Source organism: Periplaneta americana, chromosome 11 (genome assembly GCF_040183065.1).
Source record: "Periplaneta americana isolate PAMFEO1 chromosome 11, P.americana_PAMFEO1_priV1, whole genome shotgun sequence".
Taxonomy (NCBI): domain Eukaryota; kingdom Metazoa; phylum Arthropoda; class Insecta; order Blattodea; family Blattidae; genus Periplaneta; species Periplaneta americana.
The window spans coordinates 117,631,424-117,919,781 of record NC_091127.1 but is presented as its reverse complement, the minus strand read 5'-3'; the positions used below and the strand labels follow the sequence as shown (position 1 = coordinate 117,919,781).

Below are 288,358 nucleotides of genomic sequence, written 5' to 3'. Positions count from 1 at the left end.
TTATGGTCTGCTTTGCACGTCCATAAGATTTTTGCAATAGGATCAGCATGGAAGTTACAGGAAGTGTTGATAGACTTTTTTGCAGTAGCTAAATTCGAATTTCGCCACTTCCCAACAATAATATAGGCACTATGATGCAATTTTCTGTTTTCTACTTGCCAATGTGGCAAATCAGATTATTTCATTTTATTATGGTGACAAATAAAAGAAACTGCGACAGTGTGTAGAGTGCATTGTATTTTAGAACAGTTTAGTTGCAAGAAAATTATTAATTTTGAATTAGTTTTTTTAATGATGCCTAATGAAAAATGTGCCAGAATTTTACTGCTTCAGCAGTGGGTTCAAGAACACGCAGCTTTAAAGGTAGATTAACTATCCTATACCGCTAATGTTAAATTTTCTTATTTAATGATCCATTATCTTAGGAATTACTCGCGATATCATATTGAAATTTTTACAGGATAAAGATGTAATGTTTCTAAGAAAACTGACGCTGATTTATCAAGAGATACAAGTTGTAAAAAAAAAAAACTAAATCTTTAAAATAATGTTGATTTTATTTTGGTTTTTTATGCAAATGCCCCATTTTCTCATGAAGCATAAATGATAAAGGATGACAACTTTAAAAATATATCGATAACAATACATTAATGAATCTGACGCACATTAAATGGTGTATGTCTATTAGTTTGATCAGAAAAAAATAAGTAACAAAATGAAATCAACATTACCTAAAAATAAATCAAATCTATTTTTACAACATGTATTTCTTTATCAATCTACGTCAGCTTCCTTAGAAACCTTGTATCTTTATCCTGTACAATCCCAAATCTTACAAAGTTGCTATATTTTTAAATAATTATTGTTGTATGTTTATGTTCTAGAGAACTTCTCGCTTCAATTTCGTTCCATTTAATCAGTGATAGTCTATGCCGTTCTAATACAAATGTATTGCATTCCAATTATTCCATATTAACGGAATCGTTTTAGGTAATTTCCTTCAAATATCTGCTCTTATATGTATGATTTAAATTTACATGAAAATGTTGTCAATTTAGTCCAGTTTATTCATGTAAAACAACTTTGTCTTTCAAATGTCACAATGAAATGACCCATATAATTCAGTTAGAAAAGGTGTCATGAAAGTTAAATAAACTTTTCTTTAGATGTTACATGTATTGTGATTGTGTGGAAACATATCCTGCATACTAATTATAATATTATTCGTTTAGTCTCTACATTAAACATTAAGGGTGCTATGCATAGACATTTCGCTAGCCTGGGCCACGAGCGTGCTAAACTAGCCCAGGCTATCGAGTGATTACTTGTACAGGATTCATATCATATCATATTATATCGCTAACACTGGTTTATGAATATGAAAAATGTTAGCTGATCATCCACCAGAAGCCTGTGCTAAGAATGTCTATGAATACAGCCCCTAGTTACACTCTTTTAGTGCCAGCCATAATATGCAGTATACATGTTATGCTAGAAATGTCATGTAACAGATGTTACAGTAAAAAATCGTACTCACCACATTTCTGATGATACAGATGTGAATTTTTTCCCTTATTGATGGAAATGTCCTTATAATAGCAACAAATACATCTATATAGTTTATCTGTCGCCATTGACTCTGTTAGTTCTCTATTCTCATCATTTGGTGTGTTCTAGACCTCCAAGGTGTTTGTGGTCTTTCTTCTCTTTTGGTTTATGAATGGGATCATTTAGTTTATCTATTAATTAACTTTTGGTTATCTTCCTCCAGCATTCTTTGGAAATTTCGATACTATCTGGTCTTCTAATCTATCTCTAATCATTTTCTTAAATTTCATTTCTTTTCAGCACTTAAGATATTTAGATTATGCATATACATCTAATACAGTACCGGCATCCATACATGTATTACAGTAGAGCATCTATTATCTGAATACCGATCAACCGAAACATCGGTTAACCAAAAGCATTCCAGTCAGCAAATTTTACTTTAATGGCCATTTTGAACTTGTCAATCTAGGCTAATCAGTTCTCTGTGTTATTTGTAAGATGTGTGATACAATATATATATATATATATATATATATATGTACAGTTTTGTGTTTAATATCAGCGTTTCTTTGATTCATACTGCTCCTATTACACCAGTACAATTTGTTTTCGTAAATGATTGGTTGTCCGAAAAATCAGTTATCTGAACACCCCCCGTTCCCAATTGTTTCGGATAATTGATGCTCTATTGTATTAATATGCATTCAATTATACTTTATAAACATTTGAGAATTTATTGTTAGCATGTGTTCAAACTCAAACCCATTAACCCCTCCTTGCATACGCCCCTCCCTGGCTCATACTGGGCCAATTTAAGCACTGCTTATTTGTTCATTTAGGCCTAGAATTTTATAGACCTATAGTATGCATATTAGTCTGTTCATTTCTACAAATTAGTCTCTAATATCTGTATTTGTTTTTGTATTAGTTCGTGATTTAAGTTCCACTAACATGTTCTTGGGCATCTAATGATTACTACAGGCGGCAAGTGGGGTGGGACAGCATTTTGCTATCACAACTCCGAAATGTGAACAGCTCCGGAAAATCACTAATAGATAATAGTGATTTTGTCACAGTGTGTTCGGATGATTCTTGGCGATTGTGGGGCTCTGTTTCCAGTCTGTAGATTTCCAAGTCGTCGTAGAACTCAATTTCACTGCCATCTACTTACCTCTGAACAAGCCATGAGGAATACCAATGTTTCTCATCACGAGCTGACAGTTGTTTATCGCTCTTCTGTGAATTGAGTTGATATACCTGTGCCATATCTTAGATCAACAATAGTGGTCAGTACATTTAGAGTGGGACAAAAATTAATTAAATCTCAGTTATGTTGTCATTCAACTAATAAAGACTAGAAATTGTCTGCACTCTGGACCTATTACAAATATGTACAAAGGGTCGTACTGAAAGTCATGAGCAACACATTGCTATAATTTCAATTTCAACAATGTAACAAAAATTATTATATGATCATAATCTACAGACTTTACACTATGTATTGACATATTGTGACGTCATTAACTTCTATCATGTGACCACAGTCAATGTTTGCATGCTGTCATTAAATTCCTTATTAAAGAAAAAAAATCTGCTGCTGAAATTCACCTCAGACTTCAGCATGCATACAGATGTGTGCATGGGCGCCAGCTGTGTTAGGAGATGGGTGAAACATTTTGAAGATGGGAACATGAGCATCCAAGATGAGCCTCGTAGCGGTCGCCCTCGAACTGCCTCCACAGAACACAACAAGGAAAGAGTTGATGAGATCTGGGATGCATTTTGGTTGAATTTCTTGAACCTGGACAGATCATAAATGCTGTCCACCATATTCAGACAGTTTTGAAGCTTCGTTGTGAATTGCGCAATAAACACCCTGGAAAGATCATCCTGCAACACGATAACGCGTGGTCTCACACTGATTGTGTCACTGTGGAAAAAATCAGAACATCTGGGTGGGAAACTCTTCCGCATCCTCCCTACAGTCCCGACTACCATCTTTTCAGTTCTATAAAGGAGCAGCTGCAGATGCTTAAGGACATCCAGAAAGCAGTGCGCCAGTGTATTTGGAAAGATGAAACGGACTTCTACAGCAAGGGAATTTTCAACCTTAAAGAACAGGGGAAAAAATGTATGCAAAGAAATGGAGACTATGTTGAAAAGTGACAGAAAAGTCCGTAGATTAAGATGTACCTGGTTTGTCTAAAAAATAAAAATTAAGATTTATAACAATGGGTTGCTCATGATTTTCAGCATGACACTCGTACATCAGTCATCTTAGCTGTGAGTCACATATTGGGAGAGATGTTCATTTTCTCAGAGCTGTGATTTTGAAACTGTAGTCACAGTCTGAACCAGTGACAAACCTATCACAGCGACAAAATCACACCCCACCACTGGTGATTACCATGCCAGACATGGGATGCAAGGTCAGTGAGTTCAGTTCAGGGCAATGGATTTTAAAATAGCGATGAAATCTTTAGTAGGCCGATGGCCTCTTCCAGGATGAATATAGCTGTATGTCCTGTGTCTTAGATTTAGGACTGTAAAATCCAGTTTCAAAAGTTGCTATAACAGCTAGGGGAATTGTAATGACCACATGATAACTTCTGTTCTGGTCTAATGATCCTTTACTTCTGCTGAGACATGTGGACATGAGACTAGCAGCTGACTGGTCAACCTTGGCCCTTCATTTGTCAAGTCATGGATTGATTGGATAGAAAACAATATTGTCCTATTGAATTCCAAGAAAAATTTCTCTACCATTTTTTGCCATCCATGTTGAATTTTGACACTGTAGAACCTTTGCAGTTGAAAGTGAGGTTAATGGCTACTGTCACTGCCATTACTAGGACTGTCCATTAACATACATGTTAATTTAAATTTGATCTGTCCACAGTTCAAGATAGCTTCCAATTATGCTGGTGAAGTGTTATAGTGACATGAGCTCATGGATGGAGATGCCAACGGATGCAGGGGGTAGGGGGGGGGGAGGCCAACAGTAAGCAGCCAACTTGCGGACTGTTAGTTTTAAAAGATTTTCACTGAACAGTAGCAACACCCTGTGCACATTCACTCTCATAATATTGTAGCTGTGATAACTTCCGGGTCTAATGAAAGTCAGATTGTAAAATTATAGTGGGAGGGAAAATTACAAGATGCTAAGCCAAGTCAGGGGAGTATGAAGGATGTGACTATACTGTGGACCAATTACAAGTTACTGTCTTGCTGAACTTCAAACAAAGTTTCTGGTCTTCACGCTCTTAACGTTTAACATGATAGGCTTAGCAACTACTATTGTAATAGACTAACTTAACACTGATAAGGATAGGTTAAGTACACACAAAATGTTCCTCGAATGTTTGGCTAAACTTAGTTTGCATGCATTCTGATTATGAAATAAATCCACATGAACATAGGTCCAAACACTTTTTCTTCTAGTTACAGCCCTTCAAACCTCATATGTAGCCTACACATCATAGGAAATGTTCAAAATGTGGTCCTCTTCAGCAGTTACATATGTATAAAATCATATTCTATGGTAGTTTCCTGAATGTGATGACCCTTTACTAACAGTACAGTTGCAGAGAACATTTATATCAAAACAGAAAGGGCAAACACAAGCTGTTTGGGACATTTACAAAGGAAAAAAATTGAGAGTTAAGCCATGCAATCACTCCTCCTGTACCAAACCAAGGACTGGTATACAGTTGGTCATAGTAGTCCTTGGCAGTTCGACTAAAATGCTTACAAATCCTATTAAGTTATACATGTTTTTGTTTGGGGAGATAATTCATGCAATTTTTTATGTCACAGTGGTTCCTAATATAGAAGCTCTGTTGAAAAAGGCCACTGTGGACACTTTATATGATACGAAAATATGAGGATTGAAGGGCTATAGCCCGATCAAGTAGCATCATAAGTATTTGAACTTATTCCATTCTCACTGTCAGTTGCACATGTTCCCAAAGTGTAATCAAATATTTCAAAAACAGGATGCGTATTTTCCGGGCTAGAGGGCCGTGGTCTGTTGGTGTTACAACCAAACGTTTCGTCCACTACTCCGGTGGACATCTTCAGTGGCGTGGTACACGTGTGCGGAGAGATCTGCTGTGTGTATCAGGAACTGGCATTGAGACTGGTAGCACGTCGATATTTATGGTGTGGGACTGTTGTTGCTTGTCGTTGTCGCCGCGGTCCGCACCAGTGGTTTCGGTATTCTGATTGTTTGTCATAGTGTCTAATTGTCGGAGAAAGGGTTTGATGTGTGTGTGCTTCTGAGGGCCTGATACCAATCTTTGTTGACCTTGAGTCCTTCCTCCTTACGATTAAAGTTGTTTTTGTGTTTATGAATTTCAATAGCTTCCCAATGTAACCTGGCATAGAAGTGTGGCATACTGCTTTCTCCGACAATTAGACACTATGACAAACAATCAGAATACCGAAGCCACTGGTGCGGACTGCGGCAACAACGACAGTCCCACATTGTAAATATCGACGTGCTACCAGTCTCAATGCCAGTTCCTGATACACACAGCAGATCTCTCCGCATACGTGTACCACGCCAATGAAGATGTCCACCAGAGTAGTGGACGAAACGTTTGGTTGTAACACCGACAGACCACGGCCCTCTAGCCCGGAAAATATCCATTCTATCAACCCCGGCCATGAAAGCCTACATTCCAAGATTTCAAAAACACTTTGTATAATGAAAAACAATGTATAATTTAATAACTCCCTTTTTGTACAAAGCAAATGAGCTAATAATTAAAGTTAAGAATAATAATAATAATTATCACAAAGGTAAGATATAAAAATGTATATACATGATACATTTCTGAATGTACTATACAATTATGAGCAGAAAAAAAATCATACCGAAATGTTATCCATAAATGAGGCAGAATTTGGCACAAATACAGGAGAAACTGGTTCCCCATAGATCAGTTCATGTAAAAGACTTATAACTGAAACCTTGAATAAATTTTTCTTTCTCGAATCTAGTTTAGAAACTTCTGGAAGTAAACTTTTCAGAAAACTAAAATCTGCATCTTCCTGGTCACTCAGAGAACTTCTTTTCTCTTTTTTGCTTTTAATATATTGGATTACAGTATTTTCAAAATCTTCTCTGATCTTCTTCTTTGAAGGTTTCTTGATTTCTTCCACTACTAATGCAGGTTTCTCAATTGGCGGCAGTATGGGTTCTGGTTCATGTTCTTGATGTTCCTCATTTATGTAGCTAGTATCTATATCAGTCATTGTGTCGTAATGCTGCTCTTTGATTTCTTCAGTTGAATCCTTCTCACCTGACTGTGATTGAGTGCTTGATGACTGAGCAATCCCTGTAACTGACTTTGATTTCATAAATGGTAGAAGGAAACTCATGTTCTGGGAGAGGTAGTATTCTTTCTTTATCTTTGGTCCATTTCCTATAGTGACTGGTTTTAGGGCTCTGCTGTAATTTCCTCGTAAATTTCCCCATCTTTCTCGACACGCAGCACCTGTGAAGATTTATTTAGAAATTAGATAAATATAATTTTTTTTGGCTATACCCGAATTTCTCAGGTATCTGTGTCAACTGTAAGAATTTTTATGGTTACTGTTTTTTTTTTTTTTCAAAACATACATAGGCAAAATAAAAGTATACGAGGTCAGACAATTTAAAAATGAGACTGATTTTAAAATTTCCAGAAACTTAAAATTTAACTCTTCTCCCCTTCAATGTACTCCCCTTCCCTGTCTAAACACTGCTACATGCGTGTCTTCCATTGTTCCATTGTTCATAACAATGCTGCAGCTCATCAATCCCCAACGCTTTCAGTAGTTGTGCTGTTTTAGCCTTTGCCTCTTCAACGGATGAAAAATGAGTTCCCTTCAGGACACTTTTCATTTTGGGGAAGAGGAGGAAGTCACAGAGGACCAAATCTGGCGAATATGGAGAATGTTTAAGCACTAGAATGCGTTTATCGGCTAGAAACTTCTTCACCAAAAGAGCATTGTGTGTGGATACACTGTCCTGATACGGCATCCATGTGTTGTTTCAAAGATCCGGCTGCTTCTTCTTCTTTACTCAGCCATGTCAAAACCTCAATATAATAATGCTGGTTTACATGGTTTACAGTCTGACCTTCAGGCACCTGTTCAACCATGACAAGACCCCTGATGTCGAAGAAAACGATTAGAATTTTGATCCAGATGTTCACCCATCTTTCACTTCCTCCTGACCCTCACTAAAGCTTTTGTGTCACTTGTGAATGTGACATTAAATTAACCCCATACATCTACTTTAATAATTGAATGCATTCCATTGGGGATTTTCCCAGTTTCACAAGAAATTTGAGTTTAACATGTTGTTCAATCCCTTTGCTAGGCATTATTCTGGCAAGGTAACAATGCAGCATCCACTTCAAACCACTCTCAATGACAAACTAAGTTCAATAGTGAGAACCTTCATTGCATTGCAGAACCTTCAAGGTTCACAATTTTCACTAACAATCCGCATCCCTCCTTTAATCTTCGATGGGAGTGAAGCAGTCCCGTTTTTAAATTATCTGGCCTCGTATATAAGTCAAACAAGACCTTTCTAAAATCTTGTAAATCAGAAAGAGTTGTATTTCATTTAAAATATAGGACACTAGCAAGGCTATGATTCATTACTCACAAAAAGATGATAAACGAAAGACTTAAGTCTTAATGTCTGTTAATTAAAGGACAAATAAAAAAACTTCACAAAATATAATGAACAGTACATTTACAATGAGAAGCGGAAATAAAGCTGTTACAGATCAGTAATCTGATCTTCTAGAATTCCTCCCCCCTACCTACTCCAGTAATTTCTTCTTCTTCTTATAACTTTCCTCCTTTCATTATTACAACCGGAACCATCATCTCCTCTATCACCACCATTATTACTATTTCCCCCTCAGTAATAAAATTCAGCCACCATCACTAACATAAGCAGCATTATAATAACTGTGTTCATAAGTACATAATCATTTTCATTAGAAGCAACAAAATTCTCACATCACACCGCCAGCAACAGATCCATCTACATTACCATCACTACCACTGCAATCACCATTACAACCACTATCATCACCTTCTTTATCATCACTAGAGTCCGGATTTTTATGTAATTACATATGTAATGTATTAGGATGTATCTCATCAACCCCCAATTAGCATTGGCAAATTAGGCTGCTAAGATCATTAAATTTAATTTTAATACTACAAATTTTTACATATTTCATAAAATACTACATAATTTTAAGATAATTACATATTTTTAAATAAAATTAACATCCATGCCAATGTTGTTCAATTAAATAAAGACAATGAATCTATATTTCAGCATAAACTAAAACAAAATTATAAAAATATTTAACAATTTTAAACTCAATGGTGTTAGTACATAACAGGATACATACTGTATTTCAGCATTCAAGACAAGACAACCACTTGGGTAGTTGTGAAAAAATTCGAAGCAGTCCTTGAAAGAAATCAGGGTTATGTAATTTATTTACTGTTATCCAGATCTTTATCGGAAAAATGCGGAACCCTTCAGAAGACATTGCTGTCAGGCACATCCATTTGTTTAAATTAATATGCACCAGCAACCCCGTGCAATATGGAGAAATCATTTTCGGTATATAAGAACATACTATCTAATCACGAAGGAACTTCAGCTGCTGAAAATATGGAGGGATATCTTGTGGTATATGCCTTCTTCATGCCTTGATTAACTTTATAATCGAATCAAAACCTATATGGTGACATATATAAATATGTAATTTGTATGAATTAATCTTATTTAGTTAAACTAAAACTAGTTTTTTAATAAATAATTTATTTTTAATTTCCTGTGCAAATGTAATATTACATATTTAGTAAATTACATTTAGGGTCAATATTACATAAAAATTCGGACTCTAGTACCACCAGTAGCATAATCATAGCCATCATCATTACATCATCGTCATTATCAACACTAGCAATATAATAACCACTCCACTACCATTACTCCATCCTCCATCACATCACAACTACTACTGCATCCACTTCTACCCTCACCATCACCAGCACTACCACTTATAAGCTAAAAAGAAAACTGTAATAAACAGGTACGACAGGAATAAATCAAGATACTTAATACTAGCAATTTATGGTGCAAGAGAGTAAAGTAGGGCTTTATTCATGAGTGGAAAGTTTAGAGATCGAGCTGTAGCCAAGGGAAGTCCCGATATAGTGCAGTCTGATACACCATAGATTAAGATATAACATGGTGAAGAGTATGTCCCCTAAAGGTCTGCTCTCACTTAGCGGAATCGAATCAAATAAAAACAAAAAGTCTGCTGCCACTCACATCTAGTGGAATAGAACTGAACAATACTTTTGTGTTTTGTCATACAAAAGAAGATAATTCTACACAAGATTTATTAATTTTTCTTCGTTCATATTAAATTGTGATTTTGTATACGTACTGTTTCAGCAATAACTTTAAATAGTATACGAATCAAGCCGCCAAGAGTGGATATGGTTCATTTGTTTTTTCACGAAGGCTTCACGAGAACTTAAGATCATACCCGAAACAAGAAATTCTGTACTGGCAGTGGAACAAATATTCTAGCTCCTGAATTTTGTTCTGTTTGATTTGCTTCAATTCGATTTGACATGCCGCTTTCTGCTATCTTCCATTTAAATACATTGTGAAGAGAAACTCTGTTTGATTTGATTCCGCTAAGTGGGAGCGGGCATTTAGAAGGAAAAAAATGACACCATTTTAGTGGACTTCTTAATTGTGGACATTCAGTAAATTAGTCTTACTTACTTACTGGCTTTTAAGGAACCTGGAGGTTCATTGCCGCCCTCACATAAGCCTGCCATTGGTCCCTATCCTGAGCAAGATTAATAAAGTCTCTATCATCATATCCCACCTCCCTCAAATCCATTTTAATATTATCTTCCCATTTACGTCTCGGCCTCCCCAAAGGTCTTTTTCCCTCGGTCTCCCAATTAACACTCTACATGCATTTCTGGATTCGCCCATACATGCTGGATGGATTCCTACCTACGGGACCACCAACAGTGTGTTTCACTTGATAATCAATTCTCCCAATGGAGATGCACAAAGGCGGGAGTGCCGCAGGGCTCCGTATTAGGACCACTACTTTTCTCTATCTACATTAATGACGTATCAAAGAACTTACAGTATTGCTGATATCACCTCTATGCCGACGACCTACAACTTTACATACATTCCAGACCCAATACGATCAATGAATCGATTGACAAGTTAAATTGTGACCTAGCCACTGTCTCCACTTGGGCGGCCAATTTCGGACTCGCACATAATCCAAGTAAGACTCAAGCCATAATTATTGGACATAAGCGTTTAGTTAACTCCCTTAATAACAGTAATCTTTCAGTCGTTATCCTTAACAACACGCTAATCCCTCATTCATCTGTCGTAAAAAACCTTGGCTTCTTTTTTGATAATAATCTAAGTTGGAATTTTCAAGTTAAAGAAACGATAAAAAAAATCTGTTCCTCCATTCACTGTTTGAGTCACTTGAGAAACTTCTTGCCCCAGCAACTAAAACTTACCCTAGTACAAACCCTAGTAATGCCGCACTTCGATTATTGTGACGTTTTGTTAAGTGACCTAAGTTCTGAACTGTCAGTCAAGTTACAGCGAGCTCAGAATATGTGCGTCAGATACGTGTGCAACATCCGACGATATGATCACATATCACCGTCCTTCGCAAGTCTCTCGTGGCTCCGACTTAAAGAACGTAGAACTTTACACACTTTGTCTTTACTCTTTCGAATTCTGTACACTTCAACACCAAATTACCTTTCTTCTCGTTTCTCTTATCTATACTCTAACCACGACGTAAATACCAGATCACTTATCTGTGGCACGCTAAGTATACCTCTTCATAGAACATCTTGTTATTCATCATCTTTTACAATATCTACCTCGCGTCAATGGAATTCCTTGTCACAAAGTATTAGGGGCTGCAAGACAACAAACACTTTAGGAACAGCTTAAAAGATAACCTTATTAGCATTTCACTCCAACCATACTGATTTAAAATATCGCTGACTACATTGTTACTTTTTTTCTTTAGACATCATCCTGATTGTGCTGTATTTTAATTGTCTCATAATAATCTCTTTCTATAATCTAATATTATTTGAAATATATTAACATTCTATGTATTTTAGTTTAATTCTGCTACACAGTTTATTTCAGTGTTTAATTAATAGTTCATAGTATTTTGTTGTTTAATTCGTAAATAACTCTTGTATACATGTAACTCTCATCTAAATCAAATTGTTGATTCTTTGTAAGTTCATGCATTTTTATATACACTTTTTGCTGGTTGAGTGGCCTTAACTCTGCCAGCTAAAATAAATCATTATTATTATTATTATTATTATTATTATTATTATTATTATTACATGCTACATGCCCTGCCCATCTCAGACATCTGGATTTATTGTTCCTAATTATGTCAGGTGAAGAATACAATGCGTGCAGGTCTGTGTTGTGTAACTTTCTTGTGTAAATTAGTCTACATTACAATTATCACTAATTCTGTCTGGAGTTAACAAGGAGTCCCGTGCCATTTCTAGTCCCCTATTACTGTACCCAGGTAATTTTGCATAACTGGATGTTCTCATTCTGAATAGTTTTGTGAAGTCCATTGAATTCATAACAGTTTTACAATCATTTCAAGGAAAAAATTGTTCCGGCGCCGGGTATCGATCCCGAGACACTTCGCTTAGTGCACGAATGCTCTACCGACTGAGCTACCCCAGAAACTATACACGACATCATCACAATTCTTCCTTTATATCCACACAACTTAAATGGGCTGACAAGACGCCAGAACCCAACTTAGAGTGCACACAAATTCTGTGTGACTTCAATTGAGCATCTGTGCATTAAGCGAAGGGTCTCAGAATCGATACCCGGCCCCGGAACAATTTTTCCTTGAAATTATTCAACCTGCTTTACAGGGAGCTACTACCTGAAAGCCAGATTTGCATAGTTTTACAATCAGTTAAGTATACAGTAAAGGGTTGACTCTTGAGCAACGAATTTTAGTTATTTTCTCAGAAAATCCCCTTGATATAGGATTCTACTTTTAGGATCACATCTCTGATACTAGAAAACAACCGAAGGCAACAATCCTCACCCCTTGTCCACTGGTATATAGTACAAATCATACAGCACGTTCACGTAGTACTGACTCCAGAGCTCAGCACACGTGTCATGATGTATAAGAAAACAAAAATCTTATTTAGTGAGTGATAAAATTTAAATAACTGATCGTGTGAAGAACTGCAGTCAAAGACTAGGTCATCCTAGGAGAAGCAATTAAAGAGTAAATGAAAGAACAAAAACTTACAAGTATTGTCACTCTACAGACCCCTTTCAATACACCACTGCTTAGCTATAATATGGGAGCAAAATATGTCCCCAATCACATTATACCAAGACTTCTACTGCAATTTCCATAAGAGAATAAAATCCATTTACTCTCGTGTTCCATACAATGTTTCCAGCATTACTGGTATCTAAACCAGAGTACATATGATTTTTTTTTTTTAACTGTGGGCCCATTCTTGATAATGTGTGGGTATGATAGGCTGACCAGATTTTTTATGATCCAGCAGGGGACATCACCAATTTCAAGAAAAACCACAAACGCTTATCTAGTCACTCTCCGTTTAAATGTTGCAGAAAATACATGTAACACTAGATACAATTATAGAATTTTGCACACTAAATGTGTAGATTATCTTAACTTTTTGAAATAAAGGCATAAACACACGTAACTCCTATACATAATTACAGCCACTAAGAATTACATTTCAATCCTGACGCATACATGGAAGTCTTTCACATAATATTGTACACACTGAACTCTAACACACACATTTTACAAGTACTTGTCTGAAAAATATATCTTTCTAAGGATAATGTTTATTCCCATACAGCTTCACACTAAGTACTTCACATGAGAAATGAAATTTTATTTTTACTTGTGATAAAGCTTTAACTGTTTCAATTTTCATTCTTGAATTTTCTTTAGTCCAGATTGAATTCATTGTGGAGAAAAGTCTTTCAACTGATGAATTACTGACTGAAAGACACATGAATAATGACACTATTTTGAGAAGATTTTCAAATGGAATGGAATTTTTTTTTTTTTTAATGTTCAAAAACATCACACCACTTTTCACCTGTTGGTTTGTCACAAAACTCCTCATTTTTTTAACTACGGTACTTAAAAATGGAAGCAGTTCTAATGCTTCTATGCAACGCAAATGAAGACTAAGATGCTATGTTCTTCTCAAAGAGTGCAGAATATCTCATACTGTGCTCACTGGTTCTTCTGTCTCATAATGAGAACCATTCAGAAATGTGCATGAATCACAGCAGTTTCATCACGATACTTAAATATTTACGTGTAAAATGTTATTGGAACAAAATCAAAACTTCTGGGGACAAAATTAATTTCCAGGGACAAAAATGGGTACATTTGCTCCCCGGGAACAGCAACTCAAAACCGGGGACTGTCACCAGAAATCGGGGATGTCTGATCAGCCTAGATGAAGGAGTGATAAATAAATTAATACGTATGAAATTTATTTGTAATGTGTTTGTTATCAAGAAGCAACTACGTCCAGTACCATTTCTACTACGTTTTCATTTATACTAACATATTATGAAAACTTTAATATAGTAGCCTACACAACTGATCTCTACGAAGCTTTAGAATTGATCTAATTTTCTGCATCCTTCTACATTATTCTGTAGTATCTATTTCGTCCTTTTTTTTTTTTTTATTACTTTTCTATGAACATGTTATCTTTCTTTATAAGTTGTTAATGCTACTTATACATTACTGGTGTACAAACTGCTATTTATTTCGTCGTCCTTGGCAACGCAACAATGACTTCATTCTTAGCAGTGACTTAAGTTCTAATTACCATTAAAAAAAAAAAAAGTCATCTCATTGGAAACCAACAGATTACCAACAAATTTCAGAAATTCATTCATTCATCACTTCACAGTCAATGCACAACCTACAATAGACCCATAATTTAATATTAAACTCTGGTTTAGATACTAGTACTGCATAAAACGCTGTATGCAATGCGAGAGTAAATCGATTTTATTCTCTAATGGAAATTATCACCTTCAACTACGTCCAAAGTGCTAAACTTTCCACTCATGAATAAAATCCTACTTTATTCTCTTGTATCATAAAATACTAATATTACTTATTGATTTATTCAATCTTTCAAGTGGCTTCAAAAATTTTTAATCTGTTACTTCTTTTTTTTCACTCATTAGGCAGGTATAATATGATCAGTTAAGATAAAAATTACAAAATTATTGGCAATATGTAAGTTTTGAATTTATAGTTATCCAGTAATTTTAGTATTTGTGTAGGAGAGATCCACAATACATACCTATTTCAATTACCAAGGAGGAGAGAGAACTGTTTCCTTGGGGGGGGGGGAGAAATACCATAGAATCCCCATATAACAGGGTTATGGGTGACATCATTTATCTCCTCCCCCTGTTATAGCTTGACCATGGTACAATATATCGAAATATGATCGTTTATTAAAGGTATTTTCGGGGGCATGTTTCTTACAGTCTTACATCCATATCCACGATGTTTCGGACCGAGTTGTCCAAGGTTTGAACTATAGGTCTACTACAAATTATAATAGGGCATAGCTTAAAACAATCTCCCTCTTCTTCTCTCTCGTACAGAAATACATGCATACATAAATAAAACTAAGTAACAGTGCTAACAGAAACTCTTTTATAAGAAGTTTACCGGTACCTTCCTGAAGATATCATATGAAATGTAAACTCTAATTATTTTATTTAATCTCGTCTTTAAGTTTACACATTATACGGGGATCACTTTTCTTTTTTCTGCATTGTCGTGCAGTATGTTATTCATATTTCTCCAAGTGGCGGCCTGAACATCTGCAGACTTCTAACACATGAATACAGGCTGTTACAACAGATACATTACAGTGCTTTCATTCCTCAAATGAAGTATAGAAATTCTTATACATTCAGAAATTTAAAATAAATATTATAGTCCAGACACATAATCTGAAGACACTAATTCATCAATTTAAGCACAGAAACTTAATCATAAACAAAAGCAAAAAAGATCTTTTGAATTCAATATTTTCTAACATTAAGAGAAAAAGAGTTGAGTCCAGTTTGGAGGGGCATCCATAATTCCGCCAACCATTATCTCAGATTATATCAAATAAACTAATTTTTGGAGCATACTAAAATAAGCAGGATCAATTAGATCATTATTTTAAGTACGTTATTTATTTTTATGGGTATATTTTTTGAGTTTGAAAAAATGAAGTACTAGATTAGATTCAGAAATCAGGTCAGTGATTTACTTTGTCTTATTTATTGTGATGTGTAAGTTTTGGCCTATAGTAAGCTTTTGTTGTATAAAAAAATATGTAGTATAGCTACAATTAAATTCAATGTCAGCTTAAATCGTGTTTTAGTTAAGTTACTGTAACTCTCTTTATTGAAGTGAATAAAACGAGTACATAGTATGTCTAGCCATTCATCACGTGAAATATTTTTTAAAGAACACTGGTATGTAGAGGACATGTGATACTGGCCTCTCCTTTACATTTTAAAGGTCAGAACTTGTAATTCTCATGCTGTTCTTTGTGAGGGCATGTGATACTGGTCTCTACTAAACAATTTTATAGCCAGAACTTGTAATTATCATGTTCTCTGTGTGAAAGAGAGAGATGTGTAGGCTATAGATAAATCAACTAATAATTTCTATATCTTATCACAAAATAGCTTAATAAACAATATTACAAGAAAGGATTCTGTTTATTAATATGAGGAAGTAATTTAACATTTAGTCTACACATTCCACAAACAATGTTATCGAGAAAATTGTTTACAGTTGCAACACACACTTTCAGGAAATAGTTGCAGAAAACAATTTTAATGTAGATCAAAGTGAAGTATTTTAAATTATTTAAAAGTCCTTGACAGACAACCATATGGCATATCTTTACATAACAAGATTTTCTGTGGGGGGGAGAGAGCTCTGTTATCATCTTATGACTAGACTTCGAGACTTCGGACCCAATAGAGTAGTTCAGTGGGAAATCCGCATAACTGCGTACTGAGTATAGTGGTAAAGCGTACACTGGGTGGGGGTATAGAATAAATGACAACAAATATGCAAAGAAAAATGCTCTGGATTTGAAGGTTCTGACGAATAAATTGGTTTTCATACAAACCTATTTTCATACTGTGTCTGGAACTATTACACGGTTAGAAAAGTCAGAGCAAGAGATGCCAGAAGCCCTCATATTAGTTGAGGAAATGACACAGAGAATTAATGAGACACCAAGTACACCAGTTACTGAACGTGTAAAACAGAAGTGGAAATCAATTTTATGTAAAACTAACAGATATGGAACATTGTGTAATATAAACAACAAATTTGTGGACATAGAGTCACCAGAGAATAAAGGACTGTCTCTTAGAGACTGCAATGATGTCAGGTTTTTTCGTTTTGCTCCTATCACTTCATGCGACGTAGAGCGCAGCTTTTCACAGTACAAACTGTGTTTGGCAGATAACCGAAAAAGATTTAAGTTTGAGACACTGATGATGTATGCAATTCCGTACTGTAACTGCACTTCCTAAAGACGACCAATAGGATAAATGAAGAAATTAAAATTGCTACATGTTTATTTCCGCCATTAACACTGTGTATAATTAAACACAAATGCTTATAAAAGACAGGAGAATAAATGTTTTTCACATTCTTTTGACATTGTCATTGTGTAAGTATATTTACTTTCAGAATGTACATATGTGTATGTTTCCCCATACTACCGTACTCTATTCTAAATAGCAACATTGTTACCTCAACACATCTTTACCTTTTGTTACCTGCAGTGAGTCAACAACCTTTAGTATATGCACAGTAAACTTACTGTATTGGGTCCCAAGTCTCGAAGCCTACTTATGACATTATAACTAAGTGACCATTTAAGCTACATACTTATGATCCTCAACTGATAACTGCTGTTATCGCATGTAGATTGGAGGAGGGGGGGGGGGGAAATATTTGTCCACTTTTCACAGAGGTCCAAAATGCAAATCTAGCAGGACAATTTTGACTTTTAAGTAATTTTGGTCACTCTCGAAAAAACAGCCTAAATGAAAACAAATAACTTACTGCACAATGTAAATCTGTAGGCTACTGTCCTATCATGATGCAGCCTGTAAAATCCGACTGCATAGTCGAGACTCTAAGTTGAATGTTGGGATCGCTGACTTACATCTTGGCATCAGATGCTTCAGTTTCTGTAAGATTTGTCAGTGGCTACAAGCGACTGTGAACAACTGAAAGCATTTATTTCTAGTGGATATTTTAGTTAAAGATATGAGTCTCTTTTCCTTTTTTTGTAATAAAACTTACAACCTACATATAAGTTACTGAGAACTTTGTGTTCATGCAATTAACTATATCCTTAATGGAAAACATATCTAGCTATAATTTTTTTCGAAAATTTTCTTACATCTACTTTAAAATAAAACTAGTCCTGACACACCTGTAAAAAAAAAGTCAGGGTCAGGGTAGTTTGGTTATAAAAACAGTCTGTTTTAAGTTCGAAGACACATAGCCTGTTGCCATGACAAAATTTTCCATTCAGTGACCTTCTACAATGATTCAATTGCATTTTCAAGTATGTTGAACTTTTCTTAACATAATAAAAACCATTGTATTCACCTGACATAATTAGGAACATTAAATCCAGACGTTTGAGATGGGCAGGGCATGTAGCACGTATGGGCGAATCCAGAAATGCATATAGAGTGTTAGTTCGGAGGCCGGAGGGAATAAGACCTTTGGGGAGGCCGAGACGTAGATGGGAGGATAATATTAAAATGGATTTGAGGGAGGTGGGATATGATGGTAGGGCCTGGATTAATCTTGCTCAGGATAAGGACCGATGGCGGGCTTATGTGAGGGCGGCAATGAACCTCTGGGTTCCTTAAAAATCGTAAGGTAAGGTAATAAAAACCTAAATTTAATTATATCCAAATTACCCTATGAATGGAGAAATTTAGGTATTCATTCATACTTTTCATTCATAGTGTTCTGTCCAAGGGCAGGTCTTTCACTGCAAACCCAGCATTCACCAATCTTCTCTATTTTCCATCTTCCTCTTTGTCTCCGCATACGATCCATGTATCTTAAAGTTGTCTATCAACTGATATCTTCTTCTGCAACGAACTTTTCTTCATTCACCATTCTTTCCAGTGCATCCTTCAGTAGGCAGTTTCTTCTTAGCCAGTGACCCAGCTAATTCCTGTTTCTCTTTCTGGTTTCAGCATTATTCTTTCTTCATCCACTCTTTCTAACATGGCTTTGTTTCTTATTCAGTCCATTCATTTCACACACTCCATTCTTCTACAAATACATATTAAATGCAATTTGGGCATAATGTGTTTCATCGAAGTAAAACTTGCTTTAAAGTCCTCATAAACCCAAATTACCCCAACTATAGGATAGTGTATGTAGCCAAGAACAGGATGTACACATGTACAGGTTATGTTGGAACTTAAAAATTTTAATTAGGCCTTAACAAGATTTAAAGAAAAAATATGTTAGTCAACTTACTTAAGTTCTTGATAAGGCTTATTTTGTAAAATATCTCCCATTAAAATCAGGGATAGAACACACTTTGAATATTTATCTTTCGTCAATCCTTTATTTGTGTACGTGGCATGATCCACTGGAACGAAAAAATAGGTTAGGTGCCAATTAATCTATAAGCTTAGGCCTAATTATACCGAAAATACCCCACGTTTTTAAATTGATGTAGGCTAGGCTATTACTAAATTTATTAAAAATATGTTATAAATATGTGTAATGTACACATAGGCCTAATAGACTATATGAATTTATTACTGTGTCACTGCTGAATTTTGCTTTGAATGTGATGTGTCAGGTCATAGATTGGTAAACAAAAACAGTTTGTTTCTTTTTTTTTTACCAAGCAGTAAGTTATCACTGTGATCAACACGAACTTTTACACTCCGTGATAGGCAATTTTGTGAAATAGCCCATAATTATATATTAAATTGGCATGCATTTGAAGATTTGGTAAAGTTTTATTCAGTGTAATTTATACCCAAATTACCCCGAACAACCTATGTTATAAAGACATTTATAGACTAAAACAGGCTTTAAACCGCAAAATGCGTCTCTTGCATATTTTTTTTATAGTCAAGTCTTTCTTTCCAAGGTGATTAACAATAAAAAAAAATTCTAAACTAGGATGTCGGACCAATAGGCCTACTGTACCAAATCGACAGAACTGACAATAAACCGCATCTCCAAGGAAGTAAGATAGGCCGACTTGTTTATGCATATTTAAGTGTATGGAATGTAATGCGTCAATGTCACAATATAGGCTAAATCTTGGAATAAAAGGCTAAATTATCATAGCCTAAGTCCATAGACTTAACAGTGAGGATTCCTGCGTTTTCATAATGCTCAGTAATTATTAAATTAGCCTTATTATTTATTACTTATTATTACAAAATTCTGCACAAATGTTATATGGTACCGACTTGCATATTTTAGGGAAAACAGGAGTGTTTCAAACAGAAGAATAATTGTGAATAGTAACACCCTATGGAATGATTCCAATTATTTCGCAAAAAAAAATTACGGTACTGGTAACAAAAAATGACTTTTGTTATTATGTGAAGAAAATATTAGGCCTATAATTACAGTGCCATAATGACTGTACTGTGAGAGAAATTCAGAAAATTGTGACTTTTTAAGATAAGATTTCCAGGTATTAGGCCTACAGTATTTCGAATCATTAATTGTTATATTATGTTATAATTAGGCCTATATTAAAATTTATTTTATGTGGTCTATTATATTATTTTTTTATTAATTTCCTGTGATGTAGGTATTAGGCTTACATTCATTCTTAAATTTCAAGTAGGCTTAGTCCATTATAGGCCTTTAAACTGTACCGTTCCAATTTTTTTTTTCAAAGTAGGTAGGTAATCATTTTGTATTGTAGACTAATTTGTCATCATAAGTCATAAATATCAATGTGATAATTATTTTGGATATTTTCTTTATTTATGCTAAAGATCTGTCACTTTCAAGTTGCAAGTACAATAATATTGTTCTGCTAGATTCGCTTGGACCACTGTGCTTTGGTGAGAAATAGAATAGACCTAAACAATATTTGAGGATAAAAGAAAGCATTATGAAAGGCGACAAAGATAATTTTATCGCATTTTAATATGCTCTGACAAGGCAAATGTTTTTAGTTAATAAACTTTCTATGGTGGGACTTAAACTGATCATGGAATATCTTTCAGACAATCATAACAGATCTACTGGCTGGGTACAATATAGGCCCACAATTTAGTCAAGTTGATATGAATGCTGGAATACGAAAGCAGGCTATTCACGGCAAAGAAATGGTCAATTGATTGACCAAGAAAGAACTGAAAAATCTGTTAAAAGGCTCTGAGCCTTTGTAGCCATATTTTTACCTACAGTACATTGAGGTTATGTTACCGAACCTTGTTCAGGCCCAGGCCTACTACTGATTGTGTGGCTTCATACTAAATTACAAATCACATAAAAAAATATGTAAATATGATTATGATTTCATATACCGGTACTTATGTATGTAATACCGGTATCTTACACTTTTTTTTTTCTACATTGTATATGGTAACACCTACCTGTTTCATTCAGTTGCTTTCCAATTTCATTCCATACTTTCTCCACGTGCAACTTGTTCGAATATTTTTCATGGCTGTAATCATATAGTTCAGGGTATTTTTCAACTATTTCCACAAGAGCAACGTTTAATTGTGGATCGTTTTTCATGACGGAACAGTAAAATGCAGAGGTTTTGGCATTTAATAAACACCAGTCACAAAGAAGTCTACAATAACAACATAACGCATGCGTATTGCTTACTGATACTGGTATAACACGACGTTCATGCAGCCTGCTTGCAAGCCACAAATTCAGAGCTGCCAATAGTTGCATAATTACACCCTCGTAGGAGATAAAGAATAGACAAGATAAGTTATATGGGAAACGTTTGGAGTCTGTCCAAATGGCAATAGAGTGTGTTTGTATTTACAGTACAGTCCACTCAGAAATATTTACGCTCATTTTTTATAGTTCCAAAACTTTCAAGGCGTAAATTGAAGTAGGCTACGCACCATTCATAATAACATAAAATAAGATTTATTTTTACATAATACATAGTACGGTATGAGTAACATTAATTTAAGATGTGGAATTCAACATAATCAAGTGCATGCATATATAGGAGTGCAGAAATAATCGGAGAACTCGCCAGGACAGAGGAAGAAGAATCTGTCTGAAGAATGAAAGTTGAACATGCAAAATACATTTTAATAATTTTATTGAAGTCTTAGCGAGTTCAAGATAGACATTAAGTAGGTCTAAACGCTGAACTTTTTATGTAGAATGATGGTACCTGTTATGTCATATACTGTAGTTAACATTGCATTAATTTAAGCCAAATTTATGTCTTACAAATTAAATCACCAAGTAGAATCTCTGAAAAAAGTAATTATTATTCATTGTTCACAATGGCCTACGCAGAATTTTGTTATTTAAATTGTTTACGATTTACATTATCGATATTTTAAATGTTTATTATTATTATTATTATTATTATTATTATTATTATTATTATTATTATCTTTTGAAGAGGTGGAGAAGTTCAAATATCTGGGAGCAACAGTAAATGATACTCGGGAGCAAATTAAACACAGAATAAATATGAGAAATGCCTGTTATTATTCGGTTGAGAAACTTTTATCATCCAGTCTGCTGTCGAAAAATCTGAAAGTTAGAATTTATAAAACAGTTATATTACCGGTTGTTCTATATGGTTGTGAAACTTGGACTCTCACTTTGAGAGAGGAACAGAGATTAAGGGTGTTTGAGAATAAGGTGCTTAGGAAAATATTTGGGGCTAAGAGGGATGAAGTTACAAGAGAATGGAGAAAGTTACACAACACAGAATTGCACGCATTGTATTCTTCACCTGACATAATTAGGAACATTAAATCCAGACGTTTGAAATGGGTAGGGCATATAGCACGTATGGGCGAATCCAGAAATGCATATAGAGTGTTAGTTGGGAAGTCGGAGGGAAAAAGACCTTTAGGGAGGCCGAGACGTAGATGGGAAGATAATATTAAAATGGATTTGAGGGAGGTGGGATGTGATGATAGAGAATGGATTAATTTTGCTCAGGATAGGGACCAATGGCGGGCTTATGTGAGGGCGGCAATGAACCTCCGGGTTCCTTAAAAGCCAGTAAGTAAGTATTATTATTATTATTATTATTATTATTATTATTATTATTATTATTATTATTATCATCATTATTATTATTATACGAACTGTCAAATGCACAAAAGTTTAACGAACATTTCACAATAAAATCAGAATTCAAACTAACGATCGTGTGAATACCGCTCTTAAAAATAGTTTAAAATCACAACATTTAACATCTACACTGCAGAACTGTCAAAACAACCTTACCAATATGTTTCACAAGTTAAATTTCATATTATTTCGGCTTCAGTTTATTACGAGGTCGGTACTAAGCGGTAGGTGTCTCTATAATAAAAATAGCATTGTTATACGAGTAATTCGAACGTGGCAGCAGTAAGCATAGAGATTATGTTCAAGGAGGGGAGGAGGACTATGCCTTATGTCGACATAGATTTTGTTACTCTAACAGTGAAAAATTAGAGAAGAGAAAACGATTATGGATAAAAATTATTCAGAACTAAATATGTAATTTTTTTTAGTTCAAGGGTGGGGGGGGGTAAACCCGGTAACCCTCCCCTTGCGTACGGCACTGATTGTTCAATAATTATATTAGGCTTTAGGCCTACTTTTTAGCTAACATACATTTTATTATAATTAGCGTCAATTTGATTAATTCGGTATTCGAAATTAATAATGTTAATAAACCGAAACTTGGACCTACCACTTTCACTTTCTTGCTGTACCAAATAGTTGGTAGAAATCGAATCTCGAGCCGTTTGATAAAAAAAGCAGTCACCTGACTGATCGACATCTGAAAAGTTACTGCACTTGAAATCCTTTGCAGTCCTCTCTCGGTTGACAGTTCTCTATCATCACTGTACTGGAACCACGCACGTGCTTCACACTGTAGTTGAAGTCGTTCATAGGTTGGCAACGATGCCACCACGAACCTTCACCATCAGCTGTTATCTGTCTGACTTGCAGCACGCAAGCGACCTTCAAATAACGATCTCGTCGCGTCGCGTCGTACGCAGCACAGCATAGAAAACAACGATAAGAGTTGTTCTTAGCTTAGACACTGAGATTCATACTATATAATCAGGGCAGGTATTTATGGAGATAAATGTCATCATTTGTGCTTTTTAATACCATGTTTTTTTTAATGGGTTATTTTACGACATTGTATCAACATCTCAGTTTATTTAGCATCTGAATGAAATGAAGGTGAAAATGCCGGTGAAATGAGTCTAGGGTTCAGCATCAATAGTTACCCAGCATTTGCTCATATTATGTTGAGGGAGAACCCCGGAAAAACCTCAAACAATTAACTTGCCACGACCGGGATTTGAACCCGGGCCACCTGGTTAAGCGATCAGACGCGCTAATCGTTACTGCACAGATGTGGACAATACCATTATGTATTGTGGGATCCTATCACCACGGCATGGAGCGTCCTCAGGTTGTGATAGAGAAAACGGCCTCCAGATATGGACGCTAGCTGCAAATATATTGAATAAGCAGTCGTGGACAGTCGATAAGGCGTGGTCCTCCAGCTAGGGGATAGGGCGAAGAGATAACAACCCATCACCGTAAAAAAAAAAGAGCTTGTTACGAAACCCCAGCATAAAGAAAGTCACACAACGCATTACTACAGGCATTGCATTCTTCACCTAACATAATTAGGGACATTAAATCCAGACGTTTGAGGTAGGCAGGGCATGCAGCACGTTCGGGGGAATTCAAAAATGCATATAGAGTGTTAGTTGGGAGACTGACGGAAAAAGACCTTTAGAGAGGCCGAAACGTAAATGACAGGATAATATTAAAATGGTAAGAAACTTATAGTGGTGCTAAGTGAACTAGCTAGCTGAAAGTGGAAACATAGCGAAGGAGGGAAGCTTCTCAGTCCGCTTTCTTCTTGCCCTTACGCGCGTGTAGGTTTCACGAGATAACGAATGACCTATACAAGTGTAGAGAGTGAAACTTACTTGTGTATGTATATTGGTAGACATAAGTCCGTCACTGAAGGTTTTATCTGTAACTCTCCGCACTCGTCCGCAGTACTGTGAAGTCTGGCCTCTAAATCATGTGCCTGTTCCGCCAACACATGTCGCGTGAAAAGCTTCTATTGAAATTTATGTTTGATTACTTAAAGACTGAGGGGTGGTTTGTTGGAAGTAAATAACGAAATAACGAAGATCTTTTATGTATTATTATTATTATTATTATTATTATTATTATTATTATTATTATTATTATTATTATTTCCAGAGAGCTTTTGTTGACTTCAGGTTAATTCCTTCCACTTCTTCTTCTTCTTCTTCTTCTTCTTCTTCTTCTTCTTCTTCTTAAAAGTGTGGACGTCCTCCGAAAGAATTTAAAAAATTGAGAGAAATAAGAGGAAGAAAATTTAAAATCTGCGGAAGATTATGGGTGCTGCGTAGATTTCATACGGCATAATGATGAATTTGAGGGCTAAGATGACGAAAATTTAGCGAAAATATTAAAAGAAATTATTACAGTAACACCCCACAGACTTTAAGAATACATTCATTCATTCATTCATTCATTCATTCATTCATTCATTCATTCATTCATTCATTCATTCATTCATTCATTCACAGTGTTCTGCCCAAGGGCAGGTCTTTCACTGCAAACCAGCATTCTCCAGTCTTTCCTATTTTCTGCCTTCCTCTTTGTCTCCTCATAAGATCCATATATCTTAATGTCGTCTATCATCTGATATTTTCTTCTGCTTCTGTGCTTTTAAAGAATGAAACAAACTACGAAAGTAATGGAAGAAGAATCGTTATCAATAATAATAAGTACATAAAAAATTACAAAAATATCAATACTAGCCCTATATGCCACCCACAGCACATAAAACCTGTGGAAAGGTTTCTTTCTTTCAAAGAAGAAAACAACCGCACGACTAACGGTCTGAGCGAGGTTCTAAAACAGTCTATCATCTTTCAATTTAGAAAATAAACTCATAGCTCGAGCATATGATGGTGCTGCAATATTGAATGGTAGTTTTAGTTGTATTGTGCTGAACTAATTTTTAAACAGAAACAATAATTAACTAAAATTAAATAAAAATTCTTAGTGCATTATTTAACGTATACCGCAAAATTTGTGAAATATCTGGCCCCACCAACAAAAATGATCACGAGCCGCCACTGCCTATACATGTAAATTCTATTACTTATTTGTACTAAATTATATTAGAGTATGTGCATTTTTACACATATCGTTATGAAGTTTGTGGCAAAGCACAGGAATTTTTCTAAAAGAAATAAAGGATGCATTTTCCTATTCACGACGGTGTTGAGTAGGCTATTTACATCTGCGAAGTGGGTCTTGGAAGCACTGAATAGCTCCATCGTTGTATGTTGTTGTTGTTGTTTAGTCAACTGTCCGAAGACAGGTCTGAACCGCACAAGTGATACGAAGAAGGTATGGCCATACCACTTATGAGACAATTAGACCAGGAGATAATGGGGTAGGGTGGCCAGTTCCTTTCCCCCTCCATTGCATACATCGCCGACTAGCTACACATCGTTGTATATGCAGACAAATTAAAATAGTCTACAGAATTGTTTAAAGATTACAATTTAAACACTATCGCGCCTCTCGTTAACAATCAAATTATATACCTTGAGAAAAATACCGTACTTTACATTCTGCATTTCACAGGCAACCTTATTGTTCGCAGACAAGAGATAGAACATTTAGCAAAAATAGTGTTTATAAGTTTTAGAACATTATTTCCAGATTTCAATTAACTTTTCGATATATATCAGGGTTTAAGCCACAGTCGCATTTTGCTACTCGACTTCTGAAAATGCAACAAACTTTGAATGTAAATGTGCAAAAATGCGACAACCATATTGAACTTGAGCTGTGTTTCAACTCATAGGAATTTGAATGAAATGCTAATGGCAATGTTCAAAAAGGTATTGGGCAATAAATGTTGAGGAATTTATTTCAAAGAGTTGGTGCAATTAATGTAAGTTAAGCGAACAATTTATTATAATTGATTTATATAATTCAAACGCATACTGTAATTTTATTACATTCCATTTTGTTGTATTCTTCCTTACGTTTTCCCTATTAACTATTTGACAAATAGTATTTGTACTAACTGAGTTGCTTTTATTATATTCCAATCTTTAGATTTGTATTTTACTTTCTTTTTTTATATTATAGTATTATTTTCATGTTGTTTAGTGTTGATTTTGTTATGCTATTATTTTTTTGTAATATGTTAGTAGTTTTGTTAAATTTTCATTGCTTGTATGCTTTGTGACCTGGTAGAGTGAAACTCTGCTAATATAAATAAATAAAATTATTATTATTATTATTATTAAATTGTGAACGAGGGTTTAGTTGCAAGAATCTTGTAAAAATTGGAATTAAAAACCGCCTTTCAGTAAAAAGAGTAAGCACTCTGCTAACAATAAATCTTGAAGGACCTACTAGTAAAGAATTTTAATGTTTAGAGTGCCCATAAAATAACGTATTTTAATGTTATGTAAATTGAACAGTAATTGATTCTAAACATACCTACATCCAACATCTAATGATTTACTTACACAAGTATATCTAAGGGTGTGATAAGATGTATTGAAATTAATAAAACTCCAAGAAACAAATTACATAACTTTTTGATTCTGCATACTTTATTAATTTTATCTTTCTGCAGAATTACAGTATTTATATTGCACGAGCATTTCGCAATTTGCACAAATATAATTTTTCATTTGTTCATTTTTGCGACAATTATTTATTTTCTAGCTTAAACCCTATAAATGTAACATAACAAAATACAGCACCTTCACAACCAGTAAAAAAAGAGAATTGGAACTACCATCATTTTGCTTTACTTCATTACGATTGCTATTAGTTGAAATAGCAAAGCTTGAGTGAAATCCAAGTGAAAAATAGCTAACCAGTGGTGGAAATAATTTAAAAAAATTCAGGATATAAAATTTACTATAAAACGACAAAATAGTGATAATTCACAATTATGTTTATATTTCGCTATTACGGTCCCATTTCGCAATTTATCGAATTGTTTTATGTAAAAACTATTAATTATAAGCTCTTCATAATCATAAATGATGATAAGGAGCGAGTAACCATTGGATAACGTTGTGAATAGAGTTCGAGAAAGCCTATGGAAAAGAGAAGAAGACAATATTATCTAACAACACATTAATGAATGTAGGCCTGGGAGAAACACTACATAACGCACATATAAAATACTGTACATTTTAATCCATACAGAAATTGGGGAAATGAGGTGGAAGCGAAGATGTGAAGAGAGAGAGGAAGTAAATCTGTTATGGCCTTGATCCGAACCACTTCCGTATCATTTCAAGCAAAACGTGACAGAACTGGGTCGATGTGTCGCAGGAAAGTAGTCGGTTAGTTAATTCCAAGCTAAGCGGACATTGCTGGCATACTGTAGTTTGAGCTAGTAGGCGTGTACGTCGCGATTGGTTTCTGTTTCCGGTAACAAAATGCGCGCGGATGGGTAGGGAAATAAACCAGAAGTCACGTCACGACTTTATGTTGCTTATTAGTTTTTGACAGAAACCTTCCCGGAGCTCTCAAACTTTATTCAGTTCAGTTAACTCGATTATGTTACCTAACAACCAACGAAAATTGCCTGTCATTTCGTTGCTCGTTATATTTTGTCAATTACTAGTTTTCTCTTAGACTATTCCTAGTCTCATTAAGTTATCTACCGTTAGTTTTTGTTTATAATTCTAGTACACATACAATAGGTAAAAAAAAATAACAAGGTAATATATTTACAGTGTGGAAGGGAATATATCAGTACCGGTAGCGGTCTGTGATCGAAATCCTCGGTGAGGCCAGATGCAACTAGTTTAAGTGCCTCCGATAGGAAATGTTTATTCATGATATTAATTATTATTGTTATTATATTATTATTAATATTATTATTGTTATTATTATTGCTATTATTATTATTATTATTATTATTATTATTAATAATGAAAAATAACCAAATAAGCTGTTATGCTGTGAGTTTCAGTGGTTGTTTCAGTGTGATGAAGCAACCTATATTATCTGCTGAAATTCCCCTTTCTTTCTTTTCTTTTTATTTTTTTCCTTTGACAGCAACAAACAAGGCCAACAGAAAAGTTTATATTGCACCACACTACCACTTAACCATTTATTTTGCCCGTACCAGGATGCAATAGAAACTCGCGTTTTAAGACTATCAATGAGAAAAATTGTCAGCGATGGCTAGGTATGCCTGTAGGCTTTATCTTTATTTAAAACTTTCCTTCTTTTAATATTATTTATTCTCGAAAAAAGACATTCTAACAGTGAATTAACTACACCAGCATTTTTTTCTCGCATTTGTTTCTGTTTATATTTTCCCGAAATGCATAACAACATTGGCCCAGATTCACTTCTGTACTACGAAGTATAATAGTACAACACAAGTCATAAACTAAGACATAAGGGGAGAGAATAGTGTGAGTCTCAGCCTACCAAAGAGCTGGAATTTTTGTTATTTATGGCCTATTTAGGAAGACAAGTCACCACTGCTATTCCCACCCCACTCTACTCTTGAGACCGGTCCACGGATGGGAGGAGTGAAAGCTGACCAGGCCACGAGGCCAGACGAATTGTGCCTCAGCTACACCATTTCAAGCGCAGCCTCAAAGCCCGCGAAAACATACGAAATGCAGAAGCCAAACCCTACACGAGCGATCCTGGCCTCAGGAACAAATTTTACCGCAAAACAGGTCTACATACATCACAAAGTTTTCAAATGCTTCTACAGCGATATATGTTTCATTCAAATAACTAATACATTATATAAAAACACAAAATTTGATTTCAGTTAAGCAAAGTGACTGAGGCCTGGCCTCACTTGTTTCAGTCAATCAGCCGCCACTGGAACATATTACATTCCTTCTCAGGCATAGTTCCAGCAAGTAATACAAACAAAAAGTATTAGGACCTAATTAAATTTTGTTCCCTTGCAAGTGTTTTTTTTTTATTTAAGAAAATACCTTTTCGTGTTCAAATTTTGTTTGTGAATTCTATGAAATTATTTAAAATAAGAATCTTTTTCTAGGACAATGTACAGTAAATTATTTATGTTCATGATTTAAGTTACATAGTCATAAACACTACTACAGATAATAGATTCATCGCAAAAAAAAAGAGAAAGAAATAATTGCAAATTTCTCTCCTGAACTATGAAGTAATTCATTCAGTCATTCATTCATTCATTCATTCATTCATTCATTCATTCATTCATTCATTCATTCATTCATTCATTCATTCATTCGTAGTGTTCTGCCCAAATGCAGATCGATCTTTCAGTGCAAACTCAACGTTAGAGCTCGGCAATTATAACAAGAACGCTAATTTTTAGAGTCTTATCTCAGGCTCAATTCATCTTAGAAGAATTACATTTTTTTCTTCTTCATTCATTCATAGTGTTCTGCCCAATGGCAGGTCTTTCAGTGCAAACCCAGCATTCTCCAGTCTTTTCTATTTTCTGCATTTTTCTTAGTCTCCTCATATGATCCATATACTGTATCTTAATGTCGTCTATCATCTGATATCTTATTCTGACCCGAACTCTTCTCCCATTCACTACTTCTTCCTGTTAGAATATAATTTGGCTCATTGGATAAAATTATACTTACTTACTTACTGGCTTTTAAGGAACCCGGAGGTTCATTGCCGCCCTCACATAAGCCCGCCATTGGTCCCTATCCTGAGCAAGATTAATCCAGTCTCTATCATCATATCTCACCTCCCTCAAATCCATTTTAATATTATCTTCCCATCTACGTGGATAAAATTATGGCAATTTTAAATAAAGGATGTTCAATTCGTATGAGTTTATTAATTAGATTCTTTGTAATAAAGGTCCTTCTGAAATGTTTGTAATTTTTATTTTCTTTTTGCAACAAAAACATGTTAACAATAATTTTTATGTTAAATTTTAACGTACCTTGTTAACATGTTTCGACCTATTTTGGGTCATCTTCAGAACTGGTGGTTGTTGGTCTTGGCGCCTCTTGTTTCCTGTGAGGGTGTGTTCGTCGTGGTTAAAGTGTATGTGGTGTGATGTTTTTATGGCTTTTATCCGTTCCGACCTATGTTTGTGTATTAAAATGACTTTTATTGTCTTGATTATACATCTTGATTACACAACTTTTAACACTTTATCACTTCGGAATATGTATGATAAGAACTTTCTTGTGTTAAATTTTAACGTACTTTGTTAATACGTTAAAATTTAACACAAGAAAGTTCTTATCATAGATATTCCGAAGTGATACAGTGTTAAAAGTTGTGTAATCAAGATGAATAATTTTTAACACAAAAAAATAAGAAATGGCAAATATTTGTTCTACGTTTCAACATGGTAAATATAGTATAATAATCCGCATATTTTATTTTTAATTTATTTATGCTGCTTAATTTAAATACGGCTCTTTGTAAATTACCGGTACCTTCAGCACTAGACATAATTTCTTGATCGTCAGCAAAGATGTCTTGTCTAAAAGTCCATTCTTGATTTTAAAATGTGTTTATAAGTCAACCTCTCACTTCTTACAGGATTGTTTTCGATCTCTGATAACGAATTTGAATGACATCATGTGCGTCAGGAATCGTACCAACATGTTAACATCACTTAACTATCCTTGGCATCGAAAAGGGTTGTTATGTATCCCTCCTAAAAGGCTCGATTTTCTTGGGAATTTCTGCTGTGAATCTCCGTGCACTCTGACTATGAGATCACTCACTACTGGTCTGTCACCTCGCGCCACAGTTCAGCTGTCATGTGACTCCTCACGCACATGATGTCATTCAAATTCGTTATCAGAGGTCGGAAACAACCCTGTACATCACACTAAATCGTAAGCTCTTTCTGTGTTTCACTTTTCTCCTTTAATTATTATTTGTTACTATCTTTCCACCAACATTTTTCTCTTGTCTTATTTTATTCTTTTTACTTTTTCTCTTTTTATCCGATTTTCTCATTTCTTGTAAACTTCTTTCTTATATCTACCTTTCTTTCCGTTTATTTTTCTTCTTTGTCCTTACATTCTTCTTTATTCCTCTCATTTCTCTTTTTTCATTTATCTTTTTACGTAACTTCTTCTTCTTTGCCTGCCTGTTTCTTTCTCTCTTTTCCCTCTTGATTTTTACCTAATTCTGTGTTCCTTTTTCTTCTCTCATTCTTGCATTCACTCATTCCTCTCTTTCTTCCTTCCTCTACATATACTCTACATATACGCATGGACTCATTACTTCTTTCCTTCCTTTCTTTCTCCATCCTCCTTATTGACTGGTAAGTTCTGGAGGGGTCGTAAGTTACTATGTAATATGGAGGTTCACATTTTCTCGTATGGCTCAAAGACTGCAAATAAGGGGTAGATGTATGCAGGCCTATCCAGGTACTATCACAGTCTAGTATATACAGTCACGAGCTCAATACGTAGTAAATATGCATCCATAGATAGTTGCTAACCACTAGGATCGCTACTATCGCCTCATTACAGACAATGCAAAATAGTACCGGCACAGTCTATTGTTCCTAGCAGCCTCATAACCAGGGAACGGATTTATATGGACTAAAAATATATGAAATATGTAAATATATATGTAGTTATTTTTACCAAAATATGGAATTAAATATGGATTTTTACCAAAATATGGAATTAAATATGGACTTAAAATTATAAAAAAATGACTATGTACGTTAAATATTGGTACATTTTAATCAAACTAAACAAAAAATATAATGGACGTACCTTATCTTCCAATGTAGTTTCAACAAAACACAATTTTTATTGTCTGTTACCATAACAATAGGTTACAAACATTTCTTTCAAGTGCTGAAAAGTGAATCTTCTTCTATTGTCTCTGAGGATAGATTTATACTGACTAAAAGAGCGTTCGACGTCACAAGAAGTAACTGGTACATAATTCAATTTCACAATGTCTGCTGGGGATAAGTCCAAGTTAATCTTCACTGTTGATTCACCACTCATCACAGCAACAACCTTTTGTAGTTCTTCATATCCAGGGTTTTTTGAAAGTACAGTGTCCACCTTAGCTCTTACTGCATCTGCAACTTTACCTCTACCACGATTCAGTTGTTCCACAGTACTATTTATAATTTCAAAACTTTCAGATAGTGAAAGGTGCCTATTTTGGAGACTTTTGAGCGTTTTTATGATGCATGAAAATGTATGCTGAATGTGAGCTAAGTCATTCTTCACACTTATGTCACAGGTAACTGTTTTCGCAGTATCAATTGAGACTGCATCTTCAGAGTCCAATGCAAGGAGAACATTGTTAATAGAGTCTATATGTTCGGCATAATATTCAACTGCTTCTAGCCATGTACCCCATCTAGTTAAAATTGGCTTTGGTGGCAATGGAATTTCAGGGTACATTTCTTTCAACACGTTAACTCTACTGGGAGCTTTGAGAAATACTTTTTTCACTGATGAAATCAACAAATCTACTTTAGGGAAATTGTCTCTGACCACTTCTGCCACACGATGAAATGCATGCGCCACACAAGTAAAATGAGTCAATTTAGGATATACAACAGATAATGCTTGTCCAGCTTTGACCATATAAGGGGCAGCATCGCTAATAAAGAATAACACATTATCGTACATAATACCCTTTGGCCACAGGATACCCATAGCTTCGTTGAACAGTTTAACTATAGTTTTGTTATTGCACTTTTCTAGAACATCACAATGTAAAAGAATTCGTTCAGAATATTGTTCACTTAACAAACCGATAACTACATTACCAACAAGTCTACCTTCTTTGTCGGGAGTCTCATCAATGGAAACCCAAATTGAACTATCTTTAATTTCATCTCTTATCTTCTGTATTGTCTCATCGTAGATGGATGGAGCATACGTCTTCCTAAGTGTTGACTCATCCGGGATTGTATGTTGAGTATATTTTTCAAGGAATTCCCTGAAGACCTTATTCTTTAGTTTGTAGAGAGGAATATCAGCAGAGATGAGAGAACGGCACAGGTCGATGTTAAACTCAGATCTTACATTCGATGTTGTTGGTTGTGTTAAAAACAATTGTCTCTGCTTGGAATTTAGTTGTCTGTTGGCCTGATGTTTACTAGTTGTAATGTGTTGTTGCACCAGGAACTTTTGTGTAGATGATACTGCACACTGACACAAATTACAAAATAATATTTTATTGTCAGTTGATAAACCATCTTCTTTAAATTCTGAAATGTAACTTGTTAGTTTTGATTTTAAATTGACTGAATGACGTACTTTTGGCATATTTACCGTCTTTATAGTATGATTTACAAAACTGAACCTATGTGTACTCTGACTGGCATTTAACTGTTGAGCTGCACAACTGAAGTCTGTTAAAAATTTTAAATTAAATTAATACAGTTTTGTAACTTACTTTCCCATTGTTGATAGGACTGCTAATTTTCAAATAACTCTGATGTTAAAGGGATTACTGAACATGTGTTTAAATCTCTATTGTTGAAATGTATTTTTAAAAGTTAATGGAATTTTGTTTTGTTTTATTGTTAAACCTAATATAATATGGACTGTTTTATATGAAATATGGAAAATATATGGAAATTAACGAAAATATGTACTAAACTCTAAAATATGGAAAAATATGGAAAATAAAAGTAGGATTTTTCAACCCTACACATTGTGAAACATAAAGATAATGCAAAATATAAATTATATTAGCTTTATAAGTAAATATGTATTTACATATAAATCCTTTCCCTGCTCATAACTCAAGCTTCGTGACTGTATATACTAGACTGTGGTTTTATAATTATTTCCTGCTTGTTGTGTTATTGACATGAATAAAAGAAATAGATAATCTCTTTGGCAATATTTCGACAAAAAGGTAGATAACTCAGCCTTATGTCTGCTTTATAAAAGAGACTTTAAATGTAAAAAAAGACAATATGATACTTCAAATTTTTGTGACCAGTTTGGAACGAAAACAGTTGCTAATATTAAAATTATGAATCCAGATGAACTTGTAACCTACAAATTTCTGTAAATTAACCGCAATTAATTGTCATTAAATCCGTGAAATTATTTAACTTTAAGGGTGATAAAAGACAAATACATGCTGTAATGATGAAAATATATTCCTTATTTATTTCACGTGAACAACTTCACCGAAAATAAATGAAACTACCAAATGAATTTATTTGATAATAAATTTCAGCTATCGAAATGGATTCGATAGTGCCCGTCACTAATTTAGAGTGTAAGACAGTGGCCTGCATGTTCCGTGCTCTGTGACGTCATACCACGGAGCCGCCACGCTCTTTGCTCGGCAAACTCTGCATACTGAGCAGGGCGTGGAGAGAAGGTTCAACTGAACAGTGGCGGTACGACGCCTATGCACTGACAGAATGCGATCCGTTCTTCTGAGATAGTATGGGACCAGCACAGTTATAACACATTTGTACGAAAACAAAACTGTACAACTGTGTTAAATGAGTGTAACAAAATATTTTGGTTTATAATAAATTTAATGTACTAACATTAACATGAAATTCATAATACAGGCAGCTGCAGAAACGTTCTCATATATAAATGAGGCTCCGAAACTGCTATAAACATACAAATATAGAAATAAATACTTTAAACCAGTGATCGGCAGAATCAGTGTCTGTGACATCATACCTCAGAGCAATCGTGCTCTCTTTTAAGAACATCGCCATTCAGAGCTCTGAGGGCGAAGAATAGCTGATAAGCTTCAATACTGAAGTCTACAATGACGACCTGGCCTACATCTAATTTCGTGCATATGATTATTTTATACAATTTGGTCGTTTTTGTTTCCTTTACGAGACAAAATTGATTTTTGTATGTAAAATTCCTTAGCGTATTTTGGGAAAGCCATTGATTTAATTCTCAATATGCTCAATCGGTTTAAGAAAGCAGTGTATTATGATAACAAATGATTGAAATAATTTTAGTTTTGTCCTTTAAATGTGTACAGTAGCGTGCAAATTAATCCGAACACGACATGTTTTTACATTTTCTGTCATTGTTGGCCTCACAGCTGCTCATACCGCTTTAATTGATATCTGTAGTACGTGTAATTCCATTGTTGAAGGTCTGTCATTATTTTTTTTATAATATGTAACATTTTGCCTGTCGTTTTGCACTTATAAGCATTTCAGTTGTGTTGAAGACTTAATACTGCAATCCTGTGTACATTCTGTCGTCTTCACAAATGGATACAACTCCACGAAAACGGTCTAAAATTATAACATTAGCAGAGCATTCTTCTATGACATAGAGGCAAATTGCTGCAGAATGTCACATCGGTTTGGCTACTGTTAATTCGATCATAAAACGATACAGGGAGACTGGATCCATCACACCCCAGAAAAAAGGAAACTGTGGCCGGAAAAGGAAGACTTCACCTGCAGATGATCGTTTAATTGTCAGGAAAAGTAAATTAAATCCTAGACTAACTGCTGTCGACTTAACCCGCGAGTTAATGGCTACCACTGGGGGGAATATTCACGTCACAACAGTGCGGCGTAGGCTTTTGGAAGCTGGACGAAGGGCTCGTAAGCCTATTAAGAAGCAACTGCTAACCCCTGTTATGTGCAAAAAAAAAACACTTAATGTGGGCAAAATTACATCAACACTGGACAGTGAATGACTGGAAGAATATACTTTTTTCCGATGAGTCTCATTTCGAGGTCCACGGCCACCGTGTTTCTTACGTACGGAAAGTATCCGAAAAAGTAACAGCAGCTCATCTCCAGCAAGCACCCAAATACCCCCCTAAAGTAATGTTTTGTGGTTGTTTTACACATGAAGGCCCTGGAGCATTAATACATATCGAGGGAATGATGAATTCTGACAAATATATTCACTTATTGGAAACCAGAATCGTACCTCAGCTGCAAAAATCATTTCCGGATGGCAGAGGTGTGTTCCAACAAGACCTGGCACCATGCCATACGTCTCGAAAAACTACAGAATTCTTCAACAAGAAGAATATTCAGGTACTCCTCTGGCCATTCTACTCACCCGACATCAACCCCATTCAGAACTTGTGGTCAATATGCAAAAGAAGAATGCAAAAAATGGATTGTTCTACAAAGGAGAAGATGATTTCTGCCCTCATTGGTGTATGGTTTCGCGATGAAGAAATGAAGACTATTTGTGGGAAATTAGTGGAATCCATGCCAAATCGTCTCAGAGCTGTTATTAGGAACAAGGGAGGCCACATAGATTACTCAGGTATGTCTTAGATCCTTTTTTGTATCCTGTTTGAGTGCTTTTGCATAAGTAATTACGTTGTTCGCACTAATTTGCACGCTACTGTATAAATTTGATCCGAAGAAATGTAACTTTTCGTTCAGCAAAAGAAAATTTACAATGTTACAATTGTTCGGATCAAATTTCTGCACATTTAAAAGACAAAACTAAAATTCTTTCAATCAAATTATCAATCATAATACACCGCTCTTTTAAAATGACTCAGCATATTGGGAATTAAACCAATGACTTTCACGAAAATCCTATGAAATATTTCATATACAATAATTTTTATCTCGATAAGGAAGTAAAAACGAGCAAAATTGTATTTAACTTGTTCGTTTGAAATAGTTCAAAGAATAAGCCCCTGAAATTAATGACATTACGTACGGGTCATCCTGTATAGATACAATACAACGTATAAATAAAATTAGAACTTAACCAATTCCCCTGAACCACTTATTACACAACTGTAATAGCTTGCCGCGGCGCGATTTCTGAGCTCCTCTTCAAGTGCTCATCTAGTGTGACCTTGCTCCGACGTCACAAATGCACAATCTGCCGACCACTGGTGTACGAGGAGTGACTCGGGGAATAATCTGTTCAGACATCATTTTTTTCCATCACATTCTAGTTTCACTCGTCCTGAAACTCTTAATTCTCTAAGAAGCAACGAATTAATCTATTCTTGGTTCGAGAGTGAATATGGATTTCGAAATCCCTGATAGTCGCATTCTCTTTTGATGACATTATTTTCGAAACGAGTGTCTGTAAGTTCTGTCAACACCCTGTATCTGGTCAGTAGCACCAGCGGACTGTTCCACTTTTAAATCGAAGTCGTCGTCGGTGTTGAAACTGCCATGCAAGCAATGAGGAAGATCACGAACGTTTACTCCCTGATTTCACACGACTTGAAAGTACTGTACAGCCAACAGATGACGTCTGATTGCGCCACCGAAGTTTCTACACACAAGTCGAGTCACTCCTGTCGCTTGTCGAGAGATGTTCAGACAGCTTACAAGCAAACATTCTCATGGGGGCAGATAAAAAAGTTAATATTTTCTTCCACCATGTTAATGTGAAAACAAATGCTTATACTAATTTTGACCACTCGAGCGCAATTACGAGGGCCGCCCAGAAAGTAAGTTTTGCTGGAACCGTTTACAGAAAGAAAACACAATTTCATGGAAAGATTTTTTGGAACAGGTACAGCAATTGTTGAGCTATTTTTCAACATATTCCCCACCTGAATTGAGTCATTTTTCATACCATGGGATCAACGTTTGTATCCCTGTGTCGTAGAAGTCTGCCGCCTGGGATCGGAACCAGTGTGTGACAGCCGTCTTCTCTTCTCTGTTGATCCCATGATATGACAAATATCTCAATTCCGGTGGGAAATATGTTGAAAAATAGCTCAACAATTGCTATATCTGTCCCAATAAAAGATCTTTCCATGAAATTGTGTAAACGGTCTCAGGGAAACTAAATTTCAAGACGGCCCTTGTAATCTCGCTCGAGTGGCCAAAATTTGTGTAAACACTTGTTTTGACATTATTAACATGGTGGAAGAAAAAAATAACTTTTTTATCCGCCAAGAGTATCAATCGATACCGATATACTCAAGTGTCAAGGGTATCGGGAACACAACTCTAGTTTTTGCGCAGTAAGTCAGTTGATATGGAAAATATTGCTTGCTTATTTTCTCAGTGTCTATGGCGATCTTTGTCACCCGATAAGATAGGGTTTCCGCATACCAACTAGATATAACATTTTCTCAGAAACTATTTAAGATAAAGTAATGCAATTTTTTCACACTCCTTTATTATTTATTGCATAATGAAAATTTCCCTGCAGAAACTTTGTTTTTAGGAGAATATTTAAAGAACTTTAATTTGGCAAAATGATTATATTTAAAAAAAATACTACTACATTTTGAAAATTTATTTTGAAAAAATTGAATTGAAGTTTTAAAATTCCGTCTACAGAGATTTGTTACATTTAATGTAGAGCAAATGTATACAACATTTCGTAATTAGGCTTCCTGACATTGTAAGGTATTGTAATTAAGTATCATAATAGAATCAGTCGCTGTAAATACCTGTACCAAATTTCAGATGGATAGCTAATAGTACATTATGCAACGAGCCTATAATGGTAGTAATTAAGACGCGAGTATGTTTGTTTATGAAACGAGCTCAAGCGAGTATCAATCGATATGTAAGTGACGAGCGGAACTGACCTTCTAAATTGTGAGATGTGCGCAGACGCGGAAGTATTGATTTTTTCCGAGGAACGAATGTCATTGACCTTCATATAATCTAGAGAATAACACGAAGATTAATCTTTATATAACCTGGAAATTGATTTAGAATTGAAAAACGAGATGAAAATTGAATTAATTTGAATATTATTTACAATTAACGCTAATTATTATAGTAACAGAACATAACCTTCTGCGACAGTATTGGATTTCCAGCCTCCGTGACTTTTTGCTAGTTGTCTTTCGATTGCATATCCGAGAATAATCGATACTTGCGCTTTTATAATGCTACAACGGTGATTTCTCATTGGCTGAATAACTGAACTATAATGAATAGGTGTACTTTAATGACATGCATTAAAGGACTGCTACCAGGTGTATAATTACTACATTTCGGCATGGTCGAGCATACAAAATTGTGGGATCAGTGATTAATTATATGTAACAGTGCATTTGAGCTTACATCTCTCCTTAAGATCTTTTTTTTAAAGTTCTAGGGCATTTTATTGATCATTATCAGCCATCTTTACATCATCAACATCCATCCCTAATCATTTCATTTCTCCGTCACCCTTAGCTTCCTATATTAATGAACGCGTAATGAACGCGAAGTAGACACATGCAGTATAATAATTCATCCTCTTACATGAGTATTAATTAACACGAAAATATTTGAAGTTCAAGAATAGTTGGAAAGGTTTATATGATGTTTTTATTTTTATTGCATAGTAAATTTTGTAAAATGAAATATTATAGACCAGGGGTGCTCACGGGAGGGCCCTGAAGCCTCGCCCGGGGCGAGAGGGTGTAGTAGAACTCGCTACTATGGAACTCGGCGGAGCCAGAGGGGCAAGGAGATGAGGATGTAGGATCGTCTTTCAAACAAAATATAAACAATATAAATCAATTTATTGCGTTTTACATTGGCAAAAGAAATTCCAAATAAAAAGTGTGTTTTAGGATCAGACGTAAACTTAAAATGCTAGGCATTGCATGTGTGTTTATGCCACCAGACGCGTAATATATGGAACATTCGATGTACTCGAATGCAGTCGAATCATAGATGTCAAATGCTTATCGCTTAGCTGTGATCTGTGGCTGGTTTTACACATTTTTAGAACGGAGAAAACGTTCTCACTTAAGGGGAGAGGATAGTAATTTTTAAAACTTTTTTCTTATTTGGTGTAAAATATTAATTTTTTGTATGTAGAGAGCTCATGGCTATAGCAACTCAACAAAATATAAATATTTTGAATAAATTATTTGGGAGGCAGATTTGAAAAAAAAAATGTACCCAATGCAGGATTTTACTAAACTCGATATATCTAAGCCATTTTTAAAGATAAATTCAAACACTATGTTACAATTTATTTGTAAAAGCACGCTTTACAAACTGTCTGTAACAGAAATTTGATATTAGTTCCTACATTTGTAAAATAAACAATTAAAATTTAATAACATTTTTTTTATTTTCTTTCTTGCAAACAGAGAGACTTATTTTTAAAATGAAATCAATTAGGGAAATTCCGTTACAGAGAAAAGTTTGCTAGTAGTCTAGAGAATGTGTATTCTAAATTTCATTCATATATCTTTAATAGTTCAAAAATTATATCGATTTTTGTCTGGCTATGTAGCGAAAAAAGTAAAGTTCCAGAAACAGCAATCAAAAGGGGGTGTGATTTAATAATCCAGAGCGCAGGAACTTAAAAAATGGCGTCTCAACATCAAATAAGGGCACAGATACCCATACAATGTTATACAATGTATTCCACACACACATCACAGAGTATTTTAAAGAAAAATTTGGTTTTGAAAAAAAAATGAAGTTCCGGAAACAACAAACAAAAGGGCGGTGTGATTTAAAAATCCAGAGCGCAGGAAGTTTAAAAATGGCGTTTCAACAACTGATAAGGGCACAAATACCCACAAAATATTATGCAATGCATTCTACACATATCACAGAGTATTTTAAGGAAAAAAATTGTTTTTTGAAAATTTACTCATTTTTCACCAAAAAATACCATCCTCTTCCCTTAAGTACGTAGTTCCAAACATGCCTGTGCAGACGTGGAAAACGATCAGATGAGATATCATGATAGAATGTAGTTATATCTTCAGTTATTTTGAACTTCATCTCGAGAAAGCTGTCACAATTGAGATACATTTGAAGCGTGGAGGGAATTGTGGATATATCAACGGAAAATGGGAACATGAATATTTGAAAATCCAACTGGAGGGATTCTATAACACTGAATCGTTCCTCAAATGCCTTATCTAAGTTAGTGAAAGACTCCACAAATGCAGCATATTATGAATCCGGAACATTAGACATAAATTTGCTTAGGTTTGGAAAATGAAGCAAATTGCGTTCTTGCATTTGTTGTGTCCACAAATTAAGTTTCATTCGAAATGCTTTACTTTTATTGAGAAAATCAATAATCAGGGGATCTTTACCTTGCAAGGAAATATTTAGGTTATTTAAATTATTTGTGACATCTGTCAGGAAAGCATGTCTACAACCAAGGAGGGTCGACCAAGTGGGGAAAAGCTCGAGCTAGCGCGCTGTTACGTCATCACAGCGTAATGCACCTTGCCCTGTCCTAGCTCCACGTACAGTATACGCACTGAATGCAAGTTGCCCTCTGTGAGCACGACTGTTATACACCAAATTCGATGGTTACGAAGAGATACTTCGTATCTGTAAATTTTCAGGTGAATCAAAAATTAATTTTTCCCAAATTACACAGACTTTTTACAGGCCTATATGTTTCTGCTTTGCAAGATATGCTACTCGAGGACAAAATATTAGTTAACTGTTCAATTTTGTGAACATAATAATAATAATAATAATAATAATAATAATAATAATAATAATAATAATAATGTAGTTAATCTAAACAATAATGTATTTAAACTAAACTACCACTTCAGTAGATACGAGGTATCACCACAGTCTAGTATATACAGTCACGAAGCTCAATACGTAGTAAATATGCATCCATAGATTGTTGCTAGCCACTAGGATCGCTAATATCGCCTCATTACAGACAATGCGAAATAGTACCGGCACAGTCTATTGTTTCTAGCACCCTCAAAACTCAAGCTTCGTGACTGTAAATACTAGACTGTGATATCACTTCTTGGCCATCGATGTATTTCCAAAAATGTTTGTGGCATATTAAGTTCGCAGGCTTATTGATTTATTAAAATGTATCAATAGATCACGTAAGTGAGAACCGTTGAAAGAAAAAAGGATTCTATGCATCTGATTTTACAGAATAATTACAAACATTTTACTCATATTTTGTTCAGTATTTTCCACTTTTGTTTTCAGACTAATGCTGCCGGAAAGGATCTGAGTGGCTGTCGGGTGAATGCATCTCCCTACCCTCTAGCGGTAAGTAGAGAAATTACTTGCGCTTTCTCTTCACTCGTTCTGCGTCTGAATTTCTCGTACGTAGTAGTAATTTGCATTGCATATTGTATTTAGTTTTTTCTAACTGTGATTTCGGAGTAATATACATTGTAGGTGTGTCATTCGTTGTAGCTATAAGACTTTTTTTCTTTTTAAGAACAATCCATTTTCGAGAAGTTAGAACTTTTCATACTGCTAATATTGACCATTAGATAGGCCCTACATAGTGGGATCGAAACAAAGCCGAATCCTTGCCAGTTTGTCTTATACAAACTGTTAATTTAATACGGAATACTGCTCAGTACGTCTTAAATTTTAATTTTACAAAAAAAAAAAAAAAATTATACAAGAGCTGTTGGAGATAAATCAGTGTTCGGAAAAGTTAGTTATCAGGAATATATAGTGTGACAGTAAACTTCATTTTTTTTAAATGACAACCTATTTTAAGATTTACATATTCCGAATCTCCATTAAATTTTACGTATGAATTTCTTCCTTTGGGGTTACTTGAAGTCCAGAGTATTTCAAGAAGTTACTTTCTGGGAAACCCTCATAATTGCGCTCGAGTGGTCAAAATTTGTATAAGTATTTGTGTTGACATTAATAATAATAATAATAATAATAATAATAATAATAATGGTTTATTTTAACTGGCAGAGTTAAGGCCATTCGGCCTTCTCTTCCATTCAACCAGTGTGATATAAAATTATTACATTGCTATAAACAAAACATAATTAATACAATACAATACACAATTAATATAATACAATGACAATTCTTTGTATCGTCCCAACACCAATAAAATAATTATGTAATAATAATAATAATAATAATAATAATAATAATAATAATAATAATAATAATAATAATATAGTGGGGAAAAAAAAACTTTTTTATCTATCCCCATGAGAATGTTTGGTTGTTAGTTAAGGCATCTGCTTGTTCATTGCCAAAGAGTTCACAGTGACCAGGAATCCTGTGCCATATGACAGCGAATGTGGATAATATTTTAGGCAATAATTTCATTCCACATAATAGGCTGAAAAGTATTTGAAAAAATGAGGAATATAGATAACTTAAAAACATTATATACATATAGTAATTTAAATTTTCTGTTACTGATTATTCAACTAACTCCTCAATCGCTTACAAGAACTGGTATTGCAAGTACATTTCAACATTCCTTTCTTAACTAATGTGTTTATTCACACTGTAAAGTTTGTACAATGAACGAACAAATGAGTGAAGAAAGGAATGTTGAAATATACTTGCAATGCTAGCTCTTGTAAGCAATTGAAGAGCTAGTTGAATAATCCGTGTCACTCTGGCGTTCTCTACCGGTACTTGAACTTCAACCGATAACGTTGCTCCATGTTTCATGTTTCATAGGTCTACAATGTAAAAACCATCGGCATAATAGGGATATCCTGAACTAGCACCAACAGATAGCGCGTGTACTTTGAGGGTTGCGCTTTGCGTGTCCATTTGTTTTCCAATACACAGGGACATCATTTTATTTTTACTTCAATTTTTATTGTACCTGAGTTTTTGAATGTACTTCACTCCCACCCCTTCTACTAGTAAACTTCCAACCGTTCACGACACAGAGCCGAGGGCGCGTAAGCAGTTACTGAGTTACTGAGTATAGTACGTTCCAGAAATATGTTCGCGTTTTCCAGTGACGAAAGAGCTTTCAATATTGAATCATATTTTCGTACAGGTACTGTCGTCCGTTTGCCTACGTCGCATCCCGGTTTCCCCCACCTGCTTCTGTTCGCCCCTCTGTTAAGTCTAGTAGCTGGGCTTTCTTAGCTCTTTTTTGAAAACATTTTCTGTTAGGAATTGAACGCCTACGTAATATTATACAACTGCTTAAATTAACTTAAATAAAAGGGCCTCATTAAGTAAACTGTCTCGTGATTTTCCCTCCTTCTATGACCCTGCGTCAGAATCACTTGAACAGACAATAGATAGCATGTCTGAGTAATTTTATCTTTTCGGATCGGGCAGAAGTGAAGATTGAATTTAAAGTACGTAAGGTACTCTTTTATAGAGTAGGTACAGAATTATTTCAACATGAGTTACTCGTACGAAGGACGAAACTGGTAATTGGAATTAGGTACAATAGTCTATAGTGCGATAATATGCACAAAAGAACTGAAGCCTGTATCGAAATGAACGGCCACTATTTTTAAAAAAATGTGCTTAAATATCCATATTATGATTATTTTTCAATTTAACTTCATTCTCTATATTGTAGCTAATGTGCTGTAACAGCACAATATACACTGCATAATTAATACGTCCGAATGGATAGCTCAATTCGTGAGTAAAAACACTAAGTGTTAATACAGTACTGTATTTTGATTAAACAAAAACCTAATGAAAATTATCAAACTCAAAATTGTGATATTTCCTAGTTTACATAAATGGATAAACTACTTTTCTTCCCCCCTTACCTAGTAAAGTGATTTGTTTGTATATTACGCCAGTATCATCGAACTCCAGTCGTGGAAGGGGTAGCAAACGGTGTTTCCTGTTTCAATCTTTAATAGAAAGGTATAGCCAGGTTGATATTAAAAATGTTAGTAAAAATAAAATGATGTCCCTATATAAGCATTGAGAATTTACGTACCGGTAATGTATTATTAAATACTCTCAAAAACAACCCAAAACTCCACATTTTTGTTGTGTTCCTATATGTAAAAACCAGGGAAAGCATTTTGCCTTCAATCAAGTCCCGAACGATTTTGAATATATGCTTTCAACTTAAAAAAAAATATAACTAATTAAATTGCGCTTATTAAACAAAAATAACTACTTCAAATAAGGAATTGCTGGCTACAGTTTCATTTTGGAAGAGAGCAAAGAAAAAAATTAATAAAAACATATGCAACCTCGACAGCAAGCTATGTTAGCTCAGATAGTATGCAGTAGGCCTACTTGTAGGAGTAGTCCTCGAAGTTTACGAGTGCATTTTACAATGGAACGATACTTTGCCTAAAGTAAACTCTCGATGAACTGGTATGTTTATTATCTAGGACGATCCGTAGTGAAGAAAGTATATAGGCCTATAAATAATAGGCTATAGTCTATGTAACTTATTGAAACCATGTTTTAACTTCAAATTTTCAAAATCATCATATATAGTATTCAAAACTGCATGTCCTTAACCTACAAAACGCACGAATAATTGTGATACTACTACGATCATATTATAGCATCCTATTAACAATTGCATTTGTTCTTTCTGCAATTAGAGAACAAAAGTACGAGGAATTCAAGCCCCACAGTCTCTTCCCTATAAAAAAAAACATTGGTGGCTGCAGATCCTATGTATCGCGTACGGTACCTACTTACAATACTTACGGTTAAAGAGGCAATATTCACCTTCGACAAAGATCCTTCTTGTTTTATTCGTGCACCTCGTTCTCAAAGTTCTCTTTTAGGCTAGGTTCATGAACATTCAATTTACTCTTATCTATATTTGCATACTGCAGATTTCCCCATCTCTTAAGGGGAATAGTTCAGTATTATACAAGTTTACGCTATTATTTATTGTAAATTAGAATATGAGGTAAGGAAATACTGAATTATATTAAATTATACTAGATTATACAAAATAATTATAAATATAATTTTGACACGCACAGAAAACCAACAAGCGGGAGAACGTAATGAACTGTAGCATATGACAATATAGCCCTGTGCCGCATGGAACGCTCCTGCCATCTAACGGTAAAACTTCGCATAAGATATCCCTATTCAGGGGAAAGAAAATTATCTGAAGCCCTGAGGCTGCGCTCGGACTTAAGCTCCAATGTTGCTTGGGGTAATTACCCTATCTGGTTTGAGTTTCTTCCACGGATATTTTTCAACTGAATGACGAATGTCAAGTAATCTGAGACGAACTGTTGACACCATCTCACCTAAATATATAATTACAGATTAATACTTCGTGTTTTTTTTTTTTTTTTTTGGATGGAACAGTGAAAATAATGGAGAAGAGAGTCTAAAGAATTCTGGCGATACTTATAGCAAAAGTTTGGAGATCTTTAAACAGTTTGTATGTGCCTCTACAGTCCCATTGTGGAGTACACAGTTTAATCCTAAACAGTGACTTTACTATCTACAGGTAACATTCCGTATAAATTGGTCATTTTGGGATTTTCAATTGAGATTTTTGGCATTGACCGTTACCTAAAAATGCAACCCTTATATCCCCTTTCAGCCCTTGTAGGCCCATTCACTTTGTTCTCATTGTTTTCCCATGTTCCCATTTGTCGTCTCCTGTTATCCTCATATTCCCCTTATTATATCTACAGAGTCCTTGGTCTTCTTGTATTCACATTGTTCTTCTTTTCTACTTTTTCTAATTATCTTTACCTCATTCTACTAGTCTTTCCCTAGTTCTACTTCTCTTTTCCTAGTTCTCTGGTCTTTCCCTAGTCTACTTCTCTTTCCCTAGTTCTACTTCTCTTCCCTAATTCTACTTCCCTTTCCCTAGTTTTACTGGCCTTTCTCTAATTCCATTTCTCTTTTCCTAGTTCTACTGGCCTTTCTCTAGGTCTACTTTTCTTTCCTTAGTTCTACTTACCTTTTCCTAATTCTACTTCTCTTTCCCTAGTTAAATTGGCTTTTCTCTAGTTCTACTTCTCTTTCCCCAGTTTTACTGCCCTTTCTCTAGTTATACTTCTCTTTCCCTAATTCTATTTCTCTTTCCCTAGTTCTATTGGCTTTTCTCTAAGTCTACTTTTCTTTCCCTAGTTCTACTTATCTTTCCCTAATTCTACTTCTCTTTCCCTAGTTTACTGGCCTTCCTCTAGTTCTACTTCTCTTTCTCTAGTTCTACTTCTCTTTCCCTAATTCTACTTCTTTCCCTACTTCTACTGGCCTTTCTCTAGTTCTACTTCTCTTTTTCTAGTTCTACTTCTCTTTCCCTAGTTCTACTGGCCTTTCTCTAATTCTACTTCTCTTTCCCTAATTCTACTTCTATTTCCCTAATTCTACTTCTCTTTCCCTAATTCTACGTCTCTTTCCCTAGTTCTACTGGCCTTTCTCTAGTTCTACTTCTCTTTCTCTAGTTCTACTTCTCTTTCCCTAATTCTACTTCTTTCCCTACTTCTACTGGCCTTTCTCTAGTTCTACTTCTCTTTTTCTAGTTCTACTGGCCTTTCTCTAATTCTACTTCTCTTTCCCTAATTCTACTTCTATTTCCCTAATTCTACTTCTCTTTCCCTAATTCTACGTCTCTTTCCCTAGTTCTACTGGCCTTTATCTAGTTCTACTTCTCTTTCCCTAGTTCTACTGGCCTTTCTCTAGTTCTACTTCTCTTTCTCTACTTCTACTTCTCTTTCCCTAATTCTACTTCTTTCCCTACTTCTATTGGCCTTTCTCTAGTTCTACTGGCCTTTCCCTAGTTCTACTTCTATTTCCCTAGTTCTACTGGCCTTTATCTAGTTCTACTTCTCTTTCCCTAGTTCTACTTCTATTTCCCTAGTTCTACTGGCCTTTCTCTAGTTCTACTTCTCTTTCTCTAGTTCTACTTCTCTTTCCCTAATTCTACTTCTTTCCCTACTTCTACTGGCCTTTCTCTAGTTCTACTTCTCTTTCCCTAGTTCTACTTCTATTTCCCTAGTTGTACTTCTATTTCCCTAATTCTATTTCTCTTTCCCTAGTTCTATTGGCCTTTCTCTAATTCTACTTGTCTTTCCCTAATTCCACTTGTCTTCTCCTTATTCTTCTTGTCTTTCTCTTGTTCTTCTTGCCTCTACTTCGTTTGCCTTGTTTTTACCTCGTACTCTTTTTCTTCCCTTATTTCTCCTTTTCTTTGCCTGGTTCTCCTTGTAATCCCCATGTTCTCATTGCATTCCTTTTCCGTTCCTAATATTGCCTTAATCTCCTTGTGTTCATATTGTTTTCTTTGTCGTCCTCTTGTTCTCCCTGTATTCTTCTCGTTTTCTTCCTTTCATTCCTCTTGTTTTCCCTGTCTTCCCCTTGATCTCCTTATCGTCCCCTTGTTCTTCTTGTCTTGCTCTTTGTTCTACTTGTATTTCTTTTCTTTTCATCGTATTTTCTGTGTTCTCCTTGTATTCCCCTTGTTCTTGTTTTTTCCTTGTTCTTCTTTTCTTCTCCGTGTTCCTCTTGTTCTCCTAGTATTACTCTTGTTCGCCTTGCATTCCCTTTGTTCTCCTTGCATACTTGTTATTGCCCTTTTTTTCGTATTTCCCTTGTTTTCTTCTTGTATTCCCCTTTCTCGAATATGTAACTTAATAATTCTATGCACTTATTGATTTTTAAATCTGTTAAAGACACTTTGTCAACTGCAAGGTTATCTAACGTCGATGGAATTAGTCATAGCGAGATAGCATTCGAGGATTTTCCGTATAATTTTCTTACATTCGTCTTACGATTGGGGAAAATCTCGGAGAAAACTTGAACACGTAATCAATCCAAGTGAGATTCGAACCCACGCCTGAATGCAGCTTCGGATCAGTAGAAGAATGCGCTACCGCTCTATCTACGTTGAGTTGAAATAATAGCCTTGAACTCTGTAAAGAAAATGTGTCTGAAATAGATATTTAATGGAGAAAAGCAGAGAAAAATTATGGAAAGTGTGAACGACTCTCGTATATTTGGAAGCTATAGAGCGAGCTCACGTTTAAGAGTAAAAACCTCTTAATCAGCTCAGTTTACATTCGGTCGATTTAAACTAGTGTTTTATATCCTAGGAAATGGGAACATGTACAATGAAGAAACTGAGAGAGAGAACCAGTTTTCTTATGCAGCAGCTTGCCAAATTCCAGTTCGACAATATACGGCGTCTTCCGGTCCATGTTTGCTTTCTTCCTTCGCTTACTTCCTTTTAAAATAGTGTTCCTATTTTTTTTGGACTTGAGAAGATATTACGAAATACACGGTGTACTTTAGAGTCGTGCACAACCGGTTACGAAAAATAGAAATTATATATTGCTATTGAACGCCTGGCGCTGTAGTCAGTATGCAAAGCTCTTCCGTCTTGCGGAGTGTTTCAGGTTCAGAATAACGAATATTCGAATTGTTTCTCACATTTTGTGGGTGGACGGCAAAGGCAGACCACATTCAGCCATGCAGGAGTTCCAAGAGCCCTTGCAAGGACGCGATTATCGTGTAAGTCTACTATTAATTAAGCGGTGACCAAAACTCGAACCGCAGTGATTACATGCGACAGACATCCTATGAAGCATGGAGACGGAGGAAAGGTACTTAGCATGAAGACTACAACCAGTGGTGGTTCCTGCACTAACATCTTGATCAATCCCGCGGATAAAAATCTCAAGCTTTGCTGTATCAGTAATGTCACTACTGTCATCAAAAGCCAGTAGTTATTTAAGCTATTTTAATCATTACTCTTTTGAGAAATTCTGTTCTATTAAAATGCTTTAGAGCACGAGGTAGACCATTATGTAGCTGACGTCCTTACATTTACTTATGTCATCTTTCTCTTCCTGGCTATGATTTAAGACTTGTCAATTCCTGGCGTTTAACAGTTCGTTGGCACTCAATATTGAATCAGTTTTTTTCTACAATATTATTTTTAAATGAATAACTAATAAATAGTTACCTTCATCTAAAGATTATGAAGATTAAAATTGAGATAAAACCTAATAATTTTATCCTTCTAGGGAGAAGATCTAAAAATATCAATATTAATCCACGTACAGAATTATAGAAACATATATTTAGTGGTTAGCAATAGTAAATAATAATAATAATAATAATAATAATAATAATAATAATAATAATAATAATAATACATTATTATTCAGCGAGGATTTCCTACAAATTATAATGTTTTTTTAGTAGGTTATTTGACGACGCTTTAGCAACATCTTAGGTTATTTAGCGTTTGAGTGAGATGAAAATGATAATGCCGGTGAAATGAGTCCGGGGTCCAGCACCGAAAGTTACCCAGCATTTGCTCATATTGAGTTGAGGGAAAACACCGGAAATAACCTCAACCAGGTAACTTGCCCCGACCGCGAGTCGAACTTTATAATGCTAAGATGCCATAAAGTGTTGTATTCAACTCGTGGATAATCTTATTATGACACTCGTGAAAAACGTTCACTCATGCCATAATCATCAAGATTATACACTTGTTGCATAAATAACTATTTTAGTAAGTTGTATCTCTTTATGTGTATTTAATTTTCCAATTCTAATTTTATACACTTAGGCCTACATTTGTACATTATATAAGCCTTTTTCTCAGAAGTAATATTTTTTTACTTATGTGTTTTGCTTGTAAACCGACGATATAACCTAGTAATACCTGGAAGTAAATGGCGATTGGAACCCCACTCATCTTCGCCACTTCCTTTCCTTCCCCATCATCATTTCCTCATCATCTCGTTTCTGGTTTTCAGATCACTCTACCGGCGGCCTTCCGAAGCTGCCGACTCTCTCGACCGGCCCCCGTGGATTGTAGTTCAGCGATGTTGGATGGCTTCTTCAATGGCACCCGAGGCGGACCTACTCGGGTGAGGAGTTTCGCCTCGGACCGACAGGGGGGCCTTGGGGGGGATTTGCTGAAGCAGGAATGGTATATGGATTCCGTCGGCTGTAAGGACCGGTCGTTAAGGGAGTCATGTGGTTAGAGCGGTGCGCGAAAGGGATCTGTGGCATGCAACTCATTCCATATCGAAGGTTAGCGCAATAGATTTCAATAGGTCGCAGTGCTGGGCCATCCGTGCCCCCCTCAGTTAAATTCCATTCCATTCAAAATCGTACGGTAAAGGAGGACTGAGTGTTGTAACTTTCTCGCTATACTATTTCCAAAGTTTGTAATACTATTCTATAATGATCAAGATTAATAATGCAAGACGTTAACAGGGATATATTAATTAATAATTAACATGGAAATAAACTTTAATGATCAATTTGTTTGTTTTGCATTACAGCAAGAATTTTGAAACAAAATTGTATTACTTTATAAATATAAAACACAAGAGACCATAATAATAATAATAATAATAATAATAATAATAATAATAATAATAATAATAATAATAATAATAATAATACGTACCTGGAGAACGACCATCTCTCGATAAGGGAGGTTGAGAGCATAAAAAATGTAGTTTTATTTTGCTATATTATTTCCCAAGATTGTAATACTAAGTCAAAATCATTAAGATTAAAAGTAATCAGAGAACCTCCACTACTCGGGGGAGGAGTTTTGCCTCGGATCGACAGGGGTCTTGGGGAAGTTGCCGAAGCAGGAATGGTATATGGATTTCTGTTGCCTGTAGGGACCGGTCGATTAAGAGAGTCATGTGGTTGGGTTGGTGCGTGTAGGGGTTCTATGGCACGCAACTCATTCTATATCGAGGGTTATATCTTACCCTGCCCCCTCACTTAAATTCCATTCCAATCAGAGAACCTTATACCACAGTCTAGTATATACAGTCACGAAGCTTGAGTTGTGAGGGTGCTAGGAACAATAGACTGTGCCGGTACTATTTCGCATTGTCTGTAGTGAGGGCGATATTAGCGATCCTAGTGGTTAGCAACTATGTATGGATGCATATTTACTACGTCTTGAGCTTCGTGACTGTATATACTAGACTATGCTTGTACTTTGTAGTTGTTCGGCTGCAATGTTGAAGTCCTTCGTGTTGTCTTGCGCTAACTGTCGCTGCTTTCTTTTTCATAGTAGAGTTACATAGACAATTCAAAATCGTGGCGCGTGGGGGGCAATCTAGGAATTAAATGTAGATTAATTCATATATTACTGCTTCATACAGTAAATCGTTTTTTTTTTTTTTTTTGTTTAAACTGTGTGTCCCTTAGATTTATTTTATTAATAGTAGATTCTTAGTACAAATCTGGTTATTTAACCCACCAAAGAAATTTTATCAAAGTCAAGACCTATCTAATTGGCTTTCTCGCACTCGAAAATGGCAAATTCATCTCATTTCATCAAAATAGGCAAGATAAATTCACAAATGTACAAGAATTGTTCTTTTGATAGTATTTGTTAAGAGTAAAAATATCAATTCGGCAGTTAGTCTACATTTTTTTACTTAGTTACTTAATATGCAACATTCATGATCATATAATATAACAGCACCTACATCAAATTTCCGTCGATTTTACGACCTCCTTTCACCAAAATAAAGAATAAATACTTGTTAGCATTATTAACTTTTATAATCTGCTTTCAATATTCGAGCTCCGTGATCAGTTCCGTCTTGATTCAGGATTCTGAACCAACGCTTTATATTCACAAGGCAGGATTCGTTGGTCAGGTCTTTAGAACAGAGTAACATAATCACAAATGACTGAATTTTGTACTTGTATCCGCAGAAGAGAGCCTGTTAGAATATAGTAAATTATATTTATTTGGTAACCCTTTTCAATTACAAAAGTTATGCACAGATATGACAAAATGATATCTTCAAAGTGGAACAATTCTATGTAATCTGATTGATATATGAGTAGATACCGATTATTTTTGTCTCCAAGCGGGTGATCACATATTATGAACCCTACTATAGATAATTCGTTATCTCGTGAAACCAAATGCAAGCATGCGCCGTAGCTAATACTAAGAACCTTATGGTGGGGGTAAGTGAGCTAGCTAGCTGCAAGTGAAAACACAGCAAGGCAGGAAAATCTCTCAGTCAACTTCCTTCTTCGCCTAACGCACAGGTAGATTTCACGAGATAACGAATGGCCTATAAATGGAGAGAACATGTTATAATACTGACTGAAAAGGCAGGAAAATTCGTCATGGGGCGATGACAATGAGGTGATGTTGGCGGATTGGTGGATAATGACAGAGGAAAAAGGAGAGACTTATAAAATATTCCTGAACACTGAATGCCGACCACAAATTTCATTTGGACTCGCTTAATTTCTGACGTGTGAAATCTGAAGTAAGTGAAGAAAATACGTTCCTCAGCTACACTGTGCATCTCATTGGCTTTTTCAGAGAGTCGAAAACTACATCAGAACCTCGCCAATCAGAATCCTAGTAGTCTTAAATTTCTGTTAATACGACTGGAGGAAAAATTTTTGGCGGAAAATTTAACCGATCTCGCCAGATTGCAACAATTTTTTGAAATGGTTAAAAGATAGTCATAAGTTTAAAAGTTCTCATCAGGTTCGAATAGAAATTTTACAAATTGTTTTGATGAAATAACGAATGCTTATGCATAATGCTGTTTAATAAGCACTATAGATTGTTAAATTACAACAAAAATAAATAATACGCGGTATGTTGGAGGAATATAAACCTAAAATAATACACAGAAAATTTATCTCCGAATAATCCAAACATTTCAAACACTCGTTAACTCAGCTACCGGGAATTTAGATAGTGAGATTATACTGTATACGATTGATTACATTTTAAGCAATAAATCAACTTGATTTATATTTCAGATGTACTACACAATAAAAACTTAAATAGCCATATCAAATTTATCGGAACAGTCAATAATATGAGTATTCATATATGTAAATATCTTATAAATTTACGAAATATTACGGCATTCGAAAAGTAATGGCAACATAGTTACTGTTTCACACTAAATTTATTTAGGTTACTTTTGACATTGTATAATAATTCAAATATAGTTCCCTGTCATGTCAACAATACGTTGCTACATCCTTGAGAGATGGCGGACTCCATCTGCAGCACATTTCTGGATATCTTTGTCTCTGATCGAACGAAAGCTTTTTGAATGCCAACTTTTAATTGAAAGCGAATGCCTCGCGTTCGATATGGTATGACTTCTCTCCCACAAGCTTCTTGTAATGCCTTAAAGCACTGAGTTGCACTTTTTCCTCTTGCAACTTGGATTTCATGAGGCACCTTTGTTTATACCAACTGAACAATTTTTAGGACTGTATTATTACTCGACCGAGGCGAGTGGAGCCGCGGACGTAATGTGAACTATCGCGATGCGGTATTGCGAACACAGGAGCAGTAGCGCCACGGCTCCGGGCTGCAGGACTCCACTGTCCTCGGTCGAGTAATACTTACTACAAACCAGAAATAGTGACAGTATTTACAAAATATAGTTACTTCGAGGCTTTTAATATTGCAGGTTTATGAAAGAATTGCTGCTTTGTTACATATTACAAGATCCCAATGGGCACCGCTAGGAGCACTGATTTACAGCATTGTTGCCATTGTTATCGAATACCCTGGTATTAAAAAATTACTCATTTAATTAATAGGAATGGTGGTATTTCACAAAAAAAATACGTTCATAATATCATTTCACTGTCTGCAGAAGTTCGAATGGGATGTACTTCATTCAGACTCTCCACATTATATTCGTGTTCCTCTTTTCCATATTGAACTACTAAATCACTTGACACTATTCCTTTCACTCAAATTCACTCATTAATCTGATCGTCTCATCTTGACGACATACTTGATCTGTGTTCATAGGTTACACCATCTGTGGCTCGTGTATCTTCATTATGTACTCGCCTGAATAAGAAGCTCCAGTCGAAATTTATAGCTGATTAATTGTCGCCCACAAGTTCTTAACTAAGCACACGTATAACTCTACTAATCAACATTATACGAGGCTACAGGGGCCTCTGGTTGTCACAGTAGACAACAGCTAGAAAATTTGAGATCTAGCGAATTGCATCTGGAGTTGGATAGCAGACGGACTCTTATTAATAAGGAAATATGAGAAACCCTTCTATGATAATTAATCGTTTCACTTTGCTTTCCTCTTCAGTGGGTGCAGAATATTGAGAAGAGCGATGGTAGGGGCTTCGAATCCCAGAGAGACGACCAGAGAGAGCATGTATGATGTCATGAAGTAGCCGAAGATCACGATGACCTGGAAGAGAAATACAATTTCATATTATAAAATTATTTTGAATAGTTGTCACTAGGCTTGTAATGTTGGGGACCGATATGGTGCGTTACGGTGGTCTTAAGTTGACTTATACCGTTCACCAGTCAGTATAGCATGCATAAACAGTGTACCTGCTGAATACTCCGTTCGCCAGTCACTACCGTAGCATGCGTAAACAGTGTGCCTGCTGAATAATAATGCCGAAGGTTAAAGATTCTCAGGCGCATATTTTTGCAGCGGAATTTGGTGAGTGTTTTGAAGTGAATGACGGGAATACTATATGTAAATTATGTAATACAAACATACGAGGTGATAAGCGATATTACATACAGATACATTGTAGCACAAGAAAAGAAAGGAGGAAACTAAACTCACGAATAATTTTATGATAATTCTTCTGCACATAAAAATATATCTTTGTAATGCTATGTAGCGTATATTTATTTTTAAAACTTCAGTAACAATGTAACGAGAGATGAGTGACGCCGGCTTCGAAAACGAAACAGCTGATCAGAATAAACCAAGGAGAAAAACAAAACGTGAGGCTGGTGCAAAATATTGATAACGAAGGATTATGGAAACAGCTGGAAGTGTCTGAGGGCAAGAGCATAGACAAGACTAACGCAGAAAATATAAGCGAAGAAATGATAAGAAAGAGCAAAGGAACGAAGCGACTACTAGATATTAGTGATTGTGAGGACAGAATAGATAGGGCTTTGGAGAGGTTATTAAATGGAGAAATGGAGGACAGAATAGTGAGTAGGATGGAATTGGCGAGGAAGAAGAGTGAGTGCAAGAAAGTCAGGGGTGGCAAAAGTAATAGAACAGAAATAGAGTAGAAAGTGTTAATAGGAGCGTACTAAGATATACAAACAATGAATAAAAGAAAATTGAAGTGAAAGAACATCTGAACAAATTGAAGTGGAAGAGAGAGAAATTGTAAGTGTAATTAAGTGAATTAGATATTTCATGTTTTTCAATGTCGTGGGTTGGGAGTAATATCAGGAGTACCAAAACTGTAGGAGTATTATAGAAATAAATTTATGGAAAGAGGTAATAAAAAAGGAAATTTGGGAGTGAAGTGAAGAGAAAAATTTAAGTAAATAAATAGAGGACAGAATAGTAGGGAAATAATAAGTGATGTGTTGTAAAATAGAGAAAAGTGAAATGTGAACAAATAATTTCGGAGAAATAGCTGGAAAATAATTATTAAGAGTAGGTAGATTTGAGAATAGAGAATAAAATAAATAAATAATATATATCATTAAGGAAGGGAATGTCCAATATTTAATAGGAAAGCGAGAAATGGGAGACAGTCTAGGTATGAGAAAGAGAATAGAATAGGATAGGGAGGGAAGAATAGATAGCAATTCATTTAAAACAGAAGAATAGGAAGTAATCAGGAAATACTTGGCAAATGAATATATTAATAGAAAAGAGTGGTATGTGTCAATTCAAGAGAGAAGTGTATTATGATGATAAACGACTGAAAAATATTAGTTTGTCCTTTAAATGTGCAGAAAATATAACTTTTCGTTCGGAAAATAAATTTTAAAATGTTACATAGATTTACAGTATGACGAATACAAAGACGAAGGACAATAAGACACTGTAATACAGCTGCTTGCACTGCCACTAAATTAAATATCACTTTAATAGCTACTTCATCTTCCACAATCTAACACAATCAGTGTACGCGATGAGACTGCATTCCTGAATAAATATGTTGATTAAATATTTGAGTAAATTTTTGGGTGTATTTTCGCTAAGGCTGAAATTACCTTTGCGTAAACATTCTCTGGGGGAAAGTTCCTAGAACCTTGTAGAGTACCATCCGAAAATTACATAAGGTATTGCATCATGTAATGTTTTACTTATTAATTTTTAATGCTCATTATTTTATCATTAAGATTAAAGGTACATAGGATATGGTTCATTGACTGCACCACTCCCGAATTATTATTATCGCATCTTTCACAATTAGTAAAAACTGTCCTTATTTTGTAACTATGAAATGAACAAAAAGTATAACATGTGTTGCTCATTGCGTGTATATTTTGAATACAATTGCACAATAGAGATCTCTTGTGTTTTTACCACTGGTATTGCTATTCAAGACATCGCAATGTGCGTGCATCACTTATGTCAAGCATGTTACTATACCTTCCAGTCAATGACTTGAAGTAGGCCTATAAACGTCTTTGTCTGTTTTTAGCATCAAATTCTACTTACTCGCTCTCTACTCTAAATGACATGAAATCATTGGAAAAATCTGTCGAGCGAATACATATAATATGGAAAAATTTTCAATTAGTATTTTTATTTGCATGTATTAAACTGCTCAATTATTGTGTCACTTTCTTTCTTCTGCTTTTAGCACTCCTGTATTTGCCAACAACGTCACCACTAATGCAAACAAGTGACAACGTTAGTTTTCATTACAGTAATACATATAATTACAGTATCTACCAGTTCTTGGCCAGAAAGTCGCTGGTTCGATTACCGATAGGTTCATGGATTTTTCCATTTATCTAATTCTTTCAGCTGCATTATGTCCTGGGTATCAGGGCATTTCTTTGGGGGTAAAGATGTCAGGCAAGTAGGACTGACATCCCTACTGCCATTAATGCCGATTGTCTAAAAGTGGGAGCCTTAACATCCCGCCAACCTGTGGGCCGATTTGGGCTGTCATGGGGTTGATTTTACCTTTTACCATTTCTTGAATATTAAACAATTTAGAAAATGTCATCTACTCAGTTGTAATCACATCTGTGATTCAGTGTTACTGCACTGGTCCCATCCGGGTGGCCCGGTTTCGGTCGTAGGTTTGATCGAGATAGAATTTGTGGCTCAGAAAACAAGCGTTAGATATTTTCTCGAGGTACTCCCGTTTTCCTCCTTAAAGGTTGAGAATAATTTTTCCCCTAATTCATGCACATTTTAAATTTTTTATGCAGAAATATCATTACTGCAGCAACTTAATTCAAGATTAGTTTTTGAAAAAATTGGGACCCATATTTTGAAAAATATACCACGATACAATAATTCATTAGAATACGTAGTTAATCGGCGATGTATGGAATGAAGGGAGGAAAGGAACTGACCACTCTACTCCATTATCTCCTGGCCTAGTTGCCTCAAAAGTGGTGTCTTCTTGGTATCACTTGTGAGGTTCAGATCTGTCTTCGGACAGTTGACAAAACAACAACAATGGATAGGCCTATATCTCACAATGGAACTTCACTCAATGTTAAGAAAACTTCCAGACAATTTATTCACCATTCGAAAGAATATCCTGAAAAATGGTGAAATCTATAATACTACATCCTGGGATGTAGCCTAAATATGAACGAGCTAGAGAGAGTTAAAGTGGTTAGGTACAGCTTACAGCAGTAACATGTTTGGAAATATTCAACATTTTTTTTCCTCCATTACTGTATCTTGTACAATAATGAAAATTGGTATGTTTAAAATACTGTCCTTGTGTTATATGAAAAAAATATTTTTACGATTTAAAATATATATATATATATATATATATATATATATATATTTTTTTTTCAAAATTCAAAATGGTGGCACTTCACTGTGCAGTGATGAAGCGTTTCCAGCACGACTCATAAACTTGTTAACCTTTTCATGTTCTTTCTCTTTCATTTTATTGCTGAAACTCATATTTACAATATCATGCTCTTTCAACTACATTCCTTAATAAATAATATTTTTTGTGTTAGAAGAAAATACTGATATTTTACCATTTTTAAAAATGAATTTATTTTGTATCAGACAATCTATCAAAGGTAGAGAAGTGATCTGGAATCATATTGTAGATATGGCATGCATAAATACATACAAAAAATTAATCACAGAATGTTGGATAGTTTTTGAGCTATGTGGGAAACGCTTCATCACTACACAGTGAACTGAATTTAGAAAAAAAAAATGTAAATAATTTTTTAATCGTAAAAATATATTTTTTTCATATAGCAGGACAGTGTTTTACACATACCAATTTTCATTACTGTACAAGATAGAGTAATGGAGGAAAAAAATGTTGAATATTTCCAAAATTTTACTGCTGTAAGCTGTACCTAACCCCTTAAAGAGGCGGGGATTGGAGTTTCCGCGATTCAATCGGAGTCTATTACGTTAGACCTGTTGGGCGCGCGCAGGAGAGGTTGCATGCATTAAAAATAATAAGGAAACACAACTCTATGTTAAGCAAATGTCTAAACAATTTATACAAATGTCTCGCCCAAAAGTGGGTCGCGCCTTCAAAAAGTTTGGGAACCACTGGACTAAGGGCTTGAAGGACCGGACCCTGGGGTTTGTCAGGTAGTCATATGGAGGTTGAACCTGGCACTGTCAGTGCTGAAGCAAGATAGTGCGGCTGTCAGCATCGGATTCGTGAATGCCATCTAGGCAACTGCATACCTGTATAGGATGCACAATGGACCAAAGTATGTCTAAAATTGAGGGAAAGAAGACAGAGGACGGACACTGGAAAGTTTTCTTTTCTCAATCGTACTTCAGGGACTGGAATGCTTTACCTGCAGACTTACTAAAGGCTTTACCAATAACCAAAAATGTATTTAAAAATAGGCTTAAGGACTTTACTAATAGACGGTAATATATTATACACACTATTTAAAGGGTATAATTGATAACTTATTTTGTTATTTGAAGCGTTGTATCAGTGAAGTGTGTTGTGTAAGTAAAGTGTGTTTGTGTCAGTGAAGTTTTATAGTTTATAGTAGCCGTGCAAAGTATTTGAACAATGAAATGTTTTGAAGTGTTAGTGAAATCAGGATAGAATCAGTGAAATGGGTCGTAGTTCCAGTGCAGTGAGTGAGTTGACAGCGAAATGAGTGTAGTGCTGAAAGGTACTTGTGTAGGTATGGACATATCATACTCGTGGGTTTTAGTTCGAACTTAGGGTTAAGATACAAATTAGATTTACTTTAAATGTTATTTTAAGTGATCGTGCTTCATTTAATTTAGGATGCTCATTATTGTTATTATTATTATTATTATTATTATTATTATTGTTAATAATTTATTGTTAATTGCATTTTTATTAGTTGTGTTTATTATTAATTGTCATTATTGAGTGTAATTAGTTACCACTGTAACCGGATACATACTCATTTCCAGTGTGAATAAATTAATACAAACATAACAAGTGCAGGGATCCATCTCTGGTCCGACTCTCGAAAGGCTACTATCAATCAGCTCCTCAGACCAGTTAGGCAAAGCAAGACCTGAGAATTAGCAAATTGTGGCAGAAGCCTGGTTACATACCATGGTGGCTCTGCCAAGATGCACCGCACTGTCCATGTGCATGATGACAGATATCATGACGAGAGGATGCACCAGGTAGGCGCAGTAGGAAATCCTGCTAAGCGGGTAGAGGAACTTGCAGGAGAGCAGCTTGTTTATGTATCCTGTGAAAAAAAGGAGAATATGATCAGTAGTAAGTAGACTTGTTATAGAATACCTGTCAGGTAATTTTGGTAGAATACGAAAATCGGGTATTTTACGGTAGGAATGGTCGTAGAATTTGTAGTATTCGCCAGAAAAGAAACTTCAATGCATGTATAGGAATCGAAGTACTTTTTTTTTAAATCGAGGTTATAGATTCATATAACAACTAACGAAATGTCTTGTAGTATACTCAAATAGGGTTCTAAGATGGTTATGAGTGTTATAATTGATGTGAATGGTAATTTGGGCGTATGTGTAAGATACCAAATAGGTGTTAACTAGAAGTTCCACACGTGTGAAAAAAATTTACGTTACCTCTATTAAAAAATTTACTGATATTTTTTCTATACTAGTGTTATCTCATTGAAAATAGATTATTTTTGGCACACGATTTTCTCTGGAACTCGTGAAGATCCAGAAGTTACGTGAGTGATTGTATATTAAGAGTTCTATAGAAAAAAGTACATTATAACTTAATATGAATTAATCTTCAGTTTCACTTAATTATAAATGAGATATCGACATTACAGATTTTAATTCTGAAAGGTTACACTTTGGGTATCACAAAAGTGTTAAATTATGTAATTTTTATTGTTACAGAATAGCTATATACCGTAATTATTTCATTATGTTCAAATTAACTTTATTATAATTATGAATTTATAGAGCAGTTCATTTACTTAATTCTTGTAGTAATACCTTAAGTCAGCGGTCTTCAGTACAGTGCACCCTCGGGCTAGTGTCTCTTATTCGCGGATAATATACATTCCTTACTCGTTACCCATTTCGGCGAGTGATGACCACTGCCTTAAGTGTTAGTTGTCACTGTATTATCTTAAATCGATACGCAATAGTCGCAAAGATTACAACGTGTTCATAATTCTTGTGTTCGCTTCGTCTGTGATGTCCGTCGCGCTGACCACATTACCCCATCCTTCCAAACTCTAAACTGGCTACGGCTTAACGAACGTAGAAATTTTCATTCTCTTGTTCTCCTTTTCCAAGCCCTTCACACCTCTACACCTACCTACCTTGCCTCCCATTTCAGTTACCTGTCATCATATCATAATCTCTTCACACGCACGCAAAATAGCCGCATACTAGCCATATCAACACATAAGACATCATCATACACAATCTCGCTCTCGCGCTTGTGGAATACCCTACCCAGTGACATCAGAGACTGTCGGAATTTAGTAGCGTTCAAAAGCAAACTTATTAAGCATTTTCTTACTGCGTAGAGTAGGTTTAATTTTTACTTAATCAATAAAAGAAATGCTTCTCTCTTCTTAACTTTTGCAATAAACTCTCTAGCTTTTATTAGTCAGTTAATCTTTTAGTACTTTGATTTTTATTGTATTTGTAAATTTAATATTAATTGTAATTATAATTGTAATTGTATTCTTAATATTGTAGTTGTAATCCCCTGGTTGAGGGGAAGAGAAGGCCTGATGGCCTTATCTCTACCAGGTTAAATAAATAAATAAATAAATAAAATAAATAATATTTGCAATTGGCTTCCCTTTTATTGATTATTTTTGTATCGTACAGTTCCCATGCTTCAGATGTAGGAAGTATTCTGAGGACTTTTACTTGTGCACTGATATGCTCCTAACTACAGAAATCCTTTATATACACTCACTTCACTTCCAGATCTTTACGAGTGAAAGTCTTAAATAGTCCCTTTTAGTCAAACTTCCATGCTCACGACAAAAAGCCGGATGTTATAGAATCTGCTTATTATATCGTAATTTTTAATAGCATTGATACATAATTTCGCCTGTTGTTTATGTAACTGGCAGAGCCGTGGTGTATCTAAAGTTGCATTATGTTCTACGAATGCTACTAGGAAAACTACAGTATTTCAAGCTCTCATTTCGTATTCTGCGTTAGTGTACCGCAGCTTAATTATTAAGTCAGGCATTAGAGTCGTGCACAACTGGTTACGAAAAATATAAATTATATATTGCTATTGAACGCCTGGCGCCATAGTCAGTATGCAAAACTCTCCCATCGCGCTGAGTGTCTCAGAGTCGGTTTATCGAAAATTCGGGTTGTTTCTCATTCTTTGTGGGTGGACGGTAAAGGCAGACCACATTGAGCCATGCAGGAGTTACAAGCGCACTTGCAAAAAGACACGTTTATCATCGTGTAGGCCTACTATTTAATTGATAATTCTTCCTCTCTCAGTGCATTCAATCAGTCGGTCAATCAATCAATCACTCAATCATCCAATGGTTCATCCATTATCTATTCATCCATCCACTGACTCATTGATTCATTCATACATCGATTCATTGATTCATTCATGTATGGATTGATTGATTGATTGATTCATTAATTCATTGATTCACTGATTGATTGATTCATTGACTCATTCATAGTCATTGATTGATTCATTCATCCAGTCCAGGTATTACAGTTGGATACCTTCAAGGGCAACAACATGCTTCCTAAAAGTACAAGCATTTCAGCTTCAGAGTACTTTTCTCTTTGTTAATAACACTCTATCTTCTTAAAAAATTATTTATTAATGAAATAATAATGCACCTCTTTAGAGTAATTAAAAGACATTATATATTAACAACTACTGTTTTAGAGGTATGCATTTTGAGTTTAAAATGTAAATATTACACCATAATAATAGACCTATGTACTTATTTGCTCTCCTCTTTAGTAAGTAATTGTAATTTATTTTATTCTTGCATTTCTTTGCGCACCACATTTCATATTCTACATTGTACTTATTTCCTTTGTTGTTACCAGTGTTCATTTGTTCATATATTTATTAGTTATGAAGATAAGTGTATTAAAGTGTCCAATCAATAATTGTAACCTATATCAAGCAAACACATTTTTTTAATAAGACAAAGTAAATTTCCTTCAATTGTTACTCCGTTCGTGTACTCAGAAAATGTTCGTTTCCTGTATAATGAAATGCGCCTGGTCTTCTGCCTACCTGTAAAACATAAGGGGTAATCGGTTGAAAATCGGATATTCGGTCAGTTGTTCGACCTTGATGAATGTTCTCTAACCGGTCGAATCTAAACCGGTTGTAAGTGCTATCTTGCAGCTCTCTGTCAGGCATGTTCATAGTTGGTATTTCTAGCCTTTAAACGAGGTCCAGTATAATTAATATCTTCTAAGCGTGTGATTCTGAGATTCTACGTCACTGTTGTACCTCGTTCAAACGCTAAAAATTCCCGCGCTGAATGAAGACACAATATTATGGTAATAACTAACAATAGAAGAAACTGCCTCTCCTGTAGATCAGCATTTATTGTTCTGGGTGCGATGCCCCAGCCTATTTCATACTCGCATTGGATAAAATCGAAACTTTCCAGGGGTTTTTCTGTTTCCCTCCACCTGACAAATTTGACAATCTTACTTTACGATTTCCCTAATTTCATTTCATTAAAAATATGGCACAGGAAGGCGTAAGCGCGTCGGTCATCCAGGATGATGTTGGCAGGCGATGATATTTTCTCTGCGAAATACGCATGATCATGTATCAATGGACGTCTGTATTGAATGTAGGCCTATTTGACGCTGAGGATATCGGTGTAGAATTTAGATTGATTGATTCTGAGTTTATTGATAATTATACTGTAGTGTAAAATGGGAAATTTATCCTTTGAAGAGATGGAAAAATTAAAATATCTTGAAGCAACAGTAACAAATATAAATTAAACTCGGAAGAAAATTAAACGCAGAATAAATATGAGAAATGTCTGTTATTATTAAGTTGAGAAGCTTTTGTCATCCAGTCTGCTGTCAAAAAAGCTGAAAGTTAGAATTTATAAAACAGTTATTACCGATTGTTCTGTATGGTTGTGAAAATTGGACTCTAACTTTGAGAGAGGAACAGCAGTTAAAGGTGTTTGAGAATAAGCTAATCAGGAAAATATTTGTGGCTAAGAGGGATGAAGTTACAGGAGAATGGAGAAAGTTGCACAACGGAGACTTGCACGCATTGTATTCTTCACCTCACATAATTAGGAACGTTAAATCCAGACGTTTGAGATGGGCAGGCCATGTAGCACTTATGGAGGAATCCAGAAATGCATGTAGAGTGTTAGTTGGGAGGCCGGAGGGAAAAAGACCTTTGGGGAGGCCGAGACGTAGATGGGAGGAAAATATTAATATGGATTTGAGGGAGGTGGGATATGATTGTAGAGACTGGATTAATCTAGCTTAGGATAGGGACCGATGGCAGGCTTATGTGAGGGCTGCAATGAACCTCCGGGTTTCTTAAAAGCCATAATTAAGTTATGCTATAGTGTACCTCATTGATTTATATTGACACACTATGATTTCTATTACCTCCTAAGTACACGGTATCCTGAACGAAAACTACCGATAAGAAAGCTTTACAACTCAGTAACTAATAAATTTATCTAAATGCTGTTTGCTGAGGGTAACAGAGGAACCACCAAATTTGTATAGTGACAACGTCGTAATAATAATTCTATTTCCCGTGAATATCCACTAGATGTTCAATTCCTCTCAAGTTTTGTCATTCCATTCTGATATTTCTGTGAACCCTGGTCATTTCTATATTCCATGTTCCCTTGTGTTAATATACGTACCTCCATTGCCCGTGGAACAGACGATGACGATCCAGGCGACCGCCAGAGCCCAGGCTGTGTGGCTGAGGGCCACATACGAGGCGGACATAATAGGACCCAGGTCTCCGTATAGGCCGTGCACCAGGATGAAGGTCATGCCGATGGAGAGTGCCCAGCCCGTCAAAGCCACAGCCTAAAATAGCCAGAGTGTACGGGAGTATGAGCTCCAAGTATTCAAACAATAAGCTTTATTTATCAAAACTTTCATATACTTAAATTTTACCGTTGCACCGACAGTTGCTTTCAATTTTTAATCTTTCACTGGCGTGTGGTTGATGTAGTTTTAATGCATTTAGACGAGTTTTCATAGCACTTAATGATATTTAACATTTCTGTGATGATGTTTCGCTTGCTATATTATGTACTACATAATATACTCTTTCGCAGCAAGTCTTGTTAGATATTATATCGTGTATAAGGCATTCAAAGACATTTTGTACAGTGCATATGGTCCATTACTATGAAACGTCCAGAGACATATTTTGTTACAGTATATTTGGTGTAATGCATATGATCCAATAAAAAATTAAAAAAAAGTCCAAAGGCATTATTTGTTGCAGTACATTTGTTCTTTTGTAAAAGAAAACTATGTTATACAGGGCTTTCATTTCAAAACTTCCCAGTCTCAATAACTAATTATTTAAATTGAATTCAATTTAAACAAAAAACACGTCAATTTAAATATTGAGGGGGAAGTCTGAAACCAGACACTTAAACCACATGGAAAAGAGAACAAGATAAACTTTGTGGACCATAATAAAGTTTGGTTCTTGCATAACTGCCTACCTTGTGCATCTTGATGGTACAGTTGGTCTTGTCCAGCAGCCATCCGACACACATACCCACCACATAGGGCCCCAGTCGGGTCCACGGTTTGTCGTACAACTCGTCAAACAGGCCGAGGGGCTCTTCGATACTGCAACACATAAAATAGTACATAGCTTAGCATTGTCAATGTAATTAGAAGACTTTTTGTAAACCATTACGTACAACTCGGGCTAAATGTGTAACTGACCAATCTATAATCTAAATTCAGGAAAACAATGAAACTTTGTTAAAATAGTGTTTATCTTAAACAAATTACAATTCGACGAAGTTTATCTTCACGATACTTATTATTGTTCGTCCTATTTCATTTAATTTGGAAACTTAACAAATCAGATACAGAGGGCTTTCATTTCAAAACTTTCCAGTCTAAATAACTATTTATTTCAATTAAATACAATTGAAAAAAAACCAAATCCATTTAGATAGTAAGGGGGAAGTTTCAAACCAGTGTTACTTTTTTTATCTTCAAATTCAAATTTATTCATAATTTACAATTTAAATTGTACATTTGAATAGATATCCGAAATGAGCATGTGCTCGTGCGCGGGTACAGTCCAGTAGTCTACATACATTTTACAGACATCAATAATAATGTTGATGATATAAATAATAGTAACAATAATAATATTATTAATATATCCCTACATAACTTTTCATTTTACTTTCGTTTTTACAAAACGTTCTTCAGAATCCCACTAGCCTGTGTAGGCTACTTTATTTCCGGCTATCGAAATAAAATCAACAAAGTTCGAATAAGATGTTTAAGTTACAGTGTGGGACTTGGCACACCGGCCCTGGTAGGAGAGGAACATCACAGGCGGAGCTGGGAGTGGAGAAGTAGTGGAACTGATAAGAGGTGCTGACAGGCTAAAGGTCTGACCATTCATCTACCGCAGGGTTTAATACATTTATAGTAATTTGTTAATGTTTTTATAAAGCTTGTACTGAGAAGTTATCAGTTCGGAAGCCGTCGAATAGGGGCGTGGTTTCAAGTAGCTTTGGAGTAACAGTGGATGCATTCGTTTTGCATTATTCACAGGGCCGGTGAGGTGAGTCCCGTATAATAACTGTAACCTTACCTCGGTGTGTGATGGCTGTTAAGGACGATCACAGCTGTTGTGAACCAGGAACTCACCAGAAATGTAAATAACGACGTCACAGCCAACTTGAAGTACCTGTGCAACAAACGAGATTAAGCGTTTGAAAGACGCTACAAACCATATCGTTATTGCAACGTAAAGTATAATTTTTACAGACGCTTTAGTCTGATGTGGAGAGAATTCCCACCGAGAAGACACAAAATGCTCGTTTTGATTTTCTCTTATTGTCTTACGTTTTTCACCATGCTAACTTCCACTTAGGCCTGTTATAACTTGTTCGTTTCACGAAAAACCGATAGCTGTTCAGGAAATTATTCCACAGTGACATTGTCTTTAGAACAAGAAACTTGTTATGACGATGGACCACAGTAATTTTGCAGGAAGCACGCTTATTAAGAAACAGATCTCTTTTATGTACCGAAAATATACGACATGGAGCTTTCGGCAAAATCCAACGCTCTCAGCCGAATCTGAATCCAGTAATTTTGGCTCCAATGGTAACCAAAAATCGTTAAATGTAACTTTGCTTCTTTTTGCGAGCGATTTAAATGCAAAAATAATTACTGCAATATAATGGAAATTAATTGGTTAACTAGTGGACTTACTCGTGTTAATTATGTGATTAATAATTATATAATATATATAATGATTATAATTAATAATTAACACGAATAAGTCCACTAGTTAATCAATTAATTATATTCAAGTGTTAAAAGTAGTGTACGCAAGATTCAAAATGGATAATGGAAATGTTTTACTGACAATATCTGCAAAACAGATCAACTTCGGAAAAAGGAATCATTCTAACGAGACTGATAATATACTATTGAAGGCTTCCTTTTCTTAGGTGTCCTTATCATTGTTAGTTATTATTTCAGTTGTATGCAGTACATCCATTATTGTTCAGAATTCTTGTAAGAGTGAGAATAGATCAGACAAATGAATGATGATGGCGATGATGAAAATATAGTAATGTGTGCGAATATACGAGTATGTCGTAATATCGATAACATAGTATAATCTAGTGCTGTAAGCTATTATCATCCCTGGCATTGCCTAGAATCGTGCTGAAGACTCGCAAACTGTAGCAATTTTACGACATAATTCAGACATATTTATAGCCTACATCGTATTGAGATTATGCTTCTAGGCTGTGAGATAGTAGTTGTGGAATTTAAGCTGAGCTGTAGACATCAACGATATCATCTAGAAATAGATAAGCAGTATAAGACTACTGTAGCTGAAAATAGTCGCAATAAAGTTTTAATATGCAACATTATGTAAAATTAATTCAAGTCACAAAAAAGCACAACTGGCACATTAAAACACTTGAAGGCGATACTATGTCGAGACACTAAGAGGAATCCTGAAAACACGTACGTCACCTAAAATACGACTTTGAGGGTGCTATTCATAGACATTTCGCTAGCCCTCGCTACTAGCGTGCTAAACTAGCCTCGGCTATCGACTGATTACTTGTACAGGATTCATATCATAGCATACCGCTAACACTGGTTTATGAATACGAAAAACGTTAGTTCGCTGATAATCCACCGGAAGCCCACGCTAAGAATGTCTGTGAATATGGCCCTTAGTCGTTATATATGGTGACTTTCAAAGTTGTTTTATTATTTGTCGTAAAATACCTATATATTGTGACATAGAATTGAACAAAATGATGATATATCCATTTGAAATACATTTATTTGACAAAACCATTTTCATCTGATCATTACTATGTACTTTCCTAACAATTATTCTTTATGTACATTGCAGAAAATTTATTTCATGACTACCATTGATCCCCTTATAGCTGTTTCCAGCATATATTATAGTTCTAGCGATACACGTATCCTCGGACTCGAGTCTGGACTCTCGAATATCGATTCCTACAGCACAGTACTCGATTCTTTTCGATTATGTCGCTAGTCCAACACTTAAGATCGCATGCACTCACTTAGCAGATAGCAACAAAAGCAGGATTCCAAGAGTGTAGAATTGGGTGTCGTTGGCCAAATACCAGCTCCAGATCATGCACTGAAACAAGAAATTACAAAAAAATAATTATTACTGAAAAATGTCTTTTCTATAATTAAATCTGAAAACAATGCTTCTGATATGAGTTTTTAAGTAACGATGGTTAAATATACCCTGAAAGACCTTAGGATTGAATTGAATTGAATTGAATTGAAGAGGGGGAGGACTTTAACAGCCCTAGCACTGCGACCTAAAAGATCTATTGCGCATCACCGTCATAATATCCCATCAGTCAAACAATTTGATGTTCTTGATGAACTGAATCAAACTACGGACTGGGACAGTTGATAGCTCATCAAGCTTCGGAAAATGTTTTCCAAAGATGCGAGCTCTTTGATGAGCGAGTGCATTGCATTCGTATAATAGATCAGTTACAGACTCATCTCCCTGTGGACACGAGTACAGGCTAGGTTAATATTATGTCCCATTCTATACAAGTTCTTCTTGAGGATACGGTGTCCTGTAAGAAATCCAACTGCCCAGCGGAGCTGTTTTTTGCTCAGGTAATTTGACTTGTTATTATTAAAATCTCTTATGAGGGCCTTAGAGTATCTACAGCCCTCACTTGAGTTCCAATGATTATGGTGTTTTTTGAGAGCCCAGTCCCTGATAGCCTGCTTTACTGGTCTTAGAGATTGTCCCAGCACAGGTTCAGGACCTATGAATGGGATCTCGGTTCCCTTTTTGGCAGCCTCATCTGCTCTTTTGTTACCGTAAATCACTTAAATGTCCTGGCACCCATTTCAGTCGGACTGTATTATGTTCAGCCAGTAACATGAGGGACTCGCGGCACTCCAATACCAAAGACCTTAGGATACTTGCTTACCATGTCCTTGACGGGAAAGAGTGTGTTGATATACAAAGCGTTCCTCCACCAGTAGTCCGGACAAGTGGCTTGGTCACGGACCATGATGGGGTTCTGGAACACGGAGTTATGGTAGAACCACCGAGCATTCAGTTGTGTGACGGCCAGAACGAATAAATATGGCGGCGTCAGCCTGTAACACAAGATAAAACATTATGTAATAATATATAATTAGAACATATTATGTTCTAATTAATTCAACGAGTTACACGTTGTCTTATTATTTGCTACAGATTGGCATAATAAATATATGTAATAGACCTACAGGATTAATTACAAATATATAACTTAATGATTTTATATTGAAAATTAACCTTAAATGTCTTCATTGACAGAAAGTAGACGTTTAGTGTAGGCCTACAACGAAACACACAAGCTAAATATCTGAATCAAAGTAAATTACTTAATATTGTGGCAACCGTCTGGAACGTTCTGGTCGTGTCTGGTTGCCTCGGGAGTGTGCGCGCGCATCCAGCGAAAGGGAAGGCGCGGGAAAACGAGACTCGAGCTTCGGTGGGCGCTGTAGCACGGTACGGGGCGAGGGGAAAGAAGACTATGGTGACGGCGCGGAGCAAGGGAAGAAAAAGCGACTGTGACTGGGCGGAAGTAAGGAATCATCTGGAGACTGATTGTTGTGGAGGCCCAAAAGCTTCGCGACGCATAACATTCTAGACGTTCGTGGGGAAATAAATAACACCGTGAGTTGCCGACGAAGTCAGTCAGTAGCGAGAGAGTTAGTTAGCCTTCAGGTAGCCTTCAAGTCTTGGACAGCCGCGAGAAAGGTCGTCCTGAGTTCGATGTGCAGTGAACTTGAGTGAGTCTTCGAGCGAGCAAGGAAGCCAGCCTTCGAGACCGGGGTTCGACGTGAGGAGCACCGCAACTGGGGCAGCGTCAGGCGAGTGCAACGTATCCGGAAGACCTGGGTTTGATGCGCAGTGAACTTGAGTGGGTCCGTAACTGTGGCAGCGTCCAGGCGAGGATTGTGAACTGAGAACTGACAGTTTTTTTCTGCACTTAGTGCTTTGTGAACATTAATTTAAATTAGGAATACATTGTTGTTCTCAATAATACACGTGTATTGTCATTGTTGTCGTGTGGCGTACAATGACTATTGTGGTGCTGTGTTGAGTGGAATACCCATTGTTGACAGGTGTGGTGGATAAAAGTAGAAATAAAATTTACAGTATCTTGGAAGTCCAGACCTGAACTGTTTCTTTTAAACCTTTACTTATCTTATTGTTGTTTAGCCACCTGTCCGAAGACAGGTTTGAACCTAATAAATGTGACCATTAAGGCATCACTTATGATGAAACTAAGCCAGGAGATAATGGGTTCCTTTCCCCCTCCATTGCATACATCGCTGATTAATAACATATTATACTAATCAGACTTCAGATATATACCAACAATTGTTCTTCCTCTGACACATATAATCAAGTGATAATAGATGTACAGCATTAGACACAAAAATGACCGCTCTCCTGTAGCGTGAATTTGTATAAGTCTACTTCGGTCTGCGCCTGGTTCACACTAGGGAAAGGATGTTTATTTTGTACCTAATTTACTTCTTGAATATAGGCTATTTTCGTTATAGATTATTTATAACACTTGACCTATAAACAGAAACAAAAAGCAACAAACAAACAAAACAAAGGGAAAACAGAGAGGAGTAGTGCATAAGAAATTCCTTCACGTGTAAGCCTAAGCTCTCACGGAATCAACCGAAGTCTTCCGAAGAGGACTCAGCGTATGGCAGTCTGTCATTTTTTATCTGAGACTACATTTCAGCTATAACTTCTATCTTATAATGTAGCAAAAATTCTAACCTGAGATATCTGTAGGAGAATACGCCGATGAAGCGGAGGGAGTTATCTCTCATCATGGCGCCAGCACCCCTATCTTCCTTGGTCGTCATCTTGGCAGAGTTCTTGAAGAACACATAAGATACCATAACGCCGCTGTGAACAGAGACAAAAATCGGCAGGAACAAAGTGTTATGGCTCGGTTTTCGGTGCTAAAGCTGATTACATTATCTCATACATTTGTATATTCTTGAGTGTATTGAGATCATTAGTAATTGCAATGGCGGATATCGTGCAGAGAATCTAAGAACAAAATAAATTCTACGGGCATAAGAAATGACAATACACAGAACAATACAATGTTAGGTAATTCTGGACAGAATTAAATGTTTGATTTTTAACATCATCTTCACTACCACCGCCACCACCGCCATCGCCACCGCCACCACCGCCACCGTCATCGCCACCACTACCGCCATCGCCACCACCGCCACCACCACCACCGCCACCGCCACCGCATGCCACCGCCATCGCCTCCACCACCACCACCACCACAACCACCGCCACCACCACCCCTACCGTCACCGCCACCGCCACCATCACCGCCACCGCCACCTTTTAAGTGTTTTGACCTATTAACCTGTTTCTATGTTCTTCTTCTTCTTCTTATTCTTCTTCCATCCTTTATGCTGCCAAGCGTCGGGGTAACCTCGGTCTATCCATCTCTGCAATTCCTGTCTTCCCACGTTTCTGTCCAATCCTCTCAATTCTATCCTCCCATGTTATACGTGGTCTTCCTCTTCCATATCTTCCTTCCACTCGCATTTCAAAAACCCGTTTTCCTTTCCTTTCCTCTCTCATTTTTTAAACATGCCCATACCACTTCAATTGGCGTTCCTCCACTACCATGCTCATAGCTTTCCTCTGTCCAGCCTCTTCTCGGATTCTTTCATTTCTGATTCTATCTCTTCTTGTTTTCCCTACTATTTTCCTTACAAATTTCATTTCCGTAGCAGTAATCTTACTCATGTGTTTGTCTTGTAATGCAAGGCTCTCCATACCATACAACGTAATCGGGGCCATTATCGAGTTGTAAATCTGCATTTTTGTTTTGTTGCTGATCTCTGACTTTCCTATGATAGTATTATTCATTTGGTAGTAGGCTGGAACTGCTTTCTTAGTTCTATTTGACATCTCTTGTTCAATTTTCCCATCACTACTTATAATAGTACCGAGATATTCAAAAGTTTCTACTTTCTCTAGAGGCATTCCATCACAGACCATATTAAATTCTTCTTCCCTTCTATCCTGCTTTGATATCCACATTACTTTACTATTATATATGTTCACTACCATTCCTTTCCTCTTCAATTCTTCATTCCATTCCAATATTGCATACTGAAGTCTCTTTGGTGTATCCGCTGTTTCTCTCTTCAAAAGGATTAATTCACTCATTTAGCCACAAGGGAGCTCCCTATCTCTGTACTCTAAGTTAATTAATATTAATATCATCTGTGTTGAAATTATACGAACATGTCTGTGATAGTTTTATTTCTGTTTTCATATTCTCTTTATTAAGTTGAATATATTAGGTTGATACACATATTCTACATATTCATTAAATTCAAAATTATTTGTTTTATATAACGGTAGATGTAAAGTCAACTCCATGACAGGCTAAATTAACCTAGAGGGGGCGAGAAGTTAAGACTCCCACTTTTACAGACAATCGGCATTTATGACAGTAGGGATGTTAGTCCTACGTGCCCGCCCCTTTACCTCCAAGGAAATTCCCCTGGCACTTATTTTTGTTACAGGCTGAGTAGATCCCAGGACAATAATGCGGCTGGAAGGATTAGATCAATGGAGAATATCCATGAACCCATCGGGAATCGAACCCGCGACTAAAAACATCGATGTATACAAGATACATATATTTGTAAAAATATTACAATAAAATAATTTTCTATCTTTCCTCCTCCAGACGTTTTCTTGAGTAAAATAAATATTATTCCCTGCTTCTGCGTTTTACATAAATGTTTACCCTAAGAAGTGCATTGAAAACTGCAGTGAAATCATCTCCAATAATGTGAACAAAATTCATAAGTATACATCGTATCTTTAGGCCCTAAAAAATTAAGTTTTAGGTGCCTATATTAGGTTAGAAACATAATGAAAAATAGTTCTTATTTTTTTTTAAATAACTATAATAACATTTATGAAAATACATCGTAAGGGATATAAGTAAAGTTAATACAGTGTGTTATACTTGAAATGGTTCGATTGATATTCGTATTCTTATAAACGTAAATACAAAAGAAAAACTTTAGCCTTTTATATATACATTTTATTACTGAACTACTGTATATATAGTCTAATATTTTTAAATTATTCACGTTTTAATTAATATTTTAATACAATACGTGTATCCATGTCCTTGAGACAAACGCATTTTTGCTACCGTACTTTCAAACAAAAATAATTAGCTAGTTAAATTTACACAAAATACAGATAAAAGTTTTTCTGCCAGATTTTCAAAATAGAAATAATTAGCTAGTTAAATTTACCCAAAATACACATATAATTAAATCCTGACAATTAACACATATGTTGAAAACATCACAATTTCTCTCTCTCTCTCTCTCTCTCTCTCTCTCTCTCTCTCTCTCTCTCTCATGCATCATCCTTAATTAATTAATTATAAATTACAAATCAATTCATAAATAGACCTATTTGATTATTATTATTATTATTATTATTATTATTATTATTATTATTATTATTATTATTATTTATTTTTATACATTAAAATGAAAACCGCAATAAATTTTTAAAAGTATACATGGGATACAGTTGAAGAGTGCATGGGAAAAACAATCAAAATCATAAGTGCTCATAAGGGTGATGTCATCTAATTCGGTATATTACTGAAAAAGTTATTGTTTTTCTTATCGAAACTGTTAGAGAATTATCACCACGGATACAATAATTATTCTTTCCTACTTTTTCATTAGGAACAGCAATAAAGTTTGCAGTAATATACTGAATTAGATGATGACATCACCTTTAAGAGAATTGTGACTTTGATAGTTTTCCCCTGTACTCTTCAGTTGAATTGGAAAATTACCAATGCAAAACATTAGAAAAGATTATCCACTTTTCTTAATATAACACTTTAGCTAATAAGTAGTATTTTTACACAGCTTCAAAGTATTTTGCGGTTTCATATTTGGCATTAGCTCTTCTTTTCACTTCTATTCACTCTTCATTGGCATTTTCACTGTCAACAAGCTACGTTGCTTCCGCCTCGCACAAAACGTCGGAAGTCTTGCTACAGAACAAGGGCATAATTATTGTGTAGTTCGAGCGAGCTGAAGTTGCACATGCTTGAATTAAAATCGTGCTTGTCCTTAAACATCCCTTCTTTTGTCTTTGCGGAGTTCATTGCAGCCGATAATGGGAATTTCGTAGCACTCCAAAGCTATTACTGCCATCTCGACTCCTTCCCACATTACTATAAGAGCGTACTAGAGAACACAAAATCGTCAGTGCTTGAGGTAAGAAAGAAATTCAACACATTTCCGTATCGTGCACATGGAAAATGCCTGATATTATTGCCTACAGAGAAGTATACTTTTCAGATGTAACAACAATTTTTTCAAGTGATGGTGGTATCGTTCTAAGGATTTTCCTACAGACTGCAATTATCAAAATTTTTAAATTTTCTCTTTGACACTCACAATCATTTGCATCAATTTGTGACAATTACATCGAATGATCTTATGAGCATACGTAAACTATAGAACTGAAAGTGTATGAGGCATGCATGTTTGTAAGTGTAATGTATTGTGTTGACTTTGTTGTACTCCGGCATCATAGAGCCTCAATTAAAGGAATTTCATAATGTGTTCGTGTTGCAATGTGTGAGGTGTAGAAAATATGAAAATAATAACTTAGAGCTAGATGAGATACCAGTATCAGGTTTTAGTGCGTAGAACAGGCATGTCAAACTGAGTTGAAGGGAAAAATATGACTCTATCTCCAAATATTTTAGATACGATTGACGTCCATGCACCTCTCTGAATCTCAAACTTACTTCAGTGGCGGGTAGTACACCACATAAACTTTTGTTGTAAAAACAATCACCACTCTAAATATAAATTAGGATAAGATTTATAAGTCCATATACAACTACTGAACATTAATCTATTTAGTGATTAATTGATCGTACACACCTCTTGTTTTGCACTAATGTATCATTATTCGGCTGGATTATGTTGTTAGAACAAAGATAAGATGACAATCATTCATTTTAAAAAACTGTTCATAACAATATGTCGATCCAAACATTGCAATTATACGACCTGCAACATTTTTAATGTTAAAATAAATTTCTGTTCTCAATAACTAATATATAAATCTCGACCATTTTTCCCTAATGCTTTTATGAAACTGTTGGCAACAAATCGTTTAACCATTTTGTCATTTATGAAATTTAAAATTCCGAAATAAAAACAAGATTCCATAAAATAAGCAATCTTTATAGAAAGAAAGCGGTCATTCGGACTTCAACAAACATATCTAAATAAAAGCGTGTTAAGACACACGAGACTGCAGTGCTAATCTTCCTCTCCTCCAAACGAAGGAAAATATTATATATATACATATATAGAAAGTTTACCTGATAAAGAAGAATGTGTCCACTGAGAATGCCCCGTTGCTTATGGACTGAAACAGAAAATCCTTCTCTACCAGCTGCCTGAACGCCTTATTATCTGTAAAATAAAATAATAGATAAATAAATAACTTATTTTTATTTAAGTAAATTATTATTGATTACTAATAATGCAATCAAATAACAATAGAAAATATGTCCAAACAAGAACGCCAGATTTAATAATATTAATAAATACAACAAAAACAGATAATAGAATAGATAACAGCGCCACCAAACCGACAACAAGACAATGGCGTAATGTTGCAACAGTATCTTGTTATTGTTGGGTTTTCGGCACTGTTATCTCCTCTGTTATCTTTTTTGTTGCATTTGTTTACATTATTAAATCTGGTGTTTTTGTTGGGACACTTTATAGTTAAATGAATGCCGTTATATTAAATAATGAGTTTGCATTTTAACACACATGCTACTTCGTTCCTTATCCCTTACACCACAAAATTGATAATATTAGTGGGGATTTTTCCACATAAGTCGTACGTTTTACTGTCATTCTCTTACAGTGACCGACTGCTTCTCAAAGAATTAGGTCTTGCGAGTACGTATTGGCTAAACTCAACTGTGATACGGTGTCTATAGTCTATCACTTATTGTTCTCCTTCCTAAACGCTGAACTTTATGTTACATTTTTTAAATAAAATTTTACCCGTAGTTTTTTAATTTTGAAGCCTGTAATCTATACCTTTCAATTAGCACTGAGAAGAAAATCGTCAATGAAAAAACAGTGTAGGACTCAAAATTTGGGGAATGTACCAAATTCCACGCGGAAGTGTGGAAGTATACATCGGTCAAACAGGTCTTAGTATCGGCATATAAGAAAGAACATTCTCGATACATTAGGTTATATCAATAGGGTTGGCAACTTTCGTAAGTAAAAATTAGGGACACAAACGTTACTGACAATTATTACACTAATTACATTTCCACATATCAATAGAACCACCTCGATTCATATGTAAAAAAAAAACTTACCAAAAGCACCATGAAACAATTGAAAAACAATATAAATTCCTTATAAAAGAAATATTAACTCGTTGGAAACTAGGAACCCATCATATTGATGTAATTACTAACCTAATATAAATTAACCTAACTTAACGCAACCTGAACTAACCCGAACTAACTTAACCTAAGTACACAAAAGATTTCAGCCACTCTCCTCGGAAAACACAAAGACGTTTACATGATTTATCACCAGAGCTCTCAGATCTTGAGGGGCTGCGGTATTTTATAAGTATTTGTTGTTGTTCGCGTTGATATCTATATCTATTGTAGAAGTGATCGTATAAATTTTTCTTTTTTTCCACTTTTCCGCCGAAAACAATGAATGACGCATCAAGTGGAACAAAGTGGACATAATACTGAATGGCGCCAAACTAAAGTTAAAGTGCATAAGATGAGCACAAAGAATAGATGATTCATAAAGTATTCGGTAGGCTGTGATCAAATCTGCCCTAACCTTAGGTATGACCATTGCACCTATCACTCTGTTGACACATCAACGAGAATTAAATTTCTGCCTTGGACATGCGTACTAGAGTCATTCCTCCGTTTCGTCACATATTTGAAGCATGTGTGTATGAGATTGACAGGAAATATCTTCCAGTCCAGACTAAATCCAACAATATGATAGGAACGAAATTCAGATGTAAATGTCTAATAAGTATGCCATGAGATCGGGACATTTTGATGCGTGTGCAAATTATTTCGGGACGCGGGACGCAATAGTCGAAATCGGGACTGTCCCGAAAAATACGAGACAGTTGACAAGCCTATATATCAACCGGACAAGTCTGTGATAGCGAAACATTGCATCAATTGCAAATACAGGATTTCGTTTAATCTGACTAGTATTTTAGCTAGAAAGGCAGGCTATTTCAAACGCGTAATTAGGAAGGTAATTGAAATTGAGGCGGTTAGAAGCAAAAGGGTGTAAGTGACATTTCAAAAAAAATTATTTAAGTGCATCCAGGGTAAACTAAAGCATTTAAAATTTCAGTGGCAAAGGGTTATATCTTTTAACCACCTCACGCATTAACATTAAAAATTAAAACTTTTTGGAATTTACGAATGCATAGTAACTTTTAATCTTATTTTATGGAAAATAACGTAAGTGCACTTACACCCCTTTGCTTCGGTCGTTTAAACTAATTTATGTCTCAAAAATTTAACAGGGCAAGTGAATTCATATTGAGCAAGATGTGGAAACCGATTTTACGTATTCTTAAAAAAGAAACAACAAAACAGGGAAGGAAAACTCGATATGAATAATTCTAAATAGCGTAATTTCTTACCGACACGTGTCATAACTCAGTACACTTCAATCATGCAAAATGCTCTTAATTCAACCATAACTCAATATCTATTTTTCTTTACTATCCTCTTTACTATCCTAGTATTATCCACGATATTAGTTTTCATAGTGATTTCGGTCACTGATGATCATATCATATAGCTACTAACTTCTGAGACTTAATTATTGGAATTTTTCTCTCTGCTATGTTAGCAATAAGTTGAATTAATGTGGAAAAAGTTACTGATATTTTCTCATACTTTTAATATCATAATATGTTTTATGTTGATCTGGTGTGTCATTTGACCTTATTAGTCAGTTAAAAATAAAAAAGTCGATTATATAATGGAAAATTATAGCGTTCAGACATAAAATGGCATAAAGTTGTGAGAGGAGGAAGAGTATTGAGTGTCACTGTAGAAACGTAAGTTTGTAGAAGTAGGAAAAGAATAGTTTGAAACTCAACTGCTGGATGTCGAGAACGCTGAACCAACAAAGAAAAAGTGTCGTTAAAAAGATGAATCATGACTGGTTTGGATCATTTTTGGAAGATGAAACCCCAAACTCATAAAGTATTAAACTTACAAAACTAGTGAAAGAAGAAAAAAGAACAGTAAATAACGCTAAAGTCTGTACAACCAAAGAATGAAGTGATGTAAACACATGCACGTTACGTTGAGATCTCTGAATTGACAGTGACTCGTTTGCTCGCTGCTATGTGAACAGGTCTATTGGTGCTCTATGGCTTACATCACTTTATTCTTTCGTTGGACAGAGTAGTATCGACAGAAACTGTTGGTAGCTGGGAATGAAGTAGAAGAGGACAAAGAGAAGCAAGAGGAAAAGAAGATAATGTTTATGAAAAAGTGGTGTTCGTATAAATAAAGGTTTTGGAAGTTGAAATGTGGAAATTGGAAAGGGATGAGAGCTGTAAAGAAAATTTAATGCTGATCTGGACGGAAACAAGAAAATTCATATCATCAAGCCAACAAACGTAAATGATCATGAAAATAATAAGAAAAGAAAGAGGAAAGTGTCTCTGACCTCGACATCTATTGAAAGCTGAAATAAACCTATAAAGAGATAAATTTTATTCTTGGAATGAGAATAATTGCTGGTGCACTCACCGGAGACGGGAAAGGAGAACATGCAGGTGTGTCCGGCGATGACCCAGAGCAAACTGAAGACGCGCAGACCGTGGATGCAAGCCAAGGCGTCCTCCGTTCGGGTGTCACAAATCTTGTGCAGGTTCGTCCATGCGGAGAAGCACAACAGCATCTGTACCAGCAGACCTACAGCAAGTAACACATAAATCGTACTTCATACTTCAGACAAATAGTTCAGTATTACATTACTTCACGATCGAACACAATATACGATGGATCCCTTTAGTCTATTGTCCATGCCATATTTCTGCACTTCTCCCATCAGGAATTAGACCTTTTGGCTTTTTCCGTTCTAAAGAAAACTCCACCTCTCGGCAATGCTCAGTTTTATAAACAAAGAGCATAGGACCGCTTCTAGTGTGTAAGAAGTAAACAATACGATATTACAATGACGTCAGTGGCGACTTGTAACCATACATTCATAATTTTCTCGCAAACGGCTCGTTCAGAATAATTTCTAAAGGACGTTCTGCTCAGTTTATTTCATTAACTCTTCACCTTATGCAAAAAAAAGTAACGGTAGATTTGAATTTATTGCTATTTCGTGCTTTCGGTTTCAAATAAAGACCTATTAATACTTCACGGAGATCATTACGGTTCACATACAGGGTGTATCACGAGGTTTTGCTCCGGTTTGTGGAGGTGATTCCTAGTGTTATTTGGAACAAAAAATATAAATACAGTAATGGGGTGACATTCATAATTAAGGAGTTACAACAGATTTTCGAAACACGCAATGGTGTATGTAGCGCTAGACATGTTTGCGCAGGACTAACGATGTGTGGGGGAGGAATGTAACAATAAAACAGTGAGCAGTAGATAAGCGAAGCGAGTGGTACGTTCCCATAACAACAAGCTCGTTATTGATACTGCAGTCGCTGTTTGCATGTGAATTTACGAAATGCTACACCCGTGCGAATCTTTGCCTTCAGATGCTTGGAGAAAATTTCGAACATTTGCTTTAAATCCACTCTACATGCAAGAGACTGGTACAAAATGAAACACTTGTTTGTATTATAACTACGATATCCATTTTTGTCAGTGACATCCTCAAATAAAAAGTTTTTTTTTCTGCTTTTTTCAAATTGCCGTAACTCCTTAATTATGAATCTCACCCCATTACTGTATTTACATTTTTTGTTCCAAATAACACCAGGAATCGCGTCAATAAACCGGGGGAAAACGTCATGATACACCCTGTATATTATTCCAGGATAAATTGGTTCGTAGATGCTGAATCTGAACAAAATCCAGTCCACACCTGTGGAATAACGGTCAGCGCGTCTGGCCACGAAACCAGGTGGCCCGGGTTCGAATCCCGGTCAGGGCAAGTTACCTGGTTGAGATTTTTTCCGGGGTTTTCCCTCAACCCATTACGAACAAATGCTGGGTAACTTTCGGTGCTGGACCCCGGACTCATTTCACCGGCATTATCACCTTCATATCATTCAGACGCTTTATAACCTAGATGTTGATACAGCGTCGTAAAATAACCCAATAAAATAAATAAAAAACAAAATCCAATCAGTGGTTTAAGAGAACACTGTGGATAGACAGACGGCAGGCTCACATTTTTGGCATCAGTGGTTCTATAAATGTCTATTTCATCATTACAATGCTTTGTCGTTATATTACACATAATGAACAAGTAAATAGGATTAATAATTTCTTCACAAATAGTGAAAAGTTATTACTACGTAAGAAGAAACTCAGTCCACTTCTTGAAAAATAGGAAGAGATATGCAGTTAGTGCACCTTACTGTATACAAGACGAGATCTTTCTCTATATAGCAAAGGAGCATCAAATACCTTCTAAAATAATAAAATAATGATTGATCTCATCCTTCGAATTCTCCTGCAGTTTACAGGGACAATGTTTTTACGACTCTTTTGTGATACTCTCCGTTTCATATGAAAAAGGGAGAATGAATCTTAGTGATTTAAAAAATCTCTATGACCTTTAGCTTCCTACCCTCCACTGAAGATTACCTGGTCTCTTCTCATGGAACTCGGACTTGGGCATGCTTTGTGTATCAGGCGGTCCGGTGGCAGTGTAGCTGAGATGGTTACCGTTGCATTCCATTGCCCCTGTAACACAGCAACATGCAAATCACATTAAAGTAGCTGGAGGGATAAAGTGTCGCCAGCTCCAGTTATAGCCATGATAATCTGATGATAACTTGTAACGGTATGGCGTCTCCAACTTACGTAGGTTGTTCTACTTAATGGTTTTATTACAATTATTATTATTATTATTATTATTATTATTATTATTATTATTATTATTATTATTATTATTACCCTAGATCATATATGTAACAGATAAGTCGGCCTTATAGGCTTTGACGTTAACAACTTTTGTCAGGTTTACTACGCTGCCATCTAGTTGTTACATAAGGAGTCACGTCATAATTCCCATTTGAATTGCATTAGCGACTGTACTGCCATCTCGTGTTCGTTTACGGCGGACGGGTGGCGATCCTGGCGGTTGTTCTCTTCAAAGTGCTGTCGATTTTAACATAGGGATGACTTATCTGTTACATACATGATCTAGGCCAGGCCTGCACAAGGTCTGCGCTCTCCGAGCCGGCTCACAGCTCATGAGCGGAATGCAGGTATTAGCTGCGCTCTGTTTAAGGGTGGACTGGAATAAGGAGAGATCTCGTACAAAATATACACAAAAGGAAGTACTATTACGAGTGTTTATGAAATAAATTCCCGCTCAGTCTTTGCAAAACTATCTTGGACTATTATTAATTAATAAAGAAATATTTATTTTACAGAAATAATGCTATTGAAATTCTATAGCTACTTAAATGTACAATATCATTTTTTTATTTTTTATTTATCAGTACATCAAAACGAGGTTTTATGCTGTTGGCAGCTGAAAGGAACAGTAGCTTACTGATCGTAATGAAACATCAGTTACAGATGTTCGATGTCTGCCTTTATTAAAGTTGATTATTGAAAACAGTTGCTCACAAATATAAATGTTGAGCCAAACATAGCAATCATTTTCACAGCTAGCCTGTGTAGTCGTGGATATTATTGCTAATGTTTAGTCTTGTAAAACTCAACCAGGCTAGTAGTATTATTCAAACGGTCTTTAGCCCTTAGGTCACATTGAAGAGCAATAAGTTCTAGCTGTAAATCGTTAAATGTTAAATGTTCTGTTCCGTCTTTTAGATTCCTCCATACTGTACTGTAGCAGTAGGTAAGCAACGTGAAACAGTTACTGAGAATAGACCTACACACTGCACTCCACTAGATAACTGAGTGGTCGTTTCCCTCTCCTCTACCTATAGGACAGGTATGCTCATTCTCTGACTCCCGATTACGTTCTGTAATCACAACCATCCAATGTAGAGCGTACTGTTCCTCGTTCGAAGCTCGACGGATGACTGCAGAAGGCAGTTCAAGTACTTAGTAAACGTAGAACAGTGCGGGAAAATGACAGAATCAAAACCTTCTGTAAGCAAACGATAATTCCGTACAGTTTGGGAGGAAGGCTATTTTTCTTGTGCGTTCGGTGAAAACGTAAAGTGTTTACTATGTTTTAAGTACTGTCAGGAATACTATTGAGCAACATAAAACAACGTTATAGGGTGTGCCACCCAGAACATGCCGAAGTAACAGGGAAGCTGTTTTCTGTAATATGTATTCATATATCAACGTTATTATTATTATTATTATTATTATTATTATTATTATTATTATTATTATTATTATTGTATTGTTTTTTCCAGCAGAAATACATGTGACAAAATAATTTTTCAGGGGTGCAATGTGCACTACAGCTTCAAGAATTGAAAGCACTTAAAGAAAGGTCAAACACTGAAGAGAGTTGAACAATTCAGAGTCTATGTTTAGGAGCAAGTTATGTAGTATGTTGGGAATTAGCTAAGACACTACAACCCTTCACGGATGGTGAACTTGTAAAGAGATGTATGGTGCCTGAACAAAATATAATTATACCTCTGTAGCCTACTGGAACAGTTCAAATGTGAATTCGCAGAATATAGATTTAGTGATTTTGAACGTGATATTAATCTTTTTGTTAATCCTTTCATAGTAAATTTAGTACAGTCCGTGAGAGTGCAGTTCCAGGACGAGTTAATTGATCTACAAAGTAACGTAGAATTCAGAACTAATATATCTTGACAAGCATAGAATTATTTTAAAAAATGAACTAAACGAAATATCCCAAGATGAGCTTATTCGCTGCCACTATGTTAGCTACCTCCGCCTCGACATATGTGTGCGAACGATTATTTTCGAGAATGAAGGTTGCTAAATCCGAACATAGATCCCGATTAACAGATGAACATCTTTTGAGCCAACTGCGCATTGCAGTAAATTCGCTGGAAATAGATTTCCGATTACTTGCAGGAAAGAATGCGCATGTTGAATAGATCGCAATTTATGGTGCAATATGAAAATAACATTATCTATGATATAATAATATCATAACTATAATAAATAATGTAATAACTGAATATTAGGCCTACAGTGTATACTCTTTCCTTTTTTCAAATTCAGTTTATTATCCGTATTTGTAAGAGTGTAAGAACTGTATCACTGGCGGTGCTGCAATGTACAGTACAATGCAATGTAGTTGCGGAGCCCAGTCCGTACACTGTGTGTGTTATGCAGTGCAGCATCATCCGTGTAATTGGCGCTTTTACAATTTTGAGCATACCTGCTATAGGAAGTCTGTCATTCTAACGTCATTCTCCGTTTCGGCGAGCTGTAAACACAGCTCTCCCGCTCCGAAGTAGCGCGGGCGCTCGTTGAGCGCTGTTTGTGCAGGTATGATCTAGGCTATTACTATATCGGAGATAGGACTTAGAATTCATTAGTGAGTGTGTATGGATTCAGATTCCTATGGCAGACGGATTCAATTTGTTAATTGGTAATCACTACTTTCCACCTGATACTGATCCAAAGTTTTTAAAATCTTATCTAAATTTTCTTGAAAACCATCTTGATAACACAATAATAGAATAGTATTCTCGGCGACTTTAATGCTCCAGGTAAGAATTGGTCATTTGGTTGTTGTGCTAATAATATTCATTACTACGCCAAAATGAAGAGTTAGGAGTTATTTTCATCTTCTTGCTTTCTTGGGCTACGAAAATGTTATTCATTTATTGGAAAAGGCACTAGAATACTTACAGAAACTGAAACGTGAATGCATTATTTGCGGAGACATCAATGTCGATTATCTAACAGAAAGCAATAGGAAAGATCAACTGAATTCATTGCTAGCATCTTTCAATTTAATTTACACAGTAAACTTTCCAACCAGAATACAAGGGGATTCAGCTACTGCAATAGACAACATATTCATCGGAAAAGAAAAAATAGGTATATCTCAAACAACCCCAATAATTAATGGTCTTTCGGATCACGATGCTCAACTCCTAAGTATAAACATTAACACATCATGAAAAAAACCAACTAAAGTGAGATTCAGAAATATAAACAGGGAATCATTAAATGATTTTGAAATAAATCTTAAAAATTAAACATGGGAACCAGTATAAAGTCAAAGTGATATGAACAGTAAATTCAACGAGTTTCATAAAACATTTCTAAATATTTTTGAATCCAGTTTTCCTGTAAAGTATAAAAATGAAACAATATGTAACAATAGATGGATTACACAAGGTATTAAAATCTCATGCAAAACCAAGAGATCATTATACATACAGAGCAGAAATAGTAATGATACAAACTTAAAACAACACTATAAAAATTATTCAAAAATATTACACAAAGTAATTCCAAAAGCTAAAGAATTACACTATAATACAACAGTACAAAACTCTGATAATAAAATCAAAACAACTTGGAACATAATTAAAAAAGAAAGTGGACGATCAAAAAGTAAAGTAACAAACTATACCCTTATATCTAACAATACAAAAACGTCAGACCCAAATGAAATTGCAAACATATTTAACAAATATTTTCTTACAATAACTGATAACCTCAACATCCCCCAAGATAATGTTACTAACAGTTTAGATTCTTTAACACAATATTTTCCGACAAAATTCCCAAATATTCAAATATTTCCAACAAACAAACAAGAAATAATTGCAATTATTAAAAATCTAAAGTCAAAAAACTCCTCAGGGTATGATGAAATAACAAGCAAAATATTAAAAGCGAGTTCACATTTATTATAGCTGGGCCATTAAGTTATTTATGTAACTATTCAATGTTCAATGGTATATTTCCCGAGAGATTAAAATATTCAGTGGTTATTCCTATCTTCAGAAAGGGAGAAACAACGTCTCCAGAAAATTACAGACCCATATCACTTCTACCAGTCTTCTCCAAAATCTTTGAAAAAGTAATGTATAAAAGATTATATCATCATCTAGAAAGATACAACATTTTAGTCCCAGAACAATTTGGATTTAGGAAAAATAAAGGCACAGAAAATGCAACATTTAGTTTAACTGACAAAATTCTGGAGGCAGTAAATTAAAACTGACAAGTTGGAGGGATTTTCTGTGATTTATCCAAAGCATTTGACTGTATAAATCATAAAATTCTGCTAGATAAATTAGATTATAATGGAATTAAAGGTGTTCCACACCAATGGTTTCACTCATATCTCATAGATAGGAAACAGAAAGTTGAAATCAATACAACTATGAAATCTACATCGACGTGGGGAACTATTAATAATGGAATTCCTCAAGGATCAATATTAGGTCCCCTACTTTTTCTAGTGTTTATAAATGATCTTGCCCCCCTTATAAAAGATGTAGGTCATCCCATATTATTTGCAGATAGTATAGTATAGTATAGTAATTACAGCCAATAACTCCAACACATTCCAATCTTCAACAGAGGAAATTCTCTTCAAAATATGTGACTGGTTCTCAGTCAATAAATTAGTATTAAATTGTAACAAAACTAACATAATTCAATTTAAATCCTGTCCAAATTCAACGTCGCAAATTTCTAGCGCATTAATTAACAATAGATCCCTATTAGAAACAACAACAACCAAATTTCTTGGCTTAAAAATCGATAATGTGTTAAATTGGAAAAATCATATTAAAGAAATTACCCCCAAACTAAATTCAGCTTGTTTTGCTATTAGATCTATGCAAAAGATAGTAAATATCAATACCTTAAAACAATATACTTAACTTTGCATACTTCCACTCGGTAATGAGTTTTGGAATAATATTCTGGGGAAATTCCACAGATAGTAACAATATATTTCTATTACAAAAAAGAGTAATTAGAATAATAGTAGGTGCGAAATCTAGGGAGTCGTGTAGGACTATTTTCAAAAAACTACAAATAATGCCCATGGCTTGTCAGTATATCTTTTCATTAATAGTCTTCCTCGTATGTAATCGTGAAAACTTTGTAACTAATTCAACAGTTCATAGCATAAATACACATCAAAAAAATGACTTTCATACTCCATCGGCAAGTCTATCGTGCTATCAGAAAGGAGTGCGTTATATGGCAGTAAAAATTTTTAATAGCCTCCCTATCGATATAAAAAATGAAACTCAAAACATAAAATTATTTAGGGCCAAATTAAAGAAGTACCTAATTTCTCACGCTTTCTATTCTGTAGGTGAATTCATGATATTCAATAACACTTCATGAAATTGATACTAAAACTATGTGTTGTACTAGTAGACTATATTGTAAATCTCGTCTGTATATATTTCATCTAGACTGTGACTATAAATTAAGATTTTATAATAGTATTAAGTTTTTTGACTTGTTCCATATTCTAGCTGTAAGCATGTATGAATACCATGGATTGTTAATAAATACAATACAATACAATACAACAAATAAATTCAACTGGACCTAGTATTTACAAATATAACCGAGAGTGAGGTCAATGTGGCCACTCACTCACTAGGTTTGCAGGATAACTGCCATCCATCCGTAACAATAACTCTTTAAGCCTCACTAAATTTTTTTTTCTCAAAACCAAGAAAATTATTTCTTAAATTATTCTCAAGGTGATTACTTGTATCTATACTGGAGTCTATATAATTACGATTGGTCTTGTGTTTATCAAGCTGTTGACGTTAATGATGCAGCTAGCTCACTATGTTCTATAGTTAATAGCATCATATTCCAGGCAGTTCCTGTCACTAAAATCAAAAGGTCTAGTTATCCACAATGGTTTTCTAACATCTTACGTAAACTTATCAGAAAGAAAGACCATGCACATACAAAATATATAAAATTCAAAACTTAATTTTATTATCAAACATTTTCCCATTATAGAAAACTTGTTAAATCTAAAATTGAATCGGATAAATTATCATGGCTTCAAAATATTAATGAAAATCTTAAAACAGAACCTAAAAGGTTTTGGAAATATATTGAGTCATTTCGGAAGACAGGTAATTATCCCTCAGAATTAATTCTTAACGATGAACACATCACAGATCAAAAAGACATTGTCAATGCTTTCGCTGATCACTTCAAATCTGTTCAGACTAAACACAGCCATAACGTGATTTGGGACTAAGATAAAAGAAGTCTATTTTAAAAAACCAATACATTATATACCTACGCGTATATATACACTTTATTATATAAACATTAGCTGTTTCCTCAACTTCTCTCCATATTTTTGGTAACGTAAGAAAAATGCAATGTTCTAAGATCATTTCTGGCTTGTCCATGCAGAGGTGGCAAAGGTGGATTTATACTGTTGCTTGTACGAGAGTATCTTTTGGATTAAATACCTAGACTTATACTTCAATATTTTCCAACCTCTTACATAATCTCATCTCCGTATTTTGGCATAGCGACAACTATAATACTACAACGGTACAAACCTGGCGACTTCTCTTCCTTCTGCTTCTGTCGTTGCTGCAGCATCAAGTCGTAGCCCGTCCCGATCGCCACCAATATGGCGACCACACCGATCACAACGCTGAAAGTACCAAGAAAGTTTAAGTTGTACCAACCAGCATATGTCGTATCGTTTTAATATGACATAATTTGTAACATTAAACGTTTAAGCTCGAGGGTGAAATGGACGAAATGTTACAAAAATTTCAAATCTGACGTCAGTTGCTTAACAACGACTTCAAATCACATTGACGTATGCGCATAAAACTATGGTCCGTCCCAGGAATCTGTGTAGTAGCCTAACTTCGCGGATATGGGGGTGGAGTCTATCTGTCCCAGAGTGTATTGCGGGCAGCATCAGCTCGAGTCCGCTAAGGGGTAAGATGCTCGTGGTAGATGGTAGAGTAGAGTTCAGATAGAAATTATCCCCTCCTGCAAGCGATTGCTCGCTTCGTTCAAGCAATACCTCCCCCAGAGCTGTCATTGGCCCTAGCCCTCCCACATACCACTTGCGCAGAGGTCTTGTTTCGTCTTTCTACTCCACAGATTCCTGGAACGGACCATAGTTGTGCTTTACTTTTATCCGCTGGACTGGCACACACGTACTTTTTGCATTACTATTTTATGTTTCCATGTGTATCTATATTTGGTTATTAAAATATACCATGAAATTTAATTAAATCTTCAATGTACGAAATTGGTAAATTATTTTTCAGTACATGAGCATTCTTGCAGAGATGGTATGTAAATAAGCTTACTGAATATGAGCAAAATATGTCCATTAGTTTTAGGTTAGATGAAATTGCTCTATACAGACAGATGACATGTCCAAAACAATATTTTATATCAGTGATGCTGGAAGCGTGTATTTCCATGAAAAAAAAATACATCATTACAATAAGTATATTTTATGATTCATATAGACTAATGAGAAAGCAAAAATAGAAGTGAGTCTAAGTGAGAAATGAAAGTTTATTGAAATAGTCGAACGACTAATTGAACGAAATAAAAGAGAAATAACAAGAAAAAAAAGGAATAGAAAAGAAGAAAAGTAGAAAAAAGAAAATAATTATTAAATAAATAAACATAAACTCCATGATGACAGCACATAATTCGTCATTAAAGTGAGAGAATGCACAAGTGTAGTGTGCTGTCCCTTTCAAAGAGAGTCACCAATTTTCCTTCAGGAGTATCGGTAATGAAATGAAAGAGGAGAGAAAGATTTTAAAGGTACGCGAAAACACGTCCTTGATAGGGATATTGGGGATGAAAAGAAGTATCTGTGCGAGCTCCAAGCCTGTTGGACACTTGTCTCAATCAGATTATTGCCGTAACATTTGAAGAAATATCAGAGAATTTTGAAAGAGCAAAGCCGAAAAAGGACGTAAGCAAATAGCAATCACATGAGGGAGGAGGAAAACTAGAGAACAACGGCCGAGCAGGATGTCGAAGATGTTAAAACCTGGTCAGCAACTGTGTCGAGGAGGGGACCAATCCTCGCAAGAGAAGAAGAGAAGGGATACAAGCACAGTCTAGTACAGTGATTGCCAAACACCACGAAATTGTGACGTAATAGAAATGCAACCCGCACACTACTATCGCAGGGAGAGAGGTGGAGTGAGTATCTCCTCAGGTAATGCAGTGAATAACAGTGCAGAGACGGACTGTGACCAAAAAATGAAAGCAATATAATATTCTTCTACTTATTAACTAAACATACTTTTTTCACGTTAATTTTTTATCCTCCTATTAATTATTTTTGTATTATTAATAAAATAAAATACATTTATTTTCTTATTTATTACAGAAAGAGCGTGTACTTTACATCAGCAGATATTTGAAATTAGAAAAACCTACCAGACTGGTCACGAAGTTGTCAATTACACTACATACTTAAAAAAAATGTTGAAGTATTTTACTCCGATTAAGACATAGAAGCCAATATTTTTTATTGATTACTTATTAGTGAAATATTCAAATTACACTCATACGTAGAAAAAAAATCGAAGTATTTTACCCCGATTAAGACATACAAGCCATTACTTTTTATTTTTCGTTTATTATTCCAGTTACAGGCAAGGGCGTGGCAGTCTTCATAACAAGAAAAATAATGACAACGTACGTTGTTCTTTTATACTTCATTTAAAATTTTACAACAAATTAAGTATCTAATATTTTTGCCATCTGCACAAAATAAATACTTTTCCTTGCATGCTCCAACCCATTTATGCCCAAGACTTTTTTTGTTGAATATTTTCATAATTTTGCACCGCCACATGAAACTGAAATGGAAGTTAATTATTGTGCTGCAGGCTCCTTTGATTTTTCTAGTATACACAGCAATGAAATAAAAGTTAATTTTGTAATTCATTCCTTTGCATTTTTGCAGAAAAATAGTTAATGCAGACTGTTGCGAAAACGCAACACTAGGCAGATATGGGTTAAAATTACGTTTTTACTTACTATCTGTTTTCTAAAAGACATCGAAACATATTATCCTACACACTTGTAACATTACATGCATACGTCCGCTGCTGATAAATGTCTTTACTTATATCGAAGTGATGGCTGTAAACAGAGGGTGAGGATATGATGTCATGGTTACGCTTGAGTGGAGACAGGGGCATGTGTCGCGACACAGCTTTTGGCGATCACTGGTCTAGTATATACAGTCACGAAGCTCAATATGTAATAAATATGCATTCATAAATAGTTGCTAACCACTAGGATCGCTACTATCGCCTAATTACAGACAATGCGAAATAGTACCTGCACAGTCTATTGTTCCTAGCAACCTCAACAACTCAAGCTTCGTGACTGTATATGCTAGACTGTAATACAAGCCCTTTCGCTGTGTGAAATGAAAATAAACAAAACGGCAAGAATCGTATTTGTCGGGACCGACAAGAAAACATAGCTGAGTCATTGCACTTTCAATGGCGACTTCATTACTCCTTACTGAGGTTCATAATCTCAGCATGACTTGAAATTCGGAGCAATGCACGATGCAAGGTCAAGTTCGCCATTGATGTACTAAGACATCCCAAATAATTCCGGTACACAGAGCGATTGGAAAGTCGTGCACATCAAAGTAAATTGTTCATGTAAATTTTATTGAAGGTATATTAATTGTATCTCTTACCACAAACTTCCTTACACTCATCCTCCTATACTGTATCATTGCCTCGCCTCTCGAATACGTTACCTAGTGACGTCAGGGATTGCCGGACACTGTCACAGTTTAAAAGAAATCTAGAAAAATAGCCTATATTTTATCTCAAGAAATCCGTTTCTGAAAAGTTGCTAGATTTATGCCGAAGTTTTTATCTTTAGTACTTTGGCAATAATTTCCTTTTGTTAGAATAATCCTTTCTCTTGCCTTTGTGCCAGGATACTAGAACAGGTTAGTTGATAACAATGATACTGAGTGTCACTGTTATTTTGTGTCTATATTTCTTCTATATGTTTTTATTTTTTGTTTGTTCTTTTTTGTATCATTTAATATGTTAGACTAATTTTTATTATTTTCAATTTCTATTTATATGTTCAATTGTTTTATGTCATATTCATTCTGTCACTCGTTATTACTGTAGATTAATTGCATTGATGTATAATTTATCTTGTAGTTGTATTGCAATTTTGGTGGTGAGGAAGAGAAGGCCTGATGGCCTTAACTCCACCAGACTGAATAAATAAAAAGACACTTTAAGACTTCTGACAACAATTTATTACAATCTCTATCTGTCGTATGATGATGTTTGCAGTAAGAAAGTTATAGATTTGGTCATCAAAGAAGTAAAATGTTTTCCAACAAAAACGGATTTTCATTTTTAAACCTGTCATTCTTGTGCGTGTGTTGCAGACGATTTTCGTCGGAAATATAATAATTTTACAGGCCCTAAAATTAAACGATAGTCAGGATAATAAAGCGTTTTCGGGAATTTTTATTTTATTGGGTTATTTTACGACGCTGTATCAACATCTAGATTATTTAGCGTCTGAATGATATGAAGGTGAGATGAGTCCGTGGTCCAGCACCGAAAGTTACCCAGCATTTGCTCGTTTTGGGTTGAGGGAAAACCCCGGAAAAAACCTCAACCAGGTCATTTGCTCCGACCGGGATTCGAACCCGGGCCACCTGGTTTCGCAGCCAGATGCGCTGAACGTTACTCCACAGGTGTGGACGTTTTCGGGAATGTATTCCAATTTCAGACAGGAAGAAGTTCGGCTTCTTAATCTTTTATTTTATTTCCTCTATTTCTTCTTTCTATTTGTACTTTACTGGTATTAGCCCATATCTGAGGTTCTTCGTTACAAGGGGTCAGCACGTCGCTGCCTTTCACCGAAGACAACACGGGACATCATACTGGCAAAAAAATCATATATATAGACAGGGTGTTTCAAAAATACGGGGCATAATTTCAGGTATGTATTTCCCACATGTAGACAATCAAAATAGCTCATTACAACATGTGTCCGGAACTGCTTTATTTCCGAGTTATGGCCTTCACAACATTGAAATTCACCGGAACGTTTTTCTTTCCGCAGGTCGTTGCCGTCAAAGGAGACATTAAGAGGGCACTCTGACAGTTCATTCCGAGGTGAAGGTTACATTCAGTGTTGTGTAGGCGTTAGACTGTGCGACATGTATTCAAATCAAGAGCTGGCAGAGATATACTTCATGTACGGTAAGGCTGACGGCAATGCTGCGCTGGCTCGTCGTTTGTACCAGGAGAGGTACCCACAGCGACCATGTCCAGATCGGAAGACATTTGTACGTCTCCATTACCGTCTGTGCGAGTATGGAAAATTTAACTCTCCTGGTTTGGGAAGGGGACGACCAAGATCTACAACTCCAGAAGTACAGGAGGAGATTCTGGAGGCTGTGAACATGACTCCTCCTATCAGCACACGATCTGATCTGAACCCTCTCGATTTCTACTTGTGGGGCCATTTAAAATTATTGGTTTATTCGTCTCCTGTGCCTGATTTGGAATCCCTTCGGAATCGAATTGTGGCATGTTCTGAGGACATACGCAATACTTCTGGAGTTTGGGATCATGTTCGCAGGTCAATGAGACATCGATGTGATGTCTGTATTCAAGCAGGAGATGGACATTTTGAACATCTTCTGTAATGACAACGACCTGCGGAAAGAAAAACGTTCCGGTGAATTTCAATGTTGTGAAGGCCATAACTCGGAAATGAAGGATTTCCGGACACATGTTGTAATGAACTATTTTGATTGTCTACATGTAGGAAATACATACCTGAAATTATGCCCGGTATTTTTTTATACATCCTGTATATATCTCAGTCTATGTCCATGAAAAGTTTCGGACCCATGTTATAACGTTGTACACCGTAGTTGGCTGCAATACTATTATCTGCCCTTCAGACTTGAGTAACTTTTATTCAATCTCAAGAATTATATTTTGCAGGGAATATATTTTATTAATTGATCTAATTTCTATCACACAAAATGTAACAAGGTGACCACTGTGATATTATGGTGGTAGTGATAGTCTGATAAAGGATAAACAGAGCCGGGTATTTATGGAGATCGCGAAAATCACGACATAATAGATATACAATATATTTTTACTAATCTTTACGAATTAAGTGATTGAAATTAATAATATGCTGATAAAACAATAGCGACAAATCGCGAAATAGAGTTCTAATAGCGAAATATGAACACATTCGCGAATTATTACCATTGCTTCGTTTTATAGCGAATTTCATATTCTGAGTTTTTTTACTTGAATTTGTTATATATCCAAGTAGGCTACATTACATGGTATTTCAGGTGTTCTGATTACATTAGTGAACTCAAAAGACGGAGAATTCAACATTTCTCTAACAGTTTGAAAATGTTAATTTGAGGGCTGCAAGTTTTTTTTTTTTTTTTTTTTTTTTTTTTCAATGAATGTGTGTTAAATACAATCTCAATCCAACAAAATATTGTCTATTAGCCATACAGCACCTTTACCAGAATCCAATGAACCTTTAATATCAATTATTTGGAAAGTAATATTAATACTGAGTTAATACTCCAATTAAAAAATAATTGTATTTTCCAAAATTTCCATTAATCTCCGCCGACACTAATGTTAGGGGGATGGTAAAATTAATCTCCATAAATACCTGCCCCTGAGGATAAAATTTAATTATGATAATTCCGATAAATTCTATCCAAAACCGTGTTGTGTTCAGACATCTCGCAGAATCTAACATGAAATTGTACTCTGGAGTAGGCTACAATCCCAGTAAAAATACAAAGCTGATTCTTTCTTACCAGAGCAAATAGAAGCCAGGCTCCATCCACAGTGAAAACTCAGAGTTCGGAATTGTCCGCACTCCTAAAACGGTGGTCGAGGGTGGAGCCGACATTTGCACCAATTGTAGCACGTCGGCACGGTTGCAGGACGCCGGTAAACAGACGCCCAGAGACACATCGCGAGTCTGTAATATAATAATACTACAGTTACTACTACTACTATTACTACTGCCACTACTGCTACTGCTACTGCTACAGAGCGATTAGTAGCATTCGGGGCAGTCAGAGCGAGGCTCCTTACTGTGAGAGTTCAGGAGTATTCGCGGGGTAAAATGGGCACCGAGAAGCGCTGAACTATACAAATTTGTTAGTGAATTCATGTGAAACTTAATTGTGATAAAATTGTTATCGTTTTGCGTTTGGCTTGTAATATCTTAATGAGTTGACGTGTTACTCAATTCTGTATTAAAATTATCATTGTGTGTAAGTTATAATCTAGGGTGGAAGTGATATGATTATGCAGGTTGAAAGGGGCAATGCAATACATGAAAATAAATAAAGAAAGAAAGCTATTATGTGTTTTGTAATTAAATGCATGATTAATTAGAAAATTAATCTGTAAGTCGCCTCACCTACGAATACACACACATGCACTCGGTCTGAATAGCAGCGTCCCGTCCCTTACGCTGGAATAGGGTAATCATCCTTCTTAATTGCAGAAAATATCGATTCATTTAATATTTGTATTTCATTTGCAAGAAAACCGTCAATTTTATTTAAAAAAACTGTAAAAGGATAAATCTTTTCCTATCAGTTTCTCTATTGATAAGAGTAAATGAAGAGTCCACTGCAAGAATGATGGATGTCACTTTCTTGTTGAAAATGAACCAAGACTGTCAATGCATAGCTTAAGACCTATAGAATGTACATAGAGAGTTATATGGCATTAACACTGATAGTCATTGTCCAGTAATGATTGGAAAATCACAGTTAAGCTTTGAACGCTAAGCATTTCAAACTTTCAATTGCTTCTCCTGAAAAATGTATTCCAAATGACATCCATCATTCTTGCAGTGGACTCTTCAAATATAAAAATCGTATGGATAGTACTTATCGAATAAAACAATGTTAATATTTAGAGGGAAATTATTTGTTATGTGTCTAATGTGGAATTAAAATTTGTTTGCTACACTCTATCCAAGGAATAAGCTGTTAAAATCTGCATAGCTATATTACTTCAACCCTGTATTTTTCATTGTTATTGCTACGACGTAAATATGTAGAGAGATTTTATGTGCGATACGTATGTAAATACGAACTCTTACAGGACAGTGGTAATACGATCACTATTTCAGCAGGATTGTGCTACTTCACACACTGCTTACGAATCCCTAGATCTTATTTCAGGGATTCTTAAAGGTAAAGTTATCAGCACTGAGTTGTCTCTTCCTCTTAACTCCGACTCACTCTGTGTGATTTTTTTTATTTGTGAAGGAACTTAAAACATAGCGTTTGTAAGAATAACCCCAACACAATAGAGGAACTAAAAGAACACATCAGTCGAGAAATTTCTTTAGTCACATATGAAGAACTTACGCGTGCTAACGGGAATTTTCTAAGAAAATATCGAGAATATGTCGCAGTTGAGGGGCATTATTTTCAACAGTTTTTGTAACACAGGTTAGGGCTCGCTATCAGTTTTCAATATAAATGTATGCTTTCGGTAAACATAGTTATATTGCGCGCTATTGTTAGCGGCGACGTTAACTCCAGGTTTTCCGGTTGCAACGTGAGATACAACGCAGGCATGAAATAGTCTGACGGCCCCGAACGCTACTAATCGCTCTGTACTACTACTACTGCTGCTACTACTACTACTACTACTACTACTACTACTACTAATAATAATAATAATAATAATAATAATAATAGTCACGATTCCACAACATAGTAGGCCCTAATAATAATGATAATAATAATAATAATAATAATAATAATAATAATAATAATAATAATAATAGCATCAACAAGTAATAATGCTGTCTATCTACGTCGTAAAAGACAAATAAAAACGTAGAAGAGTGGAGAAAAGAACGAAAGGAGAAAAGGACATTGAAAATAAGTAGGCTAGAAGACAAGAAATAATGGAATTGGAAGAATAGAAAAGTAAAAAAGGGAGAAGAAAGATGGTGGAGCAGAAGAGGAAGAGTAACATATTGAAAGAAGCAAAAGAATGGTTTTTGAGAAGGTCGAAAAGAAATAAAAGGTTGCGAGAAGGAAAAAACAGACAATGATTTTGAAAATATCGGAAAGAAATAGAAGGTTGCGAGAAAGAAAAATGAGATTAGATAAGAGAAGATTGAGAGGTGGAACAGGCTGATGAATAGACTGCGAAAGAAGAAAGAGACAGATAAATATAAAAAAAGAGACAGAGATTCAGGAGAAGGAACAGGAGAAAAATAGATGATTGAAAAGAAAGAAAAAGAAGTGGAAAAGAAGTTTGAAAAGAAGGATTCAGAGTAGGAGAGGAAAATTTGATATACGGTATACAGACCTACAGCGTAAGCTAAATCTAAGAGCATTAAAGAGCAATCTTTTTTCGAACAGAAGAGCAAGTCTTGCCTTGCAGACTTGCTAACTCTTACCGGCGGCCTCAAGAACCCTGTCATATTGATCCTGAGGTGGGCCACCGAGTAGGCTCCTTCGAAGGGAGGGACGGAGCTCTCCAGAGCGGTACTGAAATGGAGCTGTTCACAGAGCGTGTATGAACCCAGCCAGTAGTAGTTACCCCACAGCAATTGTGACGAGTAGCGCCCATTGGCATCGAACACTGGAATCAAACAGAAAAAAATGTCTGTAGACTTTTCTTCTCTGTGATAGAACAAAGACTCTGTTACGTACAACCTGCTAATATACAAAGTCACTTGCAAATTATGCCTCCTTGCATTCCTTTGAGCTCAACATCTCTGAGATAAAAAATAGGGTTATTGAAGGATGCACTGGATGGAATGGTGAAGGGAGAAAAGTTTGGGACAGAAGAAAATATCAGATGATAGATGACATGAAAATAAATTGATAATATATGGAGACTAACAAGCAAATATTTGATGGGGGCAGATAAAAAAGTTATTTGTTTTTCTTCCACCAGTTAATAATGTTAAAAGAAGTGCTTATACAAATTTTGGTCACTCGACTGCAATTACGAGGGCCGTAAAAAATAAGTTCGCCATAGGCTGTTAACAGAAAAAAAACACAATTTCCTTGAAAAAAATTATTGGAACAGATACAGCAATTTTTTAGCTATTTTTCAACATATTTCCCACCGGAATTGAGACATTTGTCATATCATGGGATCGACAGAGAGGTGCAGACGGCTGTCAAATGCTGGTTCCGATCCTAGGCGGCTGACTTCTACGACACAATGATACAAAAATATATCCCATGGTGTGACAAATGTCTCAATTCCAGTGGGGGATATGTTGACAAATAGTGCAACAATATTCTCTATCTGTTTCAATAAATCTTTCCATGCAATTGTGCTTTTTTCTGTAAGGAACCCCATGTAAAATCACTTTCTGGACGGCCTCGTAATTACGGTCGAGTGACCAAAATTTGTATAAGCACTTCTTCTGACATTATTAACATGGTGAAAGAAAAAAAATAACTCTTTTTATCTGCTCCCATCAGAATGTTTGCTTGTAAGAGTGCAGCCAGGAAGTCAAAAGGAGGATAGCAACGGCAAAGGAAGCTTTTAATAGAAAAAGAGCATCTTATGCGGACCTCTGGAAAAAGAACTAAGGAAGAGACTAGTGAATTGGTTTGTTTGGAGTGTGACATTGTATGGGGGCAGAAAATGGACATTACGACGAAGTGAAGAGAAGCGACTAAAAGCATTTCAAATGTGGATATGAGCGTGTGAAATGGACAGATAGAATAAGAAATGAAACTGTGTTGGGAAGAGTAGGTGAAGAAAGAATGATGCTGAAACTAATCGGAAAGAGAAGAAGAGTTCGGGGCAAAAGAAGATATCAGATGATAGACGATATTAAGATATATTGATCATATGAGGAGACAAAGAGGAAGACAGAAAATAGGAAAGATTGGAGAAAGCTGGGTTTGTTTACTGGCCGGGTTTACAATTTATATTAACGTTTTCGTCACCATTGTGACATCATCAGATACATGTAATTTTCAATACGTTAACCTCATTTCTATGGCATTTGATTGTAATATAGTAGAGTGGAATTGTTAACACAGTATTAAAGGTGAATGCTAAAAGACTTAAATTAAGGTAAAAAGTTAAAAATATTTTATAAGACACACTACGAGCCTTACTTACCAATAAAATGTCTAAGGGATAATCTGTGTTTACGTCACCACAGATCACAAATTCTGTATGCGGCTTGTAAACTCTGTTCTATAATAAATAGTTGGATGTACAATTTTAAAACCTCCTATTGGTAGATTGTAAACTCACAAGATGATAAAATTTGATAATTGACAACCAGTTTGAATCCCACAGATTTCAACACTCTGTTCACTACAAGAAGTCATATAATATAACAATGCTACTGTGTAACAGATAATCCCATACAGAAATAAGAGCCTAGTACATAACCAAGTAAAGGCAGATGATTTTTGAGATGCGAAAACACTGATATATTCAAGAATTTTTTTAATTTAATCTCCTAATATTTTTATACGAGTAAAATAGATCCTCCCTCCATATTTTAAAATGATAATCAAAAAACGTTTCACCATAAATCATTCTAACTGTAATTTTTTTAAATCCACATACTTATTTTATAATTGTTTCCACCTTCATGGAGTTCTGCGTGTATATTATAGATAATTACAATAATATTTAAATTATGACTGTTTCACGCATATTTTGTGACAAATTTTTAAAGAATTTCGAAAAAAAAATAACCTACATATTATAGGGAATCCTGGATTTCAGGTCTGAATTCAGAGAAGGCTAATTATACAGAATCTTCCGAGTGCGAAGTGCAATGTTAAAATTTGTTGTTCAATGTAATTAATTGTTTGGACTAGGATCTGTTCAGTGGCTTGGTTACTTTTCGATTGCTTTGAATTGGTGGATTCGAAAGCGGGTAGGTGAGTGAGTGGATTAGTCAGTATTAGCCTGTGTTTACAATTAAAAGAAAGGAAGGACGTCAAGGAGAAAGGAAGTAAGGAAAAGAGCAAAAAAAAAGAAAGGAAAGGAGAAAAAGAAAGAAAGAAGGCAGGAAAGGAACAAAGAAAAAAGGACAGGAGCAAAGAAAGAAAGAAGGAAAGGAACGAAGAAAGAAGGAAAGGAGCGAAGAAAGAAGGAAGGAAAGGAGCAAAGAAAGAAGGAAGGAAAGGAGCAAAGAAAGAAGGAAGGAAAGGAACAAAGGAAGAAGGAAGGAAAGGAACAAAGAAAGAAGGAAGGAAAGGAACAAAGGAAGAAGGAAGAAAGAAACAAAGAAAGAAGGAAAGGAACAAAGAAAGAAGGAAGGAAAGGAACAAAGAAAGAAGGAAGAAAAGGAACAAAGAAAGAAGGAAGGAAAAGAGCAAAGAAAGAAGCAAAGAAAGAAGGAAAGAAGCAAAGAAAGAAGGAAGTAAAGGAGCAAAGAAAGAAGGAAGGAAAGGAGCAAAGAAAGAAAGAAGGAAGGAAAGGAGCAAAAAAGAAGGAAGGAAAGGAGCAAAGGAAGAAGGAAGGAAAGGAACAAAGAAAGAAGGAAGGAAAGGAACAAAGAAAGAAGGAAGGAAAGGAACAAAGAAAGAAGGAAGGAAAGGAACAAAGAAAGAAGGAAGGAAAGGAACAAAGAAAGAAGGAAGGAAAGGAGCGAAGAAAGAAGGAAAGGAGCGAAGAAAGAAGGAAGGAAAGAAACAAAGAAAGAAGGAAGGAAAGGAAAGGAACAAAGGAAGAAGGAAGGGAAGTAGCAAAGAAAGAAGGAAGGAAAGGAGCGAAGAAAGAAGGAAGGAAAGGAACAAAGGAAGAAGGAACAAAAAAAGAAGGAAGGAAAGGAACAAAGGAAGAAGGAAGAAAGAAACAAAGAAAGAAGGAAGGAAATGTACAAAGAAGGAAGGAAAGGAACAAAGGAAGAAGGAAGGAAAGGAGCAAAGAAAGAAAGAAGGAAGGAAAGGAACAAAGAAAGAAGGAAGGAAAGGAACAAAGAAAGAAGGAAGGGAAGGAGCAAAGAAAGAAGGAAGGAAAGGAGCGAAGAAAGAAGCAATGAAAGGAGCAAAGAAAGAAGGAAGGAAAGAAGCAAAGAAAGAAGGAAGGAAAGGAGCAAAGAAAGAAGGAAGGAAAGGAACAAAGAAAGAAGGAAGGAAAGGAGCGAAGATAGAAGGAAGGAAAGGAGCGAAAAAAGAAGGAAGGAAAGGAGCGAAGAAAGAAGGAAGGAAAGGATCAAAGGAAGAAGGAAGGAAAGGAGCAAAGAAAGAAAGAAGGAAAGGAGGGAAGAAAGAAGGAAGGAAAGGAGGGAAGAAAGAAGGAAGGAAAGAAACAAAGAAAGAAGGAAGGAAAGAAACAAAGAAAGAAGGAAGGAAAGGAACAAAGGAAGAAGGAAGGGAAGTAGCAAAGAAAGAAGGAAGGGAAGGAGCAAAGAAAGAAGGAAGGAAAGGAACAAAGAAAGAAGGAAAGGAGCGAAGAAAGAAGGAATGAAAGGAGCAAAGAAAGAAGAAAAGGAGCAAAGAAAGAAGGAAAGAAAGAAGCAAAAAAGAAGGAAACAAAGGTGCAAAGAGAGAAAGGAGTAAAGAAAGGATTAAGGAAAGAAAAAGGTAAAGAAGGAAAGAATGGAGCAAAGAAGGAAGGAAAGGTAAAAGAAGAAAAGGAGGAATGGAACAAAAAATGAAGGAAAGAAACAAAGAAGAAAACGAGTAAAAAAGGAAGGAATGAAGCAAAGAAGGAACGGAGTAAATAAGGTGGGGAGTAAGGAAAGAAAGGATCAGAGAAGGAAGGAAGTAAAGGAGTGGAGCAAATAAGGTGATGAGTAAGAAAGGAAAGGAACAAAGAAAGAATGGAGCAGAGAAGAAAGGAACGGAGTAAGGAAGAAAGAAGGGAAGGAGAAGAAATCGGAAAAGAAGGATGAAAGAGTAAGGAAGGAAAGGAGTGAAGATGGAAGGAATGGAACGAAGGAGGAGTGGAGTAAATAAGGTGGGGAGTAAGGACGGAAAGGAACAAAGAAGAATGGAACAGAGAAGGAAGAAAGGAAGGAATGAAGAAAGGAATAAAGAAGGGGAAGGAGTAAAGAAGGAAAGGAATAAAGATGGAAAGAATGGGACGAAAAAGGAAGGGAGTAAGGAAGAAAAGAAGGAAAGAAGTAAAGGCGGAAGAAAGGAATGGAGTAAATAAGGAAGGAATAGAGCAAATAAGTAATGGAGCAAATAAAGAAGGTAAGGAGTAAGGAAAGAAAAGAGAAAAGAAGGAAGCAAGGATGAAGAATAGGAGGAAAGAAAGAAGGATGGGAGTAAGAAAGGAAATGAACATATAAGGAAGTAAGGAAGGAGTGGAGAAAAGAAAGAGAGAAGTATGGAAGGAAAGTAGCAGAGTAGAAAGGAAAGAAATGAGCAGAGAAGAAAGGAAGGAAAGGAGCAGAGAAGAAAGGAAGAAATATAGCAAAGAAGAAAGTAAGGAATAGAATAAACAAGAAAGATAGCGGAAAGGAGGAAAGAAGAATGGGGGAGAGAAAGAAGCAAGGATCAGAGAAATATGGAAGAGACTATGAAATGAAAGGAGAAGAGAAGAAGAAAAGAATTGAGCGAAGAAAGAAGGAATAGGTCATGAAGGGAGTAAGGAAGGAAAGGATTGAAGGAGAAAGAAAGGGGTATGGAAAGAATGAAGCGAAGACGGACGGTAATAAGGAATAGAGTAAGGAAGGAAAGAAGGAAGGAATCGAGGGAAGAAAAGTAAAACAGGGCGTAAAAAATGAGCAAGGAAGGAAGCAAAGGAGAAAGGGAAATAAAGAAGTAAAGAAGGAAAATAGGAAAGAAAGAAGCTTAGAAGGGAGGAAGGAAAGGAACAAGGACGGTAGAAAAACAAAAATAAAAGAAATTGAATACAAATAATTAGAAGAAGGAAAGTAATAAAATACAATGCAAAGGAATTGTTGAAAAACGGGAGTAAAAAAAAAAAGACGCTATGATGACAAAGAGTGTGAGAGAGGAAACTGAATTCTCGTTGGAAGACAATTAATTGCGAACAAGAGTTGAACTGCGTTAATGCTCGGCGTAACCTGTTATTTAGGAACTTCTCTGACATTTGTGAGGAAAGTCAATGAACGCGTTTAATGCTGCTTTCTCCGAACCGGAGGTACTCAATTAAGCATTCAAGGAGGAAACACATCGGACTAGAACGTGCAGGACTACATGCGCCGCGGCCGTCGTGTTCAAATTAACTCGAAAATGCTCTCTGCTTTCCTCACACCCTTATCACGAGCGTGGCGTCAATGAAAGCGTGAGAAACCAATTACAATCACACCACAGTAATGTCCAGGATGATAAGGAGCTATAGCCCAGCATTACAATGGCTTTTTATCGTGGAGTCCAGGGTTTCATTACCGGTAGTGACAAATTTTATGAAGTGTACTTACTTACTTACTTACTGGCTTTTAAGGAACCCGGAGGTTCATTGCCGCCCTCACATAAGCCCGCCATTGGTCCCTATCCTGAGCAAGATTAATCCAGTCTCTACCATCATATCCTACCTCCCTCAAATCCATTTTAATATTATCTTCCCATCTTCGTCTCGGCCTCTCCAAAGGTCTTTTGCCCTCCGGCCTCCCAACTAACATTCTATATGCATTTCTGGATTCGCCCATACGTGCTACATGTCATGCCCATCTCAAATGTCTGGATTTTATGGTCCTAATTATGTCAGGTGAAGTATACAATGCGTGCAGCTCTGTGTTGTGTAACTTTTCTCCATTCTCCTGTAACTTCATCCCTCTTAGCCCCAAATATTTTCCTAAGAACCTTATTCTCAAACACCCTTAATCTCTGTTCCTCTCTCAAAGTGAGAGTCCAAGTTTCACAACCATACAGAACAACCGGTAATATAACTGTTCTATAAATTCTAACTTTCAGTTTTTTCGACAGCAGACTGGATGACAAAAGCTTCTCAACCGAATAATAACAGGCATTTCCCATATTGAATTTTATGAAGTGTAGGAGCATAAAATAAATGTTAGGCTATTTAAGATACTTAGATACACTGTGGAAAAAAAAAAAACAATAAAATACATAGAAAATTGCTCTTTATTGAATAGGGAAACGTGGCACAAGTATGTAAACAGGAAGAGTACGAGAAAGAATAGAACAGAAGGTCCACACCTGTGGAGTAACGGTCAGCGCGTCTGGCCGCGAAACCAGGTGGCCCGGGTTCGAATCTCGGTCGGGGCAAGTTACCTGATTGAGGTTTTTTCCGGGGTTTTCCCTCAACCCAATATGAGCAAATGCTGGGTAACTATCGGTGCTGGACCCCGGACTATTCCACCGGCATTATCACCTTCATATCATTCAGACGCTAAATAATCTGAGATGTTGATACAGCGTCGTAAAATAACCCAATAAAATAAAAAAAATAGAACAGAAGTGAAGAGAATATAGGCTAGATAAACTTGATATAGAAAGGGGGTGAATAATTATATTATAAAAAATAAAATTATTATTGTTTGATCCTGAATAGAGTACACAAAATGCTTATCCTACCAATTGCATGGAAATCGACTTTATTTTATTTGAAGAGTCTAACATACTTTCTACACGAATTAATGTAAGAATTTGACAACCATACAACAAAGTGGACAAAAGGGGCTTTTAGATAATTAATAGCAATTGCTTCTTCAATGTGACGTATAAATTTGCTCCAGAATAATAAAATGTCATATTAATATCATTAATGGATTTTTACTGTTAAAAACCAAACGGTTTTAGGAAGAGACGCTGTGTTAAGATTCGAATAAAGTAACGATCATGGTTATGCGGAAATGGTTTTACTGTTCTTAATAATTTATTTACACCGAATTTTAGGTCAAAACCTATTTTGTTCTTGAAGGGATAGACTCATAGTAAGCTATACTAACATGTCTTATGGATTGTTTTAACTAATAATGCTAATTTTATAGAGCCTAAAACACCTAATTTGACCTTAAAATCTCTTCTTTTTTCTGTATTATTTGTCTGTAGGGGAATAAGGGGCAGGACGGGGAAGGGGGGCAGAACGGGGTATAGCCTCTATCTTCCCAACAAGTAGTGCAATCGACCGAATTTTTTTTTAGAACTTCGTCAACTCATGTAAATATATCATCACAGAACACTTACTGCCATTCCTTGCATCTGTTGTATGTTATTCGGTTGCTGCATCATATTGCATAATTCATTTGCAACTTTAAAGTGTTCTCTTGTCACACGTAAGTAGAAATGAGATTTATTTAGATAATCTATTTTAATGTCATATTATAGAGTCTTACCTGGCTTTTAATTCCGAAACTTTCTTAAATTTTGTGCGTTATTTTTCCTGCCAATACCTCATAACTTAGAAATTGTGACTGTGGGGCAAAACGGGGTGGGGCATAACAGGGCAGTACCCCGTCCTGCCCCACGTCATATTTAATTAAATTTCACCTCCTGTAATGGGTTGTTCGTTCTGTTGTCTGTCAGAAGAAGGTTGGATTAGATGCGTATCATATCTGAAATGGGCTCACAATTGTTGCGCAGGAGTAGACAGTGAAGACGAGGATGCTACGCACATTTGCGTATTTTGCGAATGACTTTTTCTCAAGTAAACTTGTAAAATGTTGTAGTATTTACACTTTCAGTATATAATTTTTGCCACTTTTACCATTTAATTATTACAAAAAGTAGATACCCCATTTTGCCCCATACGTGGGACAGAACGAGGCAAAACACACATTTCGAAAAACTAATTTACTTTAAGGTTATAATGACCGGATTTCACTCGCAGTGCATATTTTTTTACTTGTTTACAGTGTAATAAAAGCATATATGTCATAAAACCCATACATTGACATTATTTGATACCAAATAAAAGCATTCAAACATTAACTACCGCGTCCTGCCCCATGTTCCCCTAACTATGAAAATGAACTCGTTTCATGATTGACAAAGTGGCAAACATTATTTTCTCTTTTGAAGATGAGGCAACTTGTATCTCCTGTGCTAAGGATCTTCTTAAGGATGACTCCATTGACATCAAGGTTGCTTATTCAAACCACATTTAAATTCTTGGATGCTGGGATTGCCTCTTTAGAAGCTGTAAGGAAACCAATTTAGGAGTAAATTTACCTTCTAGCTTATGATAGGGAGAAATTTAGCTCTGTACCCGAACCAGCTGGAGAAAATACGCGAAAAGCTAGAAAAAGTTATCCAGAACAACCCTGGATTTACCGATCTCGATGCAGTAGCGAATGTTTTATCGGAGAAGTGTAACAAAATTAGCAAATGCGACATTCCTATGTAAACAATTTCATTTCAAAATTGAAGTAATGCTCCCGCGACATCAGTAGACGTTAAGGGAGTTATTTTTCTGCCTACAAGCTTGTGCTAACAGACAAAAAGTTTCACTTGTCTCCCGAAGATTTGGAAAAGTTACTGTTGGTTGTGTATTGCGAATGCAATTATGAAAAGTACATGTGATTGAAATGAATTAATCTTAATGTAAATTTAGGTCATTTTGATATGATTTTTAGAGTTTATTTTTAATTTCTAGAGCTATTTCATAGTTTTACTGAATCTGTTTAGACACTTACATGCTAAATATCCGAAAACTAATAATAACGCACAACAAAGAGCTAAAATAAACTCCAGGCGAATAATTTATAGCTAGTGAGGATCACATAAGAACAGTTCATAAACAGCAAATATTGGCGTCTTGTCAGTGTTGCCAACTGTTACCAGATATCATACGATCTTACGTACTGAATGACTTATTTACTTACCGTACTTTACCTTTATGTTGGAAGGTTATTCTAAATAATTCAGTAATTTGTAACATATTTTCGTAGGCAAACTATACGAGAAAGGGATCAACATGTTAGGTATTTTGTCTGACAATATGAAATTCATTGGTTTGATTAAACAATTGATTCACGAGGCCTAACCTAAAAATGTATTTTGTTTGACCGCATGAAATTATTAGTACTAACTCCGAAACCTTACCTGACTATAGTCTTGAATTACAACCTCAACGCAACACGTAAAATAACTATTATGTATAATATTAAAACTGATATTAATTGATTATTAGTATGTTCAATTTCACTAGGTTTCAGTAGCCGGCTCAGAAATCTAGTACAATTTTGATTCCATTAAACTCCAGTACCGACAACATTTGTCTCAGCTGCCAAAATGCCAGTTACAAAATCACTACCATTTGTAGTATCGAAATTTGAAACGAAGTTGGCAAAAGAAAATTCAACCTGCAAACTATAAAATCACCACAATCCACTAGCTTATGTAGTAATGGGGGAAAAATGTTTAGGTTTCACCCTTAGGGTAAGAAGTAACCTGATCTGGGGCAATCACATTTTTGTCGAGACAATGCGTAGCAAGAACGAATACAAGAAAAGAACAAACGAGGAGAAAATAACGACGGAAAGAAGAAATGAATGCAGTGAAAGAAGATGAATGTAAATAACGATTGAAAGAAATAGCAAAAGAAAGAAGGGTGAAAGGAAGAAGAGTATAGAAGACAAAATAGGAAAGAAAAGACAGCAGAAAACAAAGAAAGAAGATAGGATAACAATAAAAAAGAAGGAAAATGAAAAAAATAAAGAAGAATTGAATCGCTTATTTCAGAAACCAGTCAAACGCCAAAACAATAAAAAATGAGTTAATGGCGGCATAATGTTCTAAGAGGGTATACGTGCATTTTAGTGTTGAAAACAGTCAAATTCCGTCCTCCTGTATTGGCCAGACATTACGTTGAATTTCATGTTTAGGTCAGAAACCAGTGAAGCGACAGCGCTTGGCTGGTTTCTGCAGTAAACAGCGGGTACATTTTGTGTTCATAGTTTTGTGACTACCTGATTGAAAAAAGTGTTTTGTGGTTAGCGTAGTGTTTTTGTAATAATAACAATAGACCTATATCGTAGTGAAATGTCTCAAAGTTCAGAAGACGAACCCGTACCTAAAAGGAAACGAGGAGTGGTAAACGAAAACGCTTATAAACGTAATACTATTCGCAATGCAAGGATAAAAGGAGAAGGCTGTGTTTCTTATTCTGGCAGGGAAGTACCTCAGAAAACCAAGCCCGACATTCTCACTTGCAAGTGCAATGCGAAATGTTATTTAAACATTAGTGAGGAAGTGATAAATGAAACATGAAGGTATTTCCATTCTCTTGAAAATAAAAACTCTCGAGATACCTATATTCATACTTTGGTTGAGGTTACTGAAGTTGAGCGTATACGTAGAAAACAAGATCCAGAGCGAGAGTTAGCCAATGAAAATGTTAATGAAGGCACTTTTAAAAGATCTCATTCTTACAATTATAATTTAAGGACTGGTGGTGTACTGAAACATGTTTGCAAGAATGTGTTAATGAAAATCCATGGTATTTCACTTAGGGCGAATTGGTCAGTTATTGCTTGAAAATACTACCCCTAAAGACATTACACATTTTCTTTAATAAAATATGAGTTTTGTAACAAAATTCTAAACAATTCCAGAATTACACCATAAAAATACGTTTGCACCACTCATTTATTGCAGAAACCAGTTAAGTGAAAAACTTTTTCGTATCTTTTACAGCGAAGTTAAAACGCACAAAATAATTTTTCTTGGATAAAAAGTATTGAAATGTATACTGCTTTCAGCAAAAAAATATTAAAACCACTACCAAATAATTTAGTCTGATGCTAGACAGTTTCCCCTCCCCCCACAATTGGCTAATTTGGCGCTTGACTGGTTTCTCTGAAATAAGCGATTCAATTAATAAAGATGGGAACGGAACAAAGGAAACGTAATATAAGAAAATGAAGAAATTAGGCTAGAAACAGGAAGAAAGAGGATGATCGATATAAAAAAATAGAAAAAGAAAGTTATAAATAAAGAAAAATGAGAACAAAATTATGGGAAGGGCGAAAAGTAAAAAAAGAGGGAAAAAGAATGAAAGAAGAAAATATAAAGGAAGGAAGAATGAAAGAAAAGAAGAGAAAGAGCGAGGACACACTTTTTGAAACATGCTGTATCTGAGATTGTGCCATGCTCCAGACTTCTGTTTCTTATTCGTCTTATCAACTTTCTAGAAAGCGGTAGCACTTGTGGGAGGTCAGTAGCTAATCAAGTTCACCATGACACTGCGCGCGCTCACCGCGGGGTCTTACGGTTCACAAACCGTGGAGTGTGACCGTCACGTATATAATTGATTTCTGGAACCGATTAGGATTGGAGTAACCGGTAAAGGCGAATTACTACTGAATTGTAGGGCGCGAGTGCGGTACCGTATTTGGTCTTGGTTAGTCTTTTCCTACCAGTGGCGTATCTATATAATTTATAGGCAAGATAACTTTGACTTTGACACTTCTTTTTAATTGTCATATTCGCGCTAAATTGGAATATGCCTCTGTAATTTGGTCACCCACTTGCAAATCACATCGTAATCAAATTGAAAAAATTCAAAAACGATTCTCTAGATATCTGTATTTTAGAAGATATCATTGTTCAGCCCTCCATAACAAAATTTCGTACAACAATCTACTTGCTGAATTTAATTTAATGTCTCTTGCCAGTCGTAGATTACTTGCTGAGCAACTTTTATTATATAAAATATTCAACGGTCTACTGGATAATAGCGAAATATTATCACAAATCCAGATTAACGCTAGAACATCACATTTAAGAAATCGTCAATTGTTATAATATAAAAAAACCAAACACTTCAGCACATAAAAATTCACCAGTGTTAAAAATGTGTTCAAATTTCAATGAAATATGTAAAACATGGGATCTAGATTTCTGCATTTCTTACATGGAATACAAACATTTTCTTATTAATATACTGAAGGTTGTTGATTTTATATAATATTGCTATTTGTTACTCTGTAATTTACCAATTATAACTACATTTTACATTTTTGGCTATGATATATATATATATATATATATATATATATATATATTTAACTATTTTTCATGTATTTTATTTTGTATTTTTCATTTTGTATCTATATCTGTATCTCTTATTTAGGTAGTATCTATTTGTCTGTTCTTTTTTTTTCTTTCCTTTTCTCATTTTCCATTTTAATTTCTATTTACACTTGTATCTGTTTCATCTCTTTTTTTTCCATGTTATCTATGTTTTTTATTTTTTGTAAACTAATATCTGTACTGTCTATTATAATTGGGGCTTGCCCTGTTATAGGCATAAATAAATAAATAAATAAATAAATAACATCCTAGGCCCCTTATACCTTTTGATTACCTATCTCGGGGTAAATTCGCGTTCGACTTTCCACCTACTGACATAGTATCACTTAGAAATGAGATTACGCTGCACAAATAAAAATAAGTAATTAATTATCACTAGGGGGCGGATGTTGATGACCTAAAATCTACTTAAAATGATCATTAAAATGCCCTTACACTAATTGAAAAATGACATTTTAAATATTATTCACCGTACTCGCACCACAACTTCTTAAAAATTAGTCACCTTGTTTCAATGACTGCCCTGCAAATCTCGGAGAGAGAGGAGGCAACTTTCTGAAATTTGGCTAAGATAAAGGAAAAGAACATGCAATAAAATGAGGGTTTTAAGGGAAAACTATAGATTTAATGGGGGTTTACAATGTGTTTTAATCAGGGATGGTCCATGTCAGTGCCTTCATTCTCCTCCTCCTTCCGCGCTTCAATTTTGTTACCAGATCTTCTAGATGAGGGAGTGTGAATGGCAAAACAAATTGTGAGCGCAGCGTGCATTCTTGGAATCTTTGTGTTAAAAATACTGTCTACTACAGTAGACATCCCTTCCGAACCATGTTGAGGACACAACGTCCTGTCCAGGATATGGTGAAAGTTTCCCCCCTTCCAAACATAAATTCTAAAGAAACCCTCGTACCGACAAAAGAACAGTAGCGGTCAAAGTCCTCACTTAAACTAAGCTATTGTCAAGCATTTTATATTACTTCCGTTGTGTGAAGTGGAGGCTTCGGTGGAATGAGGGATGGACTTTAGAGTCTGTTGCAAACTATAAAACTCAAACTTCAGTGTTATTCACTTATTTACTACTGACCTATTTGGTTAAAAATTGATTTAACGGACCTATCGGTAAGGAATAAAGTAAAATGCATTCCAAATGATCTAAAAGTTCTTCAAAATATTAAAAATTACCAAAAAATTCCGAAAAAATATAAAAATGACCTATTAATTCAGAAACGTAAAAAAATGCAACAAGAGCAATATAAGAAATTACCTTTTACGTTGATATTAACATATAAAGGATTTCTATATTAATAGTCATCGTCCTAATGTGAAAAATAAGAAGATGACTTTTCATCAACATCCGACCCCTAATTATCACCATTTTAGTATTCTGGGATCGGAAAAAAAAAAGCCTCACTTCTTAATGCCAAATAATTCGTCAGCACCTCAACATTTATTTCTCAGACTCTCCAGCATTTATTGAGAGCATATTTTCAAGGGACGACACTCCTGTTTCTAGTACGACTTTGCTAACCAACATTTTATGTCTTGTAACCCACATGTATTTTCCTATTAGTATATTAGCTGTATACTATATCTCAAGTGAATTAATCGTCTAATTTATCTCGAGCATATTAGGTCTTATAAATTGTGTTTTTGTGTGTGTGTGTGTGTGTGTGTGTGTGTGTGTGTGTGTGTGTGTGTGTGTGTGTGTGTGTGTGTGTGTGTGTGTGTGTGAGTGTGTTTGTGTGTTTGTGTGTGTGTAGGCCTATATTTCCCTTATGTTATGTAACTGATTTTGATTATGTGTAATGTTCTACTTTATTTTATATATTATGTAACCGATCTTGACTATTTGTAATTTTATATTATGTAACTGATCTTGACTATTTGTAATTTTCTACTATATTTTATGTAATTTCTAAGGTATCTTCTTTAGTGTTGTTTTGTAATCTAATTTTGTATTTCATGTACAGTATATTATTGAAACCTGGTTGAGTGGAAGAGAAGGCCTCATGGCCTTAACTCTGCCAGGCAAACTACTATTATTACTACTACTACTACTACTACTACTACTACTACTACTACTACTACTACCACTACTACTACTACTACTACTACTACTACTACTACTACTACTACAGCATATATTTTCCTTACAAAGGCTCTATACTGTATTTATTTCACCCATCGATGTGGAAATTACTTATAACTGAAATAATGCAAATTCATAGTTTTTTATTGCATCAACAAACTCAGTTGGAATCATGACTTTAATATCTATCACTCGCATTTGTGCTAACCGAAGAAACTTTCGATGGTTGAGTTGTTTGGACTTTTTCCATTGCTAATTTTAAAAAATTGTAACACAACGTTTCTAAGAGTGGCTCTCTCTTCGTCGTCAGGTGAAAACCTACTGTGGGGATCGTTACAAACAGCTAACCTGTCTGAGAGACCTATTTCTCTCAGTTATTTATTCTAACCCTCATTAATTTGTTCGACAAGCTTACTGACCACACTTCCGACAATCTAGGGCCTGTAATATCTCTTAAAAAATTGTTTCTCTGGTAAATTTTGAAAGTCATTTTTCATAGGTCTCTCTATATTAGGAACAAAATTTAACATATCTAAAAAGAGCAATTCTGCATCAAAACCATGATATGCAGCAGCCATTTGCTTTTCAGCTCCGAGTTAAACTTTTAACTCAACTGAAAATAGGTGTTAACTTAACCTCAAATTTAACCCAGTATTAAAATGAACTCCTGCTGTTGAAACGTAATTTTAATTAAATCTAGAGTATAACACGAGGTTAAGTTTTAACCGCTGTTCCGTGAAACAGGCAGTTAGTAAGTTACACGGCGACTCTGGCGTTTCGTGAAACTGTATAGTCATCTGATAGAACAGAAATGAAATACCTAAAAATACGAAGGTGCGAGTAATAAACAATAGTTTCTGGGAATAAATAACGTTCACTAGCTTGTTACATTTCCCCTGGTTTAATGCCTTTTGCTCTTACTTTATTTTTAAATGAAGTTGCTGTTCAGATATAAAGCCACTTATTGAAGGAGGATATATTACAAAGAGGTGGGGAAAAAATAACGTAACGGTTATTTTGGAACTGTTCCTTGCTTGGAACTGTTCCAAAACGTAACAGCACCTTGGAATACTATGTTCCAAAATAACGCTAGTACGAAATACTTGCTGTTACAAAATGCTCGTTTCACTTTGGAACTACATTATGACAACACCTGTTCCACAGAACGGAACATGTTTGGCGTCAACTTTTAGAAAACACTGGGTGGGCTCAAACATTTAAGGTATAAGTTAAATAAGTGTCGAAAGTATAATGATAACACGATAAATTATTGGGTGGGCTCGGATCCCATGAGCCAATGTAAGTTCGGGTCACTGTTTGAAAGCAGAATTGGAAATCCCTTCGTCGCACTGAAAGAAATGTTGGAATCTAAAGTGAAAGATAAATAGTAAAGATATGAAGAGCCTCATTAAAAATGTACACATTATCTTGAAACTAATGTTACTGAGTATAGGATTCTATCAAACAATTATTAGCATAATGCCTGTATTAGAGTATAGTAACTACATTGTGCATTTTATCAAGGGAGATGAAAGAAAATATATAGGTTATGTTTTATTTACAAATATTTTACAATTTTAGTTTCATTACCAATTCTTGAAATTAAACTAAATTCTGTTGAAACATGACTATTGTCGAAATTTTTTATTTACAAAAATACAACGGTAAATTTTCATACTTCATTACAATGAGATTATTACTCTTCATGACGGTATTAATATGAATTTTAGCACGATCGAAATGATTATGGCTTTATTTACTAATTTTTGGAGAAATTGAACACTACTGTAAACTTGAGCTGAGCGAAGAGAAAGAATAGGTTAGGTTTTATTTACCATTGGGATCCACTTCGATTTCGTGACCAATAAAATTTACAAATAATTTAAAATTATTGCATTACATTTGCTGCTTCGAACAAACCTGATCCACGAATTCACAACTCGGCTCACTATGACATCATATAGCATCACATGGCATACAGGGAAGTATGTGATCATTTAGCATCCTAAATACCACTGTTACATTACATACCAGTAGTACGTACCTGTTCCAAAATACTACCGTTCCATCAGATACTAGTCAACAGTGCGGTTCCAAGATACAACTGTGCACCTTGTAGTTACACACATGTTACATATGGTACTGTTATTTCGGAACTGTTATTGGAACCTAGTATTTTCAAGGAACTGGAACAGTTAGAACCGTTACGAGAAAATAACAGCTTTTCCTATCTCTAATTGCAATGCTGGATGACAAGATCAAACAACTCTCCATGTGACCTCGCTATTGAGGTGACGGTGTGTGACGAGATAAGGTCGAGATTACTCTGGCATTCGCATTACCAGGTAATCAGCCCAAGCGGGAACCTAACCCACGCCCTAGTGCTGCTCCGGATCAGTAGGCACACGCACCTACTTACTGAGTTACATCAGTGGCCGTATGCTGTTTCAACAGATTCTTATAAACATAGGCGCACCGTTAGCCGAACTAAGAGAACGTCGGCTTTCCTGCTTTTCATGCTAGTAAATCGGTCCAGCTAGAATTTGTAGTGGACAAGGACGGTGTTTTCTCTACTGGCATTCCACCATTGCTCCAGTAATCATTCATCATTCGGTGCTATGTAGTTCGCCTCTCATAGAGCACGATGGGAAACGCCTATGGCGGCTAAAAGAACTACAGCTTCCGTTAATTGCCCACAGGTGTGGTCGTTTGAATGAATTACGTAAGTCGAGTGCCTGTCTTAGGATCATAGGCGGAGTTAACTTGTTTGAACTCTTTTTTTTTCTATTAACGTTAAAAAATATTGAATTCAAAAAATGTTTTTTGCTTTTGTTTATGATTAAGTTTCTGTGCTTAAATTTATGAATTAATGTCTTCAGATCATGTGTCTGGACTATAATATTTATTTTAAATTTCTGAATGTGTAAGAATTTCTATAGCCTACCTCATTTGAGGAATGGAAGCACTGTAATATTTCTTTTGTAACAGCCTGTACGGTACTCATGTGTTAGAAGTCTGCAGGTGTTCAGGCTGCCACTTGGAGATATACGAATAACATACTGCAGAACAATGCAGAAAAAGGAAAAGTGATCCTGGTGTAATGTGTAAAGTTAAAGATGAAACTAAATAAAATAATCAGAGTATACATTTCATATGATATCTTCAGGAAGGTAAGCTTCATATAAAAAAGTTTTATTTGATGTACGCATGTGTTTCTGTACGGGAGAGAAAAAGAAGAAGATTGTTTTAAGAAGTTATGCCCTATTATAATTTGTAGTAGACCTACAGTCCAAGCCCTATACAAGTAGGTTCGAAACTTCGCTGATATGGATGTAAGAAACATGCTCCCCGACACGTGTTGGGTTTCTGCCGAAAGACTGAGTTACTGCAGAACAACCGCCATCACAGGGTGAGGACAATGCTTGCTGACATCCTAAGACAACAAGGATTAGAAGTCCGTGAAGAAGTGCCTTGTATCTCGTAAGATGATTCAACAAGACGAGCAGATATTGTTGTCATTGATAGGAAAAAGAACACAGGAACAATACTAGACCCTACTATCAGGTTTGAAAGAGATGCATAACAGCCAAAACTTACTGATGATGAGAAGAGAATCATCTATGAACCTTGCATTCCTTATTTTAGCAAACAGTATAACATCATGGCTAATCATTGGTAAATACACGGACTTCTTTTTGGAGTTCGTGGTACCATCTCCAAATACACCTATAACCTTTTAAAATCAAAGGGATTCACATTTTTTAATGTTGAGAAAATCCTTAAAGAAATTCTAAAGGACTCAATTCAAATTTTGCAATTTCATCTCTATTTCAAGTAATATGACTCACTTTAATTTTTTTTTTTAATTTATTGCATATATTTTCATTGTTTCATTGTAAACTTTTATATAGGCCTATGTATTTGTTTTCTGGATCCCTGTGGTCACCCTTATTGAAGGGTAGATAGTTTTATTTCATAAATCCGATGTGTGTATTCCGATGTACTGCACCACGATCAAGCTATAACGGGGGAGGTGGTAAATGATGTCCCCATAACACCGTTATATGGGGATTCTATGGTTTTGTTCCCTCACCTCAAGGAAACGGTTCTCTCTCCATCTATGCTTTGGATACCGGTACAAAATGAAAAACAGTTCGGAATATGAATATAGACAACATAATACGTAAGACAAAACAATACCACAAAAAAGAAGAATACAACACAAATACAAGAACACAAAAATACATCACACTAACATACGAAAACAAAAACACACATAAAATTGCAACCTCATTCAAGAAATTAAACTATAACATCGCATACAGAACAAATAACACTCTACAAAAACATCTCAACACACAAACAAACAAATACAACCACACAGGCGTATACAAACTCAAATGTAACACCTGCAACAACTTCTACATAGGACAAACAGGCAGATAATTTCAAACATGTTACAAAGAACACATCACAGCCATAACAAAATTACAAAACACCTCCACATATGCAGAACAAATCACAAACGCCAACCATACCTACAGAGACATCAACACAGACATGGAAATACTGCACATCCAACCAAAACGCCAGAAACTCAACATACTAGAACAATGTGAAATATACAGACACACAAAAATACACCCCAACGACATCTCAACACACAACTCAATTTCAAAACACATACACTCTTTGACTCTACACTACGAACGCACCCACACAGGAAACAAGAGGCGCCAAGACCAACAACGACCAGTTCCGAAGATGACCGAAAATAGGTCGAAACATGTTAACAAGGTAGGCCTACGTTAAAAATGTAACACAAAAAGTTCTTATCATACATATTCCGAAGTGATACAGTGTTAAAAGTTGTGTAATCAAGATGTATGTAGAAAAACAGTTAGTCTCAATTCAAAGGTAGATTCAAAGATATAGGCCTATATTTTTGCCTAACAAGAAAATTAGAGCGACGCTCTGACTGTCCATTTTCGGAAGAGTTTGAACCGATGCGCTTTGTATCTGATGTCAAGAAAGGCAACCACACTGACAACGACCGTTTTAGAACGTCACCATGTTATCATTTCTGGAAATTAAAAAGACCTCATAATTAAACAGGTTGGAATAAGATTACCACAGGATTTCTATAAAGAAATAAAATAACGCATTTTATTAGGGGCGATGGTTATGAATGTGAACTGAGAAAAAGCTTTCCTAGTGCGTCGCGGTCCCCACGTTACTAACCCCTGCGACATCGCGGTAGAACGGAACTGCTAGCCAGCGAAAGTTCTTGTTTACGGAAAAGATTCCCCCACCTCCCTACAGATATCGCGTCAGTTGGGCATAAAAACGAAACAGTTGCAATCCGCTGCAGCGATGATGTGTGCAGGAGAAAGTAATGTAAAACCGGTCCCGGCGGTCGGGACGCTGAGAACTTACTACACGACCGTGGAACGAGCATTGGAATCGTGCCGGCAGAACGATCCCACACAGCGAGAGGTGTCGAAATCGACAGGCTAAATGTTTACGCGCAGTAAAAAATGCCACGCGAATTGATTGTTTATTTTATACTTTGCTCCAAAACATGATGGCCTCTCTCTCTTGAATTGGTAAACCCTCATAAACCCCATCCTCTCCTCAATCCCTTAGGCGCGTGGCAGAAATGTAATATGATAACGACTTCAAGAATTGACAACTCAGCTACAGGTCATATTAATAAACCATGTACAGTTTTTATACGAGACTTATGCAGACTTGGAACAGAAAACGTTACTAATAAATAGAGCCCGGATGTTTAGCAAAATGCCTTTTTTACTGGGTGGAAATAAATCATTATTTGCATAGTTATAAATGTGATTTGGAGTAAATCAAAGTGATAGGGCCAATTTTTATTTTGTCTATTTTGCCTTTTTTAAGATGTTTCTTACTAATAAATGTCTTTTTTGTCACTTTAAAGCAATATTTCTTGTTTATTTGCAATTTTATAATTAATTGTAATGTAATATGTATGGAATTTAAATATTTGAAACAAGACTTTATTTTACTAACAATACTAAATAAAAGTAAGTTATTTCGGTGCTTAATCTGCATAATAATCGTGCTTTAATACTATTGGTGTAATATGAATAATGATCGACAATCCACAGTTACAAATATAATATTGTCATGTCCTCACGATACCAACAATCAGCTTTATAATTTTAAATAATATTAAGCTCGTTCTCATAGAAGTTGTCACGTATTAATAGCATTTCCAATTGTTTGCTTTCGTATTTTCATATCTTACTGTTACAATTTTGTGCTACACGTGTTTATTATTGTAGGAGGAAGAAATTTGAGTGAGGAATAGTCGGTTATTGTAGGGTAGCAGAAGGTATAAGATCGGTTAGCTAGAATGCCTAAATTCAGTAAACCATTGAAAAGTAAACTTAGTGAATTTGGTGCCTATGTGTTTTCAACCGATGGAACAGTTTTGTTATGTAAGATTTGTGAAAAGACAGTTAATCACGAAAAAAAGTCTTTTATAAGTGAACATGTGTCACCTACGAAGTAAATATGTGAGTTATGTTGATATAATTTTAACTTATTGCTAAAATATATTATGCCTGTTTTAAATTTATACTGCCTTTTTCAAAGATTATTTTGCATTTTTTTACGTTTTTATTGACTTTTTTGCCTGCCTATTTTAAATGTTATAAATGCCTAAACATTCGGGCTCTACTAATAAACCATGCATAAGCGATGGGTATATAAACACCCTTAACTATACATGGGAATTGCTTTGCAGTAGCTACGTACACGAAAACCCTTGTAGGGCCTATAAAGAGAAAAAAATGACCGCCCTCTAACAGCTGTTCGTATCGATTGTCATTTTAGGATGATGGTTGCCTTGTAACAACAGAAGAAGAAACCAAAAAGCACAGAATAATTAGAATAATATTGCTGCTACAGCAACTCTTTGACCAAAATATAGCGTGATAATCGATCAGACCAAGTTGTACTATCGATACTTAGCGCGGCACACTAGCGCACACTATCGGATGAATAGAGAACCTCAGTTATTCGTATTAAAGTAATGACGAAACTATGACGTAGCTTTGTAACAGTTGTACTGTTATACACGACGTATGTAGACTAGTGATTATTAGAGTCGACGGCAATTCGGAAGGCGGTAGTCTGCTAGCGTTTGCGAGAGAGACAGATAGAGAGGGCAAGGCAGCGTATAACTTTGCCACATCGTACTTCACGCGCACGTGCGATACAAATAGCGCAGGAGAGAATTTAAATTATCAAAAGACAATAATGAACTTAGCCGTTGATTACTGTAAGCATGACACCAAACAAACCCTGTTTCCTTCACTAACAATATTCTTTGCACGGTTCTCAATCCCACACCACATGCTTCTGCAGTCGTTTCTTGCACGTTGCAATATTAGGCCTACATCAAATTAATCCACCTGCAGTCGACTCAAACCCGATACCGCTAAAATACTTCTTAATCCTACTACGGTACTATTTAATTGATAAAATACTTCCATTGTTGAACATACAATAAAGTTAGCAGATCTCTTAACTTATATTACTGTATTCATATAACGCACCGTACATGAAACCTGGAGGTCAAGATGACTTGCATGGCAAGCGTAGTCACCGTATTGATTTTCTAAGCATCTTTTATCCCTTTAAATCATGTTTTTTCCACATTAGTTAATGACCAGGCGTCGAGACTTTGGACCCGATACAATAAGTTTACTATGCATGCACTATAGGTTGTTGACTCGCTGCAGGTAGATAGAGATGTGTTGAGGTAACAACGTTGCTGTTTAGAGTAGAGTACGGTAGTATGGGGAAAGACACATATGTACATTCTGAAAGTAAATATACATTACACTATGACAATGTCAAAAGAATGTGAAAAGCATTTTATTCTCCTCTCTTTTATAAGCATTTGTGTTTAATTATACACAGGGTTAATGGTGTAAATAAGCATGTAGCAATTTTAATTTTTTCATTTATCCTATTGGTCGTCTTTAGGAAGTGCAGTTACAGTACCGAATTGCAATGTACCTACTACAAGATACATTCTCAGTGTCTCAAACGTAAATCTTTTTCGGTTATCTGCCAAAGTTTGTACTGTAGGAAGCTGCGCTCTACGTCGCATATGACGTGATAGGAGTAAAACGAAAAAAACTAACATCATTGCAGTCTCCAAGAGACAGTCCTTTATTCTCGGGTGATTCTATCCCCACTAATTTGCTGTTTATGTTACACAATGTTCCATATCCGTTATTTTTACATAAATTGATTTCCACTACTGTTTTACAGTTCAGTAACCGGTGTACTTAATGTCTCATTAATTCTCTGCGCCATTTTCTCAATTAATTTGTGGGCTTCCAGCATCTCTTGCTCTGACTTTTCTAACCGTGTAATAGTTTCAGATACAGTTTGAAAATAGGTTAGTATGAAAACCAAATTATTCGTCAGAACCTTCAAATCCAGAGCGTTTTACTTTGCCTATTTGTTGGCATTCATTCTACAGTAGCCCCACCTACTGTACGCTTTATCACTATACTCAGTACGCCGTTATGCGGATTTCCCACTGAACTGCTCTATTGGGTCCGAAGTCTCGAAGCCTATTAATGACATAGCGGATAGCCTATTGAATTAAAAAAAGTTTTCTAGAAAAGGTACGAATTAACCGTTAATTTTATTTTCATTATATACCAACATTATAATTTCCGAAATAATACTGCCCTTCAGTAAAATAGTCGTACAAAATTGCGTACGGCATAGAGTTTAGTCGTACCTCGTACAATCAGTCAAAATAGTCGTATGCGTACGACTATACTCGGGGAAGCACGTAACACACATGATCAGAAGTCAAGGCTGATGCAACCATAAGGAAAATTCCTGTACGACGCAATCGAATTGCGTAAGCAATCTGCAGTAGGTTCTCGAATATAGACTACGACTACAGCGTAAAAAAGTCCGTTCATGAGCAGAATGTGGAAAAAAATATAAATTTCCTGAAAAAATGACCAATAGACAATAAAAGACCGAAAAATGCAAAAGTAAATAAATAAATAAAAGTGGGCTATATTAGTTCGTGTTAAAGTGAAACGAGTTTGTATTGCACCCTGCATTGTCTGTGATGTCTAAAAAAAAATATTTCAACGACTTCCGAGCCTTAGTTATATCATTTCGACTGTTAGTGCAAAATTCTCAATGAGAACAGGGTAGGTCTGATGACCTGAACCATGATTATGGTTTTGATGATGATCAAATAAATCGAATGAATGAATGAATGAATGAATGAATGAATGAATGAATGAATGAATGAATGAATGAATGAATGAATGAATGAATTAGGAAATAGGGTGAGAAACATTTGAAATGTAGCGAAAACGCGTCCTTGCAAAGAAAATATGGTTGAGAAGTGTTTATGTGAGCTCCAAGCCTGTTTGCCACTTTTCTCACTCCGATATTCGGCGTTCCATTGAGCATGAGACAATTTTGAATGGGAAAGCCGAAAATGAACATATTCTAAAAGTTGTTGATAAGGAAGATGATGATTTAATATACGAAGAAGTAAGTGAATACTTTAGTAAGATAACGAATTTAAAAATGAATTACTGTACAGAACGATCCAAAAGTCGCGCATATCTTAATAATACGTTCACATATATTTACTAAGATTAATTTATTACATTTACTTACATAAGTTTCCACATGAGTTACGTCATTTTTCACAACATATACTGAAAATGGCTGCCCCGTTCAGTAATGCACATACGAACTCTTTTTACCATGTTTGCAGCCACTTTTCTGAGCACGCGAACACTGATGTTGTTAATCTCCGTTGTTATGTTCCTGTTTAGTTCCTCCAGAGTATCCGGCGTGCTTTTGTATACCCTTCCTTTAAGATAACCACATAGGAAGAAATCTGGGGACTTCAAATCGGGGGAACGTGGGGACCATAATCCTTGAGAAATTATACGCCCACCAAAAAACTCGCGCAAAAACTGCATGGTTTTATTAGTTGTGTGACATGTGGCACTGTCCTGCTGGAACCAACAATTACGTTCATCATTGTCAAGAAGCGCTGATCCACATTCCCTAAAGCGGGCGATTAATCTCGTTATGGTCGAATTGTTAGGTACTGCCACATCCGGATAATTCCTACGAAATTCGTCTACAACACGTGCATAAGAACGACTGGAGAAATAATGTTCAACAATGAAAATTCGTTGCTCTTGGGAAAACGACATTTTTGCCGAGCAATAAACAAAGGATTACTGTAAGCGTCAGTGTATACATACATATCACAATCACGTCTAGATTTGTTGCTGTTAATACCCATGATGCTATCTAGTGGTAGCCGATAACACTTTCCAACTGCACTACTCCATATAGACACTAAAATTGTAATGTTCGCGAATTTTGGATTGCTTTGTAGTTCGACGAAGAAATATAATTAATTAATCAGCGATTAAACGGTAGATAAATGTGTAAAAAAATAAAGATAAATTATTAACCACCAACTTTATTTCGTAATAATGTTTATTGCGTCATTCTTAATGCAGTTAACGAAACCAGTTAGGTTGTAAAGAAAGTAGGTAAAAGCATTTGATTCTTGGAACTACTCGGATAAAAAGAAACGTAAGGATCAGTTTCACGAGGACCTGCGTGTTGTGGCTGACCCTACAGATTTGAAATCACGCGTCGTTGTCTGCTGTTCCGGAATTCACACTTGTCTTCCTATTACAAAACAAATAGCCGAGTTTCTCCTGCGCCGTGCAAACGTGCTGAGTCACGATGACACGGAAACTCCGGTGATGTACCGGATTGCGTCACTCGCTCCTATGGTTCCGGCAAATTCCCGGCACTTACTTGTATATTGATCACAACTGCGAGATGCAACCGTTTAAATGGAGCTGTGGAGGAGTGGGAAACCGACATAGTAAAATACTAGCAACTATCTACCCACCTGTTTCTCTGACAGTGCCGTAACAATTTTATCTTCATTCCTTTCCTTCAATAAAAGCTTCTTCCACAGATATAAATATTCTTCTGATACATTTCTGGTAAATATGTCACTTTGTCCCTATATATATATATATATATACTACTGTGCTATATAATGTATGTGTGAATATATGATATATATTGAAATTGTTGTAGTTTCGACTGCTAACGTAGCCCATTTCGAAACCCATTAGAAAATAAGCTGGTAAAATTCATGTTCTGGGAATAAGTTAATTAAGTAGTGAAATATCGCTGCCCCAAGCACCTGACCATTCAATGAAGACGAAAACAGTAACCAGCTGCGTGGCTGTTGTTTAACTGCACAGGTGGTCTCGGGTCCAAGGAATATGCACTGACGCTCTGGAGTGAACAAGGCTCTGAAATCAGCTACAAGGGTCGGTCCGGTTTTTTTTGCCGCTACTGTACATATAGGCCTACCTGTCCTGTTGGCTACCTGGCCTTCTGCTGTTCTTTTATAGACTTGTCCTCCTCCTGTAATGTCGTCTTTTTGTTAAGTTTAATCTGGCCAGACTATCTACAAGCCTATCCTTCTGCCAGTTTTCCTATAACTAGCCTTCTACACTTCTTGTACAGTGTAAGTCTATGTTAAAGCTATCCATACTGTAACTAGTATTTCTACTACATTTCCCGTAAGCCTGCTTTCCTGCTATTTTCCTATAACTAGCTGTCTGTTAAACTTCCTGTAAATCTCTGTTCCGCCAAATCTCATAACTAGTTTTTCTACTACTCTCCTTACAAGCCTGTCTCGTGTTAATCTTCCTGTAAGCTTGTCTCCTTTGTAATCTTCCCGTAAAGCTGTCTCCCTTGTAACCTTCCTGTAAGCCTGTCTCCCTTCTAATCTTCCTGTAAGCCCCTCTCCCTTGCAATAGCAGGTAGCCATGTTTACTCACCGATAGTCTCCGTAAAAGCCAATTCACACGGGGATTGTTTACAGGAGACAAGTGCTTGAAGCAACTCGACTTTCCCCGTGTGATATGGTCGAGACAGTCAAGTTGTGACTTGGCGATCAAGCAGAATTTCAGTTGACGACTCGTCAACTTTTGTGTCCACTTTCCCGTCACGTGATCAACTTGACTCCACCACTTTCCTCATGTGAATGCTAACTTGTAGGAACTTGTAAGCAGATATTGTGGATAGTGTGTGATTGTTTAAAGTAATAGCTAATTAATTTAGGTATCGAATTTGAGATTAATTTAACTTTCAAACCCCACATTTTAACAATTACTAATTCTGCTTACAATTCACTTGGATTTGTAATTCGAAATTATTGGAGAAACCACCTATTTTTAGATTAGACCTACACCTGGTTAGAAGCAAGTGGAATGTACCTGCTACAATAATTTGGAATTCTCGTTGCAAAAACATTCTATCGAGTTGATACAGAATAAATTCCTTTGGTTCCTTTAGTATAAGATATTCAAAATACTTGTTCATTCCAGATCCCAACTATTTAGATTATTGAGATGAAGTTTTGGTTTCCATACGTTCAATGACAGAAGAACGAGTTACTCGATGATATTTCTCAGAAAATTATGAATAAAAATAATATCGATTCCGCTAAAATACGCAAACTAATTCCAATGTATATCCCTCCAATATATATATATATATATATATATATATATATATATATATATATATATAGAATAAATTTGATATTTAATATTTCTAGATTCAAAAAAATATCACAACTTTTCCCTCGTTTTGGCCCTACAATTTATTATCAATTTATAAAATTTCTTATTTTTTTTGTCAATACTAAATAATAATTCATGTTTTCATTTATTTTATTTCTATTGCTAATGAGTTGCATATTTATAACTGCTGCTCATGTGAATCATTATCAATAATAAATTATAAGTTAAAATGTTCATGTATATTTATGTGAAAAAGGTGCTTTAATGAGCATCTAGCCTGTGTTTTTTCCATAAGTCATAAGAAATAAATAAAAAAAATGTACAGTATATATGTATATATATTATGTATGTTTATATATATATATATATATTATTGCAACATTTTTAGAATTGCATGAGATGTACGAACTTCCGTGGAATATATAACTTACGCGCGAGAAATACTTCTATAATAATAGAAATTGAAATTAAAGAGGAGGGAATTTATTTCAGAAACTTGTTACAAAACTTAAATAACAAGGTGTCCATAACATTAATGTAGAAGTGGTACGCAAAAAAAAAAAAAACAAAAACAAAACAAAACAAAACAAATTAAAGGCAATATAGGTACCTCCAAGCATACAACATTCAGCGCGCGTTTTTTACGTGTGGAACGTGGTTTCAAGTTTAGTGTAGCCATTTGATCACAAATATGGTGTCAAGTTTAGAGGCTTCAAGCACTTGACTCCTGTAAACTATCCCCTTGTGAATCAGGTTTAACCGATGAGTGAGAGCTTTGCTCTCATTTCTGCTGTCAAGACCCCTTTGAATTTCTTCTTTCTTTTAAAGACTTATTCAGTGGCACCCTTTCTTTTCAAACTGAGCAACAAACTTTGAGTGTTAATGACGTTCACTTCATCTCGTTCGGTGATGTCCTGAGCATACATATGACTCAAGAACACAAACACAAGAGGTGCTGTAGTTATTCTTCTTAAGTTTGAACATGCTTCTGCAAGAAACGCCATGTGGGATAAAATCGAATTACAGGACGCTATCAATAGAACGAAGCACTACAGAGGTTTGAATATATAAGGCATGTTTTTCCATCTGCACCAGGCTCTCGTCACCCCTGCGACACTTAAAAGCTCATTATATAGCGTGTTATTAAGACGCGTGCCTCCAGACTGCAATTAGCTACATCACGTTCCAAAAAAATAGACTGCTATTACTGCTACCAATGCGTTTGTGTTGGTGTTCTTTCTTAACATCGATCAATCCGGGATTAACTTGCTTCATGACAAAAGTTCTGATCAGCAAATGTGCGTAAATGCTAAGTGAAGAAACGATTGATGCGTGTTTTGTTTCCGTAGTTAAAGAGAATGTGTTTAGGACCATATAAATTGGAAGGTACAGACGAAAAACCAATACATGCAGGAACGACAGGTTGATGTACAGTAGTGGCAAAAAAAACCGGACCGACCATTGTAGCTGATGCAAAAGAATCCTGTGCTGTGTATTGTGTCAAACTGTGGTAATTTCAAAATGGATAGTGAATCCAGAGGTATGTACTGCTATTTAGTGTAAAAATACGCAGTTATATTTGCCGAATAGAGGTAGAAATGTAATATTGATGCCAGATGAAAATAAAATTCTCAAAGTTTTTTCGTCTGTAAGTTTGAGGCACTGAAGGAAACAAAAGGCGGTAAGAATCAAACAAATACAATAAATTTCATTGTTACAATTAATTATACAAGATGGATGTGTTTTGTGACTAGCAAAATTTGAATCTGTGACTCTGAAATCAGCTACAAGGATCGGTCCGGTTTATTTGCCACTACTGTACAAGTTAACTGCAATCATTTATAAATATATATCACGAACAACCACTGTACCTGAGTATTATTTTTCATTTCCTCATGCATTGAAGCAATTAAATTTATTTTCATTGAAAGAATTCTATTAATTCTAATCATACCATGTCTTTCCCTCTGATTGAGATTCTGGCTGATACTGGAATAAAATTTGATGCTCCCTTATTGTATAAGTTTCGATTACAACACACTGCGAATGTGCAGTAAACAAGAGCTCATGTACATATGCTACTTGTGAACAGACGCGCGAAATTGTTGCCTACATACAGGTGGACTCCCATCAAGACTCGCTCCAAATTTTAATTCCGTGTCTGTATATCTATTAGAAGCTTAAGGCAGTACATCTCACTTGACGATATGTGTCAGAGGAAGAACAAATTGTTTGTACGCATCTGAAGTCTGACTAGTGTAATGTTACCATTCAGCGATATATGCAATGGAAGGAGGAATGAATTGGCCACCCTACCCAATTAACTCCTGGCTTAGTTGTCCCATATATGGTATCTTGTTGGTATCACTTGTGAGGTTCAGACCTATCTTCTGACAGTTGACTAAACAACAACTAGGCTATGTCGTGTTGCCCCCTTATGTTATTATTGTTGTTTCAGAAGCTTTGACATATTTCACTTTGTTCATTTGGGATTTGAACCGAGGCTATACAGGTGAATATTTATTTCGAGTAACGTTGCACCTTGGTAGTCGTTGAAGAATTTGAGGAAAGCCTCTTTCTGGCTCTGTCTGGGAATGTAGGGCTATAAGAGCTCTCGATGACCATGACGAGGCGCACCTGCTGGGGTCCACGTGTGCCCACTTTCATCGTTCCCCGGGGCTAAAGTCGCCCTCCACGGTCAGTGAGAGCAACATCTTCTTCATGTTACACAACTCCACAGACGACTCTCTTGAACGAGCCTGCGGAACTCTTCGTCTGCCGTTAGAGCGAACTTAACTGTCTTCACCCAGCACCAAAATACACATCCCTGAACTCCGCGCACTTGATGCGCTTCAACGAGCTATGCATACGGGCTATTCCATATGAAGAGTTCGCGGGAAAAACGATGAATGTTACATTTCTGTTAAGGTTTACTGCAGATAATGATCTAATTGAGTCTAAAACTGCAAGATGTAGTGCTGTTTCTATAGAAAATAAAGAAAAGAATTACTGTATTCGTTTTGATAATTCTCCTTTTTACCATTTTTCATAAGAACAACATTAAATTTCGTAGTGATTCGTTAAATTAGATAATGACATCAACCTTAACAAAACTGTGACATTCATCGTTTTTCCCGCGAACTCTTCATATGATATCGATCAGTAAAAAAACCTCGCATATTTTTTATACTCTAATTTTTTCCCTATTTATAGAAGATGCTGAGGAGAGTGCATTTGCAAAAATATACTATCGAAAGCCAAACGGTTTTCGTATTGTTGAGCGACAAATTTAGCGTATTTTAGAAAAACAAGCCTCTTTCAGCGCTCAGAACTCTGGAACCATTTACTGTTGAATATTGAACGAGAGCTCATTTTGAAGCTGACATTTCGTAGGTTATAATAAGAAGTAATCCTTATTTTTATTGTGTACAGAGAGACAAATAATCTGATTTTACTTAGGCTTTTTGCTCATTTGTAAAAATGTAAAAAAATATTGAGAAAAAACCTTGCATTATTAAGAGGAATTCGGCATTGTTTGCTTAATGGTCCGGTATTAAATAAATTATTTTCACACGCCTAGACTTAAACGGCGCAGTACCGCACGCACTGGCCGAGAGCTGAATATAAGCGAGCGTTGGGCGTCATTTTACTCCTGTGTTTATGAAAACTTGTGATAAAGCTAGCCCAGCTATGCGCTACTAGACGAAACATCACGTGTTTATCTCCTGGCCTTGCTTGTCTCGGCTAGCTCCCGTCTCACATCAGCTGGATAGTTCACGCGCGTACTATTTATTTTCTTTATTTGATATTTTCAATACTTTCTTATCAGTAAAAATATGTGTTTATTTGTACTTTAAATGCGGAATTTAACTATATATTTTTAAAATCTTTTTTTCCTAGTCAAAGGCGTCTTAATGAGGAAAAATCTAAATTTCTCCATTTCCATAAAAAGTAAGAAAATATGTTTATATGTCAATATAAACTTTAATTTCTCAGCATCAAAATTAGCCATGATTTTGATCATTGGGTGAAAGGGTTTCGGAGCTACAACAGTTTAAAGTAGCTAATTTTATGAAAATACGATAAATTTAAATATTTTTAATTTAAACACTATGAAGTTCTGATGCCTCAAACTTTGCACAAGGCATTGTAACACAGTTGTCTACGTACAAAAAAGTTTCGTTGTATTTAGAAATTGTAAGGTCAATTTTCTCTATATTTCGGTCGATTTGAGATGGAATAGCTCATACGGAAGTTCCTGTCGTCGGAGATGCATATAAATTTCGCGTAGACATTTTAAAATGAAGAACAGACTTTTATCACGAAAATTCATGTAGGCTAAGCAGTCTTCGTATGAGTGCAGTACAAGCCAGAGTCCAAATGTTGTGCCATCACATAACTAAAGAGATTTCAATATCATGTTTATTTACTAGAGGTTCCTCAAATCAGAGTCTACCATTAGACAAAGTATACAAAAGAAAATAAGGAACGAACAGACAATGAAAATTGAAAATTAACACAGCAAGAAAAGTGGCAAACAAGTAAACAAATAAACGATAGAAGTTATACCCGATCATTCTGTTTTTGCAACTGCAGTCGCTTGTACTGCACAGTGCGCCGCTGTTACGTCACCTGTGCTGTATGATCGCCCTCTTATTCTAATCATAGACTATCAGTGTATTCCGACGGACATCAATGACGTCACTCTGCAGCGAAATAGGAACAAAACTTCTGGAAGGTTCAAGGGCTATCATGGCGGCTGTGTGACTTATGGTGTTGACACGCAAGTAGTTAAAGTGCATAACTTGTTTTATTATTTTGTTCTCAATTTCAAGCCTACATTATTTAATAATTGTTAATGCTTTGCTTTTGTTAATGGAGATCTTCATATTAAATTTCTGGCAATTTATGTAAAATTGACACAATAATCTTTGCAACTTATCCTCCAGGACAACATTATCAGTATAAAAAACCATACTAATCCTTCTGTATCCCATACTGTATCCAAGTCCATGTTTCATTTCCTTAATTATTCTATCCATCACCATACTGAAAAGCAAAGGGCTTAAGGAATCCCCTTGTCTTACACTTCTTCTTATGGGAATTTTGTCTGTGAATTATTGTTCTTGTTGTCGGCTTCGGTAGTATAGTTGGTATAGCACTGGCCTTGCTCGAGGTTGTGGGTTCGATCCCGGCCCAGGTCGATAGCATTTAAGTGTTTTTAAATGCGACAGGCTCATGTCAGTAGATTTACTGGCACGTAAAGGAACTCCTGCGGGACAAAATTCCGGTACACCGGCGACGCTGATTTAACCTCTGCAGTTGCAAGCGTCTTAAATAAACCATAAATGAATTAATTAATTTTTGTCCTTGTTAAAATATAATTAATTCACTAGTTATTACCAAAGCTCGGAAGTTGGGGACTTGTGTCTTTGAACGTGGCTAAGCGACCGGACTTCAATGTCAACAAACTCCCGCTTCCAGCACGGAGGTACTGTCAGGTCTGCTATAAAAGTGGTTCCTGGCTGGAACAACATAATGATAATATTATGATAGGTTGAAACATCTAATTTTATAGCATATATATAAATAAACATGCAAAATACATCAAATTTACAGTTCTGCTCTGTACATTTCATTACAGTGTATGACTACATGCATTCGAAGATTTTCGAACCCATAAATTCTTCGTCTGTTAGTTAAACATGATTTGAAACGAAGGAAACTTATTTCCACGTCACATGAAGTTACGGGAGCAAACTTTAATTTTTTTATTTTATTTATTTTAACTAGCTACCTAGTGAGTACAAATTGCATTTATAAAATAAAAATGTTTCTAGCCACTACCGTAAGAGTCAGGCTCGTGTACGGTGTGGTCTTAGTGAATAATATAACATAAAATTTACAAGGACAGTTTACTAAATACAGTAATTAACTTAATTCAAACCAATAAGTACAACACAAGAGCAAGAATAAAGAAGAAAGGGAAAACGAGAGAAAAATACACATTTAATATAAATTGACAATCCGACAGAAGCCAGTGATATTCAATAAAAACATGAATATAGTCGATAGAAATAAAAGGTAAAAAAGTACATTTGTTACTATTATATATGATGGATAATTTTACAAAATTCTTTTTTAAAAGTTTCAATTTTAAAAAATTTCAAATTTGGAAAATGGTTTGAAATTTTATTATAAAGTCTTGGGCCTAAATAAAATACTGAATATTTCACTGTCACTGTTTCCTGTTCGATTTTCAGCAGATCTCCTATCTGAGAAAGATAAGTATATCCTAAATTTTTCTCGCAAATAGTTTTCAATTAGTGTATCACTACTAGGGAAGGTCCCTCTACGACTTGATCCATGGCTATGGACAAATTCTCCATCAATTTAAAGGACTGCAATGTCTTTCAATGAATGCCCGTTTCCAGCTCTAGTTTATGTGTGGTACAACTTACAAGATATAAACTCTGCATTAGAAGAAAATAATGTATCTCCTCAGAATTCCTCCACGAAATTCTGTACCTAAAGTTTAAGAAATGCATTTTCAAACTTCCATAACACCCATTCGAATAACACGTATTTTCTAATTCCTCAAACAGACCGTTTACCTGTAATTCTCTTAATGTCATTGGCTTCGACGTGACACAGTTTATTCGTTCGTCTTCTTGCCATTCGATGTGACCACTTTCTTAGTACAAACGACTGTCCCTGAGCACTTGCAGCGTGAGCTTTGTGTACGTTATGCCTGTAACCTTACTCAAGCACACGACACACAAGTCCCCAAGATCCGAGCTTTGGTTATTACATATTTTTCTACAATTAATATTTTATTTGTCCCGCACTTCAAATCTCCAATGCTCATGTCAGATCTATGAAATACAATAAATGAAATGAACTCAAAATGATTTATTAAAGGCTCCTAACGATCGTGGTGTGTTGAAATCCATTATTCATACTTCTGTTAAGAATTAAAGAAGACATGTCTCCCGTTAAGTCCATACGAAATTTCATCTAGATTCTGTCAACAGGAGTTGCATGCTGTCACAGGGGCGTGTCGGAGAGAGATGTGGAAGAACATTTCTATTGGAACAGACAGCATGGGCTCACTGCTCAAATATGCGCCGTTGCGTCACTTCCCACGCCCGGAAACAAAGTAACATCACGTAACGATCGGCAAACGGAGAAAGTTTATTAGTCGCAATTACCTGAACTTTGTCCTAGACCGTCATGACGTCATTACATAACTTCTCGGATGAGTGATTATACCTTTTCTCTCTTAAAACGCCGATGTCTGACCCGTCATGTAATTATCTAAAGTATGTCATTATACAAAATGACTAAAAGAGAGATGAATCGAAGTCCTCCATTGAGACTGAAGTATTAATGTATCCTGTTGCAAATACATGAGGATCAATTGCGATTCCCGGCAAATTCTTTGAGCTTATCAGTCGATACAAGAAGTCTTCACGAATTTCTCGGTCAGCCTGATCTTGATTCATTGAACAACAAGAATTTTGCTCCGACTTAAAACAATGTGCTCATATGGGTTTGTGTTCGCTGAATCCGAAAATGCATCTCTTTTCTTCGTATCACATAAGGTTTTTGATATAATATACTATAATTTCACTTTTCGATAAGCGCTCTCCCAGGAAACATCTGACCAAAACAAAAGCTAATGCATTTTATTAGTTTATAACTTATTTCCGATTTCTTATGGTTGTTAACATGTTCTTTTGTACTTCTAATAAATCAAGGATATTGGTTCCTTCTATTCAGTACATTTCAGAACAGTTCAAAGTGAGGTCTATGCGATGAACAAACAAGAGTGTGGTTTTCAGCATTTAAAAGAAAAGTTTGTCAGTTTGAGTGAAGGAAAATTAAAAGAAGGCATTTTCATCGGTCCACAAATTCACAAAGTTATGGCTGACTGGGGAAATATTTTCCATTATAGAAAAAAATGGCATGACGGCGCTTTCAAAGATGTTTGCTCAAATTTCCTTAGAAACCATGTTAAATGCATATGAGAAAATGGGGTGTAATATGTCTCTCAAATTAGGTACATTTTTTTACATTCTCACTTGGATTTCTTTCCTCCTAACCTTGGAACGGTAAGCGACGAGCATGGAAAAAGAGTTCATCAAGAAATGTCTGAAATGGAGAAGCGATATAAAGGAAGAGATCATCATCCAGCATGCTTGCAGACTATTCAATCTGGATTTTAAATTCAGATTTAAGGCGCACATATTAGTAATATTCATCTATTTTTATTTCGGAGCAAGGCAAAAAGTGAAAATTTGTTGTTCAGTGAATTATTCTCTGAACTAACATCGTCGGTTGCTTTGCTATTTCTTTTTCGCTCAATTCATGAGCTACTTCTGGAATCACCCGATGGTTCCCAGGCTTCTGAATCCGATTGACTTCTATTAGCCTACATATTATAGTATAGCTCAGGATCATATCTCTTAATAGATATATTGTACCATAAAGAGCACTGCTAAGTGAAACTATAGTAGCTGAAATCGTCGAACGGTCCACAAATCAGCAATAATGAATATTTCCTCAGCGTTATTGGAATTTCTCAAAGTAGGTCTATATTCTTTATCCTTACCATCTCACAGTATTGTTCTTCCATTTTCGTAGAATAATCTTGCCGATATTGAAAAGTAACTCCAAAAAGAGGCATTTGACAAGTGGTATGCATTCACCGTAGACTTTTGGTACCAATAAGAAACAGCTGATAGGAGATTCTGATATTAATGCTCTTGTGAAAGGATAAGGATGGCCGACGAGACAGTACTGTTGTAACCCATATTTTTTTTAGAATGTTAAGATAGCATATGACAAGATATACGACATATAATATTTAGACTAATACTGTGCATCTACTATTCACTACACAAAAAATGGAGATGATATTGAAGGTGCAATTTGGAATGCATTGTTGGAATGAAGAGATAAAAAGGAAGAAGACCGAGGAAAGAATACAAGCTTGGCTTTGTCATGGTTAAGTACAAGATAAGAACATTAAGTTAAAGTGTGGTATTTTTAGTATTGACAGAAGGAAGGAAGTATATGTAATTCAGTTAAATAATTAGAGAGAGAGAATTGGAGAATAGAATAAGAATAATCTAAAGTGGAGGGGGGACAAATCTCTGAGATGGGAGACAGAAGATACACTGAGCATTAGTATCAGAAGAGTCATATTAGTGCAGTGATGTCGACGAGAGCGCAGGCGTGCCTCACCGCCCGTATGCGCTGTTCAGAGTACGTACGGCACCTAGATACAAGTCACTGATGAACTTAAGAGTTGTACATAAGACATTGAGGAAGAAGTCGTTCAGTAAGGTTTAGGCTGAATGGACTTCTGCCTTTTTATGAATGAAAGAGGCGATAATGTTCTTTGTCTGATATATGGAAAGCATTTAGTTACGAAGAGAAGCAATGTGAAACGCCTGAAATTATTAATTGATGTACATAATGATGTATTGAAATTTTGTTGTTTCATTGATATTAAATAGTAATAAATGTATGTTTAGATGTTCTGTAGAGGTTCTTCCTCGCTGCATTGCATTTAAGTTTACAGAATAAAGTACAAAAAGTATTATGCTAATAGCGTAGACTTGTTACGAATTCTGTCTAAAAAAATTGTGAAGGTATGTCGTTCATAGATTTTTAGTTTTGACAATGGTCCTTACCATTGTGATGTCCTTTGTCTAGGCGAGAAAAAGTTCTCCCCAGGTTCTTTGAATTGCGTGAACAGAGTCAAGTTGGAAGTGGCTTTCCCTGGTAATATATCCAGGGTACGAGTATTTGTGGCGCAAATAATTTTTATATTTGGCACTAAGCACGTATGTGAGCAATTTTCCTCACTTGTGAACCTCACAAAACCAAGACTAATATCAAGATTATCAGAAGATAATAAGCGTGCTATGCTACGTCATGCTGCAGGAAACATAATTTCGCCGGACATAAGAAGGCTGGTGTCGGCAAAAACAAGAAAAAACACTTCTGTATTAGACGATAAATCAGGAATTTAAATTTGTTTCTAGAAATGTGCTGTTCATATAATAAGTACTTTATTAAGTGTGTAACATTTACATAGCAATTAATTAGGTAGGCCTCTTTATTTAAAACCTCTAAGATAAAAAAATATACTGTGTTTATTATTTGTTGCAATCCTATTATTTCATTTTTCCGTATGCACAATGTCCTGTAATTTCTTCCACTTCTGTATTACTAAGTTTAAAACAGGAAAACAGTGTTTTTATACTAGTTGGATTATTATATAATTATATTCTAGCTATTATCTGAAACTATTTAAGTTAAGGAGAAGCTATGTTTATTATTTATTGTAGTCTACTATTCTACAAAACATGTTCTAATTTGTTGTTGTCTTGTATAAATGTAACACGTTATCTCTTATTTAAAAACAGTTTAATTCATCTTGCAGTGCCAGGCCAATAGAGTTCACTTTGCTCACCCCTTCTTATTCTCTGCTGCTGCCTACAGAATAGATTCATTGCAAGCAGTGAGCACTTGATCGTACGCAGAGCAGTCTACGTGCTCTTGGCCTTGACATCGCTGTATTAGTGGGAACATAATAATAATAATGCTATTATTATTATTATTACTATTATTATTATTATTATCTCTGCTAGTATGTCCGCGGAGACAACTCAGATCCCAATGATGACATGACAAAATAGATAGGACACAATGCTATAAGTAATAAAAAGTTAGCACGTTACAATGATATGACACAGTAATATGTGGCATGTATGAGAAGTTACAACGATATAATAATATATTTATGGCACCTGGTTTCGCGGTCAGACGCACTAACCGTTACTCCACTTCTACATGTTAAATGTAACAAAACTTTTATTACACTTTCCTTCGTTGAAGCACCGTTAAGCAGGAAAAAATAGTCTTTGTCCAATGTTTACAGCGCTCTATTGCGATAATGGGTCGAGAAAAATGCATGATTGCTATAAAAGCAGACAGGTAAAAATAATTTGAAAGGTTAATATCATGAAACATTTTTTTTTTTTTTTTTTTTTTTTTTGCATATTAAAGCATTTAGCCATGAATCTATATTGAAATTACGAAAATCGTTCAAATAAATCTTGCAACGCAGCACACCGACTGAGTACAGTAGAGGGGAAGAGGGAGGTAAGAAGTGCAGGCTGCGTTTGGTAGAGTTATTGCAGTAGCCGTGATGTTGCCAAATGCTTCATAGAAACATAACGATTTCCTGAAAAACGGTGAATGTTAGAGAAAAATCTTGTTTAGATTTTTTTTATCTCTCCTCAAGATCTATTATGACTTTTAAGGAACCGGAGCTTCATTGCCACCCTCACATAAGCCCGCCATCGGTCTATCCTGAGCAAGATTAATCCAGTCTCTACCATCACATCCAACTTCCCTCAAATCCATTTTAACATTATCCTCCTATCTACGTCTCGGCCTCCCCAAAGGTCTTATTCCCTCCGGCCTCCCAACTAACTATCTATATGTATTTCTGGATTGGCTTGTTTTGAGGTTTCGTAACAAGCTGTTCTTTACGGTGATGGGTTGTTAGCCCTTCGCCCAACCCCCAAGCTGGAGGACCACCCCTTATTGGCTGTCCGCGACTGCTTATTCAATATATTCGCAGCTACCCTCCATTACTGGAGGCCGTCTCCTCTAATAATAATAATAATAATAATAATAATAATAATAATAATAATGGTTTATTTTATAATAATAATCCGCAACCAGTTTCATTTTGGTGCAGAGGTTACCATCCACTCAGTATATGTAACATAGTAGTGGTACTATAGCACAGGTCAACTTGAACTTCAAGAATTTTAAAGTTAATTTTAAATTAATATCCATCAAAGCTTTTTGTAAAGATTAGTTTCCTTTAAACCAATGACCTGACGATGATTTTATGTGGCTTCATGGTACGATAGAATTATGACATGCTAATAATGTAACATTCAAGTTGACACAATATTACAATCAGATCAGGCAGTTTAAAAGTCCCGAACATTGCTCGGCCGTTTGGCGGCCAGAGTCCCATGCAATCGCTGGTATTCCTCTCCATGAAATCGCGGCGCTCTTCCCGCCTGCAGTCAGTCGTGAGTGAGATTTCATCGTTGTGATGTGCTTGCAATGGTGAGATATTCATTGCGTCGTTGTATATTCATTGACGTACATACATCAAGTACAGAAAAGAGATTTTCGATGACTGCGTTCCAAGACAGCTCCTATTTCATCAAGTTTTTTCTTCTGTAAGCATATGACATCTTCGTTTCCTTTCCCGGCCTGTTACAGAACTTCTTTTATTAAATTTTTTATTAAACTTACGCATTAAATTTAATATTGCTTTGTGATGGACTGCAATCCGATCATAACTCGTCTCAAGAGATTTCAATGTGTAGCCAGTATCTTTCACTGACGTGATAAAAGGAACTGTTATAGGCCTACACGTATTCCTACTACATCTCGATCTTAGTATGCTATAACAGGTAGTGAACTCGCATTAAGACACGCGTGTGTGCATGTAAATAATTCACTGGGCACCCGCCCACAGATGCCAACTGGAAAGTTAGCAAATAAAAATCAAATGCAAACAAAACAAAGGTAAGGTGACGACGAAACGAGGACACTTCCAGTGAAACATAAATCGCTTGGAGGGGAGGAAAGCTATTCAGAGGTTTTAAACTGCTTTTCCACTTACTACAATTTTGCATGTCTATCAACTGTAAGATCCTCTGATTGAGATTCTGGCTGATATGTACGTCTCTTATCAGGCCGTACATCTCACTTCACGATATGTGTCAGAGGAAGAACAATATTGTTTGTATAAATCTGAAGTCTTACAAGTGTAATATGTAGCTAGAGGACGATGTATGCAATGGAGGGGGAAATTAAATGGTCATCCTACTCCATTATCTCCTGATAAAAAAGAGGACACAAAGCTTCAAAAAGGAGAACTTTGTTCGAAAAAAGAGGACGGAAAATATGTAGCCTACTTTGATTTAGGCTTAGACCTAATATTATAGTTTAAATTACGTCAATATACAGTACAGATTTAGGCTTATATCATACGGGCTATTCCATCTTAAATCGATCGAAATATAGAGAAAATTGACCTTGCAATTTTTAAATACAATGAAACTTTTTCTGTCCGTAGACAACTATGATACTATGCTTTGTGCAAAGTTTGAGGCATCAGAACTACATAGTGTTTAAATTAAAAATATTTTAATTTATCGTATTTTCATAAAATTAGCAACTTTAAACTGTTGTGGCTCCGAAACCCTTTCACCCAATGGTCAAAATCATGGTTTATTTTGATGCTGAAAAGTTAAAGTTTATATTGACATGTAAACAGTTTTTATGGAAATGGAGAAATTTAGATTTTTCTTAATTAAGACACCTTTGCCCATGAAAAAATATTTTAAAAATATATAGTTAGATTCCGCATTGAAAGTACAAATAAACACGTATTTTTTACTGGTGCAACGTTAATAAGAAAGTATTGAAAAATCAAATAAAGAAAATAAATAGTGCGCGCGTGAACTAACCAGCTGACTGTGAGGTGGGAGCTAGCCTAGGCAAGCAAGGCCAGGAGACATAAACAAGTGATGTTTCGTCTAGTAGCGCATAGCTGGGCTAGCTTTATCACAGATATTCATAAACACAGGACTAAAATGACGCCCACCGCTCGCTTATCTTCATCTCTCTGTATACAATAAAAATAAGGATTACTTCTTATCATAATCTACCAAATGTCAGCTTCAAAATGAGCTCTCGTTCAATGTTCTGCAGTAAGTGGTTCCAGAGTGCTGAGCGCTGAAAGAGGCTTGTTTTTCTAAAATACGCTAAATTTGTCGCTCAACAATACGAAAACCGTTTGACTTCCGATAGTATATTTTTGCAAATGCACTCTCCTCAGCACCTTGTATAAATAGGGAAAACATTAGAGTATAAAAAAAATGCGAGGTTTTTTACTGATCTATTTCATATGGAATAGCCCATACTTAAAAGTATGTTAATATTTAGTTTATTACAAAATAATTATGATAAAACTTAATAATAATGATTTTACAGTTAGCTACATATGAAAGTCAAACGAACTATAATTATTAAAGAGGACAGAAAATATCTATTTACATTTAGGCTTAGGCCTATATTGCATTTAAATTATGTCAATATCTATTTTATTATAGCATACTTATGATAAAACGGCGAAAACGTAATACGGCGAACGCCAGTAGGGGAAGTTATCCCCACCCACATGAAATGTGCATTCGACACAACACTAGCCTATCACGTAGAGTGTGTGGTGAGCTTGTAGGGGAAAAGTGGAAAGGGGTCGTGGGCGGAGCTTAGCGTTCGCCGTATTACGTTTTTACCGATAAAACTTAATAATATAAAATGATTTTATAGTTAACTACATATGAAAGCAAAGGGAACTATAATTATTATCAAAAGTAGGTGCAAAGAGAGTTATGAACGTTGGCAAAGAGTATATTCCGTCGATGCTGCTGCCACCTACTGGCAAATTATTTGAAAAAGGCACCAAAACAGATAGTTTCAAAATATCAGGCATACAAATTACGAAAGGAGGACATTTCTTGATTTTTTAAAAATCCGCTCGGATCCCGGACAAAGGCCTAAAAGGAGGACATGTCCGGACAAAGGAGGACGTCTGGTCATCCTATCTCCTGACCTATTTGCCTCGTAAGTGCTGCCTTCTTGGTATCACTTGTGAAGTTTAGACCTGTCTTCGGACAGTTGACTAAACAACAATCAACTGTAATTGTCGTTACTGATTGGAATAGATGCTATTACAACCCTATTTTTTTATTCTTCCACTGCGCATGCTCGGAGCACTGACTTCCCGTAAGTAGTAATTATTTCCCCTTAATAATCCGAAAAATCTTGTTTGTCTTATTAGCCGAAGTAGGCCTATTTATATTGTTTAAACGACGCAGCCCATCTATAGGAATCACCGATCCTTTGCACTCTAGCCTGCAGGAGACTCTCCACTATCAGAGGAAAGGTGAGGAAGTACTTCGTGAAAGAGTGTCAGTTTTTTTCATGTGATAATTTTGTAGTAAGTTGGTGAGTGTTTGTAGCCTGGAACTCTGGGTGTGATACTACAGTAGATAGTCTACTTACAGTATTTTCACAATGGCTTGTAGATGAGTGCACTAAGAAGAAAAAACGATGACAGAGACACGAATCATCCTAAAGGCAAACATATTGTGGTCGCGCTGTACCAATGACACCAATTTGCAGACAGCGGAAGTAATAAAATAAAAGTTTCCCTGCAAATAAGTCGTACTTTCTCGCATCTTCCGTACATAAATTAAACAAACAGTCGGCCGCGGTTTACAAACAACTAATAGCTTAATATTATGTTGAACTCAACGATTGAATCTTGGATGGATGTGCGTATGTTGCCACCGTGATTTCTTGAGTTTTCTTAGTTGGAGGCCGACGTAATGTTCCTTAAGCCCGACTGTGTATTTATTTAGTGGAATATATCGAAAACTTCAAATACAAGACTCCTACAAAAGACATTTCTAGTTTCGGACATATGAATCTGGAGTGCATGAATACAGGCCTAGTATCAATGGAAAGAGAAACTAGAAAAGTTTAGTTCCTTACCTTAAAGACGTTCAATTTGTCCCCCCCCCCCCGGTAACACAGCACACATCAAACCTATAGTCAAGTTCCACGTAGGTACGCGGATTTTCCGACCCCAGATTTTGAGGTTATGTCTGTTCATCTTACCAGAAAGATGAAAAGTGGCTTCGTCAAAAAACACCATGGTACGAATAAATTCATCGTCGTTTTCAATTAAAGTCTGCACACTCATGCAGAAATTTCTTCGTACCACTTTGTCCTCTGGTTTTAGGGCTTGCAGCAGCTGTAGTCGGTACGGATGAAATCGCAATCGCTTGGGAAGAATCTTGCTTTAAAAATCAGTGGGTGGATCTGCACCAAACTTTGTTCGGTAATGCCGTTGCACATTAATAACCGACTAGTTCAGATGAAAATCAAGCTTTTCTGTCCTCTATAGCAGGCATTTTGCCTCAACAATGAGCAAATTTGTTTATATGCGCTATTACGAGGCAGTTTTACCAACTAGGAAAACAATGTTGCCACAACTAAACTTTTTGAGTTTCTCTTTCCATTGGTGCTATTTTCATGCACCTCAGATTCATAGAACGTAAATTACATGTGTTCAAACCCTGTATAAGCGTAATCCGATATGTGTCAGAGCGTCCATAAAATGATACAGAATATTTTCATTATTGACTCGACTATTGAGATCTGGTTTTTGTGAAAATAAAGCGATGTTAGTTATTGTTATTATTATCATCGTTACCATCATCACATCATCATAATCATCCTTAGGCGCATGGATGTTTATGAAATTATGATTGCTTCCTGAATCACCGTTATGATAACTTACAAGTCACTCCTAAATGACACATCAATTTTTATGTGTGTTAGTTACAGTACAATTTTTAGTGGTGACAGCTCTTATCGTTTGTGGTGAGAGAACAGGCTGCAGTTCCTTAGGTCCACAGATAGGCAATTCCTAGAAAGAATTGTCAGCTGTCATGTCTAAGTAATTGCACTGAACATCCGGGTGATGATTAATCCGAAATGGGTTTTTGTCGAAAATTATTTGATGAAAACTTAATTTTTATCTGTTTTATGTGAATATTTGAAAATATTTATTTGCATAAAAGAATTCAAAATATGTGTTTTATATGAAGTAGAATTAAAAATATATGCTCATGTGACCTTGGCCTAAACTTGAAACACAATAATTACGAGTTTCTATTACAGTACAAATAAAATATTTATTTACCTCAGAATCCTAGCCGTAATTATGATTACGATAATGAAAAATTCTTTGTCCTCGTTCGGATATCCATTCATGAAAAGAAAATAATACTTCTCCAGTGGAGATCTAGATTCGTGATTGTTCAGATTCCACTTTATGTTCGTTCGAAGTTTCTTCAATTAATGTCAAATAAATACTCCGGATAACAGTAGTAACTTTCGAGGAATATCACTTTTGTTGACGTCGTACAAAATTTTGTCCAATATTCTCTTGAGAAGATTAACTCCATATGTAGATTAAATTATTGAGGATCATCAGTGTGGTTTTAGTCGTAATAGATCGACTATTGACCAGATATTTTGTATTCGACAGATAATGGAGAAAAAATGGGAGTATAAGGGTACAGTGCATCAGTTATTCATAGATTTCAAAAAGGCATATGACTCGGTTAAGAGAGAAGTATTATATGATATTCTTATTGAATCTGGTATTCCCAAGAAACTAGTTCGATTAATTAAAATGTGTCTAAGTGAAACGTACAGCAGAGTTCGTATGCGTCAGTTTCTGTCAGATGCGTTTCCAATTCACTGTGGGCTAAAGCAAGGAGATGCACTATCACCTTTACTTTTTAACTTTGCTCTACAGTATGCCATTAGGAAAGTCTAGGATAACAGAGAGGGTTTGGAATTGAACGGGTTACATCAGCTGCTTGTCTATGCGGATGACGTAAATATGTTAGGAGAAAATCCACAAACGATTAGGGAAAACACGGGAATTTTACTGGAAGCAAGTAAAGAGATAGCTTTGGAAGTAAATCCCGAAAAGACAAAGTATATGATTATGTTTCGTGACGAGAATATTGTACGAAATGGAAATATAAAATTTGGAAATTTATCTTTTGAAGAGGTGGAGAAGTTCAAATATCTGGGAGCAACAGTAACAAATATAAATGATACTCGAGAGGAAATTAAACACAGAATAAATATGGGAAATGCCTGTTATTATTCGGTTGAGAAACTTTTATCATCCAGTCTGCTGTCGAAAAATCTGAAAGTTAGAATTTATAAAACAGTTATATTACCGGTTGTTCTGTATGGTTGTGAAACTTGGACTCTCACTTTGAGACAGGAACATAGGTTAAGAGTCTTTGATAATAAGGTGCTTAGGAAGATATTTGGGGCTAAGAGGGATGAAGTTACAGGAGAATGGAGAAAGTTACACAACACAGAACTGCACGCATTGTATTCTTCACCTGACATAATTGGGAACATTAAATCCAGACGTTTGAGATGGGCAGGGCATGTAGCACTTATGAACGAATCCAGAAATGTATATAGAGTGTTAGTTAGGAGGCCGGAGGGAAAAAGACCTTTAGGGAGGCCGTGACGTAGATGGGAAGATAATATTAAAATGGATTTGAGGGAGGTGGGATATGATGATAGAGAATGGATTAATCTTGCTCGGGATAGGGACCAATGGCGGGCTTATGTGAGGGCTGCAATGAACCTCCGGGTTCCTTAAAAGCCAGTAAGTAAGTAAGTATTTAAGTAAGTAAGTAAATACTCCGGATGCTTAATGACTGTAATTCTGTGAATCGTATCGTTAATTGCCTAACTTGCAGGCTCCCACGTATTCGCTACACACAAGTTCACGTAATGAGAGTTTCCATCCAGAAGCGAAATCGCTGTTCAGCTGTGTAAGATTTCCGCTTTTTTGTTGACTTCGTTTCTTGATCCTAATTAATTGGTCCGCAGGAAGGGTGACGTAAGAACTCAAGAAAGCGACGAAACTGATAAGTGTTGTTAGACATCAAGCATTAAAGGCTCTTCCTTCTTTTGTTCATGGTTTCGTCGTCATTTATTAGTAGGGATGTGATTTTTAGGTGCTAAAAAGTGAGAAAATATTTATTTTTTATGTGCTATAATTTTAAAAAATATTTGCTAAAAACATAAAAGTGTTTGCTAAAACATAAAAATATTTTATAACAACTTAAAAAGTTTTTTCTGTTAATACTAGTTTTTATAAGAAAAACGTACAGAGATACTTACCAATCGCAGCTAATCTTCATATGCTTGGAAGTTACAGTGCACTAAAAACGTTTTCTCCAAACTCTCCATCAGAAATCTATGTCGGTTGTCACGGAAAAAAACCTTATATTGGGAGAAAACGTGAAGTTAATCTGGCGTATTTAAACACAGGAATATCACTAACTGCATAGATTCGTTGAACAATCTAGTAATGGCAATATAATTTGTTGCTGTCATCCCTTTTCTCATTGCACACCAACAAATATGAACATTTGCACATTGCAAAGGGAATCCTAGGTTATGTCAGCAACAGCAACACGTATAGGTTATTCCTTGTTTCTTTATGCCACAGAGAAGACAAATATACTCAGTATGACTTCATACAGCTATTATATGCATTCAGCATTAAAATTAAAACACAACAAAAGTAAACTGTACGTTTAAATATTAACGGATATCCCATATAAAGGCCTATAGTATTTTATATACAATATGTACATATTTAATAAGTATTTACTTTATGTTCGGAATTGAAATAAATTAGCGCAAAACCATTCCGTAGTAGTGCATATATGATTTTACTGCGGCTTTACAACAGCGTGAACGTAAGTTTTGAGAGGCTGTCAACAGGAGGCATGTCCTCTGCAGTGCTATAGAAAAAATCAAGGATATTGGTCGACACCTCCGTCGGCAATACAGTGAAAAATCGAAAGTTGGCTGTTTTTCGTGTTTTGCTACACAGCTGTGAAGAAAGTGAGCATTGTTAAATATAAATTGTTCCTTTTATGTTACTTTCATAATGTATTTCATAATTATTTACGACTGCGGAATTAGCTAAGTCCTATTGCGGATTTATCCGCACTGTTGCGGAATTACCAGAGTTCTTTTTCAACTGTAATGTATGTACAACTAAATATATTTGCATTTTAATAGATCTCTTTATCTCATTTGGTAATGAAAGATTTCGTCCATGTCTACATACCTTGATAATATTTTTCAATAAACATTTTGATAAAAATATGATAGATTTACTTCTTAATATTGCGGAATTAGCCGAGCCTCCCCTATATTCGTGCATGCATATTTTTTCCGTTTTTAGTGCATGAATTCCGCCCTCTATAAATCACATCCTAAGTACTGTGAGAGCTGTTCTACTGGACTATTATGAATTACTGCTTTTTATTTCATCGGAAATTTTCCATTGGATGTGACTTTTTTTGTATTTGTTGTAAACATTTTTAAATTGAACTCTGCTAATTAAATTTATTGTGGATATTAATATTAATAACTTTCCTTGCCAAATATTTAAAGGTAAGTTAAATGTAAACTTAATATTTCCTTTGTTCTCTTGCGGAATTTTTGTCCACCCGGTGTAAGTTGACAAGGTATCGTAAGATCAGGATGGATCACGTGAAAGTGGTGAAGTCGGAAGATCGTATGACACTTTCGAAGTTGTATACCGACAGTGTAGAAAGTCTGATGCACCGCATTTCAAGAGCTTGCAAGAATGTCTTAACGTCGAAGGTTGCTATGTAGCTTCAGAGACGCGCCTTTCGTTAGCAGTTAAGTATTTGGGAAAGAGCTCAGTTCCCTCTTGTTATGCAAAATATACGTAATGGCTAATAGAACAGCCTTCTTTCAAAGTGACAACCAAGGTAACGGTGGTAATATATGAAAATATTTTGAAACCAATTACATCTACATTTGTATTGTGCTGAAACAAAAAAATGCATGTCAAGGCTGTATGAGTTCAAATTCCTCACATTGCGTAGCATCCTCGTGAAAACATGTTGATATAGATTTACATTTTTGAGTATATGGAATATTAGAAGGTGACGTAGTTAAAGAACAATGTGACAGGAAAACTTAATTATGACAAGGCTTCTTAAATCGGGAAATAGTATTAGGTAGGAGAACATCATACTGAAAGTTCTTGTGTCTGAAACGCAAGAGATATTGAAGCTACGAAACGTAATAAGAATATAATATTTAGATACGTGTTGAGTAAGAGACGTGAATTGAAATTTGTGGAACTAATTTATTGATCTTAGCTACACTCCAGCTTGTGTCCATTTTCTTCAGAATTAGACTCGGAAAATTATTGCTAAAACCGCGAGGCAAATAACAAGTGAGGCTGTCGCGAGAGGTGACCGAGCGTGGGAGCCTCACTTCGTGGATACGCGGCTTTAGACTCATATGCAGTCTTACAGTGTTAATGCTAAGTGCACCTAAACAGTCCTATAAGCGACATGCAAAGAAAATGGAAAATATAGACACTCAAGATAGAATAAATGAAGGAGGAAATGTAGACGTATGTTGAAATCCCTCGCAAGCACGGTGGGCTTAACGTGGGAATGCTAGGAAAACAATAAAACAACAAAGAGAACAAGGATAATAAAGGAGGAATAGAAAGGAAAACAAGGGAAGAGAAGAACAACGGAACGAAAATAAGAACAAAAGGTAGTGCAAAGAAAGCAAGATGAGGGCGAAAAGAATGAGGGAAATATAAGAACAAAAAAGGAATACAAGGGTAACAGGGGAATACAAGGAGAAAACAAGGGGAATACAAAGGGAAGAATGGGAACAAGAGGAATACAAGGAGACGGAGGGGAATACAAGTAGGACAGTGGGAAAAGAAAGGACAACAGCGAGGAAGGTAAAGAGAAAAGTGGAATGGAATGGAATTTAACTGAGGGGCCCACGGACGACCCAGCACTACGACCTATTAAGATCTATTGCGCTAACCCTCGATATGGAATGAGTTGCATGCCACAGATCCCCTACGCGCACCGCCCTAACCACATGACTCTTAACGACCGGTCCTTACAGCCGACAGAATCCATATACCATTCCTGCTTCGGCAAATCCCCACAAGGCCCCCCCTGTCGGTCCGAGGCGAAACTCCTCCCCCGAGTAGATCCGCCTCAGATGCCATTGCAGAAGCCATCCAAAATCGCTGAACTACATTCCACGGAGGCCGGTCGAGAGAGTCAGCAGCTTCGGGAGGCCGCCGGTAGAGTGCTCTGAAAAACCAGAAACGGGATGATGATGGTGAGGAAAAGAAGTGGCGAAGATGAGTGGGGTTCCAATCGCCTAATAAAGTTACCTGATTTTCATCCATAGGAGTGAGGGGAAAAACCCCGAAAAAAAACCTCACCCAGGCAACTCGTCCTGACCGGGAATCGAACCCAGAACTTCTGGGTTCGGAGTTAGACTCGCTAACATGGGAATGCTAGAAAAACAATGAAACAACAGAGAGAACAAGGATAATAAAGGAGGAATACAAAGGAAAACAAGGGGAAGAGAAGAACAAGGGAACGAAAATAAGAACAAAAGGAAGTTGTGGCTGAGGGGTGGACGAAATGGAGTAGGCAAGGAGAGCAGTCATGAAGGCAACGAGAATAATGGGGAAGGCAAGGAGAACAAGGGAAATGTAAAGAAAACTTGGAAATGACAAGGAGAACAAGGGAAATGCAAACAGTAGAGGCGAGAGGGAGTTCCATTTTTATGTGACGGCCAATTGCCAAGTTATCCCCCATGCCTAATGAGGAAAAAGACGTAGTTCTACGTTAAAAGGAAGAAGAAGGTGTAGACATAGACTTAGGAGAATATTGACAGGGGCCATACCTTATATGACGAAAAATGAAAGAGGAAATAAAATAAAAGTGTAGGTATGGTCGAAGTTAGACTCATTGAGGACTAGAAAGCAATAAAGAAACAGTGAATAAAACGAAGAATTAGATAAACAGAGAGACATTGAATAAAGGGAAATATGGACTGCTGAAACGATTTATGGAGAACTGTAAGCTCGAAAGGAAAAAAGATAAAGAACAAAACAGAAAGGAAGAGAGAAAGATATGAAGGCAACAGGTGGAGGTAGAAATAGATAAAATGATAAAAAGGAAAAAAATTATAAAACGAAGGAAGGAATGGTATGAAGATATAAAGATAGAATGGATGGATGGATGGATGGATGGATGGATGGATGGATGGATGGATGGATGAAGAAATAGAAGAAAGGAAACAAATGAACATAGACCAGAAACTTTGAGGGCTGAAAGCCTTATAGGAAGAGAGGAGAAAAAAATGAAAATTGAGAGCAAGAAAGGAATGAAGAAAGGAGGAAAGAAGATAATATGATAAAGTAAGAAAGGCCAGTACACTTTTAGAACTGAAATGACACAGAAAGAAAGAAAAAAATATATAAAAGAATGCAAAGGAAAGTGCAGAAGTGACGTGGATTTAGACCAAGATTTTTGGACGATTGTAAGCGTCATAGAGAAAAAAGAGGAAAACAAAAAGGGACAAGTGAACAAAGAAAGAAAAAGAAGAATGGAGGAAAGAAGATATGATAAAGTAAGAAAGGCCAGTACACTTCTAGAACTGAAATGACACAGGAAGAAAGAAAAAAATATAAAAAGAATACAAAGAAAAGTGCAGAAATGACGTGGATTTAGACCAAGATTCTTGGAGGATTGTAAGCGTCATAGAAGAAAAAAAGTGAAAAAAAAAGAACTAAAGAAAGAAAGAAAAATAAGAATGGAGGAAAGAAGATGTGATAAAGTAAGAAAGGCCAATACACTTCTAAAACTGAAATGGCACAGAAAGAAAGAAAAAAATATATAAAAGAATGGAAAGGAGAGTACAGAAGTGACGTGGATTTAGACAGAAGTGACATGGATTTAGACCAAGATTCTTGGAGGATTGTTAGCGCCATTGAAGAAGAGGGAAACAAAAAAGGGAGAAAACAAAGAAAGAAAAAGAAGAATGGAAGAAAGAAGATATGATAAAGTAAGAAAGGCCAATACACTTCTAGAACTGAAATGGCAGAGAAAAAAAAATACATAAAAGAATGCAAAGGAAAGTGTAGAAGTGACTTGGATTTAGACAAAGATTCTTGGAGGATTGTAAGCGTCATAGAAGAAAAAAGAGGAAAACAAAAAAATGAAGAAGTAAAGAAAGAAAGAAAAAGAAGAATGGAGGAAAGTAAAATAAATAAATTAAAGACACAAACAGTGAAGGAAGAAAGAAGGAACGGAACAAGCAAAGATAATAGGAAGATAACAGTAAAGAAAGAAAGAAAAATTGAAGGAGAAATATTGAATTAATTAAATATATCTTATAAATAAAACAAAGGGACTTTGGCCAAGTCTCTTCTAGGACTGACCTCCAAGGGAAGAAATAAAACATAAATGGATAAAGAGAGATGGGAGTAGTAAGAAAAAATTGAAGAACAGATAAGACAAGAGAAGAAATTAAACAAGGCAGGGAAGAAAATAGTGAGGTATTTGAACTTGCATTCCTCAACTAGCAGAGCGTTGTAATAGCTGTGTGTTTATATAGAAAATAGAGCAATAATTAATGTTTTCGACCTTAATTGAGACGGCGTACCTGACGTAAGCAGTAGAACAATATCAGCTTTCCAGAGTTTCCTTCAATAATAAATCACTGGGTGGCTCAATGTGAAAGTGGTGTCTGTTTTTCTGTCAGGCCGGATGTTTCCGTTTAAAAAACAGGTAACTGAATGAAACTGGTTGTTACCTCTATAAAATGAGCTAAAAAAGTCTCAATAGAAAATTAGACTACTGAATTTGATGCTACATATCGAACAGAGTGGTCCAGCAGTCCTCAGACAAATGCTTCTCACCGAGGAGTACCGGAATTCGATGCCGGAAAGATGTGATATTCGTTGCAGTGGAGTTGAGGGATAGATGTTACAAGAATATTTCGTTTCTTTCTTACATTCTCGTTCCACCACGATTTCATTATCACCGCGTCATTGCTCTAACATTATGTGAATAGCCTCTATAGTTGAAATGGGAAATTGAATATACAATTATAAATGGAAACTGCTGTTATTTGTTATAGATAAGTTCGCTTCTTCTCTAGGTGTTTCATCATTTGAAGAAAGTTCACAAACCAAAAGTGTAATTAATTAAAGGCATTAAGTGAAGAAATAAGAGAAATATGTTGTTTAGATAACAAAGGTATGCACTGTGTGGCCAAGGGACGGGTCGCTACTGGAGGTTTGTTGTAATCTTGCGTAAAGTGCGAGTCACCTTCAAATTGGCTCACGACTTCAGATCTTCCGCATTGACACGATAATCTCCGGGTTTTAGAGGAGATCGCATAACTTAAGTATTTAATGTTATATTTTCGTCCCATTACTGTTATTATTATTATTACTACTATTATTATTATTATTATTATTATTATTATTATTATTATTATTATTATTATTATTATTGTAAATGCATATAGAGTGTTAGTTGAGAGGCCGGAGGGAAAAAGATCTTTGAGGAGGCCGAGACGTACATGGGAGGATAATATTAAAATGGATTTGAGAGAGATGGGATATGATGGTAGAGACTGGATTAATCTTGCTCAGGATTGGGACCAATGGTGGGCTTATGTGAGAGCGACAATGAACCTCCGGGTTCAGTGAAAGCCAGTAAGTAAGTATAATAATAATAATAATAATAATAATAATAATAATAATAATAATAATAATAATAATAATAAATTATTATTATTATTATTATTATTATTATTATTATTATTATTATTATTATTATTATTATTATCATAAGTAATATGCCCTACTAAATTCCCATCTCACGTATTTCATCCCTCGTAGGTTGGCAGGTCCGATGTTACATGCGTTCTGCGATTGTCAAAAATGACGTAAGATCACAGTGTAGTATATACAGTCACAAAGCTTGAGTTGTTGAGGGTATTAGGAACAATAGACTGTGCCGATACTATTTCGCATTGTCTGTTATGAGGCGATAGTAGCGATCCTAGTGGTTAGCAACTATCTACGGATGCATATTCCCTAAGTATTGAGCTTCGTGACTGTATATATCAGATTGTGGTAAGACGCTGAATTAAATTGTGGTACAGTTTTCAGTCTATATGACTTATCAGGTTGATACTATAACGCAAAGATTCAGTGTGCTATACATTTATAGAATTTCTTCTTAATTATAGTCATAATTTGTGTAAACGTTTTCGACTTGTATGACATCAGACACTTTCGTAACAATATCTAAGAATATAATGTTTGTATTACATCTTCAAATCTAAGAAATGTTAAAATACATCGACTAGAAATCTCATTCTACACAATCATCATTAAAAATATCATACCTTAAAAATTTCTAACATTGATTATTATACTAATATATGACATTGATTGCATATTGTAGGGTTATGTTGGATTACAATCATATTATATCGTCGTTGTTCTTGCAATAACTCCTATGTGCAAAATATGAAATTTTTCAATAGGAAAAAAACCACATTTTATTCTTCTATGGCAGTAGTGCATAGGAGATTGTGAATTCTTACATTTTCGAAAGAAAGAAATATAATTACATATAGAAGATTTTATTATTTGCTGTATCACTAATTAAGTTATTTAATAGAGCAAAAATCTGAAAATCGATAAATATGTCACATAGCAGTTATTGCCGGAACAACGACGTAATGTAGAAAAACATATCCATTTTTAACACTAATATAATTGCATTGTGTAACATCAATAAATACACAGCGAGGTATTTAATTACAAATAACTGACAATTAAATATCATAACAATATGTGTTTTGCTGATGATATGGCGTTGTTAACAGAAGAGGAAATGATACTAAAAAATTTGCTACTGGAGCTAAATGACAGCTGTAAGCAGTATGGAATGAAGATAAATGCAAATAAAACGAAGAGCATGGTCATAGAAAGAAAAAATGCAGAAAATAAACTTGCGAATTCTAAATGAGTCAGTAGAAGAAGTAGACAGCTTCAAATACTTGGGGTGTACTATAATCAGTAACATGAGCTGCTGCTAGGACGTCAAAAGGAAGATAGCAATGGGCAAGGAAGCTTTTAATAGAAAAAGGAGCATATTTTCGGATCTTTGCAAAAAAGAACTAAGGAATAGACTAGTGAAGTGCTTTGTATGGAGTGTGGCATTATATGGGGCAGAAACATGAACATTACGATGAAGTGAAGAGAAGCAAATAGAAACATTTGAAATGTGGATATGGAGAAGAATGGAACGCGTGAAGTGGATAGACAGAATAAGAACTGAAGCTGTGTTGGAAAGAGTGGGTGAAGAAGAAATGATGATGAAGAGGAAAAGGTATTGGTTGGATCATTGGCTGAGAAGAAACTGCCTTCTGAAGGATGCACTAGAAGGTGTGGTGATCGGGAGAAGAGTTCGGGGCAGAAGAAGATATCAGATGACAGACGACGTTAAGATATATGGATCATACGAGGAAACAAAGAGCAAGGCAGAAATAGGAAAGACGGGAGAAATCTGGGTTTGCAGTGAAATATCTGTCCTTGGGCAGAACACTGAATGATTGAAGCATTGCGGTATACAGTGACAAAAACAGTGAAGAAATATTGCGGTTATGAACTTTATTTTTGTTATGAATTCATCAGCCTCATTGCTCTAAGGCTGCTTATACATATGTGCTCATATTACAATTAAAATTAATTAACTTACCTATGAATTTACAATTAACACATTATTCATAATTGTCATTGTAATACATAACAACGTTTTTCTCTAATTTTCTATTGTGAAACTTTGCCTTTTCTTAGCCAGAACCATTTTATAAGCGGAATGGATGCATATTTAATTCTAGAAATATTTGTCACGCTGATTTATTTAGGGAGCACTACATCCTCAAGACAGTGTAAAGCTTAAATTTAAAAAACATGACAGGGAATTCATAGAATCCATGTAATTGCCTGAGAAGTTATTGTCTTTGCTGGAAGTCATTGTAGACCTAATATTTAAATTTTTAAGCAATTAGTTCATATATATACATATATATATATAAATAAAAAATATAAAAAATTGTATTGGATTTATAGTTTGGATTTAAAGATATTTAACATTTTTCAATATAATTTAATCACTCTCCATTTTATTTTTGTTTGTATTGGAATCCCTCCTGAGCACGAGTCTTACTCATTCAGGAGTGGGCTAGTTCATATTATATTGTATTAACTTGTATTCATTTGAAACAGTAGCAATGAAATAAATAAATAAATAAATAAATAAATAAATAAATTGTATTCTTATAGTCATGAAACAAAAGATATGAATTCCTAAAAATTGTTTGAACCAAAATGTAACACTGTTACAGTATATAATCATAGTAGTAATTTAGGCCCACGAATATATAAAAAAATTTATATTTAAATATCCTAATCTTGTCAATTCTCATAGTTACAGTATTAAATTTAAAACGTTATGTATGGATTTTATAAATAATGAAAAATTTCAAGTTCATATATTCTTATTGCGTATTACATATGAAACAAATTGTATTATATACTTCTTAATTGAAATTCAGGAATCCGCTCCTGAGCACGAGTTCTACTCTTTCAGATGTGAGCTAAAATTTTATCTGTTTATATTATATTTTATGTTACAGTTATTAGCAAAATAAATAAATAAATATAAGGATTTTTAAATAAGATTGCAATTTGTGTGTATTATAGATTACGGTAGTATTCCTTTAGTTCATTATTGAATATAGCATACGTTATATTTGTACAAGTACAGTAATTACGGCCATGTCAACCATATGACCGGAAATCCTGCTGTGCAATATTGGTTTACAATTCTTACTATAGTGAGAACGATGCAGTCCAAAGAGTGTAATTTTCGTACTTAAAATATATTATTATTATTATTATTATTATTATTATTATTATTATTATTATTATTATTATTATTATTATGTTTGAGCTTGGATATTTGAATTGCATTATCGATACATCCAAATATATGTTGTAGTGATTAGTCATTGAAAAAAACAAAATTAAAAAAAAAAAATCCCTCAAACAATGTAAAAGTAGCAGCGGAAATATCTCTTGACTAGGCACCATAGTCTCAGGACACCCTGTGCTTAGTGAAACTCGCGTCAGCCGGTTTATCCACTCAGTTACTTCCGCCACAATCCGGGAGTTTTCGTACCACTCATCTCGATGTCGTGGGATCGAATCGAGCGCTCGCAGCGCTGACACTATGTTCCCACTCGTTTTGGCACTTGCTGTCCCACCAGATTTCTCTCTTCTTACTGCAGTTGTTTTACAAGATTAAAACGCTCCTCTGTTACAATTCCTTTCCAACGCTAGGTCAGTTTACACGGTACGACAATAGCTTCTCTGTAAAACACCACACTTCTCATTTTAATGAAGTTATGACCGAAATGACAGTTATAATTTATTATTGAAAACACACGTAGGAAAAAATAAAAAGTTGAGTGATTCATATTGTTTAATAGAAATGGTGCAGTATAAAACATATTAAATAAGGTTTCATCAAAATTTATGTTAATTATTGAATATCATCGTTGCTTTTATGAAAACTCTTATGTGACAGTACAGAAAATATATAATTTTTCAGGAGGAAGAAAAAAATAATTAAATATCAATAGGCCTACACTGATCCTCGATGATGTAATTTATGTTCATCATATTCACCAAGATTTCTACCGAATTATTTCTTATTATTATGTGCGTTAATTGATTTTTAATCCAATTAGAAATAGTACAAAAAATGTACTTGTACTATGTACTGGTAGGCCTAATAGCGGTAGAGCTTGTGCGAATATTTAGCTATTTAGATGACGGTACTTTACTTGAACAAAGTTTCCATGTGCCCATTATATGAAAACACAATTTATTTACAATTCTCTTTAGTCGGCATCTATGATTGAGTACTGAGAGATTTGTGGCAAGTGTAAGAAATTACTTACTTATTTACAAATAGCTTTTAAGGAATCTGCAGGTTCATTGCCGTCCTGACATAAGTCCGCCATTGGTCCCTATCCTGTGCAAGATTAATCCAGTCTCTAATCATATCCCACCTCTCTCAAAACCATTTTAACATTATCCTCCCATCTACGTCTCGGCCTTCCCAAAAGGTCTTTTTCCCTCCTGTCTCCCAAATAACACTCTATATGCATTTCTGGATTCGCCCATACGTGCTACATGCCCTACCCATCTCAAACGTCTGGATTTAATGTTCCTATTTATGTCAGGTCAAGAATACAATGCGTGCAGTTCTGCGTTGTGTAACTTTCTTTATTCTCCTGTAACTTCATCCTTCTTAGCCCAGATATTTTCCTAAGAACCTTATTCTCAAATACCGTTAATCTCTGTTCCTCTCTCAAAGTGAGAGTCCAAGTTTCACAACCATACAGAATAACCGGTAATATAACTGTTTTATAAATTCTAACTTCCAGATTTTTGACAGCAGACTAGATGATAAAAGCTTGTCAACCGAATAATAACAGGCATTTCCCATATTTATTCTGCGTTTAATTTCCTCCGGAGTATCATTTATATTTGTTACTGTTGCTCCAAGATATTTGAATTTTTCCACTTCTTCGAAAGATAAATCTCCAATTTTTATATTTCCATTTCGTACAATATTCTGGTCACGAGACATAATCATATACTTTGTCTTTTCGGGATTTACTTCCAAACCTATCGCTTTACTTGCTTCAAGTAAAATTTCCGTGTTTTCCCTAATCGTTTGTGGATTTTCTCGTAACATATTCGCGTCATCCGCATAGACAAGAAGCTGATGTAACCCATTCAATTCAAAACTCTGTGTGTTATCCTGAACTTTCCTAATGGCATATTCTAGAGCGACGTTAAAAAGTAAAGGTGATAGTGCATCTCCTTGCTTTAGCCCGCAGTGAATTGGAAAAGCGTCAGATAGAAACTGGCCTATACGGACTCTGTTGTAAGTTTCACTGAAAGAAGAAATTATATGACAAAATTCCCATGTATCATACAAAAGTTGGCACATTACTCCGGGTACAGATTTGGAAGTGTTGTCGCTTATCCATTACGGGCAGCGCCCTATTATCGTAAATGGTCCAGTGTTGAAAACACGGATGTGTTATCATTGACGAAAAGCGCAAAAGCCTTCACGACCATTATTGTCGGATTTAAGCCTGGAATAAGATTAAAATCCTCCAGCGTCTTAGTTTTGGGTAGTAAATATTTCTGCCGTACTCTGTATAGTGAGTCGATCGGTTCCTACCTTTAGGTAAATTTCACTGAATGTAAAGGATATAAGGTCGTTTGGGAGATCTCAACACTTTCAAGAAAAGTGGCCATTGCGAGCACTGTTTCTAGTGAAAAAATTCAAACTACAGTACCTACATGAGATTTGTGATGACTGTGTAATCTCTGTGTAAGGGAATCTCATGACTCCAACTTGTTTTTTAAGTTCACAGACAGCAATAACCAGAGTACATGTGAGTTACAAAACCTGAAAATTAGAATTTATAAAACAGTTATATTACCGGTTGTTCTGTATGATTGTGAAACTTGGACTCTCACTTTGAGAGAGGAACATAGGTTAAGGGTGTTTGAGAATAAAGTGCTTAGGAAAATATTTGGGGCTAAGCGGGATGAAGTTACAGGAGAATGGAGAAAGTTACACAACACAGAACTGCACGCATTGTATTCTTCACCTGACATAATTAGGAACTTAAAATCCAGACGTTTGAGATGGGCAGGGCATGTAGCACGTATGGGCGAATCCAGAAATGCATATAGAGTGTTAGTTGGGAGAGCGGAGGGAAAAAGACCTTTAGGGAGGCCGAGACGTAGATGGGAGGATAATATTAAAATGGATTTGAGGGAGGTGGGGTATGATGATAGAGACTGGATTAATCTTGCACAGGATAGGGACCGATGGCGGGCTTATGTGAGGGCGGCAATGAACCTTCGGGTTCCTTAAAAGCCATTTGTAAGTAAGTAAGTAAGTACATGTGAGTTACACTTTTTTTTCGGTCATGAAATATAAGATACTATTGTTATGCCCCAGGGCTTAAGAACACCCTGTAGCATGATTTCCTGTAGGGATATTAAATTTGAACAGTCCAGGAACAGTGTCAGCGGAATACATGGTCTTAAGACGCGCAATGCAATGCCAGCTTGCGAAGTAGATAGATGCTTAACCAGCGTTATAGAGTTTTGTCGCGCGTGCGGTAAATCACTGCCTACGATAAAAGTATTCTTACGCCACGAATCACTGGTGGACTAATCGCATTGGTCCAGTGGAACAAAGCATGCGTGTTAATTGGTTAAATTAAATCACGCATTGTTCCAACTCTCTTCTTACGCGTAGTTTCATTAAAGCGACTTAGTTTAAGTTTATGCGAAAAATAATCACTTAGTGATTTAAGACGGCGCTTATTCCGTCGAATCCCGGCCACTTAGTCACTCATAACGAATGCACCTCTGCACATGTGTGGATATTGTGCTATTGTCATACACCTATGACACAGTGCATGAGGGTAGTCCACTAGAGGGAACCCAAGAGGTGGAAGTTAAACTGAGAGGATTCAATCCGACATCGGGATGGGAATCCGGTGTGGCTTATTGGATAGAGCGTCAGCACGTAAAGCTGAAAACCCAGGTTCAAATCCCGGTGCCGGAGAGAATTTTTCTCTGTTCCACTCATCCATCATCATATGTCGTATTTTTCCCTAATTTTAAAGACTTTCAACTGCTTCCTAAAGCTAAATCATAAAATATGGATCAGACATGTTGCGAGTGAAATACATGAATAAATACGATCCTTTGAAAAAATGCAATCCGCTTTGAACCATATCTCACGATTTAGGAGTACGAACAATTTTTGTTTGCCTTACGCAACTGTTACGTTGAGAGCATAACGCAATAACCTGAACAACTCCAAACGTTTGGCGTCACACACATATAAATATGACAAGGAAGCAGTCGCGCGGACTATATGAGACTTTATAGGAGAAAAAAAAGAAGAGAAAAATAATTCCCAAACTAGTACTAATGTACTTAAAGAAGGACGACTAACGCTGAATACATACGTAAGTATAAACAACGCAAAGTTCAGTCACAAACATTGGAGACGTGTACTACTCGTCCAATATTAGACTACAAAACTGCTGAGGGCTGATCTTGCCACTGTCGTTGTATACAAAACATCGTAGGCGATTACGGAACGAAGGGCATTGAGGAGATCAAAACTTCATGGAGGAGAATAAAGCACTCTGTTAGTTCGTAGAATCAACACAGGTCAATTTACAACGAAAGGGCTGTACGTCAAGTCTCCATACACCTACTCGAATCACAAACAGTAAATATAATCAAGCCAATGAATATGCCTACTTTCGAAAACACTTTATTGGTAATCCACTTGATTATGCATGAAACATACGTAACAAATTAACTTATAAGTTAATTTATGAATGGTTTGAAGCTAGTAAGACAAAAATGTTTAACTGTATTAGCTCCAGGGTTTCCAGACATGGATGTTGCTCAGTTTAAGACTTTGCCGAGGTAGAGTTGTTTTAATACAAAAGTTAATATTTAACGTTCTTCAATTTAGTCCTGCAGCTAAATTTCTCTAATCTTTTTCATCCACAATCAGAAAAGACGTTTAAATATTGATTGAACATGATAATGATATTGCAGCACTTAATTAAATAATAATTTGCTTATTGTTTATGGCTGAAACGCCTCGCAATATGCATCTAGTGTATTGGCAATCCTGACAAGTCCTTTGATGTAGAACTGATCTATTCATGTGTAAATCACAGACAGCAAAATACCAACAGTCATCACGTATACTACAGGTGACAGGACTGCAGAACAGCACCACTTAAAATTAATGATGCGTGTGTAAAGTAGTCCTTCTACTGCCCTCATTCCAATAGTTTCAAAACTGTGGCTCGCGAAAAGAGAACCATAGCCTAAATTCTCTCATGTAATTTGGTAATTAGTGTGGCTAAAAAATTGGAGTATAACTGTTCGTCTGTATTTTCCATCCAAACTGTGTCTGGTTCAATTCCTGATGGGGTCAATGGAAGATTATTGTCTTCCGTCCATGGCACTGGGTATGTACTGTCCTGTGATGTGTCAGAGGTGGCCCTGTGGCGTGCTGACCAATACGACCAGAGAGGTCCGCAATGTGTAGGTCTATTGGTCCATAGATAATACCCTCGCCTACACTGCACTGAATATTTTAAATCGCTAGGAAAGGAGGAGGTTAGACGTGACAAAGAAAGAAAGAAAGAAAGAAAGAAAGAAAGAAAGTATCCGATCATTCAAAATTCACTTGAAATTTTAAATCGTTATAAATGTAATAATAGACCTAGCGGTTTCGGCCCCGTGGACGTATGGTTAATGGTACATTTATTATAGCATTCTAAATGTCAGTTGCATGTTATGAAAAAGCGGCACCGGCGGACTATCGGCTGTGTACGCGAACAGTTCTAGCAGGCTACAACTACATACTACAGACTACAAGTTGTTCCTGAAATAGGTAGTCAATTTTAAGGCGTACATCTTCATTAGGATGTATAACTTGAAATAACCTTAAGTACGATTATTTTCATTTGCCTAACATTGGGTAGCTAAACTTACATTTTACATATATCTGTATATCCACGTATTTACAGAGCTACATATCCACATATTTACATACTTATCTACATATGTACATATCTACATGTTTACTTATCTACATATTTACAGATCTACTTATGAATAATATAAAAGTGTATATAATTTATCTTCCAGTGAAGTCAACTTTCTACACACACGTTTTCGAAGTGCGTTACGATTGGAATTCGGTGCTTTTCCTATCCCTATATTCTATAAGTAATATTTTTCTTATTTCTTAGTCTTGCAATGAATCTGTATATTTCCGTTTTGGTCTTCTTGTAACTGAAAGACAAGCCTTTCATTGAATTGTTTACTGTTCAATTCCTTCACAATTTTACTTAATATTTATTGGTTGAAGCATATTGTTTCCGCTGTATGCACTGAACGACTGAACTCCCGGTACCTTCACTGTAATCGGTGGTTGTCTTACGCAGAGTGTCAACAGGGACTGCATGACAGACCAGTAGTTACAACCTACGCACACATAACTTGTTTTTTTGTTAGGTTTCCGGAACTGCCAGCCCTGATAATATTTTATGTAGAAAAAAAAAGCCACTGTGTTGGGCAAACAATGGGGTTAGGTTTCTTGTGTTCAACACACACCAATCTTTCTGCGACACTAGACACAGCATTTTGCAGATGTCTTGGAATATTCTCATTTTTTTCGAATATTGCTGTAGGATTGTCGGGTGTGCCACGAAAACTTGTCCCTTAAGGTAACCCCCAACCGAAAGTCAGCCGGTCGGATTGAGATTAGGAGATCGTGGAGACCACGTTGTTAGGACGTCCCTACTGATGACGTCATGATCGCCAAGATCCGTGTAATTAGTTGCTTTTCAGGGGTGTACATGTCGAGCGGTGCATAAAAATTATGTTTTCCAGGTCGTGTTTCTTCAGTCTAAGGGTGACGAAGTTTTGTAGCATACTATAATAGCGCTTAGTTTACTGTGACCGTCTATATTATTCCGTTGTATTCTTCGAAGAAATATGGACCAAAGATGACTTTCAAAGCGAAGCCACATCATATAATGGTTTTTAAATCATGAAAATCATGTTGAATTAAAACCTGGACGTTATTTCCAGACCAAATTGTGCTATGTTGACTGCACCATTCAGAAAGAAGTGTGCTTCCTTTGTCCAGGAAACTTTATCCAGCCAGTGATTATTAGACTGAACCTATGCTAGCACAAATAAAGTAAAATCATAACTTTTCAGTTTGTCATTTTCTTTGAAAGAGAACACTGGTTTTAGTTTATAAGTGTACAGACTAAGATGTTTTCTTAGAATTCTCGAAACTGTGCTCTAGGCCTGCTTATTTGAAGACGCTTGGACATCTCACCCACACTACTATTTACATAATTATTTATTATTTATACTTATTTCATTACTCGTTTGAAGCGCCTCTCGCAGCGGTGATGGTAATCAGACGATTGCTTTCGATCTTCCAGATTTTTCCTTATCAGCGACTGAACCAGTTTCTTCAAACCTCCTGATTAAAGCTCGTAATAATTATGAATGGAACATGGACCCGCTCAAGTATTATACATTTTCTATAGCTTTCATATTAGTATTGGACCAGCTATATCCTAACATTTAATAAAATCGTGGCTTGAAACTTCGAAATTCTTAATGGTTGAATCAACAAAATGGTAACTATGCAAATGGAACAATCCATTGTGTGCCCATTACAGTGATGTTTTCGTTTTTTACCTCAAATATCACATAACTCTATAGAGACATTGCGAGCCACCGGGCGTAGCTCAGGGGCTGAGGCGCTTGCCTGCCGATCCGAAGTTGCGCTCGGGCGTGGGATCGATTCCCGCTTGGTCTGATTACTGGTTGGGTTTTTTCCGAGGTTTTCCCCAATCTTAAGGCAAATGTTAGGTAATTTCTGGCCCATCCTCGGCCTCATCTCGCCAAATACCATCTCGCTATCACCAATTCCTTCAACGTTAATAACTAGAGTTCTGCGTTTGGTTACTTTGAGTACAAGTTAGATGCACATGGATCATACGAGTTTCGCTTGCAAAGGAGGGCTCTGATTCGTCTGTCCGCTCCGTTTCGTGTGTTTATATATGCTTATTCGTATAGGACAGTAGAGGCACTGAGCAATGAGAATGCAGCTCACGCACAAAATTAATATTCTGTGTGTATTTAATAACAAAATATTTATTTAAAGCCATATTATGGACAACAGAAGATTAGTCCACACCTGAGGAGTAACGGTCAACGCGTCTGGCCGCGAAGCCAGGTGGCCCGGGTTCGAATCCCGGTAGGGGCAAGTTATCTGGTTGAGGTTTTTCCCGGGGTTTTCCCTCAACCCAATACGAGCAGATGCTGGGTAACTTCTGGTGTTGGACCCCGGACTCATTTCACCGGCATTGTCACCTTCATATCATTCAGACGCTAAATAACCATAGATGTTGATACAGAGTCGTAAAATAACCAAAAAAAAAACAGAAGATTATTCTCACAATAAGTAAAACGCATCTAGATTCTATATAGACCTACTTTTTTGTTTCACAATATATTTTTCACTCAAAAAGTAAAAGTCAATAATCATTATTTTTCGCCTATTTACAGAGTTTTAAATATTTAAATTGCACTTTTTAAAATAAATAGATATATTTTTATCAAAACGAAATGAGTTTAGTAGTAAATAATATGATAATTTATTAAAAGGATTGAAATTTGAATATTTACAATTAAAAATGAGTTAATATTGAAATATATAATCGGCTCTGATGTTTAAACTTCCGTTAATTTATAAATATTTGTAGGTTGTTTTCATCTCCATGAATTACCGTCTCTAATGCCAGATTACAGAAATTAATTATGAATAAGTCTACTTGTTTTATACGTGAACGTCATAAATGGACACAGCCTATGATTGCGCACATCTATAAATAAATACATAAATAAATAGCGAAAAATTACAATAATACAATAAATCACAATAAAAACCAAATTATTTACACTGACTACTTGCTTTATGAGTCTCTCTACATTACAATGAGTGATTGTAAACATTTTAAGTGTTTCAAAAGAAAAATTTAACACGAAAATTTAAATTTAAGAATTTAACACGAGAAAGACATATAATACATATTCCGAAGAAAAATTTCTCCTCCTTTCTGATGAAATACGTTTTTTTTCTTTCCTAATGAAGTGTTTACTACCAAATTCTTCTATTGTAACACTCATTTCCAACCATCTAGCTCTGTTTTGTTTTGACATGGTTCACTGAACAGCACACCTGAAGTGTGTACGCCGCGCTATACTCCATACATATCTACCAGAGACAGGCAAACTGTCGATCAGGCTTGCCCATGACTGGTTACGTCCGTGAGCAGGCTTACGCTTCATATCGTTCGCCCGCCTGCTACCTTCCCTCACAAGCAGGCAGGCAGTGTGGTTGCACGTGACTCCCAAACAGTCCTAAGAGTGACCTGAAAGGCCTGTTGGGTTCCGCCGACCTGCAGCAGACTGCTGCTTTCAGATGTATGATAAATATGAACCAAGTCATTCAAACCTGACAAGAAGCCTATAGATATAGACAAACTACTGAAAACTTAATTTGTTGTCTTCTGAAACGTACCGTTAATAAAGACAAAGAAAACTATTTCTCGTCAACATACTATCCAGTAAATGCCAACAGTTATTATAAATTACTTGCACTTTCCTTTTCATCGTAGTAATATAAATTTAATGCAAACCATTCAAACTTTCAGCTTCATAAATAAAAATAAATCTGTCCCTTATAAGTTAAATAGCAAATCAATATTCTGAAGAACGAAAAACTTTTATACATTTTACAGTATTCATGAGGTTTTTAATTGTTGATAAGGAAAAAGTTAAAATAAAATATTCTCTTCTCTTCTCTTCTCTTCTCTTCTCTTCTCTTCTCTTCTCTTCTCTTCTCTTCTCTTCTCTTCTCTTCTCCCTCCCTCCCACCCCTCCCCCTCCCCTCCCTCCCCTCCCCCTCCCCCTCCCCCTCCTCTCTCCTCTCCTAGTCACAAGTTGCGAAATGTTACTAATTTGTTGAGTCAGATATACTTTGCAGGAATGTGAAATGTATAATATTGTCTTATTACTTTATGAATTCTGTAGCGCAATAAATCGTAAAACTGTGTTCCTTTAATCAAGAAATATCTGCCGTGTTGGATCATAAGATAAAGATTTTTTGAAGTGACTAAATAGCCAACGAACTTAAGTTTCATCTTAACCAGCGCAGACTGGCTTCCGTGAATGCAAGTCACTCTACCTTATAATACGAGCAAACAGGCAGGCTTTTTTGGGTCCCGCCTGGACTGAACCTATAAAACCCGGGCTCAATGGGTTCAGGCTAAAAGTTAACTTGCTTTGTAGCGTCACCGGAACCCAAGCCTGACGGCAACCGGGACGGCGTGAGTCTTGTGTGATTTGCCGGTCTCTAATATCTACACTGTTGCGCGTTGCTCGGAGGCTTCGGGTAACTAAACGCAGGACTCTTCTGATAACTAGTAGTTCATCCGGCGTCCTCGGCCAAGAGTGCTGGTTGTGGATGTCTGCCATGGATTATGATCCTGCGTCTGTTTGCTGATCGCGGGCCACGGGTCAGGAACTCGGCGCGGTGTTTGAGTTGCGAACCACGCGCGTCTCGCTTTCACGCGATTGTCACTTTCCTCGCTCGCGTCTGTGGAATGTATTGACATCTCCATGACGACAGAATCGGAACCTACTGATTAGTTCGAACCGTTTCTAGGTTACGCAGAGAGATGCTTCCTTTCCCGTCTATGATACAATAGTTACCGAGCTGCAAGTGCTACCAGCGCAGCGGTCTCTCGCAGAACAACAGTTACTTTTCTTTCGCCATTTTTACGCCTTTCCGCCCCTTTCGTCTTTCCATCTGAATCGTTGCCTTTTTCTTTTATTCATACTCAATTAATTGTCAACTCAATTTATTGTAATCTTTGTAGCTTATGTATACTTTTGCTGGTTGAGTAAAAGGGAAGACCTTACGGCCTAAACTCTGCCTTACGACTTACGTAACAATAGCTTTTAGGGAACCCGCAGGTTCATTGCCGCCCTCACATAAGCCCGCCATCGGTCCCTATCTTGTGCAAGATTAATCCAGTCTCTGTCATCATATCCCACCTCCCTCACATACATTTTAATATTATCCTCCCATCTACGTCTCGGCCTCCCCAAAGGTCTTTTTCTCTCTGATCTCCCATCTAACTCTCTATATGCATTTCTGGATTCGCCCATACGTGCTACATGCTCTACCCATCTCAAACATCTGGATTTAATGTTTCTAATTATGTTAGGTGAAGAATACAATACGTGCAGTTTTGCGTTGTGTAACTTTCTCCATTCTCCTGTAACTTCATCCCTCTTAGCCCCAAATATTTTCCTAAGCACCTTATTCTCAAACACCCTTAATCTTTGTTCCTCTCTCAAAGTGAGAGTCCAAGTTTCACAACCATACAGAACAACCGGTAATATAACTGTTTTATAAATTCTAACTTTCAGATTTTTTGACAGCAGACTGGATGATAAATGCTTCTCAACCGAGTAATAACAGGCATTTCTAATATTTATTCTCTGTTTAATTTCCTCCCGAGTATCATTTATATTTGTTACTGTTGCTCCCAGGTATTTGAATTTTTCCACCTCTTCAAAGGATACATTTCCAAATTTTATATTTCCATTTCGTACAATATTCTCGTCACGAGACATAATCATATGCTTTGTCTTTTCGGGACTTTCCAAACCTATCTCTTTACTTGCTTCAAGTAAAATTCCCGTATTTTCCCTAATCGTTTGTGGATTTTCTCCTAACATATTCACGTCATCCGCATAGACAAGTAGCTATGTAACCCGTTCAATTCCAAACCCTCTCTGTTATCCTGGACTTTCCTAATGACATACTCTAGAGCAGTGGTCATCAGCACTCGCTGAAATGTGCAAAGGGTACGCGGTGCTATCCCGTGTGCACTGTCGTGCAACAGGGAGAGACAGAGAGCATACCCGCTAGCAGCTACGGAGTGCACCCTAGTGCACTGGGTTTTCAGCGGGTAAGAGAGGCTAGCCCCAGCGTGCTCTGTGCTGACGACCCCTGCTCTAGAGCAAAGTTAAAAAGTAAAGGTGACTGTGCATCTTCTTGCTTCAGCCCACAGTGAATTGGAAACGCATCTGACAGAAACTGACCTATACGGACTCTGCTGTACGTTTCACTGAGACACATTTTAATTAATCGAACTAGTTTCTAGGGATTACCAAATTGAACAAGAATATAATATAAAACTTCTCTCTTAACCGAGTCATATGCCTTTTTTGACATGTATGAATAACTGATGCACTGTACCCTTATACTCCCATTTTCCTCCGTTATCTGTCGAATAAAAAATATCTGATCAATAGTTGATCTATTATGCCTAAAACCACACTGATGATCCCCAATAATTTCATCTACATGTGGAGTTAATCTTCTCGAAAGAATATTGGACAAAATGTTGTACGACGTCAACAGAAGTGATATTTCTCGACAGTTGCTACAATTAGTCTTGTCCCCCTTCTTGGCCTTAACTTTGCCAGATAAAATAAACATTATTTTTTTTTAATTATTATTATTATTATTATTATTATTATTATTATTATTATTAATATAATGATAATAGGACTTCCCGGCAAGTCTGCGCGGATTTATGTAAATACGTTCAAAATTACGAGTTGTATTTGTTAGCACTATTTCCAGTGTCGTCAGCTGAAGTGTTCGGAAAGTCGCCAGATAGTAGTTCAAAGTCGCTAGATTCGTCATTATAGGGCTAGGAAGTTCGTACCAAAACATAGTTTTCAGATTGACTGCAGCCACGCTTATAGATCACGCCGCTCTATCACACTAGCGATCTTTTGTATATACTATACTTGTTCACATAAACAACTCAAAAGTATATCCGCAAGTGTGGATGGATGACTTTCGTAACTACATTACAGCAATATGTACGGTTGAGAAGCAGTTTCATTACGTGCTAACATTCGCAGTGGAGTTGGAGTTGTACAGTTTAGTGAGTGGTTTCTAACATAACAGAATTTAAATTTTCCAGTCACACAAAGTTTAATGCAATACCAAGAAACGTAATATTATTATAGAATACCTTTCCTTGCATGGAAAATACAACAACTTAAAAATCTGACCCAATTAGATATATTGTATTATTTCTCGACCTATGTATAATGTTGGTATTTTCAATATCCTTTCTAACAATTATTGCCTTGCAGCAATGACTCAACTGCATTCCAGAAATATATAAATAACTGACAGCGCGAGATGTGGAAGAATTATTACTGTTCAGATATTCGCAGAAGTCCCAATAGTTTTTAAAGCAAAATGAAAACTGTTTTTTAAAATAATTATGGGTTTAATGTGATGTGCCATATACGAAATGCACTGTGAGATTCACAAAGCTGTGTTTGTTCACTTGCTGATATAGTAAAGGATACTGTGTCATATTTAAGATTTTCTCCAGTTACGTCTTGTGATGTAAAAGGGACATTTTCAAGGTATAAATGTAAGTAATATGTATTTTTCAGAATATAGAACAGTATCTCTTTTGGCAAACTGAAAATGTACAGTAGTGGCAAAAAAACCGGACCGACCCTTGTAGCTGATTTCAGAACCTTGCTCACTCAGAGCACGATAGACTGGTAACTAAGACTTTCGTGGTTCGAATCCTGCCTGGGAGGGAAACTTTCTTTTGTTTCTTATTCAAATTTATTTCCAATACTTTTCGATTGCAGCGATATTTTACTACTTAATTAACTTATTAATCCCAGAACATTAATTTTAACAGCAATCGAAAAGTATTGGGAATAAATTTGAATAAGGAACAAAAAAAAAAGTTTCCTTCCCAGGCAGGATTCGAACCACGAAAGTCTTAGTTACCAGTCTATCGTGCTCTGAGTGAACAAGGTTCTGAAATCAGCTACAAGGATCGGTCCGGTGTTTTGCTACTACTGCACATTATTATTAATTGTAACAAGGCTAGATACATATAATTATGTATTTTGTTTGTTATTCTTATGTGTATGGGCAAATAATTTCATATTGAAAATTACGAAGATTCTAATAATTGTCAAATATCTTTTTTATACAATATTATTTGTCTACTTCGTTTCTTATTCTAAGGTACAAATACAAGTTTAGTTACCACCCGACTGTACTTGCTTGTTTTGCTAGTTTGTTGACTGTGAGAGCTGCGTTACTATAGTTCATTCGGTGGATATATAGTCCAAGCTCACATAACTTAACAGTTTTGGTACGAACTTCTTACCTCTGGTCATTATCAATACTGAAAGTTTTATTTTTGTCGCTAGACAGTGCTAAAAAATTCACTCACTTCCTATTTAACCAGTTGGAAAATTAAAAGAAATTTTCGCCGAAAAGTAGTTAAAAGTCGCCACATTTAGCGACATAGAACGAACTAATAAAACTCATACAATAAGATAATATTTCAAATACAATAAATGACATCTTAACCTCACAGCACTGGTCACTACAGCTATGAACTTAGACTGTGAACATATTTACCAGATATAAATTAAAAGTGACGCTGGAGATTGTAATAAATAACCCAATATAACATACAATATAGCCTATGCTTTATATTCCTTTTGGTGTTCTGAGGATTAGGTTGCCGTATTAATTGATTTTCTCGTTTGTTTCTTTTCCAACTTATTTACGCCATTTTGTTGTTTGAATCTAGCGCTTGGTCTCACTGCACACATATGTCTTATACCTGATCGATAAAAAACATGACAAACTTGCTCACCGATAACTTATGATCCACAATTATCGTTGTAGAGGATCATGATTGGCTGTTGATAAATAACATATGATTGGCCTATATCAAATGAATAATGTATCAATGGAACAGTCAGTATAGTAATGACATTCAAAATAATGGCGAAAACAGTTGATAAGAAATTAATAAATTTCGTGGTTAATATTAAGGAGTTAGGTACAGCTTACAGCAGTAAAATTTTTGGAAATATTCAACATTTTTTTTCCTCCATTACTGTATTTTGTACAGTAATTAAAATTGGTATGTTTAAAACACTGTCCTTCTGCTATATATAAAAAAATATTTTTACGATTTAAAAAAAAATTATATATATATATTTTTTTTTTTTTTCAAAATTCAAAATGGTGGCAATTCACTGTGCAGTGATGAAAGCGTTTCCCTCATAACTCATAAACTTGTTAACTTTTTCATGTTCTCTCTCTTTCATTTTATTGCTGAAACTCATGTTTACAATATCATGATCTTTCAACTACATTGCTTAATAAATAATATATTTTATTTTATTTTGTGTTAAAAGAAAATACTGATATTTGACCATTTTTAAATGATTTTTTTTTGCATAAATAGACACAAAAAATTCCATCACAGAATGTTGGATAGTTTTTTTAGTTATGTGGGAAACGCTTCATCACTGCACAGTGAACTGAATTTTGAAAAAAAAAAAAAAAAAAATGTAAATAATTTTTTTTTAAATCGTAATTTTTTTTATATAGCAGAAGGACAGTATTTTATACCTACTAATTTTCATTATTGTACAACATATAGTAAAAGAGCTTACTGCTATAAGCTGTACCTAACCCCTTAAGTGTCAGAAGAATCAACGTGTTTTAAAACAATTTCAAGTCATATTATTTAATTAAAAGCATTTACTATAAAATTCGAATTTAAAAAAGATTAGTCTACATAAGTTAAAAAATTACACAGAAAATTCCAAATAATTATTTGGTATAAAAACCAAATTATGTTTTTATCTCACTTTAAGGTAGCCAAAAAAAAAAAAAAAAAAAAAAAAAAAAAAAAAAAAAAAAAAAAAAACTGTCAAGCAGAAAACACAAGCAACATTTCTTAAGGAGGCACACTGAGAAACGATTAGATCTATAAAATATTGAAGACGTTACCCAAGAGCGAACATGGAAGCTCACTGTGAAGAAACAAGTTGAAGTTAGTACCACAGTCTAGTATATACAGTCACGAAGCTCAATATGTAATAAATATGCATCTATAGATAGTTGCTAACCACTAGGATCGCTACTATCGCCTCATTACAGGCAATGCGAAATACTACCTGCACAGTCTATTGTTCCTAGCAACCTCACAACTCAAGCTTCGTGATTATATACTAGATTGTCACTGTACTCACTCTTGGCTGCCCAAACGGTGCCGTTGTCGAGGGCTGCCAGGAACTGTGCGACGTCGTTGCCACAGTCCGCTGTGACATCCCGACGCCAGGCGTCGCCGAGTCTGTGGAACTCGAGCACGTCCACCAGTTGGTCCAGGCGCGGGCCGGCCGCCGCCACGACGCGGCACGCGCAGCAGATCACCAGCACGATCCTGATCGTGATCATGTCGGACAGCAACTGCCGTCCGCATGAGTTTCTCTTCTTCGGCTCTTTCTACAAGAAGGTGAAGGTCGCATGCGCCGGCAATGCAGGCTCCTGCACTTCACTTTTTCCACTTTCTTATAGACCCTACCAGTCTTGTTCTTCCTTTCTAATTGAGCGTATTAAGTAACGAGACGACAAAATAACGAGATTTAAATTACGAATATTCTTACAAAAACACTAAAAAACTAAAATTGATATCATGATAACTTTAACAGAATAACTACCAGTGGACACCATTTGCAGGCGACATATTATTATTATTATTATTATTATTATTATTATTATTATTATTATTACTATTATTACTATTATTATTATTATTAATTTATTTTCTAAATGTGGATATGGAGAAGAATGGAACAGACAGAATAAGAAATGAAGCTGTGTTGGAAAGAGTGGGTGAAAAAAGAATGATCCTGAAACTGATCAGGAAGAGGAAAAGGAATTGGTTGGGTCACTGGCTGAGAAGAAACTGCCTACTGAAGGATGCACTAGTAGGAATGATGAACGGGAGAAGAGTTAGGGGTAGAAGAAGATATCAGATGATAGACGACATTAAGATATATGGATCATATGAGGGAACAAAGAGGAAGGCAGAAAATAGGAAAGATTGGAGAAAGCTGGGTTTGCAGTGAGAGACCTGCCCTTGGGCAGAACACTGAATGAATTATTATTATTATTATTATTATTATTATTATTATTATTATTATTATTATTATTGCACTTGGGGAGCTACGATAGGTAGCGAATTCCGGTTGCGAATGCCAGCTATAACGCTTGGGGGGATCATCGTGCTAACCACACGATACCTCCATTCTGGTTGGATGATCGTCCACCTCTGCTTCGGCATGTGGACGTGAGGCCAGCAGGCGGCTGGTCGGTCTAGGTCCTTCACGGGCTGTAGCGCCACGGATTATTATTATTAATTATTATTATTATTATTATTATTATTATTATTATTATTATTATTATTATTATTATTATGTACACGAAATTATTGGGGATCATCAATGTGGCTTTAGGCGTAATAGATCGACTATTGATCAGATTTTTTGTATTCCACAGATATTGGAGAAAAATGGGATTTTAAGGATACAGTACATCAGTTATTCATATATTTCAAAAAGGCATATGACTCAGTTAAGAGGGAAGTTTTATATAACATTCTTATTGAATTTGATATTCCCAAAAACTAGTTCGATTAATTAAAATATGTCTCAATGAAACTTACAGCAGAATTCGTATAGGTCAGCTTCTGTCTGATGCTTTTCCAATTCACTGCGGACTAAAGCAAGGAGATGCATTGTCACCTTTACTTTTTGACTTTGCTCTAGAATATGCCATTAGGAAAGTTCAGGATAACAGAGAGTGTTTGAAATTGAACGGGTTACATCAGCTTCTTGTCTATGCGGATGACGTGAATATGTTACGAGAAAATCCACAAACGATTGGGGAAAACACGGAAATTTCACTTGAAGCAAGTAAAGATATAGGGTAAACATTGGTAATTTCGTGATAATTTCAGGAAAATTAATTTAAAATACAAATTTGTAAATATACCCTTATTCCGATTTTTTCATCTAAAAGACTATGATTTGCTGTACAAATCTGGAGACATAAACGACTGGACACGTTCTTGAACAAGTGCGAAAAACCACTTTTACAACTTAAGCTAAAAGGTTGGTTATTTCGTGATAACCTTGGTAATTTCGTAATATTACATTGATAATTTCGTGAGAGGTAAAAGAATTGTGGAAAAATTCATTAAAGTCAAATGAAATTCTAATTTATTGTTACAAGACTTCAAACATAGTAATTTCGTCTAATATTCATAGCAAGAAAACGTAGAAATACGTATCAACACATAATAAGAATGAAATCAAAGTAAAATTGAAATTGAAAAGAGATCTTCTTTGCCCTGAAAGGGTGAACACTTTTATTACGGACTTCACCATAGCTTATAATACTAGGGTAACTCCAAAAGCAATACATAACATTTGTTTAAAAATTATATTTTTACCTTACAGCTTTGCTATTTTCACAGAATGTAGATGCATCCTTTAGGAACAAAATTTCACTTTTCCACATAATCCCCGTCCCTTTCAACTGCCTTACGTAACATAGGAACGAGGGCCTGTAGACCAGCACGGTAAAAGTCTGGACCAACACGTCTAAGCCACTCTTTAGCAGCGTACACAAGGGAGTCATCTTCTAACCTCGTTCCGAGAAGGGATCCTTCAGTTTACCAAAGAGATGGTAATCGCACGGTGCCAGTTGAGAACTGTAAGTCGGATGTTTCAGTGTTGTCTATCCGAATTTTCTGATCTGGTCTGTAGTCTTGTGACTGACATATGGCTGTGCGTTGTCGTGCAATAGCAGAACATCCTGCTTCTCCCGATGTCGTCGAACACGACTCAGTCGAGATTGAAGTTTCTTGAGTGTTGCAACATACGCGTCAGAATTAATGGTGGTTCCGTGTGGCATGATGTCCACAAGCAAGAGTCCTTCTGAATCGAAAAACACAGTAGCCATAACTTTTCCTGCCGAAGGTGTACTTTTGAATTTCTATTTCATTGGTGAATTTGCATGATGTCACTCCATTGTCTGCCTCTGTCTCCGGTCCAAAATGGTGGAGCCATGTTCATCTTCTGTCACAATTCTTGCAAGTAAGTCATCTAGCACTTATCATTGGCACTTAGCATGATAACAAATCAAACAGAAGCTACACTGAACTCATTGCGTCTCCCTCTTCTTTTTTGTTATCATATCTTATCTTCAGATTTCTAAAATTGTATTGTAATACAATATAAAATGTAACACTTAATGCTCAACAAAATTTCGCCTCAAACAGCTAAGATTTTTATCAGTAAATCTAAGCCTATATGGCGACTACAGCTGTATCTAAAATTCCAAAAACATTTCTTAAAATTTCATGAAGGTACAATAAATCTTTGTACCAGATATCATATGCTTACCTTTAGTAATAAGCCTGTAATGTAATTACAAACATCCACAAAATTTGTACGCCTGAGAAGTCGACGCTAACTTGCTCTCTCCAAACATTAAAGGTCACTGAAACAGCAAGAATAGTCACACAAAGCGTAGCTGTATGTTTCTGGAAACTAGACAACATATGCAATCCCTTGGCGGAAATTTGAATCTCGTAACACCATTGGTTAGTTCACGAAAGAGCAAAGAAAAAGTATCACGAAATAACCACTGCCACGAAATTACCAATGTTTACCCTAGGTTTGGAAGTAAACCTCGAAAAGACGAAGTATATGATTATGTCTTGTGACGAGAATATTGTGCGAAATGGAAATATAAAAATTGGAGATTTATTCTTTGAAGAAGTGGAAAAATTCAAATATCTTGTAGCAACAGTAGCAAATATAAATGACACTCGGGAGGAAATTAAACGCAGAATAAATATGGGAAAAGCGTGTTATTATTGGGTTGAGAAGCTTTTGTCATCTAGTCTGCTGCCAAAAAATCTGAAAGTTAGAATTTATAAAATAGTTATATTACCGGTTGTTCTTTATGGTTGTGAAACTTGGACTCTCACTTTGAGAGAGGAACAGAGGTTAAGGATTTTTGAGAGTAAGGTTCTTAGGAAAATATTTGAGGTTAAAAGGGATGAAGTTACAGGAGAATGGAGAAAGTTACACAACGCAGAACTGCACGTATTGTATTCTTCACCTGACATAATTAGGAACATTAAATTCAGACGTTTGAGATGGGCAGGGCCTGTAGCACGTATGGGCGAATCCAGAAATGCATATAAAGTGTTAGTTGGGAGACCGGAGGGAAAAAGACCTTTGGGGAGGCCGAGACGTAGATGGGAGGATAATATCAAAATGGATTTGAAGGAGGTGGGATATAATGATAGAGAGTAGATTAATCCTGCAGAGGATAGAGACCGATGGCGGGCTTATGTGAGATTGGCAATGAAACTCGGCTTCGTTAAAAGCCATTTGTAAGTATTATTATTATTATTATTATTATTATTATTATTATTATTATTATTATTATTTACAGAGGTTAACGATGCTTGAGAGTAAGGTGCTTAGAAAATATTTGGGGTTAAGAAGGATGAAGTTACAGGAGATGGAGAAAGTAACAAATACAGAATTGCACGCATTGTATTCTTCACGCAACATAATTATGAAAATTAAATCCAGACGTTTGAGATGGGCAGAGCTTGTAGACTGTGGGCGAATCCAAAAATACATATAGAGTATTAGTTGGGAGGCTGGAAAGGGAAAAAGACCTTTGGGGAGGCCGAGATGTAGATGGGAGGATAATATAAAAATGAATTTGAGGGAGGTGGGATTTGATGGTAGAGACTGATTAATCATGCTCAGGATAGGGACCGATGGCGGTCTTATGTGAGGGCAACAATGAACCTCCGGGTTCTCTAAATCCATAAGTATTATTATTATTTATTTTTATTTTATTTTACGTTTTTGTTAAGTCTATTTCTACACGCTTTAACATCTGTGGTAATATAGTATGTCTGGGATATTTAGGTATACCAATAGGTCGTTGTTACTATTGTTGAGTTTCTGTTTCTGTTGTGTTTTATAGATGTCCTGTATTCATATAATTGATTTTAGATTTTGTTTAATGTTTATGATATTATTTTGTCATTGAGGCGGTGATGACTCATAGAATGTAAATTTCCAATCCGGCATTTGCCTGAGGGAAACTATGAAAAACTCCTGTCAGGTTCGCTATCCATTGGGTTTGAACCCGGAACCCGGTTATTATTATTATTATTATTATTATTATTATTATTATTATTATTATTATTATTATTATTATCATTATTATTATTATTATTAAATCTTATGGCTGCTAAATTCACAATATAATACTACTGCACCCTGTCCTGACAAATAATTCTCAAGTTATAAATTTGTAAATAGTTTAGATCCTGTTCAGACTGTATAAATATCTAAGCCTAGGTCTTCCCAGTAGTCTTTCTTCTAAACGAGTTGCTCTGAACATCCTTTTTACTCCTTTCTCCTGCAGCTCTTCTTGCTTTACTTCTGACCCTGTCGACAATATCAGTTGATTCTTTTGTACACTACTTTTAACACTTGAATATAAACAATTGATTAAAAGGCGATCTTACTCGTGTTAATTATGTAAGCATGTGCTTACATAATTAACACGAGTAAGATCGCCATTTATCGACAATATCAGGTTCGTTATAAAAATTATAAATTTATTTATTATGAAGTTTCCTCCGTTCCAAAGCGATTTTCCGTTTATCATCATTTGTTTTTGTGAGTGACCATTTCTTATAAGCATAGACTAGAACAAACATAATTAAAGTCTTATAAATAACATATAAATGTCTTTTTTAAGTTATTGTTGTGATTAATATTCCTAAATAGTTACACAAATCATTCTCCTTGTGTTCCCCTTGTTCTCATATACACCTTGTTATCCCTGTATTCCCATTGTTCTCCTTATGTTCTCCTCGTTTTCTCCTTGTATTACCATTATTCCCCTTGTGTTCTCCTTATTTTTTTTTTGTGTTCCGCTTCTTCCCCTGTATTCCCCTTGTCTTGTGTTCGCCTTGTATTCCCTTTGTTCACCTCGTGTTTCCCTTGTTCTCCTTGAGTTCCCATGTGCTCCTTGTGTTCTCCTTGTTTTCCTTCTATTCACGTTATTCTCCTTATATTTCCCTTGTTCTCCTTGTTTCCCTTGTTCTCCTTGTATTCCCCTTGTTCTCCTCGTACTAGTTAAACTTCTTCCCTTAAAATTGAAAATCTTTTTTCGTCTTCTGATACGCGTGCTTAGCCTTCTATAGCCAAGTCATCTGGACAATTCTCTGTCTCATATAACTTTTCTACATATTTCGTCCATCTGTTCAGTATTCCTGGTTTGACTGTTATTTCCGATTTCGTCCTCTATCAACCACGTGCATTTGTTTTTTTTTTTTTATTTATTTATGAAGTCCAAACATTTTACTTCGTGGCACATTAAATTATTTCTCTCTAGATCTCCTATTTCTCTTCCATCCAGTCTTTCTTCGCCTTATCAGTTTCTCTTCTTAGTTCGTTGTTAAGTTCCTGTAGTTTTTTCTACCTTCTTCTGTGTTATTTTTCCATTTTCTCCTTTCCTCCATCTTCTCCAACATTTTCTCTGTGACCCACGTTTTCTTGATTCTCACACCTTCTTTGTATCCTACTGTTTCTTCTGTTGTTGTCTTTGTCTGTATACAGCTATCTTCAAAATTTGCTTCAAATTTTCTTCTTTCCTCTACATTCTTCAGTTTTTCCATGTTCAGTATCTTCGTCACCTGTCTTCCTCTTACCTTCTTCAAACGAATATCTACTTCGCCTATCAGGAGGACATGATCTGACTTAATATCTGCTCCTGATAAAGTCTTCGCAATTTTAAGCAATTTCGGAATATTTCCTTTACCAGTATGTGGGTGGTTCTGAAATTAAGTGGAAATTCAAGTCTGAATTTTTTGGAAAAAAAAAACACTCAATACTTCTGCAAACTATGGGTAATTATAAATCCATTCCTGTATTTATATGAAATGAGAAAAATCATTCTGTTGAACTCAAGAGAGAAATAATTTCTTCAAAAAACAAAATTTTAATTTTTTGAAAGGGCTGGAGGTGACAGCAGCTTCCACGGAGTTAACATGCTTTAACATAGAGGTGACCAATGCATTTCAAGTTATTTATTTCTAGGGTCCTTTGAAGCCACTGTCCCTGTTTCTGACTCACATTCAGAATAACTGCTGTGGTAGACCAAATTAATTTACTCTCCTGGGGTTTTCATAACCTGCTTATCTCGTTAAGGAAGTTATTTATTGCGATCCTCTTTTCGACTATTGAAGTTTATTCAATAGGCATTACTCGACCAAGGCCAGTGGAGTCCTGCAGCCTAGAGCCGTGGCGCTACTGCTCCTGCGTTCGTAATACCGCATCGCGATAGTTCACATAACGCCCGTGGCTCCATTCATCTTGGTCGAGTAATACATGGGGCAATTATCTTATGCTTACCTAGAATGTAGAAAAGTAGGTAATAAAATTATGTTTTGAAAGATACATTTTCCAGACTGTCTTAATGGTTCGGAGCAATCAATGATATAGTGCACACATGCTTGTTCTGGACCACAGTTAGTACACCTTAGATGGCCTATCTGAAGTTTTTTCGTTGTTGCAAAGCTCAGGACAACCTGATGAGCTCGCATTATGCCAGGAAAAGTTGAGATTTTTTAAGGAAGGGCTAAGTCCATTTTCTCTATTTCCTCAGGTTCAACTACAAATAGTTTGATTGACTTTGTTTCCTTGGGTATCATTTCCACTAGCTTCTCAAAGTTGTGAATATCAGTGCCTTTTCCTACCATCCTGTTTGGTGTCATTTTCAATACTCCACAATGCCATCAGGAGCCCCTTTCCCATGATGACTCTCAGTGTAATTCCAAGCAAGTCCTTTCTTGCTAAGATATTTAAGCATATTGAGTGGAGGGTCTATCGCTGAGGAAATTGATTGCATTTATTGCACCTGTCAGAATTTGAGCATAATTATTTGTGTTAGAGCTCGAATCATGTCTCAGTGAGTTTGACGGTGAACAAAAGGACAATACTTTCAGTTCTCCAGAAACATTCTTGTAATAAATGACTCCAGTATGCAAAGTCATAAGAACAGTAACAATAGTCACATTGAATTGTGTTTATTTGATTGAATTTAGTCAAATATAGTAATATAGATACAGAATTACTGAATAAAATATCTGGCAGTGAAAAGACACTATAAGAAATGAAAAATTATGTATATTTTACCTAAAATTATTAGAATGAAGAACACAGTCAAACCGAGATTTGAAATTTACAACAATTATTTTGTGAGCAACCAAATTAAATATAGATTTATTTCAGATCTGAAGACATTCAGATTTACACATTACAAACAAACTTAAATTCAGTAGCATGGACCTATTTTATTATTTATTTAAAGTAAACAGAAAAGGGTTTATATTATTGAAGAAGTTGGTCTGAACCCTGGAAAACATATTTTTATCTTGACTATTACACTCTTACTACGTCATACTACTTTTGACCAATAAAACGGTACGAAAGGACGTATTTCAACCAATCATGGCTGCTTATCGCACAATTTTATTGCGTCCCTAGCATTTGTTTAATTTTATCGCGTCCCTAGCATTTGTTTCTTTGTTTGCCAACATTTGAAACTGCGCTGGTCTGAACGTCAATATATATATATATATATATATATATATATATATATATATATATATATATATATATATAAAATTACAAACCACTCCAGTCGATGCACAGCAGTTTCAAATATGACTCGCATTGGCATTCAAGAACAAGAATTAATAAAAAAAAATCACTGATCATACCTATGCATCTTCTGAAATCCTATTTACAAATAAATGAAGAGCACCATTCGGAAATCTTGAATAGGTTGAATACACCATGTAGGCCTAAATCAACGAGTTCCACTTCTATTACGCACACGTCCAATATAACATCAATTGAACCACCAACCACATTCAAATTTGAAAATTGTACATTCAATAATTATTCCTTTTAAAATTATTCATTCGGAAATTCTGAATAAGTTGAATACACCATGTAGGCCTAAATCAACGAGTTTCACTTCTATTACGCACACGTCAAATATAACATCAATTGAATCACCAACCACATTCAAATTTGAAAATTGTACATTCAATAATTATTCCTTTTAAAATTATTCATGTTTATTTTTTATGTCATCGTCGTTAATTAAAACTTTTCTAACACTTGTGTATATTATTTAGGTTATGTTATAGCTTCTGCTATATGATATTATGGATAGTCACGTATCAGAGATTGTTTAATACTGAGATTTATTGAAAATCATCTGTCAAGTGACGTTGATTACTGGGATCCGGATGATTGAAGTGGAATGCAAATGTTTTAATAAAAACGAAACTGAATCAACAAACCCTTCTTGACTAGTAACCGTCTACAGAGTTCAATGAAGATTCCATAGTTGGCCCAACTGCCATCTAGCGTAATGGTGCAATAATACATTTGAAGACAGGTTTATTTTCGTAAGTCAATTAATATTTTATTGTATTGGAGTACTTTGTTACTTATAATCTTTATATACTTTCTTCTAATCGTGTAATAGTCAATTAAATCCCACTCGAGTTTTGATTTTCTCTAGATAAATCAAAACCTCTAGTGAGATTACTGTTGATAAAATTATTATTCTATGGTTAAGTGACCTTATAACATACAGTGTGTCTCAGCTTAAACAGTAGGCCTATCTTTATTGTCACCTCCATGGCATCAGTGTCACATCCACGGAACTCTGTTATCCATGAAGGCAACTTCCATGGATATCACAAACTTATTTCCCTCCAATATTTTTAACCTAAATAACCTAACCATGACATTTTAAATAAAGATAGAAAAATACATGAAATAAAACTTAGTTAAAAATAACTTTCAAATAGAACTAGTAAATTAGGGTTATTGCAAACATGGAGGTGACAATCAATAAAAGTTTGTTTTCCCTATGTATTTTTTTGTTGAAAACAAGAATAAATATAATTAATTGATGAACTAGTGGACTTACTCGTGTTAAATATGTAATATTTGTCCGGCCTACAGCTGTTTCAGTGCTTCACGCACCATCATCAGAGCCTACTAGATCGCGGTGTCATCTCGAACTTCTCTGCCTGTTAAGAGGGTGTGTTTTATTGTTGGAAGGTGTTGAAGTGTGGAGTCGAATAGTGTGTGTGTACTGAAATTGATCTGTGTGTTGAGGATTTGATCGGGGTGTGTTTTAGTGTGTTTGTATATTTCGTATTGTTCTAGTGTGTTGAGTTTTTGGTTCTTGGGTTGTGTGTGTAGGATTTCCATGTCCGTATTTATGTTATTGTATGTATGGTTAGTATTGGTTATGTGATCGGCGTATGTAGATGTCTCTACGAAATATACAAACACACTAAAACACACCCCGATCAAATCCTCAACACACAGATCAATTTCAGAACACACACACTATTCGACTCCACACTTCAACACCTTCCAACAATAAAACACACCATCTTAACAGGCAGAGAAGTTCGAGATGACGCCGCGATCTAGTAGGCTCTGATGATGGTGCGTGAAGCACTGAAACAGCTGTAGGCCGGACAAATATTACATATTTAACACGAGTAAGTCCACTAGTTCATCAATTAATTATATTCAAGTGTTAAAAGTGGTGTACGCAAGATTCAAAATGAAGAATAAATAATTCGTTACCTTCCATCATAAAGATCCTCAGACAAAACATAAGATTCATGCTTCATCCAAGCACATGTCCACGCTTATGCTGCCTACTAGTGAATTTTTACTGAGCCTGCAATGCAATTCCATGGAGGTGATCCTGTCTCCATGAATGCAGTTTTTATAAATTTGAAAAAATAAAATAGGTTTATATTTCTTTCCGATCTATTTAAAATAATAATAGATAAGGTATTCTGATTTATTTACAATAGTTAAATATTAAAATATTAACTTCCTTTACAGTAAGATATTCAATAACCCAGTTTTGTTTGTAAGATAGGACAGTGGACATTACATGGAGGTGACATCCCGCATATATTTCAATTAATATTAAGAAAATTGTGTTAAAAATCTATAAATTATTACTCTCTGGCTCTTGATAATGGCAATTCACTTGAGAACATATAATAAAAAGAAAACTATATTACTAATAGAATACAAAACAGAAGAAACAAAAACACGAACACAAATTTCCACTTAATTTCAGAACTACCCATGTATAGTCTATCTGGTATTTGCTTTCGTCCCTTGGTATGCCCATGTGTATTTTCTTCGTTTATGTTGTTGGAATTATGTATTTTCAACAATCATTGCATTTATTTTACAGAAATTCACCAAAGATTCTCCTCTGTCATTTCTTCTTCCTAATCCATATTTTCCAACTGTTCTTCCCTCTTCTCCTTCTCCTATAACTGCATTCCAGTCGCCCATTCCACGTTTGCAGTTTTTCTTGAGGAAGGTAAATGCGGTAGCTTCCTGTTACTTTCCACGCACCACTCTCTCTTTCGCATCTTAAAAGATCCCAGGGGGCCCCAGCGTGGAGGTGAGGAGAGTGGATTTGACTAATTGGGCCCTTCGGACTTTACCGAAATTCATCGCAAGGGTTAAATATCAGTTCTATCAGGGTTTTTGACCCGATCAGAGACCGGGAAATCCCAATTAGCCTTTGCCCCCCATTTGCAGTTAATGCAGAAAAATTCGCTCTGGCGCCGGGGATCGAACCCAGGGACCCCCGGTTCTAGGCACTGGGCGCTCTAACCACTGAGCTATGCCGAGGCTCAATCCAGAGCAAGGGATCGAATCCTTCTCCTTTGGTATTTTTCCCTTTGGTAACAGATAATTCTGTAGGAACAAAAAATTAACCTTTACATAGATCATTCGCCCAACAGTGCATATATACTATGGAATCTCGGCCACTAAGTCACTCAAATGAGTGTGCTCCTTGTGTGATGATGGTTGACTTAATATAATATTATGTGTCAATATATGTATCGAACATGGCCTAAGACCACTAAGGGAAAAATACCAAAGGAGAAGGATTCGATCCCTTGCTCTGGATTGAGCCTCGGCGTAGCTCAGTAGTTAGAGCGCCCAGTGCCTAGAACCGGGGGTCCCAGGTTCGATCCCCAGCGCCGAAGAAAATTTTTCTCCGTTAATAATCTTTCGTTTAGTTAATTTCTAGATAAAATGTATTTTAAAAAACCAATTCGTTTTGAAATGCGCGCATAGTTTTCGTGTGACTGGGTAATGCAAAACATGTGTCGTTTGAGTAACAATGAGTTCATCTACCGATCAGAATGAGAGGTGATTGATAATAATCAGTACAATTATAATACTTTCCAAACCAATAAACTAAGAAAAGTTCCTTAATAAGGGTTACAACAAAATTTATAATTACATAGTAGGTCTACAATTTTATTATAAAACTTATAAAAATCAATAGGCAAAAAAAAATTGTTTAATAGAGGAACGTTGTCAGAGAAATTTATAATTATTATGTCAGTATAATTTTAAAACTTAGCAAAATCATGAAGTTAAAAAGCTGTTTACTAATTATTGTAACATTATCAGTAAAATTGTCAGATATATTTTTCCAAAATGTTCATCACTATCCACTAATATTTTACCGAATTAGTGTGATGTAGAACAAATGAAAGAAAAAAACAGTGAACGAGGAACTTTGAAACTCGGAATTGGGCAAAGGATAAGCGCTTATGTGTACGCCAGACTGGTAATAAATATCTCTGTTTTTTTAAGTTAACCATCTTTAATTAACTTCACAATCTCTCCGTCTGAATCTACAATGAAACACTTCTTCTGTCATATTTTTCTAACCTGTATTGAATTAATTTTGTTACTTTTTCCAATAATAGTATGAGACCATATAAATAAACCCTTGTAAACATGATAATTTTGTCATCTATTGCGGTTTAATAATTTAAGTACTTATATGAAGAGACACGACGATTAAATGAGATGTATAATAATGGCAAGAGCTGTGTTCCTCTGTAGCTTCGACCAATTTACAAAAATTTCTTCATTCCAAGTAATATAAGAAACACACGGCCTCAAGCCCTTGGCGTCAGCAGACCCTTTCTCTTCTCATCTGCCAAACAACCAAGGGCCATGTTGGGAACAATTACTCATTTCCACTGAAACTTGAGCCCTCCTCGGCCGCATGGAGGCTCTGTGAACAAAACAGAATTGGATTAGTGACAATTCTTTCATCGATCTTACCTGAAGAGTCTCACTTCTCTTTGCATTATTTTTTGCTATAGGCTAATTTTAATTTTCACCGTAATATTTCTACAATAAATGTAACTCTTATTTCAAAGTATATACTTACTTACTTACTGGTTTTAAGGAACCCGGAGGTTCATTGCCGCTCTCACATAAGCCCGCTATTGGTCCCTATCCTGAGCAAGATTAATCCAGTCTCTACCATCATATCCCACCTCCCTCAAATCCATTTTAATATTATCTTCCCACCTACGTCTCGGCCTCCCCAAAGGTCTTTTTCCCTCTGGCCTCCCAACTAACACTCTATATGCATTTCTGGATTCGCCCATACGTGCTACAGTCCTGCCCATCTCAAACGTCTGGATTTTATGTTCCTAATTATGTCAGGTGAAGAATACAATGCGTGCAGCTCTGCGTTGTGTAACTTTCTCCATTCTCCTCTAACTTCATCCCTCTTAGCCCCAAATATTTTCCTAAGAACCTTATTCTCAAACACCTTTAATCTCTGTTCCTCTCTCAAAGTGAGAGTCCAAGTTTCACAACCATACAGAACAACCGGTAATATAACTGTTTTATAAATTCTAACTTTTAGATTTTTTGACAGAAGACTAGATGACAAAAAAAATTCTCAACCGAATAATAACACGCATTTCCCATATTTATTCTGCGTTTAATTTCCTCCCGAGTGTCATTTATATTTGTTACTGTTGCTCCAAGATATTTGAATTTTTGCACCTCTTCGAAAGATAAATCTCCAATTTTTATGGTTCCATTTCGTACAATATTCTGGTCACAAGACATAATCATATACTTAGTCTTTTCGGGATTTACTTCCTACCCTATCGTTTTACTTGCTTCAACTAGAATTTCCGCGTTTTCCCTAATCGTTTGTGGATTTTCTCCTAACATATTCACGTCATCCGCATAGACAAGAAGCTGATATAACCCGTTCAATTCCAAACCCTCTGTGTTATCCTGAACTTTCCTAATGGCATATTCTAGAGAAGTTAAAAAGTAAAGGTGATAGTGCATCTCCCTGCTTTAGCCCGCAGTGAATTGGAAAAGCATCAGATAGAAACTGGTCTATACGGACTCTGTTGTAAGTTTCACTAAGACTCATTTTAATTAATCGAACTAGTTTCTTGGGAATACCAAATTCAATAAGAATATTATATAAAACTTCTCTCTTAACCGAGTCAAACGCCTTTTTGAAATCTATGAATAACTGATGTACTGTACCCTTAGCCTATACTCCCATTTTTTCTCCAATATCTGTCGAATACAAAAAATCTGATCAATAGTCGATCTATTACGCCTAAAACCACAATGATGATCCCCAATGATTTCATCTACATACGGAGTTAATCTTCTCAAAAGGATATAAACATATTAAACTTATCGATTTATTTTTATTGGTGTTATAACATCTGAAATGGTGCTGGGGAGGACACTCAGCTAGAATGTACCAGATGTGTCTACGCCACAACTGTAGCTATGGGACCCGAGAATGGGTAAGAGGAAAAAGGGACTGCCGAGACACATATAGTCAGAAAGAGTTACGTTGACTGGTGCTAATGATCTACAGTAGCCACAGAAAGAGTGCTATGGAAATAAATCTCAAATGCAGAGTTTCAAGCCACTATACAATGTATAAAGAATAATAAGGACAAAGTTAGTGTAAATATGGGAAAAAGTGTGTTTCTGACATATATTCCTTAGTAAACAAGTGTATGACGTACTCATATCCATATTTATTTTATTTTTCATATGCGCAATTACATTTGCTGCAATCATTGTCAATAAAAGAGTAACATGGTTTTAAAATACATGATTTAAAAATTCCTCTTCTAAAATTACTAAAGTCCAGTTTTAGATTAATTTACTGGTAAATCCCTGCGGTTATTTGACAATTTAACAAACCTAGTGACAGCGAACATAGGAGATATTTTATATTTGCTACTCTTGTGTTTTGCAATAGAGCAGAAATTTCTATAATTAGTGTCATAGTTATGGAGATTTTTTATTATTAAATACTTTAAGTTCATTTTGTTTTATTAGAAAGAATGCTTTACAAAATATATAGAAGGAATAGTAAGAATTTTTATATTTCTAATATGAGCTTATCCTTATTATTAAATTTGCAAATTACTCTAATAATTATATTTCTCAGGTACAAAAACTCTATTCATGTCAACCGAATTACCCCATAAAAACATTCCATAACTTATCCTTATTATTGAATTTGCAAATTACTCTAATAATACGTTTCTCAGATACAAAAATTCTATTCATGTCAACAGAATTACCCCATAAAAACATTCTATAACTATAAAAATTCTTATTATTATTCCGTTGAGAAGCTTTTGTCATCCAGTTTACACTCCAAAAAGCTGAAAGAATTAATAAAACAGTTATATTACCAGTTGTTCTATATGGTTTTGAAACTTGGACTCTGACTTTGAGAGAGGAACAGAGGTTAAGGGTGTTTGAGAATAATGTGCTTACGAAATTATTTGGAGTTAAGAGGGATGAAGTTACAGGAGAATGAGGAAAGTTACATAACGCAGAACTGCACGCAGAACTTCACTTGACATAATTAGAAACATTAAATCCAGACGTTTGAGATGAGCAGGGCATGTGGCACGTATGGGCGAATCCAGAAATGCCTATAGTGTGTTAGTTGGAAGGGCGGAGTGAATAAGACCTTTGGGGAGGCCAAGACGAAGATGGGAGGATTATATTAAAATGTATTTCAGGGAGGTGGGATATTTTGGTAAGAACTGGATTAATCTTGCTCAGGATAGGGACCAATGGCGAGCTTATGTGAGGGCGGCAATGAATCGCCGGGTTCTCTAAAAGCCATAAGTAAGGAAGTATAAAAATTCTATTCTTGTCAACAGAATAAACCCATAAAAATATATTTCTTAACTTATGTACGAATAAATTTAAGAGTAGTAAATTGAAATCAAATCCTTTTCATCTAAAAAATTGTCTTAAAAGAGAATCGCAAAACATATTAAGTTGTTTTTGAGCACTCATTAGAATTCCACCAAAATTGAACTTAAATTTATTGTTCATAGAATGTATAGGCCTATGGAAATTTAAACACATTGTTTAGGTGACACTAACTACAAATTTATTATTAAAACATCAACTTTGAAACTGATGCACAGCATCTTCAACTTTAGTCACTAATTCCTCAGAACTATGAGTTGATACAATTATCGAAATATCGTCCACGTACATGAATACTTTCCCATCAGTGATAAATTGAGGCATGTCATTGATATACAGAAGAAATAATAATGGCCTTAGCACTGAGCCCTGAGTAACACCAATATTTGTATCAAAGCTCACAACACTTGGCTTGCCTTATGAGATTACTTGAGTCAGCCCTACCGTTGCGGTAGATTGTTCTTGTCCTTAAAGACCTTATACTCTTACTTTCCTTATTCAATATATTTTACTATTACGAGTAGTTAAAATAGATTAGAAATAAGAATACTGTTGATGATGTGATAAAATTGTACTGAAGAGTTGCAAAACGCGTTAAACTTATGTCAGCAAGAAAATGTCGCTTTTATGACACTATTTTAATTACCATATAAGCTTACCAGACTTGTGACAATTCGCATGGGAAGTTCACAAATGCAGTACTTTTTATTGTAAAACAGGAAGTAAATAGAAATTTTTACTTACTTCTTTCATGATGTTAACCTTCCAACCTTCCCGTCAATATAGGCCAACCTGAAACAAAATGAGCGAAACTCGTAATAATATGAAATGATTCGTATTAATAATAAAATGACTTTAGACACTGTAGATAACACCACCGAATCAAATAATCCACCATGAAGGACGGCAAAATTCATAATACAGGTAGGTACCGTAGTAAGGATCATGGGTGCGAAAAAGATCATGAACTGAGATGGGACATTCTAGCGACTAGGCGGGAAAAAATCGAAGCTTTATGCACTATAAATTAACGTCGTATACAGGGTATAGCGAGTGGAGGGCCATTGGAGATCGAATTGAGAAACCTAGTTATTACCATAGTCTAGTATATAGAATCACGAAGCTTGAGTTGTTGAGAGTACTAGGAACAATAGATTGTGCCGGTACTATTTCGCATTATCTGTGATGAGGCGATAGTAGCGAACCTAGTGGTTAGCAACTATCTATGGACGCATATTCCCTACGTATTGAGCTTCGTGACTGTATATACTAGACTCTGGTATTACTCAGGGGCAAATCATAATCACAAAATTAAAAGAAGGAAACAGAGAAACGATATAGGAAAGTTTTCGTTTTTAAATAGGATCATAATAGACGGGAAATGGTTATCTGCAGCGGCTTTTGAGAGTTCTTCTCTAACAATTAAAGACTAAGAAATAACTTACTGTAGCTAGGCTGTTATAGTAAGAATAGGCCCACTAGTAACTATAAATCATTTATTAACAAAATTTATATGTCTGAGTGTGTAAAGAATGTTTAGTTACTGGGTTAGAATTTCATTATGTTGTGTTAATTTCCCTGTGTTCTTTTCTGTGTTTCCTGAATTGTTGATTCGTTCGTGTTTATTGGAAGTGTTTAGTGCTGCAAAAGGTTTTCGAAATAAATAGGCGCTGTGTAAGTATTCCAAGTGTTTCGTAAGTGTTAAAATTGGTTAAGGTGTGTATATGCCTAAACGTTGCAAGTGTCCCGTAAGTGTACAGTATATTCTTCAGCTTAGTGCTAAGAAAGATTTATGTTATGTGTTTGAGTTTGTGTTGTCAGTTTTATTCATATTGTGATTTTACATTTGCGTTGATATTTTGTATTTGTGTTATTGTTGCGTAATTGTATGATTGTTTTGTAATTTGCTGTTTGATTTGTTTTGTATGGACGTGTAGTTTTGTATTTTGTTTTATATTTATGTTTTATGTTTTTTGTGTTGTTTGTATTTTTGTGTAATTGTGTTTGTTCCCTTTTGTACTGTACCAACATTACCACCGGCTATTTGCCCATTCGTAACGTAATAAATTCCTTCGTTCGAATCCATTCTCTCTTTTTTAGTCTATAAAAGTAAATACTTCAATATGAAACAAAACTGTAACTAATTAAGGAAAGAAAAAAATACTACGTCGTTTCCTGCAATACAGCTTTTAAAATTCACTGGTTGCTATGTGTATATTATTTTCTATTGTTGTTGTTTAGTCAACTGTCCAAAGACAGGTCTGAAACTCACAAGTGATACCAACAAGGCAACTAGGCCAGGAGCTAATGGGGTAGGGTAGCCAGTACCTTTCCCCTTCCATTGCATAGAACGCCGACTAACTACATATTATACTAATCAGACTTTAGCTGTATACAAACAATTATTGTTCTTCCTCTGACACATGTCAAGTGAGATATACTCCTTGATAATAGATATGCGGTATCACCACCACCACCACCACCACCACCACTACCATTTCCTTTAAATTCAGCTATAACGAACACATTGTGTTAAAACAACATTCATATCAGAATTCTTTGACAGTTATTTTCACAGCTTATTATTGGTCTAAATATGCAGAGAGAAGAAGGAAGTAAGAAATAGTAGTGAAATTGCAGATACAAATACAAAAAACACAAATGCAAAAAGAATGAGAGAAATAATAATAATAATAATAATAATAATAATAATAATAATAATAATAATAAATAACTTTATGTAGACTAGCAGGAAGATATTAAGATCACAATGGGTACAGAAGGTATAGGTCGCGCCAGCGATTTTGGCAGACGGATTTTCTTAGTGTGAAATGGAGAGCGAGTTCCTTACCGCTGCAAGATCGGCTGTTATCTCTGTCGCAGTGGAATGGGTAGGACATAAGAGTAAACATGCACGCCCGAGTATTTGTGCACTCTGGATAGACACCTCCAAAAACTAAACAAATATTACAGTAGTCTATATGTGTCTTTGGTATTCCCAAGAAACTTGTTCGATTAATTAAAATGTGTCTCATTGAAACTTACAGCAGAGTCCGTATAGGCCAGTTTCTATCTGATGCTTTTCCAATTCACTGCGGGCTAAAGCAAGGAGATGCACTATCACCTTTACTTTTTAACTTCATTCTAGAATATGCCATTAGGAAAGTCCAGGATAACAGAGAGGGTTTGGAATTGAACAGGTTACATCAGCTTCTTGTCTATGCGGATGACGTGAATATGTTAGGAAAAACTCCACAAACGATTAGGGAAAACACGGAAATTTACTTGAAGCAAATAAAGCGATAGGTATGGTAGTAAATCCCGGAAAGACAAAGTATATGATTATGTCTCGTGACCAGAATATTGTACGAAATGGAAATATAATCTGTTATATATATGGAAATATATATGTATATGTAAATATGTTAATCCTTAGTCAATAGATAAGACTGAGTTTTACGAAATATGAACATTAAGGGATGGAAAATGGGAGACAGTAATGATCAAAATAATTATACCGATTTATTTTTTTTAACCAGCAGACGTGCAGCCTTTAAATTTAAAACACAGATTCACTCATAAAATTGGGTTAGACAATTCATCTCATCTCTCAGAATTGTTTCTAAAATGTATAAGGAAAGTAAAAAAATTCAATTTCATGTAGGCTACTCCTTGAAATAACTTCAGTTTTTTTTTCTTCCGAGCAGAGAGGAGAGAGAAAGAAGTCGACGATTTTAAAAATTCACTAAACTATATTTAACTAGAAACGTAAAATTTAAAATGAAAGTTATTCTCTACAATATTGGTTAAATATTCTTAGATTTTATAAATACCATATCCTAAGATACTGATGAAAAGGCAGAAGGGAGTGAGAAATCTCATGTCATCCGATCTCGATGAAAGTCGATATCTGGGAATCTTTGCGATCACAGAATACGAATAAGGTATTATTTAGTCCGACTTTGTCCCTAAAGTGATGGAGTGGGACAAAAATGGGTGAAAAGTTAAATTAGATATCTTAGGGGTTTTCGAGACGAAAATTACGAATAATACAATTTGTGCGAATTCAATATGGCAGTTTCAGTACTATGAATTATGTTTTAAAAAATTAACCATCGGATATCGCACAGGTAACACATGTACAGTATTTAAGGGGGTATGTAACACCTTTTGATAGTAGGCCTATACATTTAGTAAAATCCAAAGTGTAATTTCTACATATTCTGAATGAATGTTGTGCTGGAATTTAGTATAGTCATCAGCCAATACCTCTAGATTAATAAACAACTTTTTAGAATCCATAAAATACAGTATTTATTGTGAATGATAATTATATTTTTCAATTGGTGCAATTTGTGCAGGAAAAATTGGTTTCTTCGATATTTTGTACGATTTCGAATATTTTAAAATGCTTTCTTCTCTGTTCTATTCACAATGTGAAGAAATTATTGCCCTTGTAATATCCATTACAATCCTATTTATTATACTCTTATATAAATCTAACTTCCGCAGCATGCAATTTTATCCAATTAACCAAATTATATTTTGATTATTAAGAAGAATCGTCATTTTATTAACTTGAATTGTCGCACCACCAGTAGACAATCCCTAGATTATTACTGGACAAATCTTGTATATTGATCTGGTAAGGGTAGGATTATATATATATATATATATATATATATATATATATATATATATATATGCGAAATGCAATGCTTTTTCCTTTTAATTAAGAATTAATTTAATTTAGAAAATGTAGGAGACGTATTGTAAAATCATTGCGAACGGAAGTCATTTACATTTATTAAAGGTATTCTTTGAGTAGGACTGTACCGTGGTGTGTTTCATAATAAGGATAATTGATATGAGCTGCTGTTATGAAAATATGAACGACTCAGAATGTTATCGCATCTCATTCTCGCAGCTTACACAAACAATATTGGCTCGCCAACTGGAAATGTCATCGAGGTCATCTGCCAAAATCGGTGCCTCCGACTATACTAGCTCGCGCAAGGAACGATTACCGAAAAGCAATGGTGGCGTTACTGTCTGTTTTGACGTGTGTATATAGGCACGCCGAGGAGACGAGATGAGGGCCGAAGCAAGTACTGTCTCTTCCAAGAAGATGAACAAATGAGGACATCGCTGTGGAAATAAAGAACGTACGGCAGCAAGAGAAAAATTCGAAGCTAATTAAACGCGCACCATATGTTTACGAATGAACTAATAATGTCGTGCGATACAAGACACGTATTCACATGCAGTGGAACAAACTAAAGTCGTAATGTAACTATCACAACGCAAGACTGATTCTACCGATGTCATTCCTCTTCCGACTGTACTCTTGAATATCATTCAAGCTATCTCGTGATCTTTCCTGTCGCCCGCTCTTCCTTATCGCATTGTTTCGTTCGCATTTCTTCCGTCGGTATTCTCTGCTTGCGAGACCTATAATACAGTATATTGTTTACCTAATAATATATGTTTGTCTTAATCACTAATATATTAGGTAAACAATATACTGTATTAGTACCTTCTGTACCCATTGTGATATTATCTTCCTACTAGTATGTATTATTTCTCATTCTTTTTGCATTTGTGTTTTTTGTATTTATATCTGCAATTTTACTACTATTTCTTACTTCCTTCTTCTCTCTGCATTTGTTTCTCATTTCTATTCTGGTCGTCTGGTAGAGAAGACCTGATGGCCTTAACTCCGCCAGATTAAATAAATGAAAATAAATAAATAATATACGGTGAAAAACTTACTCTCTCTATACGCTCGATTCACTTTTAACAATTTACTTCACATTACTGACAACGAAACTTGAATAATTTGATGGTATTCGGGTAAAGGGGGTTAAGTCATTTTTGTGCAAATGGAACAAACCCCAGATGAATACACAAGTTAAATTCTACAAGTGAGTGTGCAAAAAACAAAATAATAGTAGCATATGATGTGTTTTATTTCTGTAGAAAATTGTTCGCAGTAAGGGTTCGAAGTTTAATTTTCATTTACCTCAAAACTCATTTTTATGATTTATCCGTTTTTACCCAAACACCAATGAATTATTATGTTACTTGTAATCTGGAATTGTCCGACTTGCGACAGAATTCTATTGCAACAAGAAATTGAATATTCAGGCAAGAGATGGCGCCATTGGATGCCTAAGTAACTCGCGCTGGAACGACCCTAGTGGCAATTCTTGGAAATAAATAGAACTTAGTGGATCGATGGCGGAAGAATTCGAATATGAATCGGGAAAAGAATACAGTACAGTATTTCATTGTTTGTGATTTTCTCTTGTTTGTCTCATTAATTTTAATCAGATTTTTGTCTTATTAATTTTAATCAGATTTTGAACTCCTTCTGTACAAATTATATTATTTTAAGCAGAGTGTTAAATAAGTTAGACTAGAAAATTCCGGTTAGGCCTGGTTTTACATTGAAATCCACAGTAACACTTAAAGCAGACAAGGTCATAGCTGAGGTTTTATTCAGGGTTCTACCGTTTCCTCATAATACACATCAACGTAATTTCGTCCAATCTTCATTCCTCAAACATTACATAGCATGCTCCCAATTCCGGCAGATGACGCACGGAGTATTCGAAATCTGAATACTTATGGAACTTAGTGTAGTCAACCGGTGTGAATGGGGTAAGCCACGGTCGACTCTACTACAGTCGACCATGGGTAAGCGCTCTAGGACACATACATACATACATACATACATACATACATACATACATACATACATACTATTCTCCAAACAGGAAATTAACCGTGAAAGGAATGTTCTTACTATTGCGTCATCTATTGGAGCGAAGTAGATAGATAATATTACTGTCATAACGTCAGTTTAAAAACCATGCGCTCTCCTGCATATGTTATTTCCTGTATGGAGGGATTAGAAGACCAGGAGATTAACAGTGATCTAATTTTGTAACTGGGGTAGTATCAATATGTGTGCATCAGTGTTATCGTTTGTGCTCTGAGAGCCAATATAGATACGAGTGCCCACGTGTGTGACCTTATGACATTTTATGACATCAACATTCATTCACAGCATTACTCCGCTGCGTCTCATTCCCCTGACACTTTCTCGTGGTTGGAGTACAGTACATACATAAAATCCTGAGCATTTCATTCTTTTAGATAATGTTAAACAACTGTCTATCTGCAATTCCATATTTAACTTCTTAGGATGATGACGGTCTAACGTTCATACATTTTCATGGATGTTGCTAAAACAATCTTTACATTTACTACTGAGCAACAAATTCATTTTAATGTGTCCATATTATAATACGTAATCAACATGTATTTCCACCAGTCATAATTATGTTTCCGTATGATGTATTCTTATACTTGTGTCATTAATTGTTAAGTATTCTGAAGATGGCAGATTACGCCGAAAACGTTAAAGAAGGGAAAATAACCAAAGGAGCAGCGGCGGATTTTCAGGGGAGGCGAGGGAGGCCGAGCCTCCCCTAATATTTTACCAGAACACAATATGGCAGTAATAATTTCAACTGAATTAAGATCACAGACAAGTTACAGCAAATGACGAATATTTTTCCTTTCATATTAATTTTACTATTCACTACAACTAACATGTAAGTTACGTAAAGTCGACCACATCCAGTTGGCGATGCCCGCTCGCTATACTGTAGATAGTACAAATAATTCGTACTGAAAAATAACAGATAGCGCTGTAACCTGTATAGTCGACATCTAGCAGTCTGCAGTGTCTATGCGAGAGCGGGAGAGAGGAGTCGGCTACATGACGCTACTCTCCGGTAACCATAACAACAGCAGTTCAACCAATAAGATAGCTGGTTAGCGGAGTGTTTAAACTTGACTAGAACGCGCGAAGGGAGTCGATTTGGAGACGTCCTACCCACCGCTGACAACTGTACTGCTTATAGTTACAGCCGGTTTCGACTGTATTGGGAAGCTCTCTCTCTTTCTCTCTTCTGGTTTTAGAAAATTGAGTGACGTGTTGTTAGTTTTCTCTTGTTTGCGGGTGTTTTTGTCATTTTATTCTTTTGTGTTACGAGATGTATTTACTTATACAGTATTTTAAATATATCGAGAGTTTAGAAGTAAATGCAGATTTGTCTTTAGCTTCTTCTAGTAGCAGTTGTTCAGTATGTTGTGTCGTATTTGATCGGTTTGCGAAGAAAGAGGAATGTCCAGTTAATTTGCTGTAAAATTAGACTATGTAATAGTAATGAGCAAGCCCCGGATTCTTAGGTTCGAATCAATTTTGTTGCTATCTCGTTACTCTCGAAATACTGTTTTTCTTGTTCGTTTTATGTAGTAAAGAGTAACATTCTTAAATGTAATATGACCTAAAAAGATCTAATTCGTAGGTTAGGACTTAAAGTGTCCCAAAGAGTGGCAATCTTTATCAAACCGTTGTAATATATTAACAGTATGTTGTTTATTTTTATTTTTTTTCCCGTAAAATCATATAAATTCCTAAACATAAGATTTAAAATCCTAAAACATAAATTGGAAAACCTGATTTTAATTTCTTAAAATCTATAAATTCTGCGCTTGGTAATGAGGTATGTCACAGACCTTATATTTTTATATTCTCATCATTCACGTCTTGGCCTCCTCAACTTTCAAACCCACCGTCCGCTACTGCAAAGGAGAAAGATTCGATTCGATCCGGTGCGATGGGTTGAATCTCGGCATTGCTCAGTGGTTAGAGCGCCCAGTGCGTAGAACTGGGAGACCTGGGTTCGATCCTCGGCGCTGGAGTGAATTTTTCTCCGTTAACAACAAATGGTAACTATCACAAGGACCAATATTAATCTCTACATAAACTGGTGGGCAGTTCAGTGAATCTCTGAACAATGAACACTCTCAGCACACTATACCTTATTTCAGCTTCAGGATGTTCAGATGCAGTGACTTTTATAGTAATTTGCTTGATAAACCTGACTTATTGAACACAATAGGGTCTTGAAACAAATATAACTGTGTAATAGTCATAAGTAAATCCTAGGCCATCTTTTGCCACAATTTGTTCCTGATTTCATAATATTATTTACATAATGCTGTTTTATTGTACATTTTTATTATAATACGGTAATTTCTTATTGTTTTATTGTAAAATTATTTGTAATTCCATAACACTGATTACGTGTTCTAAACTTCTGTAACAAGATTTTTTAAGAGCGATAACGACAGTACTGCCGCTTATGGTCACCGAGATGCGATGATCGTTGCTGACAACTGATGAGCAACTTACTTGCAAGCTGTTGCTAATTTTAAATATGGCAATACATATCAAAACCTTCTATAAAAACGTAAAACTACTTCAAATTCCCTACACTACAGGAAAAAAAAGCTACACCAACCGAGATACTGTATGTCAGCGGTGGCGAAAATGCAATCATGCGCCGAGCCACTGTGTAACCTGCAACGTGCATAGCACCTATGGAGGGAGGCGGGCACCCGAAGGGGAAGTGAAGCAACTGTCTGACTTATTAACGGATTTTTCATTTTCCTTACGTCAAGCACTTAAATATAATTTTATACAGTACAAGGCTACAAACTAATGTTTAGTACGTGTAACGAAGAAAAAATGAACAATAAATGAACAATATCACAACCTAAAATTAACTGTCTTCAGAATGTCTCTGCGACAGAGTTTCAAAATCAGGAATTATGTCACTTACTACCAGTCGTAGTTGATTACGAAGGTATTTGTCTGTCAGTCGTGATCTAAATTTGGTTTTTACTATTTTAATTGTTGATAATAATTTTTCACAAACGTAAGTTGTAGCGAACATGGCTTCAGCAGAGCAAGCAAAAGAACGAAGCTTCGGATATTTATTTTTTTGGCAAAGATTTGAAAGTTCAACATTTGTCAAGTCCTTACATCTAGCTTTCATTTGACATAACATAGTAAATCAGTGCGTTCAAATTGAAGAGCTAACCGCATTATTCGTACATCTGCTGAAAAAGGATCGACGTACAGAGATGATGATGATGATGATGATGATGATGATAACAGCAACAATAACACTTAACCTTTTAATGTTTCATGAGTGACATGTAGTACAATGCCGTTTTATGTTATACAACCGTTTTCCTCGTAATACTTGTGAACAAATCATACATTTAATATTCTCATCATATTGACAGCAAAAAAATGCGTCCTCCCATCCTACTTGGAACTTTCGTACATGGTTTCGAGAGAGACATATGCCACTCGCAGGTCAGAGACAAATACAAATGGAACGGAATTTGACTCCAGTGAGTGAGAGGGTGGGGGTTCTCCGCCAACCTCCAAGCAAGCGAAATGCACAGCTATCACTGCGAGCCACAATGTCTCGCGAGTCACGTTCTCGCCACGGCTGCTGTTATGTGGATACTCACTCTCGTTTCCATTCCTCCCTTGAAGGCATAGTCCGTCATGTTGGGCCATTTTGTACGTGTGTTTCTGGAAGAAAGAACAGAATTTATTTTAAGTGTGCAGTCACACAATTTGTACAGTAATAAAACCTACATGTGCAGTAACAAAAAAACAACAATACCGTACATGAAAGCAGTAGTCTAATAGTCATGATAATTTATGTTGTATAAGTTACTTGATACAGTTACACAGTAAAAGTAATATAAACAATTACGCCAGAATTATTAGGGTTACCATGAGAAGAAATTCTATAGGAGGACATGGAATCTAAAATAAGAGGATATTGCTCGAAAAAGGAGGACTTTTAAAAAATTGGTATGAACAAAATTAAAGATAAAAACAATGGCTCACCTTAGTCAATTTTCTCACTAGTTGCTGGATCAGTATTACATCTGTACCCTACTTATCGGTGGAGCCCACTTTGTGCACAAGAGCCTGAAGGGACCAACTTATATCTTGTAACAAATAACTATGGAACTGTTCACAGGACATGTCCTTGAAATTATATTTCACCACAGTCTACTATATACAGTCGCGAAGCTTGAGGTGATTTTTTGCAAACCTCGTGATAAAGCGCCCCAAGCGGTTAGCAACTAGAAACAATAGACTGTCCACGGTCGACTTTGGACTGTGTCGTATTTCCATCGAGTGCTAGCTCCTTGCGTATTTCACATTGATGCTTGTGAAATGTTCGTTATTGGTTGTAATGAAAATGTTAATGGCTAAAATACAATAATTGGAATAATAATATTTTACTAGAGACGTAGAAAAATTAAGTTTGTTTTAATAAAATTTATTGATCACGTTTTATTTTTAATTCTGGTGGGATTATTATTGCTTAGGCCTACTTTTTTTTCAAAGAATATGTTTTTAATTATAGCTGTTAATTTTGTTGTTATTTTTATTTGTTACTTTACTAGAGACTTAGAAAATGTCTGTTACAATAAAATTTATTGATAACGTTTTATTTCCAATTCTGGTGTGATTATTATTGCTTAACCTCATCCCACTTTGTTAACTACGTAAGCCTACACTACAAGTACCGGTACACGTAAGTTACTCCATTAATTCATATTTCCAATATTATGGTTGTAAAGGGAAATGCAAATTAATATTTATTGGTTTCATAGTTAATTATCCTATAATCTTGAATGAGTGAAGCGATTATAGTAAATTTCAGTTCGTTTTGCACAAATAGAAATAATATTAACCTATTTCTTGCAGGTATCTTCGAGTTTATGGTGGAATTTGATATACTTCATTAAAATAATAAATTAACTTTATGCATTTAATATTTCAATAATGGAAGGAAGGTGTTAATTTTTCCAAAAGAACACAACGAAAGTGTAACATATTTTGTCGTCTACTAGGAGAGAGATCTGCGATGATGAGGCGATAGTAGCGATCCTAGTGGTGGGCAACTACCCATGTTTGCATTTTTACTACATATTGAGCTTCGCGACTGTATATAGGAGACTGTGATTTCACCATGATGATACTTTTGACTCTCTGTTAGCATGCGATTTCGTTCTTTTGTCCATTCAGCAGATATTAGGGAAAATATTCTCTCAGCACTTCCATTGTGACTCGAGATAAATAAATAGAATTGACATATTTTTAAGAGTTCTGAGAAAGTTTCAGTGCTCGCAGAACTATTGGAATTGAAGAATTTGCACCATTGTTCATCTAAACTTAAATTTTTGTCCAAATTAACTTGATTGGCATATCTTTGTTCATTACAGAATAAAATTGATAGAATAGCTTAGAATCATGAATAGTGACATTTTTAAAGTGTAAGAATTCAACGCATGTCAATAGGTCATCATATTTTATGTTTTTTTTATATGTGCTCCAGTTTAAACATTGAAAGCAGTTAATTCTTTCATAGGTTTTCACCACTTGTTTAGATATTCCATGCATAATATCGCACATTATTCAATATTCATATTAATTCTAGTTGAAATACGAAATGCCGGACATTTCAAATTTTTTTTTAATGCTTGCCGGATAGGATAAAATGATTAAAAATAGAGGACATGTCCTCCTTTTGCCGGACGGATGGTAACACTAAGAATTATGTAGAAGTAATGTGAAAAATTATCTTACAATCTTAGAACTTCTAATTGTTTGTTGTTATGGCGTCATCCTCCTACGAGCTGTCTTCTTGACTTTCTCGGCATGGCTGAATTAATCAGAATGACCAAACTTTAAAAATTATATTTTTAATAGATATTAATTCACCTGACCATTGTTAACGCACTCGCTAGGTATGCTTTAACTAAATTACACCCCGAACTTCTAACATGTAACCCACTAACATATAACAAGGAAATTAGAAACGTGTTAATATCTTCAATTTGATTAAATAAATTTATAGCCTATGTGTATGAATTAATCAACCTATATTATATTTGTATTCTATAATTTTGAAATATATATTAGTCCTACTTTTCACGTGCGATATTATTCTTCTCTAGTGTTAATATTATATTATATAATTCCATTGCCGCTGTAATTATATTTTAGTTCCTATTTTATTTTACTTATTTATTTGTATTATTATTATTATTTTTATTTTAATATTATATCTGAACTGCGACCGAGCACGAGCGCTGCTCATTCGGTCTCAAATTTTGTTAATACTACTGTATTTTCTTTTTATATTGCTTGTATTATTTTATTTCTATTTCTCTTGTTTGTTTTGTAATTATATTCTTTATTCTGTATATTTAAATTTAAATAAATAAAATAAATAAATTCGATTTTAAATAAGTTGTACGTAGTTCAAATCTAGAACTTAGTGTTGTCATTATTATTATTATTATTATTATTATTATTATTATTATTATTATTATTATTATTTATTATTTATTGTCATTAGGCTTGTAATGATGCGGACAGATTACACAAGTTAACTGCAGCATGGTACATAGGCCGGGGAAGTGAGCTAGTACGAGGGCATTGACTTGGTTCTGTGAACGATTACGCGAATAACAAGGTGCACATAAACAAAAGTAAATATACGCTACATAGCATTACAAAGATATATTTTTACATACCTTTCGTTATGTGCAGAAGAATTATCATAGAATTATTCGTGAGTTTGAGTTTCCTTTCTTTTCTTGTGCTACAATGTCTCTGTAAATAATATCGTTTGTCACCTAGTATGTTTGTTTTTTTTTCTTGTAGTTTATTTTACGACTCTTTATCAACAGCTTTGGTTATTTAGCGTCTGAACGAGATGAAGGTGATAATGCCGGTGAAATGAGTCCGGGGTCCAACACCGAAAGTTACCCAGCATTTGCTCATATTGGGTTGAGGGAAAATCCCGGAAAAAAACCTCAACCAGAGAACTTGCCCCGAACGGGAATCGAACCCGGGCCACCTGGTTTCGCGGCTAGACGTGCTAATCGTTACTCCACAGGCGTGGGCTCATATGTTTGTATTACATAATTTACATGTAATGTTCCCGTCATTCACTTCAAAACACTCACCAAATTCCGCTGCAAAAAATATGCGCCTGAGAACCTTTAATCTTCGGCATTATTATTCAGCAGGTACACTGTTCACGCATGCTGCAGTAGCGACTGGCGAACGGAGTATTCAGCAGGTACACTGTTTATGCGTGCTAGACTAGGCTACTGACTGGTGAACGGATAGTCAACTTGAAACCACCGTAACGCACCCTATCGGTTTCCAATTTTACAACAATCATCATCATCTTTATTATTATTATTATTATTATTATTATTATTATTATTATTATTATTATTATTATTAAAATAATATTCATTATAATTTCAAACAACTCATAGGCAGCATATTAATGTGAGAATCGTTTCGACTATCTGTTGCATTGTTACCTCTAGACTATTCCTCATTGAATAAGAAAGCGATTATGAAATAAAGGAAAAGGCTCTGCCTTGTTAAAACTTATACAGGGACATCACTTTATTTTTACCAACATTTTTAACATTAACCTGGCTATACTCGGAAACACTGTTGCCCCCTTCCATTACAGAAGTTTGATGTTACTAGTGCAATATGCAAACAAATCATTTTACTAGTATAGAAGGAGAGAAAAGTAGTGTATCCATTTATGTTGTAGGGAAATACGATATTACGATTTTCAGTTTGATCATCACTTTTACGGAATTTATCAAAATACAGTAGAGTAGTAACATTTTTTTTTTCAAAAACTCAACTTTTCAGGCGGCTATGTTCGTTATGTAATATCTACTTTATTTAGCATATTAATTATTGGTGTTAACATACAATATAGAGAGTGCATTTAAATTGAGGGGGTCATAAGTAAAGGACTATAAGTGCACTTAAGTTACTTTTGAGAAAATGGGGTTTAAATATTTAAGCTTTCGTAAAATCGGTGAAATTTTTATTTAAATTCTAATGTGTGATGCGATTAAAATTCCCTTTACCACTAAAATTTTAGATACTTTAGCTTACACTGGATGCACTTAACTCATGTTATTACAAATGTCACTAGCATTCCTTTGCTTCTAGCTACCTCAATTAAAAAAAAAAGCTAATCTGAATTTTTAAACAAGTTGCTTAAAAATGGTTGCCGTTCATTACAATGCAGGCTTCAATTCAGTACGCATATTATTAAAAACATTTTGAAGCATATTCTCTGAAATTGAATTTATCGTTTCTTGAATATAATTTTTTAGTACGATATTATCAATATAGGTTCTTTCTTCTATAGAAAACGCAATCATATTTATGAAAAACACTATACTATGCAGTGTTTACTTCAATGCTTGAAGATTTCGAATGCAACAGCGGCCGTAAGTTTGTGTGTCCGACGGGAGCAAGGACATTAGTGAAGGGGTGGGAGTGAAGTACATTCAGAAATGCAGGTACAATAAAAATGCAAGTAAAAATAAAATGATGTCCCTGTATGTGAGAAGTATAAAGATAGTAATTAAAAGTAATATCACAGTGTAGTATATACAGTCACAAAGCTTGAGTTTATGAGGGTACTAGGAACAATAGATTGTGCCGTTACTATTTCGCATTGTCTGTAATGAGGCGATAGTAGCGATCCTTGTGGTTAGCAACTATCTATGGATGTAAATTTACTACGTATTGAGCTTCGTGACTGTATATACTAGACTGTGATAATATTAATATTTTATACAAATTGCCAAACACACTTTCATTTATAGGTGAAGATACGGGAGACTTAGGGGACAACCCCCCCCCCCAAGTCAGAGTGATATAAGCTACTGTCTCTCTCTAGGAATAAAGCGTAACACTCCAAATTAATTACGTAAACGTTATGTTTCTATGCATAAGCATTCATTATGCGATTTATCTTTTTATAGTAAGCCTATGGGTAAGAAAGAATTGAGACAAGCCTAGAACATTTGTATAGAGATTCTAGAGAGATTTCTTTCAGTGACAGTAGGTTCGCAAGATATTCGCTTTTTTTTAAACGTCTAGATCATAATGGAATTCATCCATTCATAGTTTTCTGCCGAGGGTAAGTCTTTCATTGCAAACCCAGCATTCTCCAATATTTCCTGCTAATACTTCGGATAATAGTGCAAGGACATTCATTCCTAACTATACTCACAATAAAAATCACGAACAGCATAAACGTTTCATGCAATTATAGAGATTCGATGAATTCGCAGTCACATTTTTAGTCAAACTTGATAACGTTTAAATATGTGATGGTCACAGCCATATTGGAAGAGTAAAAGTGAATGATTACCGGTCATGGTTTTTACGTTCGAATTAAGCCAACTTAAACAATTTGTTCAAGTCGACTTCACAGGGAGCTTTACCTGAAACCTAGATTTGCATGAAGCTAACTTTATTTTGCATATATACATATTTCGAAGGTTTTTCTTCTTTTAAATACATATGTATTTTTATTTTTCATATTAAAATGCATATATTAACATCTTTTCTTGTTTTTCTTGATTTATTATCTAATTTCAAAATTTCTCTTCGTTGAAAATAAGAATAATTTCCAAGAAATACAAAAATTATGTGAGAAATAAAACCATTAATTAGTTAATTACCCATTGAGTTAGTGAAATTCTTGCTTCATGCAACGAAATATATGAGAAAGGCGAATGGCCTTAAGATTTTACGAAGACAGTGTTACCAGTCTAGTATATACAGTCACGAAGCTCAATACATTGGAAATATGCATCCAGAGATAGTTGCTAACCACTAGGATCGCTACTATCGCCTCATCACAGACAATGCGAAATAGTACCGGCACAGTCTATTGTTCCTAGCAACCTCAACAACTCATGCTTCGTGGCTGTATATAGGCTACTAGACTGTGGTGTTACTTCCAATATCGAAGAAAAACAATGCCAAGAAATGTAAGGAGTTCAGGACTATCGACCTGATACCACACTCGGCGAAGTTTCTCCTGCGAATACTGAATCGACGTTTATATTCTAAGATGAAAGGACAGTTGGAAGAAGAGTAATTTGGCTTCAGAAAAAGAAAGGTATAAGGGATGCAATTGGATACTACGAACAATAGACGAAAGATACCTAGAGAAGAATAAAGAAGTGTATATAGTATTTGTGGACATAGAAAAGGCGTTTGACAGAGTGGATTGGAACAAACTGATGGACATCCCGAAAAAAAAAGTGTGGATTGGAAAGACAGGAGGCTGTTCAGTAACTTATATATGAAACAACGAATCAAAGTTAGGACAGAAGAAGAAATGTCTGAAGGAAGTGAAATAGGGAGAGTACGACAAGGATGCCCTTTATGATCTATCCTGTTCAAAACCTACTTGGAGGATTTGCTGAAGAAGAACTGTTTTCAGAACATGGGAGGGGTAAAAGTAGGAGGAAGAAGAATAAAGTGCATAAGATTTGCTGATGATATGGTGTTGTTAGCAGAAGAGGAGACGATACTAAGGGATTGCTACTGGAGCTAAATAACAACTGTGAGCAGTATGGGATAAGGATAAATGCAAACAAGACGAAGATCATGGTTGTCGCAAGAAAAATAAAGAAGGTAAACTTGCGAATTCTAAATGAGGCAATAGAGCCAGTGAACAGCTTCAAATACTTGGGGTGTACTATGAACCAATAACATAAGCTGTAGCCAGAAGTCAAAAGGAGGCTAGCAATGGCAAACGAAGTTTTTATTAATAAAAGACGTAGCATCTTCTGCGGACCTCTAGAAAATGAACTAAGGAAGAGACTAGTGAAGTGCTTTGTGTGGAGTGTGGCATTGTATGAGGCAGAAACGTGGAAATTACGACGAAGTGAAGAGAAGCGAATAGAAGCATTTGAAATGTGGATATGGAGAATAATGGGACATGTGAAGTGGACAGACAGAATAAGAAATTAAGTTGTTTTGGAAAGAGTGGGTGAAGAGAGAATGATGTTGAAACTGATCGGAAAGAGAAAAAGGAATTGATTGGGTCACTGGCTGAGAAGAAACTGCATACTGAAGGATGCACTGGAAGGAATGGTGAACGGGAGAAGAGTTCGAGGCAGAAGAAGACATCAGATGACAGACGATATTAAGATAATGTGGATCATATGCGGAGATTAAGAGGAAGACAGAAAATAGGAAAGATTGGAGAATGCTGGGTTTGCAGTGAAAGACGTACCCGTAGGCAGAACACTTATGTATGTAGTTAATTACTGTTGAGAACATTAAATTGCTACGAAGACAATGGATACTAATTGTGTCTAGAAGCTGGGTCGGTTTTCTCTTTAAAAAAGGCTAGCTCTGTGTAAGTTACATACTACCCATGTAAGTGTAATGTTTCAGGAGCCAGGTCGAAAATACGCGTCGTCCATGTTATTAAGACTTTTATTTTGATTTCGTCGAAACAAAAGTGAATGTATTTAGACACCTACGACAACACAGTCACGTATTGTTGAGATCACAAAACTGTTGAAAAGACAAAAGACTCACTGGCAGCAGTTCTGGATCACGAGGTAAAGAATTGTCTGCAAAATTTAAGCGTGTGTTAGAGAATAATCCTGGCTATGAAGAAATGTTTCAAATTGTTGAAAATCCTTAGTGAAAAATGTGAAACAGTCTTTGAAATTCGAAACATTTCTGCTTGCAAATATGCACCAGCCACATCATGTCATGTCAAGAGATCATTCTCGGCATTTAAGGGAACTGGATAGTGATCCTTGTGTGATTAAAGCATTTCAGTACAAAAGTTTAGTTCAACATTTCTAGGCTTTTAGTGTTCAGAGTGGAATAAATATTGTCATATTACACAATCATTCTGAATTCAGTGGTATAAAAGAAAACTAATTAGTTTCGTATCCGAGTGCAATGAAAGGCCCTAACTGATAACCTGTTTTCTCTCTTTGCTAAATGTATCTCTATCTTTAAGTTCACATTACTTGTTACAATTTTAACTCATATCCCTTGTACTTTTTTAAGTTTTCAAGTAATGTTTATTGTAGACCTAAATTCTAAACCAATAGTTAAATATTTCACATTTATTGAAATAGAAAAAATATTATACTTTAACAGTTTCCACCATTTCTTTCAATGTATATATTTTCCTCATGTTATGTGTGTGATATTCATAACCCATAGGTATACATTGTAGATCATACGAGTATGCTACACAAAACACTATAAAAATTTCATGAAAACTGATTCAGTAGTTTCAGAGAAAAATGCACTTTATTGTACCGTAGAAGAGGGTAAAGTCAATCAGTGGGGGTATAATCGATCATTTGCGATTTTTATTGGAAATTATATTTTCTCTCACTTACTTGTTAAAATTTTGTTATGCTGACTTCATTGCCTGACGTTGCAAATGTAAGCGACAGTGACAACAAAAAGCCTGCGCATGCCAACAATGGGAACACAGTGTAATTACCTTTGAAGTGAAAATTGTTATTCTCAACTTTTTCTTTTAAACGAAAACAAAGTCTTACAAACTCTTAATTATCGTCAGCAGTGAAAGGAGACAGGAAGTATACGCAAGTACTTTTCGTTGAGTTTGTATCCTGAAATAATAGTTTTACAGTTCGTAAATGTTAGTATTGAAACTTATTATTTTAAGAAAACTTGTACCTTTATAGGGTTAAGTCGATCATGCCTCGACCTACTCGAAGCAGATAGGACCAGCAGGAAGAATAAATTGTTCATCGGAATATCTCCAACTAACACTTATAAACAGAAAGTGTCATAGTATAGCTTATATTGATGGGATAGTGGGGAAAAGAGGAAGACGAAATTATAGTGAATTTCTTGCGTAAGAGAAGCACTGCCAAAGGAACGTGTTTTGTATACCCCTCTGTACCTGACGATGGGAACAACGTAGTTTCTAAAGTGACATTAGAAGGAGAAGATTTCAAATGACATCTGACATAAACCTAAGCAATGTTGAATAGCATTTTAGATTATAATTTAAGTGTGGTATTTCAATGTAAATACTGAATTCTTAAATCTCTGTTTCTTGGTATGTGAAGTATTAAAATGTGTTTTTATGTTTCATAAGTTGGCAATCATAGTCACGTTTGTACAGTGGAGACCTATAGGCCTAATTGTATCGAATTGTATGAACCCAGTAACAAAAGATACACTATATAATCCTATAGGCATATATTGTAGATTATTATTGCTTTTTATACCCCTTATAACAATTAAATATATGTAATACATTTAATTTGGGTTTTACAAACATAAACAGTGATCGACTTTACTCCGCAATATTTTAAAATCGATCTTTAACTAAAAATTCAATGGTGATCGACTTTACCCTACTTAAGCAGGCAACTTCGATTACAAGTAAAAAAAATCAGACTTTGATAGATTATAATTCACTTCTTGTAACGTGTCATCATAAGTGAAGGATATGACGATACAAAATGCTATTTTCTGAGGAACTTCGCTCCATTACATAAGCTCATTATCATTTTAAAAAATTGCAAAATTTTGATCGACTTTAGCCTCTTCTACGGTACTAAATCTTAACTTACGGAAAACTGAATTTAAAGAAAAGAGGGGTTGTATGAATTACATGCACCAATACCCCCAATTTTTACTTTAATTTATTTTCGTTTATGTCATATTATTAAACCAAATAAACCTCTGAAGGCTAATTTTTACTGCATACATTTTCATTTCTAGCGCATATTTCAACAGTTCTGTCTGCTACATAGTTACATTCATATTTTCAGGATTTTTAGTGCATAAAGTTACGTAATCTAATGATTGTCATTATTAACATACCTTAAAATTGAAAAATATTGTACCATAAACGTCTCGACAGGTAGAAATTTCTTCTTGCGTAGGTACATACACAAGAACCCTGACAGCACCTAATTTTACAATGAGATTTAAACACACATTACTTGCCATCCTATTTATACAGCGGGAACCAGCTCAGAAACTTCCTATGCCCCCACTTCTCAGGATGCCTTCTCCCCTACATCGATACACTCGCAAACTGTTTTTCCTCCTACATTCTGTCACGTCCTTCATACATAAGTGGCCTATATACGAATTACTGTAGTCTATTTGGCCGTCTGTTTCCCGCCAAACGATAGACATTTCGCCTCGAGAAGATGATGTTATTGTTTGTGAGAAACTGAAAGCTGTGGCGCAGGCATTCTTATGTCACACCAATGAATGAGTAAATGGAGGTAATAGGAGTAGAAACACTTAGAAGTTACACGGAAGTAGGATGTCCAAACATCCCCATTAATCAGGATTGTCCCGTTTTGAGCCTTGAAAAATCTGTGTCGACATTTTTTCAATAAAGAGACTTTCGTCCCGATTTTTGGCGTAAGTTTGCAAGTTACAAACTTTTTACAAGTATGCCGACAAATTTTACATATAATACTTGCAAATTATTAAACAGAGGATAAGTATGGGAAATGCCTGTTATTATTCAGTTGAGAAGCTTTTGTCGTCTAGTCTGCTGTCAAAAAATCTGAAAGTTAGAATTTATAAAATAGTTATATTACCGGTTGTTCTGTATGATTGTGAAATTTGGACTCTCACCTTGAGCGAGGAACAGAGATTAAGGGTGTTTGAGAATAAGATTCTTACGAAAATATTTGGGTCTAAGAGGGATGAATTTACAGGATGGAGAAAGTTAGACAACGCAGAACTGCACGCATTGTATTCTTCACCTGACATAATTAATAATAATAATAATAATAATAATAATAATAATAATAATAATAATAATAATCCGTGGCGCTGCAGTCCACGAAGGGCCAAGACCGACCGTCCGGCTGCTGGCTTCACGCCCACATGTCGAAGCAGAGGTGGACGATCATCCAACCAGAATGGATATCGTGTGGTTAGCACGATGATCCCCCCCAACCGTTATATCTGGTTTGCGTAACCGGATTTTGCTACCTATCGTAGCTCCTCAAGTGCATCACGATGCTGGGTGGACACCGGTCCCATACACTGGCCGAAATTTCATGAGAAAATTTCTTCCCCCATGAGGACTCGAACCAGCGCGCATTCCGTAACGCGAGTTCTAGGCAGGGTGCCTTAGACCACGACGACACGGCGCGGGACCCTGACATAATTAGAAACATTAAATCCAGACGTTTGCGATGCGCAGGGCACGTAGCACGTATGGACGAATCCAGAAATGCATAAGTTTATTATTGTTTATTGTTAGTAAAATAACATGTACAAAGATACAGTCTTAATTCTTCCCTGAAGGAGTAAAAACTCGTGCTCAGGGAGTTATCTAAACACATACTTAACACAAACAAAGATAATTATTTGACACAAAGTAGGTCAAGGAAAAAAAATTATAGGAATAAAGTAACTTTAAAAAATACAATTTCAATTTTAACAATTTAACTCATACAAATACATATACATATTAAATCAATATATATTCTTTAAAAATTAAATTCCTTACGCTATTTTTTAAACTTCTGATACTAAAATTTTCCAAATTTGAGTATTTTTCAATTATTTTATTATATAACCTTGGGCCAAAGTCGGTACCATGGCTAAGAGCTGTGCTTGTGAAACACTTTGGTTCTTCTAGTCGTAGAAAATGGAATTTTTTAGTTCCATATTTATTATGGTACAATTTGAATTTATTGTGATTTTTATGTATGGAGTTTAATAAGACAATATAATAAATTTGTTTAATTTTCAAAGCATTAAAATCAGTGAACAAAAGCTCGGATGAGTAATCAGTTAGTTTATTAAGGCATATTTTAATTATTATTTTCTGAATAAGTATTAGTGGAATGAGGTAAGAATTACAAGCTTTTCCCCATCCTAAAATTCCATACTGGAGATTTGGATCGAAATAAAGCTAAATGAATGAGACGTAAAATAAATATAGTGTGTCAGTTGGAAAGGCTGAGGGGAAAAAGATCTTTGGGAAGGGCGAGATGTAGATGGCAGGATAATTTTAAAATGGATTTGAGGGAGGTGGGATATGATAGGGACCGATGCGATGGCGGGTGAGGGCGGCAATGAACCTCCGGGTTCCTTAAAAGCCATAAGTAAGTAATATTTGCATACTGTTTATGCTATAGATTGTGTCTATTAATGATGCAATTTTTAGATTGCTACTACCTGTTTTCTTTATCGATACAATGATAATATTCCAGATTTTTACATTTTTTTTTGTTCAGTTGTCAAGTTCAACTAGGATTTTAATCAATTTAATGCGTGTTTATACGATTAGTAAACATTATAACTGTGTTTCACGCCTGATAACGAAGCCAAAGAGACAATGTAAATTTACAGAAGAGCTTGAAAATAAATTTTCTGAATTTCTGAATGCAATAGCAACTTCTGCTAAGTATGATTGGAGTAAAGACAGTAAATAAACCCCTTAGCAGCCTAATTTCTGACTTGAGCTAAATATTAATAAGTTTGAATGTACGGTACCTTTATTTTGCTCTTATTGCTATAATACTATTTTTAACAAGTATAATTTGAAATTATAAGCATTTGTTCCTTCTTTTAGTGTTATTTACGTTTCATTTTGGTATGTGTATCCGCCTTAAGATTAAATTTAAATCAAGTAAATACTGCATTTTAGAAAAACATGGTGTCCCACTTTATTCCTAAAGAAAGTAGTTAAAGTCCCACTTCCATTCAAAGAAAGTATGGTCAGCCTTCGGGAAAGCTCTTCCTTGCAAGGGAAATTATTGGGGTTCAGAAAAAATTGTTTGTGTGAGCTCCAAGCTTGTTGACCACTAGTCTCCGATTTTCGCAGTTCAATTGAAGAAACGTTCGAACTTTTGAAGAGGAAAGCCGAAAATCCATATACATTCTTCGTGAACTTTACGTATCGGATATATTTGATTGTGAATATGGAATGGAATGGAATTTAAGTGAGAGGGGCACGAATGGCCCAGCACTGCGACCTGTTGAGCTCTATTGCGATAACCCTTGATATGGAATGAGTTGCGTGCCATAGATCTCCTACGCGCACCAACCCAACCACATGAATCCCTAAAGACCGGTCCCTACAGCCAACAGAAATCCATATACCATTCCTGCTTCGGCAACTTTCCCCAAGGCCCCCCTGTCAGTCCGAGGCGAAACTCCTCCTCCGAATAGGTCCGTCTCGAGTGCTCGTTGCAGAAGGCATCCAATGTCGCTTAGCTACATATCCACGGAGGCCGGTCGAGAGAGCCAGTAGTTCCGGGAGGCCGCCTGTAGAGTGATCTGAAAAACCAGAAACGGGACGATTTGAAAGGATGATGGGGAGGAAAGGAAGTGGCGAAGATGAGTGGGGTTTCAATCGCCTGATAAAGTTACCTGATATTCACCCATAGGAGTGAGGGAATCGAACTCGGGACCGCTTGGTTCGGAGTTAGACTCGCTAATCCCTCAGCCACAACGGCGGACTTGATTGTGAATAAATATCAATGCATAATATTTCCATATGAAAAAAATTGTTTGCTACATATCCCCTTTTAGAGATACTGGAAGAAAGATTGTTGTTGCTTGCAAAGCTTTCCAATAGGTATCAGTAAACTCTGGCTAATCCGGCCATTCCTTGCACAGGGGAGTGCCGGATCAGCGAAAGTACTGGATTACTTAGAGTACTTAAACATGCCAGTAAATTTAATGTTATAAGCTGCGTCAGTCAATTCAATTGCACCTCTAAGGAGGTCTAAAGAATAGTGTATAAAGTAAAAATTGTATTTTTATTTTTATTTTCATCAATCTTCGGTATGTGGTCAAAGAGGCGTAGGTCACTTTCTCTTTACAATTTTTAGTTTCTGTTACGTTATTAAAAAGAAAATACTTCAGTTTTCATTTGGTAATACGGATTTCTTTTTGGGTGGAGTACAAGTCATAATACTTACAGTAAAATGCTCAATTTGCCTTAAGTCTTATTTTCTAATATTCTGTCGGTATTAGCGATTTATGTGTCGACATATGCCCTTGGTATCATTACTATCAGGAAATGATGTGCTAGAAAAATATTATATTGACCACTCAGTATTTTTTAACTAACAGGTGCCAAAACTGTATTAATGAGGAAACTTGTAAAACTTAAATTTGTAACATTCTAGAATGTGAACGAATATCATTAACGAGTTTTTGAAAACGTTGCAAGATGTTTCCATGTATTGTGAGTTCCTATCACCACAACATGGCGCGTTCTCAGAGAAGACGGCCTCCGCATATTGAGGGCAGCTACGAATATATTGAATAAGTAGTCGCAGACAACCGGTAAGGAGTGCTCCTCCAGCTTGGGGGTTGTTGGTCGAAGGGCTGACAACACATCACCGTAAAAAATAGCTTGTTACAAACCTGAACATAAGATACTGAAAGTTAGAATTTATAAAAAAGTTATATTACCGGTTGCTCTGTATGGTTGTGAAACTTGGACTCTCACTTTGAGAGAGGAACAGAGGTTAGGGATGTTCCAGAATAAGGTGTTCAGGAAAATATTTGTGGCTAAGAGGAATGAAGTTACAGGAGATTGGAGGAAGTTACACAACGCAGAATTGCAAGCATTGTATTCTTCACTAACATCATTCATTCATTCATTCATTCATTCATTCATTCATTCATTCATTCATTCATTCATTCATTCATTCATTCATTCATTCGTTCATTTATAGTGTTCCGTCTAAGGATAGGTCTTTCACTGCAAACTCAGTTTTCTCCAATCTTTCCTATTTTGTGCCTTCCTTTTTGTGTTCTCATGTGATCCATATATCTTAATGTCTCTACCATCTGATATCTTCTTGTGCCCCGAAATCTTCTCTCGAGTGCATCCTTAAGTAGGCAGTTTATTCTCAGCCAGTGATCTAACTAATTCTTTTTCCTCTTCCTGATCAGTTTCAGCAACATTTTTTCATCACTCAATCTTTACAATACAGTTTCATTTCTTATCCTGTCTGTTAACTTCACATGTCCCATTATTCTCCATATCCACATTTCAATGCTTCTATTCGCTTCTCTTCACTTCGTAATGTCCACGTTTCTGCCTCATACAATGCCACACTCCAGACAATGCACTTCACTAGTCTCTTCCTTATTTTTTTTTCCAGAGGTTCGCAGAAGATGCTCCTTTTTCTATTAAAACTTCCTGTGCCATTGCTATTCTTCTTTTGACTCCTGGCAGCAGCTCATGTTACTGCTTATAGTACGCACCAAGTATTTGAAGCTGTCCACATGCTCTACTGCCTCATTAACCGACTATGTCGTTGCCTCTGAGATATCATTTATATATATATATATATATATATATATATATATATATATATATATATATATATTGAAAATAGAAGAGGCCTTTAAACTAAAACCCTGGGGAATCCCAGTCTCCACGATGCGCCATGATGAAAATCGATCATTAAGAGAAACACTTTGTAAGCGATCGCGAAAATAAGATTCCAATTAATGGGTTTTTCATCGCACAAAACAAAATTAATTGACAGAAGGTGTCCGAAGATCTGCATGTGATCAAGAAAAATTACAATGCAGTAATTAGCACAATCACAGGGTACGGTTGAAATAAACCAATAATTGCTCATCCGGGTTGAGAAACTTTCGTACCCTGCAATCTTATGTTTCCGTATTTATTCTTCTTTTGAATTAGTAACTGGAATGATTATGGTAGGTCTTAATATGTTATGTGTCTTCATGTTTTTTTCGGAAATGGATCCCAAACGAAGGGAATATTGTATTTACGCTAAAAATGTCAGACCCTTGGGTCACTGATTGAGAAGAAAGTGCCTAACTGAAGGATGCACTGGAAGGAATGGTGAACTGGAAAACAGTTCGGGGTAGAAGAAGATATCAGATGATAGAGGACATTAAGATATATGGATCATGTGCGGAGACAAACAGGAAGTCAGAAAATAGGAAAGATTAGCAGGATTTGCAGTGAAGGATCTGTCCTTAGGCAGAACCTAAATAAATAAATAAATACTGATTAAGAAATAAGAAAAAAAAACCTATGAATTAATTAAATGTAGAAAGGGTACAAATGAAGGAAATTGCTGGATGTCCAAAGATGAACAGAAACACAAGTACGAAGAGGAGATTATAATTTTTTTCATAGTGAATTGAATCCTTGTCTTCATGACAATAGAAGAACTACAGTCTAATATATACGAAGCTTGAGTTGTGAGGGTGCTAGGAACAATAGACTGTGCCGGTAATATTTCGCATTGTCTGTAATGAGGCGATATTAGCGATCCTAGTGGTTAGCAACTATCTATGGATGCATATTTACTACGTATTGAGCTTCGTGACTGTATATACTAGACTATGATAGTACCAGAACCAGTGCTTTGTATGTACGATCCAGTCACAGCAGAGTCTTGAAGAGAAGGAATGTTATGAATACTTATCATTAAAAACAAAGAATCACTTCCAAGAATAGATTTCCTGTCTGTCATGATTATTCACCGGATGTATGTACATTGTACACTTTACACTGAGCGTCCAGATCCAAACTGCATATCGCCAGAAGGCCAAGGTCTTGTAAGGGACCGAAGAGTAGTTAATGGGGAGCTGCGAAAATAATAATAATAATAATAATAATAATAATAATAATAATAATAATAATAATAATAAAATGAGAATTTAAATATCCGAATTTTTTTCCTTTAAATAAAAACCTAATTAAATTGTTTTGTTTTTAAATTGGTACCAGCCAAATATCACATTACTAGGTCTATGTTCTACACCCTACTCTACACCTTAGACCAAGAGGCCGGAATAAAATAATGTGAAGAGAAGAGGGGCGTCATTATAAAAAAATATTTGAGAAGCTTTGGCATATCATATAGATTAGTAATCCCCATAGTGGGAGTCGTGTAGGGAGTTGAAAGAGGTAGAGAGTTAATTTTAAAAATAAAAAACAGTCTTTTTAATTTACACATTTATTTTGTATTTAGAAGCATGAATATAAACAAAGTTGAACATAAGAAAAAAATGTTTTAGTAGTTGTAAAGTAAAAAATAATTAATGTTAAAATTGAAAGGTTCAGAGCCATAGTGGGCCAAGCGCCATATATTAAAAACGGAGAAAACAAGTGTTAAAGTTAAGTTAATACCATAATTAAATGAATTATATAGCAAACAATATAAAGTATGCACATTAAAACTAAATGATATGTCAATCTTCATTAAACTGTGGTATTCACTTAACTTTAACCCTTGCTTTCTACGTTTTTAGTAAATGACATTTGGCCCACTATGGTTCTGAACCCTTCAATTGTGCCTATTTTTCAGAAAGTAGCTTATCAAATCTTGGTTACGTATTCAATCCATAAAATGATATCACTTTTCAATTTCAACAAAATTTCTCGCTTTGTTTACTTGTTCAATGATCATAGACAAGAAAAAAAAGTTATCTTGCATAATACGAGGTTAAAAATATTATAAAAAGAATTAAGACCTAAGTAAGCCTACGTAGGCCTACGTTTGCAAGTTCGAAGTTTTCTTGCATTCTTTGGATTCAAAACTGGTCTACGCTCTCCGAAAAAAATGATCTAGTTTAAACATTCTATCAGTAGGTACTTATTTCAATGACTGGAATGAATAAAATTTATTTTTGGCATTTGATGTCGACCAGAAATCAAGTTGCATTATAAATCCGTCTGTTTTATCTCTAGGTATTATTGTGTTAACATATGAAGGGTTCAGAGCCATAGTGGGCCAAGCGCCATTTATTAAAAACGGAGAAAGCAAGGGTTAAAGTTAAGTGTATACCGTAGTTTAATGAAGATTGACATATCATTTAGTTTCAATGTGTATACTGTACTTTATATTACTTGCTATATGTTTCCATTGAACTACGGTAATAACTTCATTTTAACCCTTGTTTTCTACGGTTTTTGTAAATGCCACTTGGCCCACTATAGTTCTGAACGCTTCATGTTGGCCTTGCAAACTACTATTCAGATTGTTTAAGTGTTCGAAAATATCACCAAGAAAAACAATCTAAGAAACCAAAGAGAATTGGGAAATATGTTTGCATATTCAGATTTCTCGTCTTGTATGTACCGGAATTATGTATCCCGACCCCAGTGGTCGAACTAAGAGCCCCAATGGCCCAAAACCTAGGGTTCTAATAATTTAATATTACTATAATTGTAATACACGGGTAAGAATCAGTCTGGTCCATATAGCTTCACAATGTAGCCAGTCATATACTGTTTGGGAATTATCACTAAGAAAATAACTCATGACTTTAAAGTCAGAGATGGGCACAATTTTCGGTTGCGTGAGGCACTCGATTTGAAATAGTTTGTTTACTAGGAGAGGAGACGGCAGAGTAGGATGGGAAATATAAACTGCTGTGACCTGCGTCACCTTATCGTAATCGCTAAGGCGGTCAGTGGCGAATTATTAGGAAAGCGCTTGGTTAACGTGAAAAACTCGAAAACTTTTGTTCAATTTGGCAAATTAATTCGGCAGCTTTAATCATAAACCTCTTTACTATTTCTCCATCAATGAATTGATTTAAGTCACAGGCGAGAAATTGCGTAACTAGCCAATAATATTCCATCACGTTGTCTACGTTTATCCCTTCAGTACTCGCGTGGATTACAATAGTAATCCACTGATATTTAATCCTCTATTACGTCACTGCCTGCAGCACTGCGTAGTTGAGCGTCAATGCAATTTCTCGTCACAGTCTAAGTGAGGCATTACTGGTGTTTAGACGTATTTGTCGCAACCCTTTGGAAAGTTATACGAAGTTTTATAAAGTGATGCACAATTTTTCCGAGTGGATTACCATTGTAATCCACGCGAGTACTGACGTCAGTTTTTTGTTCAGGTAAGTGAAATAGTTTTTAATATGGTTATAAGTGATGCAATGCAGTAAGTTTATGAAAAAATGTGTGACATCGTTCCATCCTCTTCGCAGTTTGCTCCAATGGGTACGGAAACTACAAACAACATTTGCAAATGGCTGGATGAAGATATGGATGATGGCATTGGAAATGAAAGTGATGATGAAAGCAACAGGGGAGATCTTTAGAATGAAGTTCACGATTCTAATTCAGAACAAGACAATGATGATGATGATGATGATGATGATCATGGTGGTGGTGATGATGAAAGACTAATGTCTATAAATGATGGAAACTGCTATACGGATAGAAAAAAGACTACAATTTGGCAGGAAGAACCAGTAGCTCAACGAGGGAGAAGACGAGCACAAAATATAGTGATTCATTTATCGAGCCCTAAAAGGGCTGCAAGAATTGCGCGGACCCACACAGAGAGTTTTGACTGCTTTATTGATCAGATAATAATCAATGTAATTGTAAGGGTACTAATATTTGTATTGAAAAAGTGAAGCGTAATTACGGACGTGACAGAGATTGCAAATTAACAAATGACGTAGAAATTGAGGCACTCTTGGGTATTTTGTATTTTGCTGACGCCTTGAAATCGGGAAGACTGAACGTAAGAGAACTATGGGATAAAAATAGCACAGGAATAGAGTCAATTTACCTGACAATGACCTACAATAGATTCTAATTTTTGTTACGATGTCTACTCTTTGATAACATTTATGACAAAAGGAAAGGAAAGAAATTTATGAATTGGCTGCTATACGTGAAGTATTAGAGTTATTTGTTCAGAACTCACAAAAGTGCTGTAGTCCAAGCGAATATGTAACTATAGACGAGCAGTTGGTTGCATTCAGAGGACGATGTCCCATGAAGAGTATATACCTACTAAACCAACAAAATGTTGGATCAAAATTTTTGCTAAGGTGGATGTGAAAACATATTACACTCATAACTTGGAAATTTATGCTGGTATTCAACCAGACTGTCCATTTCACCGAAGTAACAGTGCACATGCAGTGGTGAAGAGGCTGGTTCATTCCATCAAAGGAACAGGAAGAAATGTGACCACCGATAACTGTTTCATGAGCATACCTCTGTGTTTAGATCTTCTAGAAAATGACAAAATTACACTTGTAGGAACATAGAAAGAAAACAAAAGAGAAATCCCTCCTCATTTCACAACTACTAAGACAGGCAAGTTAACAGTACATTGTTTGGATTCAATGAACGCTGCACAATTATTTCGTATGTACCAAAGAAAAAAAACACTGTTAGCAATATCAACCATGCATTATGATAAGGCAATGGATGAGGAAACGGGAGGCAGCTAGAAACATGAAATAATATCATTTTATAATAGAACTAAATGTGCTGTGAATGTCCTGGAACAGTTATGCTCAGCCTATGATGTAAGCAGAAATTCACGACGCTGGCCTCTATTTTCTTTGACTTACTAAACATGTAATTTGTTTGAACTGTATGGAAGAAATGCGTAGGCCTACTTAGATAATTGAATCAGATGTAGATTAGGCTATCATGTGCGTTAAATCTGAACTGCAAAAACATCTGTAAAATATTATATGTTAAGTGTGAATGATTGTTACATCCCTGAATTTTTTCATTGCTACACCCCTGAGTGAGGTATTTAGTTATCAAATATGACGTAACAAAGGTCAGCAGTAGTGAACTTGCGTTTCCTGTGGGAGAGTTTACATCAAGAGATCGGGTGACCTTCAAACAGCGAAGGAGCAACAATTCTAGATAACCTACATAATTATGATGATAGTGAACTAACTCATAACTATGGTGCAACAATAAATTATGACTCATAGACACGTCCAGTGTGGAAACATTATGTAAACATGTCACTTGAATGCAATTTGTGTACTATAATACGTTTCATTATTAATATTTATATTTAATACGTTCCGTTATGCGCAACATATCCATTCTCATTACTGTAATAACTGAAAACAATATATTTCTTAACATTTAAATCTAATTGCAATGTTTAAACCATGTCTGCAAACAAAAACAAATGTGTATTACCATTGTAATCCAGGTGAGTACTGGCGTTACGAAATTTAACGCGAGTAACGAAGGGTTATTTTCTTGAATATTCTGACGTTTCTCAAGATTACTTAATAGATTTGCACGTTCTCGACCTAAAATAATTTCAGAAAATCATATATTACGCACATTTGATATATTTTTTTATAAATTTCTTTTGGAAATAATGCGTACAAACAACATTTAATTCCTCGTATTATACCTTTTAATGCAGCATGTTTAAGGTATAATGTCGTATTTAGTATATTATGAAAATGTTAAGATCATAAATTTTATTCGGAATAGTACGAAAAATAACATGTAATTTGTCTTATCTTCTAATTCAGCATGTTCTTTATGACATAAGGAGTAATGTCGTTGTATATTACATTTATTAATGCCTAATAGGATTTTCGAGCATAACATACATCGTATGTTCTCCCCTTCTTAACAGCAAAAAAAACTCTTCCTCCCATTTCTCATGAAATAATCGTTTTCTAACGCGTACACACTGCTTTCATAATGCCATTATGCCACCACTGATAATGCTTATGAAACTGATATACTGATAACTGATGTAGTAGAACCTTCCCACGCCTAGGAGCTACGTGAGGGAGGAAAGGGGTCTGTGAAGATGATGTCACTCAGAGCGATAAACTCTGTGAAGGTCAGTGAGGCACAAATTCTCAATTGAGGCACGATGCCCAAGTATGCTTTAAGTCATCCGTCTTATCGCCTCACAAGGATACGAGTCACAGTTCACACTAGCTGGTCTCGTGTAGGATGGCCATGACTATCAATATTGTGGGTGGTAGTCGTTATTGAGTTCCCACGTTGGACGCCATTTGAGGGTGGGTGCGTCTCGATGTTGCGTGAGATTCACTCAGGGTAGCCGAGGTACGGTTGTGGTGTAGGTTGATGTCGGGAATAATACCAAGCCGGCTACTTAAATAAAAGGCAGCGTAAACTTCAAAAACTATAAGTTTATTGTCGTATCCACTTGGTAAACCCTAGAATATGTATTTCCGGCTGACATATAATTCAATCGTTGGTCGCACTTCTGTATCGACTCTATGGCGGCTCTGAATAAGCTCTATCCGATACTACAAATTCAATACTCTGTCCAGTACACTATGACACGAAGCGAAATAGTAGTCCTGTCGACACCAAACGAAGTAGTTATTCTGCCCTGTATGTAGGGCCGCCGACACGATGTAAAGTTGTTTTGATGATCTCCGCTCCGAAGCGGAATAGTAGTCGTTATCTCCGCTCCCCGTCACCCTTATTTATAAAAACCTATCCTACGCTAAAACTAACTATTCTATTGGTTAAAAACTACGTCACTAACTGGCCTAAAATCTATTCCCTATTGGTCCAAAGTGACCTCATAAGCTGGACCAAGATCTCTTCTTATTGGGCGCGAAATATGTCATCTCTAAATTTAAACTTTGGATTTCCCATAACATCTAATTAGTTTGTATATCTCACAAGAATACCCGTTCTTTGGAAAACCCAAGCTTGGCAGTATCTTTCCCACGGGTCTAGTCCGACTCCGGCTTTTATGCTTCATCGAGTCTCTATACGAAAACCCCGCTCAAGGTGGCCCTAAATCTGTCCGATGCTGACAAGTGACGAAACACCTGTGTGGGGAAGCTAATTCTAACGAAGTCGCCAGAACATCCCCGCGAATACATGTAATAAAAATATGGAGATATCACTTCGCTAATAAATCGGTCTCTCCCTCTCCTAATTACTGCTTCAATATACAACGTCATGATCCCCTCTTCTGTCAGACTAAGTACTGTTATCCAACCAGGAGATTAACCGTGAAAGGAATGTGCTTACTATTGCGTCATCTATTGGAGCGAAGTAGATAGATAATATTTCCGTTATAACGTCAGTTTAAAACACATGCGGTCTCCTGCATATGTTATTTCCTGTATGGAGGGATTAAAAGACCAGGAGATTAACCGTGATCTAATTTTGTAACTAGGATAATATAAGTATGTGTGTATCAGTGTCATCGTTTGTGCTTTGAGAGTTAGCAAATGGAGATGCGTGTACCCACGTGTGTGTGACCTTATGACATCTTATGACATCAACATTCATTCACAGCATTACCCTGCTGCATCTCATTCCCCTGAAATTTTCTCCTGGTTGGGGTACAGTAAGTTTGACACCAGAATTGACACGTGACCCAAGCCTGGGAGAATTCAATAAAACTGAGTGTTTCCAACCACTCAGCCTCTTTCGTTTAGCTGTCGTCGAAGTTACAATAACTGACCAGCGGGCTTCACGTCTCAAGTCTTGGGTTAAAATCCTGACTAATTACTTAGCTGACATTTAGATCAGTCTAAGGGGATTGTACATATTATAACCGGCTGTTTAGGATTAAAATAAACAAAGTAACATTAAATTGGCTTCTCATTTCGATTGAATTTAGATATCACTCAGCGCGAATTGAATCTACGGAACCGTTAGCTTTAAGTTCGCAATTTACAAGACATGTTACGCTGCAAACTTAAGTCCGGTACATGCGAAGTTCTGCTCTTACAGTACGATTATTTAGTCCTGGCAATCGTCGATAATGTGCGCCTGGATCAGGCGAGTCCATTAAGTTACGCCAAGGGTTAGTCAGGTTCGTCTGTCGCCTGGAGTCAGAGCGATCGGATGTCACGCATGCGGTATAGAGTTATGTTTCCAGTACAGTTAAGTTGTAGTGCATTCCTTTACCGACCTCTCGCCCTTATCTCTACTCCGGAACTCTCCCCGCTACTCCTATTACTTCCCCTCTTTCGCGTCGCTGAGCTGTCAGGATTAAATAATCGGTCTGTACCTGTAAAACTCTTTTCAAAACGCTACCCTATGAAAGCCATCTTACTTACGTGTGGTGAAATTATTTTCACGTAACGAATTCATGTCTTCACACATTTTGCTGAGAATAGTCTATACGAGTTTGCAACGCTTTTCCTTTGATGGAATTCACCATTGCGACACCACGGTGGTAATAGTCTGAAGTACTAGAAATGATGTTTACTTCACTTTTTCGTGTCATTGTTGCACTATATCCTTGTGTTTTTGTCGTCCTTTGGGTGGAATCCAATGGTTTTGAGAAAACATTTGTATTTTGCGAATGAGGTTAAATATCAGTATGGTAGTCACAAAAAGACAGTCTCGCCCAAAAGTGTGTCGCGTCTTCGAAACGTTTGAGAACCACGGGTATAGATTATAAACGAATTTATTAAGGTTTACATAGCGTTGGCACAATTGAAGGGTTAGAACCATAGTGGGCCAAGCGCCATTTACGAAAACCGTAGAAAACAAGGATTAAAATGAAGTTATTACCATAATTCAATGGAAACATATAGCAAGTAATATAAATTATACACATTAAAACAAAATGATATGTCAATCTTCATTAAACTATGATATTCACTTAACTTTAACCCTTGCTTTCTCCGTTTTTAATAAATGGCGCTTGGCCCACTATGGCTCTGAACCCTTCAATTGTTTTGCGAATGGTCTTCAGGTAGTCTCTAAATGAAGCAAAAGGTAATTTTGGAGAATTAATTACATAATTATCTCAACTCATCCGAGAATTTCGTCTGTAATTGAAATTGAACATTAAATAAATAATAAATATATATATATATATATATCTTGATTACACAACTTTTAACACTATATCACTTTGGAATATGTATTAGATTACTTTAGCGTGATAAATATTAGGTACAGTACCTTGTTGACTAGTTTCAGCCTGTTATGGGCTATCTTCAGAACTGGTTGGTGCTGATCTACATATTCAACCGAAAAGCCAGAAAATAAACACACTAGAACAATACGAAATATATAGGCACTCAAAAACACATACACATGAAATTCTCAGCACACAACTAAATTTCAGAACACACACACTTTTTGACTCCACATTACACTACACAAACACACCCCCACAGAAAACACAAACAAAAGACATGAAGACCAGCACAAACCAGTTCTGAAGATAGCCTACAACAGGCTGAAACTAGTCAATAAATTACTGTACCTAATATTTAACACGCGCAAGCAATATAATATATATTCCGAAATGAATAAATTATGAGTAGACAGGCATACAGATTGGGCATTAAAATTAATTGAGGTAAAATGAAACTAAAAATGAAAAACATCGAATTTAAAAGAGTAACTTATTACTGTCATAGAAGAACTATGTTATAGCATATTGGTTTATTTTGAAAAAGGAATTATGTCTCCATTTTAGGAACAAAGAAGAAAAAACCAGTGATGCCTCAGCAAAAGATGGTACGTTCTTTCGAATCACAAAAGATCCCAGGGGGAGGGGGGCCAGCGTGGAGGTGAGGAGAATGAATTTGACTAATATTATTAGACCATCCGAACTTCACCGAAATTCACAGCAAAGGTTAAATATCAGTTTTATCAGGGCTTTTGACCGGTTTAGAGATCAGGATATCCCAATTAGCTTTTGCCTCGTATTCAAATGCGGAGACTACAATAATTACAATTATTACAATTACAATTGAAGACCTGAGAATGATAAGTGAATAAAGACCATTTTTTATGAAATAGAGATTTTAATGCCAAAAGCAAGTATAGCTCTTACTCCATCTACTGGTGTGAAATGGTAGTCAAATACTTCGTACAAAGAGAACTACATGGCTCTGAATGTTATCATTAGACATCGGATTTTAGGCACTAAAAATTGCAGTTTTAGGCGCCTAAAATAAGCTCAAAATTTGTAAAATTAGGCTCTATTTTATGAAAATAGGCATTTTAGGCACATCAAGGTATCATACTCATTTCTTTCACTGAAATTTTTAGTTATACACTAAAATACACACAAAAAAGTATGTTTAAAGATTAAAAAAGAATACTATATTATATTTATAAACAGAGCTGCACAAATTTAATATATTGAAACTAATGAAATAATGATTATTGATATCAAGATTACTCATTTTAAGTTATTGAAATTCAGTTCCATGCTCAGACTTTATTATAATTATCTGCACAGTACACCACCAGAATTTTTTCTAAATTCTCCACAGTTAACCTTTGCCTTTTGTCACTGAGAATCATTTTGAGAGCAGAAAAACTTCTTTCAACCGAAACTGATGTGAGAAGCGCAAATTTTAAATTAGGTACAATAGAAACATCAATACTTACTGGAACATTTACACTTTCCCCCGATATCACTCTTGATACTTTTTCCAACAATGAAAATCCTACATTCTTATTTATTACGTTGTCCCACTTATTTTTAACTTTTTTTCCCAGTTTCGCCCAAAGCAGAGCTTCTTTTACTATTGCTATTTGGCTACAAAGAGATTGTTTTTCACGTTCTAATTGTTCAATGCTTGCAGGTATGAAAGAAAAGTTTGATGTTATGTAGGCAATATCGTTTTTCACTCGTGAGTCATTCAGACAATCTTTCACTGCTTTCACACACGCTGCACTATCAGTTTAAGGTAATTTATCAATAACTGTGACCACTTCTTTAAAATACTTAGAATAATACACCACTGACTGAATCCAGGTTCCCCATCGTGTAACAACCGGCTGAGGTGGGAGTGGGATATCTGGAAAGTTCTCTCTGAATATTGAAATCCTGGATGGGGCTTTACAAAAACATTTTTTGTGTTAGAAATAAACGAATTGACAAGAGGAAATTCATTCCGGATTGTTTCAGAAACCCTGTGAAGGCCATGTGCTAGACAGGTTACATGCGTGAGGTTAGGATAAAATGTTTTAAGAAGTGGAGCTGCAGCAACCATGTATGAGGCAGCATCAGTACAAAACAACAGAACTTTAGAATCGTCTATATTACCTGAGTATAAAGACTGTAGGCCTTTATTTACAACATAAGCAATGGCTTGGCTATTCACTTTCGAAAGTTCCTTAACACATACGAGGTGTGGAATCGAAGGCCCATCAGGACTAAGTTTTCCTACTACCATATTTGCTATATACCTATTCATAGGATCTGAGGTTTCATCCACAGAGACCCATATGTAAGAATAACCTATATCCTCCCGAATGGAAGCTAAAGTTTCATTGTATATTCTGTCTAAGTAATTTTTCCTTAGCGTCGACTCAGATGGGATATTTTGTTTGCAGTATTTTTGTAAAAACTGTCTTAAAACCGGATTTTCAATTGCATTCCAGGGAATGTTAGCAGCAACAAACGCTCTGGTTAAATCAGCATAGAAATTGCTGCTGAGATTGGATGAAGTAGGCTGTGTTAGTAAAGTTTGTTGCAGTTGATTTTTCTGCTGAGCTTTAGCCTTATGAGCCGCTCCTTGCACATGCTGCTTTAGGTGGCACTTCTTTTCTTGCGAAATCTAAAGATGTAAAGTAAACTGAATTAAAATAAAATCCTAATTGTTGTATTGCCGTATTTCTATCACAAAGTTAGTGGGTTCGAACAATCAAAATTTTAATGACCTGCAAATACTTTAACTATCGGAATTTAAAAGGTTAAAGTGTAGTGGTCTTAAAAAGAATTATATCTCAGGATAGCTCAGTCAATGTATAAATATTATAGGCCTACTCATTAAAATTAATAGAATTTATATATTTCAACTATTGTTACATACCTGTTTGCTACAAATCTTGCAGAATATTATTTTTCCATCATAAGTGAATTCTGAATATTCTGTTAGCCATTGCCGGATCAATGTAGATTTTGCACTTATATTTTTCGGCATTATCGCGTTAAACTTCACAGGAAAACGTCCTACCGCTCAAAACTTCTCAACACAAATAAGGTGAGGGAAAGAGCAACTGTTAACGAGCATTCAAATGAACCGTTGTTATTGAGATTCAATTGGACAAAAATACAAAGTTCCACTTATTGTTGCATTTCCTGGTAGTGTTAACACTAGGAGGGCCATTCTTTTAAACATTTTGTAACGGTTTACCCTACTAATTCGCAGTTTTACGACTTTTCATAAATATTTCAAAAACACTCTTTCTCCAAAAATTGTGATTTTATGACACTCTGAAGGGCAGTACAGCTAATCGGTTTCAGACCGAAAACAGTCATTTTTATAGTATAGTATATCTCTGAATCGGTAGCAGCACATGTTGTGATTGTTGCCTGCTTCAAAACTAAGGTTGGTTCTTTGTCGGCATTTATGCCTCCAAACATGTTAAATTCGGTGAAATCTATTGCGAGTGTCGTGAGATTCAAAACATTTTGTTTCCTTTATCAATGGTTTCATGGCCGGTGTGAAGCAAACTTTCCACTTTTTAATTGCCTTAAATTTCGCAGTGAATGCATGTATAAATTATAAAAAGTAAGAGTAAAATGCGAAACTTTACAGTGAGTTAGGCATTTTTAGGCGAATATTAACAAATTAGGCTCTAATAACCGTTTTAGGGCATTTTAGGGCACTATAAAACTCTTTGAATACCTTTCAATTTCCATGAAACACAAATATTAATAATTATTTTTACTTTTCTCCTGAAGAAACAAAATAGGCATTTGCCCTAAAATCCGATGTCTGGTTATCATTTTCTAGATTTCCACTTTTGTTGAGAAGGAGAAGTGGACAAAAACCAGACTTATCTTCATCTCACTTGCAGTGTGACAGCAGAATAGTGTGGTACGTACATCAGGCATGTCTAAAGTATGGCAATTTCTCTGAATTTCATGATTTATCGGATGATATTGTTGATGATCCAAGTTATGTTGTGACAGACTCAAGTGATAGTGATGATTAGACTCCGTAATCCAGCTACCTAAAGACTGAAGTTAAAGACACATTGAGTGTATAGTACCCGAACACAGGTAATGCAACGGATAAGGATGTAAACAAACAGGTCGTCGCTGCGAGTTCGTGGAGAACAGTCAACTCCCGACATTCTGAAGCTATATTAGTAAACACATGCTTGTGCCGTGATGTTCATTTTCGGCGTGATCTTTTCAGTGGATAATACCGTGCATTCGTAAGTTACGGAACTTAAAAATATGCGGATGTCACTTGAAATGATTTTATATTGCAAGAAATTCTTTCAATAGCGCATTACGTTATTGGTGCATGATGTAGTACAAGATATTCCCATTGTCTGATATTTTTCGTGTTTCATTAGGATATTGCATGTCGCTTATCACTGAAATCCCACTAATTTTCTACGTACTTTTCTAGAAATTCCCTAAAATGTAGATTATCTAATTTATTAATTGGGAGTTGACACTGAACATCATGGTAGGCTACACAAATTCATGCTCAACGTTGAGTTAATATCTTCATTATTTGCGTATTGTGATGGTATTGGTTCTTTTGGATTACGTCCAACACATTTTCTGTGTTTTTTGGTATTCCAGTATCCTTCAGTGCACTGTTCTCGTCACTTTTAGGTTTCTTTTACACAATTTATATGTAATGTTGTCTATATTGAAAGTGGAAATATTCAAATATACTCAAATATGTCCTGCAATATTACACGCTTGAGCGTCTTATCTAAGGCATTTTACTTCTGTAATGAACCTTCAATCAACCACAAACATGTAGTTATTTAAATAATACGACTAGTACGAGCAGTGATCAATAAGACTACTCACTATGACTGCGTTCCGATTTTGACTTTCTAGAGAAAGAGGGCAGAGGATGCGTAACTATTTTGTATATGAACGTACCTGTACCTACGCTGTGACGTCACATATACTTCGAATAAGGCAACCTCATTCCAGTTTATAGGTGGCTGGAATACGAAGCCTAGTGATGATAATGTTGTTCAGGAATCTCCCGTAAAGTCCAAGAAGCGAGCTTTAAAAATGGAAAGTGAAAAGAAAACTTAACATCAATAGTGGACAAGCATGCATGTCCACCAGTGAAAAATTACTTCCAAAACATAACTCTGATGAAACTCTGATGACTGCAAATGCAAGAGGCTATGTACAGTAGTAACAAAAAAACCGGACCAACTCTTGTAGCTGATTTCAGAGCCTTGTTCACTCCAGAGCACGATAGACTGGTAACTAAGACTTTCGTGGTTCGAATCCTGCCTGGAAAGGAAACTGTTTTTTGTTCCTTATTCAAATTTATTCCCAATACTTTTCGAGTGCTGGTAAAATTCATGTTCTGGGAATAATAAGTTAACTAAGTAGTAAAATATCGCTGCAATCTAAAAGTATAGGGAATAAATTTGAATAAGGAACAAAAAAAAAATTCCTTCCCAGGCAGGACTCGAACCACGAAAATCTTAGTTACCAGTCTATCGTGCTCTGGAGTGACCAAGGCTCTGAAATGAGCTACAAGGGTCAGTCCGGTTTTTTTGCCACTACTGTACACAGAAGTTTCCTGTAGATGTAAAGAAGAGTATTTTTTTATAGTTTTAATGACTTAAAAGATGCATACTTATTACGTATGATTTTAATGCTATCTAATGCAAGGTATGATATAACGTTATACAGTTCTACTATTTGAGTCGGCCTGGGTGGCGCAGCCGTTAGAGTGCTGGCCTTCTGTGCTCGAGATTGCGGGTTCGATCCAAGCCCCCATCGATGGCATTAAATGCGACAGGCTCATGTCAGTAGATTTATTAGCATGTAAAAGAACTCCTGCCTGACAAAATTCCGGCCATCGTCGACGCTGATATAACTTCGGCAGTTATGAGCGTCGTTAAATAAAACATAATTTACAATTTTACCATTTTTTCTACTATTTGAATTGTAGAATATGTAAAATGTTTGTATATTCAGGTGAGAATAATGCAGTATCTGATACACAATATGCTCGTGAATGATACTTTTGTTGCTATGAAGAAAAGAGTGCATGTGGATTAAATTAATTTGGATTTAGCTGGAAATCTGTACGAATCGTCATTACCAAGAAATCAGAAAAAAAATTGCGTAATATTTTGAAGCGTGAGAAGTTCATTCGTACAGTGTATAAACTGTGGTATATTCGTCTTCGTAAGTGGGTGTGTATATTAATAAAAAAGGCATAGAAATGGACTCAGAGTTAAAATACTAGTATACAAATACGTTTCCTATTCTTTTAACTAACTGCAGATATTATTTTGGTGAATAGTATTTATATTTATATCAGTGGCGGCTCGTGATAAAATGTTACGTGTGTTCACAATTTTGTGTTCCAAAACCGAAGAGAATTTGAAATCGTACGTTTAGCCTAATATGAAATGTCATGATTCCAATGTTTCACTATCGAAAAACCGTATATAAATTCAAAACATGTAATAATAATAATAATAATAATAATAATAATAATAATAATAATAATAATAATAATAATGAAACCCAGTCTTTTGATTTCCAAGTTTTGCTGATGAGTCATTTTACCTAGTTTTTTTACTGTTCAAAATTGCTTGAACAGAGTTCATTGTTTACGTTTGTTAAGAATTAATAGTACATACCACAGTGCAGTTATTTACAAAAGCGTGTGTTCAGTAATACATTTTGGTTCACAACACACTGATACACTATAGCCTATACCAGTACTGTATTCCCATCGCATAGATTGATTACTATAAATACATGCCAGTAAATATTATTCTTAAATAATATACGCCACCATGCAGATACTTAAATTCATACCACCATCACAGTCAGCCAGCACGTGTTTCAAAACCAAACTATGCTATTATGCTGACACTGAAGTATAGTAATTCACAAACTACACTCTCGTAGCAGTACTGTACACACATTCACACAAAGTAAACGTGAGAAATGCTGACACCTATAGGCTAAAATACAGACTATTAAATGTCCTCCTCGAGATGTCTTTGCTCGATATATAGCACGCGAACGATAGGGATCGATGCACCTGACATCTGTGGGATAAATTCATTGTTCACTTAACGCTTTGTGCTCTTGACGAGTCATAAGAGACCAGTAAAAGACAATTTTCTCTCGCGCATGCGTGAAATTCCTGTAACCTTCTTGAAAAGAACACGGCTTGTACGTGAACGCATGTTGCCAAGTTTACATAAGAAGTTTATGCAAGATTCGTGAAGTTTAAAATACTCGATTCTGATATTATACATCCCCACTGCGTCAATACCATATTAAATAATAAAAAACTAGTCGTGCATTAATGGAAACAAGGTGTTGACGTGCTCTTGTGCTCTTATTGACGCACCGCCACTGATTTACATACAGATTTTGCCTTGAAATAATTTGAATTCTTTCTTTTAGTGTGAGAACTGGATAAGTTTATTCTTATATTTGTTAAAGTAATATGAAGGGAATTAGTTAATTTGTACTATAATGGCATAAAATGATTATATTTTTAAATGTTAAAACACAGTTTAAGTAAAGTTATTAATGTAGCTAGTGTTTAAGTTTACATTTTTGTCATTTTGTATTGAAAAAAATTCAGAATTTTGGTTGAGAGTGAGAACTGGATAACTCCATCGTCATTTTTATAAATTGTTCATTGGAGATTCATTTAATATTTACTTTAATGGTACAAAATGTTAAAAGATATCCGAAACTTGCGACGGTCGGTCCACGTTGGGGCGCCAGAATCTGCGACGGTCGTCGTTCGTCGTCGTCGTTGCCCACGACGCCTTTCCTTGCCCTCGGCTGCCAGCTCCGTTGTATATGGAAAGTATCTCACGGAGGCACGTTGATGTCAGTAATTAAAGATGTACACTAATTAATTTGGGCGCCAGCCTCCTCGAGATTACTCCGGTAGAGCTGAGATTTCCCAGGTCAGCTGCTGCAAAACGGTCGGGACATGGGGTTTGGGAGACGTGCTCGTAGGTTGAAATGATGTAGGCGCACACCAGAAGTTGTTGGTAAGAACTATGAGAACGTTTATTATTATTATTATTATTATTATTATTATTATTATTATTATTATTATTATTATTATTACGTGTTCGTTTCAGATTAGCAGAAATGCGCGTCCAAGTGTATAATATACTGCTCTCACTTCCTACAAGTTGGCAGACTAATTTCTGAGTTCACGTAATTATATGTTTTGTACTATAAAACACCAGTAATATAACGGAGAATTGATAACTTGATGACAATTTATTCCGAATGTAATAATAATGACGAGAAAGGAATTCAGACTTATAATAATGATACAACACACGACTTCTTACTAAACCCACTAAAAAAATTCTAAGTCTGTAAATTGTTATCCTTCCGAGTTAGGTTCGCCGAGAATATGTGGAGTGCGTCCACTCTGCACGCATTCTATATGCCTTCTGTCTATCTGCCAAATCTATCCTCTACTTGCAACCACCAAACATACAATTTCGCCCTCCTATCTATAAATCACGTGTCTCTATTATGCATCCTGATTGGCCATAATTACTCTTACGTCACTTAAGACGCGCTCTTCAACAATTGCTCCTTACTAGATTCTCCCCTACTTCCGGTGTTTCTGACAATTCTCTGACATATACCAGACCATCTCTTTTTCGAACCTGGCTTGGCGTCATCTTGCTGACCATCCGCAGGCAAAGTCCACACATTCCCCCAGCGGTCAAATCTACGCCTGGACACATGTTTCCTGTCCGCGTAGCTTCGCTTCGGCCTTCCTGCCCACCTGTTACTTCCGCCTCACGTTCTGGACCTTTCTTACACGCCCCACACTTACTATCCATATAAGAATATTAACACGAAATACTAATCTGATGAAAATCTCCTTATCCTATACGAGGAACCGTCTCAAACTTTTCAATGACTACTAAAACATTTATTGAATATTGAAAAAAAATGATGAAAACAGGTTTTCTCGAGTATCTCAACACTGGTTGGTTTTGGTTTTTATCCACTTATCATTCTCTGGTCTTCAATTATTACAATAAGAAAACCAGAAAAATATAATTAAATTAATAGAAACAAAGACACATTAAAAATCTATTATAAAGGATGGAACATAAGGTAGTACATTCATTGTAGGATGTGATTCCTTAAAATATAACGAACAAAAAAGTCTAATACCATTTTGCTCGTTTTTGCGAGGTAACTGAAGAAATATTACTTTTATGCCGACATTTCGATCGCGAATTTTACGAATACTGTTTAAAATATGTGTAATTTCTTGTGTAACAACGAAGAGAACGTTTGTTATGTTCATATTGCAGCAGTATTTTAATTAGAAAATTCACAGATAACGAATTAATCGATTGAAGAAACATTGGAAACATTGATTGTCGAGTCACGTACAGAAGGTCTATAAATCCAGCATCGCTGTCGAGACGGCAGATGGTTTGCGTAGTACTCGCAACTGATCAGCTGTTGTGATGTTTACATTGCATTAGTGTGCAGTTGGACGTACAGCGTATTTTAAACAGTATTCGTAAAATTCGCGATCGAAATTTCTGCATAAATGTATTATTGCTTCAAAAACCTCGCAAAAACGAGCAAAATATTAAACTTTTTTGTTCGTTATCTTTTAAGAAATCACATCCTACATTTTATTAATGTACTACCTTATGTTCCACCTCGTACACAGAAAACAGAAATATAAATTTAAAAATTTACCCCCGTATGAACAAACGCTCGTGGTCGGGAGTTCAAAACCGCACTGTAGAGGAGAAGAAGAAGAAAAAGAAGAAGAAGAGGAAGATAATATAAGCAATTAACAATAACTGACTAACAAACTTTCTCGTGGGGGCACATAAAGTTATTTTTTTCTTATATGTTAATAATGTCAGAACAAGTGCTTATACAAATTTTGGCCACTCGAACCCAATTATGAGGGCCGTCCAGAAAGTAAGTAACCCTGGGACTGTTTATAGAAAGAAAACATAATTTCACGGACAGATTTATTCAAACAAATACAGAGTTGTTCAGCCGTTTTTCAACATATTCCCCGCCGGAAATGAGACATTTGTCATACCCTGGGGTCAAATTTTGTATCTCTGTTTCAAGAAGTCTGCAGTCTGGGATCGGAACCATTGTGTGACAGCCGTCTGCACCTACATGTCTACCGATCGATGCATTGTTCACTGGTGATGATGCAATCGCTTGAGAATTTTCACCTCTTAATCCCTTTTTGCTCTGATGGTTATTTACTGTGGCGTGTCCCAGTGCGCAAGTTCCCTTCTCCCTTCCCGCCAAGCCTTCTCCTACTTCCGTTCCAGATAAGATGGCGGCAGTGAAGCAAGTCACGTGACAAGCTGATGCAATTCGATCACGTATACTCAACATTAAGTCAGGCGTGCCAACCCATTTGCCTATGGAACAGGTTTTAGTGAAGATTACGCGTCCCTTGTGAACTTGACTATTTCTGTAAAAGCCTTAGATCAGTGTTGCCAGGTCCCATGATCAAACAAACAAGTACTGTAAATGTTAAGGGAAAAGTGAACCCCCATTACAGGTCAAATCGACCCTGAGGATAGCGGGAAGAAAAGACTCTCACCTTTACAATCGACATTAATGGCAGTAGGTATGTCAGTCCTACGTGCTTGCCGTCTTTATTCCCAAAGAAATGCCCCTGATACTCATTTCTGTTAGCGACTCCTAGGGTCATAGTGCGGCTGGAAAAATTAGATCAATGGAGAAAATCCATGATCCCCATTGAGAATCGAACCCGCGACCCTCTGGCTTGCAACGTTACAATTTAATCATGACGCCATCGCACGCCCCAAAACAGACATGTAGGAAAACTTAAATTTTTCAAGTACCGGTAGATAGGGTTACATCCGTCCGACAAATGGAGGATATGTCCTCTTTTTTTTTTATCATTTTATCCTGTCCGGCAGGCATTAAAAAAATTGAAATGTCCGGCATTTCGCATTTCAACTAGAATTAATATGAATATTGCATAATGTGCAATATTATGCATAGAATAATATATCTAAACAAATGGTGAAAACCTATGAAAGAATTTAACTGCTTTCAATGGTTGAAGCTGGAGCACATAAACAAATATAAAATATAATGATCTATTGACATGCATTGAATTCTTACACTCTAAAAAGTCACTATTCATGATTCTAAGCTATTTTATCAGTTTTATTCTGCAATGTATAAAGATGTGCGAATGAAGTTAATTTTGACAAAGATTTAAATTTAGAGAAACAATGGTGCAAATTCTTCAATTCCAATAGTTCTGCGAGCACTGAAACTTTCTCAGAACTCTTAAAAATATGTTAATTCAATTTCTTTATTTATCCCAAGTCACAATGGAAGTGTTCAGAGAGTATTTTCTCTATTATCTGCTCAAAGGACAAAAGAACGAAATCGCTTGCTAACGGAGACAGTCAGAGGTATCATCATGGTGAAATATAATTTCAAGGACATGTCCTGTGAACAGTTCCATAGTTATTTATTACAAGATATAAGTTTGTCTCTTCAGGCTCTTGTGCACAAAGTGGGCTCCACCGATAAGTAGGGTACAGATGTAATACTGATCCAGCAAGTAGTGAGAGAACTAACTAAAGTGACCATTGTTTTTATTTTTAATATTGTTCATACCAATTTTTAAAAAGTCCTCCTTTTTTCAGCAATGTCCTCTTATTTTAGATTCCATGTCCTCCTGTACAATTTCTTCTCATGGTAACCCTAGTAGCTAGTATTTCTCACGTCAACCATAAAAGATTGAATACATCGGTAAGGTACAGTATGTCTTGAATCTAATTCACAATAAAATTAACTCATTTAAATTGCGTGATTTCGCTCATATCAATATTTAAACAAATACTAAAATCTTGTTACTTCAATTACTTCATTTTATAAAGTTGTGACATAACTGGCCGCCGCTATGGCGCAGTGGACGCCCGTGCACCTCCGAAGCTAGCGGACCGTAGTTCGATCCCGTATTCTATTGGATGAGCGGGTTATCTGTGAAACGAGAGCATGACGGAACTCCAGCGGAAGATTAGCTTGGCCTTGGACGACATTTCGGGTGGAGAGTAGCCTTGCCTAACGAGATATCCTGAACGGTTACGTAGGCTCTTAAGAAATTGGATACTAAACACACCTTTTTATTGTATACTATCTGCTACGAAAAGGAAGGTAAAGTGGAAAATAGTAGGTCTAATTATTCCATTCTTCAACGAGAATTATCTACGATTCATATACTCTTAGGTGTTCGAATTTCAGTTCTTACTACGATTCATAATTTGGGAAATGTTCAAGATAAGAAACGAAAAAGATGACATGCAGTGCTGACAGAAGAAACTCTGGATGTCATTGGACACGAGCTGGAAAATTCGCCTAAATCTCTTCGGCGTCTTTCTCAGTACGTCTTTCTTACACTTTAGTACAAGAAGTTGTCTAATTCAAACCCGTATAAATTCACTTTAGTGCAAGAACTTCAATCGAGTGATCCAGCACGTAGGAGTAGATGATTTTGTAAATGGATTTTGAGTAAAGTGCATGACAGAGAAGTTGATCCTAGTCTTATTTTATTTTCAGACGAAGCTTGATTCCACACATGGCTAAGTTAAAGTGTGTGGAAAATGAAGGTAGACAGTTCCAGTATCTCCTTGCATGACGTGGGTGAGTACATAACTTTTTTAAAAATAAAAATAGTCTCTTATTACAAAGTCACTTCAGTGCAGCGAGTTTAACAGCAAAATAGTTCTGCCAGGCGGAAGCATACATTCTGTGGCTCGTGGTATTTGTGGTTCTGATGTACGAGTAACTAATCGAAAACTCTTACGAATAGTAGCGAACAAGCATCTCTTTTTCTCATCTTCCATAAGCAAAAATTTCACTAACTTGCTTTTATAATCATTGATGTTGTGTTTTTTTTTCTGTGGGTTTAATTTCGCAGCTTGAACCTTACCGTTCCGTCTCGTAAGAAATGGCTATAGTCCACTAGATTCCGGAGTTAAATTATCGTCTGCAGATAGCTGGGTAACCAATTCTGCTATTCTGAAAAGTGAAACGAGATCACAATGCTATTTTATGCAATCTGAGTAGACATAAGTGTCTAATCCAGCGTGTAATCACAGACATTCAAACGGGTACGAGGAGTTTCCTGTGCATTGCTGTGTGTTTCATTCACGTACTGAAGGCAAGCAGTGACGGTATCATGTCTCTCTACAAACTGTCTCTGCAAGCAGTAAGAGGTGGCTTCGTAAAGAATGAGAAGGAGAACTTTTCTATTGTTCTATCGGACAAAATGTAATAAGTTTACTTTGCTCAACAGTTCAATTAGGAGTATATAGAAACATTAATTGCCACACTGAATAACGTATTATTATTATTATTATTATTATTATTATTATTATTATTATTATTATTATTATTATTATTATTGACCACTAAGTATGTGTTCCTATAATTCTTCTGTACGTGCACGAATATTTACATTTTTAGGTCTTCTCCCTAGAAGGATAAAATTATTAGGTTTTATCTCAATTTTAATCTTCTTAATCTTTAGATGAGGGTAACTATTTATTAGTTATCCACTCAATAATAAAATTCTAGAAAAATGATTCAATATTATGTGCCAACAAACTGTTAAACACCAGGAATTGACATGTCTTAAATCATAGCCAGGAAGAGAAAGATGACATAGCCCTAAATAAATGTACGGAAGTCAGCTATCTAATGGGGTTTGAAATATCGCACGCTCTAAAGCCTTTTAATAGAACAGAATTTCTCAAAAGAGTAATGATTAAAATAGCTTATATCACTTTTCCGTAAGAAGTTTTTAATTTTGAAAAACTAGGAATTTCTCGACCAAGTATCGAGCGAAGAATTTAGAAAATTCCTGATTATATTCAAGAGGAAGGTTAAAAAAAGAAGGAAGAAAAATCATATATTATTCACTGGCTCTTGATTACAGCAGTCACATTAGCCTACTGATACAGCAAAGCTTGAGATTTTTATCCGCGGGATTGCTCAAGATGTTTAGTACAGGAACCACCACTGGTTGTTCTTTCATGCCAAGTAGGCCTACCTTTCCTCAGTCTCCTTATTTCATAGTCTGTCGCATGTAATCACTGCAGCTCAAGTTTTGGTCACTGATGGTCTAATTCCTGTATAAAGATAATGATAATTGTCCACACCTATGGAGTAACGGTCAGCGCGTCTGGCCGCGCAACCAGGTGGCCCAGGTTCGAATCTCGGTCGGGGCAAGTTACCTGGTTGTGGTTTTTTCCGGGGTTTTCCCTCAACTCAATACGAGCAAATGCTGGGTAACTTTCGGTGCTGGACCCCGGACTCATTTCACCGGCATTATCACCTTCATTTCATTCAGACGCTAAATAAAATAAAATAAATAAAAATATTGATAATTAATAAATACTTTACTTTTCTTCTGAATCTGATAGGGTTATATAATTCTTCCGCAGTGTTTCCTTCTTCTGCATATAGGGTTGACAGCTGTTTTTGAAGAAAATACGGGAGACTAAGCGCACATAGAAAATATACAAATTATACAATTCAGTTAGCGGTACTAAGAAAACTTTATTCTACACTTAGGCAGTTAGGCTTAAATTAAGAGTACTTTTGAAACATTTTGCCTCGCATAATAGTTTCAAACAAATTGTAAAAATTCCTACATAAGCAGTTGAAGTTGAATGTGATTTGCAGTTCTGATTTGATTAAATGTGTCGTGCTCCTGTTTCCAACATCTGTCCGCTTACTGTTCATAAGAGAAAACACACTCTGCATGAACTTCGCTGCCTGGTACGCTTACAACACTACCCGCCATTTTTTATGTTTAACTTTTTTTTTTTACATTGGGGAATTTAATTGAAGTGGCAGGCAGAGTAACTACCTCATGCCCCCATGTTATATTGCTACCTATGCAGTTCATTAGAACCAGGTACCCAGCTTCGAAGCCGTTAGGCCTGGTAACTTACAGTATATATATTTTCCCCTATTAACATATTATAGGGTTATCTAAGAAATTAGCAATTTCTTTGTGATAGTAGAAGAGAAAAGAGTGGGGGAAGGGAAGTGGTCCGTGGCCCATTTTTTAGGGCTCATCCCGACATTTGTCTTATTACTCAAGGGAAACCACGGAAAAACCTTGAGCAGGATGAGGTGTCGTGCTGACGACAAGCCAGTGGGGTCTGTATATATTGAGGTGGAAGGTTGTCTTTTAATCATGATTTAAAATACAAATACATTAATAGTACATTATGCAACGAGCCTATAATGATAGTAATTAAGACGCAAGTATGTTTTTTTATGAAACGAGCGCAAGCGAGTTTCATAATTTTCATACTTACCATTATAGGCAAGTTTCATACGACTTTTTATGCTCGACCATATTTCTAACTTGAAATTATTCAGAAGTATTCATTTTATTTGTATCTGACAGAAGATCGGAAGTGACCTTGTTCATAGTTCGTGAATTGTGAGATGTGCGCAGACGCGAAAGTATTGATTTTTTCCGAGGAACAATAATGTCATTGACCTTGATGTAATGCAGAGAATGTATAACCTGGAAATTGATTTAGAATTGAAAAACGAGATGACAAATTGAATTTATTTGAATATTATTTACAATTAACGCTAATTATTATGGTAACAGAACATAACCTTCTGCGACAGTATTGGATTTCCAGCCTCCGTGACGTTTCCCTCGTCTTTCGATTGCATATCCGAGAATAATCGAAAACCTTAACTTTAATGAATAGGTGTACTTCAGTGACATGTATTAAAGGACTGCTACCAGATGTATAATTACTACATTTCGGCATGGTCGAGCATAAAAATCCATAAACATTATTTGCAAGAAAATAATGCAGCCAATAAAGTGATGACCCTGAAACAGAGAAATAACATTATTAGTGCATTAGTAGACTTATGTCTGTCTGTAGAGTCATGTGTCATGTGTCATGTGTCATCTTGTAAGTTGTCATTCCAAGCTAGTGGGTGGAGTACGCTCTTAGGTCTTTTGTGTTTATCTAAAGCAGGGTTGTAGTTACCGAGGGTAGAAATTAGTGGGTTGTTGCTGCTGTACGATTTGGTGTACGTGCAGAAGGCTTGATTTAAAATATATTCTTGAATTGTCAAAATTTCGAGTTCTTTATGAATCAATCTAACAGGTGTTACTCTAGGAAGTCCTGTAATGAATCTTAAAAGTTTGTTTTGGAAAGCCTGTAATTTTTTACGGACTGTAATAGGTGCGTGTCCACAAGTAGGACAAGCATATAATATTACCGACCTAATTAATGTTTTATACAAAATCAATGCTGTATGTATGTTTAAATGTCTGCTTTTATTTAATATTGGGTAGAGCTCCACCATTCTAGAGTTGGCAAGTCTGAGCTTTTGTAGTATATATTCAGAAAATGTGAGCCGTCTGTCTAGTGTTACTCCGAGATATTTAACTGAAGTTTTCCACTCGATTTGTGATCCATTTATAGCTAATTTTGTGTGATTCATTCCCGGTCTATTGAATTTATTTCTTCTGCTAAATAAGGTGACTTGTGTTTTTGATATATTTAATTTAATTCTCCATCTGAGGAGCCATGGTTCGATGTCACGTAGGTGACCTTGTAGCCTGTTAATGACAACAGTTGGCTTCCATGATGCCGTGAGAAATGCCGAATCGTCAGAGTATAGCGCTAAAATACTATTATTGAAATTTGGATTAAAGGGTAGGTCATTAATAGACTTATTTGAATTGCCACACGCAGCATGCAATCAGGTAGTATAGAGGAGGTGAGCGACCGCCCAGTCTCGTAGTATAAGCAGTTCATGTTAAGAGTTGTGACCGGTCCAAATAGACAGAGCAGCTACAGCTAATGTACAGGTCATCATTTTATTTTTACTAACATTTTTAATATTAACCTGTCTATACCTTTGGATCAACGCCGTTTGCTATCCCCTTCCACGACTGGAGTTCGATGATACTGGCGTAAAATACAAACAAATCACTTTACTAGGTATAGGAGGGAAGAAAAGTAGTTCATCCATTTACGTAAACTAGGAAATATAGCGCTTTTGAGTTTCATAATTTCCATTAGGTTTTTGTTTAATCAAAACGCAGTACAGTATTAAAAATGAGTGTTTTTACTCGCGAACTGAGCTGTCCATGTGGACGTATTCATTATGCAGCGTATATTATACTGTCTACAGCACATTAGCGTACAATATAGAGAATGAAGTTAAATTGAAAAATAATAATAATATGGATATTTAAACACATTTTTGAAAATGGTGGCCGTTCATTTCGATACAGACTTCAGTTCTAATGTGCATATTATCGCACTATAGTTTATTGTACCTAATCCCAATTACCAGTTTCGTCCTTCGTACTAGTAACTCATGTTGAAATAATTCTGTACCTACTCTATATAAGAGTACCTTACGTACTATAAATTCAATCTTCACTTCTGCCCGATCCGAAAATATAAAATTACTCAGACATACTATCTACTGTCCAAGTGGTTATGTCTTAGGGTCATAGAAAGGGAGGAAATCACGTGACAGTTAATTACTTAACGAGGCCCTTTTATTTAAGTTATTTTAAACAGTTGTATAATGTTACATAGACGTCCAATTCCTAACAGAAATTAATGTTCTTAGAAAAGACAGCCCAGCCACTAGCTGGCGAATAAAAGCTGGTGGGGGAAACCGTGATGGGACGTAGGCAAATGGACGACAGTACCTGTGCGAAAATGATTCAATATTGAAAGCTCTTTAGTCACTGGAAAACGCGAACATATTTTTGGAACGTACTGTTTACTATGACCGTAAGGCTATTATGACTGTATATGCGGTCTTGGATCTATGTGGAGGACGGTTGAACTTCATTAGTAAAAGAGGTGGAAGTGAAGTACATTAAAAAACTCAGTTACAATAAAAATTGAAGTAAAAATAAAATGATGTCCCTGTATATCTATGTAAGCTCTTGTTTTTGCATTGCTGCGATTGGAATAATCAAAGCTTAACATTTGTTCAGTGCAGACAAGAATTCAATCAAACATACTACAATCAGTGTGTAGCTGTTCCAAATAATTGCCCCTGGAATACCTTACCTCCGCAGCCAGTCTTGACCGTTGGGGAACGTGGTTGGATGCTGTTAATTATTATGCAGAACATTACGGAAAAATAATGGAGGTAATTGATGCATTGGATAGCACAGACACTTCCGCTGTTGCAGCTGTAAAATCATTGCCTTCTGAACAGATATTGGAAGATATCCTGTTCATTGATTCTAATTTTAAAATAGTGTCCAGAAGCATCAGCCTGTTAGAATCGTCTAAACTACAACTCTCAGAAGTCCTTAATATAGTGGATAAAGTATCACAAACCGTTATCCAAAATAACAATTCATTAATTTCAGAAAAAGTGAAATGTAAGTTGAGAAACATTGCTAAACATTCTGCCTATTCACAACTTCGTATTATAAATGATGTACCATCAGGTCACGACAAGACGTCTAAAATTGGTGTACTAAAAAGTAGTGACTTTACGTTCTTCAAATATGTACGTATTATATCGTGTGATGTTGAACGTACATTTTCCCAAAATAAAAACTCTTTAAGTGACCATCGGAGGAGGTTACTTTGCAGTCGCTCAAAATGTACGTCATCGGAGGAGGTTACTTTGCAGTCGCTCAAAATGTACGTAACTGTTCAGTGCAATGCACATATTCAAGGATGATGTGAGTATCTTACATTAAATTTTAAGAATTAATATATCTCACTATAAAATAATTGTGTATTTAATGTTTAGACACTTCCTACTTCAATTACCATTTATTTTATATTTCTTCAATGCAGGATATAGGTTTTATTGTAACCGTAGTATACTGCTCAGTGTTTACATTAGAGGCACACTCCATCCGTTGCACGCCCTCTTCTCATACAGTCTATACCGCGTGCGCAGTAAATCTTGCGATTCTCGTGGCAATTCCACGAAGTCTAGTCATTAATATAGATTTGAAAAAGTATCGGTCCCAGAATGCTGCCCTGAGGCATTTATGCTTAACTCTAACATTGTTTGAGTTTAAACTAGTAAGTCCTGAAATTATTTCTGGGAAGTATTACTTTTTACAGAGATTGCACACATCATTGCATGTATGGAACAATATAATCCATCATACAGATCACATTCAATCTTGGAAAAATTAAATGTTTCAAGTAAATTTTTACATTATGCAAGAATAAGGGCGATAAAACGCTCAAAGAGTAGAAAAATACGGGAATCGGAAGACTGTTAAAACTTAGGGCCATATACGGAACATTCGGGGAAATATGAAGGGTTGGAAACTATCAGCAAAGCGCGTTGTACTACTCATGTTCTCTAATTAATTTGTCAATTTTTAAAGCGAACTTACCTTGGGACACATCAACTTCTGAAAATATTTATCAGCAATAGCGGGCCTATGGAAGCTCACATGGACACAAGTGTCTAATATGGAAACTGTGTAATGGGTTTTAGCAGAATTACCTATTTTTATTCCCCAGAAATATTCGACATAAATTTCAACACTATTTACATAAAAACTGGGATAATTGTCAAATTTTCTTCAGATACTTGAATAAATGCGATATTAGAGCGTTATGTTGATATGTTTCTTTTTGTAAAAAATTGTCACATTTCGTTGTTGTTTTTTCTTTTTGCAAAATATTGTCAAATGTCGTAGAACTTCCTTATTTTGTGCAGAACATTGGACTTTTTTTTAATTCGGTTCCTCGTGCATATTGTGAAATTTCATATTGATACAGGTTTTCAAAATGTTAAAAAATTAGTGCCTTCCAATATTATTAAATTCTGTGTAGTAAACAACTGACCAAAAATATAGATGCCCTATTATAGAATCTTAAAATTTCTCGTCGGTATTGAATATCATGATCCAATGTGTAGATTACTTATTACGTGACCTTCAAATTTTCGTTGATATTTAAACACAATGATAGAAAGGTAATACTTTGGAATATACTTACATTCTGTGTAGACAATAAATGCAATATACTTACATTCTGTGTAGGCAATAAATAACTCAAAGTACATGTTATCTATTTGGAACCTGCATTTGAAGAGTATGATCCCAAAATTCGTTCAGTCCATTTGGCCATTTTCATGATTTATACATAGCCTATATGTGATTACGTTTGAGACTTTTATCATATTTTAAGGTTTTGCAATTTTTAAGATTTATAAATATATGTAGGTAGCATCTACATGTATACATATACATATATGATTATTATTGAGACCTCTATCATTATATTTTAAACTTATTTTCTCCCAAAACAACGCCAATCTTTGTCTAAACGTTTGTGTTTTGTGCATGCAACTTGAAAACTTGCTCAGTCCGTAAACCAGTGGATAAAAGAACTAGCACAGTTCTTACATAAAATGGATTGAACATGTTTTGAGGTCACACTTTTCAATTTTATTTATCGGTATTGAATATTACAATAATCGAAATTTAATGCTTTGGAATATAGGAACTCAAATTCTGTGTAGACAATAAATGATCCAAAGTACAGGTTACCTTTTATGGAACTCGTAACTTCTCATTGGTATTGCACGAATATCACAAGGTGGAGAGTAACACTTCTTAATATACGTAGGCCTACTTTACTTAAATTTTGTGTTAGATTGTAAGTTACCAAAAATACAAATTACTTACTATGGAACTTTCAATTTCTTATTGGTATTGACTATCACAATAGTGGTTTTCAGAGAACGTAAATTCCTGTCACAGGAGTCCATATTTCATATAGATGTGTACAATGTCGTATTGGCGAACTCTGCAACTTAACTCTCTAAAGAAGGACCGGACAAAATAAAGTGGATGAATTAATTTGAGAAGGTAACTTTATTCCAATTGTAAGTTACAAAAATGGCAACAGTGTCCTCGACAGTTGAGATTAATAATACGTTTAGAATTTTTAAATTCTTTTGTTTTAACCAGCTTCATATTAATTATGTCTTTACGTTATCACAGTGTTTGGCATTTGAAACTGTAAATTCTCCTACTTAAAAAAGTACCATCCAGAACAGGGATTGAACCTGAAATCACTTGGGACTCTCATGAATCTTTCCCGTTGAATCGTCACGTTGACAAAGATTTACAAAGAAAAAAATAGAAAACCAAATGATTCAGAGTTCAAGCTCTGTTCTGGATGAAACATTTTTTTGAATCACTTCAAATACTTTTTGATCTTATTCCACTCATAATAAGAAAAGTTACTTACAAGTACATGAAATTAATGGAAAACGGATGATACCTATAATTCACTATTCATATCAAAATTAAAATAGACATGGTTAATAACAGTTTCCTTTGTCAGCTTTCAATACAGTCCTTAAATGCAAACTACAAGTGAATTTGGAATATCAGAAACGAATAACAAAAAATTTACAAGGTTAAACGACAAGGAAAAAAAAGAATTGTATGTCTGATCCTTCGCGAGGAATAACAGTTACTGATCTAAACCTTACTGAATGAGCTCCTCACTCCGATTTTCGCCTGAAAGACGGAGGAGAAAGGCCCAAAATATAAAATTTTACAACACAATACAGGGCTTCAGCAAGAGTTCTGTACCTCAGTTTGATTGTTTTTAAAAATTGCTGGGCTGATTGTTTTTAAAAATTGCTGGCCCCTATTGCCAAATTAAAAAATTGCTGTCCCTTATTGCCAATTTTGAACATTTCTGTCCCTTAGTGCCAATCTAGTTTCGAAATCGTAACTTAGTGAGGTTTCCGTCTTCCGTCCTTCTTCTGTGAATCAGGATTCGAACACACGATTCTCTTAGAGACAAAAAATAATGTCACAGTTAAGATTTAAATTAAGATTTTTTTTTTTTTTTTGTAGAGTGAAAGCAAGTACATCCATATTCTAGGGTTTATCGTGACATTATGACCTTAGGAAGTGTCATAATATATTTTAACTACATCAAGTGATGAAATTAGAGACGTGATATGTGAGAATGCTGTTCTGTTCTGTTATCAAGATAGTGCAGGATAATGGCTGAACTCTACAAATATCACCTCCTTGAAGTTATGTATTTTAGTAAATGAGTACAAAATTTAATTAAAGACTACTGTTGCCATTATAATCCAGCGAAATTACTTCTTTCCTTGGTACCTCTCGTTGTTTGGGTTCTTTTGATTACTGTGATTGTCTAGATCGGGCTTTGTCCCCGTGCCTGAGTAGTAAGCACTGCGACCTGAAACGATTCCAAAAGCAATATTTAAACATTTGAACAAACTAATCTGGTCTACAAGGTTCAGAGATACGATACATTAATATGCTCGTAAATTTGCAAATTGTTATTTCAAAACTTAAAATGATATATACCGGTATCACTTTACAGGAAGAGCCAAACCTAATGGACCGGTACTCCTGAATTCTCTTGATATTGCCAAACCTAACGGACCGGTACTCTTGCATTCTCTTGATATTGCCAAACCTAACGAGCCGGTACTCCTGCATTCTCTTGATATTGCCAAACCTAACGGACCGGTACTCCTACATTCTCTTGATATTGCCAAACCTAACGGATCGGTACTCCTACATTCTCTTGATATTGCCAAACCTAACGGACCGGTACTCCTGCATTCTCTTGCTATTGCCAAACCTAACGGACCGGTACTCCTGCATTCTCTTGATATTGCCAAACCTAACGGACCGGTACTCCTACATTCCCTTGATATTGCCAAACCTAACGGATCGGTACTCCTACATTCTCTTGATATTGCCAAACCTAACGGACCGGTACTCCTGCATTCTCTTGCTATTGCCAAACCTAACGGACCGGTACTCCTGCATTCTCTTGATATTGCCAAACCTAACGGACCGGTACTCCTACATTCCCTTGATATTGCCAAACCTAACGGATCGGTACTCCTACATTCTCTTGATATTGCCAAACCTAACGGACCGGTACTCCTACATTCTCTTGGTATTGCCTACGTTATAAGAAACAAACACTTGGGCGTGTGACTCGAAGTTCGAGATAGTACGAACGTCGGTCAGCAGTACCTGATCTGGCAAAAATAACGATAAATACAATTTCGATTATAATCCAATTTAATATTATTAAATAGCGAACTAAGATTAGTAGTGGTTCGATTCTCGCTTGGTCTCATTGCTTGGTTGGGTTTTTTCCTAGGTTTTCCCCAACCGTAAGGCGAATATCAGGTAATCTATGGCCAATCCTTGGCCTCCTCTCGCCAAATACTATCTCGCTATGATCAATCTCATCGACGCTAAATAACAGAGTAATTCATATAGCGTCGTTAAATAACTAAGAAAAAAATATTAGTAGAAGCGACGACAGCTCAAACTCTACTGATTACAAGGAAAGGACACTGTAGTGTTCTGAGTTTATGAAACCTAGATTTTACATTTGGTAGTCAAATTTGGTTTGTTTGTGTCCATGATAGAAAGAAACTCATTATTTACTTACTTACTTGCAAATGACTTTTAGAGAACCCGGAGGTTCATTGCCGCCCTCACCCGCCATCGCATCGGTCCCTATTCTCATTATAATTAATACAGTCCTAGCATCATATCTCACCTCCATCAAATCCATTTTAATATTATCCTTCCCTCTATATCTCGCCCTCCCCAAAGGTCTTTTTTCCTCTCAAGCCTTTCCAAAAACATTCTATACTTATGCATTTCTGGATTCACCCACACGTTCCACATGCCCTGCCCATCTCAAATATCTGGATTTAATATTTCTAATTATGTTAGGTGAAGAATACAATACAACTTTCTCCATTTTCCTGTAACTTAATCTCTCTTAGCGCCACATATTTTCCTAAACACCATATTCTCGAACACCCTTACAATCTGTTCCTCTCTCGACGTAAGAGCATATTAAATTCTCAAGGAATACGAGAAACTATATAGAAAAAATATGTATATAAATTTAGCTCTTATTCAGGAATTAAAAGTTGCACAGATTAAGGACCAAAGAATATAGCTACTTGCAACTAAATAGAGAAAAACTACGTGCTTCAGAAGAACAATAAATTCTAGAACTAAAAGTTGCACAGATTAAGGACCAAAGAATATAGCTACTTGGAACTAAATAGAGAAAAACTAAGTGCTTCAGAAGAAAAATAATTTCTAGAACTAAAAGTTGCACAGGTTAAGGACCAAAGAATATAGCTACTTGGAACTAAATAGAGAAAAACTACGTGCTTCAGAAGAACAATAAATTCCAGAACTAAAAGTTGCACAGATTAAGGACCAAAGAATATAGCTACTTGGAACTAAATAGAGAAAAACTACGTGCTTCAGAAGAACAACAAAAAAGAACTAAAATTTGCACAGATTAAGGACCAAAGAATATAGCTACTTAGAACTAAATAGAGAAAAATTACGTGCTTCAGAAGAACAACAAAAAAAAGAACTAAAAGTTGTACAGATTAAGGACCAAAGAATATAGCTACTTAGAACTAAATAGAGAAAAATTACGTGCTTCAGAAGAACAATAAATTTTAGAACTAAAAGTTGCACAGATTAAGGACCAAAGAATATAGCTACTTGGAACTAAATAGAGAAAAACTACGTGCTTCAGAAGAACAATTAATTCTAGAACTAAAAGTTGCACAAATTAAGGTCCAAAGAATATAGCTACTTGGAACTAAATAGAGAAAAACTACGTGCTTCAGAAGAATAATAAATTCTAGAACTAAAAGTTGCACAGGTTAAGGACCAAAGAATATAGCTACTTGGAACTAAATAGAGAAAAACTACGTGCTTCAGAAGAACAATAGATTCTAGAACTAAAAGTTGCACAGATTAAGGACCAAAGAATAGAGCTACTTAGAACTAAATAGAGAAAACTACGTGCTTCAGAAGAACAATAAATTCTAGAACTAAAAGTTGCACAGGTTAAGGACCAAAGAATATAGCTATTTGGAACTAAATAAGAAAAACTACGTGCTTCAGAAGAACAATAAATTCTAGAACTAGAAGTTGCACAGGTTAAGAACCAAAGAATATAGCTACTTGGAACAAAATAAGAAAAACTACGTGCTTGAGAAGAACAATAAACTCTAGAACTAAAAGTTGCACAGATTAAGGACCAAAGAATATAGCTACTTAGAACTAAATAGAGAAAAACTACGTGTTTCAGAAGAACAATAAATTCTAGAACTAAAAGCTGCACAGATTAAGGACCAAAGAATATAGCTACTTGGAACTAAATAGAGAAAAACTACGTGCTTCAGAAGAACAATAAATTCTAGAACTAAAAGTTGCACAGGTTAAGGACCAAAGAATATAGCTACTTGGAACTAAATAGAGAAAAACTACGTGCTTCAGAAGAACAATAAATTCGAGAACTAGAGAGTTGCACAGGTTAAGGACCAAAGAATATAGCTTCTTGGAACTAAATAGAGAAAAACTACGTGCTTCAGAAGAACAATAAATTCTAGAACTAAAAGTTGCACAGGTTAAGGACCAAAGAATATAGCTACTTCGAACTAAATAGAGAAAAAAACTACGTGCTTCGGAAGAACAATAAATTCTAGTACTAAAAGTTGCACAGGTTAAGGACCAAATAATATAGCTACTTGGAACCAAATAGAGAAAAACTACGTGTTTCAGAAGAACAATAAATTCTAGAAATTTGTATTCAACTCCACATTATAAACACAGGAATGTCTTGGGAGAGATGGAAATGGACGGATCCATAACATCTAGAACTGAAAATCTCCAGAGAATATTCACCATTAAAATACTTGTGGTTTTCATTCGAATTTCGTAGTGAATTTCTCTATGCTTAGCTTGAAGATCTATAATTCTCCTGGATCCAGTTTTTATATGAAGGTGTGCGAGTGTAAGGTGTTCATATGTTTATCATTCAGATTTGTATAAAATTTGATTATAGTGATAACATATGATCTTACTATGGAGGGAACTCCCACATTGAAAGATGATAATTTCACAACATTTTATTTTGAAAGCCAGCTGAAGAGTAGGTATCTTTACAAACATGAGAAAACATTTTAGGTAATTGTGCCTAATTGTCACATACAGTTTTCTGACCTGGAAATGAGGCTGCAGAATCTCTCACTGGAATAAATGCAGGAGCTGCACCAACTATCTTGGAAACAATCGTATCCTGTCTTGCAAAGTTTTCTAAACCGTAGACTCGGAAGGAACCTTAATTCATAAATTACCAATCAGTATTGCATCACATTTTTTTTAAATATACAGTATAGAAACACTTTTTCTTCTGTCAGACTTGAAAACAAAGACAAATTATACCTCAAGACTGTAATTAAAAATATTCGAGCTGCAGAAAAACTGTATCGTAAGACTGCTACTGCTGCTATTTAGGCCTGTAACTACATCTATAACCATGGCCACTATCACAGCACGAAGAAAGTAAGAAAGTTTTTTTGTCATGGAGATCCTCTTTAGTCAACAAACACATCTGGATGATTCTGAGTTGAATTTCAGGAGGGGAACACTGTGAGCTAGAAGATATATTGCATTAACCCTCGAACAGAATGCGTTTCCAACCCACAAAGAATGGCTACAGCAAGGTTCGCTCACTCGTCCCTAGGTCAGCCACCTCCGTGCGTCACAAGCCAATGCTCGAGCAATGCTTGTGAATGATATCTGTCGCCGAACGTTCGTGCTCTTATAGACTCCTAAGAATACAGCACGCTGCATCGTAAACTTAACCAGAGTGTGCTAATAATGACAATAATTACATACGAATAAATTATGTCGAAATGACTTCGAGTCCAATACCAAAAGTTACCTAGCAATTTCACTTAAATTGGTTGAGGGGGAAGAGGGGACCCAACGAGAATTTTGAAGCCGGGCCCTCTCGTTTCACAATTAGACATGCTAACAGTTACTCCATAGGGATGAACCATCTGAATAGTTTTTCGTAGAAAAATCGGAGTTTTGTTAAATTTCGTGCTCATTAAGTTCAGACAAACAATGTTTTATTCTGTGCGAAAAAACAGTTCATGACAGGTGCAGATCATGCCGAGAGTAGGACACAAGTCACAATAACAAATATCTATGTAAGGTCCTTATTTGAATATTGAATGACTGGAAACAAGAAATTTTACATCAGATTCCTTGATATTGTTGTTCTCAACTGGACCACGATAATACGGCAGAACTGTTCATTGGCAAGGCATTGGCTTCTTTAAATTCAAGAAAAAATATTCACACCCAACTGATTAGAACTCCAAAATTTGCTTGTTTTGAGCTCAGACTCAACTATAATCACCGCACCCATTGCAGTAAAGGTGAAGTATGAATGGAATTTACGGGCTCCATGCATTCCAAAATCCACAGCGGCTGCCTTCACTAAGGTTCGCTGCGAATCCAGCTTTCGAGCAGGAAAACTCCCCTTGTCCCTAGGTCAGTCCCCTCTGTGCGTCGGGGAATGCAATGGAATGACGACGAAACTGGAGAAATGGTGACGGACTGATAAAAATGTCCAATATGGGGAAAAACGGGAGAACCTCGAGAAAAACCTCAACTGCGACCTTGTGTCACTATTGCCCGAGACTCGAATCCGGCCCGGAGATCTGACCACTCACCCATCGCAGGGTTAAGGTGGACTGTGACAACAGTTCATTGGCAAGGCATTGGCTTCTTTAAATTCAAGAAAAAAATATGAATTGTTTATTGAAACAGCAAAGACATGTGGCGTGTGGTATTTTTGTTTCCAAGCTTAATAATCACATTATGAAATTGCATTTGCAAAAATGTACTGGAAAGTCTAGAATTCCAGATGACAGTACCTTACAAAATTCGCCTATGTATGAAGAAACCCATATTAACGGACTGGACTAGTGTTTGTTATGCATATAACAGTTAAAACACTAATAATACACTTTACGTCTTACTCAAACACTAAGAACAATACTAGTATGATTACCATTTACTACAATCAGGTCTGTTAACAAATACGACGTTTTTCCTATATGATACCATGTAGGCGTACAGTTCTTTTATTATATCTTTGCCTGTGAATGACTGGTAATTTCAAATGGCTTATCTTACTTCGTGGGCGTATGAACATTAAAAATCATTGTAAACTTTTCTTTTTCTCTTTCCTCCTTACGCAAACTGTGACTTTGCACAGAGGCAGAGATATAATACGAGATCTCTAACAAAATTACAACAGTGACAGTGTGTGCGACCCTCTATCTGTTTACTCTAGAAACACACCTGACCCTGGCTGGAGTGATAATTAATTTGACTGGTGCTGTCGTGATGAACAGCTATGCCATGTGCAGAGGTATAACGAAAGTCACCGTTTCTGGCGTGTGAGATAAGTAATGGGAACGTTAAGAGCGAGTATCTTATCTTCGCCTGAGTCTGTGGGCATGAAAGCTGACAAGTACTGTAATTGGCAGATTGCTGACGTCACATCTGTTTAGGAGGTGGGACCGCTCTCAGCCGAAGTGGCAACATGCCACTGACTGGACAATGTACTCAAGGACACACCCCAGAAACGCAAAGTGCGAGTGTCTTGCCATTGACGCAGTCAGTGTTGGGTGGTACCGCTCTCAGCTGCACTGGCAACAAGTGCTCACTAACTGGCATTTTACTCAAGGACATGCGCCAGAAACGCTGGCACTAATTTCATGATTTGAAAATTAAAAGTCACTTTCTCTAAACTATCAATTTTGTATTGTAACATTAATGCACTGAGGGTACGAGATAATACGTAAAAATGAAGTGTGTTGACTAGACATTTTATTTTTTCATGTCTAAGAGTACCTTCCCCCCTCCCCATGAGTCCACACCTGTGGAGTAATGGTCAGCGCGTCTGGCTGTGAAACCAGGTGGTCCGGGTTCGAATCCAGGTCGGGGCAAGTTACCTGGTTGAGGTTTTTTCCGGGGTTTTCCCTCAACCCAATACGAGCAAATGCTGGGTAACTTTCGGTGCTGGACCCCGGACTCATTTCACCGGCATTATCACCTTCATATCATTCAGACGCTAAATAACCTAGATGTTAATACAGCGTCGTAAAAATAACCCTCCCCATGAGAATTGATGTTAATTTTTAACAACATTTGAGAGGCATGCATAACATTATATTATGTTTTGGTCGTGTATTTGCGTAATTTAAACAGAACGATGTATTTTTAAACTGAAATACAGACACCCACCTGGACCAGTTTTCTCATGGTTCGGGTTTTGCTGATTAGCCCGGTTGTCTTGTCCTGCCTTGTCCATATCTGTGAACACGAAGCAAATTACATGAAGTAAACCGCATAGGACAAACTCTTCGAAACAAACTCTTGTCTTAAGAGGCATTTCAAAACTCTCCCCATCACCCTTCGCAGTGTCCCTGCATCAGATTATAAATAATGATCCTATATGCGGGTTGTTAATCATCATCGTCTTAGGAAAGATTTCAGAGAGTTATAAAGAATGCTAAAGTGTTTTGCAACAGGAAGATCCCTAACGTTCTTAAACACAAACACCAATTTTTTATATAATATATTAGTTATTTGAATGAAGCATATACCACTGTAGAAGTATTTGAACACTGTGGTGTATGTAGATCTGTCTTGCAGTAAAATTTGTTCCTGTGGCCATAGATCTTCTGCCCAGATCTGCGTTTCGTATGTTTTCGCGGGCTTTGAGGTTACACTTGAAGAGCTGTAACTCAGGCACAATTTCCTCTAGCCACGTAGCCTGGTCAGCCTCACTCCTTGGGCAGATCTCAAGGGTGGGATGGGGCAGAATAGCATCGATGACTGGTGACTCATCTTCCTAGGCTATAAATAACCTAAAAATGCCCGCTGTTTAGTAGACAGAGGCCACACTGTTCTCTCTCCTTCGTGTATCAGTTTATGACTTAAATGAGGGTGTTATACTATTGTGCTTCATAATGAGTAGTGAGTGTGGTCCAGTGTTTGTGTTTCGGGAAAACAGAAACATAGGCGATAAATAATGATGATATAATTGATTCATTGATTGAATATCCTTTTCGGGAAGAAATAATATTGAAGTTTTAAATAAATATTAAAGAGATCCTGAGATGGTATGGGCAACATAAAACAATACCAGCATCTCAAATGTAATTGACAGAGTACGTAAAGAAGTTATTGTCTTTAAAACACAAAAGAAGATATTCTTAGGACTGCTGACTAAAAAAAAAATATATATATGAATATGTTTTCATATTAAACACTTGCATCTGGAGTGTAATTGTCACAATAAGTAAAGAAGTAGTTGTCTATAAAATACAAAAGAAGATAATCTTAAGACTGACTAAAAAAAATAATATTAAATATATTTTCGTATTAAACACTTGCATCTGAAGTGTAATTGTCAAAATACGTAAAGAAGTTATTGTTTATAAAATACAAAAGAAGATATTCTTAGGACAGCTGACTAAAAAAAAAAAAAAAAAAAAAAGAAATATATTTTCGTATTAAACACATCTGGAGTGTAATTGTCAGAATACGTGAAGATGTTATCTTAATATATAAAATTGAATGTGGGTATGTATGTATGTATGTATGTATGTGGGTGTGTATGTTCTCTATACAAATCTACACGCTTTGACCGATATGTGCCAAAGTTTGCACATTTAACCTTCATAACCAAGAGAAGAACATAGGCTACATTAAAATTGTGCAAATGGAAGTTCAATTAATTAAATATATAAAAAATAAAAATAAATAGATCAAATATTCATGTATTATATTAAAATGCAAAATCTTCTACAGTCAATTGTTCTTTATTATTGTCTGTTGTATTCAACATAGACTTTCATGAGGTCTTGGAAATTTTAACACGAAATTAAATTACATTGTTGTTCCACATCATGAAGGCTAAAACTAGATAATTCGTGCAATAAGTATCTTTACGCAGTCCAGGACCATATTATGAATTCCTCGATGCAGTTTTGTAGACAGTGAGCAGACTGTTTTATCCAATTGAATTCTAGAATTCTTTCAAACTATAAGGATTGCTACCACATAGTTTACTTAATATTGAATAGCCATAGTAGACCTACTATTGCGAAATATTGACTCACCAAAATTATGCACTAACAAGAATTTGTGTCAAAAACTCATGCGAAACTTAATATGAGTGGCAATATTAACTAGAAAAATGAAAGGAGATGTTTTTATCCCACGTATTGCTATTATAGCCATTCGATTTTAAGCAATTATTATAAGTTATAGTAATATTTGTGATAATATTACAATATTATAATATTGCAATAATAATATAGAGCCTATTTTACTGTTACTGTTAATCCATCTCTTATTAATAAGTTGTGGTCACTAATGACTTGGCCGTTTATAGAAAAATATGAGTTTCTGTTGTGGTAGTGTTCTACATTGCCTTCTCCAGGAGAGTGAATTCTGATGAGTATAGTCTCCGTTACTGCAAAACACCCTGAAATCCATGTTTTTGATAGAATCCATCCATTACAGATTGTAGTTTGGCCTTGAAGGAAATTAAATATATTGTGGGCAGAAAGGCTTAATAATGCATAATGCCGTGGTACGATAAATATTATCGTCAATCACAATGTTAAATATCTTAAATATCCCTGTAGCATAAGGTCTTAATGTTGTTAAAACTCTATTCATAGGTGGGATGGAATTATTTCGATTAGTCAGTTTCTTTGGATATTAGTGGCACTTTCTTTAATATTCGTCACTAGGGAGGAGAAAACATAAGTAAATATGTGTTCGTATTGGTTTTATATACAGTAGTTCCCTTGCCGAGATCTCCGATAAGTCTAACAAACAGTTTATTTAGAAACAGACCAAAATTTAAAACCCGGGCAACGCCGGGTAATTTAAGCTAGTTGTCAATAAAATACAAAAGAAGATATTCTTAAGACTAATGTCTAAAAAAAAAATAATGTGAAATATGTGTTCATATTAAACACTTGCATCTGGAGTTTAATTGCCAGAATAAATTGAGTTATCTATAAAATATAAAAGAAAATATTCTGAGTACTGATGACCAAGGGAAAATAATATGGAATATATTTTCGTAATAAAGTTATTGTCTATAAAATACAAAAGAAGATATTCCGATTACTGCTGACTAAGGGAAAAAAATAATATGCAATATATTTTCGTATTAAACTCTTGCATCTGTAGTGTAATTGTCAAAATACGTTACCTATAAAATATAGTAGAAGATATTCTTAGGGCTCCAGTAAAAAAAAAAAATGAAATATATTTTCGTATTAAACACTTGCATCAGGAGTGTAATTGTCAAAATACGTAAAGGAGTTATTGTTTATAATCTACTCGTATAACATACAAGATAAGATAGTGTCTATAAAATACAAACGAAGGTGTTAGGAATGCTGACTAAAAAAATATAGAATATTATTTTCGTATAAAAACACTTGCATCTGGAGTCTAATTGTCACAATACGTAAAGAAGTTTTTGTCTATAAAATACAAAAGGAGATAGTCTTAGTACTACTGACTAAGAAAATAACAATATGAAATATATTTTCGTATTAAACGCTTTCATCTGAAATGTAATTATCAGAATACGTAAAGAAGTTATTGTCTATAAAATACAAAAGAAGATAGTCTTAGTACTACTGACTAAGAAAATAACAATATGAAATATATTTTCGTATTAAACACTTTCATCTGAAATGTAATTATCAGAATACGTAAAGAAGTTATTGTCTATAAAATACAAAGGAAGATAGTCTTGGTACTACTGACTAAGAAAATAACAATATAAAATATATTTTCGTATTAAACACTTTCATCTGAAATGTAATTATCAGAATACGTAAAGAAGTTATTGTCTATAAAATACAAAAGATAAAATCACACATTACTAGACTACAAGGAATAATTATATTTGTGTTGTATTGGCCCAGGGTAAAAACGCGTTACGACGGAGGCCATAATTATTTGTACTGAAAGGGGATTTTACCCAAAAGAAAATATTTATTTTGATCATATATGAAATCATTATTTCAAGCATTAACTTACTTAGTTGATCGTGTAGTTCGCTGCTACAACTTCTTTCGCTTGAAATACTTCCACCGCTTGCTGCAAATCCCGACTAGATAACTCTTTCTTGCTTGGTCAAACTTCGTCCCTCCTTATATACCAAGACAACTACTTTTTATACAATCGTTAAGAGGGGGGACTCCCCTCCTTTGACTGGGAATCCCGCTGGTCATGTTGTAGTATTTCGCGACGCAATATGGTGCAACTGCGAAGAATATAATTATTATTGAAGGTCATTGTCAGTAATACCAACCAAAGGGAAAACTTATTCGCACGATTTATCAATTTATTTAAAACTCTTGTTCATAAACAAAGACTGATGGATAAGATAAGGAATGGACATTAAAAGAAGTAAACACAGAAATAAGTTAACAAAATGTGGTAACAAATGAAAAGAACACGTTCAATTGAAGACTGATTATTGTATTCCGAAACGAATAATAATCATCTATCTACATCTTGGAAGGAGGAATATTAGTGGACCAAAAAACGTTACATAAGCAGTCTTTAAGTAGGGTTACCATGGGAAGAAATTCTACAGGAGGACATGGAATCTAAAAGAAGAGGAAATTTCTGAAAAAAGGAGGACTTTTTAAAAATTGGTATGAACAAAATTAAAGATAAAAACAATGGCTCACCTTAGTCAGTTTTCTCACTAGTTGCTAGATCAGTATTACATCTGTACCCTACTTATCGGTGGAGCCCACTTTGTGCACAAGAGCCTGAAGAGACAAACTTGTATCTTGTAACAAATAACTATGAAACTGTTCACAGAACATGTCCTTGAAATTATATTTCACTATGATGATACCTCTGACTGTCTCTGTTAGCATGCGATTTCGTTCTTTTGTCCATTCAGCATATATTAGGGAAAATACTCTCTCAATACTTCCATTGTGATTTGGCATAAATAAATAGAATTGACATATTTATTTGAGTTTTGAGAAAGTTTCAGTGCTCGCAGAACTATTGGAATTGAATAATTTGCACGATTGTTTATCTAAACTTATATCTTTGTTCAAATTAACTTGATTAGTATATCTTTGTACATTGAAGGATAAAATTGATAGAATAGCTTAGAATCATGAATACTGACATTTTTAAAGTGTAAGAGTTCAATGCATGTCAATATATCATCATATTTTATGTTTTATGTACTCTAGCTTCAACCATTGAAAGCAGTTAAATTCTTTCATAGGTTTTCATCATTTGTTTAGATATTCTATGCATAATATTGCACATTATTCAATATTCATATTAATTCTAGTTGAAATGCGAAATGCTGGATATTTCGAATTTCTTTAAAATGTTAGCCGGACAGGATAAAATGATTAAAAACGAGGACATGTCCTCCTTTAGCCGGACGGATGGTAACTCTATCTTTAAGTATTAAAAATGATTTGCTATACAAACTGTAATTATCGCCACGCTATAAGAAGGTTCTTGGCTTGGCTTTTAGAAGGCTGGACAGGGAACAGGTCCTTTTACTCGTACTTAGACCCATTGTGCGCTTCATATATGCGATGATTATCCATATTCGACAGAGTCGCATTTGTGAACCCGACGCTGACAGAGGGACCATCGTGCCTTAGCCCCTGATAGAAACAGGCCCCATCCACAGACGAGTAGTCTGATAAGCTGGGGGTTCCCGCCCCCAAGTCAGCATCGTGAAACCTACGCTGATGTGTGGACCATCCTGTGTGAGCTCCTTACAGAGCCAGGTCCCATCCGCACACGAGCAGCCTGATGACCCCACGCTCTTCCTATATCAACTCCCTGCGGATCCTACGCATGCAATTTTAACGAAATTCAGTGAAAATATTTATATGTATCCCTGCATAATCTGAGATCAAACGTTGAGATTGAGCAGTGTTAAATATCTTGAAAATTAGGAGCTAAAAATTATTATGTAAATCAGAACTATAAATAAATAAATGTCTAATTTAAAAAAGGGTTTGTAACCTAAAGTACCCTAGATATCTTGGATTTCTCAATGTTGAAATATTTCCCTTGAATCAGGGTCCGTATGACAAAATATGAACATGCTGTATTTAAAATTAATGTGCATGAAATCATAGCCGTATTTTGATATTGTACCGCCCTGGGCAGTTTATATTTTGTCGCCTCGTTCTATAATCGATTCATTGCAATGCGCAGTCAAGAGTCATTACTTCGAAAATTCTAGCAGTCATAAATCACATGTACTCAGTTTCAAACAGAAGGGTTCTGCTCTTGGAAGAATTGATTAAAAATTGACAGTCATACCAAAATTTACATATAATTTTTTAAAACAATTATCAGTACCATCTTTTGAAATTCAAAAAATCATCTCGCAAATTCTTAAAGATTCCCTGCAGATTATACAATTTCATTTATACAACTCAGAAGGTCTTACTTAAGGATATGCTGATTTTAAATAAAATGTTTTATTTATAAATATAATTTTAAGGTCATCTTCTAATGATGAAAGAGTAATGGAACGGAGAAAAATTCCTTCCGGCGCCGGGATTTGAACCCGGGTTTTCGGCTCTACGTGCTGATGCTTTATCCACTAAGCCACACCGTATACCCACCCCGGCGTCGGACAGAATCGTCTCAGATTAAGTTCCAACTCTTGGGTTCCCTCTAGTGGCCGCCCTCTGCACTACGTCATAGATGTCTATGAACGTAGGACCGAAGTCCACACATGTGCTGAGGTGCACTCGTTATGAGTGACTAATTGGCCGGGATCCGACGGATTAAGCGCCGTCTTAAATCACGAAGTGATTTACGCATATCATATATATTATTTTAATGTACCGAAGTACATATGATATTTCCATGCAGATATTCTGCGTCATCATATGATAAAAGAGTAATGGAACGGAGAAAAATTTCCTCATCTAAGATTTTATTTTATTATTGATATTCAATGGTGCTTAATTATTACATTTTATTTTTATAATAATATTCATACTTAATTAAATATATTTATTTGCTATTCATTTCCGGATCCTTGTGGTCATCCTCAATTAAGACCGGACGATTTATTTCTCTCTCTCTCTCTCTCTCTCTAAAAATAAATTAAAAAAATAACAGTTAACTAATATTTTTGATAAATTAATTTAACGTAGATTTTACTACGTTGTACTTACCGGAGGAAATAAAATGTAGCTATCATTTACTGGCGAAGAATAATTGTCCATGCCGTCTACTGTATCTGTACGATTTTATTCAACAATATTATCTCTTAAGTCATAAACAGCTGACACTAAAGTATCAAGTCTTGCATTCAGCGAGAGGTTCACATAGGGTGACATATGCATTTATGACCGTGTCAAATATGCAGTAGGCCTACATAAAACATAATATTAAGGGGAGAAGATGGTATTTTTTGGTGAAAAATGAGTAAATTAAAAAAAATTCTTTAAAATACTCTGTGATATGTGTGGAATGCATAGCATAACATTTTGTTGGTATTTGTGCCCTTATGGGATGTTGAGTCGCCATTTTTAAACTTCTTGCGTTATGGATTTTTAAATCACTCGCCCACTTTTATCGTTGTTTCTGGTAAATTAAATTTAAAAAAAAAAATTCTTTAAAATACTCTTTGATATGTATGGAATGCATTACATAACATTTTGAGGTATTTGTGCCCTTATCGGATGTTGAAACGTCATTTTTAAACTTCCTGCGCTATGGATTTTTAAATCACACGCCCACTTTTATCGGTTTCCAGTAACTTCATTTTTTTTGCTACATTGCCAGACAAAAATGAATATATTTTCTGAACTATTAAGGATACATGCATGAAAATTAGAACACACATTCTTTAGACTATTATGAAAAGTTTCTCTGTAACAGAATTTTGTTAATTGATTTCATTTTAAAAATACGTCCGTTTGTTTGCAAGAAAGTAAATCAGAAAATTGTTATTAAATTTTAATTGTTTATTTTACAAACGTAGGGACCAATATCAAAATTCTGTTACAGGCAGTTTGTAGAACATGCTTTTGCAAATTCATTGCAAAATAAGTTTGAATCGGTTTTAGTACAATCCTGCATTGGGTATATTTTTTTCAAATTTGGCCCCCAAATAATTTTTTTTTCAGAATATTTAAATTTGGTTGAGTTCCTACAGCTATGAGCTCTCTACATACAAAAAATTAATATTTTACACCAAATAGGAAAAAAGTTTTAAAAGATACCATCCTCTCCCCTTAAGAATAAAATGGTGGGCTAATTATTTCATAATGACTAAGTACTTGTATAAAATCACGAAGATCTGTGGATTATAGAGACTTCAAAGTATCGTAACAGAAATGCAAAGGAAACTGCAAAGGAAGATTTCATTGAGGAATTGAACAGTAGAGATTTTAACGTGAATACAGATGAGGTACGAAAGACAATTGAAAACCATTAAACTGTAGATAGAGAAGAAGTGAGTAAGATAGGATGGATTAAGTAGAATGGATGACATTTGACGGCCGAAACTGGCATGGTTCAATCTGATAGTTTTTTTTGGGGGGGGGGGGCGAGGGGAATTGTAACAGCTTAAAGAAAATCCTTTGCAATTGTATTAAATCAGATCTGCTTATTTTATTACATTTACATTAAGAATTATTAAATCTGTTTAAAGATTTCACTTATTCTATTTGTAATAGTCAATGGTCCACAATAACCGAACGACCGGTTATTTTTTAAAATATACACCGGATCAAATGTTTCCTTTTATTATTTTTTACTGTATGTAATCAACCCTGTATGAAAATTGTCTCGTCGGCCATTCATAGATAGGGTATGGGTTACTACTATACTCATCTCTCCATAGAAGGCAAAATTAAATTCGACTTTGATTCAGTATCAATAATAAATGCCTTCTTAATCGTTGACATTCTCTGATCGGCTTATAATGTACATATATCTGGAGGTATTGGAGCATTTCAAACGGCGAGAAACTTTGACTTCAGTATTTTATTGGTTATAAGAGAATAGAGTGTCCGTCGAAATGTATCATAATTGTAAAAATTATGCAATTTGTGTTATAGTTTATTTTTCATATCTATAACGCTAATGTGAGGGAAGTAATTAACTAAATGTAATTTCATATCCTCTTATTATTTTCTGTATTTTGTTTAGGGACGTCATTGATGATCTTCAGCATCTAATGACGTTCTTGTAACTATCTTTTGGTTGGTTTACAGTTGATTGCAAATTGTTCTTTGATTTGTATTGCAAATAATTTCTCATTTTGTTTTCCTCACTAATTTACTGACTTTAAAATGTAAAAAAATAATAACCGAAAAATAACCGGTTAACCGGTTATTCTTGATCGGTTAACTTCCTTCAGGTTAAATTAATTTTAAAATAACTGGTTAACCTGTAATCGGTTATTTTTCCATTAACCTCCTATCCCTACTTGAAACCAAATGACTTGAAAAATGTGAACCAGGCTTAAGGCGCTTAAGCAAATATCACCAGGAGTTCATATGTCATATGATACCTCTGACCTCCATCGGCTGCAGTAGCAACGTGCAACGTGACATACTTGTAATTGCTTAGCAACTCTTCGTGTTGAAACATGTTCGACACTGTCGCTGCGTGCACTCGGTTGATTGCGCAATACAACTTCGTTCTGTACACTGTATACTACAGACATTATAAAAAATCACACAAATGAAGATCGACATATTGTTGTCATTATATCATCACATAAAAATTATTTATATGTATCATTTATGTCGATCCTGCAGGTCAAGACCTTCATGTAATATCATGCTTATTGTAGTGTGTGTGTGTGTGTGTTTTTTTTTAATTCTGAAAAGCCATTAGTTCTCAAAACTAACGACAGATGGATTTTGGAAAATAGGAAAATTATCTAGGAAAATTGACATTTCACTAAAAACTACTATTTTTTCTGAAAATCTTTGGGTTGCAAGCTTCAAAATGAGGGGTTATTCATTCAAATCCATTCAGTCGTTTTCCCGTAATTTCCATTACCAGTTAAAATTACATATATAAATATTAGGCTATGCGTAACATATGCAAGAGATAAAAATTATACAAGTGTTAAAATTTTTTTGTTATACATAATTACCGGTATATTCTCTTCGTACGGTTTCCTAGCCCATATATTTCTCTTCCAAATGAGACTGATTTAAATGATCTAACCATATAATCAAATGAATAAAAATTTACCCTTCATATTCATAAAAACAATAATTAAAAAACCGTGGTCTGTTGGTCAGCATGCTGGCTTCCAGATCTGGAGGTCCCGACTTCGATTCCTGGGTTCGGCTCTTTGTGTCTAGAGTCTGGAAATTTCTATGAATGTGATTGTGAGTGTGCCAGTTGTATTGGTTTTATAAATCGTATTATGTACTTATTATTTTATTATAGTAAGGATAAAAATACTTGCACAGTTTATTATAGTTTTATACATTATTAAGGGTACGGATACTTATATTTGTAGATAGAAACTTAATAGTCCGCTAGCTTGAGCTGTCACAGAAATGGCGTCGCGCGCAACGTTCTATTTGACCTATCTCGTATGCTCTGTGCAGCTACTGATTTAGGGACTTGAAGAAAGTAATGAAAAAGAATGCGTCAGGGCTGGCAAGCACAAGTGCAAGCCTGGTCACGTGGTTTCGGTGGATGAACCTCATTTCCGCTCGGGGGGGATTGGATCAGTTATCATTCTTACTAACTCACGCATCTGACCATCCCGACACGTAGAGATACTTACTTTCAGCTTGTTTAAACAAAAGCCGCCCTAAATAAGGGTTCGATAGATCGGCCTACTAATCAATTCATAAAGAATAATAAGTAAACAAAACAATTTTGTGACACTTGGAAAGAAAAAGAAAAAACATTAAGATAAGAAAACGTAGGAAATCATTTACAATAAAAATTTTGTTGGGTACAAATGATTACTAATTATAGCTAAGGATGATTTTAACACGTGAGATCCTATGGCATCAATCGTTGCATCAGAAATTTTATATTGTTTAAGTTGATTTAAAGTTTTACGTGGGATTGTGCCACGGGCACCGAACATGAGCCCAAAAACTGTCCAATGTGTAATGTGGTATTGTGCTCCAAGATGCTGACAACAAGGCTCATATAGGACTTGTTTTTCACGACACACTAATATTAGACTATTCGCAACATATGCAAGAGATAAAAATTATACAAGTGTTAAAAATTTGTTGTTATACATAAGTATATTCTTTTCATATGCTTACCTAGTCCATATACTTCTCTTCCAAATGAGACTGATTTAAATGATCTAACCATATAATCAAATGAATAAAAATTTACCGTTCATATCCATAAAAACAATAATTAAAAAACTGTGGTCTGTTGGTCAGCATGCTGGCTTCCAGATCCGGAGGTCCCAAGTTCAATTCCCGGGCTCAGCGCTTAGTGAATTTTTCTTGAAGAAGAAAAATTCCCTGGGTGTCTAGAGTCTGGAAATTTGTATGAATGTGATTGTGAGTGTGCCGGGTTAATATTAATTAGCTAATTATCAAAAACATAAAATACATCAGGACCGTCGCTGGGCAGCAATCTGAATACACATTTCAGCGTTACATTGTTGACAAGTAACTCCATCTGCCAGCACAACCATGAAGCATTAATAGATGCTATAGAGTTACCAACAAAGAAAAAAAACAGATAGAAAGACCAACACAACCAAGAACTACACAACAAAGCCAAGGACAAATAATAGTATAGCATTCAAACCAGACATATGACAAAACTGAATTCTGACTTATCGCAGAACTTAAGGTAAGATAGTAGGCCAAAATGTTATTTTTTTTTTCTTCTTCATAACTGAATAGTCTTTTCTGAACATTTCTGTGTGTGGTTTATTATTGAACTCTAAGTATAAGCGTGCTAATTATTTGTTTTAACTTGTATTGACAGCGTCATTCAGTTTGTTTACTTGTTTGCCATTTTTCTTACTCTATTATATTTCATCATCAATTTGTTCTTTTTTTGTTTTGTATGCTTTGTCTAATGGCAGCCTCTAATTTGAGGAAGCTCTGGTAAATAAAATAAATAAATACTATTCAACCTTCCACAAAATCTCTGTCTCTATTTCAGCTAGAAAGTCTGTTTTTTTTTCTTTTGTAGTGGAATTTCTGCTTCATGCGTTGGTAGCATCGTACAGTATGTGAATGAGTGTTGCACTGATGCTTTAATACAGCACGCGAAAGCAATAGTCTTAAATATTTACAGCTTGAGTAACGTTTTTACATGCATTTGAATGTAGATAAAAATGCATATTTTAATAGAACATTACCTTGTTCTTATATATTTTCCAGATAATATAAGGAAATGCAAGCATTACTGAATTCTATCCTTCTAAAAAGTGAGATTTACGATAAAGATAGCATTTCGTGTACCGTTAACGTTGGTTAAAGTGTTAAAATTTCGAACACTTAACACACTTTTTTTAACACAAGACATAATACAGAACTGCAAATTTGTTATAATCAAAAAGCCTCCTATCTAAATATCAGTAATAAGGCATGAATAAGATAAAAAAAATTAACGTTTTTTATACTTTAACTTTTCTGATTTTACACAATTGTAGGTGGAATTCGGAACACAGTCTAGTACAATTTGGATCACAAAAATTTTCCAAAAATAGATTTTTTTTCCTTTAGTCTTAAACACACGTAATAATACCAGGCTTCACATGATTGAGTATCCATTTATCTTTTTAAAATCATTCTTCGTTGTAATAGCTCATTAAACAGAAATCAAAGTCGTAACTTATTCGTTTAATGCGTTGATTTGCATGATATGACAAATTAAATTTCATATTAATTTCCGTCTGTGTCTTCATTCGTGAAATTTCATTTTATCAAACAAAGGAAAATTAGTGACTAGGAAAAACTTCCGAATGTATCCAGAATTATACGAAATTGGCCTGCTTTGAATATTTAAGTAGCTATCGCGTCGTTCGAAGTTTCATGCGAAGATGACGTAAGTAGATATGCTTGTGTTGACGATGCAGCTGTAGGTTAAAGGTTGGTAATATTGTGATAGTAGGTTATTTTATGACGCTTTATCAACATCTCAGGCTATTTAGCGTCTGAATGAAATGAAGGTGATAATACCGATGAAATCAGTCCGGGGTCCAACACCGAAAGTTACCCAGAATTGATTATATTTGGCTGAGGGAAAGCCCTGGAAAAAACCTCAACCAGGTAAAGGCTGGTTCACAATAAACCGGGAACGAGAAGCAGAGTGAAAACGAGAAGCAGAGAACGTGAATATGCATATCGATATGCATGTCAATAACGATATGCAAAGTCATATTAGGCATTCTGATGTTATTTGTGAATAATTGACCAATGACGTTCTCTCATGAGTACAAGGCAGCCAACATAAACACAGGTTAACCAACTTCAAAATTTCAACGGTACTATAAATATGCCCATGCATCTTTATTATCACAACCTATTTTAAGTCTACCATAACGTAAAATAATTAGAGAAGAAACATTTGTAATAGAACAAAAATGAACACACAGTAGTTATTGAATTGAAGCATGAATATGTAGTGTGTAATACAACCAATACAGTAATAAAATATGATTCACTTACGATCCGTGTTCAAAGATGCAGCTATTGAAAGCCACGTATTCTCCTTCATTTTCTCATCTTTATACGAGGCGCACCGCTTATCGTAAACTTGAGGATTTTCCTCAACATACAATATTAGAATCTCATCAAATAAAACTTGCTCCATGATGCACAGCACAGAACAAAATAATGCATAGGTTATGTCACGGTCTTCTTGCTACAAAATATACGACGACAAAATACCTTTTAGATGGCTATAGAATGAATCTAGTGGGCTGTGATCGGAAACGTGAACGCCAAAGTTGAAACTTGGCCAACTCTCCGTTCCCGATCCCGGGCTCCGGTAAGCTTTTCGTTAATTGTGAATGCTCACATTTAAATATACACATTTTAACAATTTCACCGTTTTCGTTTTCGTTCCGATTCTCGTTTCCGGTTTGTTGTGAACCAGCCTTAACTTGCCCGACCGGGAATCGAACCCGGGCCACCTGGTTTCGCGGCCAGACGCGCTAACCGTTACTCCACAGGTGTGAACGTGACAAGAGTAATATTGTGATAGTTCTTTTTGAGAATCTACAGTATTAAAATTTTACTGAGCGAGAGGAATATCGGGTTTTTGCTTCAAAGTATTAAAGAAATGTTCGTGGACAAGTTTCTGCACAAAACTGGTCGTTCTCTCTCTCAATAAAATTGTAATAAATTCTCAAAAACAACTATCACAATATTACCAATCTTTTCTCTATATACAGTAAGCAGACATGGACATATAAAATGCATATTATAAGGTACTTCAAAGTCACGTACTTACTTAAAATAAAAGTCTGGTTAATAGACTGGGAAATAAAAATTAACCTCTCAAAAATCTCAGTCGTAATATCTACAATGAGACGGCTAAAGAACCGTTTCAGTTAACATTTTTAAACAAATTCATTGCTAGGGAAGCAGAAGCAGCTTATTTGGGCGTTAATTTAGATCATCGTTTCCCAAACTGTGGTTCGCGAACCTCCGCTCTTCAAAAGGCAGTCAGCACCTAATGAACAAGCTTAAATGTCCATAGATGACAGTTTTTATTTTGGAATTCTGCTTCCACTCATATCATAGATCGAACTGAAACAATCATGTAGTTCTCAACACTCGAAGAGAATAACATCGCTAATCATTTCCATAAGTAGAGACCGGAATCTTAGTCCCTAATCATTAATGTCAAGGGGTTAGGTACAGCTTACAGCAGTAAAATTTTTGGAAATATTCGACATTTTTTTGCTCCATTACTATATCCTGTACAATAAAAAAATTGATATATGTATGTTATGTTTTATTTAACGACGCTCGCAACTGCAGAGGTTATATCAGCGTCGCCGGATGTGCCGGAATTTTGTCCCGCAGTATACTGTATTTTTCACTGTACAATGATGAAGCGTTTCCCTCATATTATAAACTTGTTAGGTAATTTTTTTCATGTTCTCTCTCTTTTATTTTATTGCTTAAACCCATGTTTACAATATCATGCTCTTTCAATTACATTCCTTAATAATTTTTTTTTTTTTATTTTGTGTTAGAACAAAAATACTTATACTTGACCACATTTTTAAAGTGAATTTATTTTTTATCAGACAATCTATCAAAGGTAGAGAAGAGATTTTGCATCATATTGTAGATATGACATGCATAAAGACACACAAAAAATTTCATCACAGAATGTTGGATAGTTTTTGTGTTATGAGGGAAATGCTTCATCACTGCATAGTGAATTTTTAGTTTTGAAAAAAAATATATAAATCATTTTTAACCGTAAAAATATCTTTATCGTAAACCAGGACAGTGTTTTACACATACTAATTTTCATTATTGTACAATATAGAGTAATGGAGGAAAAAATGTTTAATATTTCCAAATATTTTACTCCTTTAAGCTGTACCTAACCCCTTAAGTGAGTACGGAGTTTGTGCAATGAGCCAATCAATAACTTGAAGAAGAGTAGTGGCGCGTGGTGCTGTACGATGAAACAGACGACGTCCGCATCAAGGAAAACAAAGACACATATGAAATAATTGTTCTAAGAGTAGGGTTGTGTTGTCTAAAAAAATAAATAAACATAATCTTTGCTGGGTCCGTAGCTGTGGTGGAGAGCAGACGTGTTGCCGGGTGCGTGTGTCTAGTGAAGGGGAGAATGGAAGCGCTGAAGAAGATGGTAGAGGACATGAGGGCAGAGATGCGAGAAGGATTCTCTAAAGTGGACTCTGCGACGAACAGATTTCTGGATATAGAAACCTCGTTGGCCTCGGTGATATCCAAAGTTGAAATGATAGAAGGCAAACTTGACTATCTGGAGAATCAGTCCAGACGAAATAATATTGTAATTTACGGCCTACCGGACGAGGAAAGAGAGACGTGGGAGCAGTTAGAAGACATGGTGCGACGGGTAGTGGCCCAACTAGGCATCGAACTCCAGGAGTGGGACATTGAGAGGGCGCACCGAGTGAGGCGATCTTGGAACAGGAGGCGTCCAATAGTTTGCAAACTCGCAAATTATAAATTAAAAGTTATGATTTTGCAAGACGCAAAATACCTACGTGGGAGTGGAGTGTAGGCCTATATAACTGAGGATTTCAGTGAGCGGATTAGGCGAGAGAGAGAATTTCTCAAACGCCATATTTTCAACTTAAAATGTTTCCGTTTCACAGGCACCACTTTTAACGGAATGTTAAAGCCTAAATTACAATAATCTCTGCTGCAAAATTCAACTTAAAATTCTGATATTGCCCTTGTGTACAAATACACTTTTAATTTTTTTAAGTGCTTATCCTCCCTCAACCTTGTTGAAAGAAATGCCGGCATGCACCATCATTTCACACAAATCTACATGCAAAAATCGTCCGCTGGCACTGAATTACTAGTTGAAGGTAGATCGTCATACTCACTCCTTTCTATCAATTTAAAATGAAATTACAGTGCTGATGTAAATACAGTCTTTTAAAATAAATTATATCAGTCTTATATAAATTACACACAATTATGTCACCACTGAGACATAGGTATACTGCATAATATTATAAACATTGCTAAACTGAAGCATACTGTACTTGTTTAGGAGTAAGGAACCTGTTATAGAGTGACCTTGTAGTGCGCGTTATTTGTTGTGATTGTGAGCAGAGTCTGTACTGAAGGGCATGTGTCGTACTGTATACACCGTGCACACTTATACTCATTCCAATGTTGTGGTACGAAGAAAACGGGCTTAATCTATAAGCAAATGAGACGGTCATTGTAGTGGTAAATATTCTTATTCAGTGTCAGATTCATAAGCGCAAATAGAACGATTTCTTTTGAGAGGGAGGGGGCACAATCGGATGATAAAATTAGCTACCGCTAATTCATAAATATACGAGGCGCATCCAGAAAGTAAGTTTCCCTATTTAAAAAAAAAAAGAACACACACTTTCAGGAAAACATTTATTGGCAACAGGTACAGCAATGTTGCAGCTATTTTTCAACATAGCCACCATCAGGATTGAGACACTTGTCGTATCGTGGGATCAACTTTTGTATCCCTCTGTCGTAGAAGTCTGCCGCCTGTGAATGGAACCAGCGTGTGACAGACGTCTTCAGCTCTTCGTCGTTGCCAAAACGCTTACCGGAGGAGAGGAATTTCTTGAGGTGCAAGAAAACGTGAAAATCACTGGGAGCAAGATCAGGACTGTAGGGTGGATGATGAAACAACTCCCAGCCAAATTCCGTCAAAACAGATGCTGTGCGCCGAGCCGTATGTGGACGAGCATTGTCAACATCTGCAGTAAGCATTCCACGCCTCTTGTTCTGAATGGCACGTCGCAATTTTCGCAGTGTTTCACAGTAACGGTCAGCGTTCACTGTTTCACCTCTTGGAAGGAAATCAATGAGCAGAATGCCCTTCCTGTCCCAGAACACCGTGCACATCACTTTCCGTGCCGACAGCATCTGTTTGAATTTCGTCCTGACCGGAGATCCACTATGCCACCAATGCATTGACTGCTGCTTGGTTTCCGGGGTGAAGTGCGAAATCCAAGTCTCATCGCCCGTGACGATCCTGTCGAGGAACTCGTCGCCGTCATCATGATACCATTGCAGAAATGTCTGTGCTGCTCCTAAACGTTGCATTTTGTGTTCGGGTGTCAGGTTTTTCGGCACCCACCTGGCACACATTTTTTTGAACAGCAGGTGTTTAGTGACAATCTCATGCAACAAGGATCGCGATATCTGTGGAAAATGGCTGCTCAGCTCTGTAATCGTGAACCGACTGTTCTCCATGATGCACTGCCGCACCAGCTCAACACGATCATCATTGATGAGGGACGGTCGCCCACTGCGCTCTTCATCATGGACACTTTGACGACTTTCGGAAAATTGCCTACACCAGCGATGCACCATCTGCTTACTCATGACGTTCGGCCCATAGACCTGACAGAGCTGCCGATGAATTTCAATTGGCGCAATGCTTTGTGCATTAAAGAACTTTATCACCGACCGAACCTCGCAGGCGGCGGGAGAAGGAATAAGAGCTTCCATTTCGGACTACTGCTGCCACGCTACTGGCACCAGGCGGGACCTGTCCGGCTGGCATATGATTGATACGTCATAGATCTGTTACGCATGCGCAATTGACACGGCTAATTACGTTTACTTTCAAGGGGAAAAAATCGGGAAACTTACTTTCTGGATGCGCCTCGTGTGTGTGTGTGTGTGTATATATATATATATATATATATATATATATATATATATATAGTATCATGAGCATACGAATGCGTCCACACACGTAAAAATACAAATGCATTATATATTTTTTTTCCGGAGGAGAGGCGCAAAGGCTTGCAAATCAGCCCGAGGCTGTAGTACCAGAACTTAACACGATCTGTGGTAATGATGACAACATTTGAATAAATGATGACGAAATGAGTCCACGGTCCAACGTCGAAAGTTACCCAGCAATTCTGCTTCAATTAGTTGAGGGAAAACCTATGAAAAAAGCTCCAATCGTGTAACTTGTCCCAACTGAGATTTGAACTCAGGTTCGCTCGTTTCACGGTCAGACATGCTGTTACTCCACAGCGGTGGACAATACATGGGTCTTCCACAGTAAATCAAGTTACATTCAGACAGAAATATCTAATTTCTCTAATGAGTGGGAAATAATATTTTGATAATTTCAGTATCTCTTCATATGCATAATATAGTCATCTGTAAAGCAGTGGTGATTAATAATCTATAATATGCAATATTTTTAGTAAATAGGCTGAAACATATGGTAACTCATGTTACATAAAAAGAGCATACAACAAACAAGTATAAATTCCTGTGAATTGAGGAAATATTTGTATACCATTGTTTCATTGCGATTACAGTGAACCTTAAATACACTGACAAACTATAAATAAACAACATTTCACTACAAGGAAATAATTTACAAGCACTTTGAGCAGTGGTCGTCAGAATTCTCTGAAATAGGTAATGATAAAGAGTGTATCGCAATATGCACCGTCGAGTCGTGCAGAAGGGAGAGGTAGAAAGCATACCCGCCAGCAGCCACGGATGTACGCTAGTGTCTCTCTTACCCGCGAGTAAGAGACGCTAGCCCGAGGGTGCACTCTGCTGATGACTGATGACTTTGGTTTTGCAATGTCGGTAACTCACGTTACACTTTGTCCACACAAAACAAAGTGCTTCTCTTATCCGCGAGTTAGAGACGCTAGCCCGAGGGTGCACTCTGCTGATGACTGATGACTTTGGGTTTGCAATGTCGGTAACTCACGTTACACTTTGTCCACACAAAACAAAGAACTTCCAAACAAACTTAAAATGAATGATAAACTAGACAAATATGTCATGAATCTTACATTTTTAAATATAGAAACAATTATACTGTTTACGAAAACCAAGTTCGTTTCACAGTTCTTTTTAAATATAGAAACTATTATACTATTTAAGAAAAACAAGTTCGTTTCACAGTTCTTTTTAAATATAGAAACAATTATACTATTTAAGAAAAACAAGTTCGTTTCACAGTTCTTTTTAAATTTAGAAACAATTATACTATTTAAGAAAAACAAGTTCGTTTCACAGTTCTTTCACAGCAACTTTCCAACAGAACTTGTAATACATTCTATTTCCTCTCATCTGAACTGTTCGAGTAGATAATAATTGAATAATTTGCTTCAACTGGATGAATGACGTGCCTTCATTTATTTTAAAAATACAATTTTCAGCAGTCTTGAGACACATTGTCTCAAGCTCTTGGTTATTATCAATAGCACTCTGACAGATTGCAGAATATCGATATTCTTAATTTCCTTTCGTGCCATTAGGCTAAATCTAACTAATATGAGTGCACCATTTTTGATATCGTCTTGTCTAGATCTGCTGTTGTTTTGACAACTGCATTGTCTGAATCATTTTGAGTATCTAAATCTGACTCAGATTCGTATATTTATGAATGTACATTTGGTCTCTTAATTATTTTGCTTTCTTGGTTTTTCTTTGAAGAGGTTACTGAATATACAAGTCCAGTTTCTTTGGAGAGGAAGTAGATGTTTAAATTTTCTTGGTTTATAGTGATGCTGTGGATCTTGGCTATTCCTTTAATTGTCTTAGCTTCATTAAATATCATATTCAGATCCTCATTTTCCTTTACAATTTCTTTTGGAGTCATTTCCATTATATCTATTCCTGAGAATTTTCTGGCCACTTTTATAAATTCTTATGCATTTGTAACAGAACCTCTCTCAGATATATAGCGTGCTTCACCTGCCTCTTAACAGTACCTCCAATACCATTGACTGGACCTTTGCCGTGTGCAGTGGCAAAAAAGTTCTGTGAACAAGGACCGTCTCACCAGATACTCACTTGTTGAAATTCATCCAGGACCTTATCAATGTAGGCAATAACAGTCTCTTTTGAAGGGTTTAAGTTATCAGATGCTATCACTTTATCAAGTTACCGGCCAGGATGCCAAAGGCTACATGTGAATAGTCTTAACTTGAGGTTGTACCCAATGGTAGCTCTAAATTTCGCCCTAACAAACAAGTAAAATTCTCTGCAAAATCAATTTGTGGCATGGCTAAATTAGGATTGAATGTAGAAAATGCTACAGCCTCTCTTTCCTTCTGGTAACTTCTAGATTGCTCTCGTTTTACGTATAAATGTTGAAAAAACTGTGGAGCAATAGCTGTAATGTGTTAAATAAGTTCTTGAAGAGAACCTATCTCCACTACTTTGAGGAGACGACCATCATCTTTTCACACATGTCATGAGATCTCATTTTCTTCAAGACACTGTTTAATTCATTTGGCACTTTGTTTTCACAAAATTTGCATTCACTCAACCAACAGTCCTCTCTATTAGGATTACAAAGAATGGTAATTTATTTTAAAATATTGGAAAATCAGAAATAATTTTATGAAGTTTGTTGATTGCTTCAATAAAGTTTTCTTGATACTTACAAAGGCACACATTATTTTTTACTCAAATATATATGTTTGGAGAGAAAGACTTCAAATTTACTCTTACTTTTATGTTGGTTTCTGAACTTAAAAATGTCTCTTTAAGAAAAGACTGTTTCTTGTTTGTCATTAGAGTTTGTGACATTCACAAAGTCCTTAATGCCAGGAGCTAATCTATTTATGTCCTCTCTTTCATAAAAGGCTTGAATCTTATTTGTTTCGGCATCTGTTAAAGCTCTGTTGTAATTTTTTAGGTATCAATTCTTCAGTCTGTTCACAATTTAAACAAACAATTATATGGAATAACTGTGTAACAACACATTTTCTTCTTCGTGGAGATCTTGGAAGTGAGCGTTGAGCACGTGCAGTAGCTTTATCTAGACATTGCTCACACTTGAATACTGAGGAGGAATGAGTTTCAATTAGAGTCGTGCACAACCGGTTACGAAAAATAGAAATGATATGTTGCTACTGAACCCTCTGGCGCTATAGACAGTATGCGAAGCTCTTCCGTCTCGCGGAGTGGTCCACTATTCGGTTTAACGAATGTTCGAGTCTTTCTCAGGTGGACGGCTCTCGATCATGAAAGACAGATAATATTGAGACATCCAGGAGTTCCAAGAACTTTGCTCAGTTCGTAGACCAATGGATAAAAAACTAGTCCAGTCCCTCCATAAAATGGACTGAACATGTTTTGGGGTCACACTTTTCAATTTTATATTCGTATTCATTCATTCATTCATTCATTCATTCATTCATTCATTCATTCATTCATTCATTCATTCAGCTAATAATTGTAACATACAATATAATATAAACAGAAAAACTTTAGCTCGCCCCTGAAAAAGTAGAACTCGTGCTCATGGGCGGATTCCTGAATTGAAATTGAGAAGTATATAATACAATTTGCCTCAAGTCTACTACGCAATAAGAATATATAAATTAAAATTTACAATTTTTTAAAATCCATACATAACTTTTTTAATTTAGTACTAGAACTATTAGAATTGACAAGATTAGGATATTTAAATATAAATTTGTATATATTCTTGAGCCTAAATTAGTACTATTATTAATTACTGTAGCAGTGTTGCATTTTGGTTCAAACAATCTTAACGAATTCATACCTTTTGTTGCATAGCTATGAGAATATAATTCCAAATTATTTCCATTTTTATGTATGAATTTTATTAATACAATATAATAAATTTGTCTTATTTTAAGAACATTAAAGTCTAAAAACAATTTTTGAGATGGGAAATCAACAGGTTTATGAAGACATATTTCAATTATTTTCTCCTGTAATAAATAAAGTGGATTAATTGGATTTCAATAAGCTACCCCATCCTATAATTCCATAAATAATTACCGATTGAAATAAAGTTAAGTATATTGTGCGTAATAAACGTATTGACAAGTAATTACTCAATAAAACAAAACAATATATTATTTTACGTAATTTATTACAAAGGTAATTAATGTGTTGGTTCCATTTCAAATGATTGTCGAAAATTATGCCTAAATACTTATTGAATATTTATTTATTTATTTATTTATTTATTTATTTATTTATTTATTTATTTATTTATTTACGCTGGCCTTCTATGCCCAAGGTTGCGGGTTCGATCCCGGAAAAGGTCGATGGGATTTAAGTGTGCTTAAATGCGACAGGCTCATGTCAGTAGATTTACTGGAATGTAAAAGAACTCCTGCGGGACAAAATTCCGGCACATCCGGCGACGCTGATATAACCTCTGCAGTTGCGAGCGTCGTTAAATAAAACATAGAATTTAAAAAAATATATTTATTTATTTATTTATTTATTTATTTATTTATTTATTTATTTATTTATTTATTTATCTAATAATTGTAACATACGATATAATATAAACAGAAAAACTTTAGCTCGCCCCTGAAAAAGTAGAACTCGTGCTCATGGGCGGATTCCTGAATTGAAATTGAGAAGTATATAATACAATTTGCCTTAAGTCTACTACGCAATAAGAATATATAAATTAAAATGTACAATTTTTCAATTTTTATAAAATCCATACATAACTTTTTAAATTTAGTACTAGAACTATTAGAATTGACAAGATTAGGATATTTAAATATAAATTTGTATATATTCTTGAGCCTAAATTACTACTATTATTAATTACTGTAGCAGTGTTGCATTTTGGTTCAAACAATCTTAACGAATTTATACCTTTTGTTGCATAGCTATGAGAATATAATTCAAAATTATTTCTATTTTTATGTATGAATTTTATTAATACAATATAATAAATTTGTCTTATTTTAAGAACATTAAAGTCTAAAAACAATTTTTGAGATGGGAAATCAATTGGTTTATGAAGACATATTTCAATTATTTTCTCCTGTAATAAATAAAGTGGATTAATTGGATTTAAATAAGCTACCCCATCCTATAATTCCATAAATAATTACCGATTGAAATAAAGTTAAGTATATTGTGCGTAATAAACGTATTGACAAGTAATTACTCAATAAAACAAATTAATATATTATTTTACGTAATTTATTACAAAGGTAATTAATGTGTTGGTTCCATTTCAAATGACTGTCGAAAATTATGCCTAAATACTTATTGAATATTTATTTATTTATTTATTTATTTATTTATTTATTTATTTATTTATTTATTTATTTATTTATTTATTTATTTATTTATTTGTTTGTTTGTTTGTTTATTTATTTATTTATTTATTTATTTATTTATTTATTTATTTATTTATTTATTTATTTATTTATTTATTTATTTATTTATTTATTTATGTATTTATTTATTTATATGATCGAAATTTAACGCTTTGGAATATAGGAATTCAAATTCTGTGTAGACCATAAATGATCCAAAGCACAGGTTCCCTTTTACAAAATCCGTAACTTCTCATCAGTATTGCATGAATATCTCAAGGTGAAGAGCAACACTTCTTAATGTACGTACTTTACTTACATTTTGTGTTAGGATTGTAAGTTACCAAAAGTACAGATTACTTGTTATGGAACCTTGAATTTCTTTTCTGTACTGAATATCACAATGGTGGTTTTCAGGGAATGTAATAAATTCCTGTCACAGAAGTCCATATATTTTCATATAAATGATGTCCGGTGTCTTATTGACGAACTCCGCAACTTAACTGTAGTATAAAAACTCCCTAGAGAAGGAAGGGACAAAATAAAGTGGATGAATAATTAATTTAACAAGGTAACTTTATTCCAATAAAAGTGTAAGTTACAAACATGGCAACAGTGTCTTCGACAGTTGGGATTAATAATATGATGTTTGAATTTTTAAATTCCTTTGTTTTAATCAGCTTCATAAAATTTATGTCATTACGTTTTCACAGTATTTGGCATTGTTAAACTGGAAATTTTGTACTTAAAAAGTACCATCCAGAACAGGGATTGAACCTGTAATCACTTGGAACTCTCTTGAATCTTTTCCGTTGAATCGTCACGTTGACAAAGATTTACAAAGAAAAAAATAGAAAGCCAAATGATTCAGAGCTGAAACTCTGTTCTGGATGAAACATTTTTGTGAATTCATTTCAAAGACTTGCTGGTCTTATTCCACTCATAATAAGAAAAGTTACCTATTATCTATTATCAAGATAGTGCAGGTTAATCGCCAAATCTACAAATAGGTATCACTTCCTTGAAGTTAGGTATTTTAGTAAACGAGAACAAAACTTAATTAAAGACTACTGTTGCCATCATAATCCAGCGAAATTACTTGTTTCTTTTGCATTCCTTGTTGTTTGGATTTAGTTGATTACTATGGTTGTCTAGGTCATCCTTTGTCCCCTTGCCTGGATAGCCAGTATCGTGACCTGAAACGATTCCAAAAGCAATTTTAAGCACTTGAACAAACTAATCTGATTTACAAAATACAGAGATGCGATTCATTAATATACTCGGATTTCAAAACTTAAAATTATTATGTATCACTTCACAGAAAGAGCCAAACATAACGGACCGGTACTCCTGCATTCTCTTGAAATTGGCAAACCTAATGGGCCAGTACTCCTGCATTCTATTGGAATTGCCAAACCTAATGGGCCAGTACTCTTGCATTCTCTTGGTATTGCCAAATCTAACGGACCGGTACTCTTGCATTCTCTTGGTATTGCCAAACCTAACGGACCGGTACTCCTGCATTATACTGATATTGCCAAACCTAACGGACCGGTACTCCTGCATTCTCTTGGTATTGCCAAACCTAACGGACCGGTACTCCTGCATTATATTGATATTGCCAAACCTAACGGACCGGTACTCCTGCATTCCCTTGGTATTGCAGTCTGGTAAACAGCTCGCCAACTCTCGCGGATAACGTTCTTGCCATCTCACAGCACTACAGTTTGGCAAATGATATTTCGCGTAACTAGCCAATTTAAAGAAATGGAGAGAATCTTACCTTAATTTCAGAGCAGTTGCTCAGAATGCCTTCTATTACCGGTACGTTCTATGCACAAGATGCAGCGACGTATCAAGTTACAATCTATTGCGCTAACTCTCAAGCTAGGCGCATTCACAAACTTCTACCGGCTAACTACACTAAGGTTCGCTCAAGTTTCGAACAGGCAACCCCTCTCTCATCCCTAAGCTAGTCCCCTCTGTGCGTTGGGGAATGCAATGGAATGACGACAAATTGGAGAAATGACGACGGAATGATGTAGATGCCTAATATGGGGAAAACGGGGGAACTCCGAGAAAAGCCCCAGCTGCGACACTTGTCCGCCACAAGTGTCATTATTGACCGGAACTCGAACCCGGGCCCTCTGCGCGACAGCCGGAGGTCAGACCACTCAACCACCGCAGTGGTAAGGTGGAGTGTGACATCAGTTTATTGGCGGGCACTGACTTCTTTAAATTCAAGAAAAACTATGTATTGCTTACTGAAACAGCAAAGACATTTGTGGCGTGTAGTATTTCATTTTTCAAGTTTAATAACTCCATTATGAAATTGTATTTGCAGAAAAATGCTAAAAAGTCTAGAATTTCAGATGAGAGCACCTTACAAAAATCATATATTCAGCCTCTGTAAGAAGAAACTCATGTTAACGAACTACACTGGTGTTATTTGTATAACAATTAAAACACTAATAATACATTAACGTCTTATTCCAACACTAAGAACTATAGTGTGATTGCCAATTACTACAATCAGGTCTGTTACAATTTATACGACTTTTTCCTATTTGAAATAGTTTACAGCTCTTTTATCATATCTCTGCGAATGACTGACCGCTAAATTTCAAATGGCTCATCTAGATCCTGGGCGTAGGAACATTAAAAATCATTGCAAACTTCAGTTTTCTCTCTTCCCCCTTACCGCAAATTGTGACGTTGCACAGAGACAGATGTACGAGAAATGTATAATAAGAGATCTGTACATAACAACATCACGACAGTGACAATAACTGCAACCCTCAAAGTCAATACATAAGATAATTCAGTACGAATGTTTAGCCCTCTGATCTCTAATTCAGCTCACTGGTGCTGTCGTGATGGAAAGCTATGACATGTGCAGAAGTACATGTTAACCTGAAATGTTTTAATTTCGTGATTTGAAAGTTAGAAGTAATTTTCTCTGAACTAGCATTTTGTATTGTTACATTATTGCACTGAGGGTGCAAAATAATACATAAAGATGAAGTGTATTCATCAGACATGTTACATTTTCATTTCTGGCTAAATTATTATTTTCTTTCATGCCAGTTGATGATAATTTTAACAATATTTGAAAGGCATGCATAACATTTTATGTTTTGATCGTGTAAATACAATAATACCATAATTTTAACAGAAATATGTAATTTTTTATAACCGAAATATAGATGTCTTACAACAACAGAGAAGAGTGAAATACCCACCTGGACCAGTTTTCTCATTGTTTGGGTTTAGCTGATTAGCCCGGTTGTCTTGTCCTGCCTTGTCCATATCTGTGAACACGAAGAAAATTACATTAAGTAAACCACATAGAACAAACCCTTCGAAACAGCATCTCAAAACTCTCCCCACTCCTGCATAAAAATGTCCCTGCACAAAATTATGTTTGGTTATCCTATCTGCGGTTGTAACCATCATCGTGTTAAGAAAGATTCCAGCAAGTTATAAGAATATGTTCAGATGTTTTACAAAAGGAAGATCTATAACATCCTTAAAAAGATAAACATCGGGGAACCCGTTTCAAAATGTTAACATAGTTAATAATTCACAAGTCGCAATTAAAACTTACATTATGACAAAGAGGGAAAGGAACTGGTCACACTCTTCAGTTATCTCCTGACTTAGTTGTCTCAAGCTGATACCTTATTGATGTAACTTATGAGTAGACTTCGTGGAATTGCCACGAGAATCGCAAGGTTTACTACGCACGCGGTATAGACTGTATGAGAAGGGAGCGTATTGTATGCCTCTTATGTAAACAATGAGCAATATACTACGGTTACAATAAAACCTATATCCTGCGTTCAAGAAATATAATGAATGATCATTGAAGTAGGAAACGTCTAAACATGTAAATACACAATTATTTTGTAGTGAGATATATTAGCTCTTAAAGTTTAATGTAATATACTCACATCATCCTTGAATATGTGCATTGCAGTGAAGAGTTACGTACATTTTGAGCGACTGCAAAGTTAACCTCCTCCGATGGTCACTTAAACAGTTTTTATTTTGAGAAAATATACGTTCAACAACACATGATGTAATGGGTGCATATTTGAAGAACGGGAAGTCACTACTTTTTAGTACGCTAACTTCAGACGTCTTGTCGTGACCTGATAGTACATCATTTATAATATGAAGTTGTGAATAGGCAGAATTTTTAACAATAATGTTTCTCAACTTACATTTCACTTTTTCTGAAATTAGTGAATTGTTATTTTGGATAACGGTTTGTGATACTTTATACAATATATTAAGGGCTTCTAAGAATTGTAGTTTAGACGATTCTAATAGGGTGATGCTTTTGGACACGATTTTAAAATTAGAATCAATGAACAGAATATCTTCCAGTGGCTGTTCAGAAGGCAATGATTTTACAGCTGCAACAGTGGAACTGTCTGTGCTATCCAATGCATCAATTACCTCCAGTATTTTGCCGTAATATTTTGCATAATAATTAATAGCATCCAACCACGTTTTCCAACGGGTCAAGACTGGCTGCGGGGATAAGGATATTCCAGGAGCAATTGTTTGGAACAGCAATACTCTCATTGTAGTATGTTTGATTGAATTCTTGTCTGCACTGAACAAATGTTAAACTTTGACTATTCCAACCACAGTAATGCAAAAACAAGTTCTTACATAGGTATACATTAGCTGTAGCTGCTATATCTATTTGGACCGGTCACATCTCTTAACATGAACTGCTTATACTTCGAGACCGGGCGGTCGCTCACCTCTTCTATACTATCGTACATCGGCAACCTGATTGCATGCTGCATGTGGCAATTCAACGAAGCCTACTTATGAGGTTCCAACTACGCTTAGAACAGTTGACTAAAAAAAAAGGGATAAACTAACAATGAGGTAGTTGCCTTCGTACTCAGTTTAATCACCTTCCTTATACGAATCTGCGGCAGGTTAGGATTGGTTAGTTTACGCTTTTGTTACGCCTTGCATATACAACCAATTGCATCTTCTCAAAAAGAAAAATCCGTTATAAATTCAACAATTTTCACTTCCGAAATTACAGCTAGTTTCACCAAAAGAAAAAAATAACAACATGAAATATATATTCACATTAAACACTTGCATCTGGAGTGTAATTGTCAGAATATGTAAAAATAATATGAAATATATTTTCGTATTAAAGTCTTGCATCTGGAGTGTAATTGTCAGAATATGTACAGAAGTTACTGTCTATAAAATACAAAAGAGGATATTCTTAGGACTGCTGACTAAAAAAAAATGATATGAAATATATTTTCGTATTAGAGTCTTGCATCTGGATTTAACTGCCAGAATACGTACAGAAGTTATTGTCCATAAAATACAAAAGAGGATATTCTTAGGACTGCTGACTAAAAAAAGAATAATATGAAATATATTTTCGTATTAAAGTTTTTCATCTGGAATGTAATTGTGAGAATACGTACAGAAGTTATTGTCTACAAAATACAAAAGAGGATATTCTTAGGACTGCTGACTAAAAAAAAATAATATGAAATACATTCTCGTATTAAAGACTTGCATCTGAAATGTAATTGTCGGAATATGTAAAGAAGTTACTGTCTATAAAATACAAAAGATAAAATCACACATTAGTAGATTACAAACAATAATTATATTTTGTTGTAAGCCTACTATTGGTTCATGGTAAAAAAAACAATTGCTTTACGCCAATGACCATAATTATTTGAACTAAAAGCGAATTTTATCCAAAGGAAAATATATCTTTTGATGATGTATGAAATCAGTGTTCCAAACATTAACTTACTCAGTTGATCGTGACGTTCACTACTACAAATTCCTTTTTTGCTTCAAATACTTCTACCGCTTGCTGCAACTCCCGGCTATAGAACTCTTCGTTACTTGATCAGCTATTTCACGGTCAAACTTCGTTCCTTTTTATATACCAAATACAATTTATCATCTTCAAGGAGAGGGGATTCCCCTCCCAAAATCCTTGACTGGGAATCCCGCTGCACACGCTGTAGTATTCCGCGACGTAATATAGTGCAAATGCGAAGAATATATTATTCAAGGTCCATGTTAGTAATATCAACCAAAAATAAAATTTAATCGCACGATTTATCAATGATTTTGTTTGAAATTCCTGTTCATAAGCAAACACTGGCGGATAAGATAAGGAATGGATATTGAAAAGAAGTTAATAAAATGCAGAAACAGGTGAAAAGAACACGTTCAATTGAAGACTGATTACTGTAATCCGAAACGAATAATAATCTTCTAGCTACATCTTGGAAGGATAAATATTAGTCGACCAAAAAAAGGACAATACTTAAGCAGTCTTTGAGTATTAAAAATTATTTGCTATACTGTAATTGTCGCCACGCTATAAGAAGGTTCTTGGCTTGGCTTTCAGAGGGCTGGACACGGAACAGGTCCTTATACTCGAACTTAGGCATACTTTGGCGCTTCATATATGCGATTATTGTCTAAGTTAGTCAGGTGGCATTCGTGAATCCGACTCTGACAGAGGGACCATCATGCCTCAGCCCCTGATAGAGCCAGGTCCCATCCGCATACTAGCAGCCTGATGAGCCCCAGAGTTCGGAGCCCTATACCCTTCCTATATCAGCGTTGTAAACTCGTGTTACCCTCCAAGACTTCCCCCCGCCTATTTTTACTACCGTATTGCAGATGATAGATGAAATGAGGTGGAGGTGAAGAATGTTGGTAGAATTATAGACTAGAGGGAAATGGAAGTACTTAGTAAAAAAAAAGCCTCTGCAATATCTACTTTATCAATCACAAATACCAGCACGACACCCTAACCCAGAGACGCGGCTATGAGAAGGTTCAAGCTACGTACATGCTGAAAAAACTACAGGGTGATCCGTTTGGGTATGGATAAAATAAAAACACCGTAAAACATTTACTACTGAACTTTATTTGTTGTAACTTTGTGCATACAACACTGAAAGATGGGAGATTCCTCAGAGGTTAACATGACCCCCATTGCGCACCCTGCATAACTCATAACGGTGATGCAATTCAGCCCATGTCCGTTGTAACATAAGGGGGGTGATTTGTTGAAAAGCTTGAGTAACTTTTACTCTCAGATCATCAATGTTCCTGGGTTTCTGTGACACGAAGAAGTCAGGCGGGATTAGATCTGGGGAGTTTGGGGGCAAAGCCAAGAGTTAGCCGCTTCTCGTACTGGTTTTCGCCTGCGACCTCCTGCGTGATTTTTTTAACAAGAATCTATTTCTACAAATGTTCGATACCACAACATTATGCAATCAGATTTAGATACAATACGCACACCGCACTCATGTCGAAATTCCCTTTTAACTCTTTTAACACTCTCAAATTTAGCATACCAAAAAACACAATGTGCCCGCTGTTGATTTGTAGTAGCCATTTTAATCATCTACGATTTTCATTTGTCCTTTCAGATTATGCATTGTTGATTGTCGTATATGGAAAGCCCCATCTTTTAATCATAATATAAGTACCAAGAAATTTTTCCTAATATCATATTAGCTTTATAATAATAAATTAATATTATCCATACCCCAACGGATCAGACTGTAGTTTAATCTAACCTGAACTTCTGAAGCCAAAAGCAGTTGGCAGGGTAGGCTTGATCGGCAGGGGGAGGGGCTTCCATGAGCAAGTACGCGTACAAAATTAAATTTTATCCCCACAGTTTATACAGATAGTTACAATTCTTTCACAACACTCACAGTCCAATTTACTCATTTTAATCGTTGTTGCATTAACTTGCAAAAGACAAGGTAGCGTCTGTTATCAATTATTACTATTAGCTTAAACTTTTTATCTCTGTTTGACGTTTAGATGATGGATAAATAAAAAAAATGAATTCTATATAATTTATTATTGGGTGCGGTTTTACCAACAGACATTAAAACTTAACAAACTATTATGTTGATTTAACAATAAATTTAACACAAATACTGTTTCATGAACAGTTGTTGAGAGATACTAGGACTCAATTTTTGCAAAAAAATGGTCAAAGAATCCATTTTCGGTTTTTTGTACGGAAGTATTCCTTGGGCACTTAGGAAGTTGATAGTAAGAGATTTTTCGCCTCTACATTTCGCGATTTTTATATAGGCCTGCTCATACACTATCTCAATATTCTACCTCTTTTCACAAATTTGTCTTTTTCTGGAAATACATTTTTGATGTTCAGAATGCTCCCTCCTGACCCTACGCATGCAGTTTTAACGAAATTCAATGAAAATATTCGCATGTATCCACGCATAATCTGAGATCTAACGTTGAACAATGTAAATATCTTGAATATTTGGAGCCAAAAAAAATTATGTAAATGAGAACTATAAATAAATCAATGTCTCATTTAAAAAAATATATATTCCAAGTAAATTAGCCTAGATATCATGGATTTCTCAACGTTTAAATATTTCCCTTGAATCAGGGTCCGTATCACAGAATATGAACTTGCTGCATACAGCCATTCTGCCGCCCAGAACAGTTTATACTTTGCTGCCCTGCTCTTTATTTGATTCATTGTAATGCAGTCAACAGGGTCATTACTTCGAAAATTCTAGCAGTTATAAATTATAATATGTACAGTAATGGCAAAAAACCGGACCCTTGCAGCTGATTTTAGAGCCTTGTTCACTCCAGAACACGATAGACTGGTAACTAAGACTTTCGTGGTTCGAATCCTGCCTGGGAAGGAAACTTTTTTTTGTTCCTTATTCAGATTTATTCCCAATACTTTTCGATTGCTGGTAAAATTCATGTTCTGGGAATAATATGTTAATTAAGTAGTAAAATATCGCTGCAATCGAAAAGTATTATTTATTTCAATTATAATATCATAACTACTTGAAGCAAGTAAAGCAATTGGGTTGGAAGTAAATCCCGAAAAGACTAAGTATATGATTATGTCTCGTGACCAGAATATTGTACGAAATGGAAATATAAAAATTGAAGATTTATCCTTCGAAGAGGTGGAAAAATTCAAATATCTTGGAGCAACAGTAACAAAATATAAATGACACTCGGGAGGAAATTAAATGCAGAATAAATATGGGAAATGCGTGTTATTATTGGGTTGAGAAGCTTTTGTCATCTAGTCTGCTGTCAAAAAATCTGAAAGTTAGAATTTATAAAACAGTTATATTACCGATTGTTCTGTATGGTTGTGAAACTTGGACTCTCACTCTGAGAGAGGAACATAGGTTCAGGGTGTTTGAGAATAAGGTTCTTAGGAAAATATTTGGGGCTAAGAGGGATGAAGTTACAGGAGAATGGAGAAAGTTACACAACGCAGAGCTTCACGCATTGTATTCTTCACCTGACATAATGAGGAACATTAAATCCAGACGTTTGAGATGGGCAGGGCATGTAGCACGTTTGGACGAATCCAGAAATGCATATAGAGTGTTAGTTGGGATGTCGGCGGGAAAAAGACCTTTAGGGAGGCCGAGACGTAGATGGGAAGATAATATTAAAATGGATTTGAGGGAGGTGGGATGGGATGGTGGAGACGGGATTAATCTTGCTCAGGATAGGGATCAATGCTGGGCTTATGTGAGGGCAGCAGTGAACCTCCGGGTTCCTTAAAAGCCAGTAAGTAAGTATAATATCATAAACATTGCTAAACTGAAGTATACTGTACTTGTTTAGGAGTAAGGAACCTGTTGTTAAGTGACCTGTCTCCATTACTTTGGAGAGACGACCATCTACTTTCCACTCATGCGATGAGATCTCATGTGAAACATCATTTGCTTCAAGATACTTTTTAATTCATTTGACAATTTGTTTCCACATAATTACCACTCACTCAACCAACAGTACTCTTCATTAAGATTACAGAGAAATGATCATTTATTTTAAAGAACTGGAAAATCAGGAATAATTTTATGAAGTGTGTTGATTGCTTCAATAATGTTTTCATACAAAGGGACACGCTATGAGGTAATTTTTTACTCAACTATACATACGATGAAAGAGTAATGGAACTGAGAAAAATTCTCTCCGGCGCCGGGATTTGAATCCGGGTTTTCAGATCTACGTGCTGATGCTTTATCCACTAAGCCACACCGGATACCCACCCCGGCGTCGGACAGAATCGTCTCAGGTTAAGTTCCAACTCTTGGGTTCCCTCTAGTGGCCGCCCTCTGCACTACGTCATAGATGTCTATGAACGTAGGACCGAAGTCCACACATGTGCTTAGGTGCACTCGTTATGAGTGACTAGTTGGCCGGGATCCGACGGAATAAGCGCCGTCTTAAATTACGAAGTGATTTACGCATGCACCTCAGCACATGTGTAGACTTCAGTCCTACGTTCATAGACATCTATGACGTAGTGCAGAGGGCGGCCACTAGAGGGAACCCAAGAGTTGGAACTTAAACTGAGACGATTCTGTCTGACGCCGGGGTGGGTATTCGGTGTGGCTTAGTGGATAAAGCATCAGCACGTAGAGCTGGAAACCCGGGTTCAAATCCCTGCGCCGGAGAGGATTTTTCTCTGTTCCATTACTCTTTCATCGTATGATGACGCATAATATCTGCATGGAAATATAATATGTACTTCGGTACATTAAAATAATATATATCAAATATACATGTTTGGAGCGAAGGACTGCAAATTTACTCTTCCTTCTATGTTGGTTTCTGAACGAAAAAGTCTCTTTAAGACTAGAAAAAAGATGTTGAATTTGGACTTCTTCTTTTTTTGTCATTAGAGTTTGTAACATTTACTAAGTCCTTAACGCCAGGAGCTAGTCTACTTATGTCGTCCCTTTTATAAAAGACTTGAATCTTATTTATTTCGACATCTGTTAAAGCTCCGTTGGTAATTTTTTTAGATATCGATTCTTTAGTCTGTTCACAGTTTAAATAAACAATTGTATGGAATAACTGTGTAACAACACATTTTCTTCTACTTGGAGATCTTGGAAGTGAGCGTTGAGCACGTGCAGTAGCTTTACCTAGAGATTGCTCACTCTTGAATACTGAGGAGGATTGAGTTTCAATTAGAGTCGTGCACAACCGGTTACGAAAAATAGAAATGATATATTGCTACTGAACCCCTGGCGTAATAGACAGTATGCGAAGCTCCTCCATCTTCGGCTTAACGAATGTTCGAGTCTTTCTCAGGTGGACGGCTCTGGATCATTAAAGACAGATAATATTGAGCCATCCAGGAGTTCCAAGAATCGTTGCAAGAACGCAATTATCATCGTGTACCTTTCAATTCATATTTTCACCTCTCTCCTCATTGATTGATTGATTGATTGATTGATTCATTCATTCATTCATTCATTCATTAATTCATTCATTCATTCATTCATTCATTCAGCAACCCAGGTATTGCAACAGCACGCTTCATGAAGCTACAATCATTAGAATTAAGAGTGCTTTTATTTTTGTTAATAACTTTTTATCTCCTTAAAAATGATTCATTATTGAAATGTTAATACATCCACTTAGAATTATTAAAAGACATAGGCTATATTAACAACTACTCTTTCAGAGATAAACTATGCATTTTGAGTTTGAAGTATAAACGTTGCAATAGTAAGTGTGTACTTACTTGCTCTTCTATTTTGTAAGTAATTGTAATTTATTTTATTCTTTTATTTGTTTACATGTCAGATTTTCTCTATGCATTACCCTTATTTATATATATACAGAATGTTTCAAAAATACGGGACATAATTTCAGGTATGTATTTCCCACACGTAGATAATCAAAATAGTTCATTACAACATGTGTCCGGAAATGCTTCATTTCCGAGTTATGGCCTTCACAACATTGAAATTCACCGGAACGTTTTTCGTTCCGCAGGTCGTCGTCATTACAGAAGATGTTCAAAATGTCCACCTCCTGCTTGAATACAGACCTCACATCGATGTCTCATTGACCTGCGAACACGATCCCAAACTCCAGGAGTATTGCGTATGTCCTCAGAACATGCCACAATTCGATTCCGAAGGGATTCCAAATCAGGCACCGGAGACGAATAAACCAATGATTTTAAATGGCCCCACAAGTAGAAATCGAGAGGGTTCAGATCAGGTGAGCGTGGAGGCCAAGCAATTGGGCCACCTCTACCTATCCATAGATCAGGAAACCTTCGATCCAAGTACCGGCGAGCCGTACGACTGAAGTGTGCAGGAGCGCCATTATGCAAGAAGTGAATGTGTTGACGATTGATCAGTGGAATGTCTTCTAAAACATGAGGTATAGTGTTTTCCAGGAAGATTGTGTACGCCTGCCCCGTAAGTCTGTTTACAAGTACATGGGGTCCAACTAATCGATCACCAATGATACCGGCCCACATGTTGAGGGAGAACCGCACCTGGTGATGAGATGGAACAGTTGCACGTGGATTTTCATACGCCCATACATGCTGATTGTGGAAATTTGTTATGCCATCTCGTGTGAACTGTGCTTCATCTGTAAATAATACTAAGGCAGGAAAGTTCGGATTTAAACCACACTGCTGCAAGAACCACTGACAGAACCTAACTCGTGCAGGGTAATCTGCTGGTGACAGGGCCTGTACACGTTGCAAATGATAAGGATACAGTTGATACTCTTTCAACAGTCTCCAAACAGTCGTATGAGGAACATTGACTTGCAACGCTACCCTTCGTGTGCTGATAGAAGGAGTCATGTTCACAGCCTCCAGAATCTCCTCCTGTACTTCTGGAGTTGTAGATCTTGGTCGTCCCCTTCCCAAACCAGGAGAGTTAAATTTTCCATACTCGCACAGACGGTAATGGAGACGTACAAATGTCTTCCGATCTGGACATTGTCGCTGTGGGTACCTCTCCTGGTACAAACGACGAGCCAGCGCAGCATTGCCGTCCGCCTTACCGTACATGAAGTGTATCTCTGCCAGCTCTTGATTTGAATACATGTCGCACAGTCTAACGCCTACACAACACTGAATGTAACCTTCGCCTCGGAATGAACTGTCAGAGTGCCCTCTTAATGTCTCCTCTGACGGCAACGACCTGCTGAAAGAAAAACGTTCCGGTGAATTTCAATGTTGTGAAGGCCATAACTCGGAAATAAAGCATTTCCGGACACATGTTGTAATGAACTATTTTGATTGTCTACATGTGGGAAATACATATCTGAAATTATGCCCCGTATTTTTAACACCCTGTATATATGTTAGTTATGATGTGAAGATAGGCTAAATGTGGCAAAGTGTCCAATAATTATAATCCTATTTCAAGCTAACACATTTTTAATCAGGAAAAGTAAATTCCTTCAATTGTTACTTCATTTGTGTAGTTAGAAAATATCGTCAGAGTTCCTGTATCCTGAAGTGCGCTTGGTGTTCTGTCCCTTACATCTGTGTTCTGTCTAACCAGCAAGCAGTGCTGCTCATGATTAGGTTTTTCTCCGGAGCGGTTGTTTGTGCGCTTTCAATCGGAGACCTCCGGTTACCTCCGATTGATGCCGTGCAGATTGTATATGTGCTGTGGCGCAGACATACATTTTTCCGCTGAGCATTCTTTAAT

At 35.6% G+C, this 288,358-nt stretch overlaps 2 protein-coding genes and 1 long non-coding RNA gene across 6 annotated transcripts; all 3 read right to left on the bottom strand.

Moving 5' to 3' along the window:
- Positions 1-6,251: 6,251 nt before the first annotated feature.
- Positions 6,252-21,692, bottom strand: LOC138709272 (transcription factor Adf-1-like). The gene is made up of 2 exons (XM_069839930.1): positions 21,392-21,692; positions 6,252-7,052 (listed from the first exon to the last, which is right to left on the bottom strand). Exons 1-2 carry the CDS (start codon positions 21,537-21,539, stop codon positions 6,424-6,426), a joined length of 777 nt encoding a protein of 258 aa, XP_069696031.1. The 5' UTR covers positions 21,540-21,692; the 3' UTR covers positions 6,252-6,423.
- A 31,656-nt stretch (positions 21,693-53,348) lies between these two features.
- Positions 53,349-207,334, bottom strand: LOC138709268 (nose resistant to fluoxetine protein 6-like). Its single transcript, XM_069839927.1, has 18 exons — positions 207,143-207,334; positions 196,885-196,948; positions 187,225-187,272; positions 170,434-183,472; positions 98,585-98,769; positions 95,958-96,124; positions 89,644-89,741; positions 82,787-82,885; positions 80,759-80,923; positions 77,285-77,378; positions 72,628-72,759; positions 70,763-70,934; positions 69,857-69,936; positions 67,879-67,974; positions 66,758-66,887; positions 65,933-66,104; positions 61,161-61,303; positions 53,349-55,841 (listed from the first exon to the last, which is right to left on the bottom strand). The coding sequence occupies exons 4-18, from the start codon at positions 170,636-170,638 to the stop codon at positions 55,716-55,718; spliced, it is 2,064 nt and encodes a 687-aa protein (XP_069696028.1). The 5' UTR covers positions 170,639-183,472; positions 187,225-187,272; positions 196,885-196,948; positions 207,143-207,334; the 3' UTR covers positions 53,349-55,715.
- Positions 207,335-242,922: 35,588 nt separating this feature from the next.
- Positions 242,923-280,756, bottom strand: LOC138709267 (uncharacterized). Of its 4 annotated transcripts, none has more exons than XR_011334895.1 (4): positions 280,627-280,756; positions 251,240-251,308; positions 248,135-248,251; positions 242,923-244,295 (listed from the first exon to the last, which is right to left on the bottom strand). It is a non-coding gene; the product is annotated as an uncharacterized lncRNA (long non-coding RNA). The 4 variants fall into 4 exon arrangements; XR_011334896.1 differs by lacking the exons at positions 248,135-248,251; positions 280,627-280,756 and adding exons at positions 255,074-255,299; positions 255,733-255,747; XR_011334894.1 differs by lacking the exon at positions 280,627-280,756 and adding an exon at positions 255,074-255,231.
- Positions 280,757-288,358: the final 7,602 nt, after the last annotated feature.

Coding starts and splice junctions, on each gene's coding strand:
- LOC138709272 (XM_069839930.1), bottom strand. CDS start 21,539: ATGAAAAACGATCCACAATTAAACGTTGCTCTTGTGGAAATAGTTGAA. Junction 7,053..21,391: donor AAAGCAACTGAATGAAACAG/GTAGGTGTTACC, acceptor AAATCTTCACAG/GTGCTGCGTGTCGAGAAAGA.
- LOC138709268 (XM_069839927.1), bottom strand. CDS start 170,638: ATGATCACGATCAGGATCGTGCTGGTGATCTGCTGCGCGTGCCGCGTC. Junction 82,886..89,643: donor GAAGGAAGAGAAGTCGCCAG/GTTTGTACCGTT, acceptor GCTGTGTTACAG/GGGCAATGGAATGCAACGGT. Junction 55,842..61,160: donor ATCTTGGCAGAGCCACCATG/GTATGTAACCAG, acceptor TTTCTCTTCCAG/GTCATCGTGATCTTCGGCTA.